The 288,358-nt window shown below is 38.4% G+C and overlaps 3 protein-coding genes across 18 annotated transcripts; 1 reads left to right on the plus strand and 2 right to left on the minus strand.

The window, feature by feature from the left end:
- Positions 1-312: 312 nt before the first annotated feature.
- Positions 313-63,360, minus strand: LOC117415952 (phosphoinositide 3-kinase adapter protein 1-like). Of its 11 annotated transcripts, none has more exons than XM_059026545.1 (18): positions 63,222-63,360; positions 49,017-49,433; positions 26,393-26,476; positions 25,043-25,662; positions 20,974-21,118; positions 15,443-15,585; positions 13,850-13,982; positions 13,330-13,526; positions 11,953-12,139; positions 11,757-11,846; positions 11,408-11,608; positions 10,778-10,840; positions 9,395-9,597; positions 6,163-6,235; positions 5,608-5,769; positions 5,170-5,243; positions 3,544-3,644; positions 313-2,890 (listed from the first exon to the last, which is right to left on the minus strand). In XM_059026545.1, exons 1-18 carry the CDS (start codon positions 63,241-63,243, stop codon positions 2,782-2,784), a joined length of 3,024 nt encoding a protein of 1,007 aa, XP_058882528.1. In that variant the 5' UTR covers positions 63,244-63,360; the 3' UTR covers positions 313-2,781. The 11 variants fall into 11 exon arrangements, with proteins under 11 accessions (XP_058882528.1, XP_058882530.1, XP_058882527.1 ...); XM_059026547.1 differs by having other exon boundaries at positions 5,170-5,240; positions 5,617-5,769; positions 25,043-25,668; XM_059026544.1 differs by having other exon boundaries at positions 5,170-5,240; positions 25,043-25,668.
- On the plus strand, positions 63,117-104,799 carry LOC117415576 (serine/threonine-protein phosphatase 2B catalytic subunit beta isoform-like). 5 transcript variants are annotated; one of them, XM_034026106.3, is made up of 14 exons: positions 63,118-63,412; positions 71,195-71,395; positions 72,828-72,952; positions 78,913-79,024; positions 79,286-79,431; positions 80,619-80,758; positions 80,861-80,938; positions 81,054-81,148; positions 82,685-82,810; positions 83,739-83,816; positions 88,929-89,013; positions 95,337-95,434; positions 99,413-99,439; positions 102,446-104,799. In XM_034026106.3, exons 1-14 carry the CDS (start codon positions 63,199-63,201, stop codon positions 102,622-102,624), a joined length of 1,704 nt encoding a protein of 567 aa, XP_033881997.1. In that variant the 5' UTR covers positions 63,118-63,198; the 3' UTR covers positions 102,625-104,799. The 5 variants fall into 5 exon arrangements, with proteins under 5 accessions (XP_033882001.1, XP_033881997.1, XP_033881998.1 ...); XM_034026107.3 differs by having other exon boundaries at positions 63,120-63,412; positions 88,932-89,013; XM_034026110.3 differs by lacking the exons at positions 99,413-99,439; positions 102,446-104,799 and adding an exon at positions 95,547-97,733 and having other exon boundaries at positions 63,117-63,412.
- A 1,375-nt stretch (positions 104,800-106,174) lies between these two features.
- Positions 106,175-132,370, minus strand: LOC117415377 (annexin A7-like). Of its 2 annotated transcripts, XM_034025640.3 has the most exons (14): positions 132,189-132,370; positions 131,232-131,289; positions 124,605-124,833; positions 123,559-123,663; positions 122,896-122,954; positions 119,807-119,866; positions 115,167-115,269; positions 114,301-114,395; positions 112,614-112,727; positions 111,011-111,181; positions 109,120-109,290; positions 108,957-109,032; positions 108,082-108,194; positions 106,175-107,185 (listed from the first exon to the last, which is right to left on the minus strand). In XM_034025640.3, exons 2-14 carry the CDS (start codon positions 131,286-131,288, stop codon positions 107,063-107,065), a joined length of 1,476 nt encoding a protein of 491 aa, XP_033881531.1. In that variant the 5' UTR covers position 131,289; positions 132,189-132,370; the 3' UTR covers positions 106,175-107,062. The 2 variants fall into 2 exon arrangements, with proteins under 2 accessions (XP_033881531.1, XP_033881532.1); XM_034025641.3 differs by lacking the exon at positions 119,807-119,866 and having other exon boundaries at positions 132,189-132,369.
- Positions 132,371-288,358: the final 155,988 nt, after the last annotated feature.

The following is a 288,358-nucleotide window of genomic DNA, read 5'->3' on the forward strand; positions in this document are numbered from 1 at the left end:
GATCTCTCAGGCCTTCATTGTGATCTTCAATCCTGTTATCCTGTGATAAAATGCCATGGTAGAGTTAGGATAAACACATGTTTAGATTTGCCAAGCTATTTACTCCAAAACATCATTAGCAAGTTTAATTTCAGGCAGTAAAATCTCACGCAATACAGTTACGAAATCTGTGTGTAGTCGTTTTACAATGTAAAAGAAAACAAAACTTACTATTTGGAGTAAATAGCTTTGACAATCTGGCTCAAACAGTTCATTAACAAGATAGCAACAGCTTAAATTACCAAAGAAGAAAACAAATACACAGCATCCCAGTAGGTTGTTAATTCTTTTAATAAAATTGAAACAAAAACTGTTGGAACACATAAAAAAAGCTCTTCACAACAATTGATAAAAAAACACCTAATATATTTTTGTTCTTTTACAGTATAAGAGTAAAATCTTAAATTGCATACAAATGTTTTCATTAAAGAACACAGAATAGCAGAAATAATAGTATTACATCATTTTAAAAGTAATCATACTCAATGTCGATACAACAAATGCATTATACATGAATTGTTGTAACACAGACCTATGCCATGCTTTATCTGTTATTGAAAGCACCTCTATCGTATCCTCAGTCTTTGTATTAATTTAAATAGAGTCTGGGATTTCTATTTATAGTACTGTATACATGACTATCCTTTTGGGGCAGTATGTGATGTGATGCCTCAACAAATATATATTCTAGGTCACAACACCAACTTAGGACAGAGGGATGGTTACTCTTCTTCACACAGAGAGTGGTGAGGGTATGGAATGGGTCACCTAGTCATATTGTTGAGGCAGAATCACCTGGATCCTTTAAACCCAACTTTACAAAGCTGTGAGATCAATCATCTACTAGGCAACAGACGAGCATTGACTGGATGAATGGCCTCCTCTCTCTTGTACATTTTTTATGTTCTTACTGTGTATCATTTTAAATGATCCTAACATCCATTGAAACATGTATCAGTAAATAGATATATTTTGGCAAACATAAATGGATACAGGGATTTATTCAGGAGGCAATGACAACAGCTACAGTGGTGTCTATTTTAATGACACAAACAGTGGCAGATCCAAACCCCCTCTATATACCCTTTGATCAGTAAGTGCATAATTGTACCATGTTATGTTTCCTATCTAGGTATCTATTGTATAACACATATACATTTAGTCAATGCATTCTTGAATCCCATAGAGTTCATACAAACTGATTTTATACAAAAATTCATTTAAAAATCGTGACCAAAAGGGATATTAATCCAACTTGTTTCCCCAGAGTGGAGATTTATTGACTAGTGTTGATAATTTCTGTTACTATGCAATTACGATCAGGCACTTGTGACAAACGTTTGCAAAGCAAGCAGCACAATACTGCTGATGCTTAAATAATTTAAAATAATGAACCCAAAAAGTGCCCATAGGTTTTTAATTATTTCCAAACAGGCTCATTCTAGTAAATGGAAAACTTTCAAGACAAACCATTTTATTCTATGACCACAGATCAGATTTTTTGCACAGATTGTGACTGATTACGTGACATTATTTTAATATATTTTTCAACATGTGAATAAATGTAAAATTATAGCTGTACTTAAATTATTTTTAAGGTAACCAGTACCAGATTTAAAACTGAACTAAAATTGTTTATCATGTTAAAAATAATAAAATGAAATAAAAGATATAACCAAGGAGATGGGGGGGGGGGGGGGCAGGTGGGTGGTGAACCCCAAATTAGTCATTTTTGCCAAGTTATGCCCTTATAAAAGTTTACACTTTGCTATGCTTGAACTATGGTAAACGTTTATAAATAGAAGCGGTTTGTAAGAAGATTAAATAAACAACATCAGCAGGTAAGTACACTTGTTCAGGGGGTGGGTAACTGACAATAGCTGGTCATTCAGCTCCAACATTGTTCAGTGAACAGGGCTGTTGCTGAGCCTGGACTTTTTTTTAATAAACTGTTACATTAAGTGCAGAAGAAAGTAAGTAAATGGTATGAATACAAATGTACAGTACAGTAAATGTACCTCTGCTTTTTGTTATTTGTAAATGCACTTGCTAGCTGCATGGATTCAGATTACAACAAAGTTGTTATAGGTTGTGACGTCCCTCTGTGATAACAGCTTAATAAAAGCTTATGCTATTGTTTTATCATAGTTCTTCATCATGGTTTCCAATGCTTTACCATGTTTCCCCTACACTTAACAATGCTTTTGCCATGGTATGTAAACATTTATTAAGGCTATTTCATTTGGAAACATGCTTGGCTATTCGCTGGGATGCTAGAGTAATAAAGGGAGTGTCTACCCTTACTCTGGGTTTACTTTGCATACCTATACACATTCTGTTATTTGTCTGCAACATATGTCCAAATTGAAAATGCAAATGAAGTATTTAAAGAAAAACAAAGAAATGCTAGTCAATATTCACTTAAGTGAAACGATACAAAGAGCAAATTTATACGGCAAACAAGAAAAACATCTTGATAATGCTTACTCAGTTCAGCCCGTAGCTTTCTATTCAGGTTTACTTCTCTGGAATCCCTATAACCTATTTTGTGATAACACGTGTCTGATTGAATATATCATTCAGGTTTGCGTTCATAAGTCTCGCTGGACTGTCTGCATCATGCATAGTAGCTTTGTAAATTCCATCATAGGTGATGTTGCAGAACAGTTACACATAATTCCTTGAGTGATTATCTCAATGGTGCAGGTGTAACTGGTCCGCCAGCGCAGCCTGGAGACTGAATTAACGAGTTCTGCGTGGTACTGGTGGAAGAGGGCTGCAGCGTCTAGGACCAGGGACGTGACGAGTTGGACAAGGGGCATACCGATCCATATTTGTACTCTCTGGAGGCCTGTAACAGATAATGTTCCAATTTCAAATATTGTACTGTATGACATGTACAGCACTGTGCTGATTCCTGACTGCCTTCACTATCAAGCAGCAACTGTTGTGCCTTGTCATCTGTGAATCATCCATGATTCCAGAAAGCAAGACATCACAGCCAAAGCATGGGGTATCTTTTAGCCTTTTATAAAGCTGATGACAGAAGATATTATTTGGGTGTATCTTTTTGGAAGAAGAGTTTGCAGATGGTATGTAAATTAATGGATGGTCAATGGCAAAACTATCCAATATTTGTTAATCCATGGAGAGCATCAGGAAAAACATTGAGCCAAGCACAACTCTGATTGAAAACCAGCTATCCCAGCACAACCACGCTCATCTATGGTGAGTAAGTCGTAGCAGTTGAAACATGTGATAAAAATGGATAGATATTTATTCTTCATTTTACCCTGCAAAAATGGGTTTCTGCAATGGTGAAATTGTTTAGGGATACCAAAATATAAAATAAGCAAACAGTGTGTGGGGTAAACAGGTTAATGGTACATCCACAGCACCACAAACAACTAATAATTAATTGCTAGATAACATTTAGTACATGTATGTATAGTTTAGTAACATAGTCTATTCTATAAGGAAGACCTGCAGTACTGTGTGATTTACCTTGCAGGGGTCCGGGGAGGCAATCGAGGTGGGGGGAGCTCCGGTAGTTTCTCTGCTGCATGAGGCAGGGGGCTGGGGCTCCGGTAATTGTCTACATTGTCCTGTGAAGAAAAGGACCATTGCTGGGTTAATATGCACACATTTGTAAATTAAAAAAACATTCAGGTTTTGCATTTCAGTAGTCTCCGTGTATAGGAACAATTCCTAAGAGAACACTTTGGCTTAGGGAACAACCTTGTGGTGAAACTGAATTTTCCCATTGTAAATGCTCCGTCTAAAGGAACAGGAACTTCGCTTATAAGAACACCTTTTTTGCACTGATAGCGATTAGTTGCTAACTGATTCAAAACTGGTACAATAGTGTTTTGTAACCTGATAACTCATCATCATCAAACTCTAATTAAAATGGTTTATTTAACCTTTTCAAAACTGACTTGTCATCGTGTCAGTAATCTTTTTAACGTGTGCAGGGGTGCTGTATTAATAACCAATGTGCTAAAATTCATTCTCATATTCATAATTATTGTTAGTGCCACTGCTGCATTTTTACCATATGTAGGGGTGCTTTGTTAATTTAGTTTGTCAGTTAGTTTATTAACGTTAGTTTGTCAGTTTGTTTATTTTTATAGATTATTGATCATTTTGATCAATTTACTTTTGTTTGTTTCACTTTGTGAACAGTATTTATTAGCATTGCAACAAGTGAAGCAACCAAAAAAAACCTGAAAGGTCGACCAAGAAACTTTTATATCTCTAAACACATACAGTAAGTCTTACTCACTGCCAGATTAATGAAGTGTAGTTACTTTACTAAAGTTTCATGGCTCAAAGTTTATTAGAACTATACTCTATGCTCTCTATCCCTAAACTTTGTTCAGAAAATAATTAAGATATAAAACTAAAATGTGGACAATGTGCCTAATGTAGAGTACATGCTGTTTCCATAACACTGAAAATAAGAAACTGTAAGGTGCAATGGGTTATGAGATTGTGAGTGGGTGTATTTAACCACCTGACAATGAGGGCTGTTATTAGAAGGATATACAGAGGATTTAGGAACTATGGGAAGTCTATACTGAGGTGGTAGGTTGCGACTGCCATTTTGGTAAGGTGAGGAAGCTCGATTTTAGGACAAAAGGGCCTTTGTTTACCAATTGAAGCTTCAAACCAAATAGAATATGTCAATACATCACTGTGACAGAGGCAGAATGGACTTGGACTCGTGTTTGTGTATTGTGTGTGTGTTTAAATATGTGCTTATTATTTTGGGACTGAACCCTGTGTTTATGTAGCTGAGCAGTACACATCGTTGTGTACTGCCAGTCCTCCATTTATTGTTTACTGTTATCACCAGACTATTGGATTACAAATTAAAACCACCATTTCACCAGTACTTTGTTGTCTGTTGTTATCTTGAACACTGCATCACCTCTACACCTGTGCACTGCAACACACCTTGCCACAATCACTTTGTCAGATAAAGAAAGCCACGACACAGTTCAAGTAAGAAAGCTGCCATGCTAACCACCATGCGCTCTACTAAAGAGTAGACACAGGTGTTCCGCACACAGTGGTGCTTAATAATTTAACGATTCATTTTATGCCAGTTAAAGTTTGCAGACTTACCTCGTTGTCCCCTTCAGCCCCGCTGCTGAAGCTCATATTACTGCGTGTGCTGGATCTATTGCTTGCACTGCCTGCTTACCACAACATAAGAACATACAGTAAGAAAAGTTACAAACAACAATCAATGCGTGTCTGGTCATTCGCATTCACATTTTTAAAGTGTTTAATCCCAAAATATCTTTTCCTGCTAAAAAAAAAGTTATAATCTCACCGGTACTGTCTGTTATGCACTGTGAATAAAATACATATGTTTATAAAATTATAGCCAGAAGTATCATGAAATCGATTTGAAAGCATGTATACAATTCCCTTTCCCTTTCTGAAGATTCTGGAATATTCCACAGCAGCACTGCAAACTGGACTGTGATCCGGGGATTCAACCTGGTAGACAGGTCCTAATAAAGTGTATAACTCTGTGCTGAAGTATTGCAAACTTACTGGACGTACTAGTTGTGCTCCCAGTCTGCCAGTTGCCCCTGTTGATGGGTTGACTGGGCGGAGGTGGGGCTGCTAACACTCTGGCATTGGATTCATACACCGCACATTCTAATTTCATGGGTGGGCCCTGGAACTGCCGAATTGGGGCGGTGATCTGCAGATCTAGAGGGTGAAGATATTAGAGATGAATATTCAGTTTTACACGTTTAAGTATTATTAGAACATAAGAAAATCTAAGCTTGTCCATTTCCTAGTAGCTGATTGTTCTCAAAACTTTGTCAAGTTGGGTCTTTGAAGGATCCGCTCTCTGTGAAGTGGGTTACCTAGTCATGTTAAATTTCAAATTCTTCAAAGTTCAATAACGTTTATTTGATGGACTTTCATAAGCAGTCCTGCTTACACATTATCATATTTTATTTGTATTTATTTTTATTTTATTCACTTTGTGCCCGCAGGGCCAGCACAGGTGTATCTCAAAAGTGCAAGCACTAATACAAAGAGAGATCTAAGGTAGTATATTTTTTCCATCTGTGTGTATATGTGTGTGGTTCTTACCAAGAGGTTTCCCAGTTTTGCTTTTTTCTTTCTGTCTTCTTGTTATGCTGTCCCGTAACTTTCTCAAATTCTCCTGCAACACAAAAATCACACATCGGTTCGACTTCTCTGAAAGCCCCTTCAAAGCTCTAGGCACTAATGAATTCCATTAAATCTAAACAACTTCCTTTATTCTGTCTTTGATACAACAGTTAACTTGAATAGGCTGGAGGGTTTTATCCTTGAAGAGAGTTCAGATGTTGTACTGCAGTAAGATATTGTACCTGCAGGTGGCAGTAGAGTACAACCTACCCAGATCATTGTGATGATGGTCGTGCATCTGATAGAAGTAATACAATTTGAAAAAATAAGATGTGGTAGCAGTGACAAACCTAATCTTTTTACAAAATATTGGTCAAAAGCAATGGAGTGAGCACTGGCCTTACATTCCTGTAAGAAGACAGTTGGATTATACACACTCAAATACAAAATGTAAAAATGTATTACAGCAATGATGTGTACAATATAACAAGCTAATAAATTTAATTTCTGTATAAAAACAATAAAATATGGTATTCACAAATAAAAAATGATGGCGATGTATTACAGACATTACATAAAATATTCAATAATTCCAAGGATAACTTCTTCCATAGTTCAGCCTTTTGTATACAATGCTTTAAACTTGTGGGTACCAGAATGTAATGAAGGATATGGAAAATGATTTACACAGTGAATCTAAACATCAAGAAGAATTTATTAGGTAAGATAACTGTGATATTTCATACCCAAACCAAGCGGCTGTTTAACACACTGTTAATTACAGTGAATGGGTGTTTTTCAGGGTCTAGTTAGAGCTGAAAAGCACCTATATGTATGCGTTAATACTGCATCGTACCTCATCGTGAAAAATACTATGCGAGCCATGAAACAGACACATTAGAAAGGAACTCTAGTGGCAGGGTGCTTGGTCACTGAGTTTGAGTGTACAAGGCTCCTCTGTTCTATCACCACTTCCGCACCAGCACATTCAACCAATAATATTTTTGCAGAATCAATGCTGTTGATGTTGCATTCTTGGCTATTTTAGGGAACTGCATTTATTTCTGCTTTCACTAATGACATGGTGTCCTATGAAAGGTGACGGACAATGGCGCTTGCTAGTCTGGTGGAATTCCCCCTTATATCTGCAAGATGAACTCAATCTGCACTGAATAACCCCTGCAATCTAGTCCCCGGCTGTTCTCAAGAAAAAAAATTTGAATAATAAATAATCATTTTTGTTTTGCTGTATTTGCTCACTTGCCTCCCTGAAACATTTCTTAACTGTGTGCAGATGCCATGATTGTGCTATAGTACTTACTACTCTTTACTGGCTATCTATCTATGCTATTCCATTACCATCCCCACATCAATCCAGGGTGGGAGTGCTTTCTTTCCAAGACAATTTTCATATAGGGGTGTTCAATAAGGCATTTATATTTTAAAACCCTTACAATTTACATATCCTGTATATATCTGCCAATGTAGTGTTTTTTTCCCCCGGATATGTGGTTTAACACATCTGATTAAGAAATAGTACAATAAACTAAAATGTAAAAACTAAGACTTTTACAAAGACACTAAAAAATACTTCTAGTTCAAATGTTTGTCATTAAATAGTGATTGTTTAGTAGTTATGAATGGTTGTGGCAAGCTGGCCTGAGCGGTGACGTCAGACCCGGAAGAAACACACAGCACTGCAAGTGAAATGTGAATGCGCTTGCTTGCGTGTTTTAATAAATAAAAAGATTTAACAAAACAGAAACACACTTTGTAAAATAAAACGCCACAGTAGCCAAAACAGACAAACAAAGCGAACGGACACAGAACAAACAAGTATCGTGCTGGTGCTCCAGCAAACGTAGTGATTGTTTGCTTTTCTATTTTAATTATTTCTCCTCTCTCCCGTTCTCCACTCACCAAACACTCAACCCCATGTGCGTGAAAACTGACTCTATATATACAGCTGTGCAATTACTAATTCATCTTTCACTTGAATCCCAGCACATGAACTAATTTGTGCAATCCCCATGCTCACATAATATTACATACTTTATCTGCACGTGAAGTGATTGTGCAATCCCTGTGCTTAAATACAACTATATATTTTAAATCACTCGTGCTACGTAACCCGCACTCCATGCTCCACTACAATAATACATATAACAGACAACATAAAACACAAAACACAAAATACACACAGGGACGGGGCATCCTGCCACAATGGTACATTTGATGAAATAAATATCTCTATATGCTTCAGCTCTGACTTTATTCAAAGCAGAAAGCGGTCTTACAGGGCCACCTACACCCTGCTGACAGAAGAACTGAGAGTTTAGTCAATAACATCTCATTACCAAACCATTCATAAGGAAGGAAGGTGCCTTCACCAAGCAGCCAGAAAAAGACTGTGTTTGTCTTGAACCACTAACATTACGGGAACTTTATTAAGAATGAAGGCGCACAAAGATACTTCTGCTTTTTGGCTGTGCTAGAAATGCAACATAGGAAATGCAACAGCATATTCAATGTAATAAAACCAATGTATTTTCATTTAACTCTTAACTCCTACCATTTTGTTTTCCCAAAAGGGAAATGCCATTGTTGACAGGCAACACATTATTTAACATGAATATCTTTAGTAAACTCAATTCTTACAAACCATTGTGATTGTATGGTGTTCATTGTTCAATTTTTTTAAATCTATAAAACAACAATGCTAATTACCACAAGATTTCAATATAGCAGCCACATTAGATCTGAGGTCAATGTCATGGTTGCCAACAAATTAAAAACTGCAAATATGTCAATGCTTAAAATGGATTCTGAGCTATGAGGCTTGTACAGTGCTGTGTAATGTCACAGGTCAAACTGAAGCCATTAGCAATCAACTGCACTGCTGTGTAGAGGCGTGGGAGCTGTGCTGCTGGTTAATAAGCATTCAAGGACACTTTAATTAATCACTCTGAGTGTCAGTTACCTAGCTCATGTACTGTCTATACGTTAATGATGCGACTGCCAAAAGTTCTGAGGCACAGCCTGTTTAACATAACTTGAATAATGTGCAGATCATTGAAACTTACAATCACAAGGTACTGACCAATGTGAACATTGTCATTACTTTATATTCAAATTGGAATGTCACTTAAATTGACAAGACACAGGTGTTTTTGGGAACAGGTTTTACATTTAAAAGGACACAGAAGACTACCTCTTGGAACTTGAAGGACTCTCCTCTGCTCTTCTGGTTAAGCTGCCACTCCTTGAACTGCTGCACAGCCTCTTCCACAGTGAAGATCCCCACCTTTACCTTCTCCTGCAGGGCAATGAGCTGCCGCTGCCCTGGGGTCTTCATACCACCATAGGGGTCGTAGGTGGTGGTTGAAGACCTGTCCCTGACGGGTCTCACTAGCCCTGTGAGACAGAAGAGGGGCAGCGTGTTCACAAACAGGAACGACAGGGATATCTCAGTGCATGTCTTTGATTCATGCTTTTAATGTAATTGGTAGCGACAGCACTAGATTTTTGCTGCTGGAAAGTGTGAACAGAATTTAAGCACATTTCCTTCAAGCGCAATGTGTGAATTGAACATGTTTTTGTAGTAATATTATCATCATACTTTGTGGTCTATTCAACAGATATAAAGAGATAATACAAATTTGAGATATAAGGATATGAAAATGAAACATTTAACAGTGCATGTGAATCTATTTTGTCCATTTCTCTCTGTAAACGTAAGATTAATTCCAGAGAGGCATCCTGTTAGTTATTTAAACGACAATGGCATTTTGATTTGACAAAGTTTAGATCAATTGTATAAACCCCACTGTGATATTTTGTTTTGGTTGTTTCAACTTTACATATGTTTGACATCTACTGACCAGAGTGATGCTATGCCATTTATTGTATGCAATAATCTTTAAAGTGTAGGTGTTTGTAAAAGGTGTGGGGCAATGGCACTGGCTACAAGGTGCAGGCCGGTACCATGAGAGCTTCTGCAAGCACACCTCAGTCCTGACCCTTTGTCTGGTTTTGTAACATTAACAGTTGTATTTCCCTTTCACAAAACAATGGTGCAGAGTGCATTGTGGCATACAGAAACTGATAAATCAAACCGGAAGTGACATTGCAATAACCCAATGAACTAACACGAAAGAGTGGGACTTGAGTTTGACCATTTCTAGACCAGCCAGTCAAAGAAACAAGATCCCAGTTGGGAACCATGTGCAACCAAACTGACAGTAGACACATTGATTGTATAACCACTAACAGCTATGTACATCAATGCTGACATATCCAAAACACTGGCAAGTTATAATTCTAACCCCTAAAATTCCCTTGTGATTCCCTTGGGATAGACTACCAAGGAACATATTGAACTCTGGCAGCTAGACATATAAACCACATGCGCAACAAATGCAGTAAAAGCAAAACATGGTCAGTTGGTCAAGCTTTAAAAATAGAAGCTGGAATTCAAGCCAGATAAAGCCAAACATTTAGATTTTGAGCCAATGATCTCTTCACCTAGTCCTTTCCTCCTGACTGCGAGACCAAACTATTCTCAAAAACGTAATTAAAATCCTGCAAACCTTACCTGACATTGGTTCTACGACAGCATACAGATTCTCTAGTTTGGCCTCTTCTCTGGCTGAAAACACTGCAAGAGACCCCAATTTGAAACAGCATGAGTGTTAGCTGTGTATCCTTTATTGCTTGGTACACTGTGGACTATGAGACTACCTGGTGGACTTAACAGTGATGAAAACAAGCTAAATGTAGTTCAGCTATTTCTTGCTCGGAAGTTCTGTTTTAACAGAATTCTAAATTAAAATGCTATACAGCAAGTTATAGAATTTCAGGACCGAATCCTCTAAAGAGTACACCAGACAACACCACAGGGTCGTTTAAGATGAAATGCTTAAACGATTAGAAATAAATTATTTAAGATCTCAACCATTGAGACCAAAATCACTCCAGTCACATTGTACCAAATTAAAGGTTGAGTATCTGTCCAAGGCAGTACTGGTATTATTTGTTGAACATGGCAAGGTAACAATATCACATTCACCAAACTGATTAAGGCTGGGTTATTTTTACAGTCTGTTTGGAGGCATTTCAAAAAGTCTTTTATGAATTAGCAATAAAACTTATCAAATTCTTCAAACACAGTCATGATTTAAAGCTTTGTAATTGAAATGCCAAGATCATTTTAATGTTCACTCACCTTTGGAAATGTATGGCTCCTGTGGTTCCTGGCTGACTGAGGGTCTGGGGATGGGTGCCGGGGGTCGGTTTATGATTTCCGGTGGATGGATGGCCCCCGGCTCCACAGTGTCATAGACATCTTCATCTATACAGAGCTTGTAAGGATCTTCCTCCTCCTGCTCCCCCTCTTCAGCAGAATCAAAGCTCGTACTGGATTTTCCTGTGAAGAGTCTGAGAGTTAGACTTGTATACTGAGTCTAGCAACCTGGCAGAGAACTGTAATATCTGATATATTACAGTTGTAATGTAATATCTAATACTGACAGATCAAGCAGACCATACCATTGTTCATTTATTGGCTTTCTTACCTTCTAAGAATTTGCGTAGCATAGATTCCTGTGCAAAAAAAGGGTCTTGGATGTCCCGTGATGATTCTGGTTGCTTTTCCATGTCTTCATCTAAAGAGGAAAAGTGTGCTATCAACCATTTTTATTAAACACAACATATTGAAAATAATGCTGTTTCCTGAATATCCTGGTCTGTACACATCTCCTGAATACTTACATATATCTTCCATGCTATCAGTGTTCAGCTCCACCATGCATTCATAGATGTCTTCGTCACATCCTGGATTCAGAGAGTATTTCGTCAAAATGTCTCTGGACATGTTGGACATGGACTCGTATGTCTGCTCGTCCTCTCCTTGTGTAATATTATCCTTTATATGGGTCTTCAGCATTTCAGCAGTCTCCTGCAAGTACCAGTTTGTGGCTAGAATTACTACACTGCAAGCACATTCCCATTCACTTTGATAAAGCAGAACAGTTGGATTATCTTGCTACTGTATGTACCGACAGAGGTGTGAGACAGAATAGGTGAAATTCTCAAATTTGCTAATTACAATTAACTTTGAGGGTCTAGCATCATTTTGGAATGTTTGAATCGGGGAAATTGGTTGCAATGTTAGAAGAATGAGGAGGTTAATCAAGCGCATAGTAACAGGGGAATCTGCAGTTAAGTTCATAAATATATTGCTTCTCACAGATTCTTCCCCCAGGATGTTCCCTTGCAAGAACAAACGAATGCATGAGTGTTGATATTGTCCCTTAGATTTTTTCCTTGTAAGAAAATATATGAATCACAGAGCAGAGCTTTTGTAGCTATAGTTGGGGCCAATTCCATTTCTAATCCCAATTCCCTTTTAATCAATTCAAATTCCTATTCCAATCATTTTACAACAAAGGCTTTATTGAGAAAACAAATACTGTATACAACTTAATGAACTTGTCAGTTAACCTGATAAAGTCTATGGCATAAACCACGGAATAGGAATTGGAATTGTATAAAAGGGAACTGGGATTGGAAATGGAATTGGAATTGAAAAAACGGAATTGACCCCAACTCTGTTTGTAGCTGTCATTTCAGATAAACTGGCAGCTTGTGAAACAGGCACTCTCTCATGTTATGACAACCAGAGAATAGTTTGATCTAAAATGGTGCCCAATGAAAACAGGATATTGAGGGCGATGTTTCCTAACCTTCCCTTTCTATAAACCAACTGGTTGAGCCTGGTATGGAAGGGAAGACCCCGGCAGCACCTGTGATCACCAAAGCACTAATGAGACCTCAAGGGATCTGTCAAGATTACCCTCAAGGCAGTGTGAATTAACCCTGTAATGCCCAAGCATTTTTTATATGAGAAAAGCTACTTTATTTATGTAACTATATTCAATTTCTTGTACAAAATGGCAATACTGCATATGAAAAATGCTGGCTTGTGTGGGTGAAAAAATAATAACGTAGAGGGGTGGCTAAGCATTGTATCATATGTGATACAGAAATGGGAATTACAGGATTAAAACTAAGTTGATCAATTAAATAATTACAACAGCCAGCTTCAAAGAAGCCCTGCTGAATATACAGTACATGGTTATTACCTACCACATACTCATCCATGAACTCGCGCAGGTCCTTGAAGCCATTCTTCTCTGCAATGTTGTTGGGATATTCACCGTACTTGTTGACCACGCTATAGGCCTGCAGTGCCCCGGGACAATGGAGCAGAAGCCCTGTGAGTTTCTTCAGACCGTACTTAGCAGCAAAATGAAGTAGAGTCGGGAGCTCTTCATTCCTTTGGTCTGTTAAAGAAGTCAACACAACAGGCACTACTTTTCTACACTACTTTCTTTTCAAAATTACATGCTTTTTAAATGGTAACAGAAAAAATAATTCTAAGCTTCCTCTGTTTATAAATGATACGTGGGTGAGAGAATTTTAAATTTTGTACTTCTACCTTTAAAACTTGAACAACAAAAGGATAAATATAACAATATATCAGCTCTTATAAACATTCTAATATTCTAACAGCTATGTTTTTAATAATTTCACAATCTATGTTTTGAGAGTGTTGCCTCTAATGGTGTATACAGAAGACATGACCCAATATTGAAAAATCACCTACATGCAGACATGTTTTCTTCTTCTAGCTGGTTTATGCCAAACAGCTGTAGACCACTCGCTGGGATATTGTTCTTTAACGACTCAGTCAATAACTGGTCCAGAGCTTCTATATTATTTGTTGTGATTTTAAAAGCCTAGACATTAAAAAAGAAAAAAAAAAGAAAACCAATATAAGTGTTCCATGTTGTAAATCAAGAGCTAGGACCATGATACGAAGATAGGCTGAAAGAACTGAATCTTTGTAGCCTAGAACAAAGAAGAAATGGGGGGGCATGAGTGTCTTTCAAATCTTAAAAGCAACTGACTTGTTTAACCCTAACCGATACTTTAAGTGCAGTACAGAAACCAGAGGACCCAGTTGGATATTAAGTGGAGCTTATGATAGACGGAAGGAGACGCTCAATCACACAGAGAGTGGGGAGGGTATAGAATGGGCTACCTAGTCATGTTGTTGAGGCAGATTACTTGGATCCTTTAAAACCCAACTTGACAAAGTTTTGAGATCAATCAGGAATGACCTCCTCTCATTCTCAGACTTTCTTATGTTATGAAAATAACACAAGTTATGGTTTTAAATGGTTTTTACAAACACTTTTTTGTTGTTTTTGGGAGACCGGTATTACCGTTTCTTCATGCTACTGTCAATATTGATTCTAGTACGTTTTATAAAAAATGAATCTAAAGTATACGTTTAGCCATTATTTTATTTACGATACGATACAGCTTGAATCTTAATTAGGATCACACGAAAACACAGTTTAAAAGATAATATTAATAATACAGGAAGAGTAGTTAAATTGATACGGTATCTTTACCCCTTAAATACATTTATGTTGTGGGGGCAAATGCTGGTGCTTTGACATGCCATTTGTGTAGCACCTTCAGAGCCACCACCACCATTTCATACACTACAGCACCCAGTGTCCATTGGAGATCTCTTCTCCAACTACTGTCCAGGCTCAACCTTGCTCAGCTTCTAAGATTTCATGTCTCTTAACATCGTACAGGTATGAAATATCACAGTTATTTTAAATAGCATAGTTTTCTTGTTTAGAATTAATTTGTAGATCATTTTCTGTGACTTTTTAAAACTCAGAAGTTAGAAGCACCCCTATGGCCTATAAGTTCAGTTGGTACACCAGAGTGTAACCATTAACCTGTCCCCCCTGCAACACTGTGCCCCCAGTGAATGTAAGAAATACCATATTTGTTCAATTAAGTATTTCTTACATTCACTAGGTGCACAACGTTGCAGGGGAACTTGTTAATAGTTACACTCTGGTGTATCAGCTATACTTAAATTGCTGGTTTCATAGACCCTATTAGCGCTACCTTACCTAAAGTAGCATTAGGTAGTCCAAGACCAGGGCAAACCAGATGTGTGTGAAACTAGCCAAAAGAGTTTAAAACACCTAATCTGATGACTTAAAACACTAAAGTATGTACAAAAAGAATCTAAATAAGAAGAATACACCTAAACACCTACCCAACCAAGCTGCTCTTTACGCTGCAGTCCCAACTAAACATACCTGGGGGTACAATTATAAATGATAAATTACTGTATTGCCTATTGTGAAATTGTTAATCTATTTACCTGACACAGAAACTGTATAGGGTTGATGGCACTTAGAAGGTAGTTTCCGATTTCTTCCATGTCAGTGTAATAAGTTACGGATGTTGAACACACAGTTAAATCCCCAGAGAACAGAGTCACAGAAACAGGTCCACAATGCATATCTGTAACAAAAAACAATAATTCATTCCAGGTACTCATAGACTTCTGAGGCAAATTGTATTAATAAAAACTAGGCTGCAGTTTGTAACTTAGCCTGTGCAATAATATTGTACTGTACAGTAATTGTTGATCTGTCTTGTTAGCATATAGTAAGGGTTTCTATTTTTCAGTGCTCTCTGTTTTTTTTAAATCAGTGTTTATTGATTAAAACCCAAAACTAGAAACTGTAAATATAATCCTAATGTTTAAAATACTGTACAATAGGATTTCTGCTGTAATAAGCATACAGAGGAATGCTTTTGCTAGAACCCCTTTAGATATAACTTATGTTAATATAACTCTGACATACAGACACCTAGCCTACCAATACCCTCGTATTATAATACTTTGAACAACTTGTGCTAAATAATGGCTTTAGCAAGTTTCATCCCAATTGGATAACAATAATTAAGATGTGAGATATGGATGTACGCTTGCATCGCGTAAATATTTATTTTTCTTACTCTAATGGTACTGAAATGGCAATAGGTTATATGGTAAGAAATGTATGTTTTACTGTTCATTATTATTATGTAAGGGACAAAGCCCTTGCTATATTACTATACTATGGAGGTCTCTAAGTACTATGCATAGTAGTAACTGTTTTGCTATTCGTTTAGATTCTAAGCAGGACACAGAATACAGTCATCTTAAGCATATTTCGTAAGGAATTATGGGACTGTTTGGGTACTATGTCAGCAAAAAGAGAGAAGGGTATGGCGCTGAAAGACACATGGAGTACACTGCGTTCTGAGTCGTTTGGATCCAATATATATATATATATATATATATATATATACAGTATATATATATAATGTATATTTTCTAAGCACAGTATCGACAAATACTGAACTGAAAAGTTAACTGAGTGTTCAAATAGGTCCAGTAGTCATTCAGATTGAAAATTACTTTTCGAAAGAAGTTTTTTATAGTGATGCAGCAGGGCCTACACACGCCAGTGAAAAAAAAAAAAAAAAAAAAAAATCAACGAAGATAGTGTTTAGAGACTGAAGGTGCATGCCAGAATCTAATCGCTATTATCTGAGAAAGTTTAGTTGTTCCAGAAGAAGATATTTTTTGCGATTATACCAGATATTTTTCATTTTTGGGGATATTTTTATGTTTTTTGATACTTTGCAAGGATATATTTCGTTTATGACTTTGCTTAAAATTTTCGGTGGCTCCCGAGTGTCGCATCCAGTAAAGGCACTCCGCGTGGAGTGCAGGATGCGCCCTATAGCCTGGAGATCTCAGGTTCGAATCCAGGCTATGTCATTGCCGAACGTGACCAGGGGTTCCTAGGGGGCGCCGCATAATTGGCCGAGCGCCGCCCGGGTAGGGAGGGCAATCCACAGTTCACCGCACACCAGCGACCCCTGTGGCTGATAGGGCGCCTGCGGGTTTGCAGTGGAGCCATTCAGATCTGTGTTGTCCTCCGGCACTATAGGTCTGGTGGCTTCGCTGTGGATTCACAGTGTGAAAAATGACAGATTGGCAAGAACACATTTTGGAGGACGCGTGTTTCAGCCTCCGTTTCCCAAGTCGCCAGGGGGTTGCAGCAGTGAACCAGGATAAAAAATAATAATTGGGCATTCCAAATTGGGGAGAAAACCAGGGTAAAAAACATTGGTGACGACTAAATAAAAAAAAGGATATTTTCTATTTTTCGGACTTTGCTTAAGGAAGATTTTATTTATTCTTTGCATTAAATACTGTTTAAGGAGAGTGAGTAAACAAAAGGGACTGAATGAAAGCTGGATATTGTTTTTCTTGTAAATGTTCAATACTGTGAAATTATATTGTGCTATTGCAAATGGGTATTAAGCTATATTACTGACTAGTTATAAAATTATTATACTGTGCTGTGTGTGAATTGGAGTTTAGATATTGAAAACGAAACTGATGATTTACTGAAGTAAAGTGAGAACAGAGTTAAAGAAAGAAAGAAAATAAGATTTGAAACATTGAAAATAAATTCTGCCTGTGTTTAATCATACCTCTGTTTATTGCTGAATTGAATGCATGTTTTATTATTTTCCTTGTTTAGTTGTTTTAAATTGGAACCAGGCCATTTCTTTATCTCACAGACAGTAAAAGTAAGAATAAAACAGGTCACTGCTATGATACTCAATGTATGTGAAAGGGTGTATTGTTTATAAATCCTGTGTTTGTACTAGATAGACAACTGGGGTGAGAAATGTAAAGTTATTAATGTGGTTGTGATATAACTGTATTACTGGTGAGAGTGAAATGAAATAGGGGATATTTTCCATACTATAGTGCGTGAGACTGAGATCTGGTGCACCCCCCTAGCCGATAGTAATATAAATTGGGTTATAAAAGAATTATACAAATAATCCCAGTCTATGAGTTAGTTTTCCCTTGTATTTATGTAACATTCATAAAATTGCACTTACAATTATTTAACTCAAAGCAAAGGGAGATTTTAAGTTAATCTTGGTATTCAAATAATTAGATGACAACTATTATATGACAAGTGTTTTGGTCTTAGATTTTAATAAAATAAGTTCAGCTCTGAATGAAACCAAGTAAGTAATGTCAATCTGCTGTCAATGGGGACGTTTGTTTATATAACTGTGCCATGTTATATTCCAACAGGATTTGGAATCACACTGCAGGTGAATGGCAGAGATTTCAATTGTCACATAATAAGTACTCACTAATGTAATGTGTCCGGTGTGGAAATAAAACTCCTACTGAATAGCAGTTCCCGGTTTTAATACGAGCTTGATTAGCCCCAGTGTATATAGCTAACACGCCCAGGTATGTCGTATTAAACTCAAAGTAAAACCAGGAATGGATCAAATTGCTATCCCTGTGTGTGAGTGCCTGTTTACATTATTGTTGTATGATAAACAGCAGATCATCAACCTTTACAGAAAATAAAATACCTTCATTAGGCAATACGTCAACTAGGATTTCCTGGGTTAAAAATGTGTACCATTCTTTTTATCAGGTGTTATCTGTATGCTTACTACCTTATCTCTCTACTTAATTCCTGTTGAACAGATATAGAAGGAAGAGAAGGGACTCCACAAGTCCTACATTTTTTTTGAATTTTTTTTTTATGAAGTCTGTTATATAAAATCTGCTGTTTATGAAACATGTTAGACTGCTGTTAGATTTGTAAAACAGCTTTAAAAAAAGAAAAGACAAAAGTAATGAGTTAGTTTTGTGAATTGGGCACATGGAACTTGTAATTTGTTGGGGATTTTTTAGTTTTATGGCTATTTAAAGATTTCCTGGTCATTGGTATGGTTATTTTTGGCAAAAAGGTCAGACAGCTCTTTTATCAGAAGTAGGAATAACCAGGTATAATAAATATAAATATGATGCAGTTTCTATACAGGTACATAATTAACTACTTGGACTGAAGCGTAAGGGGTTCAGTTAGCTAGCAAGACTGAAATCTGTTGGAGAAGGATATAGCGCAATGGGGAGGGACTGTAGACTGGGATGCGGTGTGGGGTAGTGTCTTTGGAGCGTCTAAGAATCCAAATCACCAATTTATTCATTTTAAATTATGCCACAGAACTTATTTGACCCCTCGTAAAAGGCATTTTATGGGGCTAGCCCCTCATCCTTGTTGTACTTTGTGCAACCTAGGAGTACCAGGCACTCTGATGCATGTACTGTGGGATTGCCCAGATGTTCAGCTTTTTTGGGGGCAGGTAGTCGATTCCATTTCTGCCATTATGGGGAGGTGCTTCCCACTGGACCCTGCCTTTCTTCTCCTGGGTGATGTTTCTAAATTTCCTCTCTCTGAGAATGAACATAGACTGTGGCTGGCAAGTATGACTGCTGCAAAAAAAATGATTGTGCAGCGCTGGCTCCCTCCTCATCAACTCTCCTTGCGGCACTGGCTACAGGTGTTTTTAGACATTATTTTTTTGGAGATGTCCTCAGCCAGAATCAACGGAGCTAAAGCTTCCACTTTGCTGATGTGGAGAGACTCGGCAACTGCAATTAAGAAGTTACTATTGTTGTAATCAGTATGCATTGCTCATTTATTTGTCGTCAACCCATGTAACGAGGGGGTGGGAGGGGCGGGAGGGGGCGGGAGGGGCGGGAGGGAAATTTTTGCAGGGTCTTTCTGTTCACTTTGTATATAAATTTTCAATAAAAACTTAATTACAAAAAAAAAAGACTGAAATCTGTTCAGGCAAAGTACAGTACCAGACATACACTTTCTATTATGTTCACAGAAATAGCATTTTCAAACCTCAGCAGCTGGATACGGGGCTAAAGACTAAGGGGTAGATGTACTAAGATGGGCAAGTCGCAGCGCAAACATACAGCAATTTTTGTTGCAACAATTCGCAAAGTATACATTTTGTCGTACGTAGCGAGCTCTCTATCATTGCAAGAGTCGTGCAACATTCTTTCGAATAAATGATGAAAGGCAGTTTAATCACCCCACCTAAACCGACATAAGGAGGTGTTGGGTTTAAAAAAAATACAATAATTGACAAGTTATGATACTTACAGGAGGACAGTCAATTCTCGTTAATACGAATTTCAAGGCACCAGCAACGAATTGCATTATACCATTAATTCATGTTATCATGAGTAGCCTATAAGCCAAATGTATACGGTCCGTTTTTATTTAAGTTAGTCAGTAGTGCAGTGCTAAATTGTGCACAATTACAAACCACCTGCACATTAATAGAATAGGAGTGTTTCCTATTCTTATACAGAATGAGCTGGTGGGGTTAGCAGCACATGTGTGCAATCTATTGCTTCCAACACGCTGGTGAAACCAGAAATGTCATGTACATTTATTTTCAAGGCTTGTAAGTATTCCCTGCTTTTAGGGAAAAATAGGTATTTGGGTGTTCGCCTCTGAAATGCATTGAGCACAATTGGCAACGCATGAGAAAAAGTGGACTGGGAAATGCCAGCATCAATTGCAACTGTTTAAAACATGATTTCAAAAGTTCTTAACAAATTGATGCAATTGTAAGTGTTGCAATTGCTGGCAGCTGTAGTATATTTTAATATTTGAGAACCCATTTGCACCATCTCCACCCCATTTTTGCGAATTTATGCATTTTTATGCATTTTTGCGAATTTAATGCCCATAATTACATATTCATCTAAGGTTGAACCGCAAAGAAAAACTGCTGCCGCAAAGCATTCCCTAAAAAGTCGCGAACAGCATTGCACATGTTTAGTACATTTCACTCTAGACTTCCGACTCCTTTGCAACTCGTTTGTGACTATTGTGACAGCCACAACACTTTAGTACATCTACCCCTCAATGTCTTAAATTTTCATTCTAGTTACAACTTATTCTTTTACAAATGACCCCCAGCAGGTAATGTACTTACCAGGAGCCTTGACTGACACAGTGTATTCATTTTCAAGTACTGCAGACTCTCGTTTGGAAGAACAGTCTTTGCTGGAGAACTCCACTTGAGTTTTTACCTGGTTGTCTAGCTTACATTTCAGAATAAGGTACATCTTCATTTGTGCCTAAAACATAAAAACAACATAATTAGATGCGCAAATGCAATAACAGATTTATTTCTGGATTCATCCTTTGAACCACTGAAAAGGGGGGGTAATAAAATGCTCAAGGGCTTGAAAGGGGAATTATCTTGTAGATTGCACAGTATTCATTTTATCTAAACTTTGCTCCTCGTTATACAGTAACTGTGCACTTTTTTCTATGGGGATAACTATAACAAGTAAAGGAAAGCAGGCATTGCAGATATTTGATTTTAAATGATTATGTTGTTCATTCATAATTAATCTTAAAAGACCCAATAAGACTTCCCCATAAGACTTCCCTCATTTAACGTAAAAAGCCCAGTTTCAACGACATGCAACATGAACATATGTTTTATACACCAGTAAGTCAGGCATATGTAATGGGCAGTGTTGTGTGATACGCCGACATTCTGTCCTATCCCGTCGGAGAGATGAGATGAGGTTAAAAGCTCTAAATCAGCCTTTTCATTGTTAAGACGCACATTTGCGCTATGCAAGGTCACTGGTTCGCACCCAGCCACTGCCCTGTTACACATACATATATGTTTTAATTCCTTCTGTTAAAAATGTTATGCTTTAGAACAGGAAGACTTTTGTACAAATGCTGTTACTTATTTAAATAATTCACAGTTTTGTTCAACATAGCTTTTTGAAACATTCAAAAACCACAGACCACCAAATATGTTTTTCCCCTAAACAGATGTAGGTGCCAGTGATCCTCATCAACATTGCAACTTTGTGAAAGGTACATTTGCACAGAACATTACAGGAAGCTAGGCTGAGAAGGGAAATGTGAGCTGAACAGTGCTCATACCGAAAGTGAGAAACAGATATTTATTATGGTCAAAATGCTGGTAGAAAAAACAAATACTGGACTTTATATTTTTATATTGTGTGAATCATAAATACTGTGTGGTTTCATTCAATTCAGTGTATGGGATACATGTAGATGTAATTCAAATACTGCCATCGGAGGAAAACAACACTTAAGTCAACGGTTGACGTTGAATGTTGGTCTACATAAGTACTGTAGGCATTTTACAAAATCAAAACAGAAAAGTTGTAATGGTTAGTTACCCTGGTAAAAAAATAAACATAAACAAATGGTAGTGTATGCTAGTGCAAATGCAACAGAAAGAGTTTACATCTGCAGCAGTATACACACTAGACCACGCGGTGTGATGTAGATGTGTTTCTGCAGCCGAAAGTAGCCTGTGCAGCTAGCACAGGGGGAACATGCTTCGAGGTAAAGACACAAGAGGCTGTTTTTAATTCTGAAAAACAACAGCAAAGTCTAATACAGGTAACTAATATGGACATGATACTATTGAATAATCCACGGTGAACCTCAGGTGGATAGGGTCATAAACATACTTGAGATCTGAACATATACATACATGTTACACTGCAATGTGGCGGTTTCTGTAGACCTGTAGATCTGGTGGAATTTGATTGTCAGGCATGACAGCTGATGGAGCTAATGAATGCGACTGAATTGGAATGAGACCTGGGACTATGCAGGCCATGCTTGCAAGTTCTGGTTAATGTGCCACTCAAACCAATTCCCAGGCCAATAAACTGCCTCTACACACTAACAAAATACCAAAACTATCCATTCTTCAAGCTTAAAGCGTATGATCATTCGGTAATAAAATGTCAGAAATTGACAAAAATTGGCAAGGAAAAAAACAAAAAAGTAAGGGTTACCACAAAACAGACAAAAAGCAAATAGAATTCCTGCACAAAAAGACGAGTAACGAGACCAACACTGTATACAGATATTTCAAGTGTTCTACCAGTTCACTGGAGACTCCTGTGATGTCCCTGTGTTTAAAAGAACACAGTGTCCTGTATATTGCAGACAGTCAATGTCAGACCTCACTTGTTATAACGTCACCAAATCAAAAAAATGTTCCACATCTAAAATTTCCCTTACCAGAACTCGCCCTCCCACACCTATTTCACCACATCGGAACAGCTGTATTTAATTTAATCGACCACATCCTTTTTAAATTCTATTTCCGTGTCCTCTTTATTATACCAACCTACCTTGACTGAAGCTACTTTGGCTGAATTTATTTATGTAGTATTATGTACAATCATATTGCCATTTTACCACTTAGCTCAACAAACCATTTGTGTATCACCAAAACCACATATCAACAACTGAGCACAAGAACATCATAACTATAAGAAAGGAAATACATTAAGCTGTTTCCGACCAAGAAACACAACTGGAAGTAGATGTCTTGGCTTTATTTGCTGCAACTATACCTAATGAAGTAAGTTCTTTTTTTTTTTTAAATGACTAGCTGAAAAATATATATTTTTGTGTGTTCCTCTTTTAATTTCAAAAGTTGTACAATAGTATTCATGTTTGCTAGGTGCAGCTAGCTTTTCAGTTATCCAAGTAGTTTTGGCAAAAGTGCAGCTCAACCGATTTTGTGGTATAGACACTGATTTGTCTACCTGCTGTCTTTGCACCACTGAATGCAAACTGATATGGTTGTTTTGCAGCAATAAGAGGTTTCCTGGGTGGTATACAGCTCTGAATACTCATCCTGTCTAATTATTTGCATAATCATTGATGGAATCTTTCATGTTTTCTAATGACTGATACATATCAGACCTTTGCTGAAGATGTCAGTTATGAACTGCTTCTGCCTGGCATTGACAGTGCCCCTGAGACCACAAGGTGGATTAGAATTGGAATGATACGCATTACATTATGTAGGTTGCAATGCGATATGTATCATGATAGACGTGACGGTCCTGATGGGCTACTAGTAAGATCAAACTATCTATCCAAGATAGAAATGAACAATTTTGTTAAAATTATATTAATGAGGGAGAGTGTGTATAGTATTCATAACAACTATAGAACACATTTATTCTTTATTCAAGAACCTTCTGGTGAACTACAGTGAGCTGTGTTGTGCTTTTGGTATCACAATACAAATGATTACAATACAACATATCATGTAACAAAATTATCACACTGTCTTAGGTGGTAGGTACTCCCTACCAGCTAAATACACAGGTATTTTATCTTTTATTGTTTACTTTGTAAGAAATAAACTATATTCCCCAAAATAAGGTTGATTTTTAGAGCTTAATATTATTTTATCATCATGTTCATTATTATTACTATGACTACTCCTAAGACATTACTGATTTAAAAAAAAAAAAAAAAAGACTTCTCTGAACATCCCATCTGCTCCCTTGTAACGAAATCATGAAAACACTGACATCTCAGAGAATATGCAAAATGATCAGCTTTACCACTCTGGTAAATGGTGTAATAACTGGTAAACAACTGGCAAACAAGGAACAGAAACTAGTTTGTGGCAAAAAGAGGAAATGTACTGATAAGGTGCAGCTGGTGTTTAAACATGAATTTGCCATCCTGCTGCAAACAGGTCGAACATAAAAAACTAATTTGGCAATGCAGAAAAAACAAACATCCAGGCGTGTGTTGGTAATTCATACTTCAGCTGAAAGATCTTTACTGTAAATATACAGCTTGGAGTGAAGGGTGCAAGTTCAAGTTCCACTCATACCATGCTGCAATTTTTGACCTGCATTGGTCTTTGCAGTCTTGCGGTCCAGCTCTGGTGCCCAATGAGTCTAGGAGGACACTCCACAGGCTGGATGTCTCAAGGGTTCAGTAGCTTGGTAACTTCTGTATTCGGATTGTGAAAAGTGATTGGCCTGACAGCGGGGTGCAGTGACAGATCCCCAAGCTAGAACATGTTTTGACCCGAAAGACATTGAGGTAAAATTAACTTGGAAGTGACTGCATGAAAGAACAGCAAGCAAACTTTTTTTTTCTTTAACCTAGGTACCCGACCTCAGATCAGTTGCTACCTGGCAGGTCTACTTTCCAGGGTGATGGCCGGTACTTACCCCACATCGTATTCTGTCTGGCTGGATGGTGATGCAGTTCCCGTGGACCGACCTGTCAGGCTGGGGCTGGGGGTCCACATGCTGCCAGGACTCTGTGGAACACACCAGCTCAGTGTCCACCTCCGCCTCCACCTCCGTCTCCCCCTCATCTGCCGCCTCCACCTCCACCTCCCCTTCATCCTCCGCCTCCGCCTCGTCATGTGCCTCCATCTCCACCTCCTCCTCCCCCTCGTCCTCCACCTCCCCTTCATCCTCCGCCTCCGCCTCCCTCTCCTCCTCCGCCTCCACCTCTGCCTCCACCTCGTACTCCGCCTCCACCTCCACCTCCGCCTCCACGCCCCCCTCGTCCTCCACCTCCACCTCCACGTCCCCCTCGTCCTCTGCCTCCGCCTCCACATCCCCCTCGTCCTCTGCCTCCGCCTCCACGTCCCCCTCGTCCTCCGCCTCCGCCTCCACGTCCCCCTTGTCCTCCGCCTCCGCCTCCACGTCCCCCTCGTCCTCCGCCTCCGCCTCCACGTCCCCCTCGTCCTCCGCCTCCACGTCCCCCTCGTCCTCCGCCTCCGCCTCCATCTCCGCCTCCGCCTCCACCTCCACCTCGCTGTCAGTCACACTGTCACAACCTGAGTCTCACGAGAGAACAGAGAGCACTTCAGTAACACTGCAGCAGCCTGGGCCTTTGCAACAAAGTAAGCAGGGAGATCACTGCTACTGGTATAGTACAGCTGGCAGATCTGAGGCTAATTACAACTCAAGCAAACAATTCTGCTGTAATTGTAATTAGAATTAGAATTGTAATTGAACCCAGGTCTGGCAGCTGGTACAGCATTGGAGTCAACCCAAGTGAACTTTACAAGAAGGTACATTCAATGTGATGCTCTTCAAATATATTTTATGGTAGTTTTGATCAATTTCTAACACAGCTGGCTTAATGGCATAGTTTCAAGTCATTTTCTTGTTGGGGTAACCAGAAAAATGTCTAGTTTGGTGAGTAACTGTCTCATTGAGAATAGCTTTTCCACACTCACTGTCACTGGGTTTACACTGTCGGCAATGGAGCTGTTCTTTTTCTTAAAAATATGAATCTGTTTCTAGTGTGGATATACTGTATCTGTCTAAAAACAGAAAGAAACCTTCTCTACTGTACGTACATTTTACTTTCACTCTGGTATTATTGGTTAGTGGCTTCCACTAATTCAAACGTGTTGACATTACGTGCTTCTCCACTTTCTGTGGTCTTTTTAAACAATCCTGTGACTGTTTCCTGCTTGTTCAGTAATTGTTTAGCCTGAACTTCAAGTTTGATTTTCTTGTTTTTGTGTACTGCACTGTCAAAATGCTTGCCAATAGTACCTTTTCTTAGATGATCCAAAGACACATTACAAGTTGAGCAAAACAGAATCCCACCATCTGCATGCAAGCTCTGAACACGCTCTTCTGTTGAAATGAATTTAGCTTTTTTTATTTGTCAGATGTCTGCTTTTTTAATGTTAATAATCATACACTGCAAGCTAATAAATCAACACTATCTAAACAACCATTTTAAACTTCCCGCCTCTGACTCACATGTTACAACATTGTACAGTATGAGGAATTCACCAATCATGAAGCAATTGCCCTAATAACCAAATGCACACCATTGACACTGGACCGTGTACATCTACTGTAGCACTGCTTCTACTTGTTAAAAGTATGAAATGAACAGGGGAGGTGAAGAGTAATGTAAAATACTGAAAGGAAAATAAAATGCATATTTTCATGGTAGGCAGTCACATACATGATTTCTGAGACATCCGTGATATCGTGAATTTTCCGGGACCCTACATATAAGGCTAGTATAATCTGTGCTCAATCTGTATCTAGTTATTGCATTAATTCGAAGTGCAAGGCAAAACAGGTGAGCAACTGCACATCAATTGACTGCAAATTTGAACCTGGGGCGCGAGCAGCCAGTTTCATCAAAAACAGTCTGCCGAGAACTCCACAGAGCGGGATACCATAGTGGCCCGACGCCCTATTAAGTGACTTTACAGTTGCCATTTTTTTGTCCACTGCCTGTATATCATTTAAAACATGAAATTGTAATGAATAACAAATAAGTAGCGAGCACAGAAATAGAATGTGTTGTGTGAAGCTTACTGTACTGGTATCAATATTATAACTGCATGTTGTGACAAGATACTAGTCAGACATGTATTAAAACTAATTAGAATCACATTAGAAAGACTGTCCTGTTCAATCTCCTGGGCTGTGGTAAGAGCTTCTGTGAGGCTCAGACTTCTGCACCAAATGCAGCCAACCACAGGCACTGTAACCAGGTGGTACGACTAGACACAGAGGCATTAGAGTACGGGGGAAAAACTTTACATTCAAATTGCCATACTATATTTACGAAACAGAAAATCCATATAAAAACCTATACTGTTACTTAAATGTTAATGATGTTTAAATTAATTACACAAAAATAACAATAAAAAAAAACAAACAAAAAATGGTCAATTCATTCAGAAGCAATACGTTCTTGCAGTCTACTACAGCATCGAAAGTAGGACTATTTTTGACATTTTGTGATCAACATTATCCCCTCCAGTGTGTGCACAGTGCTTCAGCTCTACTTAAAGTACATTACAGATCTGCCATTACAGTAAATAATAGAAACAACTAAAGAGATTGTAAGGCTTTTTGAATGTTTATTGCCTTATAGAGATGTAAGTGGAATCAAATTGGATGTGTTTGTTTAATCGGTTATGTCCAGCAGTAAACACAATGTAAGTATTTTTACAGTTGTGTGTTTAAATTCATATCCTCTTAAGCTGTTAGTACTTAACATTCTATTCCGAATGATTACACAGTGTAGATCCCCTTTTAAAACAAACAAAAAAAATAAATAAAAAAACTACCTCTGCAGGGCATTACTAGTCAGTTAAGGACCTCCACGTCGGTTATTACCTACTGTCATATTTAAAAGCACATTTTCCAACCGAATAGTTTCCAATCTGTGCAATGATGTAAAAGGCTTGATAAAGCTATCCAATTGAAATTAATAGGGCCATTTTTGACAATGTTTAAATCAAGCAACTCAGTACTTTTGATTCTAAGAAATTGTTAAATTATTTTCAAAACAGTGCGTTGGCTTTAACACACTGATCTGACGTCTTCTAAAATATCATGTTACTTAACAACAGTGTATCCCATTTCTCTTTAGGAGAAGACATAGTTTTGGTTCACGATACAATGCAATACTGTATGTTGTAATGTGTAGAAAATGGCAGTAGAAAATCCTTCAACATATTTGCCCTAAAATAACTGCATTATAAATAAAAGCTCTTTTAACCACAGTGTTGTTTGAGGAAGTATGTGCAGCTTCCAGCTGAAGAGGCAGACTAAATGATTGTAGTGCTATAAAAACTAAACCTTAAAATGATACAGACCTCTGTGTCCTTTTTCATAATAAACTTTACTAACTACTTTCTTTCTTACCATGCTTTAGTTTTACTTTATGTTGGGCTGATATATGTATTGTAGCACAACAGGGAGGGGGTTAAAATCCTCCCTGCCAAAAAACGCGTGTTCATTGTTTTATTATTGTTTGATTATTTATTTAATGGTTAATTATCACCTGCACCTGGCTATCATTGTAAAATAGAGCCAGGTGCAGGGTATTTAAAGAGAGCAGGTAGTCTGGTGTATGAAGAGCCCGACTGTGTGTGTTATCAGTCGTATCAACAAAAAAGGGGTGTGGGTGTGGGTGTGGGTGTGGGTGTGGGTGTGGGTGTGGGTGTGGGTGGGTGGGGGTGGGTGTGTGTGTGTGTTCTTTTTCTGTGTGTCAGCAGGTAAACAGCTTAGCTGTCTGGGTTATTCGAGTAGGTTCCAATCTTTGTTTAGTTAGTGCTCGAAAATAGTTTTTGTTTTCATTTTTGTTTATTTTGTATTATTAAAAGTGCGCGTCAGCGATAAACTTCAAGCTCATTTATAGGGGCAAACGAACGACCGTGAGTGAGGCTGTGTTACTGTCGAGATATATATATATATATATATATATATATATATATATATATATATATATATATATATATATTGTGAGACAGCAGGGAGGGGGTTAAAACCTCTCTGCAGTAAAAACATGTGCGGAATGCACATTTGTCTGGGTTAATTGTTTTATTGTTAATTATCATCTGCACCTGGCTATGATTGTAAATTAGAGCCAGGTGCAGGGTTTATAAGGAGAACAGTCAGTCTGCTCTAGGCTGCTGAGTAGGAGGCAGGAAGAGGTACTCTGCTTCCCAGCAGTCATAAGGTAAAAGTGTGTTGTATTAAACCTGTGTGGTGTTGTTTATTGTGTAGTGGGGAAACAGCCTAGCTGTCCCACTGGTAGTCAGGGTGTTCCTGTGGTTTAGTTAGTGCTCGTACAGAGCTAGGTGTTTGTTTTCTATTTTGTTTTATTTTTGTGTGCATTAAAAATTAGCGCTCAGCGCGGAAAAACTCCATTTCATTGTTCTGGGTCGTATTTTTAAAGGGGCACGAACCCGAGTGAGTTGCGCTTTGTCACAATATATATATATATAAATAATATGATACAAGCTGAAATCCACGCCAGAGGCCAGTGGCTTACTGACCGCACTGATTCTGTAAGTCAAAAGGGGCTGAGCAATAGTGGTAAGCCAGTATGTGAAAGACGTATTTTTTTAAACGTGCAGTATAATTTAATAATGTACTGTAGGAAGTAATAAGCAGGCTATTTTAAAAAAGCAGTAATCAAATAGTGTTGTAAACGTACGTATTATACATACATACACGCATTGAGTACATACGGCTAAAAAAAATAATCTGTATGGTTAAATAAATCATTTTAGAAGTAGTCTATCTTTTCTACATCTATCCCTTGCAACCCTCAGCACTCTCTTCTGCAAGTATACATGGTAGCCTGTACAGTATATGTTTCAACATCTCCTTCAGCTTTCCTGTAACTCTGAACAATATATTCTGACAGTAATCAGGAGCTGTGGTCTGTGAAAAAAGGCGATTTGTTATAACCTTCGTAAGGCAGAACGAGGTGAAAATGTACCGTGTGCACTCTGAAGAAGGATCACATCCATTCTGGACAAGGGCATTCCTGCTATCAAAATAAAGCTAAGCAATTAAAATGTAATGACATGTAAAGATATCTTGCCGTCTTCAAACACGCTGGGATAAATATGCACCCCTGGCCACTGACAGAAGTTTAAAGCATTTTATCCCAGTGCAATAAGTAATGCTCAGTTTGACAACAAATAAACACACAAGAAGGTTCATTTAAGTGCACCTAAGTGGCTTCTTATTGGTTTGGTAATATCTAAAGACAACTTTTCATAAAATACAACTAAAATGAAAAATAATTGCTGTTTAAATACCAATGTTAAAAAATAATCATTAAAAAAAACTGGCCTTGTGTCCTCCTTTCTTCTGTGACAATAACAAAGAACACACCTCTCTGCAGGTTCAGATTTAAAAGGCTGTGCTTGGTCTCATCCAACCGATCTGACATCCTCCACTTCATCACACTGTACAGTATTTCTCCTCAAGGAACTGTGATCACAGCTAAAACTGACCTTGACATTAAAGCATTGGTTCATAACACTGAAAAGATGTTTGATGACTCTTAAATTATGTGAGACTCCAGAAACTCTCTCTTCCTCTTTTTACACTCTTACACACACACCCACACATACCATTTGTAACTGATTTAACAGCTGAAGACCATTATTTGTTATGTAGTAATCTAAAGGGGCTTTGTCATTGTTTATTACAATGTCCAACTAGTAGAATCATTCTTTATAATAAAGTTCCAAACACCTACCTCCCGCTTCTGTCTGCCCCCATGCTTATTGAAGAGTAGCATACTACAAATACAGAGGAGCGTTTACTATTTTTTTTTTTTTTTCATTGTTGCATACTTCACTTTATATCAAAAGAATATTTTCCAACTAAAAGAACAGCACATCTGAATCTGTGATATGGACAACACAGGATAAAGTAATGCATTTCAGAGTGCTCTGTGACACTTTAATCATTAGGGCTCTGCATTGTGCTGGAATTGGTATGCCCTGGGTGCGTCGTTTAACCACCAAGTGGACAATGTGTGCAAGTGCAATTATAACATAGCTCTATGTTTATTTTACCAATAGAAAACAAACAAAAAGCAATCAATTTTATCAGGGATTTATAAAACATTTAAAGACTGGATCTATCCAAAAGTTTAGCACAGTCTGGACTCCATAAATGAAGCAGGGGTCCAGGGGCAGCTTAGGTTTACACTGTGCAGAATGTTCTGCAAATCTCTCCTCCGTGAGCATGGTTACCATCTAACTATCCGCACCTTATAACACTGAGCTGATTTTGCCAGTGCTTGCTAGTATATCAACCAGTTTGAAATTATTTCTAAACAAATTTAAAGCATTTTTATTTTGCTTTATTGTTAAAGTTTTCACACGTGGCCATTCTGTCCTACAATTACTAAATGATACTGTGATCATTCCATTGTTATGTTAGTGAACATTAGCTAAGTTTTAAAAGTTAGCAAAGAGAGTTAGCAAATGCTTACCGTTAAAGTCTAACACATTTCCTTTGGAAACCACGTGCTACTAAAGCTCTTGTTACTATACCACGATACAATAACACTGCTTTTTGACAATCCTTGTACAATACATTGCAGTTGATTGAGCTGTGTTCAATATGAATGTAATAAATATCAAGTCATATGCAACCCAGTCATGCACCAATACACTGACTGTGCAACATGCCTGTCTCCTGTGTCTGCTTGAATGTGATAAACTACACCATGCATGTGAACGGCAAAGTAACAAATCACTATATTATCAGACAACTGTTTTTTTTTTTTGTTTTTTGTTTTTATCCAAACGTTACATAGACATTTATTATTGTGTTGTTGTAGTTGACAATTCTCTGAATTTTGGCCTTGAGATAACTGAACTTCTAAAATGCTGGCTCAACAGTAACAGTGCCTGTGAATAGTTTTCTGGAAATGTTTAGTGCTGTTAACTGCCAGCAACGACACATATCCCGAATGTCAGGACATCCTTTTATGAGAGTGTTTAGCTTATCTGTACGCAACTGACCTTTTTCTACTATGAAAGATCTTCACGTGATGAAATACTGTAGAATTGGCAGTAACACTTGTCAACCACTAAAGACAAGTATGTATAATATGTATGCATTTAGGGTGATTATACTATATGTCTATATGCTGGCACATCAGTCCAGTTCTGTACTTCTTTGCCTGCAGGATGGCTAACCATGGCGAACGGCAAAGATTCTTATTAGACTCATGCATTTCCTTAACTGTGACATGTAACACACTTCACTAGACTGTTCTGTGTTTTACCATGCAGATACTACACATTTGTTATGCTTTAACTGCGTTTGGTGGTACAGCTGTAGACTGCACACTCCAGGTAGATAAATATTTTCATTTGGTTTCATTTGGTTTAGAAACGGTCCCTTTTTTTTGTTTAAAGACAGCCTTAAAAAATGGCTTCCTGGATTCCAAATACAGTATAATCATGCTTTGTACTGTAAAGGGAAACAGATTACTGTTTGTCTGGTTCTGCATATCTGGCTCAAAAACAACAACTTGCTGCACATAAACCTGAAAGGGGGGTAATCATGCATTGTTCTATGGGAGCTGTCTGTCCGCATTCAGGATATCTTACCGGACTTCCTGAAAGAGGTTTCTCATCACATTAATAAGCTTACCCTAGGCTTTGGACAGATCATCAAATACTAAAACACCACATAGAATTACTCAATTAGTGAACAGTTTTATTAGAGAGTTTGGTTTGGTGGATATCTGGTGGTCACTTCACTCCATTCAATAATAGTGAATTTAGAAATACTAAAATAAACTTAAATTCAATGACAAAGGTTTCAACTAGAAGTCTTTCTCAATATCATTGAATGTAAGTTTATTTTAGTACAGCTAGCGTGATGGTGACTGGGTGTGCTGTGTGCGTGTGTAAATATAGATATATAGTATTAGCAAGTCTTTGAGCTTCCTTCTATGTTCTTACCACTTACCTTTCAGCAAGAGTTCTCCTTATTGTAATGTAACTGAGAACAAAGGGCACCTGTGTGCCTTGAGTAATGAGCACTAAACCAAGAAGCCATAGAAAAGCAAACTGTTCTACAAGTGCAATGCACTCAAGGGCAGCCAAGGGATTTGTTTGAGATATACTAAACAAATGAAAAATGAAAATGAGCTTGTAACATGGAATTGACCCTACAGATCCCTTTTGACTTATGGTTGCTCTGACAAATGTCCAGTGTAGTGGACAGTACAGTCAAATCAGGTTATTGCTGGATGTAATATACACTGTTTAAACTTGTTTGAGAGTTTCAAGTTAATGTTTTTCTCTTTCCCCCCATCTCTTGCTCAAAGTACATTAGATGCAGCTTTGAAGCTGAGTCTTAAAATTACTTTGCGTTATCACAAACTGAAATCTCTGCACAGGCCATTCTGGCAAACTTTGACAAAACACAGTCACAAGGATGAGTTTCTTCACCACCAAGAAAGCAGAGGGGGGGAGTGCCGTCAATCACATTTTGACAAGACAATGGATATTCAAGTGAACTGCCAATCATGTGCTGGGGGCAAGACCAAGGAGTGGCTCAGAGACGAGCTAACCAGTGTTTAGGCACGTTGCGTGATGTTAAACACCGCCCATGAATTCAACGATCCAATCACGATGGGTTAGCACTTAAGGAACAAAATGGAAGCTGAACTGCTCCGAAGAAAGTTTCTGAAGCTTGGAGAAAGCAATGGGAAAGTGTGCTGGAATAATGGGAGAATCTATGGTCTGAAGACTGGCTAAAATCATGTTCTGAGAAGGCTGAAATCAGCTTTGAAGAGGGCCCTAGCTCTTTGCTCTACGAGAAACTGAACCAGTAAATGGGACACTGCCTTGATCTGAAAGCAGGTTTTGGTTTCCGTGAAAACGAACTGAAGCATAATCAGCAGCAGGGCCTAAGGTCATGTACTAGCCGTACAGAAGAATCGCAACAAGGACAGTTCTTCGAACTACATAACTTTACAACTGCAATGCATTCTTTGAACTGAGTTATGTCTGGTCAACGCTACTGTATCTCATAAAACTCCCGACAAGTCAAAGATAATGCTGCAAGAATGTTGGAAATCAACAAGCTGATCTCCATTTGAAAATAACTATTTGTTTATTGCAAGCCGACGCAATACAATGCGTACTTCAAGCAAAGTATCGTCTTCTTTCATTGGAACTTCAGATCGAAAGAGAGAAGCTGCAGTGTTCATCAACAAAGAAGATTGACTTCTTTGTTGAAAATCGAAGTATTCAACATATCAAATATTAAATATTTTATGACTCAATAAATTAACTGTAGATAATGCTATCAAGTTAGTGGATAAATTGTTCTAGGAATAGAATATAACTTCCTGTTTTAGAGTGTGTAAGAAATGTATTTTGTTTGTTGAAATGTGCAACTCAGAGGAGTTGCCTCATAAATGCAGAGAATTTGATCACTGTCCCATTTCTGAGTTAATTTGAAGATATAATCAGTTGAGGTCAATAACATATTATTAGTCTGGTAGATCACGTTTAAATTAACACAGTAAAACTAATTTGCTAAATTAGGTACTGGAATGTTGGATTCCATTGTGAATGGGAAGTTGCATTAATTCTCATGCATTTTGATATGAAACGTGATCGATTACAACGAGAAACAAGTATTGAAAATACTAATGCAAAGTAGACACTTTGTGTGATAAGCCATATTTAATATTAGTATATTAACCATGTATGCTAATGATGTTATGGTCTTTGTAATCATTTGACTATGAAATCAATGAGCTGTATACTACTCTCGAATATCTCTAACCAATCGCCTTTCCTTTCTGTAATATTGGATTAGTTGTGCACACTTCTTATTTTTAAATAAAATATTGTTTTATATTTCTGACACGTTGTGTGAATGTCGATTTTGTCAAAGCAATCCAAGTTCTACATGATCCTGAACTTAAATATGGTATGTCTCATTTCTTACATTTTGACATCCCTGAGAGGGCGACTAGAGACTAATCTATATTTAAATAAATTGTATACCTAATTCAGTACACCAGTCAGGAGTGCTCTGTATTAAACTGTAGCATGGCTCTACCACGTTACTGCGCTGGTGATGCCACATCCTCCAAGAAATAAATCTTGTAAATAACCTCTGACCACCATGGTGGGTGTCAGCAGGACTGCATATTAGTGTTTTCACATTTCTAACTACAATGGCATCTACAGTCAAACTCTATGGCAAAAAACAAAACACAGAGACAATATTTGAATGATACAGGAAACATAAGGTTGTTGTCTTTCTTTCAAATTATACACTGCTGTGCAAAAGTCTTAGACAATTTGCACATGGGGGGGTTGGACGCTTCTCGCACCCCCCTTGAATTGCTTCGCGCCCCCTGTTGAGAACAACTGGGTAAATGTAATGGATTAGCTACTCATGTATAGTTTACTTTGAGTTGTTGTGATCACAAGTTTTTGAAGATTTTGATCAATGTGAATTAAAGATTGCTAAATGACAAGCTTGGTTTCTTCTCACCCAGACTAAGCTGTATTAATAACAGTCAAAGTTGTTATAATAGTGGAAAACACTAGTGGAGGCTTTGAGTAAATTGTTGATTATTATTATTTGTTTATTTAGCAGACGCCTTACAGAGACTAGGGTGTGTGAGCGATGCATCAGCTGCAGAGTCACTTACAATTACATCTCACCCGAAAGACGGAACAAGGAGGTTAAGTGACTTGTTCAGGGTCACACAATGAGTCAGTGGCTGAGGTGAGATTTGAACCGTGGACCTCCTGGTTACAAGCCCTTTTCTTTGACCACTGGACCACACAGCCTCCTAACATATATATATATATTGTAACCCCTGAATGTGTCTAAGACTTTTGCACAGCAGTATATATTTACGCTTGCATTGCCTGTTGTAAACAGAGAAGCTCTTCAGAGTGACATTGTTAGCAATGCTCATGTGACACTACAGTATATAACCCGACAACAGAAAGTGATCATCTAAACCTGCACTGTATATGCATTGCTGTGAATTCAGTATAAAATGTTTTCTCTTTCATCTCATAGACTTACAGCACTGCATCTGATGTGGTTTGAGACTGTTGGTTATTTTTGTTTTTGTTGTTCACGGGTAGCCTGTTACACTAACATTAAACTAATACAAATAAAAGTGGTACTAATACATATTATTTTATACCACAAGGGAGGATATATCTAGCAAGGGACACATTTTTCTTTTAACAGAACAATTATTTTGATAGTTATTAGTCATTAGTCAGCTGTGGAATTAAACTGAGCAGATACCCAGCACAACAGTGTGACAGTAATAGATCACTCATTTTAGGTAAAGGGTTTTCTAGTACAGTACCCAAGTATCTGCTGTTTTACATATAAATACTGTACAGCTCCAGGCATGACCACACTCAAATACCTCAACAAGGTAATCTCAGAAAATTTATACAATACAGGGTTGTACTCTAATAAAGGCGGAAAGAACTGAAACTATTTAACCTTGTATAAAAAAGAATTAGGATGGACATGAGTGAAGTCTTTCAAATATTAAAAGGAGCTGACATACGGGCAATCTCCATGGAAAAAGATAAATCTCACCTTTTTCTCACTCTATTTGGTAGTACTATTTTGGTTGTGTGTGTCGCCATGTAGTTTTTTTTTTTTTGTTTTTTTTTAGCCAGAAAATTGCCATTCCAAATGCAAATAACCTAATTCATATTATAATACAGGAGGGTATATTTAAATGTCTGTGTCTGAGTTCCAGTTTGGCCTTCCGCAACTGCTTACATCGTACAGCTTTCTTAAACTGGGTTTCCACAAAGTCTTTAGTTCACCCTGCCTCATTTGTCCAAGGATAGTAAACAGTGCTTTCTTATGTAATGTATTATTTGCTAAACATTTTGACAGCATATATTTATTAGAAACCTATAATAATAATAATAATAATATTAATAATAATAATAATAATAATAATAATTAGTCATTTATCAAACGCTTTTATCCGACGCGACAAAGACTAGGAGTGATCTATGCAACTGCTGTTGCAGAGTCACATGTCTCATCCGAAGGATACAGTATATATACAAGTACGTATATACATGTACAAGTTTTCCTACAGATCCGTAGCTTCAGCAAATCTGATGCATATAGTCTACTAACGGAGCTATAATACCAGCACTTAAAGATATAAAAATTATCCTGTCAAAATGTTTAGTACAGCACATTGTTTAAATATTGATAGTAAATCAGGCTACCCTACCAATTCACTGTGTTTCCCACTACATATTATTGTTATTATAATAATAATAATAATAATAATAATAATAATAATAATAATAATAATAATAATAATAATAACAAGAAATACCTGAATCTGAATCCAGCAGTGACAGTTAAGGCTCTCGCCAGTAGAATGTGATTATAATATAATTTATACCACAAGAGTAGGTATATCTTGCATGGGACATATTTTTGTTATCTCACTTAAGTGGGATAACATGCGTGGATAACTTGAGTGGGATAACATGCCCACCAGGACTAGTTTTCAATGTGTTTGTTTACATTCCAATCCAGTGCTGTGCTACTGATATTCAGGACGCAGCTGCGTGTCAGTAGTTCAAACAATGCTGCCACCTATATGTGTTTTATAACAACTGTAAAATGCTGAAATAAAATCATTTCAAATTGATATTGTTGTTTTGATATGGACTCTGATTTCCTTGAGAATGAGTTTAATCAAGAAATGGCAGTTACCTATCTGCTTACGTCTGACTTATCCAAACACGTGTAACATCAATTTTTGCTACCTCATCAAATTCTCCTACCGGTAGCAAAATATGACATGTATAACTGTCAGATTTTGCTACCTTGTCAGATTTTACTACCTGCACCAAAATGTTGTCTCAAAGTATAAACATTAAAAAGAGGAAAAATTGGATGGCCGTTAACCTGGTGTCAAAATTTCCTACCTTAGCTATGAAATAGGGTAGGGAAGGGAAATGTGTAATGTTCTGTTTTATAGTTTTATGTTCTCCTAATAAAAGTTTGATAAAAAAAAAAACAATAAAAAAAACATAGCCATAGCATTTAACACAAAGTGCACCAACTTTCAATCAAAAACGCAAAAGCCAGATGTCTCAAATTTTATTTTTCAGCTTTTTTGTAGCCTTCAGGTTAGATTTTATTGGTTAGGTAGTCACAAATAACTGAAACCTTTGAAGCCATGAATAATTAGAATGAAACAAATTCTGATATTTAACAGTGGAAACAAAATCTGATGACCTCTCCTGAGCTGCAAGGGAATAAAAGCTTTGGGCAAGTGTAGTGCACAAGGTAAGAAAAACTAACAGGGTAGTAACAGTAAGAAACAACCGTTTAGTCAAGAAATGCCAATTACCAATCTGACTGCGCCTGACTTACCTGGGTAGCCTGTAGCCCCTTCATTAAAACCGGTATACGTAGGAAAAAATAGAGAGGATGTAAACTGACAGACTGAGCTCAAGGTTGTATCTAAAGACAGTTGTGAAGAGGCCATAAACAGTGGCATGTGCTCCACTGTTTGATTTCTACCTTGTTTTCTTTTTGATTATTTAAGTTTAAAATGTTTTTTGTTATAAACTTTGATTTATTTGTGTTTTTCCTTTGGGAAGGAAAAAACAGATAACAAAAAACAAACAAATAAATAAAAATAAAATAATGAGTGGGCAATCCCAACAAGCCCTGAGAAGGTGGGCGCAGGTGGCTAGGAACACTGCAGCCCCCTTCAAAAATATAACAAGAAGGCACAGGACCAGGTGCCTCCTCTGAGACGCCCTCTCAATCGAGGGCTATGTTAAGGTCATGGCTAAGGTGGTGGGGCCATTGGCCATTGTGGCAGCCTCCAAAATGTATGGGAAGGCTGTGTTTTTCCTGAAATCGGAGTCCGCCGTGAACACCGCAATCAAGAGGGGTCTCACGGTGGCGGGGATGTTTATCCCCGTCGAACTGCTTGCAGGCCCTGGGGGAAGATTAACCCTTAGCGGTCCATTTATTCAGCACGTCTCAGGCGCGTCAGGTCCAATTTATTTTCACACACGCAGTTTATTTTAGACGCGATGTTTAAAAGTATTTTTTTTATAGTAAAACAGGTTTAAAAGGCACTGCATATCAACAGGACCCTGCATCTCTAGCCCCACCCCACCCCTTGTTCGCTATATTTTTCAAATACCTCTTAATAATAGTACATACCGATAAATCATCTCTTGATCACTCGTTTTATCACCAAACACCTCAATAATGCAATCCAAGTCGTTATTTTATTACTATAACATCTAAAAAAAACTGCAAATGTCTGTGATATTCTTTGAGCGCTGGATGCGGAAGCAGCTATCTTTTTTGTTTATGTCTGTGTTATCTATGTGGTGTCGGGTCTATCAGTATTCACGGGATACGCCCATTTTTTTCGGCTTCTCTCGGCTCCTATTGTTCTCACTCGGCCATTGAATGATTTTCTCGGCTTTTTCCCGGAGAAAAAACGACTAGAGACCTGTTTTTTGCGTCTTTTTCATGATGTCGGACAGGGTCCGACATTGGACCGGAAAGGGAAAATTGCAATGTCGGACCAGGTCCGACATAGGACCGCAAAGGGTTAAAATAGAAATCCACCCCATCTCCTTGGGCTGCAAAGATGAGCCCCTCCACCACGTGCTGTCCTTCTGCCGCCAGGTGACCATCCACCTGACCGTCGGGACGGCCCCCCAAGCGATCTGGGAGTGCAAAGCAGCGTTGCACCCAGACTCTGTCAGGTATCACGAGGGGGTCCTCAGGACCGGGGAGCCAACTTCGGGCGAGGGCTAGAGTCCCCAGTGGGAGGCTCTGTACTCCCCGCTGGTCCCGAGAGGAGCTGGGGACCTAGGATGGAGGGTGATGCACGGAGCGCTCGCGCCAGGAGAGATCCTGCTTCGCTTTACCGACTCGGACGCTGCATGCCCTTTCTGCCGTCAGTCCGTGTCGGTAGCTCACATTTATTTTCTTTGCGCCAGGCTGCAGCCGTTCTTTCTGTTCTTAAAGAACCTCCTGCTGCAGTTCTGGCTGCATTTTTCTCCGACCCTCCTTATTTTCGGGCACCCTGTTCCCTACACCAAGAAGAGAGACCTCTTGGTGAATCTGCTCCTAGCTCTTGCTAGACTGGCCTTCTACAAGACCAGGTAGCGTAAGATCACCGGGGAGGGTCTCTCTGACTGTGGGGCCATGTTCAGGGCCCTGGTCCGGTCCTGGTTTAGAGTACGCCCACGTGGAGTCCGCTGGCGACATGACGGCCTTTGTTGACCAGTGGGCTCTAGGGGGCGTGCTCTGTACCACCCCCCCTTTTGTTTTGACCATTTAATTTACAGACCTTTTAACCGTTTTTTTTGTTAAAATTAGTTAATGGGCAGTCTTTGTTGGCACCCCTTTTTGTTTAGGGGTGCTAAACTGATTTTTTTCAGTGGGCAGCTGGTGTAGTCCCCCTACTGGACATTAAATAGGACTAGTTCTAATATGACTAATAATAATAATAATAATAATAATAATAATAATAATAATAATAATAATAATATAATACCTCCATATGGTAGTACATACCTTGCAATTCTTTGGCTGGTAAATTGCACATAAAATTAGTTTTCGCACATAGAACAACTACGAATCTAACACCTCCTAGGTAAAAACAAATTGGTTTGTGATTTTAAATTTAAGCCAACCAGCAAGGTGTTTAAGGGAAATAAAAGGTTATTTTAAATAAATGGTTGTTTCTAATGCAATCCAACTCTAGACACATTTATAGAAAAGCTGAAAGTTTCAAATCAAGATAAAATGTTACTATTTTTTACTGGAGAAATGCTGTTTCCCCAAATCAGCTTACACTTCGATAAATGTAGTAACAGTAGTGCTGGGACGAGCACAGGATTTTCATGTTCGGATATTCCCTCATAATTTAAATATTTGTTCAGATATTCGTTCATTTTTCAAAAAGTAATAAAAGCCATTATATTGCTCTGAATGCAGGCAGAGACAGCATAGCAGCAGGGGCAGAGGGCGTGGCCATGGCCCCTGTGTGTGTGCCTTTATTTTACAGCAAGACCTTACAATATGTAACATGTTAAAATAGAAAAATATCCCAGGAGTAAAGAATAAATTGTGTAGGACTTTACCCCAGTGAATTAACTACAAAACAAAGGATGTCAAATAACATTGTTTTGTTTATTCCCAAAATAAATAGTACATAAAGTTGATAACGCATTTTATTTTTTTTAAATTTTTTTTTCATTCCTTGCCATTGCCGTTTCTTCATAGTAAACAGTGGCCATCGACACGATTTCATTAAGTAATAACATGAGGTTTACTTGTGCCTTTTTGCAGCTGAACAAGCAAACGAAAACTGAAATTTAACTTTAAACACTTCAAGTAAAACAAACGTAGAAATAGCGTTGTAAAGTGAAGGGGAAAAAACAGTTTTGGTTCTCGTTTATTACATTCCACATAACAGAAAGTCGCAACAATATATATATATATATATATAGATATATACATATATATATATATATATATATATATATATATATATATATATACATTCTATATATATATATATATATATATATATATATATATATATATATATATATGTATATATATATTAATCTCACATATCACACAAGCCCTTTTTCATTTGCCATTTTTTGAAACTATTGCGCAAATTCTGGTGAGATGGTAAATAAGTGCAAGGTATTTTTGTCATTTGTAGCGAATAAGAACTTCTGATTTTTGTATCGGAATACATGTCAAAACATATTTGTTCAAATATTTGGATATTTGTCCCATCACTAAGTAACAGCAGTACAAAACAGTAGAAACATGTGTTTTAAAACAATGTACTGAATTATAATATTTCTTGTTTCAAATTCTGAGAGCACATTAGCTGAAAGAAATAAAGACTAGAAATTCTGAGCAATGCAAAGCCTGTTTTGTAGTGGTATTGTTTTTACTTATTTACATAGTTACTAATATCAGTTAATAGTTTCAATACATTAGTTAAATTTGAACTAAACCTTAAGGCTATATCTTGGTATCATTTAAAAATACAGGTTTAGCGCAGAATAACAAGCAGAAAGACCTACGCTCGTGTGTGCTTTTGTTTTCGAGTTTCAGCTATTCAAATACATGCATTTTCAATTCTCTATCACCTAGGAAGCAGTCATGTGGTTAGTTCTTACTTCACATGTTTAAAATAGGAACTTAAAACCGCCAAATATAAAATGCACTGCTGACATTAGTGTAAACACGTAACATGTAAAAATGATATGAAACACACTGTAGTACAGCGCTATAGTTTCCTTTAAGAAAGAAATTACATTAAGACATGCTGGGATGAATACACATTAATTAGTTAAAAGAAAGGCTATAATAAAGCCCTGTATTAGGACATTTCTGAATATCACAAATGTACCATAAACAAAAAAAGAAACAGATTTATCCAGATATTTAAGAACATAAGAAAGGTTACAAACGAGAGGAGGCCATTCGGCCCATCTTGCTCGTTTGGTTGTTAGTAGCTTATTTATTCCAGTATCTCATTAAGCAGCTTCTTGAAGGATCCCAGGGTGTCAGCTTCAACATTACTGAGGAGTTGGTTCCAGACTCCCACAATTCTTTGTGTAAAAAAGTGCCTCCTATTTTCTGTTCTGAATGCCCCTTTATCTAATCTCCATTTGTGACCTCAGATCCTTGTTTCTTTTTTCAGGTTGAAAAAGTCCACTGGGTCGACATTGTCAATACCTTTTAGAATTTTTAATGCTTGAATCAGTTCGCCACGTAGTCTTCTTTGTTCAAGACTGAACAGATTACATTCTTTTAGCCTGTCTGCATATGACATGCCTTTTCAATCAGGAATAATTCTAGTCACTCTTCTTTGCACTCTTTCTAGAGCACCAATATCCTTTTTGTAGCGAGGTGACCAGAACTGAATAGCTTCCCCACATTTCTGAGTCAACATAAACTCCTAGATTTTTTTCATAGATTCCTTCTTCAACTCAGGGTCCGACATTGGACCGGATAGGAATAATTGCAATGTCGGACCAGGTCCGACATAGGACCGCAATGGGTTAATCTTTTATGCGGGACTTTGTCAAAAGCTTTCTGTAATGTAAATAAACCATGTCATATGCTTTGTCGATGTTGCATCCTCAGAAAAATCAAGCAGGTTAGTTAGACACAATCTCCCTTTCCTAAAACCTGTCTCCCAGGATACTGTTACCATATAGGTCATTTTCCAATTTGGATCTTATTATAGTTTCCATAAGTTTACATATAATAAAAGTCAGGTGCATTGGTCTGTGGATACCTGGTTTGGTTTTGTTTCCCTTTTTGTGGATCGATATTACATTTGCAATTCTCCAGTCTGTCGGTACAACTCCTGTCTCAAGAGACTGTTGCATGATCTTAGTTAGCGGTTTGTAAATAACTTCTTTCTTTTCCTTGAGTACTATTGGAAGGACCTCATCCAGCCCAGGGGATTTGTTTATTTTAAGAGCTCCTGGTCCCTTAACACTTCTGCCTCTGTTATGCTAGTTATTTAAAACTGGATAGTAACAGGTCGGCATGTGGGGCATGTTGTCCATATCCTCTTGTAAAAACTTGTGAAAAGTAATCCTTTAATATATTTGCAATTTTTTTCTCTTCATCTATGATGTTGCCACTTGTATCTCTTACATATTTTACTTCCTCCTTGAATGTTATTTTGCTGTTATAATATTGGAAAAACTTTTTGGAATTGGTTTTGGCCCCCTTGGCAATGTTCATTTCTCTTGGCCTTTCTAACTTCCTTTTTGACTTGTGCTTGTAGTTTCAAGTACTCTTTCTGTGTACTTTGTTCTTGGTCCCCTTTAAACGCTCTGTAAAGTGCCTTTTTTTGCTGATTTTTTTTTTTTTAATTGCTCTATTAATCCATTTTGGCCATTTTGTTTTAGATTTTGATTTGTCTACTTTTGGGATTTATTTGTTTTGCACCTCTAGTACTACATTTTTGAAAAATAGCCATATTTTCTCTATGGATGTTTTCTCTATTTCACTCCAATCTACTTCTGTTGGTCTTTGCTTCATTTCTTCATAGTTTGCCTTTTTAAAATTGCACTTCAAATGAGACCATGTTGTGATCTGAGTTTGCCAATGGTTCTCTGACTTCTGTTTTAGTTATTCTGTCTTCGTTATTTGAAAAGACTAAATCAAGGCATGACTCCCCTCTAGTCGGTGCCTTGACAAATTGCGTTAGGAAGCAGCCATTTGTCATTTCTACCATTTCAATTTCAGCTGTTGCGATCCCCACCGGGTTTTCCCATTTTATATGGGGGAAGTTGAAATCCCCCATTAGTATGGCTTCTCCTTTACTGCACGCATTTCTAATGTCATATAACAGATTATTTTCCACTGTATCTGAATTTGGCAGTCTATAGCATGCCCCTATTATTATGCCCTTTGAATTGTGTCAATTATTCTGACCCATATTGATTCTGCATTGTTTTTTTTCATCCAGATTTAACACCTGGGCTTTAAGACTATTTTTGATGTATAGCGCTACCCCTCCGCCTCTTCTGTCCTGCCTGTCTTTCCTATACAGTGTATACCCACTAATATTATATTTGTCTCCATTACTCTCGGATAACCAAGTTTCTGTAACACCTATCACATCGTAGTTACTTGTTAGTGCAGTAGCTTCAAGTGCTAACATTTTGTTTTTGAGACTTCTAGCATTTAGATAAATTCATTTAATGGCTGTCTTACCTGAGTTGTTGCCCTTGTTTATGTAGTCTCTCTTCTGTTTTTTGTTGATTCCCCCCCCCCCCCCCTTCCTTTCTAGTTTAACTGCTTCTGAACCTCCTCGAGGATCCTTTTTCCGAGTAGATTGGTTCCCTTTTTATTTAAGTGCAGTCAGTCCCACCTATATATAGTCCTTGTTGTAGAATGTGGTCCAAGGTTCAAGGAAGGTGCACCACGATTTCAGCCGTACATTTAGTTTATTTATTTCCAGCTATCCATGTGCTCCTTTGCAAGGTGCCGGCAGTATCCCAGAAAATATCCCAGAAAATACCAAAGTTTTGGTCTTGTCTTTTAATTTCCTTCCTAGCTCTCTGAATTTATTTTGCAAGGATCTTGGTCTGTCTCTTCCAATGTTGTTTATACCAATGTGGATGACTACTACCGGTTCTCAGTGATGCGAGTGACAAAGGCTCCTGTTGTTGTAAGCGGGTCCACTGAACTGCGCACTGAACTTGCTGTGTTTCTCAACATGGAGTCCCCGACAACCATGACCTCCCTTTTTTCAGCTGCCTGCCCAGCACCATTTATGGGGTCCTGGATGATGTTCCTTTCTTTCTCTTGATGCTGGTTTTGATCAACTAAATTTTGAAGTGGGTCAAATTTGTTTGATTTATGTAAAAGTGCGTTACACTTTTAATAAATTCCAAGTTTACAAAAAAAAAAGGAAAATAAATACATACATACATACATAAATAAATAAATAAATAAATAAATAAATAACATAATAATGCCTTTTTTATTTTTTTATTTTCAGAAATCAGGTACATCGATAGTTTATCACTAACCATCACATGAAACTAAGGGAACTCGCAACTGAAATAATTCAATTACTTAACGTATACCATAAAATGGATATGAGAAAAAACAAGTAATCTGTATCATTTGTAACAAAATGCACGGCAAAGTAATATATGGAGTCTACGTCAGACCTAGAGTTGTATAAGAACGGGATAGAGAGAAACAATGGGCCCTTTTTGTTTTGGTTTGGCGAGGCTTTGACCTGTACACAGACCCAGCGTTTGCTACCCTCGGATAAGAAGAGAAGGTAGAGTTTGTTTAAAGAAATGTAGTTTAGTTCTCCATTGTGGAGATAGGATTTTGTTTTGTTTGTCATATTTTGGTTAAAAGTGAATGTGTATGTTAAAAACGGACTGCCTTAAATAAACATGTGAGCCCCGCCTTGTTTGCACCATACTTTTTGTTGTTGTGAAACTTTCCTTCTTGCACTTAAAGACTGTGATAGAGCCCAAAACAGTGACTTAAATACTACACTTTGTCACTCACTGAATCAACCTTTAAGGTGTCCAAAAGGACACAACTTTGTACACACAGTACAAGTGATTAATTGAATATAAATATGGATTTGAATATAAAAAGTTGATCCTGTCTAATGAAGTTTTGCTTCATGTCCTTTTAGCCATTCAACGTGTGTGCAAGAAGACACTCAATTTATATGTGAATACAGTAAGACAGTGTCAAGTATCCAGTTGCTAAAATATTTTTGCAAGTCATTGCAGTTGCCAAAAATAAGGCTGCTAAAAAAGGAACGTCTCGCCCAAAATTACACTTGGACAGGTTAACGCAACCAGTGTATTTTACTCACATTTTGGATAGCTTTCCTCTACAGTATGACACACGCTGCTTTAGGCATTACACAATACAGATGGCGTATTAATCTCCGAGAGCTCAAAGTAAACTATATACTATTGTCAATGGCCTCAAATATTACGAGAGTTGAAAAAATCTTACAATGCATTTACTGTTCTACTTCTAACGTGTCATTCATCCACAATATGTTGAGTACGTGTAAAAATGTGTGACACTGATACATCCACATTCTGATACTCTAATAGCTATTGCCACAGAAAGTACCCACAAAGTTTCATCACAACTGTAGAAGATTATTTCTAGATACACAGTATGAAATCCTCAAAAGCCTGACGTATTGTATATAATGGTGCCTCCACTTCCGTCTCTGCTGTATGTGCATCATGGGACAATAAACAAAAGTATACAAGTGTATTGCCACACTGTATCATTTATATTGTATTTTTATTGGGTTGGTGTGATTATTTTCTCCTATTGTTTATTGCAAGAGAAGAAAACGAAGACATTTACCCTAAAAAAACAATTTATAGAGAGAATCCTATTACTCACTATGGTGAGGTTTTTTTTATATATATATAGGCCATCTTTAATCGAAATGTCAGTGTAATATACATTTTAAAATGATCTGTGACTATATGTTTAATTCATTGCAAAGTTTGGCCAAATTATTTGGAATTAAAACATTATAAAATAGGAAGAAACAGTCTAGGGAGTAGCTCTTAATTACATGAAGTAAAATGCTTTAGGCATTACAATCTTCCATTACCGAGTTAGCTTTAACTATAACTTACAAAAAAAGGGGGGCACATTTACACTGGTGCAAACAAAATAGGCCCTGTGTCATTGCTTTTTAAATAAGGGTCTTAAAAAGGATTGCTAATTCTAACTTGACTGTACTTGTTCCCCAAATTCTATCTGTCTGTAATGTTTTTATATCCTTTCAGACTGCTGACATTACATCCCCATTGAGCCACTCAGTCTGAATAAAATAGAACTGTGCACTTGTGAACAGTGAGAAGTTATTTCTGCTGACCCTAAAGCAGCCTGTCTCAGGGTCAACCATCAATACTCACACAGACTGAACACCACTAAAAAAGCATGACTCAGATCCGGTTAACCAAAATAACAGCATGCTCCTTTGCTGTGGTCTGACAAGTGTTTTTACTTCATGGCACGCTTTGAATTTTGGCATTAAAATTGCTAATGTGCACTTACACTTGGTGCATGCTTCTACTGATTTGCATGTAATTCGTCTATACAGTACCTAGGACTATATTTTAATAACAGAGCCGCTACCTTTATTGTAACTAAGTAGCAAATAACAAAACAAACAACAGTTATAATGATGACTAACCGTTCCGGGGTGTTTTATGAAGAGTAAGAATTTAATAATAGCAGTCATCATTGATTTTTTTTTTGATACTTTTTTGATACAGTGCTATTAAAATGTATTTTGTTTATTTACAGTACAATATTCGGAGGCTTGCAGCATAAAAATACTTGTGTCATGAATAATGCATCATAGCCTTTGGAAGCTTCTCCTTCAGGCTACTTCTGAACCACTGTCATCAAATATCCAGCTTCAGCTGAATCATTCCTCATAGCAAAGAAATCGCCCGCATTCATAAAATGTGAAAGTTCTCAAGAAGGTTTTTAAAATAAAACTTTACTGTCAAAATAATGACATAATTCTGGGAGTTTGAGTTCTTGTAAAATAATCATACCAACACAATGCTTTCCACCTTCAAATGACTTCTCTAAACCATGCTGTACCTTGGACTTTATAAACACACTTTATTTACACACTTGTAGGCTAGAATGTGTAGTCAAGGTGACAAAGTTGTTTTATGTTTTAGCTTCAGGACTGCCTATGCCTAAATCTATTTAATTAAATACATATTTGTCAGTATGGTATGAATATTTGGTAAGGTTTAAAAATAATCTTACAGTTTTTAGAAACAAAAAAATATATATGTTAAATAAAATCCAAGGCAATGGAGCCCCAAACTGACAAAGTCTTACTGAGTAATAATGCAAATTGCAAACCTGAACTTCTATTTGCAATGTCACACATCAAGCCATTGGTCACAGGTCTTTATTTTTGTATTGCTGGTATGATTTGTATTTTACAATTCTTTGATATAAAAGATCATAAAAGATGATTTAGAACAAATTTGCTGTCTTATGGTTGTAAATTTATAAAGGTTTATGCAGAAACCTGGCATTAAAAGAAGCATTGAGCTTTCTAGCCTTCATTATTAGCCATTTTTTCTGGTTTCAAACAAAACCAAAAACATTTCAATATTATTTTAATTGCATTTGTACAAATTGTGCAGAACTGTATGGTGGTTTCGTACAAATTTACAAAATTAACCAAATCCTCCATACATCTCCGTCACTAAGAGAACATCTTAAGAGGGCCACCTACCTTCAGACACAGCCTGTCGAACCACTGAAATGTAGGTCGTTGGTTCATCTTCAGGATCGAGCTGTTTCCACTGATGCCAGTCCTGGAAGCATTCCGATAGCATTTCAGTCTCTGTCACTCCATAAAACAACATCACCATCTTACCAGGGGGCTGCAGAACATTCCGAAAGCTCTCCAAGACCTCAAAGCTGCCAAGAACATCCAAGAGTTCTCCTGACAGCAACAGGATAATACACCTGCTGTTCTGGAAAATACTAATGTCCTGCTCGGCCACAGGGGTATGGCTCTCGACCTCATATAACAAGACTGACTTCGTGGAAAAGTGTTTGCATGAAACCAGCACATTCTGCAGGTATGTGCTCCATTCCACAGCATCCTTTGTATAAACTATCAGCACCTCAGATAGGACCTTTAGTGCTATGAAACAAAAAAAAAACAAGAAGAAGGAGAAGAAAAAGTTGCATTGTTTTAAACCAAAATTAAGAAATTCAGTCAGTTTAAAGATTACTAGTCTCTGGATTGATGGGAAACAGCACTGAATCTGCCAGGAACATAATCTAGCAGACTGCTTTTCTAAAAAAAAAAAAAAAAAAAAAATGCAGTGTGCTAGTTTCAGCCCTATTTATTATTATTATTATTATTATTATTATTATTATTATTATTATTATTATTATGTATTTCTTAGCAGACGCCCTTATCCAGGGCGACTTACAATCGTAAGCAAATACATTTCAAGTATCACAGTACAAGTAATAATACAATTAAGAGCAAGATAAATACAATTACTTTTGTTCAAGCAAGTATTTAAGCTCTAAACTAGTATTTTAAAGCAGTTTTATGGGTATAGACAGACACCCCACCTCCTGAATAGTATTGGGACAAAAGCATAAATCCAGAACCATTGGTTCTAGAATATTCAAGAAGAAATTACTTAAACGCAAACATGTTCTTATTCATTCCTATAACATAATGTATACATTATAAAAAGATGTATACATTATTAAAAGATACGATGCAAAGGAAACCAGTTAATAATTGTGTCTGAAATAAATAACTCATTCCACTGAATAGTGTTTCTTTCTTTGTTTTAAGATAATTTCATGGGGGTGCCAGTTTTATTTTACTAAATGAGAGTTACTGTAAGATAATATTAAGTATACATTTTTTAGATAATTAAAAATGATATATTTGTTTGAATTTTAAAAAAGAATATCAAAACATGAAAAACCTAATGTTCAACCCAGCACTACTTTAAACTTTTCTACAATGGGGACAATTGTACAAGCTGTTCTACATGTATTCATCTATCCCAGTACGGCATGGACTGGAATACTTGCAACGTTACATTCAAGCATGCAATCATTCATAGAGATTAACACTACAGTGAGATATATTGTAACATATTTTTGTATACAGTCCAGTCTGTCTTAAAATGGCCTTGGGGAATGTACATTATATACAGTATACAGTGCATGGATCCAACAGGCTGGACTGTACGATGTGATACACTAAGTACCAAGCAGGGCTACACAAGTTGCACACACCGAAGAATTTGATTGGGACCCAAAGATATTCTTCGAGCTATATTTTTTGGGGGATCCGACAAGAGCATTCATCAGCTGCTGCTGGAAACCCCTTAGCTATTTTTGCACAAGCTAATCAATTCTGTCATCAGATTCGAAGTGTAATAAAAATATTAAGCCTAGTCTATACCTTTTGTCTTGTGTTAGTTTCGGGAAGGTTTGGAGTCTGTGTGCCCCTAAGATTTTGGACATTCTGCTACCCTGGTACCAAATTGGTCCAGTGAAGGGGTTTTAGAGCACTTTAATATTACTGTCAGGATTTTAAAATTAAAATACCTTTTCTGTTTTCCAAGTCATTTCATATGCCATAGACCAGGAATATGTTTGAATAATTAACAGTATACATGTGGATTAATTGGCCAATGGCTTTTTTTTTCTTTTATTGTAAAGTGCCCTGGGATGGACCACATGAAGAGCGCTATATGAAAACAAACTGTATTGTGTTGTGTATGTATGTGTATATATATAATGCAACACGCTTTTGAGGCTTTGCCATCAATGTAACATCTTTGTTTAATGGTTTATTACTGGAATTGTGTATCTCAGGCAACAGGAGTACAGATGTGAAGGCTGTAGGTTTGTTAGGGACACTTTATAATTTTACATAAATATTTCAGAACAGCCCCTTATCCAAATGTCATTATATTGGCTAAAGACAGATTATTGAGAGCATGAGAATCTGTGGATAAAGTAAGATGCCTGTCTTTACATATATATATATATATATATATATATATATATATATATATATATATCAACTGAACAAGCATTGATGAATCACTGACTGGCCTTCTCTCAATGTTATCTTTTATTATGTATAACCTTTCATGCCACTCTTACATTTATCTTTTTTTTAGAGAACCACTTTACAAATTTTGCTGAAACTTGAGCTAAGGACATGCTACAGCTCAAGTTACAGACAGTATCAGAATCTGGGAGCATATGGGTCTGTCCAGCCGTTTGAATGTCAAGCTTACGCGTTACTTATAACTATATGGACTATTTGGTCACTTACCTTTTAAGAGATACTGATAATTATAACTTTGTATTTACAGCATGGCAGCAAATGTATCACTGACATACTTGTTATGGTATTATTATTATTATTATTATTATTATTATTATTATTATTATTATTATTTAGATTTTGGGTATAAAATTTAAATTGAAAATTGACATTTTGTTTTCAAGTTTATTGTTGTATATTGCAAGTCCAAACACCATGTCATACTGTAACATTGCAAGGAAATGCTTCAAAACTTTCACTATATCAAGAGGGTCAAAAATGGAAATAATCCGAATTTGAAAATACCCCTTAAGTGAACTAAAACTAAACTAAACGTTAAACAATACACCTTTTTTGTATTTCTTTTTTGCAAACCAGGACCATGCTACATTCTACCATGCTACATGCTACCTTTATATTCTTTATTATGCTAGTATTACCCGCTTCCTGGTTCTACATTATTTAATTAACACATGTATTACTATTTGTTCTCTTTTTAGTTCACCTAGGCTACGTTAGATTTAAGACAAAATAATAATAATAAAAAACATAGCTTACCTGGGTTTGACATTATTGTGAGGCATTAAACCAAAACTGGAAACAGTGTTATCCCTTTCCAAATACTGCATCGATACCATAAGTTAATTTTTAAAAAAACAAAGCCTCCGCGAACTTTACAACCGGTAACATACACATACAAACATAACTCCTGACTAGTAAAAAAAAAAAAAAAAAAAAAAAGATTCGCCAATCATTAATAACTTTTTTAAAGTTTCACTTTTGAAACCGCTCTTCCCCCTCCATCGCCTCCGCAGTACAGTTCAGTATAAATAAAATAACCTGTCACGACTGTAGTTTCCTGTTTGCTCTGACTAATCGTCATTTCCTAAAATGAATAAACAACGAAGTAACACTTCACTGTCTGTGTGGACGTTTGATCGCTTCAAATGGTCAAAAATGGAAACTTTTTAATTTAGAGAAACAGAAAATTATTCCAGTTACACTTTTGAAGGAGTCATTTATTATTGCATCCATCTGTGTAGTATCGTCTTACACATGTGCCTGCCATAAAGAGAAACTGAAAAAGAGCAGAAACTCAAATCTCCCAGCACCTGTTCCTTATTCCTTAATACATCTTCCTGTCAGAATATGTATTTATACTACTTCTGCTTAAAAAAAAAGAAAAAAAAGTCCCCCTCCCTACAACATATACTGTACAGTCACTAATTAACAACAAAAAAGACAATTTCAGTGTTACCTTTATCATAAAATGTTCTTTATTTTACATGTCTCATAGTGTTCTTCCATTTCCTAGTATTGGGTGGTGCAGATCCCTCTCTCAATTGCATAGCCCCAATATACAGAACATTGGGCAATTGCTGTATGGATTAAATCAAAATGATGATGTTGTCATAGTAGCCATTATAAAGCATAGCTATGGTGCCGCCATAAACTTTTATTTAATTCAGGCCCAGTAGCTCATGTTTTAGTTACTGGACAAAGAGAACAGCCCCAGTTAAACCCTGCTAATACTTATACTGTGGGGCAGGTGAATGTCTTTGAGTCTCATATCTCCTCTAACAGTTAAGAAAACTTATGAATTAATAATGAGGGGGCAATGAGAGACAAGGACAATTGACTTTATATCCAACAAAGCTGTCCCAGTAGTACTGTACATTTTTAATATGTATTGAATAATTAAAGCCAGTTGGAGAATTAATTAGATGACACGAATAAAGTATATTAAAGGGGAGCTGGTAATCAGAAATGACGTCTGTGCTACCTTCCAGTTAATTTACTGCAGTTTCCTTGCTGTTTGGTGTTTGAGCCCTCTTTAATTGATTTTAGTGTCCCTTCATTACATTTGCTATTCATATACAATAAATAAAAAGAAAGTAATCTGTTACAGTTACAAGTTATTTGAACAAAATTGTAACTAGTTACAGTTACAAATAGTTACATTTTACAAATTATATATATATAATACATATAACACTTTCGAATAGAATGCTTGAGCAATGCGAGTATAAGAGTTATGACGACTACAACATAGTTCAAATAGAGAAGGACGGGAACTGTTTCTTTAGATGTTTAGGTGTAGTTTTATACGGTTCACAAAATGACCATCGAACAATTAGACATAATGTAATAGAACTAATGGAAAGCAATATAAAACAATATGAAATGTACATCGACTCAGTGACCCATATTGAAAAAATGAAATTAAGTGATGGGAGTATAGATTCTTGGGCTACAGAGGCAGAAGTTATGGCAGCTGTAGACCTCCTAAATAGGCCCATATACATATACATAGACTTAAAGAATAAGGACTGTTTTAAATACGAAGGCACAATAGAATATATTAAAAATAAGAACGATCCAATTAATCTTTTATACAACAATAACCATTTCTCAGTTATTGTATTTAAAGACAATGAAACTGGAAGAAAATCTAAATACTGTGGCATAATTAAGAAAGATAATCAAAATAAATCTAAAACAGTAAAAATAAACCAGGTTAAAGTAAATAATAAAATGCAAAATAAACATTAATAAACGTTAAACATGAATAGGACAGAGAATTCAAAACAGAAAGATAGGAGACCCAAAAATAGACATGGTACCAAATACACAAAAGATAAGACAGAAGACATAGTATTCAATTTATCAAGTAAAACTTTAACCACATCCCAAAAAGCGGTACTGAGTAAAGGACTTAAGTTTATACCGACTAAAAGATACATCGATAAAGATAAACTGGCCACTGAATTAAAGGAGTGGGAGAGACGCATGAGATTAGCAGAATATTTTTTCAATGAAAATATCTCGGATTCAGAGGGTAATTATGAGCATGGGATTAAGGTTAATAGTACAAGCACATGGACTCCTCCGGATGGAAGAGATAAATGGTTAGATATGTATATTGAAGTAGTTAAACAAGAAATAATAGTAGGACTAAAGAAAAGATGTAAACTTAATTTAACCAATATTGAAGAACAAGCTATGACTGAGTTGTTAAATGATGATGATATAATGATAAGACCAGCAGATAAAGGCTCAGGAATAGTGATAATGAACACAGATGACTATATGAAATCTGTAGAATGTGAATTAAATAATACATATACATATGAAGAAGTTAAAAGCAATAAGATCAATAAATCGGTAAAAGAGGTTAAGGAAGTTGCGGAGAGACTATACAATAAAGGCATTATATCAAAAGAATTAAAAAAATACATGCAGCCACATAATGCAAGAACAGGCCTAGCAAGAGGAAATCCTAAAATGCACAAAGAAAATCACCCTATGCGAATGATAGTCAGTACAATTGATAATCCAACACACATAATAGCTGAAATAGCAGAAAAACTACTTAGGTCACAACACAACACAATTTTTAAAAAGACTTGAATCAATAAAACACAACCTTCCAGAGAATACAATTTTATTTTGCATGGATGTAAAATCCTTGTACCCAAGTGTCCCTCGTAAAGAAACTTTAGAAGCTTGTCAAAAAGCACTAGATAATAGACTAGATAAATCAATACCTACAGCAGAGGTACTGAACATGATCAACATAGTAGTAAAACGATGGTACTGCAATAGGATCTAAATTAGGAATGCATTTTGCCAGTACATACATGGGGAAATGGGAAGAACAATTACTTAGAAAATCAGAAAGAGAACCTTTAGAATACATTCGGTTTGTAGATGATATTTTTGGGGTTTGGACACATGGAGAAGAATCTCTTTTCCAGTTTCATAAAATGGCAAATGAAATACACAGTAATATTAAGGTGGACCTTCGATGGACAAGGAAAGAAATAGAATTTTTAGATACCATAGTAAAACTTGAAGAAGGTTCAATTGAGACTGACCTCTTCTGTAAACCTACTGACATGCACCAGTATTTACACATGTCCTCTGCACATCGATACACACTAAAAGGGCAATCCCAAAGGGTCTAGGAATAAGAATACGAAGAATATGCTCAAAAGAAAGTGACTATGTAAAACAAAGAAATGTATTAAAAACAAATCTTAAAAAAAGAGGATACAAAGAAAGAATTATAGAGACGGAGTTAAGAAAAGTGGATAAACTAAAAAGAGATGATCTACTAGATTATAAAAATAGAGATAAAAAGGTCAAAAGAGTCCCATTAATAATGACTTACTCTAAACTTTTGCCCAATATTTCTAAGATAGTTTGGAAACACTTGCGGATTCTACATAATTCAGAAAAATTAAAAAAAGTATTTCTTAAGGCCCCAGTTGTAGCATTCAAAAGAGAAGCTAATTTAGGTGATATTTTAGTTCACAGTAAACATAAAAGAATAATTGACAAAATAGGTTCTACGAACATATGCACTAGTAAAGTGTGTAAATACATAGACAAACGTAAAAATATAATTAAACATAAGAACACCACATATCCACTAAAAACTAATACCTACTGTAAAAATAGAAATGTTGTTTATGGAATAGCCTGTGAAAAATGTGATGAAATCAAATATGTTGGAGAGACTGGAACTACTTTATATAAAATAATTCAGAACCACCTTTCATTAATTAGAAATAAAAAAATGAAAGAACCAATAGTACAGCATTTCACCAGTCAGGGACATGACATAAATGATGTAAAGTTTGTAGTATTAGAACAGCTCAAATTAGACAATGCGACATATAGAAGAATAAAATTAAGTAAATGGATAAATAGACTGAACACGATTATGCCAGCGGGACTCAACAGAAAAGAATGAACTAATTAGCTTCAAACAAATATATAACATTTAAATAAATAAACAAAATTCATTCAGTAGTTGTGCATGCTGATGCGCTGGGGAGGCTAAATCTAGACTGATCCTCAGAGCCAGCATTGCATGACATAATAAAAATATAAGTTTATATAAAGTAGTGTTAATTAGAATTAATACAGATTCAAAGATAGAAGTAAAAATGATGTCACAATATATAGAACACCATTACATCATGTAAGAATAAATCATGAATTTGAATGTAAACAATAACAAGTAGTTGTCATGCCGTCAAAAACCTATAAATACCTCCAATGTTTGGATTCAAACACAGGCTCCCTTGAGAAAGATATGTACAACATATCAAAACGTTGGGCAGCTGGCTCTTTGAGCTAAAATATATATATATACATACAGTGCCTTGGAAAAGTATTCAGACCCCTGACCAATTCTCTCATATTACTGAATTACAAATGGTACATTGAAATTTCGTTCTGTTTGATATTTTATTTTAAAACACTGAAACTCAAAATCAATTATTGTAAGGTGACATTCGTTTTATGTTGGGAAATATTTTTAAGAAAAATAAAAAACTGAAATATCTTGCTTGCATAAGTATTCAACCCCCAAACATTAATATTTGGCAGAGCCACCTTTTGCTGCAATAACAGCTTTAAATCTTTTGGGATAAGTATGTACCAGCTTTGCACACAGTGTCGGAGTGATTTTGGCCCATTGTTCTTGGCAGATTTGCTCAAGGTTGTTCAGGTTGGTTGGACGATGTTTGTGGACCGCAATTTTCAAATAGTGCCACAGATTCTCAACCATTGGCCTCCACCTGTGAACCATTAAAGTTGCTGTCACATTTTCTGGATGAAAACCCCACTGTTGAAGGATTGTTAGTCAGGCTGTGAATCTGAAGGAAAATGAAGACCAAAGAGCATTCTAGAGATAAAGTAATACAAAAGCATAGATTAGGGAAAGGGTACAAAATAATATCCAAGTGTTTGGATATCCCAATGAGCACAGTTGGATCAATAATCAGGAAGTGGAAGCTGCATCACACCACCCAGGCACTGCCAAGAAAAGGCCGTCCCTCAAAACTCAACGCTCAAACAAGGAGACTTGTGAGAGAAGCCACAGAGAGGCCAACAATCACTTTGAAGGAGCTACAGAGTTCAGTGGCTGGGAGTGGAGTAATGGTGCACCAGTCAACCATATCAAGAGCTCTGCATAACACTGGCCTGTTTGGGAGGGTGGCAGGAAAGAAGCCGTTACTCAAAAAGTACCATCTGAAAGCACATCTGGAGTTTGCCAGAAAGCATGAGAGTGACCCAGCTGCGATGTGGGAAAAGGTTTGCAAGGCACTGTATATATATATATACTGTATATTGTATTATATTATATATATATATATATATATATATATATATATATATATAATACAATACATGGATGAAGGCTATATTTGCATCCTGAGCCATTCTGAAAAAAAAGCATAATACTGAAGTAGTGATGTGAAAATGGCATACTTGTCTAAAAGATTATACTTGACCTTTGACCCATATTTGACTCCTGTGCACCCCAACCACTTTCAAACAATGGTCTCGTAGTTTATGATGTCACATAAACCCTAGATGGAATTATTTTCCTGTAACGCACTGAAGCCGATCTTTTATATATATATATATATATATATATATATATATATATATATATATATACAGTGTCGTGAAAAAGTATTTTCCCCCTGTCTGATTTTCTGCATTTTTTTGACACTGAATGTTATCAGATCTTCAACCAAAACCTAATATTAGATAAAAGGGACCCTGAGTGAACAAATAACACAAAAATTTGATACATATTTCATTTATTTATTAAAGAAAGTCATGCAACACAATGTCTCCGTGTGAAAAAGTAATCACCCCCTTAGACTCAATAACTAGTTACGCCACCTTTAGCAGCAATAACTGCAACCAAACGCTTCCTATAGTTATTGATTAGTCTCTCACAGCGCCGTGGAGGAATTTTGGACCACTCCTCCATGCAGAACTGCTTCAACTCAGTGACATTTGTGGATTTTCGAGCATGAACTGTTCGTTTCAGGTCCTGCCACAACATCTCAATGGGGTTTAGGTCTGGACTTTGACTAGGCCATTCCAAAACTTTAAATTTCTTGTTCTTCAACCATACTGATGTAGACTTGCTTGTGTGTTTCGGATCATTGTCTTGCTGCATGACCCAGCTGCGCTTCAGCTTCAGCTCATGGATGGATGGCCTGACATTCTCCTGTAGAATTCTCTGATACAGAGCAGAATTCATGGTTCCTTCAATGATGGCAAGGCATCCAGGTCCTGATGCAGCAAAACATCCCCAAACCATGACACTACCACCACCATGCTTGACCGTTTGTATGAGGTTCTTACGTGGAATGCAGTGTTTGGTTTTCGCCAGACATAATGGGGCCCATGTCGCCAAAAAGTTCCACTTTTGACTCATCTGTCCATAGAACATTGTTCACCTTCATCCAGGTGCTTTTTGGCAAACTTGAGACAAGCATTCATGTTCTTCTTAGTGAGCAATGGTTTCCGCCTTGCTACTCTGCCATGAATCCCATTTTTGCCCAGTGTCTTTCTGATGGTGGAGGCATGAACACTGACCTTAGCTGAGGCGAGAGAGGCCTGCAGATCCCTGGATGTTGTTCTAGGGTTCTTTGTGACTTCCTGGATGATTTTACGCCTTGCTCTTGGAGAGATTTTGGCAGGATGGCCACTCCTGGGAAGATTCACTACTGTCCCAAACTTTCTCCATTTGGACAATATGGCTCTGTCTGTGGTTCGGTTGAGCCCCAGAGCCTTAGAAATAGCTTTGTAACCCTTTCCAGACCTTTTTCCGGAGGTCTTCAGGAATTTATTTTGTTTGTGGCATGATGTGCCTCTAGAACCTGTGTGCTGACAATTTCACTCTGATGGTAAGGGCCAAAGTTAGTCAGATTTATATTGGGCAGGGCTGGCCCAAATCAGGCCTGGTTGTTAACCAAAGTACTCAAAGAGCTGACCCTAATTATCCCTTTAATTGGGTTGAGTTAACTGGGGGGGGGGGGGGGGGCAATAACTTTTTCACACCTGAAGATTGCATGTTTGATTATATACTACTACAACCCCCAAAATATTTGACCAAATACAATGTGAAAAATGTACAATGAACAACTATGGCTATAACAACTATAATTTTAAAGTTTGACATACAGACGGGTGGATGAACAGACATACAGACACCCCTCTATATCCCCAGAATCCAGGAAAACTTAATAATAACTTTACTACCAAGTTTCATGACAATTGGATAAGCAGTTCTACAGACAGATGCCAAAGTGCAAGTGTGACAAACAGATGGACAGATATACAGACAGACAGATAGACCCATATATCCCCAGGATCTGATATTCTCAAACCATGCTAAATAATAAGAATACCAAGATTCATGACAACTGGATAGGTGGTTCTCCAGATATAATTAAAATGTGTGAAGCGTACAGACGTATTCATGACCGCCTCCACTATATCCCTGCATCCCCGGGACATTTTGGGCTTCTTAATTCTTCAAGACTGGGATCACATATACAGTATAGAATAAATCTCTTTTATCTTTCCTTATATAGTGTCAATATGTATTTCTAAGGATCCATGCAGGTCACCATATTCTGAGTGGTATAAGGACCCCTGCTAAGGTGGTGCCTCATTTCAACTGCTCGCTGTGTTCCAGGGCTACGGTATCATTCTTGTAATGCCCAGGGGTACTCTCTACTAACTGAGACCTGATATTTCAATGCCATGCAACTCTACTCTATTCTAAAATAAAATCTTACTTGTTCCAAAAACAGTACTCCCCAAGCAGCATACAGAAACACATCTTTCAAAACAAAAGGAGTGAATTGCACATTAACACATCTTTAGTAGGAACGTAGTGTGGTTATGAACGATGTTATCTGACACATTAAGATCTATTGAATTCACTGAAACAGTTACAGCTCTAATTACTGCCACTGCTTAGATTGTTCAAATAATTTATGCAAGTCAAACACCTAACAGTTCAGTCTCTGGTGTACAAATATGTCAAACACCAGGGTGGGTGGTGTTGAAATGATTTGAACAACAGCACTCTTCAATCTGCCCCTGCAGATCAATTGAATAGACCCCATGGTGTACTAGGAGAGAGACCTGTTGCTGAGAAGCTTGTTGTGGTTCTTCAGGGTTTTGACAACTTATTATATTAAATTGTCATTTTAACAAGACGTCAAAATGTCATCCAATCCCAGGCTTTACAACTGTATGAAAATGCATTTACACACCATGGATTGAAGGCCCATGTGGATATTTTCAGTTGATGGTCTTGTATCCAAGGTAGTTCTGTTCATGTAATGGTCTTCAGTAGACTTGGGTCTGCAGGCTCCCCATTGACTCACCAAGTTAATTGCCTGGGGATAGTTCACATCATGGGGCTTCAGCAGATTTCTTCGTACCAAGACAAGTAGAAAATGCTTGGCTGAGCCTGGGTCCAGTAGCTTCTCTTATACAAGTTTATCACAGTTAAGTTTGCACAGTAAATGTGTAGTTTCCCCGTGCTTTTCCCAGTTATACAATTTATTTAACATGGTTTGCTGTGTTTCTTAATATGCTTTACCACACCACTCTGGGCTTTACAATGCATAGGTATTCTTTAAATAAGCTTTCCCTATGCTTTGTTATACTTTGCTATGGGAAACTTTTATAAGGGTCAGCAACTTCTCTTGCTTAGATTTGGCAGGTGAAAAGCTGTGACTGGTTTGACTGTCAGAATGGAAGGTGCTCTCTGATTTTCCTCCTGTGTCAAATAGGGTAGAACAATGGGGGTAAAAAATAGCAATAAATGTCTCATTCATTCCTAGAAAATGGATACCATTTCAAGGTAACACTGCTCTTGTGAGAAGGGTGGCTTATTAAAATGAATTCCAAATACTGAACAAATAGATGATTATCTATTCCACAATACCAAGCTAAGTTTGTATTCAGCTGTATTGAAGAATAATAGAGTAGTGGAGAAAACTTCTTTCTGAACTACAGCCTTTCTATCTAGAAATTGGCAGCTGCATGGAGCTGTGCCTTGTCCCAGACACTGTGAGGAGTGAGTGTTGTCCATTGGAAATAATCAAAGAGCAATAACCACGTTCAGGGCAAAGTCAGCTTCCTCAAGAGATATCAGAAACACAAGTACTTTTAGTTCAAGTGGCATACTGTACTTGACCAGTACTGAAACTTACATGCAGTACATACAGACATCTTGTGACCGGATGGACCTGTTGCTAAGTTGGCTTGCACTGTACAAGTGTTAAAACCATGTGACGAACTGCTGTTGTGGATGTTGCCCCCTGCTGGCGAGACAAGTCTAAAAACTATAACTGCTAATGTAAACGTGCTGTGGTTGAGATGCCTACCTGTGGTTTGAGTGGGCGCTGGTTCACTTTCAGCTACTGCTGTCACTTTGCTAAGCCACTATCTCCAAGCAGACATTTTATATGCATCATAAGAACAGTCTTCTCCGTGAGTTACAGGCCAGTTATTATACAATTTCCACATTGCTTAGCATGTTTAAAATACATATTTACAGTAGCAATGTTCCTGTGGTATTATTACCGGCTTAATAAAGGACAAGTCCTCTCTCAATCTGGAGTAGATATCAGGTTGTGTTGTACAGCACCCTATATGATAATCTATATATAAAGGCAGTACACATTGAGAGGAGTGTGCTGTGATAACAACCAGATTAATATATGGAAAGCCAACCAACTTTTTTTCCAGATTAATATATGGAAAGCCAACCAACTTTTGCTCTAATTTTTACGCATTTGCTGTTTTCAAATGCGATAATGTCCTAAAGGTACTGGTAGACTACATGGGTATATTTTATTATATTTTCAAGGACGAACATTACTTTGCTCCATATGGAAAGATGTTTGGCTCAGAATACACTTAGAATGTTATGAAAAAAATAGTTTTAATGTCAATTATATAAATTGGCGTTGCCTTTTTCGCCTTTGGCAATGCTTCACCACTTTATTAAATTAGTTTTCTTTCTCAGGCATACAAGCACAGTTCTGCCTGCAGTAACCCTGTTGTTTCGCTACTCCTTTAGTGAGAAGGATGTGCTGGGGATTGTAACGTTAAGATCTGTGCAAATCTCCACAACAGTATCGCACACCTACAGTACTAGTATTAGTGAGACTTGCATTGCACTTATTCATTCCCCAGTCCATGTACACAGATTGCCTGTGGTTGGGAGTTATGAAATTAGATTACGTTTCTTTAAATTAAATCTTACAGCGCTGCTGTAGGTATACTTTATAATGGCTATGGTGTTGCAACAATTGTTATTTAATCTAGGCCAAGGTGCAGTAGCTATTGTTCTTAACAGCCATTATTACAAACACTGTCAGAAATAAAGTATAAAAACGACATTCCTACCCCCTCCCTCATTAGTGAAGGGACAAGTGACCTAGGTCAAGAAGAGGTCAGAACAAATGACACTGTACATGTCTGAGACCAGAAGTGTGGATACTGGGCAATGCATAACCATTACTTGAGAATAATTGGTTGCTTAGACATACCCTTCACTCCTGTTGCTGTACAGTATATAGCTTCACCCCATTCCCTCGACTGAGTATAATCACCATTACACCCCGAAACCAGTCCCTCCGAAACACACTGAGGGTCGCTGCTGTCTGGGAATGCATTTCTACCACAGTCAATACACAGACCCCGCCATGTTGATCTGAGCTGCAGATGCACACATCTGTGTGTGTGCATGTGTCTTGTCGTTTTACTCACCCGTCTCGGCTCTGGCACACATTCACAGTGGCTCTATGAAAATAACCGAACAAGGTGTTGGAAGGGGGGCTGCCGTAGCGCCAAAATACCCGAAGATACAAACAGAATACAAATCTCAGACGGACCATTCTTCTTTTTCAGCATGTCCACTGAGGACGGAGTGCTCTCCACCACTGAACGGATGATAAACTGTGAGTCTCGCTAGTTTATTGTTGTAACACTTTTCTGCACTCGTGATAGTAAAAATGGCGGAGTTAATATATATTTTATTTATTTATTTATTTATTAATAAAACAATACGTATGTATTAGTTGCTGGGTTGTTTCGAGTTGGTTTGACCTTTTCCCGTGCACCACGCATGTAAAATACGTTGCACTAGCCATGCATAGCAATAGGGAGTGAATTTATATATATATATATATATATATATATATATATATATATATATATATATATATATATATATATATATATAATCTTTGCAAAAGTTATAATCTTCTTTCAAAAGAACATCATTTTTATTCGCATGTATTGTATTTGTATTTAATAAAATAAGAAATTCTAAAATAAACTAATTTGGCAGAGTTTAAATTGGAATCTCGTACTGAAGCCGTTTAAATAAATACATTTGTATGTGTACAGTACATTTTGTATTTCTCGTGTGCAATCACTGACTAGATGTGGTAAGGTTAATATTTGATATGAGAGAATATAAATAAAGCACAGGCCTTTCTAAAGACAGTAATTTCTCTATTGCAATTAGCTTACCGTTTTGTTGTGCATATTTTATATGCTGTATTAAGTTATACAAAAAAGTGACTCAGAAAACTGGACAAATAACTATAGATAGATAGCTGTTTGATAACCCATGCTCCTGTCACAACTAATTATGTATACAAATTAATTAATTAAATTATTTAGCAAATCAGTGTTCAGTTTTCTGTCAGTATGCTAAGCCGATATTTATCAAAGTGCCCAGATGGTAACGTAGTAAAATGCATGTGCAATTATATACAGTAATTGGTCGCTGTAAAAGTTACAATTAATGTTGCGTTCTTTTTTGAAACTCTTAGCTTGACCCACAATGCTTTTAGAAGGCCAGATTGTGCTTGTGGTACTGCATACGGTATCTACCTACATAAACTACATTCTAAGCAGATATATGAAGATCTACGTGTTCCCAGTATTTTGTAGAACTGATATTGTGCCTACTGACTGTGCATGCAATGTCTGTGACCTTATTGTCTAGAGGAGTATTGGAAATTGCTACAGCCTTGCTGTTTTGTACTTGAAGAGTATGTTTTATATGCAGGGAGTGTAGGCAGAATACATATTTCTGCAAGGAAAACAAGATATAGGCTATGGAATTCACAAGGCCAGGACATGTTAGTCAATTGTATATATGGAATTGGGAGCTGTCCAAAGAAAAAAATCATTATACATTTCTTGAATCTATATTATCATATTCAGCATAGTTTAACAATTTATTATTATTATTATTATTATTATTATTATTATTATTATTATTGCTGAAGGAATTTTATTTATGATTATTTTTGGCCTGGAAGAAAAAGAAAAGAAAGCAAAGTTATTGAACTTATTGAATGCGTTTTAGTAAATATTTAGTATTTTGAACACTGATGGAATTTTATCAAAATATTAAATTGGTACCAACATTTTTACTTGTATTCTGGAAAACAAAGTAATACTTTGATTAAAAAAAGAACTGGAACTATGTTCAGTTTTGTGTTTCAAAATCCTTTGCACTATTTATTTTCTGTGAAGCAGCTCCCATCCTCTTGGTTTTGTGATGTCATATATAGACAGCCTCATTGTAATTCCTGTCATAGAGATCGGCCCATCACCTCCCCCAACACTTTACAGCAGGCTAATCCAAGCCTATGGTGTGGCCACCTGTTCTGCCGGCTGGTTGTTGCCCTACATGTTTGTTTGTCTGTCTTCCATTGGTGGAACTGCGGCAGTTGGTGTTCTGAATGATAGGACATCCGCCAAACTCAAATGCTGAAGGGTCACTGTCTGCTTTTGGGGGGGGGGGGGGGGGATTGAAAAGTCTGTTCAATTTAGATTTGTTCTCTTTCAAAAGGAACTGACCTACAATCAATAAATAGCAAACAGAATTAGAAAAATAATTTAAACTGGTATCCTTTAAATTGTGATTTTTTTCTCAGAAATGTGCATTTTATGGTGTGACATAATACATGTTTAAACAAATACTGAAGATTTGTTCGATCTTTAACATTCAATCCCAAATTAAATACATGTTCCTAATAAACGTATGCTTGCAGGATACTTTGGAAATTTGGTGACTTAGTATCATGGAGAATGATGGTTAATCCAAGTATTTATGCTTGGCTGGTGGCAGTAACATTTATATCAGGCAACTACTAGTTGTGTAAGTTTTCAAAGGATTACTTTAAGACTGTTTGACTTTACATCCATTGACTGGATGAGCACCTTCCTGGTTTCTAGGAGAATATGCAGTTGCTTTTTTGTCAATCCAGATCATACTGTATGTCACAGCCCTCGTATGCATCCATATGGACATACATTAGATCATCAGACTGATGGGACAGCGTTGTCTTCAATTGTGACAACGTATGTCATAAACTCTCAACTCTGTAAAAAAAGAACACCAGGGTTGCTATGGCCTTGTGGATGCTGGTAACCAAATCTGCATACAGAAGTATGGGGCAGTATTTTGTAGTCAGTCGAACAGCTGTGTGTAAGTGTGTGCCAGGCAGTCATAACAATGCCTTAACACAAGTCAGCTCCCACCTGGAACAGTTTGCAGAAGTGGCAGATTACTTTGTATGCAGTACAATTAGGTATTCACCTTGAATGTTCCTGGGAGCTATCCAGTGAATCCGAGCTTGGGGAGGGTGTCCAGGTTGCATGAAGGTGGTGTTCTCATCATCCACAGTAGAACAGGCTGTGACATACATAAGACAGGTACACTATGAACTAAACAAAATTCTGAGCCAATAATGGTATATTAGTGGCTGTTATGGTAATACTTTTACATTTGCAAACTACACAAATTTTAGCATAAATATGTACATTTAATTAGAAAGGGGACTCTTCTGTAATTAACATTCTGTCACCTGAGTCTGACACCTTAAGTGTATTTTCAGTGGTGGACGCTATTGGTGGGGGCATGGTGAACCCGCGGCCCTCTTTTGTCAATGGAAAGGGCATATAATTGGAGAGTACTTCAGAGTATGAGCTGCAATCTGACAGGCAGTTGTTTTTGTACAGGGTAAAAGTAAAGACTATTTAATTGATACAAGCGGTTGCAGATCTAAATACAACTAGTGCTGGAACGAACACAAGATTTTCATGATTAAAATATTAGTTTGGATATTCGTTTGTTTTTCAAAAAGTAATAAAAGCCATTATATTGCTATGAACGCAGGCAGAGACAGCATAGCAGCAGGGGCAAGGGGCGTGGCCGTGGCCCTGTGTGTGTGCCTTTATTTTACAGCAAGACCTTACAATATGTAACACGTTAAAATAGAAAAATATCCCAGGAGTAAAGAATAAGTTGTGTAGGACTTACTTTACCCCAGTGAATTAACTATAAAACAAAGGATGCCAAATAGCAGTTGAAGTTAAACGTTGTTTTGTTTATTCCCGAAATAAATAGTGCAAGTTGACAACGCATTTTATTTTTCATTCAGTGGTCATCGACACGTTTTCATAAAGTAATAACATGAGGTTTATTTGTGCCTTCAAATAAAACAAACGTGGAAATGGTCTATATAAAAATCACTATACAGCATTTTTAGGAAGTTGGGTACTGTTTAAGTGAGGCATTTCAGAATGACACACTTGCCTTTTGTCTGTCCCATGAGATTCTGGTTCGCTCTAAAGCAGCACAACGCATTTTTGTCCCAGATGGCTTTCCATAGAGATCACTATGAGTGCGTGCGCGTAATCTGGTTTGTTTACTTTTTGCTGTCTAAAAATAGAGGCTCAAGAGCTGCTGAGTTGATTCTGTGTTTTTATATATATATATTAATCTCACATATCACACTCAGCTGTTATTCATTTGTCATTTTCTGGTGAGACAGTAAATAAGTGCAAGGTATTTTTGTCATTTGTAGCGAATACGAACATCTGATTTTTGTATCCGAATACATATCAAAAAATATTTGTTTGAATATTTGGATATTTGTCCCAGCACTAAATACAGCAACTTTGCCTCCGTATTCGCTATTCCTACCACTAGCCAGCTGTGACGGCATCGCTACCATTTTACTGTCTAACCAAAAATGAGTCACCTTTGCCTGCTTTTGTAAGGGTTTCCATAGCAATAAGGGTTTATTTGGATGTGTGAAGTGCAATGGTGAATTAGAGGGAGGAATATATAACGTATTATAAAAATATAGCAAATGCAAGTATATGTTAATATAACAAAACTTAAGAGAAAATGTTTTTTTGAGTTAGTGAAATTTTGTCTTCTGTATGTTTTCATTAGATTGTAATTTCACACTGCTCCTCATATCCAGCCAATATGGAGACTGACCAAAGAGCACTGGCACAAAGGGCAGTAAAACTCTCACCTTGGCTAACTGAGATATAACCAAAAGTGTCGAGGACAGACTTGCTGTGTCAATATTCACATTATTCGAGCTGTCTTACAATGGGCACACGAATAGTTCTTTTACTGCAGGAAACCATGGGGAGCCCTCAGGGGCTGCTGTACATTCATCACCGCCTGAATTTTAATAAACTCTAGCCCAAGTGGCACAAACTGTGTGAATAATTAGTAACCTAAAAGAAATCACAAAAGGCTTTAGCTGCTGGGGAACAGACGTTTCCAGCGCAGCTGAACAGGGCCTGTATATGTCTTCTTGCTGTCATACTCTGTGTTCTTTCCGGGTGCAGTGCTGTCGGTTTCGAGTCTTAACAGTTGTGCCTGCTTGGCAGTGATGACTAGCTCTTGGCATGCACAGAGTAATCACATGCTCAGTTATGTTGCAAACATACACGACTGCTTGAGGGGTAAAACCCAACACATTTCTTATTTATAGATAAAATAAAATAATGTCATATATCTTATCTGATTTCTGCTTGCATTAGCTACATAGGTTTCAAATGTGCCTGTTTTGTAAGAAACAAATGTTACAGCAAACAAATATTTTCATTTTAAAACACGATATCTGGTACTTCTTAGGTTAAAGAAAATTCTCAGTTTCTATGCCTCTTACCTGTTACACTTGTACTTTCTGGGTCAAAACATGTTATGAATTGAAAGCATGTCAGTCAATAGGGGTTGGTTAATGAAAGAAGCCATTGCAGAATGCCCTTATGGAAATTAAACACACTGTGATTAGAAAGTAGATTTACCACATCAATGATATGGTGCATTGATGTAGTAAACTTACTTTCTAATCACCCTGTATATTGCAGTGTATTGGGAAAATATGTTGACATATGTTTAATTATACTGGAAAATATATGCAGTACAAAATATGTATATATACAGTGCCTTGCATAAGTATTCACCCCCCTTGGACTTTTCCACATTTTATAATGTTACAACCTGGAATTAAAATGGATTTAATTGGGATTTTTACCATTTGATTTACACAACATACTTAACACTTTGAAGGTGCAATTTTTTTTTTATTGTGACACAAAAGTTAATTAAACAAAAAAAATGACATTTGTTGGTTGCATAAGTATTCACCCCCCTGAGTCAATACTTGGTAGAAGCACCTTTGGCAGCAATTAGAGCTGTGAGTCTTTTTGGGTAAGTCTCTACCAGCTTTGCACATCTGGATCCTGCAATTTTTGCCCATTCTTCTTGGCAAAATTGCTCAAGCTCTGTCAAGTTGGATGGGGACCGTTGGTGAACAGCAATTTTCAAGTCTTGCCACAGATTCTCAATCGGATTGAGGTCTGGGCTTTGACTGGGCCATTCTAAGACATTCAGGTTCTTGTTTTTAAACCACTCCAGTGTAGCTTTGGCTGTGTGTTTAGGGTCATTGTCCTGCTGGAAGGTGAACCTCCGCCCCAGTCCCAGGTCTCTTGCAGACTGAAACAGGTTTTCTTCTAGAATTTCCCTGTATTTGGCTCCATCCATCTTGCCCTCAATCCTGACCAGTTTCCCAGTCCCTGCCGATGAAAAGCATCCCCATAACATGATGCTGCCGCCATCATGCTTCACCATGGGGATGGTGTTCTCAGGGTGATGAGCAGTGTTGGCTTTGCACCACACATAGCGTTTTACGCTAAGGCCAAAAAGTTCAATTTTGGTCTCATCAGACCAGGGAACCTTTTTCCACATGTTTGCTGTGTCTCCCACATGCCTTTTGGCAAAATCCAAACGGGATTTGATATGGGTTTTTTTCAGCAATGGCTTTCTTCTCGCCACTCTTCCATAAAGCCCAGCTTTGTGGAGCGTCCGGGTTATAGTTGTCCCATGGACGGTTTCTCCATTCTCAGCTGTGGATCTCTTCATCTCCTTCAGAGTTACCATTGGCCTCTTGGTTGCTTCTCTGACTAATGCCCTCCTTACCTGGTCACTGAGTTTTGGTGGACGGCCTTCTCTAGGCAGAGTCGCGGTTTTGCCATATTCTTTCCATTTTTTAATAATGGATTTAACGGTGCTCCGGGGGATGTTCAAAGTTTGGGATATTTTTTTATAACCCAACCCTGATTGGTGCTTCTCCAGAACTTTATCCCGGACTTGTTTTGATAGCTTCTTGGCCTTCATGATGCTGTTTGTTTAGATATGCTCTCTAACAAACTCTGGGGCCTTCCAGAAACAGGTGTATTTAATCTGAGATCATGTGACACTTTAATTTCACACAGGTGGACTCTATTCAACTAATTATGACTTCTGAACTAATGACTTCTGAAGGCAATTGGTTGCACCAGAGCTTATTTAGGGGTGTCACAGCAAAGGGAGTGAATACTTATGCAATCAAGACTTTTCAGTTTTTTATTTGTAAATAATTTTGAAAAATATGTAGATTTTTTTTCCCCACTTCGACATTATGGACTATTATGTGTAGATCAGTGACAAAAAATCCTAATTAAATCCATTTTAATTCCAGGTTGTAACACTACAAAATGTGGAAAAGTCCAAGGGGGGTGAATACTTATGCAAGGCACTGTATATATATATATATATATATATATATATATATATATATATATATATATATATATATATATATATATATTCAGTAACAATAACTTTGTTAAAATAACGTTAAGGTTGCAATTCAAAATCACAAAAGTCGGGAAATGGGACGTTAAGACACGCAACCTTAACTCGCCCCTATTATACCTGTGCGTCACATCAGATATGATGTCATACATGACATCAGTAGTGACATGAATGTTGGCATATCGAATCACAGGACAAATGCTTTACAAAGACTGCCCAGAAGAACATTACACTAGGAAACCCCAATTGGATGGCTGACGAAGCTACAGCCATCAGACCCAGTAATTTCTGGAACAACACTAATTGCATTGTGGACCCTAGTTGAAACAGGGCCAAACAGTTGCGAATGGCAGCTACTGTGTCGTACGGCAGGTAGGCTCGCATCACAAGGGAGTCCAGCCGGAGACCCAAGTAGACTGTACTCTGCACCGGTATTAATTGGCTTTTGGCATCGTTGAGGGTGAGACCCAGCCTCGACAGATGCTCCGTCACAATCGCTGTGTGGGCCACTGCTCCTTCCTGGGACTGGGAACAAATCAAATTGATTTGATGGTCATCTTCGAATTGAAAGGGAACAAAAGAGTTCCTCTAGGTCATGCCGTATTTTGTAGCAGGTTCCAAAGAAAATGTCCAATTATGAAGAAGTCCCCAGACACTGACCAGGAAAGAGAGACAAATGTTTTCAGGTTTTAACGTTTTCTGCTTTTCAGCACTTTTACAGTGCACTGTTAACCCGTCTCTCTGTTCTAATTCTATACTTTGTGTATTACAGCTGTGCCACTTCCACCAACGCACCGCCTGGCGTCTGCAGAAGTCTTCGATGCTGATGGCAAACCCAGGGTGGACATTTTGAAAAATCACTTAATTAAAGAAGGACGGGTAGATGAAGAAATTGCACTTCGAATTATTAACGAAGGCGCTGAGATCCTGCAAAGGGAGAAAACTATGATAGAAGTAGAAGCACCGATCACAGGTGAGGTCTAACCTCTTTAAAAAAACTGTTAGCTGTCACGCTGTGTCCCAGTTTCAGTGTTTCTGTACCTCCAGGGTATTCTTGTGTAACATTTTTCTTGTGCTTGGGTTGTTCTACCTATTTTTAAGACAGCAACTTTTTTTGTTTGTTTGTTTGTTTGTTTTGTAGTTTTAACCTAGGAAGTCAAACAGTAAGTGTAGAGTTCATTTTCCCAGCACTACAAACTACAGATATGGCCAAACATTTTGCATCCCCCTAATTAATTTATTGATAACTAATTTTGCTTCATAAAGTCAAAGGCTGAATAATTTTACATTAACATATTGAATTACATACCGCTTTGTAGTTTTCTGTATATGCTTATCGAAAAACGGACAAAAATTTTAAAATGTAACATTTCGAAATCTAGCATGAAATACTGTAAAGCTATTATGGCTTCCGGTAGACTTATTTCCATCCCTGAAAGGGTAGGGAGCACTGCTTTACCCCAGTGGCTGGTTTCACAGACCCAGATTAGCTGTAATCTTGGACTGGAGACCTAATGTTGATTTAGGTAAATGAGTCCAAGACTAGTGCTAATCACGTTCTGTGAAACCAGCTGTAAATGTATTGTGAGGTAAAGCAGTAACAGCCAAAACGCTGGGATCATCATACAAACATTAGATTCTCCTAACAATTTCTCCAAATTAAATGTAACACCAAGGATGCCTTTACAGGGAAGGCCTGTTGTTTTTTATTTTGTTTAAAATTTCCAGGAAATGTTATCAGGGCTTATTACAAAAATAAAAACTGAGTGAAAATCATTGCAAATAATTAGCTCCAGAGTTCTCTGGGAAAATATCAGGTGTGATATTGGGGGACATAAAGATGACATACAGGGAGCAGAGAAAGGTAAAAGCATTGAAACAGAAAAGAAAAGCAGTTTCATCAGTTGTATTTGCAGTAGTGGGACTAGATTAAAATATATATATATTTTTGATAAACAGTTTACTTTTGGTGTTAATTTTAAGCCATTGAATAATTTGCCAAATTGAAATACCATTTATTTGTACTTATTGCAAATTTTTGGATATGAATAATCAGTATTTTCATATACTTGAGTGGTTAAAATGTTTTAATGAAAATCTGTAAAAAAAAAATAAAATAAAATAAAGGACTAAATTACAGGGTAGATTCTTTCCACTATTTACTATATTGATAATAATCACCCAGTAAAAAAAAACATCTCTGGTTCACCAAAAAGGCTGTGGTACAACAGCACCATCTAGTGGGTACAGACATATACAGCACCAGTCCCATTTCACACTATTTTGTCATATACACATACTGTGGAATCACAATGCAATCAGTATAACTGTAGATAACCTCTATATTAAATGCAATAATGTAGAAGTAAATGCTTTCTTCAGTAAGGCTTATCCTGTCATTACAGTGTGTGGTGATATTCATGGTCAGTTCTTTGACTTAATGAAACTGTTTGAAGTGGGAGGATCTCCGGCCAACACCAGATATCTCTTCCTTGGTGACTATGTAGACCGAGGCTACTTCAGTATAGAGGTGAGAGTGGAAAATGTGAATCTAAAAAATAAATGCTTGATTCAGTTTATTATTTCAGAAGCGCTGTCCACACGAGCTGGTGCTGAACACAGCATTGGGGAAACCATGTCTGGTGCTTACTGATTCATGAAGTAGAACTTGTAGGGCAACCTACTGCACTACATGACTTCAAACTTACAGGGGTGAAGTGTAAACTCTGATATCGATAACAAGGAAAGTCGTGGATAGGATACCAATGGATATAGGCAGTTATAGAAGCATTTTTCAATTACTTAAGAAGAAACTTGTTGATTCTATTAGTAAAACATTTTGATAAGTGTCCGTGTTTTTATTTTAACTATATAAATTCAGGACATCAAGACAAACGCTCCAATACTTAGTAGAACATGATTTTATTAAACATATTTGTAAATACATGTACAGACATAGAAAAGACAACAGTGGATTAATACACTATTTGTTTGCTGGGCTTAGTGAGACAATTGCATAATAGATATTTTAGGGTGATTGGAGACCCCCACTTATATAAGCCTGGGGGCAGCTGTAAAGGAAGGGGGAAATGGAGGGATGATGATGCCAACATGTGCCCTGTTGGCTGACTGGAGTGCTGAGAGTTTATACCCTGTGGAAAGGGTCCTAGCATCGGGGAAGCGGTGTAGTACTGGGGCTGCCTCTCCTCCTGCACTTTGCTTAACAAGCACTATTAGTTGTATACAGCAGAAATGAATATGCTTAATGAAGTTTCATTGATGAAAATGCAGCATCAATGTATATTCGTATTCAATTATCATATAGGCGTTTATCAACAATAATCAATGCATTGACGTTTTATTTTTCAAAATAAAGAGCAAACATTACATTTTTAACAGAAGATCCAATGACTAAAAACACTTGTGCATAATAGTTAAACAAAAAGGCACAACTTGCATTCAAATTAGAACACTTATTAAAAAAGAAACACAAAGGACTTGAGTTTTTAACAACTGGAAAGAATATGCATGCGTCCGCATCAGATGTCCCTTTAACCGCTGTGATTATACTCCTACCTAAAACTGCCGCAGGCAGTCATTATGACGGTTACATTTCAAACAACATCAATATTAAAATGAAGACAAACTATCAGATACAACTCAAAAGTTTTATTCAAGCACCTCATATCAAACATCTGCACAGCCGAAACACCGTATTTAAATGAACAATTAAACATAAAAGGGTTTATTTTGTAACCACTATAAAGCACTACTTCAAAAAATGAAAAACTATAATAAAATAAACATTTCAAAAGAAACTAGTGTGTAAACAGGTATATGTACATACAAAACTGTAAAAATGAATGTATTTTGTAATTTAGAACGGAAGTAACATATGTTTTCTCTGCGTGTGTCACTCTGTAGCACTGAATTCAGGTTGAGCTGCTGCAGCCTGCTGCTTTGCAGTTTTCTGATCGAAATGTTTCTTCACGGAAGAACGGCGGTCGGCGGCCGTAGAACGCATGGGGCCCGGCTGGGTCCCACAGAGCGCCGTGCTGGATGCCCGAAATCAAGCAAGACCGTGGGTACGATCAACCAGACGGCGAAGGCAGTACCGCAGGACGGTGGGGTGACACCACAAGCTGCGAGGCCTTCCACATGCAGCTAACCATGCTGGGAAAGAAGTCCACCGTCACCCTGGTCAGACCCGACATCCTTCAGCAGGCTGGCCAGACCGGCCGGGCTAAAGTGGCCGACACGGCAGTGCAACTATGGACTGTGACGGGACAACTGTCCCCGATGCAAGGGAGAGGGCTACTGCAGCTGCGTCTCGGGGAGACAGCCTTCGACCAGGAGTTCTGGGTCACCCTGGGGCTGGACTTCCTTCAATAGGCGAGAGGGAGGCTAGACCTGGCGAAAGGGACGGTGACCTTTAGAGCAGGCCCGTCGCTCTCCCTAGATGAACCAGTCATCCCACCCAGTGCAACAGTCTTCGCGGGAACCCTGGTAGTCTCCCCTACCCCGTCAAAGTCCCAGCAACCGGCAGTCCTTTTAAGGGCTTCTGCCAGCGCCGTGCGCCAAGAGCAAGGCATCAACCGAGCGCAAGAGTGGTGACAGCTGCCAGTACCAACCCCTCGAATCCCAGAGAGCGCCAGTCCTTTTAAGGGCTCCTGCAAACGGCGCAAGCCCAGACCAAGTCCACAGCAGAGCACCAGAGCAGCGATAGCCGGCAGGCACCACCCCCCAGACCCCAGTGATTGTCAGCACTTTCAAGGGCTTCTGCAAAAGACATGAGCAGAGCGAGAGAGCGGTGACAGGCACCAGCATCACCCCCTGAATCCCAGAAAGCGTCAGCCCTTTCAAGGGCTCCTGCAAAAGACATGAGCAGAGCGAGAGAGTAGTGTCAGGCACCAGCATCACTCCCCGGATCCCAGCGAGCGTATGCCGTCTGTGAGAGCGGGGCTACTTCAGCCCAGTCAGGTTGTCGGTCCTACTCTTTCCATTGTAGGAGCAGGCTGAGCTCTCGGGGAGACAGGGGCTGCACCAGTGCCTCTCTCCCTGGCTTCCTGTAGGTCGCAGTATCAGCATCCCACCTCACTGCACGGTTGCCTGGACAGGGTGTCAGCATTTCCGTGCGTCACTCCTGGTCGGTGTCTGATGTCCAGGTCGTAGGACTGGAACATCTCGAGCCAGCGGGCTACCTGTCCCTCGAGTTCCCTGAATCGCAGCAACCACTGCAATGCGGCGTGATCAGTGTGGAGCATAAACCTGCGACCGTCATGCCGAAATGCATCTTGGAGCTCCAAGGCGGCGTTGTGGTCACAGTGGGCCGCCTTGGAGCTCCAAGAGAGCCGATGGCAAGTTCCGTCCACCGGGGAGCCCCGCCTGCCACTAGTGGTACCTGCCTCGCTCAGGCGCGCTGTACTCCAGGCCAACCACAGTGCGCCAGGGGTAGGGCATTTCGGCATCTGCAAGACGCTGGCACGCCTACTGGGAACACTGTCGTCGCAACGTGGAGACCCACTGCGGACGGTGTGATGACTACACCGCCAAGAAAGGCCCCAGAGAACAGTCACACGCATCCCTGCAGCACTACCAGGTCGGGGAGCCAATGGAGAGGGTGGCCATTAACGTTATGGGCCCTTTCCCCATCTCCGACAGAGGGCACCAGTTCGTTTGGGCAGATGTAGACTACTTCACCAAGTGGCCAGAAGCCTACATGCTGCCAAACCAGGAGGCACAGACGGTGGCAGACGAGCTCATTGGCGGGTTCTTCTCCCAGTTCAGGGTTCCCCAGGAGCTCCACTCAGACCAAAACAAGAGCAAGGTCTTCGGCGATGTCAGCAAACAACTGGGAATTAGCAAGACCCGCACCACCCCCCTTCATCCCCAAAGCGATGGTTTAGTTGAGCGTTTTAACCGCACACTCGGCACCCAACTGGCCATCACGACCAATGAGAACAAACGGGACTGGGACCTCCACTTGCCACTAATCCTGCTGGCTTGCCCCACTGCCATGCAGGAGTCCACTCACTGCACCCCAGTGCTGTTAATGGGGCAGGAGCTGCGGAAGCCAGCGGAGATCCCGTATGGGCAGCTGACGGGGAAAAAGGAGCCGCCGGGAATGGAATACTCCCAGCGTTTTCAAGACCACCTGGACAGCGCTCACGCCTTTGCCAGCGAAACTATGACCTGCAGGAGAGAGGACACCACTTTCAGCTGGGGGAGTTGGTGTGGGTTTACAGTCCCCGCCGAAAGAAGGGACGGGCACCCAAACTGGATGCTCCCTGGGTGGGACCGTGTACCATACTGCAGCGAGTGGGCGAGGTTGTCTACCGGGTGCAACTTTGTATCCGGAATCGAAAGGTTGTGCTCTACCGCGACCGCCTTGGCCCATATCACAGGCCTCCAACCCCGCCACCCACTCCCCCTAGACCGTGAACAGCACCAACCTTCTTCCTCAGTTCGGAACCTGAAAGGGACTCTCCAAGATGAGGAGCGGGTGCAATGACACCGTCGTCCACCTGCTTGCTACAGGGACTTCGTGTCCTCCACTGCCCAGCCCAGTTGGGCAATCGAACCATGCTGGTTCAAAGCGCATTGCGCTACAGTCACTCAGGGGGGGGAATATCATTGCATCTCTGTTGTGGACCGACAGAGGCAGCAAGGAAAACCTGTGCCGGATCGCAGCGATGCATCGCCCCAACTGTGGAGCTGGACTCCTGGGCATTGCGCCCTGCCGAACTTTTTGGGGACAAAACGAGACTAAGGTGGGGGCAATGTAGCGATCCATGCAATTATGTAATTGTGTTTTTGTACTGTAATTTCCACTGTATTGTGTTCCTTCCCCCCTCTGTATTCCCTGTCGTTGCTAGTTAACTGTCTCTGTGTCTGTGTAATTGTAGCCTGCGCCTGTGGTGCTTGCTGTGTCTCCCCTGTGAGTGTTGTTTGTCTGTGCCCATTGGTCCTGGTGTGTGGCTGAGGACCAATGGGATGTGTGTAAGTTTCGGTACCCGGATCAGCATAAAAGGGGCGGAGCTAAGTTATAAACGGCGCTGTGCCGCCAATTATGTGTTGTTCCAGAAAGCAGTGAAGCGGGTGCTAGAGGTAGCGTCCTGAAATAAAGCTTTGAAACGGAACCAGCGTTTTCTTTCTTCTGCCTGCCTGCGAAGCGCTACAATAATATTGCCGTATAATCCAAACACAACATGCTTTGAAACAAAAGCTAAATCGGTAGAGTTAATAGATTAAAAATAAATAAATAAAACTATTGCCTTAATTTTTAAATCAAGAAATGTGAATACAATAGGCCTACTTCTGATTTGGCTTGTACGCGAATGTAGAAGCGTAAAGTGCGTATCCTAGCAACGCGCCAATCAACCGTACTGGCACTAGAACATAAGAACATAAGAAAGTTTACAAACGAGAGGAGGCCATTCAGCCCATCTTGCTCGTTTGGTTGTTAGTAGCTTATTGATCCCAGAATCTCATCAAGCAGCTTCTTGAAGGATCCCAGGGTGTCAGCTTCAACAACATTACTGGGGAGTTGGTTCCAGACCCTCACAATTCTCTGTGTAAAAAAGTGCCTCCTATTTTCTGTTCTGAATGCCCCTTTATCTAATCTCCTTTTTTCTTTTTTCAAGTCAAAGAAGTCCCCCGGGTTGACATTGTCTATACCTTTTAGGATTTTGAATGTTTGAATCAGATCGCCGCGTAGTCTTCTTTGTTCAAGACTGAATAGATTCAATTCTTTTAGCCTGTCTGCATACGACATGCCTTTTAAACCCGGGATAATTCTGGTTGCTCTTCTTTGCTCTCTTTCTAGAGCAGCAATATCCTTTTTGTAACGAGGTGACCAGAACTGAACACAATATTCTAGGTGAGGTCTTACTAATGCATTGTAGAGTTTTAACATTACTTCCCTTGATTTAAATTCAACACTTCTCACAATATATCCAAGCATCTTGTTAGCCTTTTTTATAGCTTCCCCACATTGTCTAGATGAAGACATTTCTGAGTCAACATAAACTCCTAGGTCTTTTTCATAGTTCCCTTCTTCAATTTCAGTATCTCCCATATGATATTTATAATGCACATTTTTATTGCCCGCATGCAATACTTTACACTTTTCTCTATTAAATTTCATTTGCCATGTGTCTGCCCAATTTTGAATGCTGTCTAGATCATTTTGAATGACCTTTGCTGCTTCAACAGTGTCTGCCACTCCTCCTATTTTTGTGTCGTCTGCAAATTTAACGAGTTTGCTTAAAAGAAGCACACTCTCACACACTCCAGGTTTTAATGCAAACCGGCAACAGGAGACTTCAAACTGGGTTCTAATTTGATGCATCGATTCACCAATATATAATTTTGGAAAAATGCATGGAATAGTTTATGAGGTGATGTACAAACCGCTAAAACACTTTGACTTACTACAGTTACAATGCATCATCAATGTATAATTACTGATATAATGTTTTTCTTTAACAGTGCGTGTTGTATTTGTGGGTGCTGAAGATCCTATATCCTACCACGCTGTTCCTGTTAAGAGGCAATCACGAGTGCAGGCACCTCACAGAGTATTTTACGTTTAAACAAGAATGTAAGTACATGCTGAAGTATACCAGACTACCTACCAAAGCACTCTGTATATTTCTGAAGAGAATGTATCTACAATAGTAAAATTCTGCCTAAAACTTCCAAGTATACACAATATATTGACATGCCAGATTATACAGTATAACCCTGGTACATTACATTGGTGTGGTTTCAGCACTTGGCTTCAGTGTTTTCTTTCCCTTGCCTAGAACGTGCTGGTGTTCCCCTGGTATGCGTTTCTTAAGTTTCTTGCTTCACTTTGCAGGTAAAATCAAGTATTCTGAAAGGCTCTATGATGCATGCATGGATGCCTTTGACTGCCTTCCTCTTGCTGCACTGCTGAATCGTCAGTTTCTCTGTGTTCATGGTGGCCTTTCACCAGAAATTCAAACTTTAGATGACATTAGAAGAGTAAGTATTGTTATTGTGTTTTTAGGAGGTAGCACTGGTCACTTTGCAGCTTGAGCTTGTGTAAATCTCTTTCTATTTCAGCACAATACAATGAAGTAGAATATTATTCTCCAAGCTACTGGAAGTCATGCGTTTGTTCAATAACATTTAAAAGTCAGACAGTAGCTCTTCATATTTAGATTGGTAATATCTGATTATCTTTTATAGTGTAACTATATATATGATATGGTTTGATATCCAGAAAACCTAACTGTCTGTAAATTTAAAAAATTGAATTGTGAACGTGTTTTAGCTAATGATCAAAATCAGTACCAATAATAAATAAATTCGAGTCTTTTACAGCTTTTTCAAAAAGTCAGTAAACTTGACATGTTGATACAGAGGGGCATTTTTCAAAAGCGTTTATCTGTTATAAAGGAGTGCTGACCAAGGCTTTAAAACCCCATTTCTTACCTCTTACAAACTTTATTAGCCCTAATACTGTTTCCCTTGTATTGTGCTGATAATCTTTTTGATTTAAATTAATTCAGGATATGCAAATCTAATGCAGTGCTATAGGTAAGTGTTTGAAATATATCCCTGTCCATCAAATACAAGCAAAGTACCAAAAGATCTTAAATAGAGGAAAAAAAGGATCAGTGATATTTTGGTAATCCTAATGAGGTAATGTTACAAAACTTCTGACATTGCTTCTGATATGCAAATGAAACAATAACAGCTGCTCTTTTAAACTTCACCTGAAGAAGACGACTTTTGAGGTCTTGAAAGAAAGTGTTTGTATATCACAGTACCAACATTTCAAATCTATTAACAGAACTGAGAAACAAACAACCTGAGTGCGAGTAAGACTTTGAAACGTATCCTTTCTTTTATTTGATAACGTTAAAAAAAAAAGTTAATTTAAGCTGGAGGAAAAACTAAAATGTACAGGACTCGAACTCCAATATAAATTACTTAGTTTCAAATAAAAAGATTTACACAGCTGACATTTGCACTGCTAGCTTGTGATTTATTATCTGTGAATAAAGTTTGTTTGGGTTGGAATTACAAAAAGACAGAAAATAGGCAAACAAGAGGGATCCACCACTATGTTTATACATTATACTATATCAAATATTACACATTTCAGTGGTTTAAATGAAGTTCTTTATTGAGTTCTAATGTACTACTTTGTTTCTTTGATACAGTTAGATAGGTTCAAAGAACCTCCTGCATTTGGGCCAATGTGTGATCTGTTGTGGTCAGATCCCTGTGAAGACTTTGGAAATGAGAAGTCACCAGAACACTTCATCCACAATACTGTGCGCGGATGTTCTTATTGCTATAGGTAATTTTGGATATGTTATATGTGAATATACGTTGTATTTCAGTCCTTAAATTATCTGCTAGTGTATGTAAGCGTGAACGCAAATTTAATTTTTATTTTCAGCTATCCTGCAGTTTGTGATTTTTTGCAAACCAATAATTTGTTATCGGTTATTAGAGCACACGAAGCTCAGGATGCAGGGTGAGTATAATCTTGAAATTATTTAATCAACTGGGCTGAAAAGCTTTCATATCTTTGCTCTTAGAAGTCTTGGTGCTTTGATATTTTAAACTGAAATAATCTATTTGTTTTACAGCTACAGAATGTACAGAAAGAGTCAAACTACAGGTTTCCCATCATTGATTACAATTTTTTCTGCACCCAACTATTTAGACGTGTACAATAACAAAGGTAATGCACTCTAGCTTGTGAAGTCATTTACAGGACAACAACCTGATAGCAAAAGTTGTTAATAGCAAAGAAAGCAGCATTAAATAGGTTCTCTGTAACATGCTGTGACAACTTCTCTAAGTTGTCTTAATTGTTCAGTGTTTGTAAGGTTAAATACGGATAATTCGTGGTTCATGGTTTTGGTCCTAGTCACGCCTTGAAATCAGCGAATGCTAAACTTTTGGTAGCTCCTACACGTCGTCTAAAATCATTATTCTGCTTGCTGCCTCTGGAACTCCGTCCTGAGTCATATCAGGAATGCTGGCACAATCGGGTCTTTTAAAACATGATTGCGTTAGCTCATTCTTGATCGGCCAATAATTGTATAATCAGGGCTTCTAATTTTCAGTTTAAACCGATAAAACCCGATGAAACACCCGATACAAAATGAAATCGGTGTATAGCCAATAAGCACCGGAAAACACCGGAAAAACAGTGGCAATGGTTACTCAATTCACGTTGACCACCCCTTTCCCATTAAAAAAAAAAACTACAAAAAATACAAATAAAATACCTTTCCCAGTGCAGCTGGGCAATGTCCCTCCTTCCTGACTTGTATCTATCATTGATTTGTTCTGAATACTTTAAACCTGCCCCAACTACTGAGTGGCAGCACATTCCTACATTTCTATTGGAGACTCCACTTGCGAGATTTAAAATGAGATTACAATTAGGAATGGAGGCTTGTTAGCGGGATTTAAAACTGTATTATAGTTACGATAGAGGATTTAAAACAGAACTGCAAATTGTAGCGAAATGTAAAAAAATGCCTACACACAAAAACCCCAGAAGAATGTGCCCGTGACCATAAGGATTTAGTTGTGGAAGACAGCAAAAGAAAGAAGGTACAACTTAAGTGTGTAAGTACTGTCAAGTTATTACTATGCATATTTTGACAGGAAAAAAAAAAAAAACCTTTTGGAAAGTAACCGAAAACAATAATTTCATACATTATATTAAAAGTGAAAGCCCTGAAAAAAAGTATTTACATAAAACTTGAAAATAGCTCAAAATAAGCACTGAAAAATGAAATTAATAAAAACCGAAAAAAAGAAGCCCTATGTATATACACAAAGAAATTTCTTCTTTCTTGACCTTAAAGTGCTCATTTTGGTAGGGTTGTGCGTAGAATATATCTAGCATATTTGAAGCAGTTCCTGCAGTTGAAATGCAGCGTGCTCTTACAAGTGAAAGTATTTTAAAACTCTCTGATTCTGTAGTCTCAAACAACGCTGTAAAAGGGTTCTTCAGTGGTGACTGCCAAGACAGGAACAACATGCAGACTACATTGTCACACTTTTTTATTTCCATTCACTAATTCACAGTTAGGCCACATTGACAATACAGTATGTTGAACATATATAGAGCTATATTTAGCTTTATAATTGCTCCACTAATTTTTTCACATTTTTTTTCAAAATAGCAAGGAAGTCTTTATTTTGTTTGTACCTGCTTTTATTGCAAAAAAGTACAAAATATATATTAATGTCATTGCAGCTGCTGTATTGAAATATGAAAAAAACGTGATGAACATTCGGCAGTTCAACTGTTGTCCACATCCATACTGGCTGCCTAATTTTGTGGATGTATTTACGTGGTCACTTCCATTTGTTGGAGAAAAGGGTAGGTTATAGTACTGTATGTTTGTGTGTTAATTTAAAATTAACATGTATATTAAAACCGACATTTAAGTAACATTAAAACAACTTTCTCTTAAAGTAGTTAAAAAAAGCTGCTACTTTTATGTATCTGATCTGTAACCATCAATAAAATAAAATTGAAATGTGTCATGTTTTTGTAGGAGTTAAACAACAAGAGCAAAAACTAGAAGCCTATTTCAGTTTAAACCTGCTCTATTACCCCCAAAAAACATCAGTAGCCCAACTGGAAATACTACTTTTTATTTTGTGTTTCAGTTCTGACTAACCCCACAAAAAAAAAAAAAAAACATAAAATAATTAAAAATATACTTTTTACTCAAATGTAGATGAGATTGTTAAGGTATATCACTTAAATTAGACTCGCAACATTCTCTGCAAGAACCTGGGGTTCATTATCCTGTAAACCGTTCATTTTAAGGGGAGTTTTTACCAAAACTGATTGACAGAAGGCTGGACCAAGTCTTGAATTTTACAAAAAATTCAGATGTCAAACAGATCCTTGGCTCTCAAATGTAGGGACCTGATGCAGAATACAGGGGTCCTGGACACATGGCCACCCCTCAAATTCAAGCCTTGTTTAAAGAAAGCTGAATACAAAGTCAGTGAGGAAGCCTCCTTTAATATAATTGTACTGTATTATATTCAGGTTGTGTTGCTCAGAAGTTTGAATTGTATGTGTTTATAAAGTGGAAGTGTTTAGGTAGCCTTCCACTACTCTAGCCCCTTGACCCATAAACTGTCCCATAAACTCTTGTGAAAATGACATGGACCTTGATACCTGCTTTAATATAGGAGGTTTGGTTTAACATCACTTTGGAAAAACACTAGTTTTAATTGGTATTTTAATGTTTGAAGGTGCTTAACAAACTAAAAGGTTGTATTTTCCATAGTTACAGAGATGCTGGTGAATGTGCTAAGCATCTGTTCAGACGATGAATTAACAACAGAGGGAGAAGATCAATTAGACGGTAAGGCAGCACTTATCCTAATAGTTTCATTGTATATGTTGTGCCAAAGAGCAGCTGTCTGGTCAGTTGGTAATACAGTACAGCACTGAGGCTTTCAATCAATTACTCATTTCGTTCAAGTAATGCACTCCAAACACTCTGTACAAGGAAACCTGTTTGCACTGCATATACTGGAACTAGTCAGTGTGTTAATCCAACGTCAAATGCTTTTCTTTTTTGAAATTTTAAGGCAGTTGTCTTAGGAAATGCAAAAACAATTGTTGAGTCGAAATCATTATTTTTTAAAATAAAATTCAATGACCTGATAGGCACCAGGGCCCATATTTATCATATGTGCGTATAGTAAAATTGTCATACAGATTGATCCCGATTTATCATTCTCGCAGTGAGCCTTCACACGCACAATTGGTATGTATAATCTAAATTTCTTCTAAATCTGTTTGTAGGTGGAATTTGCATTCAAACTGCCATACAAGAAGACCATATCTGCATAGATTATTTACTTGAATTGAAAATAAGTACAAAATAAATTATGAGTGTTTTTTCGCATACTTCAAATGTGCTTGGGATTTTGTTGTCACATGCACACTTTGACCAGTCTTGGCCATAAAAGCCTGTAGCTCTTGCAAAGTTGCCATTGGCCTCTTGGTAGCCTCTCTGATCTGTCTCCTTCTTGCTCGGTCATCCAGTTTGGAGGGACGGCCTGATCTAGGCAGGGTCTTGGTGGTGCCATACACCTTCCACTTCTTAATAATCGTCTTGACCGTGCTCCAAGGGATATTCAAGGCCTTTGATATTTTTTTATACCCATCCCCTGATCTGTGCCTTTCAACAACTTTGTCCCGGAGTTCTTTTGAAAGCACCTTGGTGCTCATGGTTGAGTCTTTGCTTTGAAATGCACTACCCAGCAGAGGGAACCTACAGGAACTGCTGAATTTATCCTGAAATCATGTGAATCACTACAATTTAACACAGGTGGAGGCCACTTAACTTGGTGTGTGATTTTGAAGGCGATTGGTTACACCTGAGCTAATTTAGGATTGCTATTACAAGGGGGGTGGACACTTATCCAACCAAGCTATTTCAGTTTTTATTTTAAATTAATTTTCTACAAATTTCTAGAATATTTTTTTCACTTGGAAGTTGTGGGGTAGGATGTGTAGATAAATGAAAAAAAAACTATTTTAATGCATTTTAATTCCAGGCTATAAGGCAACAAAAGATGAACATTTTGAAAGGGGGTGTAGACTTTCTATAGGCACTGTATATATATATATGGGCTGCTCCGATTACTAGATTAATCGGACCGTTTTATCAACTAAAGAGTTTTATTAAAATGTAATTGTGCAGTGCAATATTTGAATATAAAATAAAATCAACCAATAGAAGATCTGCATTTTCAAATATATTTAGTCTTTGTCATGCGTTGACATTTGTTTACCAAACATAAAAAGGGCAGTTTAAGAGCACAAATCATCTTTAATTGCATCACGATTGTATCACATTGCCGATAGTGTCTCCGTCATAGTTATTCTCGATCCACTACAGGGGACACATAAAATAAAACACAGTTTAAAAAAATAAATAAATACATGTTACCATCTGTGATGGGGTGCAGCCTATTTTGTGGTGGTTTTGTGTTTTTTGTATTGTTTAGAGTGGATATGAGTGAGTTTGGGGTGTGGTTCCGTGAGTGAGTTTGTGTGAGGAATGTGTGGAATGTACCTGGGCTAATGAGGTGCGAATTGCCCAATTAGCCCAGGCACCTGTATAAAAGGGAGTGGCTGGGTATGTTAGCGGGTGAGTGTTTGTGAGAGTTAGAAGACCTGTGTGAGCGAGTGAGTGATTCTTTTTTGTATAGTTCGGGTTTAAAGCCTGTTTTTGTGTTTGTCTTTTTGGTTGGCCAACATGCCTTTTTATTTGTGTTTTGTCAATTTAAATATTTTTAGTTTCACTGCATTTTCTTTCTTCAGTCTTCCCTCTGCTGCTATCCTGCCACAGGTGGTGTTAGTAGTGGGATAGCGCCCCCTGGAGACTCAGAGCGGAAGTGCAGTTTTTTGTTTTGTTTTTGGGGGAAAAAAAAAAAAAAAGAAGAAAATGGAGCTGGCCCAGGAGGAGGCAGATGACAGCTGGGAGCTATTTTTAAAAGGGCTTGCGGCAGAGTTGTGCACCGGCTGTGGGGCATATGGACACACAGTGGCCATCTGCCCCACCCAGTATGAGGAGGAGGAGCTGCCGCTGCAAGAGCCGGAAGAGGAGGAGCCAGTGCGTCCTGTGTCTGGAGGGGAGGAGCCAGTGTGTCCTGTGTCTGGAGGGGAGGAGCCAGTGTGTCCTGTGTCTGGAGGGGAGGAGCCAGTGTGTCATGTGTCTGGAGGGGAGGAGCCAGTGCGTCCCGTGTCCGGAGGGGAGGAGCCAGTGCATCCCGTGTCCGGAGGGGAGGAGCCAGTGCATCCTGTGTCCGGAGGGGAGGAGCCAGTGCATCCTGTGTCCGGAGGGGAGGAGCCAGTGCATCCTGTGTCCAGAGGGGAGGAGCCAGTGTGTCCCGTGTCCGGAAGGGAGGAACCAGTGTGTCCCGTGTCCGGAGGGGAGGATCCAGTGTGTCCTGTGTCCGGAGGGGAGGAGCCAGTGCTTCCTGTGTCCGGAGGGGAGAAGCTGAAAGCCCAAACCCCTATTTTTTTTTGGGAGGGACGAGGGCGTGAAGCTCAGGCTCCACAGCAGCCGCTGTTTTTGCTGCTGAAGGGAGCCCAGCGGAGACGCCCACCACTAGCCCTAACCCCGCTGTCGGAGGAGCCGGCAGCGCCACCAGCCCTAATCCCGCTGTCGGAGGAGCCGGCAGCACCACCAGCCAAATAAATAAATAAATTAAACCACTGTACTCACCAAAGATTAATGAAAATGTCATCTGTTATCATAGAGCAGCAGTTCTCAAACTTCGCTGCACTGTGACCCCCTAGTTCTAGCAATAAAAATGAGTACAGTTTTTTACAGCCAACAGTATACTTTTTTTTTTTTTAAATTATAAATGCTTCTAGGCTGCCACGGTTTACGCTATCGTACCACAAAGACAGCTTCTTGATCCTGCTAGTTCAGTAGTTCAAATAAAAGCGCATATTGTGGTGTTTTAATAGTGAACAAAAGTTATTGTATTTCTTGCTCTTATTGTATTACTTGTATTGTAACACTTGAAATGTATTTGCTTACGATTGTAAGTCGCCCTGGATAAGGGCGTCTGCTAAGAAATAAATAATAATAATAATAATACTCCAAACAACTCCTGACGCTTACAAATAATTGTTAGGTGTTTAGTGGATAGCTAGGTATAGCTTCATAGCTTTATCAGTCAGGGTATTACAAATTGAAAATGTGTTTTATAACCAAATATCAGGCTTGACAGTGTATGGCAGAGGGTGCCTAGCTATAGAGAATATTCTGAGCAGATCTGCACAGCATGGTTTGTCGAAGCTTAGAAAGTAGAGAAAGCTGCAGCTTGGCTCGGAATGCGCTCTGCAAGAACGTACCCGTCTATAAAGTGTGTTTGTGTGCAGGGTGTGACGAGCTGTTTTAATGAAATATTTGGAATGAGTAAAATGTTGCAAATATAAATGGCTGCTGGGGAGGCCGTCATGCATCTGTAAAATAGACGTGTGCGTCCGTGTTCCTGAGCTTGAGAACAGACGTGTGCGTCCGTGTTCCTGAGCTTGAGAACAGACATGTGCGTCCGTGTTCCTGTCTGGAAGGCCATCTGGGTCAAAAACACATTGTGAAGAACATGTTTAAAATTTTCGCTACACGTACTCATTTGGACCAATCAGAGCACAGAAATGACTATGTGTACCAATTTTAATCAGTACATGTTCTAAAAAAAATGACGCAAGCTACGTATTTCCTACATTGGTGTCTAGTCATTTTACATTAGTGGCTTGTCATGACAATGTATTCACTTGTAGTCGCTTGTTATTCACAACATAATTGGCACAGTAGCCAATAACCGTTGGGTGTATCATTTAGACAAGAGGACATCAATTAAAAATAAGGAATAAGGCAAATATTAATTTGCTGGAGTGCAGCTGTCTCATTGAGGTTTGACATTTGTTATTTTACGTGGCGTGGTCCTGGCCCGGACAGGGACCTTGTTTATTATCAAGTATTTGTTAATAATTGTGCTTTACTCTCCTGCTTTACCGTCAAAAATAGTAAGGTTTATCACAATGTATTATTATTATTATTATTATTATTATTAATAATAATAATAATAATAATAATAATAATAATTGTATTTTCTATAGCGCCAGGGGCGTTTCTTTACAATATTTGCCAGAAGCCCCGCCGACTATTGAGACCCAGCGTTTATCTTCAAATACTTTAAATGCAATCATGGAGAAGCCACTAACATACAACCTTATAACATTAACATAACTAAATTGCAACATTCCAGCAACATCGTTAAAAGGTTGTGTCAGTGGGTATTAAGTAACAGTTTTATTTTATAACAAAATGCCACTGTATTGTACACCCCCAAAGTATAAAGCGAAAGTAAATAAGGATATATAAAATGTTAGACAATGAAGAAGCAGAAGAACGAATCTGCATTGAAAAACTGAATTGCATTGACTACTGTTATTAATGATAAAAACAATAAAATCCACTAAAATCCACATCCAGTGTAACGCGCATTGCATTATTATTCATAACTCGCCATTTAAAAAAGACACAGCGATTTATTGGAAGTTTTACGATGAGAGAAATAAAAAAAAACATAATACAGGAAAAGTAAAGGCACACAAAAAACACTGTACAAACAGAAGTTAAAAAAATGGAAAGTCAAGTTTAAAAAAGTATGTTTTGAGACAGCTTTTAAAAATATTCAAAGGCTTAGATTCCCTGATCACTTTTGGAAGAGCATGGAAAATGTGATGCGACATCTCATAGGATCATTTAGTATACATACTACTTTCTTTAAATTCATTGGGTCTTATTTCATTTCTAAAGAACTGATTGGCCCAAATTTGTACATGTAGTAAAAATAGTATGTGTAGTTAACAAAGTAGAACGCTTAGTGCATCAACAGTACCATGTTCCAGAGCTTGAGACCTTTTTTTATTCCTTTGAAAGTAGGTAAAGCCGCAGCCAGAAAAGAAATCATCAGAAATAAGATCCGAGCGATCGGCAAGATGGCCCGAGCCTTCTCTGTTCTCAGGTAAGGAACTACCTCACTGGATTGCTTTCATATTGTGGGACTTAATGTCAAAAGAATCTTAAACAAGTCCTGGAGAGATTCATACACATCTTTCAAAAGTTCCAGTTTGATCCTGTGGTTTGAGTTTGTCCAACTTCATGACTCCCAGCTAGAGCATATTGTTCACAGACCTACTTTTAGTAGCTTGCAGCTAAGTGAGGGTTTCGCTCCGCTGATGAAGAAACACTTTTCCAAACCAATCTAAAAGCACACTGCTGTTCGCTACCATTCTCATAACAGTCAAGCAGATGGCAGCGTCCCCTCACAGTAACCTCTGAGGTGACCTACATTTATCAGTGAAATAGAAAAAGACAGTATCTGCTCACAATGTAGTACAACACAAGTTTGTTAAATTCTCACTGAGGACCAGGGTGTGTACACTACATGCCTTAATGTAAAATTGAATTAAAACTAAATATTCTGTATAGTGCAGTCAGCTTAATGGAGATTTGCATAATATGTTACCTCCAATGAAATGACCAAAATACAATTTCCATTTTATTTTACCTTAAAGTGATTTCAGCTAACAAAATAATACCACGATTCTCATCTGATGTGCACTTCTATTTGTTATATCGATCTAGGGAAAGAGATGTGATACCTTTTATTGGACTAACTAAACAAAAATGAATCAAAAGCTCAAATGTCTCTTCAGGTGAAAATAAGAAAGAGAGATTGATGTTTACATTATATAGGTCTGAAATGTCCAGTTTTGAAAGGAAAAACACAATGTATTTTTATTTTAACACATGATGGGCATGATTTTCAAAAAACAGGGTTATTGTATCAAACACATGGTATAGTAACGAGAGCTTTAGAAGCAAGTGATTTTCAACTGAAATGTGTTAATTAAATCAATCCGTTAATGATTTGAAATTGAGTCGATGAGGTCGTTAATGAACGCATTTCTCTTTAAAAAGCTTAATTGTCGCAGGTCACCTACATCACTTCCTGTCTCAACGACCAGATAAGGGGAACTCATTAATCAAAATGCATGTTAACGAGATGAAGAAAAATTAATGGAAGCATAATTCTCTGTTATGGAAACTACTAGCGTACAGCGAGACGGCTCTCTCGCCTGCGAGCAGCAGCCAAGTGGAAATTAAATAAAATTAGAAAATTAAAGGTAGTCTATTTTTATTTGTTTATTTTTTTAAAAAAATTAAAAAAATAACGGAATATATGCAACACAGATCTAAAGATCAGTTTATTAATTTTCCTGAAAAACACTTGTTTTTAATTTGTAAATTCAGATTCCAGCACCTATCTGCGCACACCCGTTGCCTTAAGTTTTAGTCAAAATTGTAGATCTTTATTAATGCCATAGGGCAGTGTGTTCCAGGCTTAAGGTTACACATTGTTAAGTGAACAAATCTCCTGATAAATTATGACAATTAACACAGATTTGCTTTTAAACAAAATAAATAGTCGTAAGAAGCACTGCTTGTTATGATATTAACATTATTTTGTAAATCAACAATTTTGGAAATCACGTTAGCATGATTATTTAATAACGAGATAGGCATAACGACCGCTTGAAAATACCCAAATCAATGCTACATAAGGATTTGTTGATTAACACTGAAGTTATCATTTACAAACTTTTGAAAATCCTGCACGATATCTGCTACTACACTTGGTTAAAGAAATCACGGTTTGCCAGTCATGCTTTAGTAAGTGTTGCACTTGCTTAGTTATTTCACCTAGAGGGCGAAACTGTTCACACCCCTGAATAGAGCGGCTTCCTCTTTTGACTGACATGCTTTCAACCTGTAACATGCTTTGAGCTGGAATGCAGTGCTGATCGAGGACTATATAAAGAAGGATAGGAAAATGATGTCACAAGTGGGCGGAGTTAGTAAACAGTGAAGCATTTCTGGAGCCCGTCAAGCACTTTAACAGTGCACTCGCAATGCTTTTAACGTATTTGCGCTTGCCCAGGCAAAGTGTTTCTTGACACATCAAGCATTAATTCAAAATAAATAACAGTCACATTATATTAACGATATTTTGTATTGTTGTTAAAAAAAATAAAAAATAAAAATACCGGTATATCCTGCAGTGGCGGAGGAAGATGAAGATGGGCCCCACTGCAGGACCTTATTGTGGCCCCCCTCCCCAAAAGTTAATTTAACCCTTATTTATAAACATCAAACATACCAAATCAAGTGTTTAATATTGAACTATATTTAATTGTCAGAATGTTAGCATGTGTGAAACAGTACGTAATAAGAACGTTTTCTAATCACCTACTTTATTTTATTTTGCGTACATCTTTACATCCAACACTACACCATTTTTTAATCATAAACAAACAGGTTAAAAACTAGCGATGTGCAGTTTGATTCTTTTTACTGACTCGATTTGTTTGATTAACTCAGTTTAGTGAATCAATTCAACAGATTTGTTTGTTTGATTCACTAGCACAAAATAAATACTTGGTTATGAATTACTTGGTTATGAAAATTTGTTTGAACGGAAAAATCTGGCAGCAAGGGCCATTTAAGTTAAGACTGTTCACTTGGTGGGCCGCACCGTAAAAAAAAATATATACATCGTGAAAATGTCTATAAAAAATGTATGTAGGCCAATATACTACTTTACACAAAACACATTAACTAGAAGCAGCTTTCCTAGAACACTGACAACAAACTCAGTATCACAAATGTAATATAATTGAGGAAATAGAAGAATATTTTACTTTCAACGGATATCTCAAATAGTAAAAAAAGTCAGAGTATATAATGCTAAATCTCAATATTTAACTTATATTCCAAAATATACATTTTTTAACAGCACTGGAAAAAAAAAAGATACAGATAAGCTGTGAAAATGCAAAACAGTAAACAGTACCATTTTGAAATGCACCTTTTTATAACTTCTGTCAGGACACTTCTTTTCACTCACACTTGATAACAATGCTCATTACGTGTTTGACATTACAGAATTAGAAATGCTCATTTCTAATTATGTAATGTTTCCACATAATCTACAAGCCAAACCACTCTGGTGCACCTGTCAGGTTCCCCAACTACTAAATGTATTAATTTGGCAGTAATCCCTATATAACCCAGCACTGAATTCCCAATAGAACACAAGATAAAATTATAATTATTTATTGCACAAACAAGTTAAAATTGACACTCAATATCCCCCACTTGTCTAAATCCCCCCCCCCCCCCATCGGGGCTTGAGGGCTAAATAGTGCACCCACAAACACAGAAATATAAAACACCATAAGAAATAAATTACTATAAAACAATGATGGAACATCCATACAGTCCAATTAAAATAAAATACAAAAACTTCCCTGAGGTACCTCAACACCTAAAGTGAATAAGTGCACACAATAATTCCCTAACCTATAGCACCCTCACTAAGAAATAAAGTTTCACCAGTCCCAGTACAATCTCTCCAGTCCTGTGCGGGTCCGATTTTTACGACCTGCTTTCGACCCGGACCCGCTACTACAGGAGCCGACCCGAGCCCGCTGCAACACCGTCTTCTTACCCGCTTTAATAAGACCTGCAACCTGACCCAAACCCGCAAGTGTTTGTCCTTTACCTACTGCCTGCGTCAACCAACTCTCTCACATTCTCCTCAGATTGAGTTTACACAATGGCTATACAGCGTGGTAGCTTTCTCTAGTGGTCTGCATATATTTTAACATTGTAACATATTAACTATCTCCACTTACTTTACTATAAAATACCGGTCTATTCCTTTCATGCCACCAGTTGAAAGGGAGCTACACCTGTGCTTTCGCAGAGATGAGGTACCAATTTTGTGGCCGTCGTTCACAAAAACATGACAGGTTTTACAAGCAACGAATCCAGTCACGTTCATTATTTTAATTCGCTATGATTCCAAAATAATTCCACACTTCTGATTTACCTCTCGAACTATTATCACTACATGATATAAACCCTGCGCTATCTTTTGTTTCACCTTGTTCACAAACATTTTTAATATCACCAAACAGACGTGATAAAAGGATCTTGCGACGTATCAAACAAGAGAGAACAACACTTCTTAGTCAGCTGACTCCTCCCTAATCGCCTCCTGCTTTAGTGCAGGAAATACTAGTACATTTACCTTCTAATATGTTATTTGGGAAAGGATTACAGATGAGTACGCTGAAAGGACAGAAAACGTTTTTGGTTCAAATTTAGAGCCAAATTTTTTTTTTTTTTACGTGAACCGCAAACCGTGAAAAAGTTCACATTCTGATTCAAGCCCGACCCGCTTTTGCGGGTCACCCGCGGGTACCCGACCCGATGCAGGACTCCCAATCCGCCGCAAAGGTTGGTTCCCTTAGCCGCAATAGCAATCTGTAGTGTGCTTGCGGATTCACTCCAAGCTACCAGCGCGCTCTCTGGTCCAGCAACTTGGAATATCCCGAACTCCGGATCCTCCAACACTGCACGTCACAGGTGGTGTGCTCGGACCACTTCTGTCTCACTGCTGGTCGCTCAGCTCCCTTCCGACGCACCACCTCTACCTGAAAAGAAGAGGGATACACGGCCCAGAGTTGTGTACTTCCTTGGTCACAGTCACTTTCAGTTTTTACTCCCTCCGGCTAATGCTCTTTATGCATGTGCTTTCCAGCACTTCCTGGCCTGTGGCTACTGACACTTAAAAGCACATTAACCCAGCCTTGAGGTGTGGCGATGTCTCCAGGTCCCCCTGATGGTGTTGCCCAGGGTTGTGTCCACTCCCTTGCGTCCCAGCAGCACGTCCAGAAGGATAGCTAGGGCAAAAGAGCACACCACATGCAAGGCACAGTTAATACAGCAGCAATGATCCTTTTCAGCACTTGTTTGCACACAATTGGTAGTGAAAGCAATATATTCCCCTGGTGAACCCAGCCCTTTGCTCTGCTGGGTCTTCTCCCTCTTGGTCCAGCCGTCTGTCTGTGCAATGCTGATGCTCTGCATGTTTCTTGTTTCTTTGTCCTCCACTAATGCAGTGCTCAACAATTGCAGACAACACAGTTCAATGTGCAACTAGCAATACTTCAGAACATAAATCCCACAGTCCTGTAATATAGGTTCCAAGGTTTCCCAATGCCGCCTTACAATTTCTCCTAACCGTCACCCTTCTATACACTTCTGATCTTTCACAGTCACAGTCCTAATTCCATAGGTGTTGCTCACTCACTCACTCACTCACTCACTCACTCACTCACTCAGTTCATGCACCGAAAGTTCAGTCCTACTTGTTGGCTTGTTCCCCATGGGGCTGGAAGTCTGCATTTCCTGGTTCTCTCCCCTGGTTAGTAAGTCCTGTCCTTTTATAAGACCATTCTAATCAGACACCCAATTCTTAAGGGGGAAATGCCCTCCTGCACCGCTCTTAAAAGGGCAACGCACCCATACACTTCCTAACACACCCTCTGTTGTAATCCCACCACTTCGTTTCTTCCAAGGTAATTCTGCATTTTCCATGGCTTCTTGAAGTTAAAAAAGTCCTTTCCTTTCGTTGAGGCTCCATAGCTTCTTTAATTTCCAGTAAACTGCAGTTTGTGCAGCGTATCATAGTGATGTTGTATGGTATAAATCTTTCTTAGCTGCAACTGTTGCACTGCATGTTTGGTGCCCTTTCGTAAATGAGGCCCATAGTGTGAATAAGGCTAGGACTGAGAACTGTATTTACCTTAAAGTAGTACCAGATAGAGTTTTTAATTGAAAATACATGTTTGCTATAACGTGTTTCTTTCAAAGCTGCCCATTTAAGACCTATGTAGCCAAAGGAAGTACAGAACAGGCCGAATGTATTGAATTGTTTTGTTAGCTACAATTACTTTAAGTTGTGATCTTCATAGCTATCTATATGATGCTATTTCCCCCTGTAGTAGTTAATGACAAATGTTTGATAAATACTTATTGGTAAATTACGGTTAAATGATGGGCATACAGTATATTTCTGCATGAAAAATGCCACCTGTAAACATGATCATTAAAACAACAGTTTGCACCATCTGTTAATTGTAGATCAATCATGGTTCAATAAAAACAATGGAGGTTTTGGAAATATTGCAAAATATTGCAAAATGTTATATGATTCTTCAAAAAATGTTGGAAAATGTATATGGTAGAATCAGCCACTTTAAAAGGTGTAAAAGGACACATTGAACTGTTAGATCAACTACTGTATACAAACGCTGGCTTTCTAAACCTCTCTTAAGGTGTACTTTGAAATTTAAAGAGGCATTGTCACATCCTTCTAAACAAGATAACACACTGTGTGGGATGATAACAGATGCAGTGTGTTGTTGTGTGCAGAGAGGAGAGCGAGAGCGTGCTGACTCTGAAAGGGTTAACTCCGACGGGGATGTTGCCGAGAGGAGTGCTGGCGGGAGGACGGCAGACCCTGGAGAGTGGTAATGATGATGCTTCCTTGCAGCTTGCTGTGCCTCAGATGGACTGGGGCACCTCTCACTCTCTTGCTAGCAATACACATAATGCATGCCAGGAATTCCTTATGCTTTTCAGTTCCTGTCTTAATGGCTGAGATTCCACCCAGCGGGGGCAACTTCCAATGCACGTCTGACCAGGGTATACAAGGGAAGGAGTTCAACACAGAAGTTACAGCACTGTAACTGCAATAATTGAAGTGCACTGTTAACTTTAAATGCTTCCAGATAGAAAAAACACACTAGCTAAATATTTTTTTTTATAAAGTAGCAGTCTGCAGGTCCTTATATGAATAATGCAACTGTTTTTTAACCGTATTCCTTCTTATTTAAGACGTACTTTTTTAACAATTTGTTGCTTCTCAAAAATAGCCTGCGTCTTAAATTGGATTACAGTATAGTGATGCGTGTATTAAAATCCATATGCATATGTTATGTTCTGTTGGTATTGTGCACACCGTTCTGACTGTTGTGTTTGCAATGCGATCAATGCTGTTGTGGTTGCTGGGTTACATGTTGCCTGATGTAGTGGAGTGTCGGGCTTGCTGTTGCTGGGATGCGTGATGCTGTAAGTGAGTGAGGGGTGTTTGTATGACAGAGACGCCATCTTAACTACTATAGTATTTATTTGATGTTTTATTTTTTCCTCAAATTGAGGGTGGGAAATTTGGGCGGCGTCTTAAATTCGAAGGAATACGGTAATTAGGTGTTCTGCAGCTTTCAAATATATGCTAGGAGAGCTGAAATATATTAAGATAAAAAGCATATGAACAATATGGATGTTGTCTTTTATACCCTGGTGGTACTATGCCCTAGTCCGTGCCCTATGTCATGTATGTGTAATGTGGTATGTACATTTAAAACTGGCCTCCCTAAAATGCCCCTGTACTGTCTTTCCTCCTCCGATGTAGATGTTTTTTTGTAGATTCTGTCTTTGTAGGTGTGGTTGTTTGTCTGTATAAATCCTGTCAGAAGCACTTTTCCTGGGCTGTGTTCTCAAATGTACCGTAATATAACTTGACGCTTGCACTTTCAAAGTTTTGGGCACAGTCGTTGGTGAACATTCTTAAACCTTTTTGGATTTTCTCTTATAAGCTCTTTTAATGACTGTCTCAAAACTTTTTGTAATTATTTTCAAATCTCTATACGCTTTATATATATATATATATATATACAGTGGTTTGCAGAAGTATTCACCCCCTACCAATAATGTCACATTTTGTTGAATTACAAATAATGTACGCACAGTTTTTCAAACAAACTTTTTTTATTCATAGATGTAGTGGTTAAACTGAACAACACTGTTATATGAGGAGGAGGTTGCATGTCAGCAAAACTGGTTGCATAAGTATTCATCCCCTTAAATCAGTACTTGGTAGAAGCACCTTTTGCAGCAATTACTGCTATGAGTCTTTTGGATAGGTCTCTACTAACTTTGCAGAGTAGGATGGTGAAATTTTTCCCCATTCTTCATGGGAAAATTGCTCCAGTTCTGATAAGTTTGTTGGGGATCGTTGATGGACTGCAATCTTCAAGTCTTGCCATAAATTTTCAATTGGATTCGACTTCAATTGGATTCGACTTTGACTGGGCCACTCAAGAACATTAATTCTCTTCTTGTTCAACCACTCCAGTGTGGCTTTGGCTTTGTGCTTCGGGTCATTGTCTTGCTGAAATGTGAATTTCCTCCCCAGTTTAGAGTCTTGGCTGAATCAAACAGATTTTCCTCAAGGATTCGCCTGTACTTTGCACCATCCATTCTCCCCTCTATCCTCACAAGCTTCCCAGTCCCTGCTGAAGAGAAGCATCCCCATAACATGATGGTGTTGACTGGGTGATGTGCAGTGTTGGGCTTGCGCCAGACATAACGCTTGGAATTTAGACCGAAAAGTTCAATTTTTGTCTCGCCTGTTTGCAGTATCATCTACATGCTTTTTCACAAACTCCATACATACTTTAAGATGAGGCTTTTTGAGTAATGGCTTCTTTCTTGCCACCCGTCCATACTAAACTTTGTGTAGGGATCGGCTTATTGTTGATGTGTGAACACTGACTCCCATCTCAGACACAGAACTTTACAGATCTCACAAGGTCATTGTTGGCTTCAGAGTGACATCCTGAACAAGTTTCCTGCTTGCCCGGCTTCCTCAGTTTGGGAGGGCGACCTGATCTGGGTAGTGTCTAGGTCAGGGCTTCTCAAACTTGGTCCTGGGGACCCCCTGTGTCTGCTGGTTTTCATTCCAACTGAGCTCTCAATTACTTAACTATACCCTTAATTGAACTGATAATTTGCTTAATTAGACATTTTTACTTGTTTTCAGCTCTTAAATAGTTGCAGTTCGAGTTACTTATCAAATGTTACAGCTAACCTGAAATATGCAACTGTTCAAGAGCTGAAAACAAGTAAAAAGTCTAATTAAGCAAATTATCAGTTCAATCAAGGGTCTAGTTAAGTAATTGAGAGCTCGGTTGGAATGAAAACCAGCAGCCACAGGTGGTCCCCAGGACCGAGTTTGAGAAGCCCTGGTCTAGGTGGTATGATGCATCTTCCACTTCTAAATGATGGAATTCACTGTGCTGAGAGGGATAATCTGCGCCTTTGAAATGTTCTTGTACCCTTCACTTGCTCTGTGCCGCTCTACCACTTTATCCCTGACTTGTTTCGAAAGCTCCTTGGTCTTCATGGTTGCTTTGTTGGGTCACTATGTGAGTTGCAGCTTGAAAGTCTTTATATACCTGAGGGAAATTATCTACAAGTTAAACCACTTTGAGTACACACAGGCTGAAACCATTTCACTAATTTTGTGACCTTTCAAACAAATAATTTGCACCTGAGCTGATTTAGGGCTGCAGTAGCAAAGGGGTTGAATACTTATGCAACTGAGATTAATCTGTTTTTTCTCTGTAAATCTTACTTATTTATATTCTATATGCATTTTTTAACTTTATCAATGTGGAGTAGTTTGTGTAGATTCTACATGTAAAGTCTAAAGCATCGTGGAGTACGCTCAGGTGCCAACAAAATGTGAAAACTTTGCAGGGGGGGTGAATACTTCTGCAAACCACTGTATATATATATAAATATAGATGTCTGTGTGTGTTGAAACCTGTAACTGAGTAAAAATAACAAATGTTTATTGAATTAAGCGTGCATATATTTTTGCATGAAAATAAAAAAAAAGAACTTTGCAGTTGCATCCTTAATCTGGTTTTAATAGATGATTATGTTAAAGAAAAGTACTCTTGATTATGTGATGTAAGTAATGCAAAAGAAAATGTTCCATACTGTAAATTGTCATAAATGGACATTGATATAACAGATTCAGAGAATAGTGTTAACAATCATATATAGAAGTATACATGTTATCTATTTAGTAGTGATCACTGTTAAAATAACACATCAAAGAGATATAAGCAAGTTGTCTAGGATTTCATTGCCGTTACAATTTAGTCACCTAACTTTAGTGAGCTACTACAGTATATAGCTTGTACAGGAAAACTACTCCTATTTCCAGTGGGATTCAACACATCTCCAATAGCCTGGTAACCACATTTGTTCTTCTCTTTGTGCCTTCACAGCCTTTATTTTATTAGAAAAATGCAGGACCTTGAGTTTATCTTTTTCAGAATGTCTTATCATAAAAGCACTTTACATTAATTCTAGAATTAGCAGTCACATTCCTTCCTCATTTAAAAAAAAATATGCTGTTACATGGACAACGAGTCAAATTAAATACAAGTGCCAGCTATAAATGTCATTTTTTTTTTACCTGTTTTATGTATTAATTGCACTATTTTCATATACTTACCTGATATGAATATTTCTAACCCAAGACAGTGTCTGTAAATGCTATGTTGATCCTTGCTTTTATGTGGTTTGCAATATTACACTTTTCATCTCTCTCCTCATTCCATTGTGCATGCAATTTGCTCACTTCTGAACAGCCACAGTTGAGGCAGTAGAGGCTGAAGGTATGCTGGTGTGTCTGTGGCTGAGATCTGTGGTGGTCTGGTGAGGTCTGTAATAGTGCTTGTGGGGTGTGTTTCCTGTGGACAACCAGAGATTATTCAGTGATCTACCCCTTTGTCATAAACCATTGTTCCCATTACCAACAAGCACAGATAGCATTGTAATAAAATGAGGAGTCACTCAGATCAGACATGTTGGCCGCTGTTTATAAAAGCTTTCTCAGTTAGCACGTTTTTATGTGAAAGGACAACAGTAACGTTACAATATTGGACTTCTTAAACTTCCTTCTAGGGTAGTTCTCTATTTTTTTCCAGTTTTGTTTCCCTTTGAAAGAACTGTGCAAACTTGTATAAAAAGCTTTTACAAACTGTAGATTTTTTTAGCCGAGGTTAAACCAAAACATTTACATTTTAGAGTAACCACTGATCTAGAACAGCATGCCTGTTTATTTGCAACATAAATGTTAAATGCTGTTTTACAGTGCATGGTGTTTCTGCATGTAACTAATGTTTTGCATGCTTCTGTAATTGAATATAAAAGGTCTGTTTTATTGTTTTGTTTATTTATTAACCAAGTATGTACTTGATCATAATCAATACGTTTAGTAGTACAACCTTGATGTGTATTTAAATTGTAACAATAATATTTATTAAAACACGCACACAGTTAAGTTTTTTTTTTGTAGGTCATTTTTAATATGTATATCTGTAAGCATTAGACAAGGTTTATACAGTTAGTTTACAATGCCAGAATGATGAAGCAAATGGTGAAACCTGGCCACCTTTCCATTTCAATACCTGCTTCTCCAGTGAAAGTCACACAATTCACTGTTTTATGTTCCTCTTTCCATTGAATCAATTTGTATTACATTCATCTTGTGAGGAGGCACACGTAGGCCAAATATATATATATTTTGTGAGCTTTCGACGTGAAATTGTGCTTGTGTCTCAAACAGGTGCAGATCAATTACATTTGCAGACTGCATTTGAAAATATAGTATTGAGTTGATTGTTGCCCAGGTTTGCCTCTTATACTGTGTAAATACAACATTTGTGAAGATATAGTCTTCATTAGTAGCTGTTAATTGCTAACACCCCCATTAGAAATATAGCTGTTCCTCGTCCAATTGCCCAAACAATAGCTGTGACCCTTCCACGGCCCCCATGGTAGATCTTCTCACACCATAGCACCCTGGAGTTAGCAGGGCAGCCTAAAGCCGTCATGGGCCACGGGGGAGGATTGGTATGATATTGTGCAACTTTAGGGTTCTTTTAAAGTTTTTAAAAGTCTTTAAAAAATACACAAAATTGCTATGTCTTTTTTTCAGCTTTTTGGTGTAGTAAAATATGGAATGCGAAAGTTCAAATCATTGTGTGAAGGGAAGTGTTTGACAGCACCTGGATACACAATCATTACACAACAGAAGCACATCGGTTTGGTGTGCAGTACGGGAGTTTTTCTTTTTAATGTGGTGGTGGGAACACAAAGGGTCTTGTGCAGGGCTAGTTGTTTAAAAATATTTTATATATATTAAAAAAAAAAAAAGTTCCCCCTTCATCAGGGCCCCCCTTCGGGGTGTTGGGCCCCCTTCGAGGCGTTGGGCCCTGGGGAAATTTCCCTGTCCTCCCCGCCCTCTCGGTGGGCCTGGGAGTTAGTATGGTAGGGCCTTGTCAGGTGCTCCAAGAAGCTGTGTATTAGGGGGTGCTGTGATGTAAAGAGATAGCTGTGTATTAGGGGGTGCTGTGATGTAAAGAGATAGCTGTGTATTAGGGGGTGCTGTGATGTAAAGAGATAGCTGTGTATTAGGGGGTGCTGTGATGTAAAGAGATAGCTGTGTATTAGGGGGTGCTGTGATGTAAAAAGATAGCCTTGAATTAGGGGGCGTTGTGATGTAAAAAGACAGCCTTGTATTAGGGGGCGCTGTGATGTAAAATGAGCTCAGTCCAGTCTGTGCACAGAGAGCAGTTGTGGTAACCCCAGTGTCCTGATAAATCCCAAGATACAGTAGGTCACTTTGACGTCAACATTCTCAAGCAAGTTCCCCTGAAAATGGGGGCTTGACATACCTATTTGGTGTTGGCTTTGGCTAACTTCAAAAGGGGAACAATATCTGACCCTCACTCAATGTTGAGGGTATTTTGCAGGACGCCAGGAGGAAGTTTAGCACATTTAGTTCCTATGTTTGCCTTTTAGGTGTCCATAGAGAAAGCTGTCAAAGTATAAGATCCACTAACCTCAGTGGCTATTCATTGGGACTTCAGCCAATGTTTGTTATCCAACAATGCTCTTTCCAATGGTGTGGGATTTTGTTGTAAACTGGTTTGACTGTATATAAAAGATTTGACATAGTTGCTGCTTTTGTTTCTTGCCTTTTGGCTTATGATTCTGGGATATCCGTTTCATGTTTACAGCTTGTAGGTCCAATGTGATCCTCCACCTGTATATGGTCTTGTTTCCTTTCATGGGAAATGCTTATTACCAAAATCTACCAGTACAGTGAGCGTAATTATACCTTAAACCCCAACACTGGGGTGATGGGCAGGGTGAGGCATGCAGTCAGGGGAGCGCAGGTTCAAGCAGACACCCGCAGGGCTGGCCTTTGTCCTCCAGAGGCCGGTAACTCGCTGATATCTGCTCTCAAGTTCCTGGGTGTAAAGGAGGAAATGTGCCGGTTGTGGGATCGGAGGACGTCCACTGAACTCGAGGATAAAATAACTGGGCACTCTAAATAAAAACAAACAAACCAAACAAACAAAAAAAACAGTGTATATAGTAATGCAGCAATTACTTGAGTAAAATCTGTTCTACTTGGTGGACGAGACTAAAGATCACCATCATATTTAAAGCCGACTGACTCTGTGTAATACTCTTTACTACTTGCTTACAGAAATACAAGTAGGGCATTTCTTTCATATACTAATCTGATACAAAGTAAGGTATTATTTGACATGCATCACTTCAATTTTTTTTCTCCTTTCACTCACTCATTAAATTTGCATTTTGTTAAGCAATCCAAGGATTCTCACCACAGCATAATATCTGCAGTTTTGAAGAGGCAAAAGGCTTAGACAGGATCAACGAGAGAATGCCCCCGCGGAGAGGTGCTCTGCAGCATGATGATGGTGTTAATTTGGTACACACGCCAAATGACAATAACATCGGGACAGGCAACAACCATGCTCAGTGATTTACCCCATCCCCAAGCCCCCACCCCTTTTACCTGAGATTTTCCTAGATTACTGCTCCTCAAGGGGCTTTAGCTAAAAAGCCATGGAATGTAATACTGTCAACTGTAAAGCATGGTTTGGCGAACTACAGCAATGCAAGCCATCATGCTATTGTACCAGCAACCACACTGGGAGTGATGATAGATATTTGTGAGCATGCTGTGGACTTTTTTGGGAGATGGGAGGGGGAGGGGGAGGGGGTTGGGTGTGGTCTCTCTTAATCAGGTAGCATCCCATGCTCACTAATGTGGGCATAATGTTTACAAGCAGTGTATAGTACACTAGTTTAAAGTGTATTTTCTAATACATTTTCAAAACATAACCCTATTTGCTAAGTGCTAAACATTAATATAATTATTATTGAATTTTGTTTTTGGTTTATGAAATGTCTTCAAAGGGAAAAAAAATGCTACTAAATGCATTTATTAGAATGGTCTTAACTATATAAAATGCTGCAAAGATGTATTTTAAATATATAAAATGCCAAAAAAAAACTAATAAAAAGAACCTCAGCTGTTAGTTTGCAACATGCTGACCTCAGATGTATGCCCTCTAATTGTGCATTATACTTTTGAGGCTTAATGAGATGTTTTATATGGGAATGTTAATTACTTGAACATGAATTGAAAGCTTTGCCATGGTTCAAAAAGTGACCAAGACAACCATTGTTTTTCATGTAATCTGTACATTCTGCTCAAACTTACCTGCATGCAATCATTCAAGAGTTTCCAAATGTATGTTCTGCAATCTACCAACACCCTTTGTGTGGAGTTATATCACTATGCAGGTGCAATTTCAGTGTAGGGATAAAGCATAGCACATTCTGGAAAACTGTTCCACATTTCATTTTCTGACATTTGTATTAGTCATGTATCACTTAAAAAAATAAAACTTAACCTACAGCTATCTACACTGCATAGCTTCGCTGAGTTCTGCGGGACGTGGTCCAGGGAAACTTCTATTCTAACGCTCAAGCTCACACTCAGGCTGTGGGTTGTGAAGACTGAAGCTGGAACCCAGTCATTTTTTGCCATAAGTCTAGTTTCATTTAAGCAACAGTTATTTATCATTTTTTTCTTAATTCAGCCAAGACAGGCTAATTTAATCTAGCTGTTATAATGTGGCACATCTGTCCAGCTTTCTTTTCTTATTGGCTTTCTTTTTTCAAGAAAATCATTACATTTACTTGTTTGTCTTGGTGTGCTTTTTGAATTAGATTATGTATGTCTTGCTTTTGCTGTCCCTGGGTCCTCTTTGAAAAAACAAGATGTTACATGTGGCTTTTGGCAATATGGAAAGTTTTAAATAAATATAACATCAATCTTAAAATAATGTAATTTAAATAAAAAAGGGTACTATTAAATATTGTACATGAAAGGTTATTTAAATTTACAGGAGCTTAATTCTGTGTATGCATGTGTTCATATATTTAAGCCTATGGGATGTCCAGCTGGCCCACAAAAAATGTTGTGTTGATACTATTGTTACTTTGTTATCAACATTAAAGCTGCTTTGATTACTAATGTTCTGGGTTTAAAAGTCCTGGAAAAACTCGATTCAAACTGTAAAACAATTAAAAAAATGTAAAACTCAAGTCTGCATGTTAAAAATCTGCTTGGATAAATGGAAATCCTGTTAAATGTGTACTGTGTCATCACTTCATTGTATTACCATTTTAAACGTTTTACTATCCAATTTTTTTTTTTTTTCTCGTGCCCTGGTACACAACTTGAACCAGTTTTACGTCACTAAAATTCATGTCTCTTGTTTTTGCCATGAAGCACAACATGTACATGGGGCAGCAGTGTGGAGTAGTGGTTAGGGCTCTGGACTCTTGACCGGAGGGTCGTGGGTTCAATCCCAGGTGGGGGACACTGCTGCTGTACCCTTGAGCAAGGTACTTTACCTAGATTGCTCCAGTAAAAACCCAACTGTATAAATGGGGAATTGTATGTAAAAAAATAATGTGATATCTTGTAACAATTGTAAGTCGCCCTGGATAAGGGCGTCTGCTAAGAAATAAATAATAATAATATTATTGTCTAAATCCAGCGTTTCATGCATGTTCTGAACTACTCAAGTATTTTATAAAAACAGTAGCACACAATAAATGTTGTGCATGAGCTGCTGCTTCAGATGAAGTTGTCTGGACTTTTATTCTTGGTTTATGAGTAATTATAATTAATTTATGCTTTTCCTGTTGGTGAGTTTATCGGTTACATGCAATAAGTAAATCAGGTTTAATCACACATCTTTGTACATTATATAAGGTGACCATATGGCTGTGTTCAGCGGGACAGTGGGATAGTTCAACTCGCAACCCAATGCATTCTGATACGTTTTACCTGTCTCGGGTACCATTCTTATCTTTAAGAGAAGCAGGACTACACTTACCAGAATGCATGGGGTTGCGAGTTAAAAAGCCTGAACTATCCCAGACTGTCCTGCTGAACACTGAGCCATATGGTCACCTTAACATTATATAATAAACATTGAATTAAATTATTCCTAGAAAACGGATAAACTATTCCATTTCAGTCAATGCTATGGCATTTGTCACCACATAGGGAAGCTTTGAGTTAGGGAAGCTTTGAGATTGTAGCTAACAAAATAATTCATATTGTGTACTTTAGTTATATAGGATTTTAAATGTACAGTTTTGAAAGAAACACAGGTTATAGTAAATGTATTTTTATTTGAAAACATGATACATCATACTACTTTTGGTTAGAGAAATATCTGTGTTTGTAAACTATTTCAAAATAGTGTTGCACTTGCTTGGTTATTTTACCTGGAAGGTGAAACTGTTCCTACCTCTTCAACTGCTTCTTTCCTGTCATTAACCAACCAGCTGCCTCCCATGTTGACTGACATGCTTTCAACCAGTAACATGCTTTGACCCAGAAGACACTGCTGAGGTGAAGTGACCCTGGAAGTGCAAGCATTACAGATTTCCTGAGAATAAGGTGTAAAAACAGAACTCTAGCTCACTACAGATGTCATGCTTTAAAATTAAAAATACATATTCTCTATGAGAATCTTGTAGAATCTATGATTGTGGCCAAAGTAGCCAATAGAAGTGCAAAACATGTTTTCAATGTTTTGGATTACAGATGATAAAAAACCACACATTCGGTACAGAGCTATATTCTTTCATTCTCAGAGACCAATTAAGTTACAGTTTATAAGTAGTGTGAGTTAAGGCAAGCACAGCACTATAAAAGAACTTTGAACCAATGTATACTTTGCACACACTTTACTTCCTGTCCAGGAGATGCCTTTTGCTGTGTATGTATGTGTGGATCAAATGGAATTTAATGTGCTACTTATAACAGTTACTTGTTAATAACTTGTCGAGAAACATATACAGTGTGAAATTGGATTGACCCAGTAAAATACATCTAGTTGTAGGTGGGCTCAGCTAGAATTGTTTGCTTTAATACTGTGTGGACCAATTTATATATCTAAAATTGGCAACACACTTCTAATCAATACACAAAGGACTACTAATTGCTTCATGTGTATTATTCAGTTTATTTAGAAGTGGCACAGACAACACACTTTCCATCAGCACCTCTGATACTGACATTTTACAATTTGCAAACAACTGTACCCATCCACCTTCAGTTCTGAAAAACCTTCCATGTATTGGACCCAACCAAAAAAAAAAGAAAATTAGGTTTAAGTGTTCCGCTTATTTGCAGGCATGAGCACCTTGATAAAACATGCAAAAGCATGCTATTCAAATTAAACATACGGGCTAACTACAATCACACTAACATTTATATCCATGTTTACCAAATTCATCTGGCCCTCGATTACCCTAGTTAAGTCTGCTAGTTCAGTTTAAATAAACATTTAGAATGTATTTCACGCAACCACTTTAATGCATTGTAATTAAATTTGTATACAGGCACATATAATAACTTGGTTTATATCTTCCTAAGGCAATATCTTTGTACAGTAGGTAACATCACAACTGCTTTTAAAAAAAAAAAAACATTCATATACATTTTTAGACTGCATAGAGTACAGTAATTGTCACTATTAACTGGCACATACCTTGATTGTTACAAGCAAACAAATGCGGGCTAAAACATTTAGCAAGAGCATCTACTACCTGCTTCTCAGGCTCCAATGCAAAATGGAATGAGAAAGAAGGCTGATAAATATTACATAAGTCCGAGATTGACACCAAAAAACTAAACTCTACAAAAAAGTTATTTTAAGCAAGTACAAACGATAAGCACTAATGATATAACCAATGCCTGTTCTAAAAACTAAAACTTATTTATTCTGGTACATACACACTTCTAGGAATTACTGAGGATTGTGGAGATCCTTTATGTGAAACACAACTAGAAAAGATTATACAATGTAGTGGGATTGGGCTTGACTTTATTGTCCAACAATTGCCAAAAGCAGGTTCTTGTAGTCTCCACTGGTTTCCCCTTGAACCGCTGTGTGGAGAGTCTTCTGGTACATCTGCATGAAGGCCTGTTTGATCTGTACAAGATCAATCTGCAAGGGGAAAAATACATAACCATCAGAACTCTAGAGTAACAGACTGACTCACAGATTTTGCTCTGCTCCATTTACTGTACGCTAATAAGTATGCATACACTTAACCATGCATGCAATTGTTGTGAAAATATGACAAATGATTTTTGATTCAAAAATACTTTATATGAAAGAAGGGTATACCTCCGATCTAAACACATGTGCACAAGTTACAAACTGACTTTGGACAAGGCCTCAGTACAGCTCAGTGCATGATATGTTTGTATCAGAAAGCATGGATATCCATGGAGTCAATTCGAAACAGATGAAAAGACTGACAAAACTTTGCAATGTTTGATATTTACTATATACGGTAGGTCTCAAATGTCTAGTTTTGAAATAAACACATGTTCTACAGTAGCATATCATCTGGTACTGTGCAGCAGGTTAAATAAATGTTTTTGCAGGCCTTGCTATCATAGTCTTGCTCCCTCATGGTCATTTCACCTGGAAAGTGAAATATCTCACTCCCCTTTGGACCTTTTTTCCTGTCAGTAACCAATCAGCTGCTTCCCCTAATTACTCTGCAGCCAGTAAGATGCTTCACAGCGTTGAGGTGAAAGGGCCAATGGAGGTGCAAGTGTAACACATGTCCTAACTAAGAACCTTCTTTTATCGATTGTAATACCAGATGTCATGTTTTAAAAAATGAAAATACATTCACAAGACATTCTCTTAAAATTGCACTCTTGCAACATATACAGTGAATTTGACGTTCATAACATTATGAAAGTATTTAGTTAGCTACAATTACTTGACATAGTTTTGACATTCCTGACAATCGTGCTTGGATATATTTAATTGCTACGCCCTACCCAGCATTCAGGCATACTCGGTATTTTGTATTGTTAACTTACCTCACTGCGGGTGACAATAATTCTAGTGAGAGTAGAGTCATCAGTGCCAGCTCCCTTCATGGCCTTGAACAGTCTTTCAGCAAAGTATGCTGGGCGATTCTGGGCACACTTCACTGTATACAATCAAGCAGGGCACAGTTACTGTAGACAAGTTGTGTTTAAAGTACATATATGTTCGCCATTTATTTTCTTTAAAATAACTCAGACTCCCAGAAGCATTTCAGTGCTCCTGGTGAGATCCATTGTCCATTTACACTGAAGCAGTTTAATTAACTGCTTTTTAGGTTTTTCTGATCATTTATTATTCATCAGGATTTTACATAGCTGATTGTGAAACTGAAGACATAACAAAGGAAATCAAAACAGATGTGCAGTAGATGAACTGAGAGCATAAAATAATTAATGTGAAATCAAAACAGATGTGCAGTAGATGAACTGAGAGCATAAAATAATTAATGTGAAATCAAAACAGATGTGCAGTAGATGAACTGAGAGCATAAAATAATTAATGTGTTAATTCTGAAAGAAAGTGCTGATCATGTTTTTAAGATATATAAAGATCCAATGAACACAAAATAAACCAATATTGATAAAGAAAACTGCCATTTAAAATGTAATATTACCATAAAAACTTAAGAACAAAATGTAATTCATAATTCACACAACACTGTCGGAGCATCGCGAAAACGAGAGGGTACGAGGAGAATGATATGAAAAGAAAATTACAGAGCTACTCTGTGAGTGACGAATCGTTTGCCCACCAGAGAGTTGTTCAATAATGTCAACATAAGGAGAACTGAAAACAATGCAAAACAACTCTGTATATTAAAATTCCATTAAAACTTGAAAACAGTCTAAAAAGCCCAGTTTCTTACCAATTGCTTTCAGCCCAGATTCCACACTGCCAGTGAACTCCTTGTCGATGGCACTCTCTAACTGCCGTTTACTAATCTGCAGCGAAGACAAAAGAAGTGATGTAAATATTCCCATACCATACAAACACTGATAGTAAATGGTCTCTGCACTGAAAATACAGACCGTTGCATAAGCTTCAGCAGTAGCCTTCAGCTGCGGGAAGCTGCGAACAGCCAGAACCATGTTAAAGCTGGACTCGTCGGTGCCCAGTTTGCCCTCTCCTGCCTGGTACAAGCGCTGGGCATCTTCCTGTGCTTTCTGGAGGTTCACCGTCTGGTTCTCATCCCTGTTGCCCTGAATTATAAAATAAAACACTACATCAAGGCCTCGAAATATGTAATCGTTAGCACTGTGCATGACTGGTAAAATCCTTGGACTGAGTGAGTTGACCAGTTCAGAGATATGCCAGAGGAAAGCATGCACTGCATGGACAATTAAACTATTAGTAACAGTATAGCACAAACAAGCACAAACAAGCAGATGGGTGGGTTGACACCTAGAAACATAACATTAAGTACTGATTCCACCATTTTATTATTCATATATCTACTATGATAGAATACAAGATTCCAGAAAGACCATCCCTATTCATATCAGGACTTACATCTAACCTGGACTGACCTGAATATAAAGAAAAGGTAATACTTTCAGCAAGCATAGTAGCAAAGAAAATAATTGTGGGTCACTGGTAAGAATCAAAACCTCCCTCTGTCACAATTTGCCCATTTTAATTAGCCCAAAAAGCTATGGAAATCCATAATAAAGTTAAAAAAAAAAAAAAAAGGTGGTGACAAAAAAAGATAAAACTGTTATATAATGCATTTACCACATTTTTACTGATGTGAACATGCAGCATCACTTTTGGGATTGTGTCTCAAGTTGCCTTGACACATTAGACATTTGGGCTATCCCAGAGAGAAGTAATAAATTCAATAAAATAAAAATAAAAACTGAACACACAAAAAATACATACATTAACATTTGAAAGAACACACACAATTAGTATTGCGATATACCAACACAGGATATACCATGACATACGGTATTTATGTCATTGCCGGATGCGGCGATAACAAACAAGCCTTTGGGCTTGACTACTTTTTACAAGGCCGTACAGAGCAGGCAGTACAGAGCTTGTCCCTTCTAACAAGTGAGCCGAGTGTACGGAAGTGCATTCTTCATATCCAGTGGTTTTGAAATTCCTCTATTAAAATATCCCTCATGCTGTGCAGTATATTACAATGAAAAAAAAAAAGAGCAGGTCACTAACTTTTCATGACATAAAACTAACGCATGAAAATTTAGCTTTCGAAGTGTTAATGCTGTAAATATATAATTAAAACTTTTTGAATTTCAGATTCATTTTGTTTTCGGTGTAACTGTCCTGAATCTGTACTTCACTGTATGCACTTGCTGTATTCCCCAAATAATGCAGTGTTGAAAGTCGGCTAACCGATATCTCTGTTGTAAAGCTCGGTGATCTTTTGTGTTGCAGTGAAGACATTACAGCCTACATTTCTCATAAACTACACCTTTTTGAATGCCCAGTGTGTTTACATTTCCCAGTTCCTAAATGTGGTTTCATGTGTAGAGAGACAAGCCGCCTTTCAGCAGTAGGTAGTTACAAATTAATTTTCAAGTATTTCAATATTCAAACAAACTAAAATATACTTAGGGACAACAATGACGATTGTCATATTTGTTCTCATAACAGAATTTATAAATAAATGTATGAAAACAAATATCATGCAAATTAAACCAATATATAAAGGATGTCTGAAACAAACAACACATTCTTACTAACGTCATTTTATGGGGTACCAGATTATTATTATTATTTTTTTATTCCTGAGAGTTATAACTCTCCAATGCTGGTCCAATGCAGCAACATAAGAATCATCCTAATTAACAAGTTTTGTTAAAATCGGCTATGCGGTGGTGTGTCTGGGGGGGCTGTGATTTATCCCGGAATGGCCCATTTCTTTCACGACATACCCTTCCATGTAATCCTCACCTGGCACATAGAGATGAGCAGCCTCTCGAAATGTCCGCTGGTGTCTGTCCGGATGTCCTTCTCGAGATCCCTTTGGAACTCTGTATTGTAGCACTGCACAATGTCCCTGATCTGCTGGTTGTCTCTGCTGCAGAGGATCTCAATGAGAACATCCTCCTGCGTTCCTGCTCCCTGCAAGCGAATGAAGAGGGCCCACGGTTAACAGACATTTAGACAATATTCAAACACAGAACAGAATACTCAGTCCACACAGATGGAAAAAGTATGCAAAATAATCAAGCATAGAAATGATTCTTAAGATACTTTGTTAGTCCAACTAATCACAAGCCAGAACTCACAAATAAAAGTATCTGTCACGCTGAAAGAGCAGGACAAGAACTAAAGGACATATGCTTTTTTATCTGCCTTGGCTAAACAAGTTTGCTTTATTGCTGCTCTACACTAGATGGTGCTGTTGCTTACTAATAAGTCACGTTGGCTGATCTAGCCTATATAACAGTCCTAGAACTGAAGAGCAGCTCCTCCCCAGTAGCTTTTTCAATTCATTTTCAAATCCTCCCACTATGAGGATTGGCCATGGGTGTGGTAAAGCTTTCTTTCTTAAAAGACATGTTTAACAAGGTATAGTAAACAGTAGGCATTTGGGTGGAGTTCCTTAAAACACTTCCACGTGGCCGCTTCCAAATCCTGAAAACACTGCTAGCAAGGGACCAAAGTTCTTTTATTTTTTCTAACATTAATTCATTTATTAAGTCTAACATTACACTTAAGTGAAAATGTGACTTGTGCAAGTGTTCAGTTAATGTTCATGAATTAGGTGAAGGGTTTCTTACATTCCTTCCTAGTTCATCATGCCTACTTATTGTGACTTATGTTGTGGAATGTGTCCAGCACCATGCGATTAGGCAGGGTGTGTCCCACAGGCACTCCTGTTTTTTCCATTGATGGTTACAGATAATTTTGCTGTCTCCATTGTGCTCCATTTAAGCAGCAAATGCTGAGAGTTCCGAGGCTCATTGTGAGGGAGGTATCCTGATCGGGAGGATTGGCATTTTGGGTCTAGGAACTAATAGTCAGGTTGCAGTTACTTTTACATTGAATATAACAGGTAAAGGAAGGTATCAGAAGGCGTGACTTGGCACGGCAGCAGACAGCACAGAAGGCCAGAGTTTGGCTCAGTTTTGTTTGTAGTTTTTCTTTTCGTTATCAACTGTTTATGTTGGCATCAAATTGGCACTCTCTGCTAAGACTGCAACGCCCTGCTTGGAAGGAGAGTCCTATAAAAGAATTAAACCTGTGTTGATTATAAATGGCACCCCTCCCCCATTAAAGAGACAGTGTGCAGGAAAATAAGTGTGCTAAAAGCACTTCAACTGCATATCTGTGTCCATTGAGTTGCACTTCATCACAAAGGCTAGAGATGCATATTTGGAAAAAGTTTATTTTCAGCCAAGCCCTTAGTAACGGCCACAGCCCTTTTGTTTGAGTTTTCAATAACCAAACCAAGAATGTATTTTAAAAATGACTTGCTGTATACTTCTAAGATGTGTAATTGCCACTATTTTGAATACAAGAAAAGTTATATACATGTTATCTTCAATACCTTCATTGCATGCCTTAAACTCCAAGCATCATAGTATGTGGTAGGCATGAACAGAGCAAGGATGACTTCTTCCATGTTTCCACTCAGCTCAGACTTCAGTTCTTTAATGACATCCTGTCAAACAACAAGCAAGCAAGTCAAGCATCTGTTTCTGATTCACTCGGATTATTTGTGTATCAAACTGGGGTGGGCAGAGGCCTGTTCAAAATGTTTAATTTAACCAATTAAACCACCACATGAAACCTGTCACAGCCCCTCAGTTTAAGAATTTTCTAATGAACTTGTCACTGTCTGTGGAAAGGCTAAAGACCAAACTAAGATTAGCAATGATGTTTTAATATACTAAAGCAACTCATTATAGACATAAAACCTTTTCCAACATTTCTGAATCACTTACATCATATGGATTTAAGATGTTGCTATCCATTATTAATGCTACTTACATTAATCATAAGCCTTTAATGTTAATTAGGCATTGGGTCAAGTACATATACTGCAATAATAATATTTCCATTCACAATATTAGTGAATTGTAATTAGCTTTATACCAACATGTCACAATAAACTTTAAAAAGGTCTCCTCTTAAGGCATTTATTCCTGGATAATAATTGCTTCCATCTAACCCAATCAATGTTGTGATTTTAGTTAATATAAATGGCCACTTTTTGTTATTTTAAAGAAGACCTGCAGATTGTAGAAACTGAAGCTTTAGTCTTAAGTTTGTCTTTGCTGCAAACAGAACTGGGTACATGGGAGAAGTGAAGGCTCCTGCTTTCTTTTTAGACACCGAAGATTGATAAATTTTGAGCTGCTTTTTACAATAAGTTGAGAAAAAAATAATATAGATTGGCCTGTGGAAAATACTCAGTGTAAAACGCTAAGGCTATGAGCAGAACTTATTTCCTGACTATCTTTCATTTTACAGTTTCAGAATCGTTTTCAGATGTGGAATCTTTAATTAATTTATAATGAATGGCTGCATTTCAGTCCAGGGCTTAAAGGAATGAGCTATGAAGATAGGCAGAAATGAGTGCATTTACTTAGCCTAGAACAAATAACTTGGAGGTATATAACTCCTCTCATTTGTACATTTCCTTGTTATGTTCATTTTATCTCAACTGTTGGTATTATTTTATGCAGGGTTTTCATTTACGTTGCTGAAGAATTTTCTCAGTACAGTGTCAGTGTGACATGTGTGACCTCATTTATTTACTAAGCTCTGCGCTCGCAAAGAGGGACTCGCAGTCAAATGAGTTAGCAGTTGCCATGACTGCAAGCACAGTACAGGTGCATATAGCAGGGGCAATCCAGACTCCATTTGCAGAGTCCAGGTGCAGACATTTGACTAGAATCAAACCAACGTGTCCTTGTTCAGAGGCCTCCTTAAAAGGCAACAGGGTCCAAGAGAGTTGCAGTGTATAAAGATAATGGTTTATTATTTAGGTAAAATATATTTATTTTGTATTTCTTATAGAGAATAGACACAAAACCAGGAAAACTAATATCAATTGTAGTAGAGATAAACTAAATGTGTATACGGTTTCGATTTCAAATTAAAAATAAAACACGTGTCCCACATTCACATGTGGAAATAATGAGTGAAGCAAGCCTTCATTGTGTAGAGAAATTATTATATATATTAGCTACTGAATAAATAGTTTAGGTTCACATGAAAAAAAAACACACCTTCCCATACAATGTCTTAAACATAGCTTTGATCTTCTGTCTTTCTCCATTGGTACGACGGGAAACAACGTCAATGATTGCTTGTTCGTCCGTCCCTGAAAACAAACAAAACATTTGACTTAAGTAACAATGTATTAAAAAATGTGAAAGGCCTAAAGGAAAAGATAAGTTAGATAAAGAATCATTTTTTAATTATTAAGACAGGATGTGCATTTTTCCATCTTTAATGGCATGTGAGTATTTTTTTTTTAAAATAACCCGTTCAGATCATTAAGTTTCCATAGTACATGCATTATGCATCAACACCAGCATATGCACAGGCAGTCAGTGTCACAAGGTATATATTTTCCTAACCAATCAAAGGGGAAAGTTCGATTTGGCAGGATACTGGGCTAAATGCACACAAAGTTTAGCATACAATGCAGTCGTAAAGTGAATCATGGATATAGATGCTAGTGTGTTTACTGGCAAATAATATAAGAATATGATTTGCAATTTGATTCAGAAAATATAAGGGGCTGTTGTGAAAGTGTCCATACCTTTACAGCTGGGGAACCATAACAAAACTGAATAAAAGATAGAACTTTTTTAAAAGGGCTGTGTGGTCCAGTGGTTAAAGAAAAAGGGCTTGTAACCAGGAGGTCCCCAGTTCAAATCCCACCTCAGCCACTGACTCACTGTGTGACCCTGAGCAAGTCACTTAACCTCCTTGTGCTCCATCTTTCGGGTGAGACGTAATTCTATGTGACTCTGCAGCTGATGCATAGTTCACACACCCTAGTCTCTGTAAGTCGCCTTGGATAAAGGCATCTGCTAAATAAACACATATTAAATAAACAAATATTAAAAGATAATTGGGAGCTTACCAAATCCCTTCATGGCTTTCCGCAGGATCTCTGCGTCGTTTTCAGCATTAAAGTTGGGGGTCGGCTTGATTGTCCCCTCATAGGCTGGCATTCCCATCATTGGCTGAAAACACAAAATGACACGGGTTATCCAGAAGGCCTAGGAGTTGCCACAAGATAATTATACAAGCACACTTAACATTGGTGTTCATCCTTTTAGGTACATAAGAAAAAGTATAACAATGAAAACTATTTACAATTATTTTGGGGGAAAAAAGTATTTCAACTTAAAATCTGACCTATAAATGCACATGCCCCAGCAGCAAACAGAAAATCTGATGAGGCAGACTACTGCCAGGCCTAAAACATATTAAAGTAATCGTAGCTAGCTAAATAATTCCATGAGTCCATCTATTCTGCACTGTCATTAGCTACATATGTCTCAAAATGTGCAGTTTTGAAAGAAACACATGTAATAGCAAACATGGACTTTCATTTCAAATCCTTCCAGTTACTATAAGTTAGTTTCAATTTCTGCTGCCTCTCTCTCAGTAAATATGTCATACTTGCTGAGAAAATGCCACCCTCCAGATGACATAACCAAACAAGTGCAACACTACCTGAAAGCATTGGTATCAAACAGAGGTTTCTTTAACCAAGTGTAGTCCCAGATAAAAATAAAAATGCGTTTCTTTCAAAACGGGATATTTGAGACATATATAGCGAATGGACGTGCACAACAGGAGAGATTTAGATCTACAGGACAACTACTGTCAAATTAAAACAATTGTAATACATTTTAGTGAATAATTAAAAAGGATGAAATAGATCAACTTAATACATACAATTATCAGGTTTAAAACAGGGATATTTAAAACTTGCAAAGCAAAACAATATGCATAGGGAAGCGTTTGCAAAACATATTATTTAGCATGTTTGTCTGATTTAGAATGTTTTTGTAAAGTTAGATTTATTAAAACTCATATATGTCTGATTCCAAAACCTTACATTTTGTTGTATAAATAATTAATGTAAATCAAGATATTTTCAATCTGATTATACACTATTCATATTCTGGTTCATAAATCAGAAGTACCATAATCTATAAAATGTATTTATAAATCAGGAGATGTGGTTTAATTGTAACAGTTTTTTTTGTTTTTTTTTTTAAAACAGATGTATTTGTAAAAATGTATTCCTGATAATATAAGATCAGAACTACTAAATTTGTGATTTGTAAACTACAAAACACATTTTTCCTGGTTTGTAAATCAGTGCCACTATTGTCTAGTATATAACCCCGACTTTTGGATTTACTAAGGAGGGAAATGTTGCCTTTGATTGGTAAGTCAGCCTGGGCCCCAGAAGTCAATTCACTACACTGTAGATCTGTTATTTTCAGCAAAGGAATCTCGTACAGGTTTTGTGGTGCTTGGCAGGGTAGCACTCCAGTCTTTTAAGTGTTTCTATGTTTCGGTTATAACGGATTCAGTGTGTTCTTGACATCCTTTGAAAACTCATAGCTGTAGATTTCTGACATGTGGCAATCCTACAATGTGCATTTCCAGTGAGCATATATTTGCCATGCTGTTCAACTTATTTGTGATAGTCAATTACATTATTTTGGCAGCAACTTACAAAAGGGCTAGACTGTCTAAAGGTTTTTTTTAGTTTGTTTTTAAATCTATTTTCCGTTGTGTGGAACCTAGCAATAAAGCCTGTAGATCAGTTATAATAAGAGAAGGGCTGTATAGAGAGGAATGTAAAAGTGTAACTGCCTGCAAGTTATGAAAGACTGGGAAATCTTACACACTGATCGTGTCTCTGTCACACTTCACTGTACATGGTGAGCATGATACTGCTTTGATTTTGCATCACTTCACCAGACTTATCACACACTCTTAGTCTCCTAAAGACGTTTCAGTACGCATCTAGCTACAATCTGATAAACTGTTAATACCGGTATTCCATTTTTTAAAATTTGTAAACTTTCAGGTACTGCGTGATTTACACAATTTTGTAATCTTCAATGCAGGTTTGACTCCTGCCTGGTATTTCTTTATTAAGAATATTGCTCTCCTGCTTCACTAACTTAAACAGAATCAGCAGGTGTCCTATTGTAATGCACTCAGACAATACAGCATGTTAGAATGGCTCAGTGCCCTTCCTCTGTGAGTTTATGACTTTTACAATACAAAAGAAAAGCAGACTGCTTTCATTACAGCTGAAACGCATTAAACCAGCTAGCGACGGATGGGTGGAAAAATATTTTAATAAACCTGCTATACCGGTTTTGTCTTAATGGATCCTTAGAGTGACCTCAATATTGTAACTACAAAACCTGTAGCTCTAAAGGTTGTAAATGTAATTTAATACAAGTATTTCTACATGTATAACTGGCCTAGATTTCTACAGTTAAACACTCATTTAATATCACCCATTAATGAACCCTCTGCTTATTATCACCACATTCAAATTTACAATAGGAGTAAATGGGTTTTCACACTTTAGTTAAAGTCACTCACATGTATTAGTCATGCAGTTAATTCCCACTCCCCCAAAGCTTAGTGGTAGAAGGTTAACATGTAAGTTGCTGCACAGTATTGGAATTTTCTGACATATACTGTACGGTAGGACAATATGGGCTACAGAACACTGCAATTGTAGGTTTACATCTTTCTTGTGTTAATTATTACAATACGTTGTATATGTACAGTAAAGTAGATTTAATAGTTTCAAATTCTTTTATTTATTTATTTTTGCATACTATTCACGACTAACCTATAAAAGTATAATCTCAGCAATGCACTTCTTATGCAGTTTGCTATGCATTTCTACCTTTTGGGTCAAAAAGTTTATGGGATGTTGTGGCAGTGTGCCCCGCCCATGTGTGTGTTATGTGTTGCGGGTGGTGTGTTTGATGAGTGGAGAACGGGTGTGGATACGAGAATAAGCAACTACTACGTACTTGTTTGTTTAGTGTTCGTCCACTGCCTGTTTTGTTTGTTTATTTATCAAGTGCCGTGTGCTGTGTTTGTTTAAATATTTTATTTGCTTAATTCAATTAAACACACTGAGCGCCGCAGCGTCTCAGTTTCACCTGCCAGTACTGTCTGTCTCTGTTCCTTTCTGGTCTGACGTCACCCCTACAGCCAGCCTGTTCACAGATGGCATAAAGCAGAATTTAAATGATTCATTCCCATAACAATGTGGGATCTCCAGGTTCTTTGGGCATCATGGATGCCAAGTATATGTTTTTTTTCTAATTAAAATGTTATTTGGACCAAATGCAGCCCATTGCATTACAAGTCTGCATCTGGTTACTGCAAATTAATTTTCAGGGTTTAGTGTGTTTGATTCAGTACTGTACCATTTCTACACTAAATAACAAGACATAATTTCAGTGTCTTATACAGTAAAGTCTGATAAGTTCCTTCCTTAAAACTACCGTCTCGGATCTAACGTACTTAAGTCAGCAGTTCCTAAGTTCTCATTCACATTTGGTAAACATTTGTTTGAATTTGCTGCAGCAAATTAACGAATTTAGTTTTAGTCACAGCTTGGTTTTTTATTGAGTGATACTTGTAATTGCTAACTGCACTGAATTCTTGATTTGATTATTTTGTCGTTGTTATGTATTTATGGGTCTGTTTTGTATATGTGTGTGTGATGTAATCATTGCATGTAATCATTATGTTGATTTTATTTGAATTGTATGTTGTCTTTGCTGTGGTTTCAGCCTCTTGATCAGGTCTCCAATATAATTTAGAACTGGTTGGCAAAGTAAAAAAACTAACATGACTAGCCTAAGGGCATACCCAAGGCTGGTTGTGACAGTTCTACTGTGGAGTTGTCTTTCCTGAAACGCTCTGAAAGCAGTCTATTATCAGTGCTGTCATCTTTTCTAGATACCTATACTGCTCTACAGTACAGACAACAGGTTAATGCCTGGAATCCGTATCAGGTTTATGCCACAAATTACCAAATAACTTGTATATAGTTACACAGTCATTACTCATGAGTAGCATAAAAACATATTTTTAACCCATTTAAAATATATATATGTTTTTCTTTAAGTTATAATTGTATTACTTAAAAGGACTATTCTTTGATAATCCACGTTAAGAATGTTTTTCAAAGTCAACTAACTAGGTAACAGGCACGTTAACAGTGGCTGGGAATCGTTTTCAGGTTATGTTGCTGGTCTGTTCAAATCAGTGCTTCAGTCATAAACTAAAGAAGGCCAGTACCCATTTTGATAGGAGTTTATCGCAAGTCGCGGTAGTTGTAAATGATTTAATACGATTTTGCAAATCTTGGTATTTGAGATCCAGCTACTTGGTTTCATTGGGAAGACAAAACTATTGCATTTCATCTATGGTGGTTTAAAAAATAAATACAAAAATAAATAAAAAAATAAAAATGATGCAGAGACACTTTTCAAAATCTTAGTATTTGTTATAATGATTTAAAACAAATTCATAAAAAGAACATGAGGCTTAGTAAGAGCGTTTGGGGAGGGTGGGGGACGGTAATCATGGATTTTAGGAGTTAAAGGGATTAACGCAACATAGGCCAGTCTGGGTTCAAAAAATAAAATGTACTCTCAAATTGCAACTCATTCTTGCAATACAAATGCACACTCATAACCATGCAGTCACCTGCTCATAACTCCTTTGAGGTTCTTCCCAGGCAACAAACTGTGTGCCTCCATAATACATCTTAGGAGAACAAAACAAAAACAGAACACACATCTAAATCTACAGAATCAAGAATTCATCACGAAATGAAAGCATGAATCTATGAACAGTGGCAACATACAGTTTGTCTTTCAGGAATTACAATTTTCAAAAGTGCACTAATAAGTGTAGTGCAGTATATAACTGAAATAAAATTGTAAAAGGATACTGTACTACTCAAACATTGAAATGATTGTTGGCAATGTAATGCCACAAATATAATACCACAATCTGTATTCTTTATTGTCCACATGGTAAGGGATTTCTGGCAAAGGAGCCCATGGTTTCGTAGGTCTTTGGCAATTCTATATGTTTCGTGTGAATGCCTAAACAGCAGCTTATGCTTTTCTTATCCTCTGTAATATTGTGATGGACCCCACAATACTGTTCATATATTAGTGTATGCACTGCTTAGCATTGTACGTGCAAGAAGTGCCCAGAGCTGTCATTTACCTGTTCTTTGTTTCCTTAATATTTGCATTTTTAAAATGGTACACCCTTACTAGAGTAGGTATCAGACCTCAATAATAGAATAATACATTGTTGCTTCCTTTCCCTAGGAAATTAATCTTGAAATAATACAGAACGGAGTGTTTGCGCTAAAATAGCATTATATAATGTATTTGCTGTACTGCAGAGTACAGTATAAATTGTTATATTCTAACAGTCTAGGAAAAAGCAGTGTGCTACTTTTTCTACAATATTTAGGAAGAAAAAAATCATTAGATCTGAACAAACTGAATCTGAACTCTCCAGATATCTACACTTAAGTCACTTTTTTTTTTTTTTAAATAGTTTTTTATAAATTTAGTCGTTGCCAATTATTTTTTATTTTCTCCCAATTTGGAATGGCCAATTATTTTATTATGTTCAGCTCACCGCTACCACCCCTGAGCTGACTCAGGAGGGCGAAGACAAACACACACTGTCCTCCGAAGCGTGTGCCATCAGCCGACCGCTTTTTTCACACTGCGGACTCACCATGCAGCCACCCAAGAGCTACAGCGTCGGAGGACGACGCAGCTCTCGGGCAGCTTACAGGCAAGCCCGCAGGCGCCTGGCCAGACTACAGGGGTCGCAGGTGCGCGGTGAGCCGAGGACACCCTGGCCGCCCTAACCCTCCCTCCCCCCGGGCGGCGCTCGGCCAATTGAGCGCCACCCCCTGGAAGCTCCCGTCCTCGGTCGGCAAAGGAATAGCCTGGACTCGAACTCGCGACGTCCTGACTATAGGGCACATCCTGCACCGAAGTCACTTCTGTTAAGAACTCACACACTTTTTTTTTTTTTTTTTTTTTAAAGAAACCTATATTATAGCAAGCTTGTATTTTCATTTTAAAACAGGATATCTGGTTCTACACTAGGGTAAAGAAATTGGCAACTGAAAACTTCCTTTAACCTAGCATAGTACCATATGGCATGTGGAAAATATAGAAATTATGTAACTTACATCTTCAAAAACTGCACATTTGAAACCTATACAAATGTGCATTCCTATGTGGTTAGAAAGCAGTTTTCTAGACACCTAATGATTAGGTGGGGGAGGGTACATAGACCCTGGGGGTAAATTTCAGGAAGAGGTTGTACAATTTCATGATTCATTAATATTTCAAATACGAGTAGTAACAGGTTGCACTGACAGCAAAAGGTGACCGAAAAATCTTCAGATATCTATTGATGGGGAGAGGGGGGGGGGGGATTATTGGTTTTATCTATTTTAAGCATCCCTTTGTGGCTACTGCTTTCATTTCAATTTGTCTCCAAGAAAAGTAAATGTGGTCTGTATGGCTAGTAAAATAGACATTGCTCTTTGTCTAATATTTAAGGAAACTGCATGTCGGTGGACCTACACTGGTACACAGAACTCAATATAAAAGTACAACTGAACTTCTTCCTTTGTGAACAGATGTGGGACCATCAAGAAGAAAGTTAAATGAATCTAGCAGTATTAGGCAAAGTCTTTCAATCAAACCAATCGATTTCTCACAGCTGCAGATGTATAGTAACTAATGTGTATACACAACCTAAAATGAATGGCAGATACAATATCACAGTATTTTCACTTAGTAATATTTTAATATTGCAGTTCACATGCTCAACTGAAAATACCAAATATAAAAGCTCTTGCTGATTAAACATTAAAATTGATCAAACATATCTCCAGACTATTTTATTTAATAAAAAAAACAGTACGGTACATATTGATTGTTTCAGGCAATGAAAACACACAGGACATAATAGGGGCGGGAAAGACAACAGCACCCAGTTATCAAGACCAATAAAACATCCCCTTTGTGAATGCTTACCACCATTATCAGTGAGGGGGCACTAGCCGGTTCCACCAGGAATTATCCTTATGGTGAACCTTAAATTACAGCGCACAAATCCTTTCAAAAGTTAGGACGTGTGTGTGTGTAGAACAGTAAATTTCACATGGTGCTGTATTTTACTGTGTCCCTAGGACAGCTATTGCATTTAGCATCATTTAGAAAATGGTACATGTACAGCCAAGTTAGAAAAAAAGGATAAACCATATTAAAGAACAAATAAGTTACAAATAAAGGACCATCCATATAAAAGGAGTTACAGTACGTATCTACAAAAAAGGGCAAAGTTACAATATATAAGTTAAACAAAACCAGGTGGGCAGTTCTTGGGATCACTTCTTCACTGAGATTAAAACTGAGGGGTCTGGGGTTTGTCTCCATCCTTTATAACTTGGCTGGAGTCACTAAAGAGGTGACTCTACATTTGTTTAGAAGGAAAATGATATCCAAAGCCCTGTGCAGTAAAAGAAAATGTTTTAAAAAAAGGCAGGAAGGACAGTTTGCAAAAAAAGTTTATATAAATAAAATTACCCAAGTCTTAATTAGTAATTAACTTTAGCTTGCATGAAAAATGTAAAACAGATTATAACCAAAAGTATATGTTTCTGAAATAGAAGCCCCAGAATGGAGAGTGTGTGTGGCTTATACTGTTCTGTTAAGTGCTCTTAATTCAAGATTGTGGCATACCTGTCCAGGGGCGTGGCCGGGTCCTGGGGGCTGGCCTGGAATAGGTCCACCTGGGTATCCTGGAATTGGGAGACTTGCATTAAAAAGAAAATTCTCTCAACCCAGACCTAATGCAGTTTCTTTTTTTTCTCATTGGCTAGCTCAAAAAGACAGCCATTCATTTTGGAGCATTAAAACACAAATGGAGGTTCCTGTTCTAATCACTTAATTTGTAATCAAGGTCAAAAAGGGTAAAACATTATTTTATTTTTCATATATATTAGACACACACACACACACCTGCCGGGTAACAATGGTACACAGACAGGGCTATTTTTCCCACATGCATTTGTTCCAACCACATGCTAAATAACTTCATCATGGTGTTAAGTAGTTAACTGTTTAATAAAAGGGACCAGTGGAAAAAATGCTAAACTGCATGGCTATATCCTGAATTAACTTGACAGTATTCCAGGGGCACAGAGAAGACTTTCAGTCTTGAACCTCCTAGAAGATTCTACACTACACAACTTGAAAACATGACACGAGATTCAGAAACCTCTACAGTAATAACCTAATGATATGACCAAAAATAATGGCCATCTTTCAACAAGACGGCACATTACTAACTGCAAAATACAACATTATCTCAGTGCAACTGCTCATTTTTCTTGACGGCTCTACCTGGCTGAGGCATCTGTCCTCCTCCGTAACCCTGGGGAGCCTGTTGTGGGTAGCCCCCGTAGCCTGGACCTCCTGGAGGGACTCCGTACCCCGGGCCTGCGGGAGCTAGCAAGAAAAACACAATCAAGGCAGAACATTGCTTCTTCAGGTCATTCAAAATACGGCTGAATTGTCACTTTATTTTTTTATTTATTAGAAGTAACCAATTACTTCACTGCAATAAGGCACTTCACACAAAGCACATTTCAGTAGTTCAGGACACATCCCCAACGACACAGAATTGGTAATGACTGGCATTTTATTATTATGGAGTATAATAATCAACATGAAACCCACTTGGTTTGAGGGTCCATTGACTGGCCGATTGGGCAAGACTACAGACCCTTGTAGTTAACTGTGGGGTATTTCAAGAAAGGTGGCGGGATGTGAACCAACTGAATGAAGACTACTGCCCTGAATGTGCAAGAGTCTAAAACATGTTATCTTAAAAACCACAGCAATACACCAATAGCTGTCATCTTTCAATATGCACTGCAGGATATTACAAGCACCTGGTTCACACACCATATAAAATGAGCAGAGTGCACTTGCAAATTGCATTTTGAACACAAACTAACTCGGTCCTGAAAAAAACAGAAAGGGTAAATAAATAAATAAATAAATAAATAAATAAAAATTATAATCATCATTTTAAAAAGAACTTTAGCTCGCATGCAAACGAACCTGGTCCCTTTGCTCGCAGATAAGTGTGAACAGCAAGCACATTGATACATTGTTTCCAACTAAACAAACCAGACCAAACTGACCCAGTGTGAATGCAGCCTTAAATTCAATGGCCAACACTAAATAGTAGTCTTTTAGAATGCCTTCAGATCTGAAGACAGTGAAAAAGACTTCTAGTTGAAATGCTTGTCCAAGTATTTACTTTATTCTGCTACATCCACCTTCAGCCCCACAAAGCAGGCCTTTGCACCAGGATACCGTCTTGCCACTTCCACCTCATTAAAATCGGTCTCCCAGAGAAGGTCTTTAAAGCATGTGTTTACCTCCAGGGTAAGAAGGGTATCCACCTGCAGCAGGTGCCTGGGGGTAGCCCCCTGGGGCAGGGAATCCACCGGCCCCTTGCGGTGCAGGGTATCCCCCAGCTCCGGGGTACCCCCCTGCTGGGGCTTGTGGGTAAGCTCCTCCACCCATGGGGGGGTAGCCTCCTGGAGCCCCCCCGGGATAGGGGTACTGGCCTGCACCAGGTAAGGAAGGATCAGCACTGCCCTGAGGCTTAAAAAAAACAAAAACACACAACATGTTGGTATTTAACAAGGGAACATTTTAAACACACCCCAATATGTATTAGGACAGATTAATAAAAGCAGATTGACTGGGGGCATTTGTTATTCTATAAAATATGTAATTGTGTGCAGCACAAACTGGTAAAAATGATAGATCTTCTACAAAGAGAACCCTTAATTGTTGGATAAGAATTGCTTAGTGTGAAGTTTGCTCGTTTTAAACTGCGTAAATCTTCTATTGGAGCAAGACCACAACCAAAGTCACATGTCGGAAACACAGATGCTCACTGCTTTGAAATACAGCTAATATGACTAATGTGCATATCTGTCACTTCATTTTGGTTTTGCAGGACTGAATACTGTTAAAATGACAAAAAAACAAGACTTAAGTATGTGTTTAAGCAAATTATTTATCAAATTTATGTCTTCCACAAACAAGGTCAGCTATTCTTATAGACCAGACACTGCATACCATAAACAGTATACCACATCATATACCTCACCGGGTTTTCAAAATGACTAAAACTTCGCTTTAAACTAGTATCAGTCCCAGTCGAGGAGAATTATGTTTGCACAAATACAACTATAAAAAACACAAAACAAGATACATTTAAAGAAAAGGTGACAAATATGTTTTTCAATTAAAATGAGCACAATTTAATACGAACACAGGAGCCGTGCAGCGTAAGATATTGACACGACTTAATTAATAAAAGATGAATAGACTGGAAAAGGCTAGTGGGCTTAATGACAAGGAACATTTGAGGTTCCACCACCATTTACATCAATGGAAGTGACCCTCCTCTCTAGCGGAACCTCGTGTATTGCCCAGTCCTGGTGGGACTGAACACATAGGTGGAGTGCCTTGCCAAAGGTCACATAGCGAGTCAAAGGGACTACAGTAGAATTCCAGCCCATGAGCTTCCGACTCCCTCATACCCTGGATAACTAAAGATCTGTCAACAGAAAGATGACTTGGGATGGGAGGGGACACCTATCATGATGGGATTACAAGTAGATGTTAAAATGTATCTGATGTCAAATGAACTGCAAACCTCAGATTTCTGCATAACATTTTAGCCGGGTGTATTAAAAAGCTGAATGACTATGTAGTTTGCATATTGTAAAAAAGGCTAGAGTAGAGTTTGATTTTATAAGACATTAAATACACCAGTGCATCAAAGCAATAAAAAAAACACAAAAAATATATATATAGCATGAGAATGAGAATTAAATTCAATCATCCTCAAGTACTATACACACACAATTTACCTCTCTCAGTATACACACACACACAAAATGTTATTTACATTTTAAACAGTGAGCAGATAGGTTTGTGGATTGTCTGAGTAGTAGTCTTCCTTGGGATAACAAAATACTGGAGCTCAAGTCATGTGATTTCATAAAAAACACCAGGTGCTCAGTGTTTGGTATCTGAGTTGAGTTAAAACCTGCAAAAGATTAGTTGATTAAGAATCTGTATAAATAATAATTTGAAAATACATGATTTTAATTAACGAAAGAACAGTGAAAGATACGACCATGCCCCGCTTGAGTAATGATCACCTGGTTGATGATTGAAGGCGGCCTGTCAGAGAGAAGTTGCCCGGAGAATGTTCTGCTTCAACAAATCAGCAGACTAGTCCAGAGAAACCTGGAAACCTGCTGTGTGAGGGACAGGCCACGTCCTGGAAGGCACAGGGTCACCACACCGGCCCAGTACCATCACACATCCGACTGATCCATCTGCTAATCTAATTGTTTTGCGACTGCAGTGGCTACAGCACGAGAGATTTCAGGAAGAAATAACCCACACATCAGCAGAATGACTGTAGCTCACAATCTGCATTAAAATGATTTGCATGCTCTGAGGCTGTTCAGAAGTAACATGTTGACAGCTGAGAGGCGTCTTCTGTGGGCCAGAGAACATCCAAAGGTGGCGGCAAAGAGTGATGGAGTGTTTTATTCACCAATGAATGCCGTTTTGCTAAACAGCAAGCATTCGACAATGCTGTAGCATTATTGTGTATTAGCCTCTTATGTACTTTTCAGTTGCAAAAAAAGGAATTTGGCAGCCATTTAACATATAATGGACATAAGATCCAAAGAATCGCGATAGTATTGAATATCATGATACTGTGCATGGTATCGTATCGATCTCCCTAAATTAGGTATCACAGAACACATGTGTGTGTGTATATGTGTATATATATATATATATATTATATATATATATATATATATTACACACACACACACATACACACACACACACAGTTGTAATCAATCTATAATTTCTAGAAACTTCCTCAAACAATATTATTGGAAAAATCTTTAGTAGCAAAAGTTTTGCTTTTGTGGATGAGGAAAAAAAAAAAAAGTTAATAGATGTTTACAATTATTTATTCAGCAATTATTTTTGCAAAACTCCAAAAAATGCCAATTCAAACGTATTCATACCCTGACAAGGAAAATGAAATTAATAGCCAGTTGCGGCACCTTTAGCAATAATAACGATTGTTCCAGTTCATTCAAATTCCGAGGACTTCTCTTGTGCACAGCCTTCTTCAGCTCATACCAAAAATTCCCATTTGGATTTAGATTGGGACTTTGACTAGGCCATTCCAGAACCTTGCTTTTATTAACCATTCTGAAGTAGATTTTGACGTGTGCTTTGGATCGTCGTTGTGCTAGAACGTCCAATTGCGCTTTAAACAAAGTTTTGTAGCGGAGGGTTTCAGATGATTGGTCAATATCTTTTGGTATGCTATGGAACCCATTTTACCACGTACTGGTAAATTTCCTGTGCCATTAGAGGAAAAACAGCCCCACAGAATGATATTACCACCTCCATGATTGACAATAGGTATGGTGTTCTTTTCTTTGTACGCCTCAACAGACTTTCTCCAAACATAACGACTATCAGTGTGATCAAATAGCTCAATTATTGTTTCATCACTCCACAAAACCTCTGACCAGAACTCATATCCATCATTCAAATTCTGTTTTGCAAACTTTAATCGATGTCCTTGTGACGTTTATTCCCATGAATATTTATTTTTATTTCTTAATATCTATTTCATTTGCCATTTTTTTTAAACTGTCGTCAATTTTAGCGAGACTAAATAAGTGCGGTAAGGTATTTTTGTCATTTGTAGCAAATACGAACATGATATTTCAAAAAATTTGTCTGAATATTTGTCCCAGCAACAATTTTTTTATGTATGTAATTTTTTTTATTTTATTATATATATATGAGACACACACACACACACACACACACACACAGAGCATCAAAAGAAACGTATCACTTCTATTTGGATAAAATTCACTAGATGTGATCGAAAAATGACAAACACTGTTTTAGAGCAGGTGCAGTGACTTTTTATTGTGTGGATTACCAACTGACATCACGTAGATGCTGCAAAATGATCTGTCACTCTTGGGCAGGTGTTGTGACTCTTGGTCTCCCAGTTTGTGGCCTGTCATTGACAGAGCGCGTCTGGTTATACCGTCAGCGCCACGGTACGCAGCCCTAGTCCAGCCTCCAACATGCCAATTGCACGAAGGTGCTGCACTCTTGACAGGCGTGCCATGTTTTTTTTCTGTGATTTTCTTTATTGCTTTTATTCAAGCTTGCAATTCAACAGCTGAAATCACTCTATATCCAGTGTCCAATCAACTGTCTCACTAATTAGGTGATTAAGTGCATCTGCTTCAGTCATAGTCACTCAAGCGTGTCATGGTCAAGGATGAATGATCGAGTGATTCAAAAGAAACCAAAAACATGGTCAATAATATAAAATAATAATAATGTTTTCAAACCTGTAATTGCTATAAAATGTTAACATATGATGAATAAAACACAAATGAATGACCTAAACTGTGTTTTTCATTAACCCTTTATGCTCCTGTGTACTACATAAATGTTGAATAGAGATAATCAGTAAACCGTAATTATCAAATAAAAATCAAACATCAAAACGTGTGCCATTATCGACTTGCTCTGTGCCACTTATTGAAATGTTTTTTGCAGTCTCTGCTTCCCTTGTGTTGGAGGGATAGTCACAAATGCATGCACAGGGGGCTACTTTGCGCAGGTATTGTGATGGATCTGGCTGCCACAGACTCCTGCTTCATTGGCTTGTACCCAGTACTGTGTTTTGATAGTATTTCATCACAGCACTGCCATTTCAAACCAAACAGCTTCCTGTTTGCAGTTGGCTTACCTGTAAAGTAGCTGCATGCTCTTTTGTTTGTACAGGTCACAAAGGTAAGTGACTATCTTTTCAGGAACAAAAGCCAAAAAGCTCTCCAATGGAGAACGCAAACTCTCAAGCTCCACAGTGGGGTGCACATCTGTGTAAACAGCTGCAAATTCAAACGATGGAGGACTACCATGATCACTGATCATAGTAGGGATCAGTAATAAGCACCCAGTCCCCTGCTGTTCTCCCACATCCTCTTCATCATCATAGCTGAGTGATAAGTCAGCATCACTGTTGCTGGTATCGAAATCCTCCGAACCAACTTCGAAACCTTCATCACTCCTGTTGTCGCTCTCCACGTACATAGCCATGTTTAACTTTCACTAAAATCTGTATACACTACAACTAAACAAGTAAAACTAATAATAGAACTATATATATATATATATATATATATATATATACACACATACATACATATACACAGACACACACACACACACAAAAGTTGAATGACTTCCCGCAATATCTCAGTCTTCTAAACGCCCACTTCCCCGACTTTCATTGCACATTCCACAGTACTAGCACTGCCTTAAGGAATGAAACCTGAAACACTAGACTGAGAAACTGCTCATAGAATAGAATGGGAAACTTGACGAACGCACGTATGGCATGGTACTGCAAGTGGGTTTTCATTTGACGAACGTGAGTACGTCATGATGTTGAAGTGGTTAAGCCTTTTCTTAACTGACAAAATATCAATGTTTAACAAAAAACAATAACACAGAGAGCGACAAGTACACCTCAATAATAATAACTGCAGCGACTATTCTCAGGAACTAAATTGGAAACAAAACGACTGGGGGGGGGGGGGGGGGGGGGTGGGATGACATAGGTCCACAGATGTGTGAAATCCACCGATAAATTAGGTGTCATTGCGTGTGATTAGAATGCATGAATAAAATAGAAACTATTAATGTAAACCAAATAAGCGTTTACTGAAGATGTATGCAATGTAATATGTTGCAGACAGAAGAATGTTTTATAATAAGTTTACTTTGACAGTGTTAAACCTAGCCAGATCTTTTCAAAACATGATAAACCTCTAACCTAATTCCATAGCTTTTTCTGTTACCAAAAAAATAAAAATACTACAAAATCATAAGACATTTTATGACAGGAATAAACTAAACTATTCAGCCCATCAGAGCTCACAATTTGCCTGCAACATAAGATGTGTATGTCTAGCTGCTAGACAAATATCAGAAGGTATTATCGTTAATTTATTCCATGCATTAATATTAAATAATGGTAGCTAAGTGTTGCTAGTTTTCTGGTATTTCAAAACAAATACAATTCTATTATTTATTTATTTTTTTACTTTAAAACTAAAAACAAGCCTGCTGTGTAATTTTAACTTCTTACATTTCAACAAAATACGTACCAACATAAGTGTTTTTTTATTTTTTTATTTTTAAAAAAAGCTTTTTTTAAACAATTCACTGCTGCAAGTCGTTCTTTTGAACCTTGAGAAAGTCCATCATAGTCTTGTTTCAATGAGACAAAATATGTTTGCTGGGCTTTAAATAACTGCCTCCGGAGAACTAATTTTACAGAATCGGCATCATTCTGTTGTTCATACCGAAAAATGAATTGTTGCATCTATTGCGCTGCTGTCGATATCTGCTCCACAGGTTTTAGACTGACACAGGCGTCTATGTGTGAGTGAGTGAGTGAGTGAGTGTGTGTGTGTGTGTGTGTGTGTGCACAGCAGGCACTGAGTCTACACTGGCTTATTTCAGAGATAATACTTGTCAGGGAGCCATGGATAATTTAAGTAGAGGATGAATGGAGTGCAGATGAAACAGTATAATGAAAAAAATTATAACATATATATATATATATTGCACACTAGGCACTACAATACCTACATACTTAGTTACAGTAATGCAACCAGCCTAGGGCATTTCACAATTGTTAAAGTTGCATCGTTTGTAATACGATACACCCATCTCTGTACAACCACACCCAAATAAAGCTATTCAATCAATCATTAGAACAAAATGTTAGTTCGGGTGGAGCCATTTAGATGGTAGTGTGTGATTCCATGTGGTTTCAGAGGTTAACATTCAAAAACAGCACTAAAAGTAGGGGTTCATGAAATATATATAAAACTTACAGGATATCCAGGGTAGGAGGGAGGGTAACCAGAAGGTGGGTATCCTGGGTAAGACATTCTGTAAAGTAAGAACATTTAAATCGAAAAATGTAATCCATTTAAAAAAAATAAAAATAAAAAAGTGCCAACATAACTTCTGATTATTAGCAACAGTATCAAATTCCCATGCAGCCCATTTTAAACTTGTCCCTTTAGTTCATTCCAATCAGTTCCCTAATTATTTGAGCACCTGTGTTGGACCGTGGCTCTGGACAGTACAATTAAATAATGATGGACAGCATTGGAACAACGTTTTGAAATATTTATATCTCAAATTAAAGTATAAATAAACAATAAAAAAACAAAACAGAGGAAAGGAGGGCCTGTGATATTACTAGTGCAACAGAAGAAATAATATTATTTTGTTTGAAGTACACGGGCTAATGCGGCATATTGAATGTCAAATGTATCCGGTTAACCAAAAACAGTTTGAGTACTTCCGTATATCTAGTGTGAAACAATAGAATTTCCGTAGGCGGCCCACGAGATTGGGGCAGAACTGGGTGTGTCAGGTTATAGTAAATATACAAGTACTACTCAACATTGGTGTTTGTTACGAACTAATTACAACATCTGTATGGAAAAGAAACATTTTTAAAAACTGTTAATAACTACTTACATACTACATAGAATATTAAAAGCAGCCGTCCATTTAAACTGTGACCTACCATTTTACATTGTGAAGCGGGGGGTAGGGTCAGTTGAATTTGTTTCTAACAAAATGGCTTTTTCACTGTGGTGTCTCTTTCTTTGGCGTCTTACTTATTGATTGAATCGTGCTAGTAAAATCAGACAGCGTATACACTGCACTACACCAAAAACATAAATTAATATGCAACGTATTAATTGACCAATAAAAATAATAAATTATAATTTTTGCTGAGCAATCTTTATGTCGTTAATTAGTCGTCCACTTACCTCTACGTTTGCGCTTTAGTTTTTTTTTTATTTATTTTTTCAAACGGGAACTGTAACGGTGGTCAAATCACTCCTGCCTGCCGGTAAATCAACGTTGGATGTGATGGTGTTGTTATTGCTCACTTTTGCTCCAGCGTAAACATGACGTTTTCTCAGAATACAGCAAAGGGCGGACCTTGGCATGTGGGCGGACTTCTTTTCAAAGACATACGGGTAAGCACGCTCATTGATTGACTGTGGGTTTCCATGTGATTTTCCATAGCAACGGCAGACATGTTTTATTGAAATCAATGTTCTTTGCATAAATGCCAAGGTTGGATGATCTCAGAAAAGTGTTGCTCAGTAGTTTATGTCAATACTGAAGGGTAACAAAACTAAGATACTAAAACTCTTTTAGTGTACTCAATAATGTGACCAGATTTTTAAGTCCTTAAACTAGGACAGTATGGAAATATTATGAATAACTTCCACTTTGGCAATGTTTGATCTAATATCATATTGAAAGTGAATGCAATATGAGCAAACCTGAACAAGGTGGAACTTCTATAATCATGCAAGTATGAAAATGACCACTCGGGTGTGCAGCTCTGATTTTCCATTGCAAATATTTAATAAGTAGGGGGAAGAAATTAGTCTAGTGCACCCTCATTAGAGACATGACCTTGCTAATTTTCATTTGTGCATACTGTCAAAAGTCAATTTAGAATTGTCTGTAGCATTTTGAATGACATGGGTATAACTCCACATCCCCTCTTTTTTATTGCTATCGCTAGTAGTTCCTTTGGTAGATACTACATCTTATATGACTGATCAGTTTAAAAAACTGGGTGTTTTTTGTACATGTGCGATGTTTTTTTGTCAGATTTATATAATAAAAATAATTTTCAAGTTGATGTTTTCTTAAATATAGGTGCTAAAAGAAAGGATCTTCACACACACACACACACAAGTAGACTGTTCCTAGCCACAGTCAAGAGTTATTCCTCTTAGAAATGCTCCAGAATATAAATCCAAAATATTGTGGATGATGCTTTACAGTGTGATTGTGGTGTCAACACACCTAGGGTCTAAACTAAACCCAACAGGTATTGGTCCAGCTGAAGAACTAGCTACTTTACCTTTAATAATCCAGGTAATTAAATCAGGGCGCCGGTGTAGTTTCAGGGAGTGGCAATTTGTCTGACTGGAAAAACCACAGACACCATTCATTTAACAGTACATTTCTCAGCACTCCACAGAATAGTCAATTAATGAATACTTTGTATCACTAGAGTTGTCTTTAACTCTTTTATATCTCTCTTGTATGGAACTACTAAGGTGAAATACAAAGCTACACAAGGCCTTTATTGCCAAGATAAACAAAACATTTGAATGTTGTTTTTGCCATTTTCCTGTTTACATGTACAGCTAAGGCCAAAAGTTTTGCATCAAGTAGAATTTTAGGGTTGGGACATCATCATAATATATATATATATATATGTGTGTGAACATAATTTAGATATTTTATTTAAAATCATATATTGCAAAAGTCTACCAGAAGCCATAGTACAGTATTTCATGTTAGATTTTGCAATGTCACATTTTTACATTTTTGTCAGTTTTTCTTTAAGTATGTGGAAAACTACAAAGTGGTATGTAATTCAATATGTTAACGTAACATTATTCAGCAGGTTTAATCGACTTTATGAAGCAAAATTATGTTAATTCTGTAGGGTGATGCAAAACTTTTGGCCATAGCTGAAGTTCAGCTAGACATTCTATCTGAATGTTCTGCAGCCATCTCCCTGCTAATATAGCTATTTGTTCTATTCATTATGGAAAATTACGTCATGACCATCACACCCAAATCTCTGTTGGTCAATTGCAACAAACTTAAGAATTTAGTCCTCAGTTCTGTTACTAAGTTGAGTACTACCTAGTGTGGTCTGCAGATCATCCCAGCTCTGTACTATATTTGTACCAATTGCAATGAAAAAACCCAGCTGGTCCTCAGGTTTAGTACAGAGCACAGGGTTACACTGATCATGTATATGAAATGGCAATAAGCGGGGCAGGGATGGTAGAGTAAGAGGGGTGTTGCATTCTTCAATTATAATTTTAAAGCTCTATTATTGTAGGCATTTTCTTAAATTATTCCTTCATTCTACATTTGTGTATAGTTATAATAATACACATTGGTCAATTAATAGGCATATTTTACAGTAGGGTACATTTTTCAAATAAAACCTTTTAAAAAAATAATGTTAGGTTATTCTTTCAGCACTGTAGATGGATTATAGGTTTCAATTGAATTTCTACACCCAATGCGAAGCTATTCAGTACCTGAAGTTGAAAAGAATAGTAATCAGAAATTAGAGAAACGGTCCAAACATGTGTCTAATTGTATAAGGACAGTATGTTTCTTTTTAGAACTAGTCAATGAAATCCATTAGATAGGCTTTTTGCAGTGTAGATGTAACTGTTTAATCATGTAACATATTTTCTTTTTCCTACATTTTTAAAAAGCAGCAGTAGTTACAATGGACAGAATTCAAATGAGTCTCAATCTACATTACATTCAGAATTCTGTTTAACTTCATGCTTTATTAATGTAACAAAAGAACCACTTTGTTTAATATGTTGAAAATACACATCAAGGATACATATGAGTAACAGTACAGCTCTTCCTCTAAATAATCACTAGACTAATGTAATGCCTTGTTTTATAGTCCTCTCGGGGGCAGACGACTGATACATTGTGTTCATTGCAATTGAGAACATCTTAAAACCGAACCTGAAGACTATGTGGAGGAGCTCAATTCATTGCAATTGAAACTATCCTGCAGTCTATCATTAGAACTGTTCCCTGTACTAACCACAGGATCATCCCCAGTTAGTACGCTACTGTTAGTTTATTGTAGTTCACCATGTGTGACTAGCTGAATGCCAGTGGTGACCAGTTAAGGCAGTGTTGGTCATTAATGGAAATTGCAACGGAGTAGCAAGTGTTGTGAGTAACTTCTGAAGTACAAAACAAACTAAAAGCATATTTCTTTGATAATTGCTATGGATAGTATTTCAGCTCAATTTCATTTTTATGCCTGATCAGAGACACAAATCATGGGTTATAGACCTTAAATAACCAGTTGAGTGATCTTTGAGGTTATAATAATGTTTTCTTTGTATCATTAAAAAAAAAAAACTTTTACATGAGCTCCTTTCAGAATATACATTATTCAGGAAGACACTGACTGCATTTTAAAAGGATCATATAGCTTTTAAATACAAAAGTGAAGAAAAGAACACATGAACAGTGGCCTCAGAGCCTACAATTACAAACTCAGACAACAACAGAAAAACAGTAGGTGTGGTTTAGGTCTCATAGCATATTTCCCTACAGGCATTTCCTCATCTACCAGAAAGGAAAACTGGCTATATGAGAAACTGCATTTTGTTGAAACTATCAGACTTTGTGGGGGAAAACCTTTGAAAGGAACATATATTTGTAAATTAGTCAGCTCAATATTTTTAACGTATGCTTGTTGAATGAATTAATGAATGAATGAATGAATGTGAACTATCATATATTATCATCATTGTATTTTTTTAAGCTACTAATGAATCAAATGTACAGATCTCTCCTTTCAGAATTTTCAATGCTGCACTTCCCCCGCTTCCTTGATTTCCACTTACATGAAGGAACACAGTAACATATGAGTCAATGTAATGAGTCCATGAGACTTTTGGGACTTTAAGTTTTCAGCTCAGCTCCTCAGCAGGCTATAAACCCGCAAAAAGATGCGTGCATCTGGCTGTGTGAATCGCTGGTCTTCGCTGGGGCTTCCCGAGGGAGCGTTGCATTGGCATGGCTTTGGGAAGCAAAATCATCTGGGATTGTTTCTTCACACCACGCTACAGTGTACTGACCTTATTCTTACAGACAGATACATGGGCTTATATTTAAAACCAAAGGAATAAGAAAACGTCATACACTGTATAAGTATAGGCACACGCCTGTTTGTGCATTTATACTGTAACCAATTGTTTCCAATGACTCACATGTTTTCAATTTGACCTCATGAAGTAGAATGTTTTCCATAATATGTGCATATTTTAGGTAAGATGTACTAGCATTACTTTGTTAGCTTCATGTACTTCTTTGGTATGGGCCATATTATTATTATTATTATTATTATTATTATTATTATTATTATTATTATTATTATTATTATTATTATTATTATTTCATATAGCAGACGCTTTTATCCAAAGCGACTTACAGAGACTTGGGGGTGAACTATGCATCACAACTGCTGCTGCAGAGTCTCTTACAATTGGACCTCACTTTCATGTCTCATCTGAAGGACAGAGCACAAGGAGGTTAAGTGATTTGCTCAGGGTCACACACAGTGAGTCAGTCCCAATTTAGAATATCCAATTTTTTTTTTTAAGCTCGGCTCACTGCTACCACCCCTGCGCTGACTCAGGAGCAGCAAAGACGAACACACGCTGTCCTCCGAAGCGTGTGCCGTCAGTTGACCGCTTCTTTTCACAGACTCACCATGCAGCCACCCAGAGCTACGGCGTCGGAGGACAACGCAGCTCTGGGCAGCTTACAGGCAAGCCAGCAGGCGCCGAGCCAGTCCACAGGGGTCGCTATTGCGGTGAGCCGAGGACACCACGGCCGACCTAAACCCTCCCCACCCCCCACCCCCCGGGCGGCACTTGGCCAATTGTGTGCCGCACCCTGGGAACTCCTGTCCACGGTCAGCAATAGAATAGCCTGGACTCAAACCGGTGACGTCCAGGCTATAGGGCGCATCCTGCACTCCACGCAGAGTGCCTTTACCGGATGCACCACATGGGAGCCCCACAAGCCCCCTTTTCTAACCACTGGACCACCAATGTCTCACTGTACTACCAGCATTTCCAGGTAAACTGTACAGCTACAGTTCTGTCTAGTAGCCACATCAACTACAAATCTAAAATAATTGCTTATCTACAGTGACTGCTGAAGGAGTGGTTTGAGTATAGATTCAGTCACTTTTGTAAAAAACTGTAATTCCAAAAAAAGAATATAGACCATTATGGTACCACCCTGTGACCCTTAATGATTCTGTAGTGTGGTTTCCTTTTAGTGAGGACCACTGCTGTGAAGGATTAGACCACTTTATTAGAAACTCTTTGGAAATAGGTACATCATGATGTAATGTTATGTTAAAGAAAGCAGTGTCAAGTGGTTGACTGATCTGGTTAAAAAATCTTGGTGTTCAAAAGAAGCATGGTGGGGTGTCCAACTTTGTGGGCAGAAATCTTATCTTTTTGGCCAGGTAATTCATTTACCCTATTGACTCCTTTAATGTAACCTCCAATAACTCAGATTTAACACAATCATACACTTCTTAAAGCGATTGACTGGATAATGTAATGATTCCTACCCATAGTTGGCTCGCCACCAACCTCTAATCACGTGGAAGTAGTTCCTGGCATGTTCTTTGTTGTGACACATCCGACATACAAGGAATTCAAGAGGAACCACTAATAAGGGGTAGGTGGGTCAAGAGCACAAAAATACATAGGCTATGTAAAATAAAATATGTAATGAAATTAAAAACATAAAAACAAATTAAAAAAATTGTAAGCTGTTGATGTTTAATAACTTCTTCTTTTCAAATGTTATTTTGTTAACAGTCTGGGCAACGCCACACTCTCTAGTATTTCAGTTCTACTGTTAAATGTTGCTATTCAGCTTGTATGTATTTCCTCTTTGCCATGCTAGATGTTGCAACAGTTTCAAACACCACCTTTAAGCTTCCGACTAGTCTCGTGCATTAAAGCTCTGTCTGGTTTGAATTTTGATCTATCAAATGATCTGTACAATGTTCTGTGCATGTTGGCTTGGTTACATACATACATACATACATGTGTATTTGGCAGGGATGGTATTAACCTCATCTCTGCCAAACTTAAATTCAAAATAATTAACCTTTATTTAAACAAAACAAACACACTACTTAATTACTGAGGGATTCCACCCTGCCACAGAGAGAAACCAAAAAATCTAGACATAGTGTTACACAAATACCAATAAAATACCAACATTCCACAAGAGAGCACTTCATACTATCCATGCACTATTTGCTGAACATTTTTGTCTGCATATACTGTATTAGGGGTGTGCAGAAACTAATACGCATATTTGTTATTGCCTTTAAGAAGTATTTATTGGCAGATATTCAATAGATTCATTCATTATAGCGTTGATTTTAAAACGGAAAAAGCTGTCCTTCCCTCACCTTTACAATCGAGTACCTACCCAAGGGAAATTAACTTCCACATTGAGTTTTTTAAAAAGCCTATTGAAAGGGAATTTTCCTCTCATCCGTGGTGCTGACATTTTTACTGCCATACTGGTGTACTGCCATAAACTGACTAAGGGTAGCTGAGCAAAACATGCTAAAAAGTGTCTTGTTTTGTAATGATTCCAAGTGATGCTTGGGCCTAAAATGGTTAATACAGTTTACAAAATTAGGTTATTTTGAGTCAGTCCACTTTTAACATTGGGGATGGTCACCTTTGTTTTATTTAGAAACTGTTTCCAGACTATTGTAATGCTCCTTTCCCAACCAGCTACTGTGCTTTTAAGTAGCGTATATAGTTCTTTAGCGCCACCTACCGGGTTGACTCCTATCGCAGGTTCTGTGTGGTTCTGAGAACTGTAATTACTTGTACAAACATCATATATATATATATATATATATATATATATATATATATATATATATATATATATATATATATAGTATTTGAATACCTTGACTCTCGTCGTTCTTCCAAAACACAGTGACACAGATAAGTCAAATAAATCAACAAATTAAGATATTAATGATAGACGATAATCCTAACGTTTCGCTAGCTGTGCCGCCAGCTTCGATAGAGGTACATTCAACTAATCAATCAATTTTTATTTTATATAGCGCCTTTCCTAGTTAACCACCACCACAAAGCGCTTTACAAGATGCAGTAACAACAAGAAAATCCATAATACTTTAAATACAGAGAAATGCATCATACGTGATCAGTGCAGAGAAGCCGAGTTTAAGTGTTGTAGCGAATGTTGCTGCATTCGTCATTTTGTAAAGAACATTTTGTAAAGTCATTAAAGTAAATTAAACGATGTTTGTGGGTAGTCGTAGTAGTGTAGTAGTATTATTGTTGCAAACGTTAAATAACCAGTAGAATATAAACATATAACCTGCTTAAATATTTGACGTAGTTGTTAAATTGGATTCATTTATCCATAGAAATACTTAATACCCCCCCCCCCCCCCCCCCCATTACTGTATCACTCCAATGTAGGCGTTGTTACAGAGCGCAAGTGGCATTGCTAGCAAGTGAGCCTCTGTTTCCATATATTCCATCCTGCACTCTGCTATAATGAGGACTGCTGAAGCTTCCAGTTTCATTTCAATTGCTCTCTATTATTATAGTACAGAACCCAGAAGCTGCATTGTCATAAAAGGCACAATATAAATGCAACAATGTTGCTGTAGTGTATTTTTCTTTAAAAGTACAGCAAACGCCAATAGAAAACAATTCCAGTCTTGCTATAGTTCAAGAGGTGAGGCTACAACACCTCTTTACTTATCTTTTTATTGATCTGACCCAGTAGGGTGTTTGCCAAATTGATATTTCTCCTCCTCCACCCTTCTAACTCCCACCAGTCTGCCACAGTCTGGGGCTTTGATTCCCTTTGATTTCAGCATACTCATTGCAGATTACACATTTTCCACTAGATGGCAGTGTAACATGGAAAATAATTCCTTTTCCTGCAAGGGCAGTCCAGAGGTGGTAATGTGGTGAGACTTGTCCATTTATATTAAGTGTAGTGTGAGATACCATTTAATTTATTTATTGTTCTACATTATCCTGTGTTAAAATATCAGCTCCATAGGAGTTTCCATTAAAATATATCTGAATAACCAAAGCACCATGTTCATTTTTGTTTTGCTTCTTGACCTATAACTGAACCTGAGGATGTCAGGCATGCAGGCTTCAAGGGAAGGAGGAAGCTTACAGCTAAAACTACATTCGGAAGATGTTAACAATGTGAACTGTAGAAAGCACAGGATAAAACAATGGAGAATGTAGTTAGCAGACATCAAGTTATTACATTAGTGTAAAATGTACTGAGATTCGCAGAAATATGTAATCCAAAGAAACAAATGCCAAAAAGTACTTTATATATATATATATACAGTGCCTTGCAAAAGTATTCAGACCCCTGACCAATTCTCTCATATTACTGAATTACAAATGGTACATTGAAATTTTGTTCTGTTTGATATTTTATTTTAAAACACTGAAACTCAAAATCAATTATTGTAAGGTGACATTGGTTTTATGTTGGGAAATATTTTTAAGAAAAATAAAAAACTGAAATATCTTGCTTGCATAAGTATTCAACCCCCACACATTAATATTTGGTAGAGCCACCTTTTGCTGCAATAACAGCTTTAAATCTTTTGGGGTAAGTATGTACCAGCTTTGCACACAGTGTCGGAGTGATTTTGGCCCATTCTTCTGGGCAGATTTGCTCCAGGTTGTTCAGGTTGGTTGGACGACGCTTGTGGACCGCAATTTTCAAATAGTGCCACAGATTCTCAATGGGATTGAGATCAGGACTTTGACTGGGCCACTGTAGGACATTCACCTTTTTGTTCTTGAGCCACTCCAATGTTGCTTTGGCCTTGTGCTTGGGATCATTGTCTTGCTGAAAGGTGAATTCAGTTTCAGTTTTTTAGCGGACTGAAGCAGGTTCTCTTGCAGTATTTCCTGTATTTTGTTCCATCCATTCTTCCTTCAATTTTAACAAGATGCCCAGTCCCTGTTGATGAGAAGCATCCCCACAGCATGATGCTGCCACCACCATACTTCACTGTAGGGATGGTGTGTCTTGAGGCATGGGCAGTGTTAGGTTTGCGCCACACATAGCACTTTGAGTTTTGGCCAAAAAGCTCTATCTTGGTCTCATCTGACCACAAAACCTTTTCCCACATCGCAGCTGGGTCACTCTCATGCTTTCTGGCAAACTCCAGACGTGCTTTCAGATGGTACTTTTTGAGTAACGGCTTCTTTCTTGCCATCCTCCCATACAGGCCAGTGTTATGCAGAGCTCTTGATATGGTTGACTGGTGCACCATTACTCCACTCCCAGCCACTGAACTCTGTAGCTCCTTCAAAGTGATTGTTGGCCTCTCTGTGGCTTCTCTCACAAGTCTCCTTCTTATTTGAGCGCTGAGTTTTGAGGGACGGCCTTTTCTTGGCAGTGCCTGGGTGGTGTGATGCAGCTTCCACTTCCTGATTATTGATCCAACTGTGCTCACTGGGATATCCAAACACTTGGATATTATTTTGTACCCTTTCCCTAATCTATGCATTTGTATGACTTTATCTCTAACTTCTGTAGAATGCTCGTTGGTCTTCATTTTCCTTCAGATTCACAGCCTGACCAATGATCCTTCAACAGTGGGGTTTTTATCCAGAAAATGTGACAGCAACTTCAATGGTTCACAGGTGGAGGCCAATGGTAAGGTAATTGTGTCCTTGTTAGGGCAATTTCTTTCATCGGTGTAAACTGGGAGCTTCCACAGCACAGGGGTTAAATACTTATGCAAGCAAGAGATTTCAGTTTTTTTATTTTTTGTAAAAATATTTCCCAACATAAAACCAATGTCACCTTACAATAATTGATTCCGTGTTTTAAAATAAAATATCAAACAGAACGAAATTTCAATGTACCATTTGTAATTCAGTAATATGAGAGAATTTGTCAGGGGTCTGAATACTTTTGCAAGGCACTGTGTGTATATATATATATATATATATATATATATATATATATATATATATATATATATATATATATATTGAGTTCTTATTGTCTAATTTTCCTTTGAGCTTACCTGGAGAATCCTTCATGCTGGGACTGATATTAATGGATATTAATGTCATTAACATGACTGCCATCTTGGATCACATGTGAAGGAAAAAATTGAAAGTAAAAGATACTGGGAGAGTCTTCAAAGGAGATGCTAACACATTGGTTTGTATTCTAATGTGCTTAGGGGTGGGTTTGTTGCTGGGATATACTGTATTGGTGCAGCACTTGTAGGGTTAGCGCTGTCTTGGCCATACAGTATTGGTTACATTATCACCCAGTGAACCTAATGGGTAAGATCCCTTGCAAAGTCCTCACATGTTTTTAATGCATGGGTTTAGGGCAGGGCTGTCCAACAGATGAGCTCCACATCATGGCTCTTGTGTTCTTATAATATTAAATTGATTGAAATAGAACCATTTGTAACAGTTCATTCATGTTCTGATGATAGCTCCTGATGAATGGCTTACAAATTTAAATTGTTACAATAGCCATGGCCATGTCTGTAACATACACCATATATTTTAAAAAAGAGGGAGAAAAATAATAGTTTATTTCCTGAAATGAAAAATCCCTTTTGTCATACATTTTCAATTTATGTGGAATGACAAATGGGTAAATAGGATGTTTTTTTTTTTTTATTGAATATAATTAAAATATACATTTTCATCTAAAGTTATGATAAAAGCACTGCACGTTCTATTTTAATTGCCAAAATAAACACATACCCACGACACTTATTAATCAGATAAAACCCAGAATATCCATCTGCAGCCCTGGCAAAACATTCTCATTTTTTTTTCCTTTGGCAGTTTAGTTGACAAGCAGTAATCCATCCTTATTTCTGGGTTCTTCAAAGCCGCAGACAGATGGCATGTTCACTAAAGCAAACATTTCCATCGAATGGCTTGGTCAGCTTTCACCATTTAAAGGTAGCGTATCAATTAATAACTAGAAATGGGTGATTCTGGTGTAAAGAGAACAGTACGCAGAATGTCTTGTAAAGTTTGTAAGGTTAATAAATAAATAACAAGTAGGGGTGGAACAACTATATTTGAGTTGAATAGCCACTTAATAAATCGTGCATTTCATAATGTCTGCTGCTCTTGTTTCATAACACTTTGATGTCTGTGCACTATGGGCCTCATTTACAAAAGGGCGCTAAACTTTATGGTGCACGGTAATTGCAATTACTGTACACGTTAATGATTTCTGTATTTACTATTGCAATTGTATACATTATCGTGCGAAATAGTGGGCACATTATGGGGCACACTCATTTTATTGTGCCATACTATGGTGATCAGAATGAATATGTGATTTGTATGGTAATGACTGGTAATGTATTTAAATGAGGCACCCCGCTCTGAATAATGAGAGGAGCTTCATTCACACTGTATTTACTAAAGGCCGGTAGTTGTATTGTGCACATTAAAGTGAGCGATAATTAGTTTGTTTGGACACCAGGCTTTAACCACTGATAGGCGCGCTATTAAACCTATTTTTCTGGCCTGAAAACTAGTGATGTGCAGTTCAGTTCTTTTTACTGACTTGATTCATTTGATTTATTCAGTTTAGTGAATCAATTCAAGGGCCATTTAAGTTAAGACTGTTTACTTGGTGGGCTGCACCGTAAAAAATATATACATATTTATAATCCAGAGCTGGCAATGGAACGTGAAACAAGCAATGTGATTGGTCGAGCAAGGTACCAGCTGTCCCTATATTGGACGGATATGGAAAGTTGGAGCCTTGTCACATATTCTAAATCACTGCACTGCCTCACAGAATTTAAAGTATTGGACGGTAGCCATCTTGCTTTTACAGTTACTGATGTAAAGCTGTAACTATGAAAAATCCCAAAGTAGAAAGCAGACATGCCGATTTGGATGAAGAACAATTAAATGAACTGGAATATAGCAACAAAAAAAGGATGTCAGAGTATATAATGCGAAGTCTCAATATTTAACTTCTATTCCAAAATATAATGTTTTTAACAGCACTGAAAAAAAGATACTGACAAGCTGTGAAAATGTGAAGTAGTAAACGGTACCACTTTGAAATGTCCTTTCTTATGACTTCTCTCAGGACACAACTTCTTTTCGCACACACTTGATAACAATGCTCATTACATGTTCTAATTCTGAAACTTTTCCACATAATGCCTGTTGATGCAGAATCCAGTGTATGAAACTTGGTACTTCTGCAGTTTTTTCTTTCATTTTTTTCCAGCACTCTACTAGCAAGCCAAAACACATGACTAAGTCGTCATATTTATAAATACATATAAATAAATAATAATAATAATAATAATAATAATAATAATAATAATAATAAATACCACAAAACAAATACAAAATAATAAATTGCACAGGGGCAGAGGGCTACCCCGTTCTAAAAATAAACAAAATAATCATGTACAGGGCTCCTCGCCCTGTTACAAGTTTAAACAAGCCTTTGCTTCACTATCCTAATCAAAATTATGTGTGTGAGGAAATTGATCCTGTCTGCTATTTGATTGGGTATTTTACTACCTATGTGATTGGCTTAATGGGAATGTCACTCATACAATGCAGACTACACGTGTTATATTAAAGAGGTGGGTTGTTTTAAATAATTCCAAAACGATAGAGTACATCAATGCAATTTTATAAAGCAATGGGCGGGCTGTATGTTTTACACCCGTGCTTTAGAGTATTAACTATTTATTTTAAACTATGTCATTCAGCTTTAACTGGAACTTATTTGATAAACTGCGATTTACACATAAAAAAGCCCTGCTAAACTCACAGGGAATTATATAAAAGTTCTCACAGAGGACAGATTTACCGGAACGTGTGCTGTATTGATTGTACTCACATTGTACCCCGATCCATGGAGCTCTGCAGGGTGGCAATGCCAACAAGGAAGAACATTGAGGCTGCGTCTCATCAATCAATATTTCTCGAGTAGCAGAAGAAAAAGAAAAAGAAAGGAAGAGGGTTTTTTTATAATTTTTTTTTTTTATATCAGACAAGGAATACATGTTAATTAAAAGGTAAGCAGTGTAGTTTCACTTTACGTTGCCTCTGCCTGTCCCCTGCTGAGTGCTGTGTCTGTTGATTGCTCATTTTCGATCAATGTAAGCCACCTCCACGAACCTCTACAAACAAGAGGAGGCCATTCAGCCCATCTTGCTTGTTTGGTTGTTAGTAGCTTATTGATCCCAGAATCTCATCAAACAGCTTCTTGAAGGATCCCAGGGTTTCAGCTTCAACAACATTACTGGGGAGTTGGTTCCAGACCCTCACAATTCTCTGTGTAAAAAAGTGCCTCCTATTTTCTGTTCAGAATGCCCCTTTATCTAGTCTCCATTTGTGACCCCTGGTCCTTGTTTCTTTTTTCAGGTCAAAAAAGTCCCCTGGGTCGACATTGTCTATACCTTTTAGGATTTTGAATGCTTGAATCAGATCACCACGTAGTCTTCTTTGTTCAAGACTGAATAGATTCAATTCTTTTAGCCTGTCTGCATACGACATGCCTTTTAAACCCAGGATAATTCTGGTTGCTCTTCTTTGCACTCTTTCTAGAGCAGCAATATCCTTTTTGTAACGAGGTGACCAGAACTGAACACAATATTCTAGGTGAGGTCTTACTAATGCATTGTAAAGTTTTAACATTACTTCCCTTGATTTAAATTCAACACATCTCACAATATATCCGAGCATCTTGTTGGCCTTTTTTATAGCTTCCCCACATTGTCTAGATGAAGACATTTCTGAGTCAACATAAACTCCTTCAATTTCAGTATCTCCCCTATGATATTTATAATGCACATTTTTATTGCCTGCGTGCAATACTTTACACTTTTCTCTATTAAATGTCACTTGCCATGTGTCTGCCCAGTTCTGAATGCTGTCTAGATCATTTTGAATGACCTTTGCTGCTGCAACAGTGTTTGCCACTCCTCCTATTTTTGTGTTGTCTGCAAATTTAACAAGTTTGCTTACTATACCAGAATCTAAATCATTAATGTAGATTAGGAATAGCAGAGGACCTAATACTGATCCCTGTGGTACACCACTGGTTACCTCGCTCCATTTTGAGGTTTCTCCTCTAATCAGTACTTTCTGTTTTCTACATGTTAACCACTCCCTAATCCATGTGCATGCATTTCCTTGAATCCCTACTGCGTTCAGTTTGAGAATTAATCTTTTATGCGGGACCTTGTCAAAAGCTTTCTGGAAATCTAAATAAACCATGTCGTATGCTTTGCAATTATCCATTGTCGATGTTGCATCCTCAAAGAAATCAAGCAGATTAGTTAGACACGATCTCCCTTTCCTAAAACCATGCTGACTGTCTCCCAGGATATTGTTACCATATAGGTAATTTTCCATTTTAGATCTTATTATAGTTTCCATAAGTTTACATATAATAGAAGTCAGGCTTATTGGTCTGTAGTTACCTGGTTCGGTTTTGTCTCCGTTTTTCTGGATCGGTATTACGTTTGCAATTTTCCAGTCTGTCGGTACAACCCGTGTCAGAGGACTGTTGCATGAAAGAAGTTGTAAATAACTTCTTTCATTTCTTTGAGTACTATTGGGAGGATCTCATCCAGCCCAGGGGATTTGTTTATTTTAAGAGCTCCTAGTCCCTTCAACACTTCTGCCTCTGTTATGCTAAAGTTATTTAAAACTGGATAGGAACAGGTCGACATGTGGGGCATGTTGTCCATGTCATCCTTTGTAAAAACCTGTGAAAAGTAATCATTTAATATATTTGCTATTTTTTTTTCTTCATCTATGATTTTGCCATTTGTGTCTCTCAGACATTTAACCTCCTCTTTGAATGTCCTCTTGCTGTTATAATATTGGAAAAACATTTTGGAATTGGTTTTAGCCCCCTTAGCAATATTGATTTCTATCTCTCTCTTGGCCTTTCTAACTTCCTTTTTGACTTGTGTGTGCAGTTCCAAGTACTCTTTCTGTGTACTTTGTTTTTGGTCCCTTTTAAACGCTCTGTAAAGTGCCTTTTTTCGCTGAATATTTTTTTTAATTGATCTATTAAACCATTTTGGCCATTTTGTTTTAGATTTAGATTTGTCTACTTTTGGGATGTAATTGTTTTGCATCTCTAGTACTACATTTTTAAAAAACAGCCATCCTTTTTCTGTGGATGTTTTCTCTATTTTACTCCAATCTACTTCTGTTAGTCTCTGTTTCATACCTTCATAGTTTGCTTTTCTAAAATTGTAAACCTTAGCTTCAGTCATTACTATTGGGGTTTTAAAAAACACTTTAATGAGACCATGTTGTGGTCTGAGTTTGCCAATGGCTCTCTGGCCTCTGTTTTACTTATTCTGTATTCGTTATTTGAAAATACTAAATCAAGACATGCCTCCCCTCTAGTCGGTGCCTAGACAAATTGCGTTAGGAAGCAGTCATTTGTATTTTCCACCATTTCAGTTTCGTCCGTCGTGCTCCCCACCGGGTTCTCCCATTTTATATGGGGGAAGTTGAAATCCCCCATTAGTATGGCTTCTCCTTTTCTACATGCATTTCTAATATCTTTGTATAACAGATTATTTTACTAGGCGTCTGAGTTTGGCGGTCTATAGCATGCTCCTATTATTATGCCCTTTGAATTGTTGTCCATTATTCTGACCCATATTGATTCGGCGTTGTTTTCTTTGTCCATATTTAACACCTGGGCTTCAAGACTATTTCTTATGTATAGCGCTACCCCTCTGCCTCTTCTGTCCTGCCTGTCTTTCCTATACAGTATGTACCCACTAATATTATATTCGTCTCCTTCACACTCAGACAATCAAGTTTCTGTAACACCTATCACATCGTAGTTACTTGTTAGTGCAGTAACTTCAAGTTCTAACATTTTGTTTCTCAGACTTCTAGCATTAAGATAAATACATTTAATAGCTGTGTCACCTGAGGTGTTGCCTTTTTGATGTGGTCTCACTTCTGTTATTTGTGTTTCCTCTTTCTTTCCTTTCTAGTTTAAATGCTTCTAGACCTACTAAGCAACTGACTAAAAGATACGCTTGGACTGCTGGGGCTTTTGATATCACGTGGTCATGGATAAGTCTCTGACATTACCGTGCACATTAAATTATCACTCACAATACATGTAGCGTGCACTGTATGGTATGTAAATTAACCAAATACTCACTACTTTATGTGCGCGCTAACTCCAAATTTAGTGCCTTTTCATAAATGAGGCCCTATATTTAAAACTGCTTGGAATGTTTTAAAACTATTATTGTTCTAATATGTCATGTTTATGTTAATAGATTGCAACAGCAACTGCACTTTGGTCCATCTGAAACCTTGCACTTCACTATTACTTCATAATCACATGATGAGCGATTAGTCGACTATTCGGAGCTATCCCTACTATGAAGTTTGAATAGATATGGTATATACAATGTAGCAGGAGGTTACAACAATTTTAGCCACAGAATAATTGGGGTTATTTTTTATTGCATGGGAGTAATCAAATCAAGTTAAATTCCCTTACCTTTTTTGATGTTTTGAAATAATTGAGTGGGTCTAGGTGCAATTTCAAATACATTGGTTTTTTCGGCTAATCTACCCTACATTACATACTGTTGGTCGATAGCATGCAACTAGAACTGAAGAGCAGCTCCCAAACTCCTTGTCAAAGCACTTCTCTACAGAGTTATCAACAAACTTGAAGAGAACAGAAAGTATAAGAAAGGGGTCAACTATTTACTCTTTAAATTAGAAAACAATGGACCCTATCTGTAAAGCGTTAACCCATGGGGTAAATAAATATAAATCAATTATCTAGAAAAGTTTCAATGTTTTTTTTAATAATACAAATAATATTTTAATTGGCTGAAAATAGGTCTGCAATGTCTAATCATCTCCTTGAAACCCCCACGGAAAATAAACTTCAACATTTTGTGAAACCTTATATTTGATCAATGGATTAATCAAGAAGCGCAAAAGCAAGCCACTCAAAGACTTGTTTTCTGAGCCAAAACTGATTTTATTGACAATAGGACAAACTTTACGGGTACAAAAACACGTGTTTTTACTGCTCTTTAAATTGCGTGTGTGTCAGTTTTTGTTTTGTTTAGCCATTAATAGGTCTGTATGAAAGATGAATGTTGGAGGAAGCTGGCGACACGTTTGTGTAAATTAATGTGGGTTTTCAAGAAATTTACATTCCTACAAAATGCATGTCTCCAAATAAAAGTAGCAACCTTGGTAATGGAGAGAAACACCAATTTGAAATTATGAAAATGAGAGTATGTGTTAATGATGACAGGTTGCACGCATTGGAGGTCATATGTATGAAGGACATTTACTTTAAACTTCCCATTACAACCTACAAAGTTGAGTTTTATGGCAGATACCAAAGCACACAATGTAAGCAGCATTGTCAGAGCAGCGTGTAAAGTGTTAAATCCCCAGTCCATGAGCCTCTGCATTGTGCGTGGGAGTTTAAAGGGCAGCTCATTGAAGAACAGAACAAATAGACATTTTTGGTGGCCTTTGTTCAAGCAAACCTGTACAGGGGTTTGAATTATATTTAATTAGCTTCAATCTGTGTACGAGGCACAATGTATTTGTAAGGGGTCAGCTCAGCAACCTTGCACAGTAGGTCTTGGAATTGGAAATCACATCCTACTGCCTCCAGATCTGGGACTTGCAGCTTGGCAGCTCCTTCAGTGAAGCTAGAAGGGGTTCTGTACATCAGCCTGGTGGTTGCATTCCCCTCCCTTATTCCATAGCACCCATTCACAGTATTCCTGACCTCTATCATGGAGCTATCAGAAGACCCTACCCGGGTCATGGCCCAGTATCACGCAATGTCTCGGAAGCAGCTTGTTAGAGATGCTTCCATCCAAGCTTCTTTAGATTGAATCGTCGGCCCAAATGTTGAATAGAGTAAATACTTCTTCATCCCTGCTGCAGTCTAGCTCATGGTCTGTCTCAATCAACATAAATATGGCTAAACAGAATAAACAAAAATGTGCATATGGAAGAGAAACCTTTACGCATGCATTGTTGTTTGTTACTTGGTCCGCTTACGAATGCCCATCATGCATTTTGTCTTGCTCGACCCGGGTAAAAGCGTGCTGACCCACATCCTGAGGCGAGTCACTGCTGACCCAGGAATGTAGTTTCACACTACGCGGGATTGTGACCCAGCAGCCAGAACCTGGGTCGGGACACCCTGGTAGGAGCGCCAGTCTGAAAGGCGCTAACACAGTAATTTGATTTCCAGGAAATCCTTGATTCCTTGTCTATCTGAGGTTCCTGTTTTGTGTTACATTTGCATTTTGTTTGTGTGAACCAACTTTTGGATGAGAAAGTGGTATGGGGGATTATTTAACTTTTAACCATTAACTTTGTACTGACCCGGAAGGAAAACCCATATTGTTATCATGAGTGTTTTGTTTGGTTTTGTCATGTCTAAATAATTACTTGTTTGTTGTTATTAAACGGCTAACACAATCCGGAGCTGTTGCCAAAGGCCAGCACTCACGATGGCCTTGTGATTGTGTTTGTGTTATGTGTGGGTATTTAAAATATCGGGACTATTATTTCGGGACCAACCCATGGATTAAACAGAGCAATACACAATTCTGTATTTCCTGTTATCATTATTGTTTAACTGTTTTGTCATCAAATGTTGGATTATAAAAATAAAACACCATTGAAGCTGGATTATCATTGTCTGTCTGTTTATTGATCACCGCAGCACTCCTGCACCTGCACTCTGTTAACCACTTTTCCACAGGCCCCTGTATGAAATATGCTGTTTTCCTTGAGCTACTTACATGACAGTTTAACAACCAGTTGGCCGAGTTGGGATTGGCTTTGAGAAGGATGGGAAGGAAAAGAGACCCATTGAAAATTAAGATCTCAGGTGAACGTTTCAAAATTCCACAGCAGGACACAAACTTTTCCTTTTAAAGGCGGTGTAATCATATAGAAACACTGCATGATATCAAAAGAAATGGAAATTTAGTGAGCTGGTGACAGCAAATCAATGTTCCACAAGAGACTGTGCCAAGCAGTGCTCTCTACTAAAACTGAGTAGAAGAAAGTGCTAAAAAGAATAGGTGAATCGCGTGGCCAATTCCTTGTGCAAAATTAACTCTTTGAGAAGTATTAATCTAAAGAGATTCTGGAGCTGAATTTCATTCAGGATCAGATTAACAACAACGTCATCTTCAGAAGAAACACCAAGCTGTTCTCAATAAAACTTCACAAAATATATTTTTAAAAAACAAGCAATAACGTTATGTAACAGGCAGTGCTGTGGGACGCACTGCCATTATGGATTCTGTACCCTGTCGATGAGGTGAGATGAGATTAAAACCACACACCACGGCCCAAACATATTATATTATATTAAAAATACAATATTATTTGTTTTGTACTAAATGAATTGCATGAACAATTCGATAATATCAATAACTTTCTATCCCACATTAACCTCCTCCATATTATGCTAATTGTCAGATGGCACCAAGATTTGTTAATATTACACAAAATGCTATCCCGCACAAAGCTGATAAAATGTCTATGGCTGGGTTTACATGCACGTGAAAATCGACTCTAGTCATGACTGTGTGACGTTGTCACGCAAATATACAGTGAAACAGCAAAAGGACGTCTTTTTGGCAGCGTGACTAAGGGCAGGATCAATCGCTTTCTCGCGATAAAAATAGTTGTAAAAACCCATGTAAACCGGAGCAGGAATCGTACTTGTGGCTCACGAAATTTCAGCAGTCAAGATCCAGTCCTTCTGCCTTAATCTCACGTAATCTCCAGGCCGTACAAAACTCACGCGCACACACAAAAAATGTACATTTATGGACTACTTTAACACTACAACCGCCATGGTTATACTCATACCTGTCATTATCATGGTATATGCCAGTCATTATCATGGTACATTTTAAACATCATCAATATTAAAATGAAAGACAAACTATCAGATACAACTCAAAAGTTTAATTCAAGTACATCATATCAAACATCTGCACAGCTGAAACACGGTATTTAAATGAACAATTAAAACATAAAATGGTTTATTTTCTAACTTACCACATATAAAGCACTACTTCAAAAAATGAAAAACTATAATAAAATAAACATTTCAAAAGAAAAGTGTGTAAACAGGTTTATGTACATACAAAACTGTAAAAACAAAAGTAGTTTTTAATCTAAAACGAAAGCAACATATGATTTCTCTTGTGTGTGTGTCACTCGCTGCACAGAGTCCAGGTTGAGCTGCTGCAGCCTGCAGCTTTGCAGTTTTCTGATCGAAATGTTTCTGCTGAAGCGCTGTGGCTAGCTTCAAGATGAAATCTCTCCTACTGATATTTTCCCTGGTGCATATATATATAGACACACAAGCCTGTTGTTATCGCTACCGGACCTGTATATATATATAGTGTGGGTTATATTAAAAATAAAGACATGTATTAAAACATGTAGTAAAAGGCTGTTCTAGTGTTAATGAAATTTACCTTTTAGATGGTCCACAAACACACACAAATATAAATTATGAGTAGTAAAACTTGTACTTACTAGAAATTATATCTTATGTAATTGTGTGTGTGTTGGAATGCTAACCAGACAAACAAGTAGCTGATGCGCTGCGTAATTCAGAATGTGCGCAACTACACGTGAATTCATTTCTCTTGTTAAATGTTTTTATCTTCATGGCAACGCATGAAGCTCTCCTCACGATATTCAGCGTCGTTCTTTTCCTACTTAGTAAGCAGACACAGACATTTAAATATCCCCTCCCCTAAATGACTATGAATTGAGCAATCTGCATTGGTACGGCCAGTTTTGTTCTCAAATAACATAAATTCAAGGCCTTGAGTTTAATTAGTTAACTTTGTAGAATTCAATTCACAAGTATTCTCCAGGTCAATGCATCAGCTTGAAAGAGCTGGCTTCCATCCCTGTCCTGTTTTTCCACTGACTTGTGAAAGATGATTTTTCATGTCAGGCATGCGAAACTCTATCATAATCCTGGTATGGAGAAGTATTATTCCTTCCACTGGATTGTGATGTTCTGCAGGTTCTGTGTTCCTAGGTTACAGACAGCCCCTTCAAAAACTTCTCTGCTGCAATACATTTTAATTCAGTTTCTGCAAATAGCTCTTTCAAGTGCAAAATCTCCAGGACATTTGAAAACAACAACATGTCTGTGTTTAGTTTAGCAGCAAGCACAAGCAGATTGGTTTGGTGGTGAAGAAAGGAACATTGTAAATTGTGAAGACGACTGTGTTTCAACAATTATTATTGATACACTTGTTGAGTGGCTTAATTATATTTTTTGCTTCTGACATACACCATACTTAATTAATTAATTAACTTTACTCAGACCACTTACGTATAGGAAACCTTCATACTTCTGAATATATAATCATTCCATATTCAAATACATGCGAAATATTTTAATCAGGTGATTTCACCTTAAGGAATAGTCAGATACATGCCTTTTAACTTTATTCTGCCACCTTTATGTGCACAAAGTAGACACAGCATCTCATAAATATCTAGGTTTTTATTTCATAAATTCTTTCAAACAGCAGCACATTATTCAGTCCTAATGAAAGACAATTCTAAATATCACAAACATTGTTTCATCTCATGTACCGGTAATCAGAGCAGTACCATATTATTTTAGTCAAGATGCAATTTGCTTCTTTGAAAAATAAAGTGCATAAAGCAATTGATTAAAGTTATTAAAATATCTAATGCATCTAGTATACTGTAGTAATAAGGGAATTTATAGTGTACGTAGCTTTTTCTTACATTTCTGTTCTCGTGTTCGGTTCTTTGCAAGACTGCTTTAATATTGTAAAAGAAAGTGGCTTGGCAGAGTTGAAAAAGACACTTTAACCTTTTATTAAGAGACCCAAACAAAACAATTATACATTAAAAATTAGAGCTATTACTATGGTGAAGAAGTTGATAAACATTATGTGTATCAACAGTAAAGAATAGAATAGAAAAATCAGATATAAAATGATAAATCACAATTTGATAAGCAAGTCTCCAGATATATACACATTTAAGTGTGTGTGACGGGGTCACCCTGCCCCTGGGTGTATTTGGTTTATAGTGTATAGTTTGGGTAATGTGGCATGGGTGACTTAAAATGTATGTTGGTATGTGGGCACGGGGATGTCACAATTAAAACTGTATGATAAGCAGTTAAGTCCCGGCACAGCTGTATTTAAGGAGCACGGATTTCTCACTCTGGGTTGGTGTGTTCAGAGGCGGAACATGAATCGTGAGTAGGAGAGAAACTAAAAAGAGAAAATGACACTTGCTACGCGTGCTGGTTATACACCAGCACGATACTTGTTTGTTTTGTCTGTCTGTCTATTTTTGGCCATTGTGCTGTTTGGTTTTGTACCAGTGTTTTGTATTTTTGTTCAAACCTTTTGTTTTGTTTATTTCTTACTAAACCACGCATCAGTGCTTCTATACGCCAGTGCTGTGTCTGTCTCCTCCCTGGTCTGACGTCTCCACAAGCCATCCTGGTCACAGTGTGGCATACAGACACCTCCATATATCCCCAGGATCAGATATTCTCAATAACTTAAGCTAAATAGTGTTAATACCAAGTTTCATGACAATTGGATAAGCAGGTCTCCATATATATGCAAAAATATATATGGACAGACAAATGCCCCCACATATTCCCAGAATCTGATACTCAAAAACCTATGCTAATTCATGGTAATACCTAGTTTCATGAAAATTTGATTTGTCTCTATATATGTGGAAAAATGTGAAGTGTGACATACATATGGGAAAGTCTGTAAAGGTTTTCTCTCTCCTCCACAAACAAAGACAGAAACATACAGAACTCGAGGATATCCATTTGATAAAACACGGGCAACTCAATTAATGCCCATTCATAAACATTTACTTTGGAAGTTCAGTGGAGAAGCATTTTTATAGTGACAAACCAATTATAAAGTGAGACACAAAAAATATATATATATAAACATACAGTACACTACACTCATTAATATGTAATATAGGTGACAGGATTGCGTCCCGGCCCAAGCTATTACTGGCAGGAAAGGAGACGCATAAACAGGGATGCTGCAGTGAAGCGCTAATACACATGTTTATTAACAACAGAACAAAAACAGGAACAAACAAACAAACAAGACACAAGGGCCAAAATAAGGAGTTAGACCAAGTATAACAAGGAATGTATAAATAAAGACTTACTAAGGCCAGGCTGAGCACCGCCTTCGCAGAGCACCACTTTCTCTGGCCTCTCACCACCACCAAACAAAGGCCATACATGTGGCCTGGAACCGCTAACTTCACAGTTCAAGGACAAACTTCTTACCATTGAACTAAAGTCCTGTAGTTGAGAGGTAAGTGCATCTTATGCTGATGTCAGTATTATTAACTCATTAGCCTCTTGGGGAGACCGTTTACATTCTCTCCCTGGTTAATCACAATTCTTCCTGGAGCATTATTAAGTGCATGTTCACTATTCTAGACTCAGAAAGTTTCAACCATGGACTGGTCACTGCGACCACTCGCTGTCCCTCAGGATCCAAAGAGACTTTACAGAGAATCGTGTGTCTCACAACCTATATAGCCTTTAATGCAAAGAACACATACCTTAAATTACCTGTTTCAACCACAGGGGGGCGGGATTCTTTCTCATAGGGCACCAGTGTAATGACTTGGCATCTCAGACCATTAAATTGAATGGCTAGGCAAGGGCTGGAGTCAAACCGCTAACCTCATGGTTCAAAGACTAACACCTCACCATTCAACTAAAGAGTAAGTTCTGTAGTTCAGAGGTAAGTTCATATATTGTGCTGAATTCAGTAATACCCCTGCAGACCCCATCCCCACATTAACCGCTACAATATTTAATATTTTGGTACAAACTGGAATACAAACTGATGTTAAACTTTCTGTGTGGGCTGACTGCTGAATTGTAAATGTGCTACCACTATTCAAGAAGGGAAATCAAATGGAACCAGGAAATTACAGACCCATCAGACTTATCTCCATAGCATGTACCATCGTGGAATCGCTCGGGAGAGGATTACTTGTACAGACTAACCACTATAGGAGACAGACAAATGGGTACAGAAAAGGTTGATCCTGTCTGTTGTACCTTCCAGACTTCTTTGAAGAAGATATTGCAAGAATGGATACAAATAGAGCTTGTGACATAACTTGACTTTCAAAGTAGTACATGCACATAGATACATAACGGGTTATACCTCTGGAAGCAGAGTACTTATAAGGGCAGTAAATACTAATGTACTTAATTGGGTCCCACAGCCATCTGTGCTGATCTTTCCTATCAACATAAATGAACTTGAATAATAGAGGAATAATAAGCTTTTATAATTTCCACATGAAATAAAGCTGGGGGGAGTGGCCATATATGTGACTGCCCAGATGATCCAAAAGGATTTAGACCTCGTACAGTGTATACGAAATGTAATGTTAATGTAAAGTATTACATGTCGGAAAAGCCTTCTCTTGTCAGTTTTGAATTGCATAATTTCCAGGCTTTACAAAAGTTACAGGCTGTGTGACAAACCAGGGGTAAGTTAACCAACAAAGTCGCGCTCAGCAAAGAACTAGGTTGAGGCACTGCTAACCTTATAAAGTTAAATTTGGGTTGGATGTTTTGGAAGTGGTAGCCTGTATTCAAAATTTCTTGCATCTGTGTGCTGATCTGTTTTCCAATTGAATCCATTGTATTTACTTGTGACCTTCATTCACATCTGGTAAAGCAATGAGCAGCAGCAGCAGCAGCAGCAAAATAATTTAAAAAATGAAAGAAGTGTATCGCGTTTTACTTTACAATGAGGTGATTTTTTATTTGTCCAAAATACATAAGCGAGGTCAGCCCACAAACTAGAAAATGGAATATTATAAATAACTTTGCTTTTTACCACTGGCTTTATCTGTACTCCTTTCAAACAGTCCTTTCATATTTTCCGCAGATAAAAAGCAGACTTGTTGGCTGCACATGCTTTATAATTTGAAACTTGTACAAGCTGAACAAAAACCTCATTCCCACACATTTCATTTTCCAAATGCGTGCGAAAAAGGAAAACAATTAACTCCACTATAGGGCCTAGGCTGTTGATGTTTAAGGTATGTAAAGATGAAATCTAATTCAGTTAATTTTGATATTTCGTTTTCCTGACTTCATTTCACTGTATTTCTCCTGCTACAAAGCTATACTGTCATTATAGTGTTACTGCACAGGTAAAGGGCCATCAAAACATCAAATCATTGTTGAAAATGTTGTTCTGAGAGTTAAGAAAATAATTTTAAAGCTTTGGTGAGTGTCCTCCTCTCCCTCTGCAAGCAGGTTCACTCAGCTCTCAAAACGCACCTGAGAAAAAAGGTACACTGACTTAAGTAGTACTAACTTCCTTGAGCTGGGAGGAAAGCTGAAGTGACGGCAACATTAAGATAATAATGTGGTTAATAAAGAAAGTATGACTGGGACTGTTTTGCAGCAAGTGCAAAGGCACATTTCAGGAAGGAAAACATACATTTTACAATATAAATCTAGCAAGAAGCTACTCAGAAGAGGAATTACACTGCTCCAATTAAGTTGATTATTGCTGTTGATTATTGCTCTGTTTTAGCACAGTATGTCTAATTACGGTCCTTCTCTGAAGCAATTCCTCACAACAACTCAGGAGAACTGGTCAGTGGGAATCCTCTGATCCCATGACCAAGCCAGTTGCCTCTTTACACTTTATCGGCCTCTGAAGGACAAAGGGCAGAAACAAGCCCTGACAAATTTGCGTCCCTAACCCACAGGTGTGCAACTCCCTGTGGAATCCCCAACGAAGATCTGTAACCTTGCACAGTTAGGGCTTGAATCTGCACTCCCCTGGCTAAATAACTCATCCTGTACCCCATGCGTCTGTGCCTTTAACAGGTGCACCACCATTCCTGCAAGTTTTATACTGTTACAATTGTTTCATTATTCCCTCTCGGTAAATGCAACCTCTGTGTATTGTTCATTTTACTTATCTCACTCATATAGTGCAGATGCATTTAGAAATCAAGAAAAAATCTCACTGGCCAAAAAGCTCCACTGAAATATGTACACATTCTAGACTGTAATGTCATTGCTAGTAGTCTGTGCTCTCAGAACAACATCAGTACACTGATCGCTGCAGAGGGAGTACAAAGTACAACATTTTACGTTGTAGGGTTTGTTGTGATATGTGGTCTGACCTGGCAGATTTCAGTCCTTCCCACCCCTAGGTCCTCAATTGACTGGGAGTGACCATGGGTGGAGAGAGCTGTTTACTGAATGAAGAGATTCAAACAATAAGGCCTTTTGTTGGTTAACAAAAAAATGCCAGTGCAGGAATTTGAAAAACAAAAATCAGTGGGTGGATAAACGGCCAGCGAGGCATGGAAGCAGACCTTGTGGTTAACATGGGATTTCTAAAGAAGCAGTTACAGTTTGCTGTGGACAGGGTAATTAAAGCTTGATCTGGGCTGATTGTAGACTTTTCTAGGTAGCTCCTTTTATTTTTGCCTTTTCTTTTTTATCCCAGCGCTGCAGGGAAACTGCAGAGTATAGTGTCTAGCTTCGGGTTACACAGCATAAAACTTCCTAGAGTGTTTTTACTACCACAAGAAGAGAAGGGAGATTGAGGAAGTGTTTGGGAATGGGCCTAGTTTGGTTTTCAATTTAAATCTGAAGTGCCTTATATTATGAAAACATAACTCTTCCTTTCTGTTTTCCTGGGAACACAGAAACATGCAGGGGCTTGATTTGACAAACATGAATAGCACATGGTAACATCGGCACGGATAAAACTAAAAATTATCCGACAGCATATGGACAATACGTGTTTTCCGCAGCAAACAGATTCCTAAGGTCCCTGTTCATGACGAGAAAGAGTTTAACTGAGTGCATTATTTCAATATGTTTGATTGGTCTCGCAGCAGTATGGATGAAAACAGATGGAATGGCCTTGCCCTGCTATATGTCCACAGAGACATCTTCCAGGAGGAAGTGTTACAGCGTTTCGATAGATCAGGCCATAGGAGGATTGGCAAACTCTATTTAAAGTAAAGCCTTCTAAAGCAGTGTTTTTAATCGTGGCGTCATACAATCTTAGCAGTGGCAGCACCTCTTACCAGTTCCAGCAGTGGCAGCACCAGTCTTACCAGCCAGCAGTGTCTGTCTCTCTCTCTCTCTCTCTCAGGATTGTGGGAGGGGCTTGTGAGCTGAGAGCGGTGTGTTTGAATAGTGCAGGTCTGTTTTTACAGTCTTGGTTTTACTATTTTTACACGCTTAATTTAAAAGGAATTTTATAAGTTTCTTTAAAATATATCTATATATATTTATAGCCTTTACATTTTGATTTATTTATCTATCTATAGGCCTTGTCGTTTGGGAGGCTAAGTTAGTTTGTGTAGCCCGAGATGGGCTCACACTCCGGCGGTATAGAGGGACTGACACGGAGACATGGGTTCAGGTGTGTGCCCGACAATGAAGTTTCCGTGGAGGACGTTCTGTTATTGGTCGGTAAGTCAATTGGTTTTAACAATATAAAATCTGCTTCACGTATGAATAAGGCCATTGTTGTGTTTTTAAGTCAAGAAACACTGGTAAATAAGATTGTAGAGGAAGGATTTTCTGTCAATGGTGCTTTTATTTCTGCTTTACCTCTTTCAACTCCTCTAAGGAAAGTGGTTTTATCAAATGTTCCCCCTTTTATTCCAAATGTAGTGATTGAAACAGAATTGGCAAGATACGGTAAAATCATGTCCCCGAGTAGAATGATTCCGCTAGGCTGTAAGAACCCCGAGGTGAAACATGTGTTGTCTTTTCGTGTTATTTTTGCAACCTCGGACACAATTAAATGCTTTCATTGTGGCGAGGGCACATGAAGCAAGCCTGCCCTAAGCTCAGATCAGCGGCTGCGGCGGAGGGCAGCGCTGAAAGGCAGAGGGCTGGTCAGGCTGAGGGTGTTCGGGGAGCACAGGTGGAGGAGTCGGCGGAGACGCCCGTGCCTGTGCCCCGAGTTAAGAAGAGGATTGCTGCGGAGGAGCAGTCTGCAGTAGTGGATCAGCCTACAGTCAACCGTACAGGAACCCCCTTCCGATCCGGAGGGGAGCTTTACTGCTGTTATTAAAAAAAAGAAAATGCAGAAAAGAGCTGAAGCAGTGGTCGTGGAGGAGTCTATCTGGGGCCCTGTGGCGGCTCACAAAGGTAGTGGTGAGCCTCAACTCGCTGCTCCTGGGCTCAGCAAAGCGCTGCCGCCGTCGGAGAGTCGGGGCCGGGGGAGAGCGACCAGGCCGTGGCTGCGGAGCTTCCCCGCGCAGGGAAGGAGGCTAGCGGCAGCGCTGGACTAGCATCCAGTGACGCCATGGCCCTGCCCTCAGCAGAGTCCTCACGGCCGGAGGAAGATGAGTCGGGAGCCAGAGAGGAGGATTTGGCCGAGGAATGGGAGACGTTTGCGGGAGAAGACGAGGATGAGGAGGGACAGCTCTCTGACACCTCGATGCTCTCCACTACCTAGGTCAGTCAGCCCAAAAAAAACCAAACCTGTATTCGCTTGAACAGTTTATTAATTTTATGGATTGCACAAAGGGTAAAAGGGTAGTTGAAATTCCACTTTTCTTTCCTGACTTGAAATTGTTTTTAGCTTCTGCTAATGTACTGTTAAGAAAAGCGAGTTTAGAGGAATTTGACAGGAAAAAGAGGTTTCGTTTGAAAAAGTTTGTAAGCACTGCTAGAAAAATGGTTGAGCAATCAAAAGGTTTTTAATGGATCAATTCAATTTTAAAGCTTTTACCCTTGTTTTTTGTATTTATTTATTGCCATTTTATTTTTCTTCCTTTATGGATAAGTTTTTATTGAGTTCTTTAAGTATAAACTGTTGCCGTGATGATTTTAAGAGAGCCCAATTATTTAATTTTATTGAGTTTAAAAAAGCCAATTTTATTCTATTGCAGGAGACCCACTCTGACTGCAGCAATGAAGCACACTGGCTGTCAGAGTGGAAGGGGAAGGCGATTTTAAGTCACGGCTCTAATGTTAGTGCGGGGCTGGGAGTAGACGTGGTGTCTGTAGAGGAGGTTGTACAAGGGAGGCTTTTAAAAATTGAATTAAAATTAAATGGTGTTTTTATTGATCTTTTTAATATCTATGCTCCTAATTTGTATAATGACAGGATTTTATTTTTTTAAAAACTCAACCAGGTTTTAGAGAAGTGTGATCCAGAGCATTTTATTTTGGTGGGAGGGGATTTTAACTGTACGCTGGATTTTAATTATGACAGAAATCATGATGGACCCAATCCCCAATCTGCGAGAGAGCTGGCTGGCGTGCTGACAAAATTTGATTTAGTTGACATCTGGAGAAATTTACATAATCGATCTAAACAATATACTTGGATTAAATTAAATAATGGTCAGTTGTCTGGAGCACGGTTAGATAGATTTTACACCCAAAAGCACCACCTTAATAGAATTATTGGCAGCAGTATTCATCCCACGTCTCTATCTGATCATCACCTCATCACAGCTGTTTTGTGTTTACCCACTGAACAGCACTCCAAATCCTATTGGCACTTTAATATTAAATTATTACAAGACACACAGTTTAAAGAAACATTTAAACTATTTTGGAATAACTGGAGAAAAGAAGAGATGTTTTCTAATTTGAGACAGTGGTGGGATGTGGGGAAAATCCAAATTAAAATATTCTGTCAGCAATTCACCCACAACGTCACTAGTGAGTTGAATGCAGTGGCCAGCCAGCTAGAGAATGAGATTTTAGAGATTGAGAGAGAGCTGGGCGGTCAGAGCACGGAAGGGGCTTATTGCAGCTTGAAAGAGAGGAAACAGCGCCTGGGCAGCCTGCTGGAGGAGAAGGTCAAGGGGTCCCTGGTAAGAACAAGATTTGTGGAATTAAGAGACATGGACGCCCCCACGACCTTTCTTCTTCAGCTTGGAGAAGAAAGAAGCTGAAAGAAAACAAATGCTTACACTAAGGCTGCCCCGGGGGAGAGAGGTCTCCAGCCCTGCAGAGCTTCATCAGGCCGCGGTGACATTTTATTCAGAACTGTACCAGGCTGAGGGCTGCAACCAGCAGGAGACGGAGCGGCTGTTGGAAGGTCTCCCTCACCTGGGTGAGGAGGAAAGCCGCGGCCTGGACACCGTCATCACACTGGAGGAGCTCACAACCGCCGTCACACAGCTCTCCAATGGAACAGCACCTGGGCTGGATGGGCTGCCCGCTGAATTCTATAAACATTTCTGGAGTTGCATTGGAAATTATCTATACCAGGTGCTGAATGAATGTGTGGTGGAGGGAGAGCTGCCTCTGAGCTGCCGCAGGGCAGTACTGACTTTACTACCCAAAAAAGGAGACCTCTGTGAGCTGAAGAATTGGCGTCCTGTGTCGTTACTGTGCTGTGATTATAAGGTCTTTTCCAAAGCTCTGGCCGGCCGTCTTAGGGAGTGTATGGGTACTGTGGTGCACAGTGACCAGACATACTGTGTATCAAAACGCTCAATTTTTGATAATTTGTTTTTAATCAGAGATCTTTTTAACGTATCTAAGCTTTTTAACTTAGATTTCGGGCTGGTGTCGCTTGACCAGGAGAAGGCTTTTGACAGGGTAGACCATGGCTTTTTATTTCGCACCCTAGAGGCATTTGGTTTTGGTCCTGTTTTTATTTCTTATATTAAAATTTTATATTCTAATATTTTTAGCCTTGTCAAGATTAATAATTGTCTGAGCCAGCCCTTCCCAGTGCAGAGAGGGATTAGACAGGGCTGCTGTCTGTCGGGGATGATCTACGCCATCTCCATTGAACCGCTGCTGCACCAGCTGAGGGAGCGTCTCGCTGGCCTGGCCATACCTGCCCTCCCCTCCACCCAGCCCATCCGTTTCTCAGCGTATGCTGATGACCTGAATGTGTTTGTAACCAGTGATAAATATGTGGCAGTGCTGGAGTCATGCATGAGGGGCTTTGAAAGAGCCTCCTCAGCACAGGTAAATTGGGATAAAAGTGGAGCGTTCCTCGCAGGGAGCTGGCTGAGAAAGCCTCCTCCTTCCCTGCCACAGATGCTGGAGTGGAACAGAACTGGATTAAAAGTGCTGGGGGTGTACTTAGGAACTGAGGCATTCATGCAGCGAAACTGGGAGGGGGTGCTGGAGAAGGTAGCAGGAAGGCTACAGAGCTGGCAGTGGCTGCTAAACCGCCTCTCCTTCAGGGGGAGGGTCCTTGTGATTAACAACTTGGTAGCATCCATGTTGTGGCACAGATTAATGTGTCTGGACCCTCCCCCAGGGCTGCTAGAGCAGGTCCAGAAAAAACTAGTTAATTTTTATTGGGATGGAAACCACTAGCTGAAACCAGCAGTACTGTACCTGCCCCGAGACGAAGGAGGGCAGGGACTGATTGACACCCCCTCCCGGGTCGCTGCGTTCAGATTGCAGGCAGCCCAGAGACTGCTGTACACCCCTGAGCTGAGCTGGGGGCTTGGCTTAGACAGACAGCTGTTTTTAATGACCCCCAGTAAGGTTATTAGAACTGAGCTGGAAAGCTTTTCCTGTAACATGTTAAATGCCTGGGGGGTAATTAAGATTTTAAGGACAGATGAAAGCCTCTGTACATGTTTTATTTTTGAGGAGCCTTTGTTTTTTAATAGAATTTTTAACATTGATGCTTTTAATTCTAAACAGCTTTTTTTAGTGTTTTTACAGGCCGGAGTCACCAACCTGGGTCACCTGGTAGACTGGACTGAGTGGCGATGGAAGAGTGGGGCCAAGTTGACTGCAGTGTTGGGTCTGCGCTCAGTGCGCTTCATAGAGAGGGTGTTGGGAGAGATCCGAGCCTCCCTGAGCCCAGCAGTGTTGAAGTTTGTGGTGCGGTGCTTCTCAGAGATGCAGGACCCGGAGCATGAGCCTGATTTCCCCTCAGTGCTGCTCTCCCCTGCGCTGCCGGAGGAGGAGGAGGAGGGGGGGAGCGACCCTGGATGCTGTTATCCCTGGATGAAGAGACCAATTTACAGTTTCACTCTGCAGAGAAGAGGCAGCTGTACAGCACTGTGGTTAAGATCCAGCATTTTCGCAGACTTAAAGACCTGACTGATACCAAGTGGAGGGCTCACCTGGCGATGGAGGAGTCTGTGCGGCCGTCCTGGAGGGTGCTGTACAAGCTGCCTCTGCCCAAGCGCTCCGGGGGAGTGGGGGAGAGGTACCCCTTCTGCCCCGCCGTGGAAACTGTGTTTGACCTTTTCACAGACTGCCCACGGCTCCGGCCTTTTTTTATTTTTCTAGAAGGCCTGCTGATGAACCTCGGGTGCGTTTTACTAAAGAGTTATTAATTTTAAGTATTAAGTATTCTTTTAAATATCGTCATCGGTGTGCCCTGATTAATTTTCTCCTGGGTCAAGCGAAGCTGGCGATTTTAAAATCCCGTAAGAACAGACTATCTAGCACTGGTATAGATGATGCCCTGTGTGTTTTTAGAGTTCTGGTTGTAACCAGGGTAAAAGTTGATTTTTCTTGTTACAGCATGATGAATGACATGGATAATTTTATGATGAGGTGATGTATTGAGGATGGGGTGTGTGCAGTGGGTGAAGATGGCATGCTAATTTTTAATTTTTAAAATTGTTGGTGTGTTTTTAGGTTTTTTTTTTTGTTATTATTATTATTATTATTATTTATTTCTTAGCAGACGCCCTTATCCAGGGCGACTTACAATCGTAAGCAAATACATTTCAAATACATTTTGTTGCTATTTTTAGAATGTTTCAGTTATTTATCTGTGTTTTATTCTTGTTCTATTATGACCAGTGCTGGAATGTACTAGTTTTATTTATGTTACTTTAATGTTTTGTTGTTTTTCTTTTGTGTTGTTCAATAAAGGGATTTAAATGTCAATTCTCTCTCTCTCTCTCTCTCTCTCTCTCTCTCTCTCTCTCTCTCTCTCTCTCTCTCTCTCTCTCTCACTAATTTTGCTGCTCGAAACACTCATGCAGGCGCGTAGCGTCCATTCAGGCAGCCACCTCGGTAAAAATCAGCTCAATTCTTAATTGTGAAGACGAAAAAAACATAAAACAACAACGTACCCACTTTATTTCTTAAGTATTGACACAAATCAGCTACTTTGACCACTTTCCCAATAAAGCAAGCCGCACAACTTTACTTGTAAAGTTACCATCTAGTTTATATTGTTTTTCCCGTGCGCAATGTGATGTTTAGCTGCAATACGTTTTGATTTTTTTTTTTTTTCATGTAGAATGTTTTACGCCAGCACAGCAAAAATCCAAGTACCTGTTTTTATGATTACATTAAATGTGTAGCTAAACTGGGATAGCTGGCTGTATGTTTTTTTTTTTCCTCTCGTCACTTTAATTGGACAGTCAGCTCGTCCAAGTATTATCACCCTACCTGCCATAGCATAGCGTTTTATTATAGCAGAGTGGCTGTGTATTTCCATCTATAGTGACCCGGCCTGTGCGCTAGGCAGCACCAGAACCTCTGCGACCGGTTTCCCCCGCCTGAAGTACTGTACTAATTCCTATCGTCAATAAAGGTATGAACCCATCTACTTATTAATACTGATCTTATATTCTTTTAAAACAACATATTTCTGACAGTGTGAATATGGTCATTTTAGGTTGCTGTGGTTTTGCTGGGAGACAATTAGTTTTAATCTTTCAAATAATGTGGTTCATCAAATTTTAACATTAACATCATCATCCAAGGGACTTAATATTGCTTTGCAGTTTGCATGAACAGTCTCCAGGCTTTATAAGATGATAACTTTTACCTTTGTAACAGGAACAGGATCTGCAAGAGGTTTGTTCAACTTTTTCTTTTTTTTTTTTTTTTTTTTTTTGCCTCAGTAAAAAATCTAATCCTAGCTACGCCCCTGTCATGGGATCAGCTCTAGAGCAATACAATTATTTACTTTTATGTATAGACACCATGAACCGTCATTCGGGAAATAGTCAGGGCTCAGCTTTACACCGACATCAAAATTGTGGACAGATTCATCGCGGCTTTTTGGGTTGCGGGTTTTTTATTATATTTGACTGATTTTTTATTGGAAACCAGCTTTTAATATTTAAGGAAAACATTTTTGTATATAACAATTCTGCATTCCTATTTATCTTGCAGTGCATTTTGTAATAACGCCACCTTCACGAAATAAGACAACTTTTCACTTCTGAAACTGTCAGGCGAGGATGACTGCTGCAGATTACTGCAAGCGGTAGCACTTTCCCATAGAACTACATGTGTGAGCGCTGAGCCGTTTAAATAGTACTCGTATTGCCTCATTGGTAAAACGGCATCGTATTCAGCCCGCCCCGCCAGGGTACTGTATACTGGATGATTCGAGATGTGTTCTATTCTAATGAGAAGGGAGGAAAACCAGCAGGATTGGTGGGTAAACTGCTGTCATGGAGTGGGCAGCGCTTGCTGTCACAGTTACACATACAGCAGCTAAAGCGAAGCATGTAGTGCCATTTGAGAGGGAAACAGCCCGTTGTATGATTTTCAAGGTAAGAACACCGTGCGCACTTGATTTATTCAATGTTCGCTTGGTTTTGTTTAGACCTGGCTTGATGCATTTGTTGCTATTTGTATACAGATAGACTTAAAATAGTATTATTTTTTGTTGATCTGAAATAAATAAAAAAAATGTTTTACTTAAATAAGTCGTTTATAAATAATGAACTGCTGATGGGGGTCGGTGTTAATATTATTGTGTTAAAAATACAATTTTGATGATAGTAAGTAATTATTACGCACAGGCATACACATATTACGCTAGTTTGTAAAAACAAACAAAAAATAAATAAAGACAAATATTTCGAAAGATAATTGCAATTGACTACAGCTCGGTGGTTCAGTCAATGTGCATATTGTGCACCAGAGGTTACACAGAACAGGGCAGGTGAAGCGACGAGAAAACAGCGGGGGTTGAACGCAGCGCTTCATTCATCAGCAGCTGCAGATAATGCAATTACTAAATCAGCAGTCACCGGGTGCTACACCGTACATCATCACAACACACGCCTGTTTGTGAACTAATAAACAAAGTTCAAGAGGACATGCTTGCTTGACTATTAGTGCACCTAAATATAGTAGCAATGCATATTTTACACATTTAGTTAATCCATTACTTATGCTATAGTCAAGTACATTAAATTATTTTTTTTTAATGCTCAGAACATTGGGTTCATACCATGTTATGAGCTTTGTGATTAAAAGAAGTATAATTGCAGTAGCTTTTAGTTCTGCACCCTAAGTGGCATTGTAATAATATAAATACAATACAATAAACCGTCTAGTTTACATAATTATAATCTTTTGAAGTTTGGAATATTCCTAGTTTAACAGGTGGGTGGGGCAATCCCCCATTCTAAAGGGTTACTGCAGTACGTTGTGGTTTGTGGAGAATACTAAAGTGTAATGTGTTGGTAAAGTATGATAAAGTCCTCTAGAAACAGTGGAACAACACAGCATATGAATAATATACACATAGGAAAAGCATCTATTATCTATTATTTGAGAGTTAATCTTTTTTCTTCTTAACGCTCAGTTGCTGGTATAGTTGAAAATGACCCACCCAAAGTACAATATACAATGCATTTGTTTTCTTCAGATTTAATTTGAATGTAAAATGTGCAGTACAGTATATTACAGCACCTTCATCTTTGATGTAGGGGCCTCCCATTCTATCACTGACATGCAATACATGTATGGAAAACACTTCTGAGATACGGACAGTCTCCATATACTGTAAAACTATCTGTGCTGCTGTCTCACTGTGGACATATTTAAATCAATAAATATTTGCATGTACAAAGTATAAGTTTATACTGTATATAAACTGAATTGAATAATTATGCACATTTTGCGGCATGTATATTTTACACATGTTTAAAAAAAGCAAAATCAGTGAATCAGTTTTAATGTTTTACAGCACTCTCATATTTTGACACTCTCATAACTTGTGCTAAAATGCCCTCAGCAATTTTAATCACAATTGGATAAATGGTGATATATTGTAAAACTCCACAGTATATTATATACACTGGTGTACGTGACTGGACAATGTCTTAGTTTTTTTATTTTAAGCAAACAACTCTTAAAAAATTAACAATTTATGAAGACAAGGCTTTCGCATGTCTTTTAAATTCACAGACTTGTAGAACTACCAGCAAAGTGTGGATCTTTAGGTTTAACCATGATAAAAGCTCATTTCTATTTAGTACAGTAGCTGACAACTACAATATCAAGGTAGTGCCATTAATCAGTGTTTTATTGCAATAAGAAACTGGTACACAGTGCATTTATTGTTATTTTTAAACATTTTAAATCAATTTTGCCGATTTTTATTTACCTTTTCAATGTTTAGTTTCTTTAAGCCAGACATTCTGTCTGAATGTTCAGTGGTCATCTCCTGTGTGGTAGTGCCCTGCAGTGGAGCATCCTGATTGGTGGATGAAAGTTCTGAGATTTCCAATGTACATTTATTGAAGTTAATAGCTATTTGTAACAGATGCAATTTTGAAGAAAAAAAATAAATAGCTGACCTTATTAGAATAAGGATTAGCTGCGATTTAAATTATTATATCAACTTAAAAAGATTGAAAAAAAATATGATGGGTGATAAGTATAAACTTTGCTTTGGGTATTCCCATTGGGTAATAAACTAGCAGTACATGGGTTTGTAACTGCATGGCATTATGAACTTAGATTTGTGTCAATACAGCAGTATGAAAGCCTTGCAGAATGTTTCTAAAGCTTTATACAGACCCTTTCTTGGTAAAGAAATGCATTGTGTAGTTTGTGTTTGCTTTATTTTGATGTTGGCATTACACATTGTGTTTTTAGGTTGGTCACATTCTTTCCAGATGTCTTGCACCTGCTATTGCAGGGACTTTCAGATTGCTTAGAAGGCTGTATATGCTAGATTAAAAAAAAAAAGAAAACTCAAAAAAAGCCCCAAACAATTCTCTCTGTTTCTAGTTAGAACCATTTAACCTACACAGTAATTGAGTAAGTGAAGTTATCCTTCCAGTAGAAGGAATACTTAAATGATTGTAACGAATAATAAAATAAAATAAAATAAAACCCTGTTTTGCATGTCCATTGGCTACATATTATTATTATTATTATTATTATTATTATTATTATTATTATTATTATTATTATCATGGAGGTGACAAATCTGAATTAATACGAGATGCACAGATATTAGAGCTAATTTAAGAAGTAAATGGCCTTGCTGAAGTGTGCAGACGCAAAGTTCCGCAGCAGCTGATCAATTATTTGTGTTGACTGTTAAATATTTTACACCTTTTGTTTGGTATCGGGTTACTTGGCCACTATAAGATAAGTGCCCGCACATGAGAAATACATGAAATACAAGTTATTTTGGTTTCTTGTAAGGTGCATGTAGCAAAATACACATTGTACAGTTTTTATTTGAACTTTTTTAATCATTCAAAGTGTTTCATTCAGGTATTTAGGAGGCAGTGTGGTCCAGTGGTTAAAGTCCAGGGCTAGTAACCAGAAGGTCAGTGGTTCAAATCCCACCTCTGCCACTGACTGACTCACTGTGTGACCCTCAGCAAGTCACTTAACCTCCTTGTGCTTCATACTGTGGATGAGATGTTAAATCAGTGTCCTATTGTAAGTGACTCTGCATATAGTTCACAGTTCACAGCCTACCTCTGTGATGGTGGTCCACTATGAAAGGCGCTATATAAAAATAAATATGTTATTATTATTATTTGAATTCTGCTTGCCTCATACCTCTTGGGTTTATGAAACATTGCGATGTCAACAGCTTTGTCTCTCTGGGGGATAGTTGGGTTTGGGTTGTACTCTTGTGAAGATGAAAGATATCTACAAAGAACACATACACAATTTCCATTTGAATAATCTTGACTTAATTTTTGTGCCTTTTGCTTTTTTTAATCACTCAACTTTCTGCTACTTGACTGCAAAGTATTTTCTTGTACTTCAGTTACAAGACACAGCACTCAGTGCAGCAAACAGTGTGTTGCATAACTCCTCAGTTTAGAACGACACCTGTTCTTTGAATTTTTTTCTGCGAGGGGTCAATTTTCTAATTGAATATTGGACAGTTAATTTTTATTTTGTTTATTTGACCGGGAGATTTCCCCAACAATAAAAAGACAAGTACAAGCAACACCATTTAATCAAACTTAATCAGCAACATACAGCAATCAAAGAACAGAATAAGTGGGACATGAAGCATTGGCAGGAGGTTCTAAGCAATTTCCAAATACAATCTTTATAACCAGAGAAAGAAAAAAAAAATTCCATCTTCATACTATGATGGAAACAATTCCATGTCTTCGAGAGTTGCTAAGCAAAAGATAATTCTCCCAAATGTGTACAGACCCTTGGAACAGCCAGATTAACAGTCCTGAAAGCGTAAACTATGGCCAATGCTAGTCCTTGCTACCAGAGCACTCAAATATGCTGGTACCAAGCCTTTTAAAAACCTTAAATACAAAACAACACCAGTGAAAAAGCTTCTGATGAGTAAGTGAGAGCCAGCCTAGTTTTATATACATATGATAATGTTGTGTCAAACCGGAGCACTCTAGAACAAATCTGCAGCATGAATTATGCATCTAGTGTATTGTGACAGAAATACAATGATTCTTGGTTGTAAATCTCCCTCCTGACCTGTGAGGGTGCTAAGCAACGAGAACAGAGTTCTTTGGACGGGCTGGTCTGACAGTTCTTTCCCATGGTCGGGAAGTCGGCCAGTCTGGATGAAGACGAGACTCCGTTGCAAGAACGCATTGACCTGGAAGGGAAACGACGTGGCAGCCGCAGATTGGAGAGGCGGTTGCACTCGTTTACCAAGGGGTCATGTGTGACGGCATAAAAGGGGATGGAGAATCGTAATCTGTTCCTTCGCTTATGGTTTGTGTAAATAAACTGAGAAGGTTTGTGAGAGACCTGTTCCTAATCAGAAAAGTATAGTGAGTGTTTTGTTTGTTTTGTCTTGTAATTGTCTTGTCTTGTCTTGCATGTTACCAGACAGCTAGCACAGTTCCGGAGCTGTTGCCGAGGGCCAGCACTAAGCCGGAACGGCACTGCATCAGCAGTCACTAATTAACCTGTATCACCCACCACGAGCACTACTGCATGCACCCAGGACTGGTGAACGTGTATGTATTACTGTGGGTCAGATATTGTGTTTATTAGTTAGGACTGCAATCCCGTTATTGTTTACCCCGTGCAGTACACATTGTTGTGTATTGCTGAGGGAATTATTGTTTTGGTCACCAGACCTGGAATAAAAATAAACCCCACTTTTCCAAACTGGATTACAAGGCTGTGTCTGTTTAATTACTACAGATGCATCACTCCTGCACCTGTTCTCACTCAACCACTTTGCCACATGTATGTACAGACTGCTTACAAGCAAACTGGTAAATATAATCACCATAATCAGAAACAGGGAATATATTAGCAGTAATAATCTACGCATTGTGAAAACTTGAATATCCTCTGCTGGGAATGACATCCTCAGTGAAGGGGATATTGTGGAGGTGATTGTACGTCCGTATGTGATGTCACACTTTACGCTTTTCTACAAATCTGGAGAACCGCTTATCCTATTGTCATGAAACTGGGTATTAACATTGTTTAGCTTGAGTTAATATCATATTCTGGGGATATACATGTGTGTCTGTCTGTCCGTATATCACACCAACTGTATGTATGTCATACAAACTTACATTTCTGAATATATCTGGAGAACCTCTTATCCAATTACCATTAAGCTTGGTATTAACATTATTTAGTTTAAGATTGAGAATAAGAGATTCTGGGGATACAGGCAGCATCACATTTTTGCATATACTATTTTCATCAACTTTTGCATCAGATCTCATTTTGAATTGACAGCAATGGCGATGGATGCATGTTACTGACATACTTATGAAAAAAAAACTCTTCACAAAAACCTTCAAATACACCTGAAATAATATGTGCTTATTATTCTACAAAGTTATATGAATTATGCATGGAGAAGAAGCGGACACAATGTAGACTCTTCAGGAAAGCCTCCTGTTATGACTGAAAACATGCATGTGCTAGTAGACACAGTATAGAAGGTTATATCGGCATGTGCTGCTATCACCTTCTTCTATTCCCTCAGTCCCCTCCGCAATGCAGAGAAACCCATTGCCACATTGTGCCTGGACCTACCCCAGAGCCTGAAGATATTCTAGCTTGAGAAGAAAAAACAAAGCAAGGAACTTATTTTAAATAGATTGTGCATACAGTAGCTACACTGTGCCGAATTTTACTTTGCTACATTTACAAAAATTAAACCTAAAACTAAAAGGAAGTTGGATTACTTGCATTGTGTATTTAAATGGCTTGATGTACAGTATCGATTGCTAAGTATCACATCCTTTCTGCCTGCAAGGTTTCCCACCTGCTGTGTGCTAAGTTTACGATAAGAAAAGAGAGGAAAAGAAAAGCAAGACCATTTGCAAGCAGGGATTCATTTCACAGCAGATGGTAAGCAAAATGCCTGGAACTGGCTGGTTGAATGAACATAGAATGGACTTTAAGACCTAAATAACAATACTATTACATTTAATGAGGGCAGAAAAGATACCAGCTGTCATTGTTAAATGTAATTCATCGCGTTTGTTATGCTTCTTGCTTTATTACTTGGCATTTCGAGTTCAGTGTAAGTAGCGTAATAGATGACCAGGATTGGGTGGAGGTGATCTGGTTAAGTAAAGGATATAATTAATGTGATGTATCCAAACTGAATAAGCAGGGTACAGGAAGTATTCAGGCCAGGATGGGAGCATCTGGTGTGTAGGACACCATTATTATTATTTTATTATTATTTATTTCTTAGCCGACGCTCTTATCCTGGACGACTTACAATTGCTACAAGATATCGCATTATTTTTACATACAATTACCCATTTATACAGTTTTTTTTTTTTTTTTTTACTGGAGCAATCTAGGTAAAGTACCTTGCTCAAGGGTACAGCAGCACTGTCCCCCACCTGGGATTGAACCCACAACCCTCCGGTCAAGAGTCCAGAGCCCTAACCACTACTCCACACTGCTGCCATTGGAAACAAATGCAAGGAGTTGATACATGTGTGTATAGGGGGCACTAAACTACACATTGCTGTCCTGCCATGAATATATTAATTGTAACAGCATGTAAATTTAAAAAAAAAATATATATATATTTAGTAACATCGCCTGTCCCGGCTGTGAATTCAGAATAGAGCTATCAGCATGACAAAAAAAGTTGCTGACCATGATGTATATCAACAGAATAGTATAGCATAAAAAAATGGCAATGAATAGTTTAATGGAGGATAATAAATAATTAGAGCTTCTGATTTTCAGTTTTAACCAATAAAACCTGATAAAACACCACCTTGTGAGGTGGTTCAGATACGGCATAAAATATGACGGCTCTGTGGTGGTATAGGCAATTCACACAGATCAAAATGCCGCATAAGTGCCGGTTCTGAGCTGTCATAACTTGTCTGTGTGAAAGGGGTATTAGAAGATTCACCTGACTCTGCATTCAAATCTGTGCTGTGCCTCAACCAATGGCAGGCATAAAATGAAACTTGCAGGAAATGTAGATAAGGGTCTATGACAAAAATCCAAGGTTACGCGATTTGGCCTGGGTGAGGTCAAAGGTCACAGATTCACACAACTTTATCTTGTATTTCACATCAATTTTGATATAATGAATGTATGGTCCTATTTAAAATGATACCGTCACCAGGTTTCTATGTCAATTATGGAGGAAGTTATGGCCATGTAAAGGTAGGATGGGTATCCAAATCAGGTCAAGCTTTGATTACCTGTATGTCATGAATGGGAGGCCTACAATATACACTGTAATCACTTCTCCCAAATCAAATTTGTTATCCAAATCAAAGGAGGTTGAGGATTTTGGTGATTGATTTCATATGGAATGACCCTATACTTTTTCTGTCTGTGAAAATATGGAAAAAGCCATGAATACCGGTGTTTGAATAATTTAAATGAAGGTGATTTTTAGATCCATTGCTCTAAGATCAATTGTATAGACCCTGCTGCCTCTTTCTGGTTCAGATGTGTAAAGCATATTTGAGAAATCATTTACACTATCATTTGTTATGTACTTGATTGTACAGTAAATGGACTAGACAGCTGCTACAGGTTTCTGATATCCAGTTGAGATCTAAGTATCTCTGTACAGAATCATTTTCTCTTATAATACTAATTTAATACTACGTGATTATCAAATGCCTAAACACAGGTTTTGTTAGAATGATGTAGTTTCCATTTTTTCAGAGGCCATTTTCTATTTACTGTAACTTGGCAGCGAAAAGATTAAAACTTGCTTAACTGCCCTGTCTGCTTGTTACTCACCCTGAATACACAAATTCTCCAAAGACGACATCCTTGTTTTGGTTTCCTCATTTTGTAACTTGCACAAAGTAACTTGCTTAAAGTATCTTGAACTGTTGAATTGATTCAAGTGAGAAACTTGTGTATAAAGCAGAAATGTCAAAACTAAAAAAATGAAATTGTGAAAATCCTGTATCCGTTTAATCAAGGCATTGTGCGGTCTTTTGAGTAGTGCTCCACCCTGAGAGATTCTGCTGTACTTTTCCATTTAGAGTTTCAAGGAAATCATTTCCAGGATGTTAGAATTTCCTAGGTTGTATAAGCTGTATGAATTGTAGTATTACAATTAACAATTCGGTTACACTTAATTTTAACTGTTTATTAACTGTTGCAAGATTACTAAGATGTCAAACTGTTTATTTTGTGTTAATGGTTTATTAAAATACATCATTTGCAAAATAATAAAGGGCATCGAGAACTGTTTCGTTTAGAATAACGTTTTTCAAATTCGGTGATTCTGAATGATTATTTTTCTCATTTTGGAATCTCTCATTCATTCAAGTCCAATGACAAAATCGTACACCACTTTGCAAAGGAGATGTAGAGCTTGATCGAAGGAAAGTAATTCTTTGAGCTGTTAAATATTGGTTTAAATGTACTTTTTAATAGGATACTTCATAAATGTTTATAGAGCGCTGTGTTTATTTCATTCATTGGGTTAGCCGTAAACAAAGACCCACTCGACCCTTTGTAGATTCATGGGTTATTCAACTATCCAAATGTAGCAGTCGCTTATTGTAAATTACGTCTTATAATAAGAATTAATTTAACTTGAATTTCCTGTTTGAGCAAATTATTTTGGAGTCGCCCCCCAGGGAAGTAAAATTAGAATTTTGAACAGCTGAGTGTAAAGGATATTTTGGAAAATGTATTAACTTTCATCAACAAATTTAACAACAGACAAGATATAATGAGCTGATTATACAAAGATATGATGTCCTGGAAACAGATTGCAGTAAATGAGTATTGACAAAGCACATAAAATTTGGAAACTATAAAATGCTGAATTAAGTCACAGAGCATAGGATTAACTAATGCAGTAAAATGCACAGTTCTATCTTAATTAGGGCTTTTTCGGCTTTTTCGAGTGGAGCTCGTGACTCCTGATTTAGACTTGCATTATACAGAATGCACAGTCATGAACGTTATGCTCAATTTCAGTCTTATGTACAATGCATACATGACAATGCAGAACCGTATCAATTTCTAAATACAGAGATCCTGGACAGTCAGATTGTCTTTTGAGTGGGCAAGAGGACCAATAAGGACTTAAAGAACGTATTAAAAGCCACTCATACCATACTAGACAGGATCACCCTTCAAACGTTTATCATAGTAAAAGCATAGCAAAGTATAATTAAAGTACACTCAAAGCTTGGTATTGCATAGGTAAGCACTATAAAGAGATGGTATGGTAAAGCATATTCAATAAACACAACAAACTATGATAAATTCATAGCATAACCATGGAAAAACTGCAATATGCTGGTGGTAAACATTTATAAGGACAACTGTTCATACAGTATTAACTTATAAATCAGCTCAATGAAAGTTAAATATAATTTGAATTTGGAAAGACCATTCAACCAGTAAGAAAAAAAATGTGTTCACATAGTTTAATATTGGTAATAATTTAGTTGAAAAACTGGGCTAAACTTGAATGGGGCATTTTGACAAGTCTTGAGTGCCACACTATGTAGCTTGGCAAAGATGCCTGGAATTAACATGAAGTTCTTGAATGTGCCTCACGTCAGGGAATATAAATCTGTAAGAGCTGCAGCATCTAATACATTTCCTTCTATGCAGAAACACAAAAGCTCTAAGCAGCACGATCAACATTGAATAAATCTCACTCCCATTGAGCTGATGGTGATAGAAGGACTGCTCGAAGGACTGTCGAGCGTTCCCCCCCACTCTGTTTATTTTAGGGGAGGATTTCCCAGAGAACAGCCTCGTTTGGACCTCAAGATCAAAGCTGCTTCTTCCCATTTATGGACCTGTTTTCACTGACCCGGCTGTGAGCAGCCAGAAAATCTCTCTTTCGTCTTCAATGCAGTGTGTTTATCCTTCTGTGCCAAAGATAACACACTGCAGAGTTCTTTATAAGTTTTCTAATTAGTCTGCTATCCATTTGATGCCTTATTTAGCCATCCAAGGGTATATGTCTGTCAGTAAATGGAAAACAATACATTCTGTATTAAAGCTATGCAGATCTGTTTTCTGCTTACTGCACATAATGATGTTTAGAAGTGCTGGCACTATGAATGTAAGCAATGTAGTACAAATTCATCATACACTACTGTGACGGAAATATAATGAGTTCTGGTTGTAAATCTCCCTTTCGACCTGTGAGGGCACTAAGTAGCAAAAGGGAAAGGCTTTGGACAGGTTGGCCTGACAGTTCATTCCCTGGGTCGGGAAGTCAGTCAGCCTGGAAAAAGGCAAGACTCCATTGCAGGAACGTATTGACCTGGATGGTAAACAAGGTAGCAGCTGCAGGCAATAGAGTCAGCTGCAATCGTTTACCAAGGGGTCATGCATAATCTCATAAAAGGGGCCAGAGAATTGTAAATCTTTTCCTTCGTTTTTGGTTTGGGAATAGACCCGGAAGGACCCGTGCACTGTGTATTAAGAGTATTGTGAGTGTTTGTTTTGTTTGTCTTGTCTATAATTGTTACTTGTGTGTTTATAGACGGCTAACACGTTCCGGAGCTGTCGCTAAGAGCCAGCACTGAACCCGGAACAGCACTGCACTATTGTGGCAATGTGCCCCGCCCCTGTGTGCAATTGTGTGTTATGTGTTGTATGTTGCGTGTGTAAATGTTGGTGTATAGTCATTGGTACACGGGATATAAACGGGTCTGTGTTTCACGTGTATTTAAAAAGTGTATATTTGTATTTAGGCACGGGATTGCACATCACGCACGTGCATTTAAAATATAATATGTGAACACGGGGTTTCACGTAATGAATTCACGTGCTGGGATTCAAGTGAGTAATTAATTAGTAATTGAATCCCAGCACAACAGTATAAATAGATGCACGTTTAGTCACTCGTGGTTAGGTGTTCAGTGAGTGGAGAACGGGATTGGAGACGGAGGTAATAATAATAAGAAGAATAGTTAAGTGTTTTCACTCACCGTGTTTGTTTGTCTCCGTGCACCGTTTGTCTGTGTAGTCCGTTTTGTTTGTCTATTTATTTTGGCGTGTAGTGCCGTGTCCAGTGTTTTTGTCTGTTCCAACCTTTTATTTTCTGTTCTGTTTATTAAATGCTGAACGCGATCACGCGTTCAGCCTCACCAAAACCCCATCTCTCTGTCGTTTGTGTTCCTGTTTCTGGTCTGACGCCACCCACTCCGGCCGTCTTTGTGACACGTGGTGTCCTGCGTGGGATCGACAGCGCCTCCAGGACTCAGGCCAGAGCAGGAACCGCAGTTTGGATTTAAAAAAAAAAAAAAAAAAAAAAAAAAAAAAAATGGCAGAAGACGCCATCAAAGTGCGGGACTGGATGCTGGAGAATGCTGGGCTGGAGGCCCAGTCTCTGCCCATAGTCGTCCAGGCCCTGTGGATGATGGACAGTGAGAGATGGGAGGCCTATCAGGAGGAACACACCCCAAAAACCTTGGAGGAAGGTGTGGAGTTTGTCCTCAGCTACCTGGAGGCAACCATAAATGGAACAGCAGCCCAGGTAGCAGGACCACCAGCAGAGGAGTACCTGCTGTCCCCATCTCCACCAGCAGAGGGTGAGTACCTGCTGTCCCCATCTCCACCAGCAGAGGGTGAGTACCTGCTGTCCCCATCTCCACCAGCAGAGGGTGAATGCCTGCTGGTTTTGCCTTCACAGCCCAAATGGGAGGAGCCCGAACGTCCTACGCCTGAGTGGGAGGAGCCCGAACGTCCTACGCCTGAGTGGGAGGAGCCCGAACGTCCTACGCCTGAGTGGGAGGAGCCCGAACGTCCTACGCCTGAGTGGGAGGAGCCCGAACGTCCTACGCCTGAGTGGGAGGAGCCCGAACGTCCACAGCCCAAGAGGGGGGAGTCGGTGCGTCCACAGCCCAAAAGGGAGGAGTCGGTGCGTCCACAGCCCAAAAGGGAGGAGTCGGTGCGTCCACAGCCCAAAAGGGAGGAGTCGGTGCGTCCACAGCCCAAAGGGAGGCAAGTCGGGGCTTCCACAGCCCTGGGACCCAAGCCACCAGCAGAGGGAAAATGCCTGCTGGTTCAGCCCCAAGAGCCGGAAGGGGAGGGGTTACAGGCTCAACCCCCTGAAAATTTTTTGGGGGGAGAAGGGCAGGATGCTGGTGTCCCCCAGCAGCCTCTCGCTATGCTGCTGAAGGCAGCACGGTGCGCACATGCCCAGCCGCCACAGCAGAGGGAGCCAGCACCGCCAGGAGCAGAGGAGCTGGAGCTGCCTCTGCCTCCACCACCTCCAGGAGCAGAGGAGCAGGAGCTGCCTCTGCCTCCACCACCTCCAGGAGCAGAGGAGCAGGAGCTGCCTCTGCCTCCACCACCTCCAGGAGCAGAGGAGCAGGAGCTGCCTCTGCCTCCACCACCTCCAGGAGCAGAGGAGCAGGAGCTGCCTCTGCCTCCACCACCACCAGGAGCAGAGGAGCTGGAGCTGCCTCTGCCTCCACCACCGCCAGGAGCAGAGGAGCTGGAGCTGCCTCTGCCTCCACCACCGCCAGGAGCAGAGGAGCTGGAGCTGCCTCTGCCTCCACCACCGCCAGGAGCAGAGGAGCTGGAGCTGCCTCTGCCTCCACCACCGCCAGGAGCAGAGGAGCTGGAGCTGCCTCTGCCTCCACCACCGCCAGGAGCAGAGGAGCTGGAGCTGCCTCTGCCTCCACCACCGCCAGGGGCAGAGGAGCTGGAGCTGCCTCTGCCTCCACCACCGCCAGGAGCAGAGGAGCTGGAGCTGCCTCTGCCTCCGCCCGGAGCAGAGGAGCAGGAGCTGCCTCTGCTGCCCGTACCTCCGCAGGGAGTACGGTGGCCGGAGCCCCAGAAAGGGGAGCTGCCGGCCACGAAGAAGGGGGAGGAGGTCTGGAGACCACTTTCCCCAGCAGCAGTTTCGCTGCAGGAGTTCTTGTGGCCGGAGCCCCACAGGAGGGAGCTGCCGGCTATGAAGAAGGGGGAGGTCGGGGGACCACCTGCCCCCGCAGCTTTTTCGCTGCAGGACGGGACCAACAGGCTGTCAGCCGTGCCACTACCGGCAGGGGTGCTGACAGCATGGCCAGCCATGGGCCCACTGAAGCCTCCCTTCCCAGCCCAAGACTTTGTCCTGGACTGCTGGGTTTTTAAGGGGGGAGGTGGCCGTTGAGGCCATGTGTGCTGCGCACAAGGGGGGGTATATGTGGCAATGTGCCCCGCCCCTGTGTGCAATTGTGTGTTATGTGTTGTATGTTGCGTGTGTAAATGTTGGTGTATAGTCATTGGTACACGGGATATAAACGGGTCTGTGTTTCACGTGTATTTAAAAAGTGTATATTTGTATTTAGGCACGGGATTGCACATCACGCACGTGCATTTAAAATATAATATGTGAACACGGGGTTTCACGTAATGAATTCACGTGCTGGGATTCAAGTGAGTAATTAATTAGTAATTGAATCCCAGCACAACAGTATAAATAGATGCACGTTTAGTCACTCGTGGTTAGGTGTTCAGTGAGTGGAGAACGGGATTGGAGACGGAGGTAATAATAATAAGAAGAATAGTTAAGTGTTTTCACTCACCGTGTTTGTTTGTCTCCGTGCACCGTTTGTCTGTGTAGTCCGTTTTGTTTGTCTATTTATTTTGGCGTGTAGTGCCGTGTCCAGTGTTTTTGTCTGTTCCAACCTTTTATTTTCTGTTCTGTTTATTAAATGCTGAACGCGATCACGCGTTCAGCCTCACCAAAACCCCATCTCTCTGTCGTTTGTGTTCCTGTTTCTGGTCTGACGCCACCCACTCCGGCCGTCTTTGTGACAACTATTTATTTATTTATTTTTTTTATACATTTTTTATAGTCGGTGCCAATTATTTTTACTATTTTCTCCCAATTTGGAATCACCAATTGTTTTATTATGCTCAGCTCACCGCTATCACCCCTGCGCTGACTCTGGAGAGCGAAGATGAACACACACTGTCCTCCGAAGCGTGTGCCATCAGCCGACTGCTTTTTTTCACACTGCGGACTCACCATGCGGCCACCCAAGAGCTACAGCGTTGGAGGACAACGCAGCTCTCGGGCAGCTTACAGGCAAGCCCGCAGGCGCCCGGCCAGACTACAGGGGTCGCTGGTGCGCGGTGAGCCGAGGACACCCTGGCTGATCTAACCCTCCCTCCCCCGGACGGCGCTCGTCCAATTGAGCACCGCCCCCTGGAAGCTCCCGTCCTCGGACGGCAAAGGAATAGACTGGACTCGAACCTGCGACGTCCAGACTATAGAGCGCATCCTGCACTTCACATGGAGTGCCTTTACTGGATGTGCCACTCGGGAGCCCAGCACTACACTATTTGTCACTCTTTAAACTGTATCACCCACCACAAGCACTACAGCACGCACCCAGTACTGGTGTGGCCGTGGTTGTATATTGTGGGAGAGATACTGTGTTTATTGTTTAGGGCTGCAATCCCTGTTACTGTTCTCCGTGTTTTACGCATCGCTGTGTATAACTGGAGTTTATTATTTGGTCACCAGAAGCACTAGGCTAGCCCTACAGTAGGTATCACAGCCCATGCAGCCAGTGCTGCCTCTGAACTAATAGGGGAATCAGACTCCCCTCCTAGGTTTCCATGTCTCTAAATAGAAATGCTCCAGTTCTTCCATATTGTAAATATGAAGTGTATTTTTGATGCATAATTACACTTACAGTTGGATGAGTCTTGCGGTACGTATTCAGTGGTTCATTCCCTTTAGATTGAGGAGAGATCTGAATTATAGAAATCATTGCAGTGCTGTTTGTGTGTAAAACTGTAATTTTCAATTGCCAGCAGCCTTTTGATTAGTTTATAGTGCTAGTTAAAAGCACAGAAATGTAATGCCTTTCGGCTTCATTAAGTAAGCCAGACTGAAATGTTGAGTGAGACTTTGTCATATGTTGGCAGCGCTATTTCGTTTTTAACCTGTTCAATTTCAATGACCTGAAAGCTCGCTGTCCATCTGGTTAAGGCTGGTCTTTACTAAAATATAGTAACTGTTATATGAATTAAACTGCCCTCAATTCAGACTTAAGTGAGGACAAACTGATACCCTATGTCAGTGAATGTGGCAATATGATAACTGTAAAAGGCAACAGTTATCATATTGTTTATATAGCATAGTAAGGTTATGTCATTATATATATATATATATATATATATATATATATATATATATATATATATATATATATATATATATATATATATATTCAGGCGCGTAGCGTCCATTGAGGCAGCCGAGGCGGCTGCCTCGGTAAAAATTGGCTCAATTCTTAATTGTGAAGACAAAAAACATAAATAAATAAATAATAATAAAAAAAAAAACGTACCCACTTTATTTTTTAAGAGTGTAAAATTGAGATTATATATATATATATATATATATATATATATATATATATATATATATATATATATATATATATAAATTCACATTACTGTGATCTCGGGCTGTATAGACACTGCGGTATGTCAAATTCGTGCCACAAAGACGTTTCTCGTTAATTTTCCCTAGTTACTCTGTACTCTGGTTTACAGTGCAGCACTAACATGAAACGGAGGAAAAAACAACCAATTACACATTTCTTTCTAAAGAAGCCAACTCTTGGTAAGAATCAATGTCAAGTGAATGTATTATTAGTGGGGCTTGCGAAGCAAGGGTCCCCACTTTAAATCTTCGACATACTTCTTCTTTTATTCTTTGGCACGCTACTCCTCTTACACCGTTTAAGCTACACTTTAAAACGTGTAGACCGCTCTGGAATAGTATGTTTGTATACAACTTTTTTATATATTTTGTACTTTTTAAACTATTAAGCTTTTTGTCCTTTTTTTGTCCATCTTCATTCACTTTATAGAACTTTTTTCAACATTCTAAAAGCTCCCCATTGTTTAAAAACTCCCAGACTTCCAACATTCTGTTTACTGTAAACGATGTAACTTTTGACACAAATCAGCTGCTTTGACCACTTTCCCAACAAGTAAGACAAAAAGTTAAAGAATATGGAATCTTCCTTTACTTCTCTGCTATTCAAATCGAAACAGAAATAACTTTTACCAATCAAGAGGTACAGCTGTTTTAGTAACCGCATCAACTACGTTTTCTGTGAACTTTTAGAAATAACTGCCATTTTGACCACTTCCCCAACAAGTTAGACAAATACTTATAGCAAATTAAATCTTCCTCTACTTCTCAGCTATTCATATATGAAATCAAAACAGGAATGGCGTCTACCAATCAAGAGGTACAGCTGTTTTAGTAACCGCATCAACTTCTTTCAGTAGGCTACTTCCCACTGTTGAATTAACTGTCATAGAATTTTGAGACATTTCAAATTCTAGCACATTCTAAGCATGAGACAATTAGTAAACAATGTGACATTTGACACAAATCAGCTACTTTGACCACTTCCCCAATAAAGCAAGCCCCACAACTTGTAAAGTTACCATCTAGTTTATATTGTTGTTTTTCCCGTGCGCAATGTGATGTTTAGCTGCAATACGTTTTGATAATTTTTTTTTTTTTCATGTAGAATGTTTTAACGCCAGCACAGCAAAAATCCAAGTACCTGTTTTTATGATTACATTAAATGTGTAGCTAAACCGGGACAGCTGGCTTTATGTTTTTTTTTTTTTTTCTCCTCACTTTAATTGGACAGTCAGCTCGTCCAAGTATCACCCTACCTGCCATAGCATAGCGTTTTATTATAGCATAGTGGCTGTGTATTTCCATCTATAGTGACCCGGCCTGTGCGCTAGGCAGCACCGGGACCTCAGAGACCGGTTTCCCCCGCCTGAAGTACTGTGCTACTTCCTATCGTCGATTTATATTGACAAAAGAATATTAGAATTGATTGAGAAACTGTGTAAGCGTTCAAAGGAGATCTAGCGTTCAGAGGTGGGACATCACATTATTATTATTATTATTATTATTATTATTATTATTGTTGTTGTTATTTTTGGTGAATACCTTGTCAAAGTACTATAGAGTTGTACACGAACAGCACCAGTCTGTGTGTCAGCACCAGTGCCAGCACCAGTCACAGTGTCAGCACCAGTCAGTGTCAGCGCTAGTCACAGTTTCAGCACCAGTCCCAGCAGTGTCAGCACCAGTCCCAGTGTCAGCACCAGTTCCAGCAGTGTCAGCACCAGTCCCAGCAGTGTCAGCACCAGTCCCAGCAGTGTCAGCACCAGTCACAGTGTCAGCATCAGTCCCTGTGTTAGCACCAGTCCCAGCAGTGTCAGCACCAGTCACAGTGTTAGCACCAGCCCCAGCAGTGTCAGCACCAGTCCCAGCAGTGTCAGCACCAGTCACAGTATCAGCACCAGTCCCAGCAGTGTCAGCACCAGTCTTACCTGTCCCAGCAGTGTAAGGCAACTTAAGTAGCAGTGAACCATATGCAAGTCAATAATGGTATGAACCCATCTACTTATTAATATTGCTGTTATATTCTGGTTCTTTTAAAGTCACATATTTCTGACAGTGTGAATATGGTCATTTAGGTTGCTGTGGTTTTGCTGGGAGACAATTAGTTTTAATCTTTGAAATAATGTGGGTCATCAAATTTCAACATTAACATCATCATCCAAGGGACTTAATATTGCTTTGCAGTTTGCATGAACAGTCTCCAGGCTTTATAAGATGATAACTTTTACCTTTGTAACATGAACAAGATCTGCAAGAGGTTTGTAAAACTTTTTTTTTTTTGCCTCAGTAAAAATCAAATCCTAGCTACGCCCCTGATATTATATTTGAATTGAATTTAATATCTTATTATACACAGTGATTCATAATTTGCGCAACATTTTCAGATCATCGTGTAAACTGGAGGGTTCATGGAGGAAAAATGGCTATGACAGAAACCTCTGTGATGTGGCATTTGGCCATCGGATGGTTGTTGAGGCATAAAGAGCCTGGATGCCTACAGTTCCTCAGTACTCGCAGAACGTATAATTCAAGTATTTACTTAACTGATTGCGAGAAGGGAGAAAAAAGATTTGTCTTGCTTTGGGATTGTGCACCACAGCCAGGGTGGTGCAGGGCACTGGTAGATTCCTGGAATACTTTCCATATTGATCTTGTGTCTGACACAGCTGAATACTGCTAATGTCCAAGACAGCTCATGCTATTACTTTATCTAGCAGTGTTGGAACTTTAAGGTCAGATACTGTTGAGACACCATCCGGCATCTCACAGGCTCCTACGTAAGTAGTAAAAACTAAAACTGCTTTAAATGCAGGTGGATTATCACCGCTGAAACATGAAAGTAATACAACTCGTCAGACACATCAAGAACAAATAGAATAAGCACTGTGACAGAGGAAAAGTTAGGGAAAGATGCACAGGCTTGTCAGCATACTGTAACTTGTATGAAGGTTATCTTCACTGTCAGTGAAGCAGCATTTTTATTTATATAGGGTTGTGCTGTTACTTGTACTCGTACTCGTTCTCGTACTCATTGGCACTGTCACTGGCCGTGGTACGTCAGTGAAAATGTCACTGTCCCAGATGAGAAAAAAAAAAAATCTTCAAATCAGCTTTTAAAACATTCAATGTAGAACTTAATTGCCATGATTTGGTACTCAATTGTAAATGTGAGTGAAGGACGTCTTTTCTTGTTTTGAAATCCACACATTAATGAATGGACTTATTGAATACCTCCCTTTTTTTAATACGTCTTAAAAGCAATTCTGAATACCAGTATGAGGAACAGCACGTTAATGTTAAACATCAACTTCATTATGATTTTATTATAATGTGGCCTAATTATAAGTAATATAACATTTATCGTCTTGTTCCTAGCTCTACTAAATGTAATAGTTTATTTTAATTCAGTCTGAACTAATTACTGTATTTTGATGATGGTTTTGGAGGAAACTGTCAGCAACACAGAATACAAGTTTCAATGTTTCAATTTATTAGCAGAGACAAGCGAGCAAAGCGGGATAGCCTACTTATTCTCAAAGTGGTTATTTACGGTTTTCAAAAATGTACTGTAGTTAAGTGAGGAGATCTTTTTTGTACAAACTCTAGATGTGTAAATTATGTGGACATTGGAAGCTTACTTGTCCATTGTCATGTGAACTGAAGACATAAATTCAATAACATACATGGGTATGCTATGTGTACTTGGGCCCTATGCCAAAAATAAATAATTTGATACAGGTGGCAAATTTGCATGGGGTAGCGTTTTCAGTCTAATTTATGACACTGGATTATTTACAGTACTCCATGGCTCTACATAACACTTTGTTGTAGACAGTTGTAAACTCCTAGGAATTCTGTCTTGGTGTGAAATTTAATGTGGCGAAACTGCAGCTTCATTCCACAATAGTGTTAAATACAATAACAGACATTGAATTTAGCATTGAATTACACAGAAGTATACAGACAGTATATCAAAAAAAAAAGCACAGCATTTTAAAATTAAATCATTTTGAATAAGTTTTCATTTTGCTTTTTCTGGAAACATTGCTTTTAAAAGTGGACATTTGCTGTATTGATTTTAGGTGCTTTCTTCATAGCCTGTGGAGACAGACCCTGCTCGTGGAAGCTGGAGGTTAAAATCAATGTGAATGTATTTTGAATGCTGAAGTGTTGGGACTGGATGGCGTATTTTATTCAGCTACTGTATCACCCCCTTTTTTCAGGTGGCTCATCTTTTTGCTGCTTCATATAAAAGCAAAACTTATGAATTTTAATTTAGAAGAGTGCACTGTGTTCTTTGTCATCGTTCGTGTAAAATGACAATCAACAAGTAAGATTAGTAGAAAAAGCCTCACTGATTTGTGAACAGCAGAGTTTGGTTTAACAGTTACAAACAGTATCCTGTTCTGTTCTAATTTAAAGTCTTTGTGGGAGCAAAACAATTTGCTGTTGGCATGTTCTAAATCTAAGTGCAATAGCATGTAGCTGTTTATAAATTACCATAATAACACATAATTACTGTTGTTGGCAAAATATGCACGCTATTCCGGTACACTAAAGACAAAATATTTATAATTATAATTATCCACTCCATTTGGAGCTGGAGCTAGATCTGAAAGCCTCTGTGTCTTCACCCCCAGCCAAAATCAGCATCTTCTCAGATCACTTAAAGTACCTTTCAGTCCTGTTTCAGAATTATGAGACAACCATGGATATTTCTGATCTCCCACAAAGCTTCCATCCCGGTTACAGTACATCTTCATTATTCTTTTCTTTGAGGTGTTGCACATCAGTGATTTGGGTTTGGGTTTGAGATCAGTAATCTTGATCCCTGCATGGTTTGCAGCCATAGCCAGCTCTTGCAGCTACTGTTGGAAGTTGCTGGATTGGCTACAGAATTTGCTTTGTGACAGGCCAAGCATTCAGTGGGGTGCTTCAGGGATCTGTGCTTGGAACCCTGTTGTTTCTTATCTGCTTGGATCAGAGGATAATTAGCAAGCTGCAGATGACACAAAGCTTGGGGGAGTAGTCGGCAAACCTTCAGCCACCCTGGAAATCCCAAAGAAATTAGATCACATTGAGAACTTTGGAGAAACTAAACAAAAGTATTACTTGCCAGTCACAAAAATGTAGGGTCAAAATACTAAATGGGTGGTATAGAAGTAGAACAGACCCAGGTATTGTATGGCAGCACCTAGAATATTGTGTTTAATTCTGGTCACCACATTACCAAAGTGACATTGTGGCCCTGGTGAGAGTCTGAAAAAGAGCAACCAAACTAATCCCTGGGTTTAAAGAATTCGACACTTAGCAGACGCCCTTATCCAGGGCAACTTACAATTGTTACAAGATATCACATTATTTTTTTTCATTTACACACAATTACCCATTTATACAGTTGGGTTTTTACTGGAGCAATCTAGGTAAAGTACCTTGCTCAAGGGTACAGTAGCAGTGTCCCCCACCTGGGATTGAACCCACGACCCTCTGGTCAAGAGTCCAGAGCCCTAACCACTACTCCACACTGCTGCAGATAGACTTGACATGACAAAGTTCAATCAGATACTACGAACAAGCATTGGTGGGCCTTTGTAAATATTCTTATATATTGTATGCAGTTGTTCTTGAAGAGCACTCCACTGCACAGAACTACAGGGGGGATCTGCACTTCAAGAACTACACCAGTCATCTCGGTTTTGTAGAGATGCTTTGATCCCAGTACTTCAATTTCAGTTTTGAAATCCAAAGATCTATGATCTGATAGTTCTGGCAGACCTGCAGGAGTCCTGTCGATCAGATTATGGGATAACATGAGCATCTTCACCTCTCGGGCCAGACATTCAAACTGCACAATAACATCTCATACACGATGAGACAAGCTACACATTACATATACCCATTTATTAGAATGCATGGATTGTTAACATAATGCCAGACCACTTGTAATAATCTGCACATCCCGCATTCCACTAGGTTACAGATTTGAACAGCCGTAGAATCTCCCTGCTTCAGCTTTCATCAAAACTTTACTTTGGCTTAACTGGCCTCTGTAATTGATGTGCAGAACGATTTAGCTACTGGCACAAATTACTAAACCAATGATTGTGTTGTGTGGGCAGAAACCCGCACAGCAGAAGAATATATTACTAAATATGGAAAAAAAAAAAACAGTTCAGTTTCTTTGTAAATAATGTGCCAATTCACTAGGAAATCAGCACTGTAATATAAAATGTGATTCATCTGGAATACATTCACGTGAATTAATTCTTTGTTGTATTGATTCATCTGTGTTGCTTTTATAAAGGCAAATTAGTCTGCCAGATTTTTTTTTTGTTTTAAATCTAAAAACAGTTAGATAGTTCTGACAATCTCACAAAACAATGCAAAATACCTAAAAATGATTCTGTTGGTATGTACGCAGTGTTTTCTTGGCAGTTGCAGTATTTGTAAAAACAGAATGTCTTGAGAGTTCAGGGTTCTTGTATTGTTATGAATACAGGGGGAATTAGTTAGATATACTATACAGTGAAATCTATAAAGTTATATTTCAGCTCTTCAATCTACAGTTACCACAAGGGCTGGTCTTAATCACCATGCAGTGTCTCCATAAATAGTCAAACAGCATTACAAGAAACATAATGATGGCTATCTGCTTTTGACTGTATATGGAAAGACTGAGCACTAAGAAGATTACACCTGGAGTCTGAGGCCCACAAGACAGTTAGGTGGACATAAGTGGGGTCCCCTAAAGTATATAATGTTTTTATTCCCCTTACTTTTTTTCTTTTAGGGATTTTTTTTTTATTCACTTTTGATTAACCACTTGACTTCCACCAGGTATGGCCTCCTCGACCTAATGCAAAAAAAATCAGATTTTCTTTAAATTTGAAATTTATTTCCCTTCAATTAACCTTGATTGTTTTATTTAACTTGTAAAGGGGCTGGTAATTGTTCAGGGGATTCGCCGATGTGATGCACTCAATTCAATTGCAGCCATTCTCTCCTGTCAGTTCAACCCTGGCAGGGAGAAAGTAAACAAACTTATCCGATCTGCGGAAAATGATTTGAGGGGAATGAGATGGATTAAAAATCACATGTAACAGAACGCCACCACCTAGCATAGTAAATAAAACCACGTGTATTATATCTACAATGGTTTATTTTGTAAGCATGCGAATTCCTGTCAGTCATTGGTTTCACCTCTGACGGGGAGAGTGCCGTGTCTACCAAGGTTAATTGATAGAGGACTTTACCGATCAAAATCGTAAACAATGGAGATGTGTAGCAAGATACTCTTAAAAAGATAAAATCCATGTGCTTTTATTTAATACGCTTGGTGGTGGCATTGTGAAATTATTTTTATCCATAGTCGCTCATACTGAGTCACGGCCTTGCTTTGTTTACATGGAAACCCCCAGCCCATACGGAAGCACTTGGATTGAACTGACAGTGACTAACTTCATGAAACGCTGTACACTGGTGAATCACTTTGACAATTATAAAATGTTGGTGTGCAAGAGCTCAATTGGCTTTTAGACCTTAAAGGAAAAAAATGGGTGGCAGTCAAAGGGTTATGAAAAGAAAACAACAATATAGAGCACTGCTACACTGGGATCAATTTTACCACAAAATGTTGACATCACAATATACATGTTGTATTTTCCTCTTCCCTGTTTAAAAATGTTTATATCATTCTGAGTGGTTTTGAGTTCTTTTGCTCTAATTTAATCTTTTTTTTTTTCAGAATCCAGGTAGCATTGTCAACCTGTAGAATCCTAGTTGCTGGCACCTGATTCCATAAAAATCACATGGCCCAACCTGGTGTGCTGTAATTGTATGAAGCATGTGGGCCTGTATCATGTGAGCTATTTGGAATAAGGAGAATCTCAAAATTAGCTGGCAAGTATGATTCTACTGGCTCAGATAAGGAAGGATGGGTTCTGATACAAATGATTGCTATTCAGTAATGGAACAACAGGACTCAGAACCATTCAGAATCATTGAAACAAAAATGGGAGAAATATAATTGACTTTCAAACAATTCCATACACTTTCACACAAGTGCCTTCTACCCCCTGTCCTAAGTTGGTCTACACACAATTTACAACTAAGACCTCTGGTCTCTGTATTTAGTAATGCCCATTCTAGCCTGCTGGGGCTAAAAACAATTCAAAGGAGACTGAAAGCTAAAAGGGTTTTCAGCAGTCCCTTACAGACTTCTCTTATCACTGGCTTTATAAAAATGTAAACTGTTTAGCATTGTGTCTTGGGGAATAAAAAAACCCTGTGAATCAAAATGTTCAGTGTAAAGTAGCGGGGTGGCTTTTTCTTATTTACTTTAGTTATGGACATAGGGCCCTAAACCAAGCTTCGAAAAGGTCTAGCCCTCTCTGAAACAGTTAAGAAAGGGTATCATGAATGGCAAACTTCGTTTAAATAATAGAAATGCTCTGTAAAAAAAAATAAAAAAATAAAAAAACTAACTTTAACTATGAATAAATCACACCTTTTAGTCTTTTCTAAACGCTTGTAAAATCTAAATAAAATTAGTTTGTATGTAAACCAGGTGAAGCTACTTCATTATGTTCACATACAGCACATCATGCTTACTTAAAGAGCCTTACGTGATTACAAATGTATAGTGTTTCACATACTGTACATTATTTTTTCATTATGAACAACAGAAAGGTTTTCGTGCTGTATTTTGGTATTCTCTTAATTTTGCATAGGTGACCTGAGCATTCCTATAAAGGACCGGAAATTAAAATTACGAAAATAGAAGTTCATCTGGGAGTGCGACGTGTTTTGTGGGATCAAGCTTTACCGGCTGTCCTCGACAGAATTCAAATACTATCCCCTTCACAATCTTCCTCTATCAGTCACCTGTTGCTTCTGTCCATAAGTAAACATATTGATCACTTTTCTTGGACACAAAACTAACAACTAACTGCAACGCAGACTTTGATCATGCCCTTTGGTTTTCCAAATGTTACAATCATTTATTTAAAATAAACATGTAAAATTGGCTTTATAAATGTTAAACACAAAATTTTGGGATTGAATTCACAATCAATCAAATGGGTTTATGATAAGTGCATGATGCAACAAAAACAGAAAAGTCAATAATAAAAGTACTCTCATCTCAGGATTTTAAATATAGATAAAATCTACTGCTTGCGTAGGAGAATATTCAGACAACTGGTGGCAATCCATAACCAGCAATTATCCTGATTACACTTCATAGGGCCCTGGACAGGGGGAGTGCTGTAGAGAGACACATCTGCACGAGAGACACATAAGCAGCAGAGAGACACATCTGCACGATAATGCTACAAATTACATGTGTACACTGAAATACTTAACTCTGTTTTTTTACTAACCCTTTTTATGATGGTCTTGTAGTGAAATCAGAGATGAATATGCCAACTGCATGTAAAGGCAGTATTTTGCATACATATTCTGATTACTGGTATTCATAATATTTGAGTGTCCAGAGTATAAAATGCAGGTAAAGGTAGAGATTTAAAATGTTGCTCACCTGGATACATATCTCAGAACCATTCCAGGTAGCTGTAAATGAGTTATTTTTGTATTTTAAGGTATCTCTTTTGGTTATGTTCCAAAATGGTAAATATGAAATCCCCTGGGAAGCGGATATAGTGGAGGCAGTCGTATGTACGTTTTCTCCATATATCCGGTGAACCGTTAATACAGTTGAAATGAAACTTGGTATTCATATTATTTAGTTATTGAGAGTATCAGATTCAGGGGATATAGGGGGTGTCTGTCTGTCCGTACATCCGTCTGTATGTCACACTTACATTTTGCTTATATTTGGATAATCACTTATCAAAATGGTCATGAAACTTGATAATTCTTTGCGTGTTAGTCTTGATATATGGCGTGGTCATCAACTTTTTCATCACACTGACAGCTCTAATTAGAATTTACAGCTGTGGCGAGGGATGTATGTTATGGACATACATATTTAAACAATGCTGAATATGCAGCTTGAAATAGCTCAACACATTAATTCGACTAGCCATAAACCTGTGTGCCTTTCCAATTGGTGTTACAATAGTTCTATTGTTGTAAAATATTCTCAGGTTTCATCCCTTAGCTATCAAATATCTGGTTTAGTGTAATTCCTTGATTTTTTAAATTTGGAGCATTGGAATTGATTGAAATAAACAGCAAATCACTGATTTTTGTTAAATATTTTGAAGATTAAATATGGAACAATGACAAAAAATGAAAGCAATGCAACATTCAAAGCTTTACATCTGAATATTACTTGCGGTATTAAAAGTACAGTCAAATGACTAAAACAAAGTGTAAAAATCCATGTAAGATCCTAATACAGTGTTGTTTTGGTTACCGTATTCCTTCATATTTAAGATGCAGCCCAAATTTCCCACCCTAAATTTGAGGGAAAAAAACCCCATAAAATTAAATATGCATCTACAAAGATACAACCTCAGTTATGCATATAGAGGCAGTTTGCGGCCGTCTGCCATCACACAGAGCATTACAGTTATGATCTGCTTCTCATTTCCAGTCATGATTACTCACACCTGTTTTTCTTCCAGTTTGTGAACTGTGGTATAGCTTGGCATGTTGAAAAATACAGCTGTCTGATAAGCATTTCCGATCTGTCCAAGCTGGTTTGTTAGAAACTCTAAAATTGTAAAAGCTGTCTATGAATTCCTCAGGAAGCTAATGGTGCTTCTTTGAAAATGGCTGCCTGTATGTCATGGATGATTCGAGATCGGGTAGTAACGTTTTGGTTCATCTCATCTTGGCAGTAAGTCATGGTGCTTCTTGTGTATTTGGGCTGTGTGGCAATGCGCACCGCCCCTGTGTGCATTTGTGTGTTATGTGTTGCGTGTTGCGTGTGTAAATGTTGGTGTATAGATTGGTACACGGGATATAAACGGGTCTGTGTTTCACGTGTATTTAAAAAGTATAGATTTGTATTTAGGCACGGGATTGCACATCACGCACGTGCATTTAAAATATAATATGCGAGCACGGGGTTGCACAGAATTAATTCACGTGCTGGGATTCAAGTGAATAATTAATTAGTAATTGAATCCCAGCACAACAGTATATATAGAGACACATTTTCACTCACTGGTGGTTAGGTGTTCAGAGAGTGGAGAACGGGTGAGAGAGAAGGAGAGTTAAAAGCGTAATTATAAATATAATAAGTGGTTTTGTTTGTACTCACCGTGTTTGTTTGTCTCCGTGCACCGTTTGTGTTTAGTGCGTTTTGTCTGTCTTTTTACTTTGGCGTATAGTGCCGTGTCCTGTGTTTTTGTTGTTTCAAACCTTTTATTTTCTGTCTGTTATTAAATGCTGAGCGCAATCATGCGTTCAGCCTTACCAAAACCCCATCTCTCTGTTTATTTATTTCCTCCATCTGGTCTGACGCCACCCACTCCGGCCGTCTTTGTGACACGTGGTGTCATCGTGGGATAATAGCGCCTCCAAGCGTCAGACCAGGAGAGGGGGTTTTGTGAAAAAAAAAAAAAAAAAAATAGTAAAGCGAGGATGGGAAGAAAGAGCTGCAGGAAGCAGCAGAAGCAGCAGCAGCAACAACAACAGCTGCAGCCCTCATCGTGCATGCCGGGCTGGGAGGAGGACAGCCACAATGGGGCAGTAGCCACCCCTCTACCCCCACTGCCACCGGGTTCCCCACCGTCCCGGGAAATATGGGACTGGCTGGTGCACCCCGAGGGGAACTTCGCCAGTGACCTCCCCATGGTTATTCACGCACTGCAGATGCGAGATGGGAAACGATGGGAGGACTGGGAGCAACAGCACAACCCGGCATCCGTTCGTGACCTCACCATTGTGGTGCTGGGTTACCTAGCTGCAGACATGGGAGGGATGCCTTCCAGTGAGCAAGAGGGAGAGGAGCAGTCGCTGCCCTCTCCAGTACCTGAGCGGGAGGAGCCTGAGCGTCCACAGCCCGAGTGGGAGGAGCCTGAGCGTCCACAGCCCGAGTGGGAGGAGCCTGAGCGTCCACAGCCCGAGTGGGAGGAGCCTGAGCGTCCACAGCCCGAGTGGGAGGAGCCTGAGCGTCCACAGCCCGAGTGGGAGGAGCCTGAGCGTCCACAGCCCGAGTGGGAGGAGCCTGAGCGTCCTATGCCTGAGTGGGAGGAACCCGAACGTCCTACGCCTGAGTGGGAGGAACCCGAACGTCCTACGCCTGAGTGGGGGGAACCCGAGTGTCCACAGCCCAAAAGGGAGGAGTCGGGGCGTCCACAGCCCAAAAGGGAGGAGGTCGAGGATGATGGCTGGGAGGTTTTTTTAAAGAACCTCGCAGCAGAGTTATGCCCTGGCTGTGGGGCTTATGGGCACACGTTAGCCATATGCCCCACCCAGTATGAAGAGGAGGAACTAGCGCCCAGACGGGGGGACCGCGAGCGTCCAGCGCCCAGACGGGGGGACCGCGAGCGTCCAGCGCCCAGACGGGGGGACCGCGGGAATCCGAAGCCTGAGAGGCAGCTGTTCCCACCTTCACCAGCAGAGCAAGAATGCCTGCTGGTTTCCCCATCACAACCAGCAGAGGTAGAATGCCTGCTGGTTTCCCCAGCACAACCAGTAGAGGTAGAATGCCTGCTGGTTTCCCCAGCACAACCAGCAGAGGAAGAATGCCTGCTGGTTTCCCCAGCACAACCAGCAGAGGAAGAATGCCTGCTGGTTTCCCCAGCACAACCAGCAGAGGAAGAATGCCTGCTGGTTTCCCCAGCACAACCAGCAGAGGAAGAATGCCTGCTGGTTTCCCCTTCAGAGGCAGAGCCGCACCAGTCCGCTGCAAGAGAGGCAGAGCAGCACCAGTCCCCTGAAAAAGGGGGAGACTACACGCTGCTCCCACCTCCATCGGCAGGAGACTACACGCTGCTCCCACCTTCACCGGCAGGAGCAGAGCAGCCGGAGCTGCCTCTGCCTCCGCCACCTCCACCGGAAGGAGCAGAGCAGCAGGAGCTGCCTCTGCCACTTCCAGGAGCAGAGGAGCAGGAGCTGCCTCTGCCTCCGCCACCTACATCGGCAGGAGCAGAGCAGCCGGAGCTGCCTCTGCCTCCGCCACCTACACAGGCAGGAGCAAAGGAGCAGGAGCTGACTCTGCCACTTCAAGGAGCAGAGGAGCTGCCTCTGCCTCTGCCACTGCCAGAAGCAGAACAGCAGGAGCTGTCTCTGCTTCCCATACCTCCACCACGGGGAGTACGGTGGCCGGAGCCCCAGAAAGGGGAGCTGTCGGCCACGAAGAAGGGGGAGGAGGTCTGGAGACCACCAACCCCAGCAGCAGTTTCGCTGCCGGAGATCGTGGGGGAGGTCAGGAGACCTGCTCCCACTGCAGCAGTTTCGCTGCCGGAGATCGTGGGGGAGGTCTGGAGACCTGCTCCCACTGCAGCAGTTTCGCTGCCGGAGATCGTGGGGGAGGTCCGGAGACCTGTTTTGTCTGTCTTTTTACTTTGGCGTATAGTGCCGTGTCCTGTGTTTTTGTTGTTTCAAACCTTTTATTTTCTGTCTGTTATTAAATGCTGAGCGCAATCACGCGTTCAGCCTTACCAAAACCCCATCTCTCTGTTTATTTATTTCCTCCATCTGGTCTGACGCCACCCACTCCGGCCGTCTTTGTGACAGCTGTTACCTCATTGTTCATCTTTTCTTGGCAGTCAGTCACGTGGCTGTTTGTGTACTCGGGTAGTTTTGTCTTTTGTTGCCGCATCACTTCACATCACTACCATACTCAAATTTAAGACGCAGGCTATTTTTGAGAAGCAAAACATAGTTAAAAAGGTGCGTCTTAAATTCGAAGGAATACGGTAAACGTTTATAAAAACTTTCCCCTGACTTGTAAAATGTTAATATCGGCAAACCATGTGCATAACATAGGTGCAAAAAATATTTGATCTTATGTGTTTTTCCTTGATCTGCTCAGCTAGTTTTCAATATCTGGCACAGCCTAAGCAAAAGACCACTTATTCCCAATTACTGCAAACAGATGTTGCCTTATGGCACTGGTTTGATCGATCTATAGACAGGGTGTCTGGCCAAAGTATAAATCACAGCAAGGGCTCTGCTTGAGAGTATCAGCTGCCAAGCTAAAAGACTATGATTGCAGATGTGTGTGGAACTCTGGGATCTGTGTGCGGTACAGTAAATGTAATACCTGGATCTTATAACAGGGTGACACATGATGCCTTTTTGATTTTTACTGCACTGCAAGATTGTTTCAAGATGTGCATGTTGTATTTAATTTTTAATGTTACAGGTAGATATCATGAAAAATACCAGTGTACCCTTTGGGCAATTTTTATCTCATACTTCAGTTGCCTTGCATCAAATGAATTGCAATAAAAGACACTCCTACCCACTATACCTCTAGATCTGTTACAGGTTGACCTGTGGCTACTTTTACCTGTAGTCTGTCTGTCTGTCTGTCTGTCATTTGTCAAACCTGGTGCCATATGGTTAAAATTAAAAATAGGACTAGGACTTGTGATGCGGTAGTGTTGGCAAGGAGACTCAGAGACCAGAATGCTGCATTTATTTACAGCACTTTACAACTACAAAAACATCAACCACACACAATTCACCGCACTGTTCCTTCACCATCACAATTCCTCCCTAACACCCAGGATCACCCAGTACTCCCCACCACCCATACTCCCCACACATACACCTGTGCACCAGCAGGGCTTTCACCACAGTACTCCTAAATACACCCAAGTGCTTTCCTACATGTTTTGTTTTGTATTACATTACATTGGAATTTATTGGTGCAAACTTTCCTCCGCTTATATGTGGACTGTAAAATGTAGTCCAGACCCAAGATAAATATTAAGTTGAATGCTTGCTATCTGTAGAAGTGAAGAAAGAGATTCAGTTGCAGGGTTATTATTATGTATATCTATATTAATACTATACAGCTTCCTCTCAGGAATGCTACAGGAAAGTTTTAGCTCATTGTGTGGAAGTGCAAACCATGACTTGAAGGCGTACTCAAAGAATGACCTCTCATTAAAATATGAAACTTAAGACTTGTGTATTGTTGGAAGTCGCGTTTTCATAACCTTAGGTCCTATATTAGTTTAAAAAGTGGAGGTAGTGAGTTCCACCATCATTTAGGTAAATTGAATAGCCCCAGTACACAAGGCCTGAGAACAGTCTAGCTCCTTTTCTCTGAACTCTCCACAAAGCTGCAATTTCCTTCTTTAATGTGGAGAGTAACATTTGCTCTAATCAACATTTGGGCTGACGGTTCAATCCAGAGAAGCTTGGATGGAAGCGTCCATAACAAGCTGCTTCTGGGGCATTGATACGTGGATTGTGCACTTGCGTCTGTCACCCAGGTCAATCCTGCTTTATCAAAAGCAGTGTGAAATCGCGTAGCTGACCCGCATAACACCGGGTCCTGACCCAGGTAGGTTCCAACCCGGGTAGAGCATGCCAGTGTGAAAGGGGCATAAGCTTGTTTGTATTGTATGGACTTTGCATATGGCAGCTAGCAAAATCAATAATCTCTGCATATTGTATTACATGGAATAACATTCATGCAACAATTTGCTGTATTAAATTCAGCATATCTACCAAGGCATTCTTCAGACCGCAAACATGTAGCCTGTATTGCACACTGACTATTTTATTTAATTACCAGTATTTCCATTCCTGGGGGCTACCTCCGGGATCAGTCTCCCAAATATCCCAATATAGTTCATGATTAATGCAAGTAGAGGTACAACACCACAATAATAGATCGTAGGTCAAACTTACATTCTTTATTATTTAAAAGAACAAAGTTAAAAACATATGGCCAGATGGCCTTCATGACAGGCTGCCGTTTTCAAGAAAGTGCATCACTTGACCTTTTTAATTTTTTCTAAATAGCATTTCTTGGCTGTTTAAAAGCCCTCATCCCTCAAAGTCATGCTGTTGTTGGGGCCATTTTGTGTTAATCCACTGTGGGCATACTTAATCATAAGAAAAGTCGGTTCTCCCTTAAAAAAGGCAACCATAATAAATGCATAACAAAGTGTAAATTATAGTGGAATTACTGCGAAGCAAGCATTGTGAAGCTCCGCGAGGTATGGTAAAGCAAATTAAAAAAAATCAAACATGGCAAGCCATGGTAAACTATGGTATACGCATACTATAACCATGGGAAAAGTGTGGGAAAACTGCAAAATTACCTTGCAAATAATTTTCTGTGGTAAACTTTGATAAGGGCTCTGCCATGCATTATAATTCCAAACTCTGTTACCTTGTGATAAACAAACATAATTATTCTCCCATTCACAGCAGCGCTTGATTTGGTTAAATCAGCCTTGGAGCAGAAGCAGCACTTGTATTATAAGCAAATCCCTTAAAAACTGCAAGTGTACTTGGAGAATACAGTCTCCCTTGTTAAAATCTGGGCATGTATTTTTTCCACTCCGAAGAGTCCCTGTGCATTCAATGCCCCCTCAAGCTTTCTGACTTCATGAATGTTGTCTGCAGTGGTAATACATAGATGCATTAGCATTGTTGGGAGTCGTTACACTGAATGGTACATTACGAACGACATGAAGTGGTGGAGCCCTGCACTGTGCTTGCACTAAGAGACATTAATGTGTTACTAAAGTGGCACATAGATTGGCTGCCTGTTGTATTTCAATATCTTCTTCAACATAATCATGATTGGTTTGATATTTTTATTTAATGTATCCTTTGTTATAAATCACTGTTGAACAGTTATTTTTGTTGACATGAGGTTCAGGTGAACATTAATTCACAGATCCGCTATTTGCATCATAATACACCTCAACCCAGCTAAACCAATTATTAATTTGTTTTCTTGCTGTTTTGAAATTATTTTGTTAGATGTATCAACTTTAACTTGTCATATGGAAAAATGCAAGTTGAACATACAGACTGCCAGATGATGCAAACTTGTGCTAAGGAAAGTCCATGGAGTGTTTCATCTGAAAGGTATAATCAGTTCTGTAGATATATGAAAACATTTAAGTGTGATGTACAGTTTAGACAACATAAGAACATAAGAAAGTTTACAAACGAGAGGAGGCCCCACTCGGCCCATCTTGCTCGTTTGGTTGTTAGTAGCTTATTGATCCCATAATCTCATCAAGCAGCTTCTTGAAGGATCCCAGGGTGTCAGCTTCAACAACATTACTGGGGAGTTGGTTCCAGACCCTCACAATTCTCTGTGTAAAAAAGTGCATCCTATTTTCTGTTCTGAATGCCCCTTTATCTAATCTCCATTTGTGACCCCTGGTCCTTATTTATTTTTTCAGGTCGAAAAAGTCCCCTGGGACAACATTGTCAATACCTTTTAGAATTCGGAATGCTTGAATCAGTCTTCTTTGTTCAAGACTGAACAGATTCACTAAAGAACTTGTACTAAATAAAGTCCTACTATGTACTGATAATATCAATGTACGGGGATAAAGAATGTCTTCAGCAAGTTTCATCACAATCAAATAAGCATCTAGATCAGGGGTCTTCCAACCTTGGTCCTGGAGAGCTACGGGGTCTTCTGGTTTTCGTTTTAACCAAGCTCTCCGTTAATTACAGTTATCCGTCACATATCCTACTGCGGTGGGACCAGAGTACGGGTGGATATGTAAAAAGTCAGATGAATGAATCTCGTTTTAAATGCCATTATACACAACTGTAACAATTACTATATTCACACAATTATTGTTTTGAGATTCAGCTTTTATTAGGGAGCTCCCCTAAATCCCTTGTTTAGAAAAATACAGGGTATTAATGCTTGTGACAGAGTAGCTGTCTGCCGTGTGGGTGCGTGCATTTGCTGCTGAGTGACAGGCAGGAGATGAAGACGGAGGTTGAAGTTGATACGTCCTGTAGGTGAACAGGATTAATTTACATATCAAGTCAACACATTGAACAACTCACGTGACACTACCATCAATGGCAGCACATGGAGCACATACAACACAAAAACTTTGGTAGGATCTACAATATCCGAACTAATCTCTGTTCAATAATAAACTAACGTTGCTGAAGAGATTGATCATGGCGGATATATGATGACGTAAAGACCTGCAGGATTGGAAAATTGTGAGAAGTAACAGATTTTATTTTACACCCGCATATCTATCACACTACAGTTCATGTTTTGTTTTTTTTTCTGCCTACCCCTTCGTATTACTATAGCGTACTGTAGTAATTCATCTCAGCATGCAATAAGTTATTTAAATTTTTTCCTTAGATTAAACATTCATCATGATTAAGGTTAACATTTAAGGTTTGATATTTATGTAGCTTTAATAATAATGTTAATCATCATCATCATAATCATAATAATTAGGCAGACGTTGTACACAAGAAAAACTTTGAATATTCATTAGTAGAAGCATAATTGTACAGCAGTTTTATATTTACAATAACTTTTTCGGTTCATGACTGAATAAAACCATAAAGCATGTTGCTGGTTTGTTTTGGTTTGTGGTCGTTAAGCCCGTTGCTAGGCAAATGATGCATATTACACAAAATTGATGATTGGTCAGTTGCTATGTCTTTGCACACTGCCCGCCTTCTGAAAGCCATTTTCTTTAAGTAGAAAGAGAGTAGTGAATGATTGACATTATTTAAAATATGTTACCAAAACCCACGTTTATCTGTTCAAAAAAATAAAAAACGAATCTTCTAAATAGGTCTTCAGGGGTGTTTTTTTGGTTATTATCGGTTAAACTTCTAGCCCTAAGCATATTAGAAAACATGGCAAACCATGGTAATGTTGGGTAAATAGATAGTACAACCATGGGAATACTGCACGTTTACTGTGGTAAACTTTTAAAAGGGTTTGTAAATATGTATGTGTAATATACAGACAGATGTTCGGACAGATAGATAGGCGGCCTCCGTATTCCCCCATATTATGATTCACTCAGTAACTTAAAGAAGGTCCTAAGAAAGTACTATCACAGACAGACAACTTCTAGATATATGCAGGAACACTGCCTGCTTTCATCTCACCAGGGGTCTGAAACTGAGCTCTGGTGGTTTCAATCCTGCTGCCATCACAAAAATACCATCCAGTCTTTCAAACAGAAGTAGCTGGAGGCCACCTCATCTTCGCTATGCTATGCTGTATTTGGGATTTGACATTGATTTGCTATGTAATTGATTTGCTATTGTAATGCATTGATTTGCTATGTAATGCATAGAGATTTTATTCTCTACAGCTGACCATAACATTTTGCTTTGGAAACCTCACAAGCTTTTTTTTTTTTTATTAGGTTATGTAAGATTAAGCAGGTGCTATACTCAGTACTTTGAAGACTGTAAATACCTGAGAATTTAGTATGGTGATTTACCAGATCACGTTTGTACTTCAAACTCTTTGCTTGAGGTTCAGAGTTGTAAAAAAATAAGAAAGAAAACAGTATTAACGTATTTCCAATGCACAGTTAAAAGTTTTATTGCAATAAAAGGATAAATGCAAGGCATTTTTTTTTATAACCGCTGTATTGTTTTTGGAGTCCTTCTCTTGAATATTAGAGTTTAGTTTCTCGGCTGAGAGCTGTGTACATATTTCCGTGGTTGGGAGTTCAGCCAGCAATTGAAAAGATGCTTAGGCAGGGAAATGGCAATATAATGGAGTTGATTTCCTCCTAAACATCTTGGTATCCCTCAGTAATTGTCCATGCTTCAAAGATATACAAATTATTTTAATGAGAAAAACGATTTACAATAATACCTCAAAATATATCAGCCCTTATAAAAGTTTAAAATCTCCATGCTAATTTAGCCGTTTTCCTGTGGTTATATTATACATTTACCATAGTTTATCATCGCTTGCCATGTTTTTTATGCTTTACCATACCTCTCTGGGCTGCACAGTGCTTACATATGCGTTACCATGCTTTCACTATGCTTTATTACACTTATGTTATGATTTTACTATGGTAAACTGTCAGAAGGGAATTTGTGTGACAAATTACTGGGAGTGGGACATTTATTGCCCCAATCAGACCACTTTTTCTCTAAATATCCCTGAATAGTTAATAAGTAAGATGCTGTTCTGTGTCACCCCAGAGTTTGTCTTAAACATTTCATGCTTTTCAGGGAAATAGTGTCAAAATAAACAGATGGTAAAACAATGCGACACATATGTACTGTGCTAAGCAGAAGGCAGGGATTATGTTAAAGCAGGGGTCTCCAACCCTGGTCCTAGAGAGCTACTGTGGCTGCTGGTTTTCATTTCAACCAGTCTCTCAGTTACTTAATAGAACCAATTATTGGCTTAATTAGTCAAGATTACCAGGTGTTCCAGATCTTTAGCCACTGATGATGTAAAGACACCGGTAAAACCTGTTGGACTGGGGCTCTCCAGGACCAGGGTTGGAGACCCCTGTGTTAAATAAATGATTTTGCCTTCTCCCCACAACACAGTACTGTTCATTTTGTTTTGAGAGTAACATGAACAACAAAAGTTTGCTTGTCAAACAAACTGAACTGTGACAACCTGAAACTAACTGAACTGTGTGGCTGTTTGAAATGTGATCAACAACAGTACTTCTGTACAGTAGGTATATTATTCAGGCAAGAAAAAGCAAAGAATGCCCAGATGCAAAACAGACCCTGGTGGGGAGGTTCATGAGTGGCTCACCTGGTGTCATGTAGTCAGGGGAGCGCAGGTCGTGGCCTGGCTGTGTGAAGTCACCTGCCTTCGCTGGGGATTTCAGAGGGAGCGTCGCATTGGCTTTGGCACTCCCACTAGTTGGGTGGCGTGTAGCCATCAGGAACTTTCTCCTCATCGTGCTACTGCAGGCTATACACAGCTCTACACACAAGGGATTTATTCCAGCAGTCTTCATTTCCAATCATACAGTACAGTAATATTTTATCCTTACACATACAGTAAATACACAGTAGTGGTTGGCAAGGTCAACTTTAGTGATTGCCTACCAAGCTTAATCATAAATAGTGAGACTGTACAAAACCGATTTAATGTAAAAATAAATCTATAAACCTGATCTTTTTATTAATGTTTTGTTTACACCTTGCATTATAAGCATATTGTTTATGATCATAAAGTTTTGATGATGAGTGAATACTGTAATCTCTAGTCTGTTCTTTAGCGCAGTTTTTTTGTTTTCTTGTACATTAAACCTCAATATTTCTGTATTTAAGCAAGCAATGTGTCAGTCGGGTTGGCTGCTGGTAAACTTTTCTCCCTGTTTACACCCTCGGTACTCTCCACTTGTAGTCTCTTCCATCTACAGTCTCAGCAGTATTGAACCAAGAATAATCACCTTGCTTGTGTGTCATCCTGGTGCAAATCTTATTTTCGATATTTCCTTGCTGAAAATTTCCGTCGCTTAACAGATTAATACAGCACTTCAGTTTCCATGACATTATAACGTCAGGTTTACACACATTACTATGCCAGCACATACAAAAAGCAAACTGAGTTCATCATAATCAAATTAAACAAACCAAGAATTGTATTTATTACAACAGCATTTCATGGTCTAAAAATAGGTGTTTCAATATATTTCATGATTTTAAAACAGAAAAAGCACTGCTTATTAAAGCAGAAAAAATTGCTTTGTCACATTCACAATTGATTATTTTTCTCTAGATTTATTATACAACAAATGTTTCTAAATATTTAAATGCTTACCTGAAAAACAGCATATGCTAAATTGTAGAATATTTGTTTTGTGTCCCCACATTTTAGACATTCTATTTTCACCAGCAGTGAATTATCAACAAAATAAAAACTTACATAAATGTAAAAATAACAACAGACACGTGAAATGTCCCCTTTTTGTACTAGACAGATCGATCTTTATCAGAAATATTTCCGATCTTTGATACAGCTGGTGTCTTTTTCATTGAAGACATTCGAGAAAGCATCAATAAGGGAAACGTTTGCTGTATTTATTTTAAGTGATATAAAATGTATATTTACACTATTGTTTCAGAAATAAAAATATTACACAGCAATGGGTACGTTTCACAGAAATCGTGAAATGTCTGATAACCGTGAATAAGATACAGCCTTAGCTATTAACCATACACCGGCACTGCTGTATTTTGTTTATCCCTTCCTTTTGCAAATAATACTGTATGTGTTCAGTTTTTTACTTTTATTTTCTAACACATGACCTTGAGGCTATATAAAGTGAATCTTTTTAATAATTTCTCTTCACTTGATTGATAACATTTTAGTGAAGTGCTGCATTTATATTTATCACTACTTGGGTAGGACAACTTGGTGTTTTTTCTTGTTCAGTACTTTAATGAAGGCAGCCAGTGTAATCTGAATTGCGTCTTACAAATAATTATCTTTCATTGCTTTCAAAGGTGTACTGTTCGTTTACAGATTAATGTAATTTCCAACAATCGTTTTACACTAATTACAATCTTTACAGATTTGCAAATGTTGCTTATCTGATGTATATTACAATATGACGCATGCTACCCTTGGGAAGGGAACGCTTATTTTCTTGTCAAGGTAATTCTGTATTACAGGGTAATATTGTTTATCAGGGTAATATTGTTTATCACCGGCTACTACAGTACATCACATGGCTAAATGTGCTGTTTCCTGTAGGATTATAGAGCTTGCTTAAGGTTATCTGTTCTTCTGTCCTCAAAATAGATAAGAAGGCTTATGGTGGGGCTAATTGCATATTAGTGTGAATGACAACCCATTGTGGTGGTAATTGGTATCCGCTAGAAGCAGCAAAGAAAGCAGGATGCATTTTAACAGGATTAGCCAACCTGGTATAATCAATAGCATGCAAGTGGTGGTACCATTATACCAGTTTACCATATTAAAACATAGCAAACTGTAATAAAGCACATGGTAAAGCATAGGCAAGCATTGAAAAGCCCAGGGAGTTATGGAAAAGCATATTAAAAAAATATTCCAACACATGGTAAACTGTTCATTGTATAAACATGCAAAATACATGGGAAAACTGCAAAATTACCATGCAAAATTAACAGAAAACCTATTCCCTGTTGACTAAAAATGTACCAAAGATTGCCATCTCTTCTCTGGGACATTTTCACAGCGTAACCAGTTCGAATTACACATAATTACTGGTACTTTTTAGGCACAGTTTACATTTTACAGAGATATTTTATTTGGTTTGGTCAGGCTGCAGCTCAAAGTATTATTTAAAGATCCTTCTATTGGACCCGCTAGTTCCCTCCTCTGATGTCATTTTCTAGCAGGATGATATGAAAAATGTGTTCAGCGATTTAACTTCCATTGCTGAAGCGCTTTCTGATTTCCATGTAATACTTTGGCTGTAGCCCTTTTATTTTTTCACATAAAATGCGTTTTGTTATCTGTCTGAAAACCATTAAAGTTACAAGTTAATGAAAAATGTAATCAGATTACAGTAATGTGTCACATGTAATGCGTTACTCCCCAACACTGCTACAGAGAAATAATTCTACTTTAGAACAAAGACCTGGAAAAAGCCAACTTTGTGCACCCTTGCTCTACAATGTTTAAAAATTACTTGTGCTTAGCACACAGTGCTGTGTCGAAATATTGTAAATATGCACATATTTTTAAAAGTCTTATCTGAACTTTGAAGGGCAACATTACTATTATTATTATTATTATTATTATTATTATTATTATTATTATTATTATTATTATTTCTTTCTTAGCAGACACCCTTATCCAGGGCGACTTACAATCGTAAGCAAATACATTAAGTGTTGCAATACAAGTAATACAATAAGAGCAAGAAATACAATAACTTTTGTTCAAGCAAAGTACAAGTGTGACAAACCACAATTCAATAATACAGCAGATAATAGTGATAGTTACACCAGGATATGATTAAATACAAAATACTACAGGTTAAACACTTGGCAGATTACAGTATTCTGAAGTACAGGATTAAATGCAGTAAAATAGGGGGCAGATAAGAGCAAAATAAAGCACATTTAAATGAAGGGTGATAGTGTCCCAGGGGGAAAACAGAGGAGTTCTACAAATGCTGTCTGAAGAGGTCTTAAGCGGGCTCTGGAGACAGGGGAGCGTAGCGGAGGTAGAGCCAGTCTTCTAGTGCAGGCGGAGCGGAGAGGTCGAGTGGGGGTGTAGGGAGAGATGAGGGTCTGGAGGTAGCTGGGTGCAGTCTGGTCAAGGCATCTGTAGGCTAGTACAAGAGTCTTGAACTGGATGCGAGCTGTGATCGGGAGCCAGTGGAGTGAGCGGAGTAGTGGAGTAGCGTGGGCGAAGCGAGGCAGAGAGAACACCAGGCGGGCAGCAGAGTTCTGGATGAGCTGGAGCGGACGGGTGGCGGACGCAGGGAGGCCAGCCAGGAGGGAGTTGCAGTAGTCTAGGCGGGAGAGTACCAGGGCCTGGACCAGGAGCTGGGTGGCATAGTTGGTGAGGAAGGGTCGGATTCTTCGGATGTTGCTCAGGAAGAATCGGCAAGTGCGTGCCAGAGTGGAGATTGATTGCTTTAGGGTATTGATTGCTGTAAAAATAAGTCAAGTAGCAAACGCTGACCCTCAGTACCCTCTAGTGAAATTCATTTTCCTTTGACTGAGCTGTGACCCAATATGGCGGCCATATTTTGGTCAACTGACTTTTTAGTTTCCTGTTGATAAAGACCTTACGCTTTGTGATATTGGTTCGTATTTTTGTGTTCTAGATCAAGTCCCATTACAGGTGTTATCGAGTGAAAATAAACCATTTCACTGCCAACTTGTTTTAAGTTCTGGCCACATCAATCATGGGGTTTCCATGCAAGTTTTTTGTTTAACTCGAGACATTTACACAATAAAAATGTCTCGTGTAAAATGCTTTTTTGGGTTTCCGTTTGCTCAGTTTATTTTACTCGAGTAAACCAAGCTTTTCACCTGAAAGGTGGGGGTTGATATGTAAATTAGCTATGCGTAAAGTACTTGTGATGTTTTTGAAGATTACTAGTGACATTTTGTGAAAATGTGGTTTCCATGCGCAGAGAACTGGTACACGAGTGAATCTAAGCTGCTGTAATAAAGCAAAATACCCTGTGCCTGCTTGGTTAATAATGTGTTTTACTGCTCTTGACCAAATTGTTTTTCAAATGTCAGGTGGGGTGTCATGTCGTTAGTATTGAATCCGGTTTCAACTAATTTATCTGACAACTCATTAATTAAAAATGAACTCGGAGGTATAAAATGAATCTGACCAACACAGGTATTGCAGATCACCATGACTGAAAACCCACGGAGACGTTATATATATATATATATAATATATATATATATATATATATATATATATCTCCCTTTCATTCAGGCAATACAGCATATAGGGGATCAGGTGATGCTGTGTATACTACTCTGGCTTAGAAACCCTACCCGTCAGGAAGCATTCAACATCATGCTTGGGCAAATACAGGTAGTGGGCACTTGAAAGGGAGGTGGCAGATACTGATGAAACAGACTGAAGTGCATTCATTCATTCCCAAAATTGCCACTGCCTGCTGCCTGCACAAACTCTTATCAACAACAGAATTAGGTGTTCAGGAATCAGTGGCTACCTGTGAGACAGACAGCGAAAGTTACAGTCTCACGAGAAAAATTTATTATAAGCAGACTTGGCGGACTGTGAAGGTTACCTCAGCCGCCAGTTTCAATTGGACAGCAGTGATTTGAGGAGGCTCGTGCTGTCAGAGATGCTCTCCTTTCTTTTAAGTTGTGTTGGATTTACTGCTGTGTTTTAAATATTAATGATGCAAACAAATAAAAACACAATCAATACGTTCATTTGCAATTTTATTTGGTCAGTTCTGAGAGGGCATCAACAACTTGGATGTTGTTGCACTGTTTTGGGTGATCGAGCTGGCTTATGACATCCAGTTCACAAACTATATTTATTAATGTGGAGGGCAGACGAGCATTGTCTTTGGATAATAAAAAAAGGCTGCCCGCATTAGCATTAAGGTGAACTACTCCACTGCTAACCATAAAATCGCCCATCAGCCACTACTTTCTGCCGTCTTGGAATCCACAGTAACAACTGACCTGATCCCTTGCAATATTTATAGTTAAGGATAAACACGCTCATTAACATTTACACTTAAAGTGTGGGTTTCCATGCGAAACTGGCCGTGGTTTTCCCGTGTGTTTCGTCATTTACACAAGTAAATTTACCCTATCCCTCTCTTTGGCCTTTTTTTTCGGCCACAAACCTGATTTACCCAAGTAATTCTCCCAAATGTGCACTCGCATCGCCATTTCACGTGTAAATTGACCCGCATGGAAACCCCATGAATGATACAGACCACAAGCCTTTTCACATATCCATTTTACTTCATGTTTACCAATGAGATGATCAGAGAAGCAATTAAACTTTCTAGTTATCATATGTATTATATGGTGCAAGAGTGATCTAGAGAAGTTTCTTGTGTAACAGAGGATATAGGGTGATTCATAATTCAACATTGTTGCTTTGCATTGTTTTTGTTTTTTAATTCTACTTAAATGTTGACATCATTGAACAACCTTGCGCCAAACAGTTTGTCATTTTCCTTTGTATTTCATCCTCCACGTACACACCAGTTTTCACTATGCTCTGACAATGTTGTGCAAATTATGAATCGCCCTGCAGTAGGGAATTGGGAAATTGACTAAAAGGGGCAGGTTTGTTGTGCCAAGCCTTTTCCTGTTCTTATACAATTCTTTCAATGTATGAAGAGTTTATCACAGTAGAGTATGAGGAATATTTGATTACATTAAAAGATCTAGAGAGTGTTAGTTTGTCCCCTGCTTTGTGGACTGCTCAAACACACTTCCTCAGTACTATAGCATTACACTTTCATCTCTTTGTTATCATGTTCCAGCCAGGGGTTACAGGAGCCCTTGAATAATAGGTGTGCCCTAATAACAGGACAGAGGAGCCTTTGTGAACTTACCAGAGGGAGTGGACTCAAAACTCAAATTTAAATGTCCACATAATGGATATCTGATTTCAAAAGCAGTTGTATGTAAATACAGTAGCTGGAACAGCAGAACTGCAGTTTTCAATATATCTGCTGTGCTGCATATTTCTGTAATTGTAGCCTTCCACATGCTTATCTTGTGTAGAAGTTGTAACAATGTACTGTACAGTAATATTAATACATGTTGTATGTTTTGTGACCTTGTGTAAGGCGATAGCCCACTTTTGCCTACTTGACTTGGCTCTTTAGAAGTGTTGCCTTGGACTCTATTATTGGGGTTTTAAGATGTTTTCTATTACTGGAAGTGGTACTCTTGCTTTTCATCAATGTCGACCCACGTAAATTGATCTCATAGTTTTCTCTCCATCAGCTTTTCCTAAAGTTTTACCTTCAGTTCTGTAATACCCTTTCTAGTTGGCTGTCTTTTAACTGTGGGTTTTTAAACAAAAACATGTAGCAGCAAACCTCCCTGGCCGTCTTCCCAATGCCGCTTTGGGCTCTCTTTTTACGGGATGTGGCTGTTCCCAGTTAACACCAATTATTCCATTAGGAACAGCCACATTCTCGCATGTTTCTGGCAGGGACGGGAATTAACCCCATCTCTGCCAACCACCACCAAAACACAAACAAACACCCACACTATTTACAGGCAGGGCTCTTCCTCTGCTACAACGTGGAGGAGAGATTAGAGAAAGAGTCATCACACAGTATTTCAGATGTAAGTATATTCACAGTTTTCAGTGTTTTCGTTTGTAATTTCTTGCCAATGTACCTGACTTTTATAGCTGCAACTAACAGTCGTAAGGCATGTACTTAATTTTGGAGTTTTCCATGTTTAAAACAGATGACAAAGATAATAATAATAATAATAATAATAATAATAATAATAATAATAATACATTATTATCATTACATAAGTCTAATATATATATATATATATATATATATATATATATATATATATATATATATATATATATATAATATATATATATTTTTTTTATATTATTATTATTATTATTATTACTATCCAAAACCGTCTCAGCTGAATATATGTTAAATGGCATGAAGAAAAAAAACACTTTAAACCAACAAATGCAGAAAAGTATTTCTTTAATATGTTGTGACGAAACAAAAAATACATGTCTTGAAGAATTGAAGAATATATGTGGAGGCAGTGTGGTCCAGTGGTTAAAGAAACAGCCTTGTAACCAGGAGGTCCCCGGTTCAAATCCCACCTCAGCTACTGACTCATTGTGTGACCCTGAGCAAGTCACTTAACCTCCTTGTGCTCCGTCTTTCGGGTGAGACGTAATTGTAAGTGACTCTGCAGCTGATGCATAGTTCACACACCCTAGTCTCTGTAAGTTGCCTTGGATAAAGGCGTCTGCTAAATAAACAAATAATAATAATAATAATAATATGTATTTAACACAATTACATGGCAAAGTAAAATTTAAGTTACATGAATCACAACTATATTACTAATATTAGGCAAGGTAACATAAATAACATTTTCCAACATACTGGAAAATTGATATTGTAATGAAGTCTTCAGCTACATCCTCCTGCGTTTTTTCCCTTCAAGAGATGAAGGATTAATCTTTTTGGAAAGGCCACCCCATGTCTGCGATGACCTGGGTGCACTGCTGCTGGATTGTTGTGCATATGCTGATTTAAGACATTGCAGGGACCGCCGCATCATAAAGTATTGGAGCCTTTGTTGCTTCAGGATTGCAGAATCATATTCTATAGATTTAGCTGGTTGTACCCTGGGCCTCTGCAAGTGGAGGTGATGTGATGGGTTCTTCTTCAAAGGGAGGAGTTTCTTCTGGTGTTTCAGGCTCATCAAAGTCATCTTCCTCAGCCCGGGCAGTAGAACTGCGTAAATGCAGACTCTCTGCCTTCAACGATTTTTGCTTTACCTACAATGTAATGTCAACATCACATGTACTTTATAAAATTGTACAATTGCGAAGGGAATAAAATTGCGTTAATGTTTGTTTTTTAAATGTGTGTTACAAGAGGTAAAACCGTCACAAGCCCTGCCATTATATTTTATATAGATAGATATATAGTATATATACAGTAATATAGTAGTTGTATAACTATATTGTACATTATTCGTTGTCAATGAGGAATATAGCTTGTATTTATAGTAAATGTATTTGACAGGTTGAATTCGTGGAACAATATTTTCTGTTATATGAACAGCCTTTACTTAATTAAACTGTGCACACACGTTTATGTACACGTACTACTTTGCAGTGATTCCTCTGGATCTCGGTCTGTGTCTGTCAGCCCTGGCAGTCCCACCACTTGTTCTCTGTGGAAGATAGCAGCTATTTTCTCCTCCATGGGGGTCAGGGACTCCTCCTTAGAAGGACCCCCACCAGTGGCTGTGGCCAGTTGCTCCTTCATCCTTCTTTTGACATCAGTCCACCTTTTCTTCAGCATTTCCACAGAATGCTGCGCAACCCCCAATGCATTTTATGTTGTTTTGTATGAGTTGTATTTAACTATAGTATGTTAATTAGAAGGCAGAGGTACGATCAGACAGCATCTCTTTATTTTGATTAACTGGGACATAATGGCAACCAATCAGATGCCTCTGCAATCCCATAATAACCTGAGCTTGCCAAGTACGACAAACCACATAGAACACACCTAATACATAACAGTATGTCCCTCCATATTTCTTCCCGTACCTGTTTGAGTGGAGGAGCTGCCAAACAACACATCATGGTGGCAATCACCATGTCCACCAACAGCTCCACTTCTGTATCTCACAGTTTCAGGCTTCACAGTCTGGCTTTACCCTGTGCAGACTTGGACATTTTCAACTTGCACAGCTGTTTCTCCTGTACCTCCCCACACTTCATCTATTTCAGCACCTAGTTATATGAGGCATGCGCCCTCGTGCAGATATTCGACTTCCTAACTTACTAATTGTAATCTCCTGCCTTTTCAATTATTTTCAGTACACACATATTTTTTTTTAGTTACTAATCAATGATAATGAGAAGATTCTCACAATCAGAATTAGATCATGGCTGTGCATTTGTTTTGTTCTTTATGGTTTTTGAAGGGACTGTAAAGTTTTGAATCCATACAGCGGCGCTGGTAAAATTCCACAAATGCATGCAGGTATGTTTACTCTAAGTCAGTGATAGCATTTCATTTGATCACAAAACAAATCTGATTTAATCTTGCTTATAGCCACACATTGTGCAATTCATGTCTAAACAAATAATGTATCCTGAAATGCACAATGATGTGATTTAATTCAGATTGCCAGAAGGTGCATCCTCGTTAGACAGGTAACTACAGACCAATAAGCCTGACTTCTATGTAAATTTATGGAAATTATAATAAGATCCAAAATTGAAAATAACATATATGGTAACAGTATCCTGGGAGACAGTCAGCATGGTTTTAGGAAAGGGAGATCGTGTCTAACTAACCTGCTTGATTTAACATCGACAATGGATAATTGACAGCATATGACATGGTTTATTTAGATTTCCAGAAAGCTTTTGACAAAGTCCTGCATAAAAGATTAATTCTCAAACTGAACGCAGTAGGGATTCAAGGAAATGCATGCACATGGATTAGGGAGTGGTTAACATGTAGAAAACAGAGTACTGCTTAGAGGAGAAAGAAATCTAAATGGAGCGAGGCAACCAGTGGAGTACCACAGGGATCAGTATTAGGTCCTCTTCTATTCCTAATCTACATTAATGACTTAGATTCTGGTATAGTAAGCAAACTTGTTAAATATGCAGACGACACAAGCAGCAAAGGTCATTCAAAATGATCTAGACAACATTCAGAATTGGGTAGACACATGGCAAATTGCATTTAATAGAGAAAAGTATAAGGTACTGCACGCAGACAATAAACATGTGCATTATAAATACCATGTGAGAGATACTGAAATTGAAGAAGGAATCTATGAAAAAGACCTAGTAGTTTATGTTGACTCAGAAATGTCTTCTAGACAATGTGGGGAAGCTATAAAAAGGCAAACAAGATGCTTGAATATATAGTGAAAAGTGTTGAATTTAAATCAAGGGAAGTAATGTTAAAAATTACAATGCATTAGTAAGACCTCATCTAGAATATTGTGTTCAGTTCTGGTCACCTCGTTACAAAAAGGATATTGCTGCTCTAGAAAGAGTGCAAAGAAGAGCGACCAGAATAATTCTGGGCTTAAAAGGCATGTCATATGAAGACAGGCTAAAATAATTGATTCTGTGATCAATAAGCTACTAACAACCAAACGAACAAGATGGGCCGAATGGCTTCCTCTTGTTTGTAAACTTTCTTATGTTCTTATGTTATTAATGATTGGTACTGAAATAAATGCATGGATTGGAAATAATTTAAAAATAACTGAAATCTCATCTTACAATTAGCAAGTTATGAACAAGTTGCTTTCTGTTTAAAGTGATACATATGGGCTTAAAACATCCCTACACTGTATGATGTCTTGTCCTTAAGGCTCACCGTATATTAAGACGCTATGGTATTGTTGTTATGATATGCTAATTTCTTCCATAACGTGCGCTTTAATAAGGGGGATTCCCCTTAGTGAATACCCCCTTACTTATGGAAATAAGTCACGTGTTACGGGATGGTGTTAACACACGCCTTATTTCCAGTTATAAGGTTTTGTGAATGATGTCCTAAGATTTATATAAAAAAAAGAAAAACAGTTCTCAATTATCCTGCCTTACCTTTCAGGAAATCTATTACTACTTAACTAGGTCTATTCACCTCAGCAGTGTCTTCAAAGTCCAAGCATCTTACAGGCTGAAAAGCATGTCAGTCATTAATGGAAGCAGCTGGTTGGTTACTGGCATGAAATAAGACTCTGAGTGGGTGGGGACAATTTCACTCTCCAGAAAAGTGCAAGGCTGTCTGAAAGCAAGATCTGCAAACAGATTTCTTTAACCTAGTGTAATACCAGATACCTTGTTTCTTTCAAAGCTACACATTTGAAATGTATAACGTGAATGGATGTGCATGCCATGGAATTACACTGTTCTGCAAAAACATCACAAGCACTTTTGTACAAGTGAAAAGACAGCAGTATAATTCAGATTAAATACATTGCCATTGTAGTCTAAAATGTGATAGTGTGAGTGTGGCAAAGTGGTGAGTGATTACAGGTGCATGCAGTGCAGAGTGGATACAAAACAGACAGACAATGATTTCCAGGTGCAAGGGTGTTTATTGATTTATTTAACAATGTCCAGAGCCTTATGGCGAACACCTGCAAATAATAATGATGGCGTGATACAGCAGCGTGTATCACTTGGTAATTGTAATCCCTGGGTTTGACCCGTAACCAAAAAGTCCAGTTCTATTACATCCACACGAAACACACAATACAAACACAGTTAACAGTGAGTGATATTAGTGCTCGTGGTGCAAGACAGTTCTCTGTGAACAAAGGGAAAGTGTTGGTGTCCGGGTTTGATGCTGGCTGAATAGCGACAGCTCCGGATCGTGTTAGTAGCAGTCTAAAATAACAAACAAACAGTTTTTACTTAGACAGACAAACTAAACACAACACTCATCTTTTTGGTAGCACAGGATTCTCCTTCTAGTTTTGATCTAACCATTTACAAAGGATGAGATCACTTACACTACGACCCCTATATATATATACCCTCATGACCCCTAGGTTAACGAGCGCATATGCTCCTCCAATCCTCGGATGCCACACCGTTTCGTGTCCGAGTCATTGAGTTTGGGTACCGTAGCTCCGCCCCCTTCCTAAATGACCGATTTCCACCTAACCTAAGGAATAAATTGTCATGCCTTTACACAGCGCCCTCACAGGTCGGGAGGGAGAGCTAACACTGAGAATCATTCAAGGGGATCAAATGACATAAACCTTTAATAACCAATATAAATAACTGAACAAGTGTTATCGCAGTCTCCAGTAAACACATTGCTGTTGATTCCTCTGGGGCTTTAGATGAAGTGATGTATTTCAGGAATCTCTGTTCTATTAGTATTATGGGAAATATTTATCTGCAAGTAACATACCAGAATGCAACAGGGACAAGGCAAGATGCCAAGTCAGCCATTAAGACGTTTATGTTTCCCATGACTTCTACAGGCATTTAAAGAAATAAGAACATGGTGAACATTTTAGGAGAACACATTTTAAACTCTTGACTGACTTATCATGACAAATTGGCCAAAAAACAAAACAAAACACTGTAGCGTCTGGTACTAACTCCACTATTTCTTTTACATTATTAAACTGAGCCTATCAAAGCATGCAGTAGCCATCAGGAAATATGTATAACCATGCAGCCCCCAGACTACAAAGAATACTCTGATGGTCATAACTATTGACTCAGCCTGTGGTTTTAGATACTCAATCAATCATTTAGCTGTCTGAAAAGCTTGCCTGCTGATTAGCTCCCTGCTGTCCGTTCAGAAGTGATTGAGGATACCAGACATGACTGAGTATGCCCTCTCGCCAAAAACCAAACACCCAACGGATAAAACAGTCACCATTTATTGGTCCTTAAACTTTACAGTTTACTCTATATCTTTTAAGTGTTCGTCATTTTATTAACTTATAATTTTTACATATATTTCTATATTAACACAATAACTTACCTTTACCTATCCTTTCTGATTGCCCCACACATTGTTTTCGTCTACTTTCATTGACTAGTTTGAGAGCAGCAGTAAAAAAACAATTGGTATTAAAAGAAAAAAAACAACAAAAAGAGTCATTCAGCCTATTGTATGTTTCAAAAACTTGACTGCCAGTTGAATAAGCCTATGATCAGTAGTACTAGGTCATGGCTACCGGTACAGTCCTGAGTTCATCTAGCCAATAAAAGAATGTAAATGACCACACTATATATAACAACACCAAAAATATAACACATTACAAACTAAATGGATGCTATAATAGTAATAATGTGCTGTACTTGTGCATGTACTACGGGTGAATTGAGGACGACTGAGGTAAAGCTATTAGTAACTACGTCCAGTGTAATGACTTGAGGACTGAACTCAGCATTTTCTAGCCATAGTATCTCCATTTAAGGCAGACCAGCAAAGAGGGAGAGATTTCAGACATAGGGCAACACCTTTCTTCTGCAAACATTTGAAAACAACCTTTAAAGGCCTTGCAGCAAAAATAAAAACTGCTGTTTACAACAGTTCTGGGCTGTTTCCTGTATTTCAGGTATTTTCCTAACTTGGTTCACAAAGTGGGGATCTGGAGCCCCTGGGGGGTCACAGAGGTTTCAAGGGAAAGCACATTACAGACAGACCTATTCCGCTTATTTAATCAGACTGATACATCACAAGTACATTTGTGCAACCGTAACACCAATATATAATAGCATTGCAAAAGGAGGTTTTTTTGGAGGGTGGAAAATGTTTTTTAACCACTGCTCTAAACACCTCCAGTAACCAATACAAAGCATGTCAGGGTGGTTTGTTTTGGTCACTCACTTTATTGGGTTAGGGTTTTACTTCCTGGTCATGAGTAGGGCATTTGATTTTCAGGTGACATTTTTTTCCAAATTCGGGTGAATGCTTTTTTAAAAATCAGGTAGAAGTGATGATTTTTTAATATATAATCAAGAAACAATAAAATATTCGGGTAGAAATCAGGTTTTATTTAGAAAGAAATAAACAAATGCTTAAGCACAAAGTGTTGACAACAAAGTTGTCGTCAACAGTTTAAATCCCCAACGTATGTATATTTCCACACATTGGGGTATGCAAACTTTTGACGATATCTATCTCACTCCCCTCTCTCTTTCTCGCTCTCACACACACTGTATATGGAAGCATTTCTCCACTCAAATTAAGTTTTATTTTGTAGTGGAATTGCAAGTATAACTGTACACAGAACATACAGAAAACTAAACAACTTTACTCCATGCTGTTTTCCCAAAGAGAAGCGATTGACTGTTGCATATAAATGCTCTTGGCTTAAACACACACTTGTGCAAAAAAGCAAAAACCTTAAAGCTATATTGCTGTAATTTAGAAAAATCTAATACATACATATATATATATATATATATATATATATATATATATATATATATATATATATATATATATATATATATAGTGACAAAGTAAGTCCTTCTTTGCGTACTTTGTTCACAAGTATGAGCGGGGACAACACAATAGACACAATGAGTGTAAGTTTATTTTAAACAGGATGTTACCTGCGTGTTTATTTTCAAGGGAAGTCCAATAATCAGAGTTGTAATGTTAATCCAGAGTGTGCCAACAATCAGGTAGTCATCCAAAATAGGGTCAAAACAGCCAACAGGGTTATCCAAACAGTCCAGGGTCATACACAATATTGCAATCCAGAAATCAATAGAACACACCAAAATCTTCTCAAAACACAGCATCAAACTCCTTCTACTCCCCTCTCGTTCTGCTCCACTTGAGCAGCGGTGTTTCTTTTGATCTTCTCGATCAATTCTTTAAAATCCATTTTTTCTTTTACTGGGTCGTAGGGGCGCCCACAGCTTCTGACACCACGTTGTGATGACTTGCCCCCACTTAGGTTCGTTGCCCCTTTACAAATTGACCCAGACACAGAAATTGGGGGTTCAGCGCTTCCACGCACTTTTAATAATACAAACAATAATACAAAAACAAAAACACCTAGCTCTTTACGAGCACTAACTGAACTTTCAGGAACACCCTGACTATAAGTAGGACGGCTAAGCCGTTTCCCCACCAAACAAAACCCAACAAATTAAAACCACACAGGTTTGACACGGCACTTACTTCAGTATGACTGCTCGGAGACAGAGCACACTATTATTTTGTGTTTTATTTGATTTTGTGAATTAAAAATAGCGCATCAACGCATGAAAAAATCAATTTCTTGTGGCCTGGGTCTATCTTTAAAGGGGCAAAGAACCCGAGTGGGTGAGTTCTTTTACTATATATATATATATATATATATATATATATATATATATATATATATATATAGTACACTAAGAAGCAACATTTTTCTAATAGGTAAATCAGCTTACCATCATCAGCGCCAGTTCTGCTCTGTTGCATTTGAAGCACGGACAGCTGCACATACGTTTATTCATATACAGTATGTGCCTATTCGGGGAGTTTTTGAGTTTAACTCGAATGCAGAAAAAATCATTTGGGGAGGAGAAACCGGGTTAAATCGGGTAAAACACAAAAATCAGACGCCCTTGTCATGAGGTACAGTATCAACAGGTTAAAGTAACTTTTAAAAAGTAATTATAACTAGTTACAGTAACTTCTTACTTTTGGAAAAAAAATGTAACTAGTTAGTTAAAAATAGTTACTTCTCAGGCACAGTTTACAGTTTTTTTTATTGGTTTGGTCAGGGTGCAGCTCGGAATATTTATTGACGATCCAGCTATCAAATCCACGCATTCCCTGTTCTAATGCCATTTTCTAGAAAGATGATATAAAACGTTCGTTCAGGTGACATGTAAGGTTTGACATGCACTGTTGAAGTGATTACTGATTTCTATGTTATGCATTAGTCTTTAAATGTAACTACATTATTTTTTTCACATAATGTAATCCGTTACCACATTCTGTTACCTGTCTGAAAAAGGAACCATTGCAGTTACAAGTTACTGAAAAATGTAATTGGATTAATTATGTGTTACATTTAATGCATTACTTATCAACATAAGTTTTATAAGGCACTTCTGATTGCAAATCAAAACACAAACACATGTATCTCATTCTCAATAGACCCCAGAACCCTGTAAAACATTCAAACGTAATGTCCCCTACGGTCCAACCTTCATGCTTTCCAATTAGTGTTGCACTGATGACTGATTCTATCAATTTAATCTGTCGTTCTGGTTTAACAAACCACTATCGAGACACTGATTTCCAGCTATAATATTTTAAATAAACACCATGACATGTTAGCAAAACGTTTGATGGGGAATGTTTTGTTATTACTTGCAGCAGCAGGGACAGGATTGATAACTTAAAATGGAGTTTTGTAAAGGGATCTCTAAACAAAATGGAGTGGCAGTATTTCATCTTCAAATGAAAAACTATGCAAGAACACATCACTTATCTTCAGTCGTTGAGGAAGGTCTGGTTTTCAGTTCCCTTCAATTCCCATCACCAATGATTTTTTCCTTTGCTGTATCAACAGAACTGTAAGTGTGCTGTAACTTTGTGATAAAAAATATCCACTTTTCTGTAGTTTTCAATGATTAGGTTTTTATTGGATATATGGCTATTTTTTTCGGCCCCTTCAATTTACAGTTTTTTCTCAGCAAGTTGCACCTACAGTACGCTGGGTGCTAAAATCTATCAATATTGGCATCAGTTGTCATCCTTTGTTTGTTAGCTGAGTTACGTTGTGTGTTTTCCATTTCTTGAGAAGTGCTTTCTGGTCATTAGCGGTAGTTCTCGGCTCAGCTGTCTGGGTGGAGATTCAGAAAGCTTTACAGTTGTGTTCCATCCAGTTGTTCTCAAAGTATCTCAGTGTAAGGAAACTAATACATATTGTGTTTTATAATTTATATCGATTCATGTCCAAACAAGAGTTACACACATATTATTTAAACATTATCTTTATACAAAATAATGTAGCACTAGTTATTGCAGAAGTAGAGCTCAATTACCTATCCCTCCTGGGAGCTAATCGGCCACACCTTCAAGGTCACCGGGATGACTTGGAGCGCGTCTCTGAAAGTGTCTCTCCTGTGCCTAAGTTTATATACCTTCATGAGCTGTGAGCTGTAAGCTTGGCGTGTTGCCAAGTGGAAATCGTTAACTTACTAAATTGTACACAACAGCAGTATTTCCGTTAGTAAGTGAGGTGCATGTTGAGTTCACCTTCTTTCGACAGACATACTTCTCACTTCCATTTCACCTTAAATGTCAAACCACAAGTTGGTTCCTCTTGCAAACCCCCCTAATCTGCATTCTTAATGTAACCTCTTTTCCTATGAATACAATTTATGTCAGCTGAATTCAGTTTTCATCAATAATATAACCCTTTCTTAGTTTCTAACCCTACAACAGCTTGTGTTTGCTGACTAGTATAGTTTTTTTTATCTTTCATAGGAGACTTCTGAGCAAAATGCTTTTTATTGATTGTGTTAACATTCACCACATTAAAAATGTATCTGCAAGGATTATCAAAGGCATCTTGACCCCATATTTTCCATAAAGAAACGGAACGGAGAGGAAACCACAACTATTTCAGTAAATTATTACTCAGAATGTTATACAAGGGGTATATGGTGTCCCTTAAAGTTTCATATAGTAAAAATAGCACAGTGTAATAAAGCATAGTAAAGCCCAAGAAGGCAGCATATTCAAATCATAAAAACACATGGTAAACTATGGTGAATGCATAGTTTCATGGGAAAAGCATAGGAAAAACTACGAAGTGCATATATACTGTGGTAAACTACTATACATATTTATCATACATTGGGGTGTCCAGAATATGTGTTAGGCTGTAGAATAGTCAAAATCTAGTTCTGGGATGAACAGGGGTTTTCGATATTTCAAAATTCGAGCTAATATTCTAGCATTGTATTACAGTAATCTCGTGGTAGCAAAATAAACGTGCTATCCCTCAGGTAAGTGTCACGTTTGCCACAAAAAGGAGAGAAGCAGGCTGTAGGTCATTTTCACCATATATACAGACATCAGAGCCAAGAAAATAGTGTGCCTCACAGCTACACTACAGTACAGAAATATCAAACCTTTTTCAAAATAAGTCTCCTGGCTGCCTTTTAAACTCACTTCAGCCTCATCACTCTGGAGAGCGGTTTTCACTGCCTTTCAAATTTCAGCACCTTGGCCAGCAACTTGCACCTTTCTCGATTGCGTTTGACTCCCGGTCTTAGATTACACTATGTAACACAATTTTTGTTCCTGGGTAGTAAGTGTTATTTCCTAATTGCTTATGCCTCAAAAGTATAGAAAATGGCTATTTTTACCCACAAACTTTGCTTTTGTGACCAGGACAGTGATATTTTGAAATTTACCTATTTCCAATGAGAATACGGGCGAATTTGTGTCTTTTCGTTCACATAAAGTAAAAAAAAAACAACATATGAATCCAAATTAACATGTATTTATATTAAAGTAATACAAAAATGACTACAAAAGATTTAGAAGTGAGTAGTTTTTCGAGATTTACGATTATATGTAAATCACTTTCACGAATCAGCCCCCAAATGTAGTCTCCCATCATGTTCTCGTTATACTGTCCTTGGTAGCGGCGTTCAAAGTCCAGTATATCCTGGTGGAAGTGCTCGCCTTGCTCCTCCGAGTACGCTCCCATGTTCTCCTTGAATTTATCAAGATGAGCATCAAGGATATGGACTTTGAGGGACATCCTACAGCCCATTGTGCCGTAGTTCTTCACCAGAGTCTCAACCAGCTCCACATAGTTTTCGGCCTTGTGATTGCCCAGGAAGCCCCGAACCACTGTGACAAAGCTGTTCCAAGCCGCTTTCTCCTTACTAGTGAGCTTCTTGGGGAATTCATTGCACTCCAGGATCTTCTTTATCTGTGGTCCGACGAAGACACCGGCTTTGACCGTTGCCTCAGACAGCTTAGGGAAGAAGTCTTGAAGGTACTTGAAGGCTGCCGACTCCTTATCTAGAGCTCTGACAAATTGTTTCATAAGGCCCAAGTTGATGTGCAGTGGTGGCATCAGCACCTTCCGGGGGTCCACCAGTGGCTCCCACTTGACATTGTTCCTCCCCACAGAGAACTCGGTCCGCTGTGGCCAGTCCCGCCTGTGGTAGTGTGCCTTGGTGTCCCTGCTGTCCCAAAGGCAAAGATAGCAGGGAAACTTGGTAAAACCGCCTTGGAGACCCATCAGGAATGCCACCATTTTGAAGTCTCCTATGACCTTGATGTCATCTCAGAAAAATGCAGATATGTATCCACTTAGGCAGCTGGAACTAAACTGAACTGGTGGGCTTAAGGCCCCTGTATTTATACTACTATTTATATTACTAGAAAGTTCTAGAAGTTACTCCAAGTTTACTCAGCACTGAATCTATCTGGAATGTTCTGGAAAATAGGTAAATTTCAAAATATCACTGTCCTGGTCACAAAAGCAAAGTTTGTGGGGAATAATAGCCATTTTCTATACTTTTGAGGCATAAGCAATTAGGAAATAACACTTACTACCCAGGAACCAAAAAAAAAAAAAAATTTGTTACACGGTGTTATTACTTGCTCTTCATTGCCTGTAGGACATATACAAGTGAGCGGACCAAACAGGAGCCCGACAGGGATGGAATTGCATTCCACACGAGGCCCATAGTTAGTCCACTAGCTCCATATTCTCACACACAAGGACAGCCAGCATAACCAGCCCTCAAATTATAAACAAAAGAAAAATATAGTAAAATGCGTGCCACACTACAGTAGGTGTTGTTAAGCCACATGCAATGTATGCATTGGTTTCCTTTGCATGATACATTTATTAGAATAAGTGCTAACATGATTTATTAGAATAAATGCTAACATGAGTTTTTGTCTCCGAATACGTTCCAAACTGCGTTTCTTTGCTTATTTGAATGTTTGTCTCAGCACAATCAAAATCAGTTCTCTGCACAGTACAGTACATTGGTACAGCTATGCCTACCTCAATCTGAAAGACACAGGATGACACCCATGCCCTCAATCATACAGTATTCTGCCCCTTTGGGCAGTGCTGACACATATCTGTCAGTGGTTCATTCTTCACATAAAATAGGAGGTCACATTTTGCCCTCACCTGTTTTTAAGCTGCTCAAAGACACTGCCAGAGAAGGAACATTTATTTCCCTGGTGTTGACTGTAAGGGGTGTCACCACAGATCATTATTAATTATCCTTTACAGTAGTATTTTAAACAGCTGGAAGCACCCTATTTCAATCTCAAACCAAATTATATTTTATCATTTCCAACAAATATTGGATATCTGCAGGTTTTGTCAACGTTTTGGTATGTAGATTAATCAATTGGGAGACGGTGACAAATTTCAATGGACCCAATGGAATTAAAGTCGTTTTATATATTACAGCAGGCTTTACTTTTGGCTTCCTGCTGTGCCTGGGAGGGAAGTGGGATAAACCATATTTGTCACAAAGATATCCATTTGTGTTTGAGAGATTCCGAAAAAAGAGAGCTAAAGCAAGATCATTACCTGCCCAGGATACAAAGTCATCCACACCAGTTGCAAAATACAGGGATTACAATATACAAGAGGTATAGTTTATGTTGAGATTGTCTAACACACTGGTGAGACAGCAATGCTGTGTTCAGTTCTGGGCACCACTTTACCAAAAGGACATTGTGGCCTTGGAGAGAGTCAACAAAGAGCCACCAGACCAATCCCAGGGTTTATGAGCTACAGTATGAAGTTTAAGGGAACTGAATTTATTCAGCCTAGAATTAAGTAGAATTTGGAAGGCACTTGATTGTCTTTAAAGTTAGTTAACGAAGTTTATCCTAACCAAAACTTTAAGCACAGTGCAAAAACCAGAACCAAGAACACAGTTAGAAGTGGGCTTAGGACAGAGAGAAGGAGATACTTCTTCATACCTAAGGTGGTGAGGGTATGGAATGGGGTACCTATCAACGTTGTTGATGATGAATCACTTTAAGGTACAATTCAGGATGAAAACTGGGATAGCTATGTAGATGATCACAAACATATCCTGTTAGAACTCAAGTTTCTTTAAGTTTCTTTACTAAGGTGTTTAGTAAGTGTGCTCCAGAAGTCCTCTCCCAGGAACATCTGTTTAATTAATTGTCTCAGGGTGAACATGTTAAATAATTTGTTATTTGGCAAAATGCAATTTAAAAATATATATATTTTCCAACAAAAAGCTCTTTTCTTGTCAGTGTTCTAAATGAAGTATGGATTTCTTCACAGACTCTGAGCTTTGTGCTCTGTGTTGCCTCCAGGCTGGTAGAAGCATAGTCGTGGTAGTGCATTTTAAATGTGTCATTATGTGAAAACCAAAGAAAGCGAGAAGGCAATGCTTGCGTTAAAACGGTTCTTTTCTTCTGTTGTTGAACTAGTGGTAAAAAAAAAAAGAAAAAGGTGAATATGCTTAATACTCTTAATGTAATATTCTCTAGAATACTTGTTTAAAGCACTACAGGATATTGGGGGGGGGGCAAACATACAATGCCAAACATACAATTACTTAAATTGTGATGAAACATAGTAAGGAAACCATTTATTAAGGGTATCAAAATCTGAGGCTATATGGTGGTGTTTATCCTTCTGTCCTACCCCATACAAAATTTTACCTTAGCATTTTAAAGTATAATAAAGCATAGTGAAATCATGGTATTCCCCCAGAGATGTATGGTGAAGAATATTAATTGTGGCGAACCATGATTACATAGTATAACCATAATAAAAGCAAAATTACCATGTAAATGTACTGCAGTAAACTTTACTACGGGATGTATGTCAGTAACATTTTTAAAATCAGATATTTACTATACATTTCAATATTTATAGTCTTAATACGATATATATTGCATAACTGAAGTAGTGTTTAAAAAAAAACCAAACCTGTTGTACAGGTGATTCCTCTGTCACTTACTGTTTATAGACAATACACAGTACACCCTACAGTCTGTAGAGCATTGAGCAACTCACTTTAAAATGTTCTCCAATGCTATCAGGAAGACAGATTCTATTAGTACTGGCTATCAGGAAGGCAGTAGAAGAAAATTGATTTTAAACAATGGTGTTGTGGCCGTTATCCAGTTTTAAGACACAGCTTACTTCAAACAAGCATTTCAGAGCACACAATTTGAAAATAAATGGCAAACTCAACCAATAATGCTTGAGTCAGGTTCCTACTGGTTTGCTGTCTGATATCCAGAGACATAAACATTAGAGTTTCTCCCAAGCTAGACTGAAACATCGTATCCTCCATTTCACAAGTAACAATGGTTTCAGACATTCAAGTCCTGTTCTTTGTTGAATCTTACTGTCATTCCACCTAGCATAACTTTCTACATCCTTGTATGTGGCAATCTTTAGTACCTTGAGAATCGGGTTGTTTCTTATGTGTTTTAGTATAAAACGCTTTGAAAATGTCAGTCATTTTGATAGCTTATTCTGTCAAAAAGTAAGTGCTTTTAAGTACTGTTCTCAGTGGAATACCGGTGTCAGAGAATAGATCGAGCTGACAAAAAAGAAAACAAAGAAGCAAAGGAAGGATATTATTCATGTGTTTATTGCCCAATTATGGGCCTTTCAAAAACTATGCCCTTATCTAACCAAACAGGCTGAACATCTGCCACTGATATATAATGCAGTTGTTATACAGGACTAGGTATCCCTGTGAAAAATCACGTTGGTGGCTTAAGCCTCTGTCTTTAGAAGCGCTTGAGCACCGTGAGCACCAAGGTACTGAAGCACCAAGGGCACCGCGTGCACCAGGCTATGCATGCACCAAGGTACTGAAGCATCGAGAGCACCGCTTGCACCAGGCTATGCATGCACCGAGGTACTAAGTACCGCATGCACCAACCAACACCGTGCACCAAGAGCACTGGGCGCTGTATATATACAGTATATATATATATATTTTTTAGTAGTTCTAGTTTTTCTTAGTTGAACTGGTGGGGATATGATGATTCTAAATCGAAGTTGTGTCATTATCAGTTTAAATTCAAATTTTTCTCAGCAACACTGTGTGACTGTACACAGGGAACGTCCAAAATAATGCCAGACAATATTTCAACATCAGATTGTTCACAAACTGATAGGGAGATGGAATTTGTGGCCGAATTCGACGTTCCCACTCAACGGTTGTTTAGATGATTGTGCATGTGTTGTGTCAGGAAATGCAAATGAAAACCAAATACAAAGAATGAAAAAATGCAAAATTCATTTTTTTAATCGGATCATCCTCAAAGACCTCCTTCCAAAAGGAAATACATTGTTTCCGAATCTCATTTGCTAGTTTATTTGATATGTGTCAATTCTGCAAACATTCAGAATCAGCTGGAACTGTATCTCAGACTTTGGGGACATATATTGAAATAACAGAGTGCTGTTATAACTGTGGGTAGGTCCCTTCATTAGTTGGAAATGAGAACAACTCAGTCTTGGTTTTCTTTTCCCCACAACCACTTACACAGCACAGACATGCAAATGAAACATGTACAGTGTGAAAGATGTCTACTACACAAAATGAAAGCAGGTACTTCCTTATGGAAAATTAAACAGACCATGTTTGTCACACAGACGAATACATCAAAGTACAACATGCGAAGGAAACATGTACATGTCCACACGGAGGTAATATAGCTTATACAACGCTTCATTGGGCATGCGCCGGTACATTTCAGAGCACATGTGAGGGTGCATGCGGAAGCCATGTTTTTTGGCTCAGAAGAGATGCTCGAGAACAGTGATTTTGGACATAGTAGCAGTGTGACATTATGCAGATGTTTGGGCACATACAGATTATTATGCAATAACCAAATACATTCGGAACAGCAAGGTGGGATATGTTTTATCTTTCATGTAGTGCTGATGTACCTTTTTAAGTATGACTTACAGTGAGCGGTCAAGAATACAATAATTAAACAAGTAGCATACCTGCCCCGTCATAGCAGTACATTACAAATCATCGCTGTCAGAAATGTATGCAACAGTTGGTCACCATTGCCTAGATTCTGATTCTCTTAAGAACGTGCACTACTGAATGTCAGTACTAAGCCTCATCACAATTCAAGGACTTTCACTAGATATAGCTCAAATTTAACAGTATATGACATATGTCCACACGCATAGTCTCTGCTGTAACCCAATACTAAATTACTCCATAGGCATTATAACAGCAACAACAACAAAAAAAGTCCCATACATTTCTCGGCCATACACAGGGTTTGGTTCACTTCTAATTTTTTAATTCCAATTCTGTTTAAAATCAATTCCTAATTCCAATTCCCATTTCCTTTTATTCAATTCCATTTCCAGTCCCTTTGAAGGAATTGGAATTAGAATGAATTAAAATGAAATTGGAAATGGAATCGGAATTGGAATTGGACAAAAGGAATTGAACCCAACCCTGACAGCCATTCATTATATAAGTCTCAAATGTGCAGTTTGGAAAGAAAAACATGTTTTAGATAACATGTATTTTCATTTTAAAACATTATATCTGGAACTACGATAGGTTAAATACATTTATGTTTGCAAGCCAAGCCTGTGTTCCACTTCCTGGTTTGTTTCACCCCTTCACGGGCTTCTTTCCTGTCAATGACCAGTCAGCTGCTTCTTCTATTGACTGACATTCTTTCAGCCAGTAACATGGCCCAGAAGACCCTGCTGAAGTGAAATGACCAACAAAGTAAAGCAGCAACAGGCTTCCTGGAAGGCATAGCTTACAGACAGAGATTTCTTTAACCTAGATTAATACCCGATATCATGTTTTAAAATGAAAATAAGTGTTTGCTATAGCATGTGTTACTTTAAAAACTGCATAACTGATACCTATGTGCAAAGTGGATAAGATTTACAGGGTTATTTTGTTAGCTACAGTTGCATTAAGGACTTTACGAGACGTCTGTGGTGTGGGTATGAAAGTGTGCGTGTGTGTAACATGGCTTTTGTATTGTCATCTTTCATTTGGCATATTCCAGAGTCAAGATTCACAAAATCACAACCCCAGCAGCTACTTTTGGCAAACAGCTGTGCTGCTAAGCATTTTGTATCTACAGGTATTTTCATTAATTAGTCAATCATTCTGTCAGTCATAGCTTTGGCAATTAAACTCTGCAGTCCGCAAGACAGCCCCTTCAGCAGTTTAATACGTTGCTTGCTTCGCTATTGACTGCAGAAAATCAGACTGCAGTGTTTGAATCCATGGGGCAGCAAATTAAATATGAGGTCATGTCTTGGCTGAATACATTTTTGTAATTTGTTGGGAAATATTTTTCCTAAGATGTGCTAACAATTAGTTTGGTAAGTAATAGTAAATTGGCCCCTGTATATTAGGTCTATTTTAAAGCTCTTCAAAGCAGTGGACTACCAGCAGCATTTCTTGCTTGACCCCCCATGTTAATAATCCCAGGTGTCCTGCCATTTAACCAAATGATCGCAGCTACAGTACTTGTCAAGCACTTTGTATTAAACACAAAGCTCTTGCCTAAGGCATCCTATAATATACCATGGATACATTTTAAGAATTCCTCTTAAATAAAAGACACACTGGGGTCTATTGTTGGCATCTCTTAATACCGGTTTTCCAAAAAAATATACATTTATCTTTTTGCTATCGTTATAATTTTTAGACGCATCGAGTGTAACTTGTACTTGTGTGTGTGCAATGGGACATGTAGAGTGATACATTGGGACAAAAACAAACTGAACATCACATTTATTTAGTGATGACTGTTGAGAAAGAATCCAGTCACTTAGGAACCTTCTAGAACAAGTTCTCCAACCCTTCACAGTTTTTCATAAATACAGTATAGAGAACCACCTGTCCAATTGTAATGAAACTTGAGTTAATGAAGAGTGTCAATGAATTGTAATTAAATTTGGTCAACACAGAAGTATCAGATTCGGGGGGTCTGGGGGGGGAATATGAAGGAATCTTGTATGAAGGAGTCTCTATGTCATAGTTATGTTTTTGCATATACAGTACACAGAGTGGATGTAGGGCATGGAGATCTATTTTTTCATGATACGTATGTCTGTAATTTAGAATTTATAGTTGAGCATAAATTTAAAAACCCATTGGAATATACACCAAGTTGTAAAGATGGTGTTCAGATACAACTCTCTACTGTAGCTATGGTCAGTCAGCAATGCAGTGAAACCAGTGCTCCCTGTATTGACTTGCTTCTCCTATCCCATTCATCAGGCATGATTACCCAATAAAGAAGTATATGATCTGGCTGGAGTCTGTTCCAGTGTCTTGTGGTTAGCGGTTGATGTTAAGAAGTATCCTGGTGTGCCGCCTGTTTTTTTTTTTGTTTTTTTTTTTCACAGATTACAGCAGGTGTGACTCAAGCAAAGAAACATACTCCAGTTAGACAAATTGCCTCACTTTCACAATAGGTGTCTTTCTCGTGCCTGTCTGCTGGAGTATCACGTTACTACACGGCCACCATATGTCTCGACATCCATCTGGGACTCGGGGTGTATTGTTTATACTGGATATGGTTTATTGTAAGGCTACTACAAGCCCAGCTGAACTACCTGTCCAGACAGAGTTCTGCACCGTCTGGTTAATTATTGCAAGCTGGAAAAGCAGACGGGTCAGTTTAGTTTATAGATGCAGACAGTTGTATAGTATAACCACTGTATAGTTACACAGAGATAAACACAGTTCCTATTCAGGCAACATTACCAGTAGACCATCAACATATACAGAAGAGTTTATGAGTTTATGAACTGTTGTCAAGGAAACAAGCGTTTCCGGTATGGCCTTCATCTGTGCCATAACAGTTTCTTTCATAGTTTTAACTTGGAATTTCAATAAGGGCCATATATACAGGTATATTGGCATTTTTTCTGAGATGAATTACAATCAAACTAGCAAGGAACAATGTAGTTACAGGAAGCTGTTCAGTTACTATTTATTGCTGTTTGTATCCTCCTAAAATATTTGCTTTGCCTTTGCACTTCGAAAAATGTCTGGGTGTGGAGTTATGGATGTTGGCTTTCTAAGCGAAACACACCTGAACAATACCACTTTTAGTCTGGACTAAGACAAGCTCTTACTAAAACAACTGACAATTTGGAGTAAATAGCTTTGAGAATCTATTTACTCCCAATTGTCTTTAGATTCACAGATAAAGTTCATAACTTGGAGATTCGCAGGTGAGTAAAATGAACCCATAAAAACAGTAAATGTGGGTATATGTGTTTTTATTAATTGACTCGTTAACTCCAGACAAGAACAGGTCCACATCCGCTCTCTTTATTGCGCACATTTCTATTTTCCCAAAACACATTTCCCCAAATCTGATTTACTTCAGCCCTAAACCACCATTTCAGTCTCGGTGATTTGAACTGGAAAAGAGCCAAAAAAACAGGGACAGCCTCATTGGTTCTTGCCTCCACTGCAACTTCCCAGTGCTGTAATCTACTGTATACCAACCTCTCTGCTCCTCCTTCTATTTTACTGTCTTGGAGTTTCCTATCATTGCTCCTTGATGCTTGAATCATCTTTTTGCTGATATACAGCAATGCATTGGTTCCCTGATCAATAAAGAGCAAAGAAATTGTATTTTGATGACTTTATAACCATGGCTTTCAATCTTGTCATGTTTACTATTTGTTTTAGGTAGTTTTGGTACCTATGTCAAAATTCTCACATTTTTTCCTCTGATGGTGCATAATATAGAGCTATTTATTGTGAGTTTACTAGAATCCCAGGCTTTTTAATCCCAGGTATAGCACAAGAATAGAATTTCTGGTTAGCTGTATTCTGTGATTCTCTCAATAAGTTCCATTACTGGTCTCTCGTAGAAGATGTACTGTTTTACTGCTTCATTGTTTTACCCTCTAGGCATATCAGCGATGCAGACCACACACTACTCAGAAACTCTGAACAACATTACATCGACATTTCAGTAGATTTTGCAGGTGCAAGTATATTTCATATTTTGTTCACAACATATGTTATGTGACATCACCTACCTGTCTGTGGAGCAAACGCTATGAAACTAAAACACAATGAAATTGTCAACATGGGGAAAGTAGCCAAGCAGCTGAAAAGACAAAATGTAATTTTAATGCTCTCTTAGGGTGAGCATGAGTGATGGACAGCGCTGACTTACAGCCTACATTTCACATTGTACTGCATGTGATACACAGCTGTACCTTTCTAAAGTGCCTGGAGACAATAGGGGAGGTTTTACAAGAATATGTGTTGAGCTGAGGCAAGAAGTAAGATAAATGTTCCATTAGTGTGTTCTGAAGTTGGCATTTTTTATTCAGAGAAGTATGTGGGTATGGGATTAAGTCATGTAAGGAAACGCTCCATTCAAAATAATAATAATATCCAAAAGACGACAGCCTTTCCTTTTTAAATTACTATAGATATCACTGAATCTGTTTCTGTGCTGAACGATTTCCCATCAAAAACACCATTGTAGATTTTCTTTACTTTTAGTGCAGAACTTAATTAAAGCAGAGCACCCACATACAGAGGTGCATAATAATCGTACAATACCAAACAAATATATATTTGTATAAAATCGAGATTATATGCAAATACAACCCGAAACGTCTCTAGGAGGCCAGGGGTGTATGACACAAGTTTGGTGAAGACCAAGGTTAAAAAGTTAAAAAATCAAGGCAGTTATTCCCTTGAAGGAATTGGAATGGGAAATTATTTTAAAAAGGAATTGGAAATGGAATTGGAGTTGAAAAACAGGAATTGACCCCAACCCTGTGTCCAAACATTGTATGTCAAATTTAAATATGGTTTAATCCAAAAGCATACATGGTATATAGTTAGTTACCCTGTTAGTAGCTTTGCACTTTACATTGTGTGGGGTGCAAAGCAGAAATAACAACAACATACACTAGTACAATACAGCAGTAAATCTCCGGCAGTAGATTTATTTTTAACCACATACTGTAAACTATTGTATGCACCTTTGACGCAAAAATGTATGTAAAATGGGATTGGATGTTTGGTAGCACTATTTACTGTACTGGCTGTCCTCACAGACTCCTCAATCATCCACTCACTCTCAGTGTGGTTGCCTGGCACTCAGCCCCCTTCAGAGACATCATTGTTGGCTCACTGTTGACTTCCCTTGAACTGTCTGACTGCATACTTGCCAAGTACTTTTTTGGCATTTGAAACACATTATCTCAGCGGAATCAGTGATAATTCATAATGAACAATTGCTGTTAGTTGCAACTTGTTTCAAGGCAAACCCAGATAATTTAAATACCAGTAAAAATATTTTAGTTTAGTTTTATTCTCTTGGTTCTTGTTGATGGAGAAAAATACGTAGAGCTAGGGTAATAGCTCTTACTTAATACTAAATCAAATCAATCAATAATTAACTAGTCATCTTAATTCTTCTCTCTGTATGGAAGGTCTTCTCTTTCAAGTAACCACTGCCCCCATCTCCTATATCTATAATGGCCTTTTCATGGGTTGGTGGCAGCGCTGCTAGCCTGCTTAGGAAATCAGGCCCTCCCCTCTATGAAGTATGGAAGATGGGCTGTGGGCAAAAGGATACCCATAAATAAGGGCTGTTTTTATCCCACCTGCCTAACTTGACAAAATAGTTCTCAATTTGTAGAGATTACGTCTGTGCGTCACAAGAATGGGCAGCAGTGTGGAGTAGTGGTTAGGGCTCTGGACTCGTGACCGGAGGGTTGTGGGTTCAATCCCCAGTGGGGGACACTGCTGTTGTACCCTTGAGCAAGGTACTTTACCTAGATTGCTCCAGTTAAAAAACACAACTGTATAAATGGGGAATTGTATGTAAAATAATGTGATATCTGTATAATGTGAAATAATGTATAATGTGATATCTTGTAACAATTGTAAGTCACCCTGGATAAGGGCGTCTGCTAAGAAATAAATAAATAAATAAATAGTAATAATAATAATAATAATAATAATAATAATAATAATAATAATAATAATAATAATAATAATAGCCCTGGAAAGCACATGCTAGTGATTTAGTGAATAGTTCAAATAAATTCAGCCTCATAAGACACCCAACCTTTTGTCAAGACTAAATATATCAATAAGTAGGGTACAGAGCCTGCCAGTGTATATATATAACTTGAGGTTTTGAGGTTGTGCGGTCAACCATGACCTCTGTTTGTTTCCCTTAATGACAGTTAAGTTATATGAATGTATTGTTTTTGATTGGGAAGCACACATGTAAAACAGTAGGAAAATATCCCTGGTCAACACAGCACAGTACGTTAACATTCAGGCTGTTAATAAACTGAATCTTTCCTATCAGAACAAGTCTAATCCATGCTGTTTCAGTGAGCTGTTGTGGAGACTTCTCACTTTGAACCCCTCAGAATGATTGCTAACACCATTCAAATAAGGAGTAAAAAAGAAATAAGCATGTCCGTAACATACATCCCCGCTGTAAATTCAAAATTAGAACCGTTTGATAAAAGACTTGATGACCACGAGATATAGCAAGAGAAAGTACAGAACAGTGTAGAATAAGAATGACCAGGTTTCATGACAGAAATTGATATGATAGAATCAGAATCTCAAAAACTTATGCCAAATAATCTTAATATCAAGTTTTATGACAATTTGATAAGCAGTTCTTCAAGTATATGCAGCAATGTAATAGTAACACACAGATGGATGAACAGACACTCCCCATATCCCCAGAATCTGCTATTATCAATAACATAAATAACGTTAATACTCATTTGCATGACCATTGAAAAAGCAGTTAATATGAAGAAATCTGTGCAGTGTGATGTATGTATGTATGTATGTATAGCTGCCTCCACTATATCCCCTTCACAGGGATTCCATCCACAGCGGAGGATGCAAAAGTACTTTCTTTAATCATTATAACACAAGCATTTAGATCAATTAGACCACCCACCGAATTATCAATGTACAGCATAACATCTTCCAATTATGCATATTCTGCAACTAAAAATAGTTTCTGAAACAAATATATCCTGAATTTTTCATAAATGTCATCGTTGATCAATATAATATTTTTTCTTTTGATTTAAAAACTTGGTTCAGGGTCACTACAGACCTGTTCTCAATTTCTTTGGGCAATAAACTGCAGAGAATTATTTTGATTCCAGTTTTGGGGGCGGACACCTGCATTGCATTCAACAGGACAGGACCAGGACCCTTCCTTTTTTAGGAATGATAACAAATATCCCACCCTTTGGAACCAGTGCTGCTGGTAGCGATTAGACTGACCTCACACTGTACCTTGTGTTCTCTCTCTTTTATAATGCTATTAAGTAATGGGCCAAAAATATATACCAATATTGCTTTGGTATGTGCAATAACATTACAAAATTGGCAAGTAATACAACAGGACAACATGCTTCATTTCTGAACAGTGTCGTAGGAACAGCTGTAAAATCTTAGGAACTGGAAGAGCTGTTGCAATCAGGCATGCCTTCAGGGGCAGCTCGTGCTTTTGCAAGTCATTGTTTCTTAACCTGTTCATATCTCAAAAACCGTAGGGGCTTCTGTGACAGGTTGAGGTGAATGCAATTACTTTTAGTTTTGTGTTTTGTTTCCCTTACATATTATCCCCCTGGTTTCCCTTATAAAAGTTTACCATACTAAAAACATATCAGTGTAGCATAGTGAAAACATGGTAAAGCATAGGTGAGCATTGTACAACTGGGGCCTTGATTGGTAGGCCAATTGACCAATCAATCAATCACTGAGACTTCAGAAAGCCAGAGAGTGAGAGAGGACTGGCAGCATATTGTGCTGTCATTAGTTACTGTTCAAAGTGCCACAACAGAGGCCAGTTTGCCTGCCTGCATGCAATGTATTTCTTTATTGTCTTTGTTTTTCAGTGTTCATTTGTCAGCCAAATTGTGGCCATATGAATTTTTGGTTTCTGGATGATGAAGACAAAATGCTTTGAGATACTGCCTTCATATTCAGTATAAAACTGTATCCAGTTCTATGATTTTGTAGGTTAAATGTGATTGGGGGTATCATATAAGAACAAAATAACCCTTTGTGGCATAATTTTAAACTGCAGCTGCCACTCTGTCAAAACCCAAACTCTGGGACCATTTTAATATGGCTGACATGTTGAGGTTATGTGTTAAGGAGACTCGCGTATGTTTGCTTTTTATATCTGTGGTTCACACATTTTATTATCTCAGTGACAATATTTAGATCCATTGAACAGACCTTGCCATTTTTATTAAACAAGGATGGCGTTTTTAAGAAACCTGGAATTTAGTGAGACTGTTTTCTGTTTGCCACAGGACTTCTGCATTGATCATCGTCAGACCAGCTACTCAACTCTTCTGTGAATGGTATGTCATTTATTTTCTGATCTTTGTACAAATCCGTAGTTGATATTTTCAAACTAATTTATACTAATATATATGGTTACATTGATATATCACCAAAAATCCTTGATAGAATTACAGCCGTATTATGCACAGTTGAGTTTATATTATTATCTGCTATACAATAATTGGAAACCTCTTCTATATGGTACAATTACAATTCACATTCATGGTAGCAGAAAATTATAGAAATTGTCTCCAGTTTATTGCACAGGGGCCGACTTCATTTTATTTGACTTTTCTCGGATTTGACTTGGGTGCGAGCTGACTTTGGGGGAACTGGTTTTTTGTTGATTTCACTGTGAACCAAATGCACCACATGACCTTTAGAGCAGCTGTGTTCTGTCAGAGAATTAAACAGTTCAAGGTTTTGACTTGACTTAAAGGTCACAAAACACAGCCAGTTGGTTTGTAGTTCGGCTCTAATTTAGCTCCAGGCAGTTTCACTCTGTTTCCAGTTGGCATGAATGTATGGCAGAAATATCCTTTTGGCTTTTACAGAGTTGGCTGGTTTGAAGTGGACATGTGGAGAAGAGGCCAAAGGGTTATTAAATGGCAAACGTCAAAGACACCTGTTTGTTTCTCAGTTCCGTCACTAACGCACATACTTTGTTGACTCTGCCTGCAAGAAACATGACCGGTAAACTTGGTATTTCTAGTACTGGCTTGGTTTTTACTAGATGTTTCACTTTTGACAGAATAACCATTAAATGTCTTCCTGTGAAGCCACTGAGGCAAATTTACTTGTGTTGTTATGGAAGTGTGGAAAATAAAGTAAAAAAAGCATTTATTTTCATGTAAACCCGGCAGGTTTTATAAGATTGAAACCATTATGTGTCGTTCTTGTTTGAGGAGTGTTTTTGTTAGGCACTCACAGTTCTTTCTAGGCATGGGTGGCATGTAAGTTGCATTTTATTTCACACTTCTTGAAATGGAGAGTGCTGAGTCAAAGCTGAGCAGTGCCTGCACTACCACAGGAGTACAGCCTGCGAAGATGATGACAATAGCTTGTTAAAGCTCCTGTTAACACTGGCAGTTTGAGATTTTATCTGGTGATTTTTCAATGCGAGTGCAAACATAAATAATATCAATTGTAGGTACTGTGGTGCAGTAAAATGGTTCTGTTGAGCTTTTTTTGTTATTGCTTATATAACATTAAAATTGCATATTCTTTTTTCAATGGTAACCGAGATTTCGTAATGCATTTCTTACAAGCAACATTATCAATGGCACTTCTTTTTACTGATGTTTAGGTTATTTTGGTTGGTTTTGTTATTATTATTAATTTTCTTTACATGTATGCAGCTATAATATTTAATGTTTTTCAATATATATATATATATATATATATATATATATATATATATATATATATATATATATATATATATATATATATATATTGATTGATTGATTGATTGATTGATTGTCCAGGGTTGTCCAGTAAAAATGCACCCTTTCACTTCCACATTGTTAACCTCTGGCCATATCAATGATACACACTACACACTATGGGGTCTATTCAATTCTATAATAACTGCCACAGTTAAAACATTTTTAAACAGTGCTGTTTGAGTACCAAGGTTATGCAAATCAAACATCTAACAGTGCAGGTGAGTCTCCTTTAGTGTATCTCTGTCTCAACATACAGAAAACTGTGGTATTGTGAGCAACCACTGTCTAGATCAATTACATAGACCAGAGTGTCTTTACTGTTTCTACACTGCTGTATTCTATGATTCTCAAGTTTCACTACAGGTGGTGGCCATTAGAAATTAACCATTTCACTGCTACATTGTTTTAATGTATGGCCATGTTAATGATACAGATATGTTTCTCATTGTAGTATCCAATTTACTTTATGTTAGTTTAAGAAAAAAAAAAAGAAAGTGACATGGTGTCATGGATGATGAGTAGTAACCAGGGCTTGTAACCAGGAGGTCCCCGGTTCAAATCCCACCTCAACCACTGACTCATTGTGTGACCCTGAGCAAGTCACTTAACCTCCTTGTGCTCCGTCTTTCAGGTGAGACGTAATTGTAAGTGACTCTGCAGCTGATGCATAGTTCACACACTCTAGTCTCTGTAAGTCGCCTTGGATAAAGGCGTCTGCTAAATAAACAAATAATAATAATAATAATAGTGATGGGGAAGTGATGTCACAGATGGGTATTTTCCGGTTTAACCAACAATGGTTTAATACAGTGATCAAAGTATACAATAAAGTTCAACAACAATTGTGATGAAAGTGCAATTCAAATGGCAGTGCTCTGTGTTCTACTGTGATGTGCTGTTCAGGTTCGTAGCATGATGGCAAAGGTGCTTGTGAAAGTGCTGAGAGGAAGTCTCAGCGCCAGTCCCCTCTTTGTCTTGCTGCGCTAGTATCCCAAAAAACAAACAGATTCCAACATAAGGAGATGAACTGCATTCGCCACACCCCTAATGTACTACTAAATCCCACCCACACAATCAACACATCGCCATGTTCTATACAATCGCCGACCAGTGCTGATTGCAAAGATGAGATTCAGCTGTATTACAGCTTCGCTCCTCACCAAGATTACTGACTTCTGATTCACTCTGGGGTTGCATATTGTTCCCCTTACACAGTGCCTTCTCTGGTTGGGAGGGAGAGTTACAGTTCAGATTCATTCTGTCCCTGCCACACATGGTCTTTTTAATTAACTACCCATATTATTAATGTAATAATGTTTTCTGCTTCATGTTAGTGGTTGTTCACTTAAACTGCTGATTGTCCGGAAGCCTTTTCAAGCCTCATGCTCCCAATTGGATGGTTTCTCCTGCAGCACTGCAGATTCGTAGCTTGGGTATTAATGTACCAAGACTCTCAGGGAAGAGGGTGTTTACTGTATGTGCTGAGAAAGATCTGTGTGAGGTTTTGGGCCATACACTGCTGTACAATACTAGCTCTGTGTTTGTGTGTGCGTCACTATGAACATTAGCAGTGAATTATTACAAGATGTACTTTTTCCTACATTTTTTAACTCCTTCACACCCAGGGAAGAGGACAACCCTGCTGCATTTTTATCATTGCTGCTTTTGAAAGTGTACTATAAGGTTTTCTGTATCTGCCCTAAAGCTATGTCCTGTAAAATATTCAACCTATAAAGAAAAGGGCAATCCCCTGAACTATCACAGAGATTAAAGATCTGATTTATTACGCCATGAGCAGGAGCATGCCTACGCATTTGGATCGCAGAGTAATTTAGTGGCAGTGTAAGAAGGAAACGTGAATCCTACAAGTACTGAGTGTCATCTGTTTGTACGAATTCACTTGTATTGTAACACTTGAAATGAATTTGCTTACGATTGTAAGTCGCCCTGGATAAGGGCGTCTGCTAAGAAATAAATAATAATAATAATAATGATGTATTCCTGAGCATCACCTCATTGTGCTGTTGCAGGAAATAAAATCGTCTTCAGATGAATCTATGTGAAAAAAATACCAACCACAAAAGGCCTTTTTAAAGGGATATATTTGCTTTTTTCTAATATTTAATTTATTAACTTAGATCGGTATTTGCCTTGCTTTCGCACTATTCCAGCAAACTACTGCTTTTGAAAAGACTGCTCCATGTCGCCACAGTCACACAAGTGGGGAAGCATACAAGTGTTTGCACAGGCTTCAGTTAACAGTGCTTGTCTAAAGGGCTACACAGTGCAACACTAATATGCCTCCTTATCTCACTTCCCCACAATCAGTCTTTTCAAACACAGTTGTTGCTGGAATAGGTAACTATGCCAAACAATGATCTAAACAGAAACAACAGTAGAGAATTGAAGATACACAAAAAAATTTTACTGGTAAGAAAAAATAAATATTTAGATATGTATAGAAAGTTTCTTTAAGATACACATTTGTGTTATAAATGGTCTGTTTCTGAAATGACATATTTCTTCTGTAAATGCATCCTGGACATGTGCTTTCGTATCCAAGATATTAATGTTTCATAAAAATAGGACCAAATTGGAATGGTCATGTATCCCTCCTGAGGAGTTTAATCAGGGCTGCCCGTATAGTGACAGGTGTCTCTGTCAACAGCTTAAACATACGCAAAGTATTTGATCACAGTTTATTTCTTAATGTGATAAATTTTAAAAAAAATTGCAACTATGCAAAATGAATTATGCTTTCATAGCACATATCTGGCAAATGTAACATAGTGAATAGAATTCAGCACTGTCAGTTCAATATACAGAGTGGAATTTATTAGACTCACAAGGGATCATCTGACAGGTGTTTTTTTTATCACCCCTGCTCATCTACCAGGGCTGAAAAATACCATTGCATGACATGTAATACTCCCCTGTTATATGTGCTAACAGAGTGTGAAATATTAGAGGTGTGCAGTAAAATGATCGATGATGACCTCAATGACGACATCCCAATTAACAGCCACCTGTGGCTTTCAATAATCTGTTTTTATGGTAACTGACATGCACTTTCAGGACTTAAAGTTTAGAAACATTATGGTACTGTCAATGGGAGGATTCTCCCTGCTTTTATATTTTTTGTAAACTTGTACAAGTAACTGTCCAATCGGAAGTACCGACCAGGTCCAATACCCAACAAGCTGTTCATTTTAAGTTAACGATTCCAACTCCTGCCAGGAAAAATGTCTTCAGCAAAAAACTAATGCTATTTAAAAATTAAGCACCAGTAACTGCTAAATTGAGACAAGTAATGATACCATACAGAACATTTGACAGAAAAATGCTTTTTACATTGATTGTGCTCTTGTGGGATATAGTGGGAACAAAAGGTGGGCCTCAGCTAATGAGAAAGCATGATTGGGGTGAATTGTACAAACTGTATTATTAGGCTTGCCACCCAACAGACCCTGTTTATTCATTAAAGTAATTGGCGAGGTTATTTGAGAACAAGTACGGTTGCCACCGAAGAGCTCTAAGCTAAGGAACAGTGTTGTTCAAGATGTTTTTGCACATGTCTCCTTTTTTTTTTTTTTTCGAGCTGAGCTTAAATGTTCACAGAGATTCCAGAGCGAGCGTTGCATTGGCTCTGGCATTCTCGTGAGTAAGGGAGGCAAAACCAGCAGGGATTGTTTCTCCTCATCGCGCTACAGTGGACCCTGCCAGCCAGGCTCCTGGTGAACCTGAAGCGGACACTTGCAGAGCTTGCCTTTGTCCACCAGAGGCCAGTAGCTCACTGACATCCACTCTCATGTTCCTGGGTGTAAAGAGGCAACTGGCTTGGTCGAGGAATAAGAGGGCCTACAGATCTCCTGTCCCCTGAGCTGTTGTGATGAATTGCTGCATTAAGCGTAATTGGACAATCAAAATTGAGGAGGTGGCAAAATAATTGGCCATTCTAATGTAAAATAAATCAATAAATAATGGTGAGTTCTGATCAGGTTCTCCTCAGCAAACATGGTATACCTACTTATTGCTGATTTTGTATGGTCCAAGAAAAGAAGATAATTGCAGCACAAACTCAAGTTTGGGTATGAAAAGGTATGTATTTCCATAGACTGCCCACTTAGTCTCTGAGAAAAGTTTCCAAACCATTGCTTTTTTATTATTGAAGCATTTTCTTATATAAATTGTCTCTTCTTATGTACCATTTTATATACAGTATTGACCTGTCACTGGATACTTAAAACACTTATTTTTTAGAAGGGAATATTTCAGAATGTTTTAACTTATTACAGGAAAAAACTTTAAAGGCAACAAAATTGTTAATTGCTAGATACCATGATCAACACTGTTCAATAGCATAAAATGTCAGTTTCCATTAGTTAAATCAAATTGCAGGTTTGAAAATGCCAGTATTTAGTTTTGCAATTACTACTTTTTTTTTTTTTTTTTTAATTTAGTAGTCGGCGATTGTTTTTATCATTTTTCTCCCAATTTGGAATATCCAATTAAATTTAGGCTCAGCTCACCGCTACCACCCCTGCGCTGACTCGGGAGTGGCGAAGACGAGCACACGCTGTCCTCCGAAGTGTGTGCCGTCAGCCAACCGCTTCTTTTTCACACTGAAGACCCACCATGCAGCCAACTCAGAGCTACAGCGTCAGAGGACAACGCAGCTCTGGGCAGCTTACAGGCAAGCCTGCAGACGCCTGGCCAGACCACAGGGGTCGCTGGTGCGCGGTGAGCCGAGGACACCCTGGCCTACCTAAGCCCTTAGACCTAAGACCTTAGACCAGTTTGTGCTTTAGTTAGGCATCTTAAATAACTTCAGAAAGTCTAATGCATTTTACCATTTTGGCTATGTGTTCCTTTTCTCTTGCTATTTTAAATGAATTGCACGTGTCATCAATTAAATTAGACAATCACTAATTTGCCAAAATTGACAGAAGCAATGGGGTGTTCTAATACATTTGAACACCACTTTACTTCAGTGCTGTTTGTGATAAACTGTTATGTAGTCATTTGAGTAGCTTTCTTTAGTTATAAACTGTGTACAGTACGACTACTGCTTATTTCTAGTGACAGGAGTCAAGTCTTTTTGACATGTCTATAAAACTACACTAGCATGCTGATTTTTTGTGATCTGCGGTTTCTTTTAAAATCTCTTTTAAAGATATTATTGTATTAACATTTTGTTTGTCGGTTTGGAGTTTAACGAGGCAACGCTGTTGGCTAAGACAGTAGTTCTGTTCAATTGCCTACCCTTACCAATTGATCTTCAATGGTAATGAAATGGCATTGCCGTGATTGTTACACGCCATGCTGAATGGTCACATATTTGAACACCAGCCAGTGAGATTATTCACTCTGTTTTGCCATTTTATATTGGCTGATTTTTATTGATCATATCAAAGTATTTCTGGTATGTGGGAAAATGCAAGCTGGGAAGTTATTAACGTAAGGAATAAGGAATTCAAGAATAAGCTAGCAGAGAGTGAACTTTCACATGCGGTTTCATAATGCCTGGGACTTCTGATTTAAAAATAATATCGCCTGTGAATATACTTTCCGGCGTTATTCAAGACAAAACAATACCAAAAAAAGTCATTAACAAAAAGAAACTGGCCTAAAAGGATATTTTAGAAAACATTAACAGGAAAAGGATAAGAATTCATTTGTACAGAATGTACGGAAATGTGTGTGTGCTTTGGCTTTATTTTACCAGTTGCCAGACCAGACACATGCTACAAATCTATAGTCATTTAAATGGATTTCAATATCAACAGCTTTCATTTCTATGCTCATCAGAATACACCTATGGCTTGAGTATGAACCCCTTTACCTCCAGTATCACATATATTTCAATACCTCCTGCATTGATTTTCCCAGGGGAGGCTCAGTTTATAGATGATGTGTTCAGGGTCTGATCCAGATTCTATATCCCCTTCAGTCACTGCGTGTATAATTGTACCTTGTTAAGTCTATGTATCTATTTTATAATATTTATGTATTTATTTTATTATGCACACTGTTTTTGGCAGGGCAATTTCTTGAACTCCACAGAGTTCACACTGTTCTAAAATGTCTAAAAACGTAATTAAAAAATCGTGACCGAAGGGTATATACGCACTTGTAATAGATCTCCTCCTAGTGGCTAATGAGTTAATAAAACTGACATCAGCATAAGACATGTCCTTCCTGTAGCTCTTGACAGCAGAACTTGCTGTTTAGTTGAATGGTTTAGATGCTAGTCCAGTCCTTGTTTTTCCATTAAATGGGCTGAGGTGCCAGTTCAGAAACTCCTATGGACACGCGCTTATATTTACAGTCGAGGACGAGCATTGATTAAGCAGGGGGAGGATCTGATGAGTTAATAATACTGACCTCAGCATAAGACACATTGATCTTAGGAGGGGAATGAGACACCTCAACGGGTTCTTGAGGGAGAGGATGTTCCAGATGGTCTCCGGCTGGACTCTCTTACAATGCAAGCCTACCTGTCAAACGACAGGGTGGCTGCCATTCACAGCTATCTAGCCCTGTTTAAACAAGGATCAACTGTACAACTGGTGTTGTGTCAGAAATTACTAGGTCTGATGGCCGCAGCTTTGTCAGCCATCCAGCAGGGGTTACTCCATATGTGCCCAATTCAGGCATGGCTCAATGCCTTCCGGCTACATCCCAAATGTGACAAACACCGTCGATTAACTGTGTCTCGCATATGCTGGCAAGCCTCTCACCTGTGTGAAGGTGTAAGGATGGGAGTGATCCACAGCCGTCAGGTGGTAATGACGGACGTATCCAACTCGGGTTGGGGTGTGGTCTGGGCAGGCAGAGGAGTCCTCGGGTCCTGGTCATGTTGCTGGACATCCCTCCACATGCATGCGCTGGAACTGCAAGCGGTCCACCTCGCTATCCAGCATTTCCTGGGGGGGGGGGGGGTAGATCAATGGTTACACTCTGGTACACGCTGTACTTGGAGAGTAGACATGTTTTTAAGTGAAACAGAATGATACAGCATGAATCTAAACTAGAAGCTGTCAAGATAATTGGGGTGTTTCATACCTGTAACATGCTGCTCTTTAAGTGGGGAATCCAACACAAAGGTCAACAAATATGGCAGATGTGAGAAAACATTGAATTGGACAACCTGAGAAGTGGAAATTTAGTAGCAGAAAATGTGCAACAAAAATGAAGGCAAGAAAGCCTAACACAAGCCATAACTCCAGATATACATTATGTATCAACAGTAACAGTAAGGGATACACTTTTATACTCAGCCCTACCAATACAAATCCCAACATTTATTTAAATACATACAGGGACTAGAAGGAGGTCAGCTTTATAAATATGGTTAACACAAGAAATGTTGTGAATGAGAAGAAGCCATTAAGTCTCCTTGATAACACAGACGGCCCCAGAGCAGTAGCTACCTGTTTCTCTAATTTGATATCTTGAGTATCGTTCCTTTGATATGCATTCGGCATCGCCAGTACTGCAGATAATCCTGTACCTTACTCCAGAACAAGGTGAACTGCAGAAACTGTATTTCATCATGTATACTACAAGGGGCAAGATGGTCCCAGAACAATTTTTTCACAGCTGTTTCTTCTGTTAGTGTGAGGTGTTCTTTCACTTAAAGGGCACATGATGTATCCTTCCTATGAAACTTTAGCAAGAGGAGGCTGGTAAAAGGAGGTTGGTGCTGACATGTGAAGCTATATAATGCGTATACTGTATGTTTTTTCCATTTTTTAAATATATTTTCAAGCATTTTCAAAGTGACAGCCAAGTCTTCCAAAATGTTCCATGATTATGTGACCTTTCAACTCTGAGGTGAAATGGTTAAGGATTTCAGAAAGGCTCAAATTCCACAGATGCACAGAATTACTGTATTTGACAAAGGTCGAAACTTGAGCATAGCTCAGCCAAACTACTCCCAAGCAGTATCATTTTCTGGATTAAGTTATAAATTATTGGTTAGTCTCTTTTCAGAGCCCTTTTCTTGCCATTCTTCCCTTCCCAGTTTTGACCAAAATTCATTTTATGGGCTTGGAAGGTGTTGACAGGAGCAGACCTGGAAGTATGAGTTATGAACAGTTTCCAAAAAACCCTTATAGAAGTTCAGCATACTAAAAGAATAGCAACACTATAATCAAGCACAGTCTGCTAAATAAACAAATAATAATAATAATAATAATAATGATTAAATACAGGTAATCACAGTAAAGCACAGAGGGGTATGGTAAAGCATATTAAAAAAAAATAGGTAAACTATGGTAAACACACAGTCTAACCATGGCAAAAACATGGGAAAAGTGCAAATTACTATGGTCAACTTTTATAAGGATAGTGCCATTTTATATTCTGAAACATTTTGTCCGGAGAACCAATGAGGCACTCAACTGTAAACAAGTTCAGACTGGACAGTTGTTGGCAGAGGGGTTTTAAAAAGATTAACTGACAGCAGAAAGGTCAACACATTTGTTAGGGGTTTAAAATAGGTTCAATGTGCATGTTCTGTGCAATGGAGTGTTTGATCATGGATCTGTAATTCCACCCAGGTACTGAATAGATTCTGGTTGTTTGGGTTTCGAATAACTATCCCACGGCCGAATGAGAATGGACAGAAGTCCTCTGAATTACCTGTATTTGGCATTGAGTAATTCCGAAACAGCTAAGTAATTGTAGCTATCAAAATAATTTCATAAAATGTACCTCTTTACATTTTCATTAGCTAAATTCTAAATCTTAGAGTAAAAAAAAAAAACATACTTTCCAGCTAAGTTTCAAAATAACTAAAAAAGGCATAAAAAATAATATAAATAGGATTTAAAATGTCATCATGTTAGCAACCTGAGAACATAAAAACCTGTGATCGATTCCTTGCCCAAAGAGTTTGTGAAACTAAACATTTCCAATAAAACTGTAATGTTGTAGTTTTCCTTTTTCCAGGAAACCTGTAAATATACTTCTGTATGGAACTGAAATCCCCTCTTTGTTTCCTTCAGTAACAATAACCTGGGATGAGAATCAGATTGCTAAAGCATGTTTGCTGTCCTGTTTATCTACATTTGAAAGCAGCACTTCATTGGAATACCTGGCCATTTTAAAGACAAATACCGGTTTGGAGAGAGTAAAATGTATATATATGTGTTTCCACTACCTTAATAGCCCCACCCTTCCCAAAGAGGTTTGGTTAACTGAATCAGACAGAATGGTTCTACATATCTGCCAAGGTCGGAACACTTGTTAGCCAATGAGATTGCTCCCCCTATTCTTGCCATTTTAAAGCCTAAAGCATAACATGTCTTTCTGCTGGATTCCGCTTTGATTACTTTACTCGCAAAGGTGAAATTCAACATGGCCTTTGGCATTTGGTTTTCAAACCGAGTCCTGTAAAAAGGCCCTGTTTGTTGTGACAATGCAAGTCTTCATCCCTGCAACCTGTAACCCCATTAACCTAATTAAGCTTGTGAATTGAGGCGTCCCCTCTGGGACTTCTGATAAAACACACAAGCATACAGACTTGAGAAGCAGACACGTGAAAATAGTCTGGGCTTAATTTCAAGTTTGGAAGATACAGCTCCTCATTCTTTTTATATTTCCCATGGTCTCAGTTACGATACACTAGTGTGTCGTAACTGAGACCATGGGAAATATAAAAATGCCACTCTAACAGCAGTGGAGACAGTGTGTGTTATTAGGAGTCAATGTTCACAAGCATGATGGCGTGGGAGACATATTCATCTTTAGAAGATCCACAATCTAATAATGACTAATTAAATAAAGAAGAAACATGCTCTCGTAGCGGCACTTGACTACATCGAAATGATAAATGATAACATTCAAAGAGACTGTGAGTTACAGCCTAATACAGCAGTAATGCCATATTGTTCTGACAGTATGGTGCTTAAAGACACACAGGCCCTTAGTCTTGCATTTGCTTGTATCAAACATCTATTCAACATTGTACTTGTTGTATTTTGAGATTTTCAATTAAACATAGTTATGAATAACTGGCCATATTATACTAAAACAGCAGCAGTAGGTGGTCATGGGTGTAATATACAAGTTCTGTTAACCCATGAAGCAAAATAGATTGGAAAAAAAAAACTGTTCAAAACTGTTTTTGGAATAGTGCCTGTATTTGTTCTAATTCTGTTACATGAAATGCATCCGCCCACATCACCAGTCCCGCTATATTAAGTGCCGATGTGATTATTTGTAACACACTGCTGGGTAGCGTTTACATCTCGGCAAAGATGCCTTCTGGCAATACTCAGACAGCCTACCAAACTGAGTCAGAAATGTTAGTAATTATGTTTAGTAGTTATGAAACCCTGCTTTTTGTATAAAAATAGCCTCACCCCAACACAAGGGGAACCCTTAATTCGTCAAATCCCTGCGGTTGTATTGATACTAATTGGAATTGAAAGTACTCCTGCTTGAAAATGTAAATCTGGTTGTGGATACACAACAAACCTTATTGGAGCAGCTTGCAATGTCCTGTCTGTCGCTTCAATCCAGAAGCATACAAATTAGAAATCTGTTGTGGGCTTGAATATTTATGAAGATCGCTGTTCTGCCCCTTTCCCGGGAAGGGCCTTTCTAAGGATTGCGAGACTGTTTTTAAAAGTTGCTACTTTGATGTAATAGTACATAGAAGTCGATTGACAATGTAACTATTTTTTGTTATGTAGCAATGCTGCTGCTACACCATTTAAAACGTCTCTCTAATGGTATCACAAAGTGGTCTTTTAGTACTACGTACACTGACTGTAACAAGTTTGTAACGGCTTTACTTTTAAACGGGTTGAAAATGAGTATTATTATTATTATTATTATTATTATTATTATTATTATTATTATTATTATTATTATTGAAAAGGTTGTAAGGAAAATGAATTCTTATAGTTGCAGGGCATGATATTAATTTAAACAACATCAATAAAATGCGAAAATGTAGTTATTAACATAAACCCCCGATTATTTATTTGCTGTATGTAAATAATGTAGCGATAATTACGGTACTTTTTTTGTTGGCGAGGCAAGTCATTCTATATTGCAAAAGGAAGTCCCCCTGAAGCACCCCAAGTGAATAAACAACGTGTGTAAGGCATAACCTATTGCCAGTATTCTATGAATGAGGACTTGGCGGGCAGTATTTAATAAGATTTCTCTAGAGCTATGAACAAAAAACTGTATTGCAATTTGCTTGTTTTTTTTTTTTGTTCAGAATTAAGATGGTGTTTATTATTCTTACGTTCCGTGGTCGAACCGCCATTCTGTATGGACATCTCATTTATTAAGTCTTCCGAAATAATTCACGGTTGATCTGCAGCATCTTGTAAGTACACGCCAGAATATATTCCACGCACCACACGTGCTTTTGTTTTTATTTTATTTTAATTGACGTCTGTTAAGTACGTGTGCAGAATTCTGATATTCGGGTTTGCAGTGGTATGTTTTTAGTTTTTAGGGCAGTACCTGTAAGCCTTGAACTTTTGTTTTACTTTAACTATTACACTATGTGTTTTTTTTCTCTCTGAGTAAGTCACCAGTTCAGTATCCAGTGGTGTTGTGCATGCTTAGAAGTTCCATTGGAATTAATTTGCGGATATAATAGTGTTATTTGTTAAACTGCCCTTGTTACTCAAATCATTCCAAAAACACATAGCTAAACCAGGCGACTAACTGAACGGCAGTTAATCATTAACATTGTGGGGGCCACAGGAGGGTATATCTTGATGGTCAAATGTAAAGTATACTGTATGAGGAGATACCAGAAACAAGAAATGAAATGCTGTTTCTTGAAACGTGTGACTTTTTATTGACATTATTCCCAATTTACCTACAACAACTGATTGTTGTTAAAACAGAAAAGGGTTGAATTTAAGTGAATTTTAGGTCTTAACACCAAAGTGAAATTTGCATTATTTTATGAAAGGCAAACTGTTAATGTACAAAACCTAGTGTTACTTGTTTTGTAACATTTTATTTTACATTCTTATAAAATGTCGCAAATTGCATTTTGGTGGCCTTAATGAATTAGGCCCAAATGCTAATAATAAAGCATTAAGTGAGATGAGAGCTCACGTGAATATAAAATCAGTCCGGTCATCATGACAGTATGAAGGAGAATTGATTTTGAACTATGGAATTCGGATAGAATTTGCTTCAGTGATTGTCAGTGCAGTACTCACTGGTTTGTTCTCTATTTACAAAGCAGCATGATAACCATATATATTCAAACAATTTCAAACTGCACATTCACAGCCCCTAATTGAAATACCTTGGGTCATATTTGGCTTGGTTCTAGTTTTGTTGAATCAACAGGTGTTTGGACTCTTTAAAAGTTAGTTAAGGAGTGAATGCTTTGGAAACATGGGGGTCATACTTGAAACACATCTCATTTTGGAGTGATTTTGAGAATCTACAAATGATATTTATAATGTCAGTAGCCCTATGAATGCTTCTGTACAGATAGCCAGGTAGGTCTTCTGTAGAATTCATGCAAAATAAGTATCTCCGCTTCAGTATTTCTGTGTTGCTGGGGGCCTTAACATTGAAAAATTGTCCAATTATTAATTTCCTGAGTGATTTTTAAGTGCATGTTCCTTCTAAAGTAGAAGAGGTATCACTTTCAAATTGCCTACGTGTGCGCATAATTTAACTGACTTTCTGTATGCAGCTCTGCTACCGTCTACCTACTTTTACTGTCTGATTTAATGGCTCCACAAAAAGGCTTCAGGATGAAAGTATTGAAAATGGACCCATCTTTGAATTTATGATTGAGAACTGTGGGTCAAGGTTAAGTGGCAGTCCTTGCTGAATATCATGGCAGATGCAGTTGTGTTGCAGTTAAGCAGAATTCCCCCCTGATGTACTGATGTGCCCTGTGCCCTGTGCCCTACCCATGAGAGGTCAGGTTTGGCTAGTTTGAAGAGCACCTCCCTGGACCGGCTCCATGGCTCCAGAGTCCATCTGCTTATTGAAATATATATTTTATAACGTATCGTTTGCAGTACTACTTGATGAACTGGACCACCGTCTTTTGGCTAGTTGAACTCTGATTTTATTTATTTATTTATTTATTTATTTATTTATTTAAATTTAGTCACTGCCAATTATTTTTATTATTTTCTCCCAATTTGGAATGGACAATTATTTTTAGGCTCAGCTCACCACTACCACCCCTGCTTTGACTCGGGAGGGTGAAGACGAACACACACTGTCCTCCGAAGCGTGTGCTGTCAGCCAACCACTTTTTTTCACACTGTGGACTCACCATGCAGCCACCCAAGAGCTACAGCGTCGGAGGACAACGCAGCTCTCGGGCAGCTTACAGGCAAGCCCGCAGGTGCCCGGACAGACTACAGGAGTCGCTGGTGCGTGGTGAGCTGAGGACATCCTCCCCCCACCTGGGCGGCGCTTGGCCAATTGAGCGCCACCCCCTGGAGATTTGATTATTTTTTATTTGGAAACAACACCTCATGTGCTATTATCAGAATAAAGATCATATTAAGTGATGTGCATTTCACAGCCTGTTCAGGTGGTGTTCTCATGTGTTCATGCTATCTTTGACCCCCACCAGAGTTACAGGGATAAGCCACCTAGAAGTTAGGTAATCCTGCTTTGTGAAAGAAAAACCTGTTTAAAACTTTGCTTTGGCACACTATCACTAACTGCTCTGGGACATATACTACACAGTGAATCATATGACAGTTTACATTGTTCAGCTGTATAACTGTTCCGTGATGTGCCAACTTTATTTCCTAAGATCATAATGAAATGGCTGCAATTTGGCTGTAATAATAATAATAATAATAATAATAATAATAATTAATAATAATAATATATCCTGAAATGTATGATCTGCTGACTTGTGGCAGTAGGATCTTCTTCAATTTTTCAATTTATGTTGATATTTAAAATCTTTTTATAGGCAGCCTGACTTCTATGCACTTCCATTTAATAATAAATGTGCTGTGTAATTAGAATGACATTCAGGCATAAGCTGGCCTTGATTGCTCCTCCAGTCGACATACTCTCATTATGTTCTTGAATTTACATCATGTGGGTTGTTTTTTGATCTGCCCAATAATTAATAAATCCAATTTGAACTGCAGATACAGTACTGTAGAAGCACGCATGATCATGAAATAGCCAATGATGATGTAACAATGCTTTTACGATGGTGCTTTGTAGAATTATATGTTGAAGTGCAATATTTCTTTTGATTCAGTTTTTAAAAGTTTCCATAAGCAGGCAAAACAATGCTAAGAAGAGGGGTCCCAGAGTGTCTCATCTGTAAAAGGCATGTTATGCAGGGTGAGTCATACAGTCAGGGAAGCGCATGTTTGTGTCCAGTCTTTGCCGGGGATTATACAGAGAGCTCTGCATTGGCTCAAGTGCTCCTGAGGATTAGGGAGGCAAAACCAGCAGGGACTGTTTCTCTTCATCGCACTACAGTGCACCTGCTGGCCTGGTTGTTGTCCAGATGTTGGTAGCTCACCGACATCTGCTCTCCTGTGTGTAAAGAGGCAATTGGCTTGGTTGTGGGATCAGAGGACACCCACTGACCTACAGCTGAGCTGTGGTGGGGAATTGGGCATTCTACATTGGGGAGAAAATTAGGGGTAACATAATTTAGCACTCGAAATTAAAAAAAAAAAAAAACTAAAACAAAGAAGAATAAGACCAAAGAATAGGTTGTTTTTCTGTAACCCACCCTATCTGCTGTATTACACCACTGTCAAAAACAGGCATGAATGCCATTTCATTTCTGTGATTTGCCTTGAGAATGACCAAAAAAGTGATTATGTGGTCCATTAGCTGAGGAGTTATAACTTGCTCAATAAAATATTTTATAGTAGTAAAAATGGGCTACAGGCAGACAGTTAAATGGCATATTATATATTGATTTGAGTGCAAGCTTTCACACCATAGTATGTTTGAAGACAAAGGACAAAACTTTCAGAGATGCGTTGATGATGTTGTTTGCATAGTGCAGTTGTCTAGTATTTATCAACCAAACTGTAAACATAACACTGATGTAAACAGTTTACAGCAGACCATAAGGTTTACATTAGAGTCTCTCGTACGCTCATGTGTAGGTGTCAGTTTGCTACTAAACCAGGGAGACGATTCAGATAACAACTTCAATAAAAGTCCATTCTCTTGAGTGCACCCCTTCCAATTCAGATAAAGTCAGGTCATATTATTATTATTATTATTATTATTAGTATTATTACTATTAGTGTTGTTGTTATTATGTATTTATTAGCAGATTATTAAAGAATTATTTAAAGAGCAATTACAAAAAAATTAATCGTGAATACGGATAAGAGTAAAGCCAAATGCAAGGTACAGGAAGTAGTTATAATTAAGAGCAGTAGTAGAATACAGCAAGGTATGGAGCAGTTCAGTGCAAGTACAAGCTGATGCAAGTACTGGTACAATTGGGTGCCATATAGTCCAGTATAGTTGAGTTGTGAGGTTTACAGATGCTGTCTGAACAGATGTGTCTTGAGTAGGTGCAGGAAGGTGGCCAGGGACTGAGCATTCCTGATATCCATGGGTAGGTCGACCACTGAGGGGCAAGGGTGGAGAAGGAGCAGGCTCTGGAATGTATTTATTCTCCTTGCAACATATACTGTTTAAAATCAGCATTGAAAGACAAGGCAACTTCTCTGTTATATAATTAACATTATTTTGCATAGGTTACTGAGAATATCAGACTCTGCGGTCATAGGGGTGTATCTGTCTATCCGTATATATGTCTGTCTGTATGTCACACTTACATTTTTGCATGTAGAGTGTTTGAAGACTGCTTTTTAGCATAAGTTATTGAGCTTTGTCAGGTTCTAGGGATATAAGGGGGTGCCTTTCATCCATCCTTCTGGTTTGCATATACATTGCCTTGCAAAAGTATTCAGACCCCTGACCAATTCTCTCATATTACTGAATTACAAATGGTGCATTGAAATTTCGTTCTGTTTGATATTTTATTTTAAAACACTGAAACTCAAAATCAATTATTGTAAGGTGACATTGGTTTTATGTTGGGAAATATTTTTAAGAAAAATAAAAAACTGAAATATCTTGCTTGCATAAGTATTCAACCCCTGTGCTGTGGAAGCTCCCAGTTTACACCGATGAAAGAAATTGCCCTACCGAGGACACAATTACCTTACCATTGGCCTCCACCTGTGAACCATTAAAGTTGCTGTCATATTTTCTGGATAAAAACCCCACTGTTGAAGGATCATTGGTCAGGCTGTGAATCTGAAGGAAAATGAAGACCAAAGAGCATTCTACAGAAGTTAGAGATGAAGTAATACAAATGCATAGATTAGGGAAAGGATACAAAATAATATCCAAGTGTTTGGATATCCCAGTGAGCACAGTTGGATCAATAATCAGGAAGTGGAAGCTGCATCACACCACCCAGGCACTGCCAAGAAAAGGCCGTCCCTCAAAACTCAGCGCTCAAATAAGAAGGAGACTTGTGAGAGAAGCCACAGAGAGGCCAACAATCACTTTGAAGGAGCTACAGAGTTCAGTGGCTGGGAGTGGAGTAATGGTGCACCAGTCAACCATATCAAGAGCTCTGCATAACACTGGCCTGTATGGGAGGGTGGCAAGAAAGAAGCACTGCCCATGCCTCAAGACACACCATCCCTACAGTGAAGTATGGTGGTGGCAGCATCATGCTGTGGGGATGCTTCTCATCAGCAAGGACTGGGCATCTTGTTAAAATTGAAGGAAGAATGGATGGAGCAAAATACAGGGAAATACTGCAAGAGAACCTGCTTCAGTCCGCTAAAAAACTGAAGCTTGGGAGGAAATTCACCTTTCAGCAGGACAATGATCCCAAGCACAAGGCCAAAGCAACATTGGAGTGGCTCAAGAACAAAAAGGTGAATGTCCTACAGTGGCCCCAGTCTAAGTCCTGATCTCAGTCCCATTGAAAATCTGTGGCACTATTTGAAAATTGCGGTCCACAAGCGTCGTCCAACTAACCTGAACAACCTGGAGCAAATCTGCCAAGAAGAATGGGCCAAAATCACTCCGACACTGTGTGCAAAGCTGGTACATACTTACACCAAAAGACTTAAAGCTGTTATTGCAGCGAACGGTGGCTCTACCAAATATTAATGTGTGGGGGTTGAATACTTATGCAAGCAAGATATTTCAGTTTTTTATTTTTCTTAAAAATATTTCCCAACATAAAACCAATGTCACCTTACAATAATTGATTTTGAGTTTCAGTGTTTAGTAAGGATGCGTGACTGTCAGCTAGTTAAATAAATCACTAGCTGATCAGTCACGCATCCTCACGAGGTTTTAAAAATACAAAAACAATAACAAATATGCAGCGCTTTTATCTGCGCCGCAAACAATAATACAAATAATAATACAAATATGTATAGGGGCGGGACACTCGGTAAGAGAAATAAGTCACCAAATTAAGGTAAAAATCATCTTCTTCCATTTTTTTGTGCAGATTTTTGCAGACCCCAGCTTTTATCCATGCATATGAATGTTACAGGACATCTAAGTTCAATGACAATTAACTTGTTTTGTCAACATGGAAATATACTAGAGAACGCATTTATTTTGATGTCTGTATCATTTATATTAAACAATTTGTTGATATTTTAAAATGGACTAGTCGCACACATTGCGTGCAAAAAAAAAATATTTATTTCTGTTTTAAAATGGAACATTTGTCTGCAAAAAAAAAATCTTATCTCTTTTTTTTATATAATATATGTATAAAAGGTCTGGGAACCTTCAGCTTGCAAGCGTGTTGTGTTACTGTCAGTGCTACACGATTAATTGAGTAAACAAGCAGTATTTTGAAAGATGAAGTAAGCCAGGACTTTATTTTGGAAATTTTTTAGATTTTTTGAGTCGTCGTCGTCATCAAAGTTGCCCCAATTGTTTCTACTAACTTGGCTTGTGTTTTTCAGGCACAATAAAAATGGATCGAACTTGCATCAAAAACACAAGCCAACCTTGGCCCCCATCGGTTTTACAGTTGTGCCTATTTGCTTTGTGCTGGGCAAGGTTTCCCCAATGGTTTCTTGAAACTTGGCTTGTGTTTTTGATATCTCCATCTTAAATGGCTGGGCACTTTTGATAACTTGACGTTTTTTCACATTTCCAATGTGTTTTTGTTCCAGATACTAGATAATGGTTTGCATTGAGCTTAAGCTATAATGTATGAAATAGTATATTCAAAATGTGATTATCCGAACTTCAGTGCTAAGAACATCTCCCTGTAACCGGTCATGTAGTGTGCCATGCTTAGCTCCTCACAGTGTCATACTGTAGACTCCCCCTTAGTTCTTCACAATCTATATTTAACAGTGCTGGAGTTGTATTGCTATTATGGAGGTTTCTTAGTTGAAAATCCCATATTAACAATTTTACAGTAGTCACTGGTAGTAACTTGCCACTGTCTGTAAGTGTCTACTTTCGAAAATGCATTTGTTAAAACCGGCAGCATTTAAAACGGTTAACAATTGATTTTGTTTTTTACAACTGAAGTGTGTCCATTTAATATTTTGTAGAATTGTTGTAAGAAAAAATGGTGAGTGTTCATTAACCAGAACAGTCTGTGTAATGCACTTTCTGAGTGTGTTTCTTTTAATAGTTTTATGAAAGGGCTAAAGTGATTAAAGACTTAGTTGTGACTGTAAAAGTTGTTGTTGGCTTATATGTTTAATGCTCTAAATTTTGACTGTGAACTGTGAGGAGCGGATTAGAGCAGGAGTAACTCTGTCTAAAGAAGATTAACACCACATGCTTGGATTATTTTAAATGCTTTGTTGAATGTGATCCTTTTTGGTAAATTACAAGCGGGATGCACTCAATATAGAAAGAGTTTTAGTGCCCTCTTTTTAGATAATCTTTCTGCAATTTCTCTGGAAAGTAAATGGTCTCTTTAACATAACAGCTATCTTTTTCTTACTAACTGTTAATGATAGAAATTCCCTTTCCAAGGCCTTTTTCTAGGAAAACCAGTGCTCAATGACTTTTTTTCTCCATTCTTGCATGGAATTGCTCAATGATACATTTTCTCACTGACTAAGGGAAAGGTACTTTTTTTTTAAAATCAGTTGCATAGTTTTATTAGTTGCAAATGATAGAATAATACATGGAAACTGAGCACTTTTCTCTAAACTAAAGCAGTACCATATCCCTTGTTTTAAAATAAAAATACAGATTTGCTAAGTTTCTTTCAGAACTGCACATTTGAGGCTTATGTAGCTGATGGAAGTGCAGAACGGGTAAGATTTAAGGAATTATTTGTTAGCTACAATTTTAATGAAAGTTCCTATTTTCCATTAAATTGCTCAGTCGTTGCATAGCTAATTATATTCACACAGAATTACACTGTGATAGAGATTGTGGATTACGCTCTGACAGACAGGGAGACGCACAAAGGTTTCAGTTGACAATGTAGGTGCGCAGGATTTATTTACTCAAACAAATGAAAAACCACGTGGCACTACCAGCAATGGTGGCTCACAGGGGACATACAAGAAATGTACAAAAAGCTAAATAAAAACACTGAAAACAAAACTACAAACAAAAGTTGCAGTGAATACGGTGAGCGCTACTCCACTAATCAGTGGAGGTCCCGCTTACACACCTCGCTCCTATACTTCTACGTAAGATCTAAATTCCCTAAACTAATGCTTATTCCTTATACAACCCAACAAACCCTGACCCCAAACCCAGGAGTGATTTGCATTAGAGTTTTAATGTAGCATTTTCTACAAATAGAGGCACAATTCCCAGCACAAGGGACTTTGATTGAACAGTAGCTGCATTTGTACTTGGCTTGAGAAATAAGGGAAACACTCATTCTGACTTTGGCTTATTAAGGCCCAATTTAGGCTGTCATAATACTGACTGATTTCATGCAAGATGCATGAGGCTTGTCAAAATTATATTAATATTCTTGTAAATCTTAAATTACTTTGGAGTAGTGAGCACTGGGCAGCAATGCATGAGAAATACATGAATAGCTTTCCAGTGTTTGCATGGTCAGTCAGCCATAGAACTGATTGCTAATCGTATTCGCCCTGCAGGGAAATCTGCCTTTAGTGAGTTGAGTTATAATGGTAATATGCACCAGTATTTAAAACTGCTTCTATGTAAGGGTCACTTTTGTAGTGACCACTCTGATGAATATGTGTGTAAAAACCATCTGCAATATCTATAAATGTATCTGGTAAAAAAAAAAAAAAGAAAAAAAAAATAGAAAAGTTTTATCTAAGCGATTTCAATATTATTGAACAATAGTCAATCCCGCTTAATCTCACTTCTGGTAATATCACTTTATGCATATTACAGTATCTCCACATTGAAATGTCCTGGTTAAAGTAGGCTCATTGGGGACAAGCGGCTGATGATGTCAATTCAGTCATTATCACACAAATTATTTCCACCCCGCTATAACAATAGCAAGTTTACATGTAAGTTCGGTCCTTAGTGTGTGACTGTATAGAGTAATTGGAATGATGGACTGTGGACTCTTGACCGGAGGGTTGTGGGTTCAATCCCCAGTGGGGGACACTGCTGTTGTACCCTTGAGCAAGGTACTTTACCTAGATTGCTCCAGTAATAACCCAACTGTATAAATGGGTAATTGTATGTAAAAATAATGTGATATCTGTAAAATGTGAAATAATGTGATATGTTGTAACAACTGTAAGTCGCCCTGGATAAGGGCATCTGCTAAGAAATAAATAATAATAATAATAATAGTAAGTGCCTGGTAAGGAGGGGTGTGCTCTGATACATGCCCTGCAGATTCACACACAACCAGCAGGCAGCACCGTTGTTAAGATGATGTGACGTTACTGTTGGCAAAATGAGGTGTCAATACAAACTTATATGCAGCTGTCAAAGGAAAGGGCTTTCGTTCATCACAAATAAATCAAAAGCATGCTCTGAAGAGTGCTCAATGAGCATTTCATCCCATAATAAATTAAATTGTACTGTAAATACTGTATGCTACCACAATGAGAGGGTTCTGCACATCTTTTTACTATATGTTCATTTTGCTATATAATATCTTTTGACAGAATAATTACTGTGAAATATATCATATAAAGGAACTGGTTTTCTGATGTGCTCTAATGATAAGGTTTGACTTATTTAAGGTCAAATTCAAAAGTTATTATCAAACTTTCAAAGATTATGACTGCGTTATATTTTCCTTATTAATAAAGGTTCATTGACAGTCACTAGATCTAGGGCCGGATTTACACATAGACAAACTAGGCATGTGCCTAGGGCCTGAACTTTTGGGGGGGGGGGGGGCAAAACGGTTCATGTGGGGTTTTTTACATACAAATTTGCACCTAAACTGGAAAAAACGCCATTTGATGACATTCGAACCAAGGTATGTATCTCAAAATCAAATTGTTCTGATGGGTGTTACGCAGATTTCTGTATCCCCACATGATTCCATGCCCGTCCAGATGCAGTTTGTCAAAGATCGTTGGATGTGCAGGCGCGATATTTCTGTGCCCGAGCGAGTCAAAACCCATTTGATCAACAAAAAAACAAGGAAACATTATTGCCAATTTTGCATGCAGTAAACTGTAACGTATTTCACTACACAACAATGTACAGGTATGTTTGTTTTTTACTATTTATTTTCGTGGACTATTGTGGAGCTACCATTAGTGAACAAAAGTTTGATCACCCTTCTATATATTAACTTTTTTTCAACTTCATATGGTGTTCCTTGTTTGTTTGAACTGTTGCCTTTTTATTCAGTAAATCAGGGAAAGTCATTGTCAAGCTGTGCTACAGAATAGGCATCAGTTTTTTTTCTGGTTTTATTTTGAAATGTGTTTGGCACATCCCCTACAGTTTAATTTTCTGTAAGATTCATTCATAATAACTTAAAACTTAGAATTCTACCTGTTGTAAGAGAGTGGAGGGCTAGTTATAAAGGCTATAATGTATATAGAGGTGTGTGTATGTGTATGTGTGTGTGTGTGTGTGTGTGTGTGTGTGTGTGTGTGTGTGTTTGTATGTTTATGTGTGTGTGGCTGTTTGTTCAGGGGTAGGGGGTCCACATGTTTATGCTTGCCTAGGGTTAATCTGGCCCTGACTAGAACCACACCTGGCCACATTCCACACTTTTGTAATTTACAATTAAACAATCCTTTTACACACAGTATTAACGTCCCATTGAAACTATGAACGCAAAAAATATATGATTTACTATGGATTTTGTTTCACCTTTAATGAAACTACCATGGTGTATATTTGCAGAAATGAACTTTTTTCATGTGTATTGAATCCTATGTTGGCCCACATGAATATTTGCTCATTTTAAGATTTTTTTTTTTTTATTGTATTTTGCATTTGATGTGAGCATCATTTTTTAAATAACTTGAGTGTTTAGTATGTTGTCAAAATCATCTTTTAATATTTATAATGATAAACACTGATTGGCACTGTGGCAGGAGGAAATGTTGCATGCGTGAGTCGTCACTGCAGACACACCGTACAGGTGCGTAGTTTCAATTCAACACAAGTGCTGCCACTAGGGTACCAGCAATGGTAGCCCTAGTATTACATTTAATAAAGAAAACAAAACAAAACAAAGCTAAAAATAAAGGTTTGCCACACCAGGTGAGCGCCAGTCCCACTAAAACAGACGTCCCACTTCAGGAACCTACTACACTATGCAATCCCTTTCTAACTGTTTGGGATCAACATTCCCTAAACGGACCTACTTCTGGGCTCCCGGGGTCCTGGCATCCTCATGGTGACTCCGGCCTCTATTTATACTGCCTTTTCAACTGGCCTCAGCTGGGCAATGCCTTCACAAACACCGTCTTTCAGTGGAAGGGTTTCGTGTAGTTAATCCTGCGGAGCAGACGCTGTCCTCCTTGATGTCAGCAAAGCGCCCCTCTTTAGGATGGTGGTGCAGTTGCCTCGAGCAAACGCCTTTATGAGCTGCGCGCAGCCTCCCTGGACACGCCCCCCCAGCCAATCCGGACCTCCCGATTAGCTCAGCGCCGGGCGAGCCTAATTACTCAATTGGTTGCTTAGCAACACGTCTCCTTTTCCCGCGTCCCAGCTGCACACATCCGTGCAAGACCAGCGACAGGGCTATCCCTGTCACAGGCACTCACACTACAAAATTAATGCCAAGAAGGAAAAATAACTTTAAAATTGACAAAATTGCACTAGTGGCTCTGCATAGGATTCAGGATTGTTCCATTAACGGTTGAAGCCATTTTCAGCAGTCATTTGTGGGCAAAATTCCCATGTAGACCCTTGTCCTTTACAAAGTGGAATCAAATGATTTGAACAATTATATAGGAAGCTACTCAGCAAGGATTTGAAACTGCTTCTTCTCTCCTGTAAGTCATTTCATTCTAGTTTCATTGAGATTGCCTTTGCCCCAAAATAGGGTGCACTGACTGTCAGAACAGAGGGCTTTAGATTTCCTAAATCAAGGTTAAATTTCAAAAGATTCATCCTATAAAAGATGAAGCAGGACAACTGTAAAGATCATGTTATTGTGAAATCACACATTGCAAATTATCAGGCTTGAGAAGGAATGAAAAAAAAGTATGTATTTGACTAAGGCTTTTTTTATTGGTTTGAATACTGTACTTTTCAAACCGCCCATGTATATTCTAGCTGTGCCCTAATTTGTGAGAACTGAGTGCACTAAATGAAAATGAGAGGTGCTCTATAGAGAGGAGCCAGGGACTGGGACAGGAGACCTATATTGTCAAAAGTATCCCAATGGGAATACCAGATACTGTAGCTGATGACAAGCAGGGGGTATTATTAGGTTACAAAAAATCCATAATATAGCAGATGTCATCTAGCCCCTTTGAGCGAGGCAGCTTGTTGCCAGTAGTCACCTGATGTTGCGTGTTTGCTGAGACAGAAACAGACCGATTACGACATGGCGGGAGATAGCTGAGAGATGAATATATAACTAGGAAGACATTCCAGGGCTGTGGGCTGCATGAGGCTTATCACCAGTTTGGTGTTTGTGACAAATGTCCAGGCAAGATGATATCCAGGAAGACTTTGAAAAGTGGACAAAGAAATGAAGAGTCAGTGGAAGGAATATGTTGGTAGCATGAGATTGTTAGACCGGGTGAGATGTGTTAAGCTAATGGGTATAGTACCCTGTATTTAGACAGTGTGGGAGTCACACTTACAATATCCTTGTACTATACAGGATGGCCACTTCCAGTAGCAATCCTTTTCTAAGACTAATACTACCCATATTAAGCAGCTAATGCAATAAGGAATGGCTAGTAGGATTTTACTTGATAACACTATGCATTTGATTGGGATATTAGCTCAGGGCACAGTTCCAGCACAGGGTCACAGGTTGTAATTGTGGCTTCAGGGAATGTTAGATCTGTTCTGCTTGAGATTTTGAAAGGCCTACTGCTTCCTGATCTACAGTATGTATTACACCCTTGAGCAGTGCATTCACATGGAGAATCCAAGCCACTGAACAGAAACAGATGAGATCCGACTTTTTTTTAATGGCCTTTTATATAAAAACATACATTTTTTACAGGTTCAGTTAATAACTTCTGTCCCTGGTTTCTCTTCTGAGTTGCATTGGGATTTTGATCATATTTGATGGTTATTAGAAACATACACAGCCCTACAAACAATGCACACACACATATTTCTGCACTTCAGTAATTAACATTAGCCTGCTCTAGTGCTGTGATTCTAAATGTATGAATATTATTTGTAGAAAAGTACCCCGTTTATTGAACTGAAGTAAGATTGATCACTGGTATAGCTTTGGCCATGCAACAGTACATGTTACTAATGAAGAAGTCCATTGCCTCCTGCATTAGTCCAACAATATATAATTCTCCTGAAGATAACCTTTTAGAGTCCTATTAAGCCCAAGAAATAGTAATTAAGTAAAATCGTTTTTTTGCCCCTGTGGACTTTTTCAGAGTTTTTCTGCTTCTTGGCTTAGTCTCCAATAACTTGCAGTATAAGTAATCAAAATGGAGCAGTGTAATAGGGGAGATCTGTGCTGACTATCTGGTGTGTCTATGGTTCTGCAGGAAGAGGGCAGCAGTCTTGCAGGACCCACCTGTCAGTCATGGCGATGACACAGAGAGGTGGGGAAGAGGGTGTGTTGGCAGGCCTTGGGGGATTGCTCGGCCCATAAGAACTGCGCTTGGTTCTGCATTCGGGTGGCCGGAGAGTGGATACCCAGTGACACTGGAGAAAGACATCAGTGCAAAGAAAGAGTAGGAAAGCATGGCTGAGTGAGACAGCCTGCCTTAAAAGAAGCAAAAGAATAAACTAAATAATTACGTACCCGAGGGGACATGTGTAGTTATACGGGGAACTGTGGCCACCCCAGTGTATAGAAAATAGCGGAGCGTAGGTCGGAGGCCCGTATGGACCGGCTTAGCGGCAGTGGGGGCACTGCGTAAGCAGCACTTTTATTTTGTAGTTTTATTACTTTGTTTTATTTTCCCTTTTTCTTTCGCCTTTTGTTTTCATTATTATTTTTGAGCACTTGTATGTGCACTGGACTGTATACCAGAATTGGTAACCCCGTGGTCCTGTTTACTGTTGCCAGTATTCAGGCTATGGACAACAGCGCCCTCTGCGGGTAAAAATAAATCAGTGCACCTGAGCGGCGTTACAAATAAAGCTCTGTCTCCTCTGTGTCAGTGAATTGCCCACCACCCTTTCAGAAGCAGATTTGTAATTGCTTAGAAGATTGTAGAAGTTAACGCTGCCTCTCAAATGGATTTCCATGTTCAAATATTGTTTCAAAACGTGGCTCTCAGTATTAAACTGACAATGTCCAGATCAATTGAGAAAGTTTCAGGGGTGTACTGACCTTGGGAACCTTATGCTCAACTAACTGTCAAAACTGATATAGCAAAAGAAAATGAGATGCTGCGTGGTGCCTGGGGGTAGCTGTGTAGTGGGTCTTGTTCTTTTTACTTCATGTTTTGTTTCAAGTTATTTGCAATTTTCAATTTGTTTTAGGGTTGTACAGACACTAGATAATAATGATTCGTAACGTGCCATCACACAACTTCGCAAGCTAGCGCAATTTCATGTGAACAGTTGACATTAATCCAGTAACATATGCCTTTGTGTTAAAATAACACTTACTTTTAATGGTTTTTGCTACATGAATTTGGTCTTAGTGGCAGAATAACTAATATGATACAAATGGTGGATTTGTAGGCAATAGTCCTGGGTATTGTGTTCAAAAAAGACTGTGGTTCTACTGAGGAGCATTGCTATGGAAAGAGACTATGGTTGATGATGCTCAAATCCTATGACTATGGCAGAGTGCTGCTGAGATATCACTATGGCAGGGGTTGTTATGAAGCTGCAAGCAACAGAAAAACACATAATAAATCAATAATAAAAAGGGCTGTCAATTACTCACTTCATCATGACACAAAGTCAGATGACTTCACCCTAGTAAATGCTCAGTGACAGATTTTGAAATATGATTAAGCACAGAAGAAATGTTTGCAGCTACCAGACACGTCAGCCTTCTAAAAATAAATTTGGGTAAAAACTGAAATACATAATAAAAAAATGTTTGAGCATGGAGAAATGTATGGTAATTGTATTTATGGGTTTTTAAATGTTTTTTTTACAGGCTCTTATAATGTTGATTATTTATTGACCATGCTGTTTAAGAGTGTTCTTAAAATACTGTTATATAACAAGAATAAAATATCTTGACCCAGAAGACACTGTCCACGGCTTACTCTTTTGGCTGGTCATTTGCAATATCTATAGTCTAGTTTGCAAAAAATAAACAACAGCAGTCAGACAGACTGAGCTAACGAGAAAGCCCAGTGCGTTGTCGGTGATAGTAGCAGAAGGAAGAGCTATTTTGCCACAGTACAAACTAAAAAAGCAACAACTAAGGTTCATCAGATTTGTCATAGAGGTATGCATTAGGAAGCCAGACTACTTAGGAAGCCTACTGTTAATAGAGTTTCACTTTAGTTACAGTTGTCTGTGAATGGGACCCACTGTTTATGCACAAGCAAGGGTAAACATAAATCTCCATTGTAATGTATACTGTATTAACCAGTTGGGTATTCAAATACCCTGACATAATATAAGGCTCAGCAGCACTGTTTACATTCTGAGACACTGTGCTACAGCATCAAATGTCAGCACTCTTCAACCAGAGGTATCAGAAACAAGGAGACATACTGTAGCAGTTTATTTTTGAAGTCACCAGAAGGACTAAACACTTATGTTACACAAATGCGTTAACACACACTCAGACGTACACTCACACGCACTTACTGACCCCAGAGATGCACATAGTTAGGCTTTTTGTTTGTTTTTGTATAGTTTATTCTTGACTCTTAACATTTACTTAGTCACTGCTGGTATTTACTGCTGGCCGTGTTTAAGAAGTTGTGTAGCATTAAAAAGAAAGCCTACTAAATCATGACTACATGTTAGATATGAGGAAGTAACACTGCTTCCGCTGCTCTAGATGACTATTGCAGTTAGCTTAGACTGTTAGATCCACAGACTACATCAACACTGCATACGGTAGTAAGGTTGATGATCTGATGCCTTTGATGTTTTTATTTTATCATTATTAATACATTTACAGTAGCACCCTCAAAATAGCCTAACATCTACAATCATTTGTGCACCCAAACATTGAATACTCTCTTAGTTTTATGTGTACTTATATTTAGAGAAGAGCTTATCCAATTACAATGGAGCTTTGTTTGCATGTTCCTTAAAACGTTTTGGAGAATATTACAGTCTGGGGATATATGAAGGCACCTCTGTTAATGTATCTGCCTGTCATTGCATAGTCTGTACATTGGAGTAAAATGTGTCTATTTAGTTATTGAGTGTATCAGAATCTGGTAATATGAAGAGATACCTGTCCTTCCCTTGTAATATGAAGAGATACGTGTCCTTCCCTTGTATTATTTATTTATTTATTTATTTATTTATTTATTTATTTATTTATTTATTAGCAGACGCCCTTACCCAGTTGTATACAAAAAATACATCTCTAATTACAGTACACATAAAAGCAAGATACAAAATACAATGACTTCAGTCCTAATAAGAGCAAATACAAATCACGTTACGATTTGATATCGGGGCAGTTCACGAGCAGATAACAGTGTTGATAGTTACATCAGGGTTAGATATGAGAGCAAGTGAAATACAAGATACTACAGATTGGGTTAAGTGCAGGATTAAATACAGTAAAATAGGGAGCAGATAAGAGCAAGTTAAAGTGCATTAACGGCAGAGTGCTGTATTGTCCAGAAGGAAAGACTTGAGTTTTACAGGTGTCTGAAGAGGTGAGCCTTGAGGAGGCGCCGGAAGGTGGTCAGGGACTGGGCAGTCCTGACATCCGAAGGGAGGTTGTTCCACCACTGCCGTGAGAGGGTGGAGAAGGAGCAGTATCTCTTGTAATATAAAGAGATACCGCTCCTTCCCTTGTAATATAAAGAGATACCGCTCCTTCCCTTGTAATATAAAGAGATACCTCTCCTTCCCTTTATAAAAGTACATTTGCATGGACATTAAACAGTTTTCCAGTGCTTTTCACGCATTACCATTGTTTTCCATGGTTTGCCATGTTTTTAATTATTATTATTATTATTATTATTATTATTATTATTATTATTATTATTTATTCCTTAGCAGACACCCTTACCTAGGGCGACTTACAGTTGTGTACAAAATAAAATACATATCAAGAATTATAGTACAATTAAGAGCAAGATACAAAATACAATGACGTCAGTCCTAATAAGAGCAAATATGCATTACCGTACCTCTCTGGATTTTACAATGATTGCCAGTGCTTTAGCATGCTTTCACAGTGTGTTATTACACTTTGCTATGCTTTTACTATGGTAAACTTTTATAAGGGTTCTGTCAGTACGTGTATCGCATCAATCCATGGATGTAGGCCGACTTCTTTTTCACGGTACTGACAGCTCTAATGCTACACTGGGACTAAGGTACGTCATTAACATATTTAATTGGACGTTATTCAGCAGATAAGTGTCCTGAGCTAACAGATTCTTGGCTTGAATTACAACAATGTCCAAAAGTAATTATTGAGATCTCTTTAATTAAAATTTCTGCTGTATCATGTTCTAATCAGAAACATGGCATTCATGTAATTGCATTACATAATCCAGTTATATCGCAATGCTTTTTTCAGTTAGTCATCCATTTAGCCATCTTTGTATTGCTTAACAAACAGCAGAGCTGGGCAGCTGTTCCCTGTGAAGGTCTTAAAATACACTTCAAATACTTTATATCACGTCAGAGCTAAAACAGCCCAACACCAAGAACGTTGACTAATGTAATTGAACCTCCCTTCATCCATTCAGGCTAATCTAGTTCCAAAGACAATTGGTGCTTTAAACTATTAGGTATCTGTAAGTCTGGTTTTATTATTAACAGTAAAAACATTATTATAATACAACTTCTAACATTCAGCACCAACCCCATAATGTTAAGGAAGCTCAAATTGTTCAGCTCGCCAATGTTGACTTTCAGAACAGTGTTTAATATTTAGATTGTAGACGCCACCAAATTAAACATGTTCCTCTAGATAGAGAGAAAGCATGGCTTAGGGTAAGGGCCATTGTTTTTAACTCCGGGATTGAATAAAGCTGTGCATACATGTAGTGCCACGTGTACTATGAAGATAAGTGACATACGCTGCCTCACCATGTGACTCATGGCGGACTGGCTTAGCCGTGAAAGCATGGTCTGACAATCACAACCAGCGGGTGGATTGCTTAACCAGCTTGATCTTGCTGGTCCTACCCAGCATCGTGACCAGCATCAAGAACATAGTCTCTATTACCTCTTTTCCACTGTACAACCGAGTCACTCCGGGGCTGTGCCTAGGACTCTGGTTATATTTCCACTGCAGAGCCAGAAACTGTCATCACGTACAATGAACGGTATTAAGAGCTGCTATATAGAGTTTAATACGCAACAGACCATTATTGTCTTTGTGTCACAGGAGTCCATACTTGCTATCTGGAGAGGGCTGCTCCACAGCGTATGACCTTTGCTTCAGTTGGTAAACTGCTGATCTGACTTGTAACATCGGACAAGCTCTCATCATCTATTGACACCCATGGCGTCTGTTTTCTGAGGAGATGATCTTGTTCTATTCTAAGCTGCAGATCATTGGATGTGTGAAACAGTGCAATCATTCTTGCAGGTTTTCAAAGGGGGCCTGGTAGCCCGGTAGCCCAGTAACCTAGGTAATAGATATATAACATCTTCGAATAGATATATAACGTCTTTGAGATGCCCACACTGTGACCGAACATGACTAGCATTTGGCCCCATTGTCCACACACACTTTAGCTCCTGGGTGTCACATTCTTACATTTTTTTGTTAGGTGTGTTTGCATTGTGGCTCCAATTCAGTTATTTGCCCCTATCTGTCTGTATGCATATGTGCTCAACATGAAACTATTGCATTTGAATTTGAGTGTCAATTTCAGCCCTTTAATTGGGTCCAACTCATGAGAGCATCCAATTACAATACAAGGAAGTGAATAAGTTAGCATCCGTCACATCAACCCACCTACAGCTAATGCTATTAATTCTTGTCACTGCTGTTCCATAGCATGTCAGCAGAGATATTTAATGACAATGAAGAAGATTGTGAAAGGTTTTTTTTATTAGATTTATTGCATTTCTTTTATTTTAGTGACTTCTTACTAGCAGCAATTTTTATTCTGAAGGAAGTAGCAAAAAAACCCCTCAGCTGTCTTTTATTGAACACAGATCGCACGTTTTAAAGACGTTGATTAGGCTCACATTGTTTTATGTGTTTAACAGTATGGGTTGTGTGAGCCAGGCACCCTGTGGTATCCCTCTGTGCTGCTTGTGAATGCATACTTCCCATTTGCAATGGGGATCTATTTACGGGCTTCTGTCACCATTGAAAGCCATCGATTGGTTTCCATAGTAATTGTCTGACAATCGGAACTAAGATAGAACCCAGAAATGCTACAATATCCCTCCCTCAGAGCTTGGCCCATCCTTGACAGTAAATCACCCTGAGAAGATCTGCTAATCCAAATAAGGCTGGGGTCTGCTGCGCCAGTGCTTGTGTGAGACATTTACTTTAAATGACAAGTGAATCATGGCTGCAAGGAAATATTTAACAGCTGTGGTGTACAGACTTCTATAAGTTATTGTAACTACGACAGTATGTATGTAATACCTGAAATGTAGACAATTATTTTGCCAAATGCCTCGTTAGTGTGGTGAGTCCAATAGTTTTGTGAAGGTGGTTATTTATCTTTTTACAGTTTTTTTCATGGTTTTATATTAAAAAGAAAAATTGTTCATATTGATATTTTTGGACTATTAAACAGCATACAAAACAAATAGAGGGAACACAGATGCAGGAGTGGATGCCTCGTGACATTATAATGACTGCTGATTGAGTTGGAAATCTGTTTTATTGTGGCCAAGCGATGAGCGATCCACAGGCTCTTAGGGTGACAGACACCAAAACACAATAAATGACAGAATGACATTAACAACCTATTGAACTATGTAATGTAACAACAGAACAATGACATACATCAACAAATAACAATTATGAACATGAATACAGTGATAATTTAACATTTCCCCCCAAAACCCTGTAGTCCCAGTGTCCCTTGCACCTATTTACATACTCTCTCTCTCCCCCTGTGCGCCCCGTGGATGATGATGATAATAATAATAATAATAATAATAATAATAATAATAACAGCCTTAAGTACTATATGTAGGGTGTTTTCTTTGATCAGAAACCTAATTTGAGATACTAAGATGAACTTTTAATATCAAGATTTTTATTTAATGTGCTTCCATATAGGCAATAGCCAGAAATGTAGAACACTGTAAATTTTAAAATAAATGTAGAAACATTTAATTTTACCTGCACTTAACAGTGAATTTAAAAACACAACGTATTTGTAGTTAAAAGCTTTTTTTAAAAAAAATAAACATTACATTTGAATGTTTCTTAGTTTAAAAAAATGGTTAATTACATTGAAATATTACAGTTAATTTAACTAATATATATATATATATATATATATAATATATATATATATATATATATATATATATATTTCCAGATACTTATCATTAACTTCACTGTTTTAAATCATAAAACACTAAACTGTGATAACACTTGAAGATTATGGTTAATTGCACATAAATTTACAGATTTTTTTACAGTGTACTCTGGTAAACCATTTTTTTAAGAGAGTCTGCAATGACATTCTAGATGAATGCTAAGGCTTTACAGCTCTCATGCAGAAAATTATAATTTCATTCTCCAAACAGTAATAACTAAAGCCTATTGGGACTCAAGACTTCATTGGGCAAGGGAGTTAAATATTTTTGAGAAGTCAGGGCTGAGCTGACACTCTGACATTTTTCAGTTATTCCATTTAACATGTTTAAAATCAGCAAGTATCAATTAAAACTGTAATGATCTCTTAAATAAGCCCCTAATTGAAGCCTGAGATTCTGTATGCTGCACCTTAATAATGTTACATGAATTTAACATAAACATTGGAAGTATTTTTTTTTCATATAATGAAATCCATCCAAGCCAAAAGTTCAGTAAAATGGAGGTGTATAGCCAAAAATACACAGGGCGCAACAGTGCAATGCGCAAAGTCTGTTTACCCCGACTTTGCATTCCATAATTGGTGGCAAATGGCGCTAACAGACTTTGAGTCTGCATGTAATTTAACAATGTTGGGGTGTCTCAGCGCCTGGTGTTTATAGGGTTTAGGAAATGTATATGTTAACCCTACAACGTGTTGTTTGTAACACACGTTTGGTAAGGGACTTATTGTTAAATGTTGTATTATCTGTATTGTATGAGCAATATTGAGAGTTTTAAAGGGATTGTCAGTTACTGATATAGTCTGTTATAACCTTCCTTCTTCCCAGTGTTCATTCGTTAACCTGGTTGCTAAATCACAAGTTTCTTCGCAAGCATATTGATGGGCAGTCCCAGTCACATGTGAGCATATGATAACTAGGGCCCACAGTGTCCCCGCTTTTAAAAGTATTTTATATTTGAAGATGGCCTGCTGGGCATGATGGCTTTTCTATCTAAGCTAATGTGACCAAAAAATCGTTTCAGTCCTGCCACGGACCGGACGTGCTACTAGACAGGTTTCTAGTGACCTGATATAAAACCAAAGTTATATAGAGGCACACAGTGGATCTGAGTGGGTAAAGCAAAAGTAATCCATAAATGATAGAAGATTGTGCAATGTGCCCCGCCCCTGTGTGTATTTTTGTGTTTTATGTTGTATGTTGCGTGTGTTAATGTTTGTGTATTGTAGTTGGTACATGGGATATAATGTGGGTAATGAGCACGAGTGTTTAAAATGTATAATTGTATTTAGGCTTCACGTGCATTTAAAGTATTTAATATGTGAGCACAGGGTTGCACATAATTAGTTCACGTGCTGGGATTCAAGTGAATAATTAATTAGTAATTGAATCCCGGCACAACAGTATATGTAGATGCACAAAGTACTCACTCGGGGTTGTGTGTTCGGTGAGTGGAGAACGGGTGAGAGAGGAGATATTTAAAATAACAACTGCTACTACGTGTACTTGTTTGTGTCTGGTTTCACTCGTTTGTCTGTCTGTTTATTTTACAAAGTGTTTTTTGTGTTTGTTAAAACCTTTTATTTTTCCGTAACTAATAAACCGTGCAGCAGCGCTTTCATTCACTATTTCACTCGCAGTGCTGTGTGTTCATTTCCTGGTTCTGAGACACCACTCAGCCAGACTGTCACAAAGATATAACCATTGAGGGACAAAGCCTTATATATGAATAATTCAATGTTTACTTATTGCGTTGCTGGCTGATGGCACTGCTGAAATATGTGCAGTATGTGGTGTAACTGGGCAAGACTATATGGAAATAAATGCGCTTTTGAACACCCACACATTGAGGATAAACACAAGACGAGCATCTGAAAGACTAGGTGCAGCACGATTTATAGGGGTGTAATGATACCCTAATGTCACAATATGAGTGGTATCGTGTGCAGCTCACAATATGATATGTATCATGATACTTGGGGCCTCATTCACTAAATAGCATTAATATGTAATGGGTCTGGGTTTGTAGTCCCCGATATACCTTCAGTAACACCCCCTTCAGTAGCAAGTGCAATCTCTTTTCCTCCAATCCACGATTGCTCATCGCCTACCGGATTAATTCGATGACTTCTGGTATTGTGACTCCGCCCCCTTTCTGGATGGCCGACTTCCAACTTTCCCTGGAATGAATTGCCAAACCATCCAGTCTGGGGCACACTGTTCCTGTTATACAGTGCCCTGACAGGTCAGGAGGGAGATTTATGACTTGGATTAATTCGCTCTCTGTCACAAAACCATATTCACTTAAGGGTGCTAACTTTACTAGGTGCCTCAGCGTGTGTTAAAAGTACCACGTATTGAAACCAGGTGGTGTCACAGAACCAACAGAAGAGCTGCACAGGAGAGTGAGAAGAAGAGTCAGGGAGACAGTATTTCAGATGTTGCATGCAGATGGTGGGATTTTGTTTTGCTCAACTTGTAATGTGTCTTTGGATCGTCTAAGAAAAGGTACTATTGGCAAGCATTTTGACAGCACAGTACACAAAAACAAGAAAATCAAACTTGAAGTTCAGGCTAAACAATTACAGAAGAAGCAGGTCACAATTACAGTTTATTGATTTTTAGTTAAACTGTTTTTAGATGACTATTTAGTTCAAACACAAAATTGTAATGAGTTAGGGAGAATATTTATACATTCCTATAAAACACATATTGTGATACATCCCAAATGCCTAATGAGTTACCACATAAAAACAACTTAATAAATAACACATTCTGTTGTTGTATATGTTGAACATTGTGTTTTAGAAGGTTTTAGTTTTGTCTCTGTTTGTACAATGTGTCTTTTTCATAGAGGAACTTGGATGTCATTCACCTGTTTGAGTAAAGCATATGTAGAGAAGATTTCTAACTGCTATGGTTTTAGTTCAATGCACTGGTTACATCAGAATTAAAAACAGAAATCTGGCACTGCAGTTAAGCCAGGTAATAATGTATTTTATTATTTAAAATAGCAAAGAATGCACAGAGGGACTCGAATACTGGGAAATATGCAGGAAAAGGCTTTTCTGTTGTATTAGAAATGAAAAATTAAACTTTTCAAGTTTAATATCCCGGGACTACTAAAAACCTTACACTATAAATAAAGACATTTGTAGGGCTGCGTCAAGGAAATTGGGAGCTTTAGCAGTCTTTAAATTCAACAATAAAGATGGATTGTTCATGGAAAGGAAGGCTGTTTTCGGTTACTTTCCAAAATGCTTGAGCGTTTTTTTTTGTGTGTGTGTGTGTTTGTCAAGCTATGTATAGTAACTCGACAGTACTTGCACACTTAAATTGTACCTTCTTTCCTTTGCTCTCCCACAATGAAATCCCTGTGGTCACGGACACATTCTTCAGGGGTTTTTGTGTGTACGCATTTTTGTACATTTCGCCACAATTCTGTTTTAAATCGTCCGTGTCTTAACTGTAATACAGCTTTAAATCCCGCTAACAAGCCTCCATCCTGATTGTATTCTCGTTTTAAATCTCGCAAGTGGAGTCTCTAACAGTAATGTAGAAATGTGCTGTCACTCAGTAGTTGGGGTGGGTTTAAAGTATTCAGAACTAATCAATGGTAGATACAAGTCAGGAAGGCAGGACATTGCCCAGCAGCACAGGGAAATATATTTATTATTATTTTTGTAGTTGGTTTTTATTTTTTTTTAATGTGTAAAGGGTAAAGTCAATGTGAATAGATGAACCATTTCCCCAATTTTTCCGGTGTTTATTGGCTATCCACCGATTAAATTTTTTTTGTATCGGGGGTGTTTTATCGGTTAAAACCAAAAATCAGAAGCCCTATTTATAAGCAATAATGGATCCTACTTTTGCTTATTTTCTCAAAATATTTATAAATAAAATAATAGTTCTTCATTCCATTATTATCAGTAATAAGGAAAAACATACCTGATAAATATAGTTCTTGAAACATTATCTGCTTATATCCATTCTGAGACCAGAATAAATGTTCTAATATAATTAAGTGAAATACATTGGATTTACAGTGTTTTCCTGTCAAGTTTCAAGTTCCTGTCATGTTTTGTTTCTGCGTGCTGCTGTAAACTGTCTCTGCCCTTTAACAATGAAGTGCCCATTTCAGAGACAAGCAGGCAGTGAAATGCAGTACCTCCCCTATCCAGTGATACAAACTATACTGCAAAGTATAGTGGCCCAGTAAGTAAAGGAAATGAAGTGCCTTTATCTCGTGTTTACACGATCACGGTCCTTTTAAAGGGTTAAAAAATAAACAAAATAAACAAACGTTTGAGACTCAAACCAAGCTAACGATGTTCCAGGGCAATCCAGTACAGCCCTGTATCCAAGCATGCCTTCATGAAGTATTGCAGCTGGAAAATAGTTTGGGTGCAGCTGTTACAGATTATAGTAAGTCTGTGTTTATTGGGAGCATGTTTTCCTTTTGACATGAGATGCCATCTATGTTGATTGTCCCACATCTCACCTATTTAGAGGCTATATGCAGTAGTTACTAAACCCTATGCCAGAAAGAGAAACACTAATGATAGTCCTCCAGGGTAATCTGAGGTACTAGTTTCCTTTTCCATGCCATAATAGTGAGGTGCTGGGTCTGGTTAAAGACAGTCTTGTGCTATTGTGTTAACAAAACAAATATTTGTATAGTGCTTTGGGATGGCCTTGGTCTATAAAAGTAAAGTGCCGTTGTTATTTTTCATTTTAAAGATTACATGCATCTCAAAGAAAGCACAAGTCAGTTAATACAGAACCATTTAAATGTCTGCAGTGTGCTTGTATAGGTTGTGTTTCATGCCTCTAAGGATTAATATATTGGACTACCACTTCAATGAAAGGATAGATGTTGTATCTGATTACACCTTTTTAAAAACCTTGTAGGTTGAAGGGTCCCATGCTTTGGCACTCTGCTCCCACCTTGAACTGTCCAGCTTGGTCCCCCCCCCCCCCCCCCCCCACCCCCCTCTATTTTTAAATTACAATTATTCTCTGGCTAAATGCTCCAGATTGCTTCTGACATTGTTTTGATGTTTTACAGTGCCTTGAAACTAGAATTAAAGCTTCTCTAGACATTTCGAAATTGCTCCCCCCCCCCCGCCCCCCCATACTGATGCCAGCTGTTCTTATCTTCCTACCTCTTAAGACATTCTGGCAACTGCTAACTGAGGCAAGGTCACAGGCAGTTGAAAGCGAACGGCTTGAAAGACCATGAACTTGCAGAGCTTAGTCTTGAAAACCTGAACACTTTCCCAAGGAAATGACAGTTGGAATTCTGAGAGACAGATGGCAATGGTGTTAAATGTCAAGCTCGCTTCGTTGTCGTCAGTGGAGAAAGGAATTCCTGATAGGTGCCTTGGAGGAGCTTGGTATTTAATGACAAATTGTTTTCTAGCCTAGTGCAATAGGAATCACTGTGGTCCTCTTTATTTAGGTATGCACAGTAGTTTTGTATGTACAGTATATGGTACTTCTCAGTGTCATGAATGAAAGGGTCATTCATTTGTCTTTTGGGCTGATGTCTCTTTTGTTATCCCCTGGAGAAATAAAATGGAGGCATCCAAATGTACAACTATAGTTTTACATCTATCTAACTCGTGAAGAAACTTTGTCATGATACTGTACAGATGACTGTAATTTTGTATTCATAGTGGTGGTGGGAGATACAGTTTCTCAACACTTTGGGGATGTGCTGTAGAGTCTTGCTGGACACAATGCTGGATACAGATACCAAATGGATGGTAAACGAGAACAGGCCCTCCTACAAAAAGACCTTGGATCCAGGCATTGTGGAAACACAATTATAAAGGCTAACAAATGCTTGGTTATATAGTAAAAAGGGAGGTTAATAATGGCCTAGACCACTCCTAGAATACGATGTGCAGTTTACACTTGTCACACTACAAGACACATCCAGCTTTGGAGAGAATTCCGAGAAGAGCAACTAAATTAATCCCAGGGCTCAAGGGTGTGAGTTATGAAGGCTGAAGAAACTGATCCTTTTTAGCCTAGAACATAAAACGGTTAATGGAGACTGACAGTGCAGATAACAGGACCAGAGGACATACTTGGGAGTTGAGAGGAGACAGATTTACAACAGAGGTTAGATAACATTGTCACAGAGAGTGATGGGTGTATGGAGTGGGTTGCCAAACCATGGAGTTGCTGCTGATTCATTGAGATTCGTCAAGAGCCGTCTAGTGTGGTTCTTGGATCCATTACAAGGAACCGAACAAGCATTGATGGTCATAAATCACTCACCTTTTACAGTATGCATTTGACTGGGGTTTTTCATTGGAACACCATGAAACCTGTTGATTATACAACAGGTTTCAGTGCTTTCAGTTTGTGTCATTTCTGACCACCCAAGCTAATGACACGTTGTGATTGAATGGGGCTGAGATACTGGCATTCAATAACAGGAAAGCGTGGGTATGACTGGCACACATTTCATTTGCTGTGAATTTCCATAGCTTGGATATCTGATTATCTCATTAAGTAGCCAAGTCACTTTAACCTGACAAACTAACAGGTTTCATGCTTCAGTAAAGACCTTGAGTCAGCTCAAAAATAAATATCTTACTCTGAAAGGTGTGTGAGGCCCTGAAACATAAACAATGACAAAGAATACAATCTAGACATACTGTACATACAGGTCTGTGTGTTCTGAACTGTTACTGTACTTGAATTGTGACAAAACATTATAATCCAGCATGTAGATTTGACATTCAGTTGGCAAATACATTTTTTTCTCATCTTGAATAACCTGAATTTAATTACATTTTGTTTTTTGTTACAAAAAGTTACTGAACCTACTCTCCAAGCAGATCACACCACATGTTCATTATATCTTCTGTTAATCCTTCACTGGGGATAAGAGTAATATAGTTTTTCTCCTGTATCAAGCGTACAACTGTCCCAAAGGACCGCACTGTCGTTTCTAAGAACTGGTATTTTTCCTTTGCAGAGGCTTCTAAGGAGACCAGAGTTCAGTGATATATTGTATCAGCAGAACAGATAAGGTAAGGCAGAGAACATTTCTTTACTGGCTCTGGGGTTACAATATATTTGCAATTGTCCTTATTAGGTAATCTGTGATAGGTTGAGACTACCTAACACACACTATGTTATTGCTACAGGATATGATGATTTTTTTTAAAATAATTTTGGATGAAAGTTTTGATCAATTGGAATGGACAGTGCACCAGCTTGAGGTTGTTGTTGTGAAAGACAGTGTTTTATAGAGACAGGAACTTAAATAACTACAGTACAATCAAGTGGTGTTAATGGAGGAAAAGTATAATGTGGATTGACGGTCTCAGGTATGATATTGTACAAATGATCTTCAAAAATAATTTTGCCAATACTCTAAGTGGTGTATAGTATAATGTAAAAATCCCACTCAGAGGTTAACGGTAACAACGCAACCATGTAGAGAGCAGCACAGCTTCCTGGGAGTCCTCTAATGCAGCACTCTTTCCGGAGTTTATCTTGTAAACTAACTAAGAACCCTGCCAAACACACCAGTTCTAGGAAAAATCTATTTACTAAAGTGTAGAACATTTAGCATGCAGTGGGATCATTAGAATTTGTAGCTGCTCAGATGAACTTCATGAAGGATGTCTCCAAGTGTAAACTGCACAGCAACTCCTTATCAGGCAAAGAATTTCCCAGAATTATTTTTGTATTAGTCAGTGTGCAGTCCTGCAGCCTTTTCTGGAGCTCTGCATGCTGGTTAAACAAGACAATCCCAGGCATACGTCTGTGATACACATAGGTTTGGGATAATCTTGTTTAGCCTGCATGTAAACCTCTGGGAGAAAGCATTCTTTATAAGAAAAGAAGTACATGTACGCATGAAAGGAAGCCATTTGGCCCATGTAAGCTTGTCTGAGAAGCTAATGATTCTACCTTTAACAACATGACTAGGTAACCCATTCCATACCCTCACCACCCTCCGTGTGAAGTAGTGTCTTCTTTCCTCTATCCTAAACCTATCTCCACTTAATTTCCAAGTATGTCCAGTGGTCCTGGTTTTTGTACTGTGCTTACCCGTCACATGCGATTTCCGACTCCTCCGTCACCAGTTTTGTGATACAAAGCCCATCTCTTCAATGTTACAATTTATTTGATTATTCATCACCAGCTCATGTTTTTTTTTCTTGCATGTCAAATCAGTCCGTCTTTATTGTGCAATTACACAGAGCTTCATCCAGTTTCACCTGATGAAAATGCAGCAACAACAAAGCAAATGAGACCAGCTACTGTAATGTAAAACACTTAATCATTAAACAGTTTTAGATACTGCGATGTATTTGTTTTACATCTGTGATCTTTTGTTGCTTTTGTGCATTTTCATTTGCAAGTGAACTGTGACATTAGGGCCTTATCGAGCACTGTATTCTGCAATTTGAATACTGACTTTGGATACTGTTTTAATTATGGAAACTGTATTTTTTTAAAATCTTTTGCTAAATTGCATTGCCTTTTTACGTTTTATGCAGTTCTGTGCATGGGTAACATTTTGATTTAATTTCGCTGTTGGGTTAATGGGGAATTGTAAATACTGCTACAATATGTACCAGATTTAAAAGTATGTACTGTATTACAGTCCACGTGTCCACAGTCGTCTCTTTTGGCAAGTGATATTTTCAGAATCATATTGTTCTGTTAATTTAAAATACCACTTCTGTTGAAAATGTAGTATTGTACCAACAAAACCAACTACAGTACATTTAAATGGAAGCCTACTTATTTTAAAACAAGTCCTTTCAGCTATGTATTTTTGACATTTTATCTTTTTTGTGTTCCCTTAAAAACTGACAAGGTTTGGAATGGGCCAGACTGACTATACTCATCTCCATGCTGCCAGTTCCACTCAACACGACTTCTCAGGAATACATTCCTTCCCCACTGGACAGGCACTGGACTGGATAACAGAATTTCTGAATTGATTTACTCCATCAGTGTTTACAGTGTATACAGTAAATAATCTGTTTGCATACCTGTCCTCATAAAGGGCTATTAACCTGTCCAGCACAGCATACTCACAAGTGTAAGTGTTTTGCTGTTGATTGTTTTGTTTTGTAGGATTTACTTCCATTTGGACTCATTGGAATACACATTTTCCCGTAGCAGCGCTACACCGGTTGCTTGTAATAGGAGGGGTGCCATTACCTATAACACAGGAAGGGGTGAAGGAAACCAAGAATGTCCATCAAATGTTTATATTTTATATTTTAAAGAAAGACTAAAGGCAAAGTCAAATTTCCAGAGCAAAAAAAAAAAAAAAAAAAAATTACACAAAAAAAAGGAATTACATTATTGTTCTGAACACTGTTTAAAATTGTGATAAAGTAAGCCTTTGAAAACTGACTTAAGGATCAACATTGAAGTGGGTTAGCTATTAAACCCACCACAAACTAAACTGCTGTATTTTGCAATAATCATACACTGGAGAACATATTTCAAATGCTTATTTCCACCCCAGCTACCCTTCATTAGAACCTTTAATAACTGGTAACATACTGTACACCTACTCCTCTAGCAGAGACTGTGGAGCAGGAGCAGGAGACACTCATTTCACGGTACTGCATTATCATGAATTATGAATCTCAACGCGTCTATCAAACCAGGATAAAACACATTCTGTCTGGTCCCTCTCCTATACTTTTATAAATCGACCATTTTCTTTTTTAATTGTATCACAGAGAGCTGTCATTGTGGTATACTATCTGCTTGTGTTGCTACAATGTTGTAAGCACTAATATTAAATAATATTTAAGTAGCACTCACTTACAGTATGCACCTGGGAGCTGTACAATTTGAACTCACTGGGTGTACTCTTATAAATGTTTACCACAGTCATTTTGCAGTTTTATGGTACCATGCTTTTTCTTCACAGTTCTTACCTATGCTTTACCATGCAATGCATTAGTAGGGGGTCGACATACTTTCCCTATTTTAAGCTGTTGAAACAGCATTCCTTTGTGGCCAGTAACTAGGAACAGTCCTAAGTTCAGCTCTGGTTACTTTGGAACTGAGAAATGTAAGTGCTGTATACCTGTAGTAAACAAATAACTATTTAAGTATCTAAATAACTATTTAAAGACCTTGTCTAAGAATTCATATTATAGACTATGAAGTAGTTTCACAAACTCTGTGTACTTGGCATACAGCCCTAAACTATTACAGAACATGTCTGATATTTTCATTAGTGTTTTACAAATGATTACAGTTTAACCTATTTACCTCAGCACAAATTCCCTCAAATGAATACAAATGAAGACTGCAATGATTACAGATTATGTATATAATATATACCGACATTTACGAAAATGACGTTTATGATTTTATGTATTTTGAAACGCGCCTTTTTTTTGATTTAGCAATCTATTTTATATAAGTTATTTATGATAAATTTTAAATTTATACTTAAGATTGCATAATTTTGTAGTGTCTGCCTAACTTTTTTTTTTTTTTTAAGGCCAGTACACAAAACATTGCATAGCCCCATATAAATAAACATACACATTAATTTGACAAATTGGACTATTAGCATAGCGGCAGAAGCCTTTATGTGCTTTCATTCCAAGATTTAGTACTTAGGAAGCATTAAGTCATCTTTATTGTGATGGCTAATAAATATACCTTTGCAATCAGAGCGATGTGAGGAATGGCATTGTCTGTGTCACCTAATCCAGATTGGAGTGGTAAACACTTGCAGCTGTTCCTGGACAGTAACACCTATGACTGCCCTCTGACCACTTCTGCTAGTGCTGTAACTCACTAATGAAATATGTATACATTTGGGCTCAGGAGTTTACCACAGAGCTATGTTCTTCGCCTTGATTTAGAGTACTGGAATGCCAGCAGTATCACTGGTCAATGTGTGTCCAAAATAGAACAGGTAAACCAGCCTCACTCAAAATAACCTCCTCACCCATTTGAATGTAACTGGGAATTTCTTTCACTTGGACTGGGACTGTACCAATTATCCTGCATGGGGTATAGTGGAAACACGTCCAATTATATGGGGAAACTTGGTATGGACATTCTTTAGAATATATTCTTAGTTGTTGCAGCATACAAAATAATGCAATAAAACCTTTAGTGCACTTCTGTTCGCTATTTAGGTCTGAACTGTGCAGTTTTTAAAAAACACATGAAATTTGATTAAACAAGAAGTTGTTAAATATGCTGTGAATGTAGATCACAGTGACTTGAAGGCTATATCTCAGGAACAACTTGTTATGAAACTGTGGCTCGTCATCTGTAATGGTATTGTACATGTTGTGGATAAAGGTGCCTTTTTCATGTTTCTGACATCGGTAATATCATAGGCGGTGCGAATAAGAGGCTTGGGAAGGCTAAGCCCCCCCAAAATAAATTGCCCAGACCCTCACAAGAAAGTGTTCTGACCAACACAAAAAATATTTGTGAGTGAAGATTGATTTTTTTTCCTGCATGCGCGCAAAGCAGGTCTAACAAACATATTTCTCGTTTTCCTACTGCGCAACCGTCAGACTGCTAGGGCAGCTCGGATATCAAAATCAACACAGTAGTACAGATACAGAATTTAGTTGCATTTCAATGTCATTTGAGGAGACGATGCTTGGCTGGTTTAACGTCCATTCTTCCCACCGATCTGAGCCCCCCATACCGCTGCAGGAGGCAGCCGACGAAAACTCTGAATCCTTTTCGCTCATTCCCGCCTGGAACATCCTCTTCACAATTTATACATTTATTTGAATTGCTGTTATCTATACAAACAGCTTGATCTGAATCTAATTTTCAAAGCATACTGTCTGTTTTCACGCACCACCGTTTTGTGAGAATTTGATTTGATAATGATGCTACAGTCATACTTCCTTTGACTGTTTGAACAAATGCCAACTTCAGAACACTGTTTGTGGTGCCAGATTATGAATGTTTCTGAAGTTTATTTCTTTAGATTTTTCCAGTCCTTCACTCCATTTTCAGTGAAAGCAGGGTCTTTTGAACTTCTGAAAAAGTGTCTGCAAGGAAAGCAGAAAACCACATCGGCCTGCTTACTGTACACTAAATATGAAAACGTATTTCAATATTATGATGAAAATGAATGGTTTTGCTCACCAAAAGACAGTTTTCGGATACACAGGTAAACAAGACTGTGATGGTCCTGTTGCAGTATCACCAAGGTCCAAAATACAGGATTTAGTTGTATTTCAATGTCATTTGAGGAGACAATGCTTGGCTGGTTTAACGTCCATTCTTCCCGTCGATCTGAGCCCCATATAGATATTGGAAAGTTTACTAAGAGTGCAGTTATTTTTTTTGCAAATATGTCTTAAGAAATATGTTTAATGCCCCTTGATTATAAGTATGATAGTAAGTGCGTGTTTAGAAGCTTAATAGTCAGTGTTAATAATTGATTTAAATTGGTGTGAAGTGATGGAAATGGTGTTTGAAATTGGTGTAGGCACTGTAGGACTGCAGAACAGGTTAACAAATATAATGTGTGTGTATCTTACTGTACATCATTGGTTCAATAAATGCAGGGGGAAAAGTGTGGAATAGCCTCCCCAAACGAAAGACTCACGCGCCGCCTATGGGTAATATGTTAATATCCATCATCATTCCAGAGCCACGTGGTGGCCTATAAGAAGCTGTGCAGCATATTCAGGTTAATGCACATACTATGTAAGAAAGTCGTTAACCGAGCAATGAATGGTTTAAGTTGCAATCAACGCTTTTGTAACACCTGAAAGATCTTCAGATGACGGCACAAGCTTCGGAGGACAGCGTGTGTTCTTCTTTGCCCTCCCGAGTCAGCGCAGGGGTGGTAGCGGTGAGCTGAGCCTAAAAAATAATTGGCCATTCTAAATTGGGAGAAAATAAGTCCCGTCATTTATGTATTTTCTTTTCTCGTATGAACATGTAATTATCCTGGGTTTCAAATTTTGGAATACTCCAACAACAAGCGTTGTTATATGTTGTATTGAATAGCAAGCGTTGTTACATGTAATATTGAATAACAAGCATTGTTACATGTAATATTGAATAACAAGCGTTGTTATATGTAGTATTGAATAACAAGCATTGTTATATGTAGTATTGAATAACAAGCGTTGTTACATGTAGTATTGAATAACAAGCGTTGTTACGTGTAGTATTGAATAGCAAGCGTTGTTACGTGTAGTATTGAATAGCAAGCGTTGTTATATGTAGTATTGAATAACAAGCGTTGTTATATGTAGTATTGAATAACTTTTTCATATTCCAAGTGTTTTCTTTGAACCAGATCTCATTTTTCAATGATTGCTCTGTAGCACTGTTCACAATTATGCAATTATGTTGCCAAGCGGACGCAGAGCTTGATCTAAGGAAAGTAATTCTCTGATATCAGCTGCTGTTAAATATAGGCTTAAACATACTTTCTTTTCCAAACTTTGCACTTGTTATATAAAAATAATGCACTATGAATGTTCATAGAGTGCTGTGGTTATTTCACTCCCGAGGATGGCTGTAAACATACTCGGCCATCCTCATCTGTGGAATAGCATCAGTACTCTGTGAATGTTCAGGGTGTATCCTCTATGTAAGCCTGATTTGTACTCCATAAGGGGAAGTGTATACAGTATGATGTTGTGGTTTTCTTAGCTCTGTACATTGCTGGATGTTGATCAGCATGTTTTACAGATTAATAGAATTGGTCACATGTATTATATGGGTGAGAAAAAGAGTGCTTTAACAATAATTGTGTTGATATTTTATCTCAGAACGTTTACACACAAAGGTTTTTCTTTACTTTCCATTGTTACAGAAAGCCATTAAGCCTTCCCTTATATTGAATTGAGATTCATGGAACACAACAGCAACACATGGCAGAAGAGCCCTGATCTTTTCTTTGTGATAAAGTCTGTTGTGTTTTTAGGCCCTGTGCCTTTTCCTTTACTTTGTTCAGGGCTGCTTAGCTACTACTAGGAAATGCTGCCATTTAAGGAGCCATCTACCAGTTAACAAAGGGAAGGGAGCTTTGTTGCTGTCCTTTTGGAAGAGCAATTTTTGTTTCAGGAGCTTTTGTTTCAGTTCAAGAGATACCAACAGAAGAGATACAAACACCTGAAGAAATACATAATTTAATATGTTTTTAATAGCATGCTCCAATTATGATGACATATCAAATTGAAGTTCACTGCCAATATTTAGTTATTATATTTGTATGGCATGTATGTTCAGAATGATGGCATGTTTTGAGTTTCCTATTATTGTTAAATAAAAGGGTAAAGAAAAAGGATTTTCCCCGCTCAGAATAGTATTCAGTATTATTTCACCTTCGCTAATGTGCTGCTGTCATTTCTATATCTCCTCCCAGTGGATTCTATATTTACACTTAATTTCCTACATTAACATGCCAGTGTATTCGATGACATGGATGAGAAATGAGACAGGGAGCCACCTGACTGGTACTGCTGCTTGCTCGTCCTGTAACTGGTGCTATAGAAACACCTCATTGTTATTTGGGTCAATCAAATTGAGCTTGGTAAACAACATAGCAAAAATATTCCATTCTAGAAGTACACAGGAAGTTAAATACAGTGGCTCAGGCCTTTTGTAGTATTTTATCCCAGAGGTAACATTTTATTATTCTGTCATTTCTATGGTAGCTGCCATATCAGGATGACTTTGCAGTATTTGTTCCCATTAAAGATAACACTATTCTCTGATAATTTGCACAGGGTTCTTCAGGGTAATAAACTGCAACTGTACAATTCTGGTATTAGAATAGTATTTACAAATCTTGCAGACAGAGCTCTCAATCCCAGCTTTGTTAGGATCTAAATGTAATCTTTTAGAGCAGATAAGAACACCCGTGGTGCTTATTGATCATGTTTTCTATTAGCACTATTTAGCATGAGTTGTTAAAAGTATTGTATTCTGGGGATATAAGGAGGTGTCTGTCTGTCCGTACACTCGTTAATCCGTATGTCACTCTTACCTTTGTTTATATATGTGGAGAACTGAAACTTGGTGTTAAAACTATTTAGCTTAGTTTTTTGAGAAAATCAGATTCTGGAGATACAGTATATGGAGGTGTCTGTACATCCGTCTATCTATATGTCACACTTAAATTTTTGCATTAATCTCGAGTATTACTTATCAAAATGTTATTAGACATTTCATTGCTAATTCATATTCTAAATTCATTTGTGCGCAGAATAGCAGTACACAGCAGAGTATGGTTTCACTGGGGATGTCTCTCGACTGCACTTTGATTTAACAGCACCAGCCTTCTCTACGTGTTGCGTAGAGCTCTCCTGACAGCCTGCACACACGCACATGTTCTTGAGTTGAATGTGGATAGGCTGACGTCATGGATTTCATCTGAAGAAATCCCCAGTGAAACAGAACACCTACTCAATCTGGCTATAATGAATGCTTTGAATTGAATGGAATCAAAGAACATTGTAAAGGTGCAGACTCTCTTTCTATGCCATCAAGGATCCAGTCAGTGCAACCTCAGTTTAAATGCATATTGTTATACTGCTGTTTAGTGTGCAGCCAATCAGAGAGTTTCAGTTCTGAACATAGTTCGCAGCTATTCACGCTTCAAGTAAGGCCCGTTTTGAACTCCGATCTATCTGTGCCTTCCCTCTCCTGGGATGTGACTGTACTGTCAGCTGTTTTAGAGGAAGTTTATGCAGTATACAGAAAGGCCTTCAGTCATGGTAAGGGCCTGAAACCTAGCAGGGGGAGTGTGGGAGGAAGAAAACCACATTTATACCAAAGGTAGTGTTATATTATAAATGCGTGATTCTGACATACCCAATATGGGCTCCTAGTAGACTACCCATGTACAGTACAGGGTCGTAAACACCATGGACAAAATGAACTGCAGCCTCTGAGCTAATATGAACATTGTGTTTACCAGATGCTTTGAGATACTGGCTTCAGTACATCGCCATAATCTATTAAGACAGTCAAGTTCCGTGAATGGTATCCTACAATAAAAATGAACCACTTAGCTTGACGTATTTGATAGTAATAGTTAGAACGCCTTCAATTACACAATGATCTGGAGAGAAATTGGTACTAAAGGGGAATTTTATCCTTACTTCTTGCCCATCCCATTCACTGTCTTATAGTTTGCTTGTAAACATGCCATTTGGGATGGTGGTTTTGTGATGTGTCAACTGCAACTTGGTTTGCTAGCAGTCTATATAATAAATAACAGCAGCTATTTTATCTGATCCAGTCCAGCTGGGTCATCATGTATCATCAGGTATTTTGGGTCTCAAAGCATCCATCAACTGAGTTTAAAACCTGTAAACTACCTTGTGTTTATCATCCCTCTGGAAAAACTTCAGGGTTTGAGGTTTATTTCTTAGGGAAAATTTATATCCATTTGTCAAGATAGTAATCCACTGAGATCAACAAGCATGCAGTCTAAATTGCTTTTTGCACACCCTGTACACTTTATCAACAAAAATAAAACCTTAATGTCTCCAGCTGATGCAGCTGCATGTGTAACTGTTTCTGTTTCTCTTTGCCTTGGGCCCGGGATCATGTTTATATGAAAGGAGGCTGTTACCACACAGACTGTTACCACACAAACATCGTTCTTGTTTTTAATATTTTCATTTCCATGCGCATAGGCAAATGGGGTGTTTGCATAGTGGCAGCCATGTGTGTGGAAATTCCAGTGTTCACTTTCAGCTGTAAATCCTAGGGGCTAAAGTCAGAAACAACTCAGATGGGCGTGTGTGATGCCGTGGTGTACAGCGAGTGCTTGAAAGCCATTAAAAGCACACTCTTTTATTACCCCCCAGTCAGACTGCTGGGGCACTTTTTCACAAGTGGGCACATACCTATGGAAGGTGGGGAATGGAGCTGTCAGCACAGTCCCATGTAACTCTTTACAGGCCTGGTATAAAGCTATGAAGGAATAGAGACTTCAGTTAAACCATTTGCTTCGTACAGTATAATTGGTGTCACTGGGGGATTGCCTTAATCATTTGCAAAAAAGAAAATTTAACATAGAAGTTCTCTAAGCTGTTTTTTTTTGTTTGTTTGTGTTGGATCTAGAAGGAAGGGTGCTGAAATTGAGTGAGGTCACCTTAAAGCATTGCTTTAAGGTGAATGGCTCAGTTGAACTTGAACTCAGTTGATGGCTCAGTTGAACTTTGGTCTGCATCCATTGGAGTTCTAATTGATTCTCTGCTGGAAAAAGAGAGTCTCTTGATAGTTAGAATTGTTTTTTGACTCATTGTTCCATCCCACTTACTTAGTGTTATAGAACACAATGCAAAGTTTACAAGAAACACATTACGTTACCTTTACTGTGTCTTGTATGGTCTATTGCTAATTATTTTTACAGTTTTAATTGCACTGGGCTGTACATTCACTCAGGAGCATTCACCAGGAGAAAAAAAAAGTGTTCTAAGGATTGCAGTGTAACCACACTCCCATCTGCAACAATGCTGGTTTTTTGTTCCCACTAAACACCACTCATTTCAATCTGAGCACCAGCATTGGTGCAAGAGGGAGCATGAACAGGATACACTGGGATGCTTAGAAGAGAATGTTTGTCCTTCTCTTGGCAAACGTTCCTGAGGAAAAGTTGAAAAAAGTTAGTCCTTAGTTGATTTATCTGTGATGTGTGAATAAAAATCAATAACAAAAGTAAGAAAACATTGAAAAAAACAGTTTGCGTGTGGACAACAGCAAATACAGCAAAAGTAAAACTTGTAAAACTTCAGAAAGCCTATTAAAAGTGTTATTTGGTGAGACTGAACAGACTGGCTGGACCTGAACAATCGGACTTTGGAAAACCGTACCAACTTCCTTTTCCTCTTGTTTGGCCAAACAGCCGGTCTGCTCAATGAGCAGTTCCAAAAACCAGGACTGTGCATCTCATACAGTTGCACCTTAAAAAGTTCAACTAAACAACGATCAGGGTGGCGGTAAAGGATTTTGTTACATGAGTTACCTTACTGTACTTTTAACTGGAAGACACTATAACAAAACCTGTTGTTTTATTTTTGATCATATGTTTTTTGCACTGTACTGGTCATGGTGGGACATATTATACGATGTCTACAAAGCACAGTTTAGGTAGTTCTACTGAAGTAAAGGTAGAAATAAGTAAATGAGTGAGGCAGGTTGTTTTCTACTAGTCATCCCCAAATAGAAAACTTACACTTTGCTTTCATTTTAAAATCTAAATTGTTTCAGCTTTTGGATTATTTTGCAGTAGGTCAAGGTTGATTGAATCCCTTCATATTACAACTGCATTTATCTAACATTCATTCTAGCTAATGGCATGCGTATATATTGAATGCTGCCATCCATTTCCAATCTGGTTTGAATGCAAAGGTGATTGCAATCTTTTATTTCATTGATTTGTTTTATTAGAAATGTAATCATGTTTTGCTTGAGGTAATAAACTTTACTTGTGATCCCCAAATATCTTTATGGGCCCAAAAAAGTCTCTTGCACATAATGTGCAAGAGACTTTTTTGGGACTAATGGACTAATAAACCGAGCAATATTTGTTTTGGACTAATAGCGCATCATCAATTACGTCTCAATTTAGTCCAAACACATTCGCTGTGTTAATTAGAATGATATTAGAATACTAATAGATAATAATTTATTTGAACAAAATTAAAATAGATCTGAGGAAAAGAGAAGAAAACAACAGCTTTTAACTTAAGGTGCTAATACACGTTAGTGTAGGTGGCTGTGTTTTACACACACAGTGGAATGTGTTTCCCCAAGTGGCAATGAAAGGGCCCAGAGGAATGCTGAGCTCATAATTATTTTGCCTACCAAGAGTCACACATGTTTTTATAGCACCATTATATGTGACAGACTAATAATCTCCAACTGCCTGGCAGCCCTGAAGTACAAGTGCTTGCAATGCCAGCACTGAAGGGTGACACTTTCTTTAATGTTGCTTGAACTGCAGACAAGAAGCACCAAAATAAACAAGATCATTCATTGCAAATATCATTCATAGCAAACTGTAATGCTGAAGGACAGGGTTGTTATTGTCCTCAGCAGGGACAGGGATAGGTTGTTGAATGTATGTATGTCACGCTTGGATCTGGAAAACCGCTTATCCATTTCTGATAAAATGTGGTATTTCCATTGTTGGGGGTACTAGATTTTGGGGGTGTATGGAAGTGTCTGTCTGTCGTCTTCAGTTTTTCAGCAGGAAGCTGTGGTCAGTGGTGTTGAATTCTGCAGTGCCGGTCTGGGTATTGTCAAGTACTTTTTTATTAAGTGGCTGTGTAGCGTAGCTGCTATACTTGCTTTAGTTGCTTAAAAAGAAAAGGCAGGTTAGCTAGAGTTGCTCAATACTTGCTCAGTACTTGCCCAAGACCCACCGAATCAAGTGATGCTTGCTCAAGTCGTGAGCGTGGCTGCAGCTACCTTCAGTGCTGAGGCCCCAGCCAGCAATCAGGA

The sequence above is a fragment of the Acipenser ruthenus genome, chromosome 7 (assembly GCF_902713425.1).
Source record: "Acipenser ruthenus chromosome 7, fAciRut3.2 maternal haplotype, whole genome shotgun sequence".
In the NCBI taxonomy this organism is placed as follows: domain Eukaryota; kingdom Metazoa; phylum Chordata; class Actinopteri; order Acipenseriformes; family Acipenseridae; genus Acipenser; species Acipenser ruthenus.

What these genes read in the sequence shown, in the direction of transcription:
- LOC117415576 (XM_034026106.3), top strand. Translation starts at nt 63,199, where the DNA reads ATGTGTCTTGTCGTTTTACTCACCCGTCTCGGCTCTGGCACACATTCA. An exon ending in CACGAAGCTCAGGATGCAGG is followed by an intron (nt 80,939 to 81,053) that starts GTGAGTATAATC and finishes TTTGTTTTACAG; the next exon opens with CTACAGAATGTACAGAAAGA. An exon ending in CGAGCCTTCTCTGTTCTCAG is followed by an intron (nt 89,014 to 95,336) that starts GTAAGGAACTAC and finishes TGTTGTGTGCAG; the next exon opens with AGAGGAGAGCGAGAGCGTGC.
- LOC117415377 (XM_034025640.3), bottom strand. Translation starts at nt 131,288, where the DNA reads ATGTCTTACCCAGGATACCCACCTTCTGGTTACCCTCCCTCCTACCCT. An exon ending in CCGGCCACGCCCCTGGACAG is followed by an intron (nt 119,867 to 122,895) that starts GTATGCCACAAT and finishes TGTTCTCCTAAG; the next exon opens with ATGTATTATGGAGGCACACA. An exon ending in TTAAGACATTGTATGGGAAG is followed by an intron (nt 112,728 to 114,300) that starts GTGTGTTTTTTT and finishes GTTGTTTGACAG; the next exon opens with GATGTCATTAAAGAACTGAA.
- LOC117415952 (XM_059026543.1), bottom strand. Translation starts at nt 63,243, where the DNA reads ATGTGTGCCAGAGCCGAGACGG. An exon ending in TTTGGATCATCTAAGAAAAG is followed by an intron (nt 25,669 to 26,392) that starts GTACTATTGGCA and finishes TTCTCTCGTGAG; the next exon opens with ACTCAGGTTGTGACAGTGTG. An exon ending in TGTCGTAGAACCAATGTCAG is followed by an intron (nt 9,598 to 10,777) that starts GTAAGGTTTGCA and finishes TCTGTCTCACAG; the next exon opens with GGCTAGTGAGACCCGTCAGG.